We start from the raw sequence: 260,517 nt of genomic DNA, 5'->3' as shown, positions 1-260,517 counted from the left end.
TGCACAAATACAAAGAACCCTTTCAAAAGTTCACACTCTGATGTTCTTTGTCTATTAAACAAGAACAGAATATAATTCACCCTTTGTAAGAATGATGAGACAGTAACTGTTAATTTGGTATCGTGTGAATGGAAGGAACTTTACCTTTTTTCAGGTATAGCATGGCTACTCAAGAGATTTTTATTTTCTCCACTGCATTATTTTTATTTTTGCATGTCACATCCATCTAATTTGTTTTATTTTTTTTCCCCTTTGAATGCATATATTTGCCACTGAAGATAATTTTTCACATACTTTTTGACAGGTTCTGTGTGCAAATGTGCTATAATAAATGTGTTGACTTTTTAAATGTTACAAGATTATTTTCTGGTTGTACTGCTGTATTTCTAATAAATTAATGTTTTCATATCAGTCTGGAATTATCATAATCAGTCTAGGAATGATCAATCAGCTTATTAAGCTACAGAATATAACAGTATTTTATAGAACAGATGTCCCCAACAGAGGGCTGATCTCAGTTCTTCCATGATAATTTTAAATAACTAACAACTATGGATTGGTATTTGAAAACCACTCAATATAAAAAAGTCAAGTTACATACGTTTTTCTTATAGATGCAGCTCCATAATAACTTCAAGGAGAAATTATTCTACCATTTATGTTGTTATTGGAAAGCACCTAATGACCTTTTGGAAATTTCAAAAGATGCGAAATTCTATGGCTTTTCTTTAAAGAGATACAATACAATAATACAATGGATCACAAGAACATTTCACTGCTACTTCAGTCTCCATATACAATACATGTTAGTAGGCCTGGTTTCCGATATTGCAGATGACCAATAAATCAAGCCCTAAAGGGCCCATATTTGAAACAATTTACAATTAATTTTCTACCATGATCTTTAAATCTGTACAAGATGCTTTCTGAAGTACATCATTGTTGTACCAAATTAGTATGTTGAGAATCATTCTTCAATATGGCAATTATTATCTATCCCTGGAAATTGCACTGCTCGAAGCAATTGTGTTTTTACATGCTTTTGGGGAGAGGGGATTGGAGCAAGAACAATTTTAGCATTCCATTTCCTGTTTTTTTTTAATTCATTAAGCCAGTGGAAACTCTTGCAATCCGCAATGAGTATGTGGCTTTTTATTTTTATTGTTATTTTATTCCTATCATTTTCATTGTTGTTAAAAGAGTCCTCAGGACTATTTTTTAAATTTAGAATAAACAAATAACCATTCATTCCTACAATAAATGGAAGGACTCATTCTTCACAATAAATAATTGTAGCACAATGTTACAGAAAGGATATGCAATAAAAAAATCTGAGTCACAGTTTAGTCTCATGTTGCTAAACAGCTAATTTGATAACTTTTGATTTGAAAAACCAGGGAATTATGAAATTGGAATAGGAAAGTCATATAATTGAATCCAAGAAATCCAGAACTAGAGCGTCTTTAATCAATGGTTAGTGGCATTGAACGTGTGGGACAGAACTTTGTTGGTCTAAGTCAAGAGTGTCCAAACTTGGGAACTTTAAGACTTGTGGACTTCAACTCCCAGAATTCCCCAGCCAGCCTGGCTGGGGAATTCTGGGAGTTGAAGTCCACAAGTCTTAAAGTTCCCAAGTTTGGACACCCCTGGTCTAAGTTCTCAAACCATGTAGCACTGAGGTATGAGCCCCTGTCTTGTCTATAGAGAGATAAATTAACAAGAAATAAATAGAATCTAGCTTTGTTTTGTGAGAAGCCCTCTTCCCCAGAATAAAATATTCTACAGAATATTAAAAGAGGCAGAATATAATATTTCCCCTAAAGGAGAAAAGGAGGGAGGGAAATATCTTTAACAAATGCAGAAAGCAGCTCCAGCCTTTCTGCTACAGGAAAACAGCCTCAAGCGGAAGCCTAAAGAGGCTAGGCCAGGGGTGTCCAAACTTGGGAACTTTAAGACTTGTGGACTTCAACTCCCAGAATTCCCCAGCCAGCATGGGCATTATGAATGGACATTTTGGCCATTCCTCTATTAAAAAAGGGTAGCCTGCAACTCCAAATAAGCAGCACAATAGGCAAGGAGCCAAAACTAACAAGATTAGTTCAGACAAACAAAACACCTAGGTCCTAGGATTTGCATTTCCCCTTTTGCCTGTAGAGCCAGTCATGACCCCTACACGATCCCATAGGAATCTGGCAATAGTCATTAAAATATTAAAGAGCATATTCTTGCATAGGAACAGACATCTCAATCACAAAGCCCCCCCACCCAAATTGTATAAAAACCCATATACCATACTCTCAACCCCAATTTGTCAGTCACCCCAGAAACATGCTGCTGTCTCTGTTGTTTCTGACTACCAATTAATAAACAGAGACCTCCTTTCCAAAACTGCACCCTGGCCTCCAATTCATTTTTGCTACGTCTCTCTCCCAACTTGGAATAAAACATGGATCAGATTTTACTTCCAACAGTTTTAAGTAGGAAAAGAGAAAAGGTAAAAATAGTTACATGCAAAATAATGTGATGGAAGAATAGAAATTGAGAGTTGCTGAAATTATCTCCCCCTAGTAAGATCCCTCTGGAACAGGGGTGGATTTCAAAAAATTGTATTACCTATTCTGTGGGCATGGCCTATTTTGTGAGCATGACTTGGCGGTCATGTGACTGGGTGGGCATGGCCAATTTGATGTCACTCACCAGGATATGTCATGGATTGGGTAAAATGTGGTGAAGCTCACTTAACAACGCTCTTACTTAGCAACTAAACTTTTGGCCTCGATTGTAATCATAAGTCAAGGACTATCTATGCCTTTCTCTGCATGGCAGCCTTGTCCTAGTAAACTCCTCCTTTCTGGCAATTTTCCTTTCTGTTAGAGGCACCAAAATAATCCAGACAATGTAAGGTTTCCTGCTGCAGCAGGGGGTTGGACTAAATGACCTCTGAATAGCCTTCTTGCCTAAATTGCTGTGCTGTTTTTCTTTCTTCCTTTCTCCCTTCCCTCTGTGGGAAGCAACCCCCCCCCCCACAAAGAAAATATTACTCCCAGAAAGGCTCATTCCACATTCCTGCTAAATAGAAATAATGAGATAATGAGCCTATAGAAAGTTTAGCTCCATTCACAAGCAGGGAATGATCTAAACCCCTTTAGAAACACAAAGCCCAAATTGCACAAACCCCAAAACTTCAAAAACATAGAACCATACAAGAATTCTACCTTTTATCGTTTGCTGTTCAGTTGACCCAGAAACAAACTGCTGAATGTCACTTTGCAAACTTCCTTTTGAGCAACTTTTCAATTTAAAGCAGGTTTCAATTTAAAGTTTGCAGCATTAAGACTTGTGGACTTCAAGTCCCAGAATTCCACATCCAGGCATGCTCAGTTCTGATTTAAAGCGACACCATTTGTTTTTCTCCTTTGCTGAATCCCTGCTAAAAAGTGAGTTTCCTTCTTTTTTCTTTCTTTCGCCCTTCCCTTCCTTCCTTCCTCCCTCTCTCTCTACCTCTCTCTCTCTCTCTTTTAGTTTTTGAAAACTCTTTTCCCTTGTCTGAACCGGCAGGGAAAAGGGACTTTTAAAAAAAGAGCTTCTGATGAAGGTTCAGGGGGGTGACCAGGCCACCATTACTACTGGTCCAGTCCAGTATGCCAGATTTTCACTACCTCTTCTGGTATTCTGTAGTATACCGGGAGGAACTCACCTCTGCTCTGGAAGTAGGAAAATGTACCATATAACCATTTTGATAAGGTGACCAACTTTTTTACAATGAAAAGGAGGACAAAACACGTACTATTGTCCAAAATGCTAAGGTGACCAACTTTTTTACAATGAAAAGGAGGACAAATAAATTGGAAAAAATATATTGTAAATAAAAGAAATATTTTATTCATTGCAACAATAATACACTAAAATATGATATATGCATAATAAAAACATTTGCAACATTTTATATTGTAATTATGCTTACATGCCTGTTAATTATTATTTAAATGACTACTTTTCCATTGAATTAATATTTTTTGTCAATGTATCATCTTCTAACAATATATTGGAAATATCTGAACAAGAAATATCCTTCATATTGAATTTTACGGCAAGTGCTGCAGCTAGAGTATCAACATTTAATCTCGATTTCTCACTTGTCGAAAAATCATTGGCAATTGAAAAAAACTCTTTCAACTGCTGCATTAGTTACAGGGCAGCACAACGTAAATTGAACAAGTATAAATAAATGTTCACATGGAATATGTTCATTTTTGAAATGGCTGAAAATATCCACCCATCTTTATCAATTTCAACATGTTGATTTTCCCATTGTATTAATTTTTCAGAATTAAAATATACATTCAGTCTTCTAATTTCTTCAAAGAGACAATTGTCGTCTATTTTAATGTCTAGCATTTCTTTAGATAAAAATTCAACACAAGATTCAATATCTGTTCAATATACTTGCGATGAAGTAAAAAAAACACAATTAAAAATTGTTTAATAAAACGCGAATTGTACTTACCTCTGTATAATTGAATATTCACTGAGAAAGAAATAATTACAGTGAGTCATTCAATTGCCGATGTGCCGTGAGTCTACTGCGTGCGTATGTGCCGTGCTGTGTTTCGGTAAGAAGTAAACAAAGCCACTTGCATGCGGCGCTCTCTCTCACGGTCTCCCGTGTGGAGTGCATGCATCTCATAATCACGTCTTATACCGCACTATACTGAGTCTTGACAAATTGTCATGTCAAATACAAATACGTCACATAACATGCAACAGATTAGTCTTCAAATATCGAAAAGGAGGACATGTAGGAGGACACTTTTCGAGGGAGGACAGAACTTACAAAAGAAGGACTGTCCTCCCTAAAGGAGGACGATTGGTCACCTTAATTTTGATACTTAGTTCCATTGTTGAAGGTTTCTGAAAGTTCCTGAAAGTTCCAGGTTTCTGTTCTCAAGAGCAGTGGTCATTAAATCTTAAGTGAGAGCCATACAAGTGTAATGTCTTCCCTTCAACCTTCAACCTTTCTTCTCAAGAATTGGTTATCCTATCCAAGTTCATTTTTGTTGCCTTCCTCTGAATCTATTTATATTTTCTTCTTCCTTCTTAAACTGAAGAGGCCAAAATCAGAGCAAAATTCTCAAGATAACCTTTCCTAAAGAGGAACTATTATTTCTCATGACTTAGATGCTGCTGTTCTATTTATGTGGTAGGCATTCTGTTGGCTTTTTTTTTGTAGGAACATCCTATGACTAGCCCGTATTCAGCAGTGAAAATTAAATACTGGTATATGTAGAATGGAAATACAGAAAGGGAGGGCTCAACAAGCAATTTAATAAATACTTTTGAGAATGAGCTTTTACAGTCTCTACCAATACACAATGAGCTCTATCCTATTGGGAGGAAAGATACCAGAGAGTTGGGGGTGAGGGTGGGAATGGGGAAGCCAATATAACAGTAATATCTGAAGAGGGACAACATTTCATTTTAAAAAGAAATCCTAGATTGATGTAATTATTGAACAATTGTTACAAGTTATTCACAACAATTCTAGCTGATATACCGAAAATAATTTTGGGATAATTTATTTGTGAAGATAAATGTGGGTTTTTATCTTAAAAAAACATTAAAAAACAATGTCAAAACAGTGTTGGATATTTTAGAATATCTGGAGCAACATAAAGAAAAACAGGTCACAATGATTTTCTTAGATACAAATAAATTATTCCAAAATTATTTTCAGTATGGTTTTTGTATTATTTCGTACTCTGCAGAGATTTCTACTCTTGTAATTATTCTCAGGAGGTTCTTTTAAAATGCATTCAGAGTTCCTATATGGGTGAGTCAATGCTCGCATTGTTATTCTAGTGATTTCTACTCTAGTTCTTGTGTTTCTTAAGGTTTCTGGCCTGGTCTTCCTAGTACAACACTGTCTCGGAGAAGTTCCCTTGGGCCGGATTTAGATGAAAAGAGGCCCTAGGCTATTCCACTTATGGGACCCTTTCACCTCCCATTTTTAAGTTTGTAAATTACATGAGAGATAATAAAATACATCATTACTGTGATATATATCAATATATTAAGTGAAACATGTTGTAATTGGTACTAACCTTTATAAAAAATGTGGCACGGATAATAAATAAAAATAAAAGGCCCCTCTTGATCTTAGTTAGTTAGCCTATAGGAAAATCCGGCCCTGGTTATGGTTATGTCTCAATAGTAAGAAATCTATTGCTGCATGATTCTCCAGGGTGGCTTCTCTAACCTGTCTCAGTTCTCTGTTTAGGACATCCAAAGCATGGGAAGTCGAATTTAAACTTTTTGCTGGGGTACATGCCAGGTTATTCAAATTTCTGGAATTCTGCACTGCTAGTCCTGGCACTCCCACTAGTGATACAGTCAATGAAACATATTCAGCTTTTGTGAGCAGGGACACTATGGAGTCACAGTCTGAGTCTAAAGAATGAAAGGCCCTTCTGTGTCGTCTCTGCAGGGAGGGCATTAACATGGTTAATTTGCCCAGAGTGCATGGTCCCCCTATGGAGTTGGTGGGTAAGTATGAGTAGGCTTGCAATCCACACAGTATAAACCAGCCGTGAGGTAGCCGCATATAGCTATAGGAGAAGGGAATGTGCAATGTGTGATTGATCTAAGTTTCGTGTTATTTAGGTTGATGCAATTTCCACCCTCTCGTGCTTGGCATCCTTCAGTTCTAAAGCACCAAAATGAGGTGGTGATGACAGCTATGTGAAGGGGGTACATATCTAGATCTTTTATTCTAGAGATGTTTCCCCAGTCATAAATGGTTGAATATGATGATGTAATGGAGAAGCGTCTAAGCCTAGTATGGTTGTGGATAGCTTGAGGTCCTACTGCTACTCCCATCAAGCATGTCTTGAGGATGTCTTTTACTGATCTTCCTCCTGCTAAACAGAAATCAGTGGTATTGGTACCTCCTTTGCTAGGTACTCCCAGACGTTTCCTTCTCTGGAATGAGATTTGGGTCCAGGAACACTGTTACTTGAGTTACAGTTAACAATATACAACCTAGATTATATAAAACATTTACAATGGGTTTCTTCCCCTCCATAGTGTAGTTATATCCCTTCTTCCCTCCACCCTTTTTATGTGTCTTAACAAGAATGGGACAAGGGAAGAGAGGAAGTGGGGTGGAAATGGTATAAGGAAAAAAGAAGAAAAAGGGAGAAGAGTCAAACAAAAAGTCTCTTTTAGGATTCAAAGTTATTTGGTGTCAAAAAATGCTTCCAGAATCCACTGTTCAGTTTCTGGGTTTCTCTTTAGTTTGATTGGTGGGATCGTAGGGCTGAGGTCTACTACCCCTGGCTTGGCATGTGTCCAGTGGATCCAGCAGTTCTTTTCTGCAATCCTAATGGCTGTTTGTATAGTCAGTAAGATTTGGTAGGGTCTTGTCCACTTGGGTTTGTTGGAAGAAATGTCCTTCTGGGTTCGGCTCCAAGTGGGGAAAAGGACACTGGAGACATGGAGGCTGCTTGGAAAGATGGTTTTAATGGTAGACAGGACCGCATGGCTTGAGTCCTGAACAGAAAAGGTGATCACATGCTTCAATGTTGGTGGAGAAGAAGAGAAGGGAAGAGAAGGGGCTTGCTAGGCTTTTTATAATCTGTTCTGCCCCACCTCTCTGTTTCCTGTTCCTGTGTAAGAAGTGTATTCTGATTGGTTGTCAGACTCCCATGGGCCCGTGCAAGGGCAACCCTCTAGGCTGTTTTGAATCCAGGTTTGATTGAGTTCAGATGCCATGTGGTCAGTTGAGTAAAGGCTTATTATCCTGCCTTAATCCCATCACAGCTGAAGGGGAGAACTCTTTATTATGTAAAGTGGACTAGCTTGGCCTTCTTAATGGCCCATTGACAAAGTGGGGATGGGCAGGAAGCTGCAGGAATTTAGTTTTTTAAAATGTGTTTCTCCCTTTTTCATATCCAGGAAAATATAATATTCTGCTTATCAATATTTCCTAGATATTTCATTTTCCTGGGAGAGGGCTGGGTGATAACTTCCTACAGGTTGTAATGGTGAGTTCCTCGTGAAGAATTTTATCCACAGCCAATCACCCAGCTCAAAGGGATGTAGGTTCTCCTCTTGAGGTAGCGTCTAGGTCAAGGCAGTCTGTGTCCACAATACCTGTAATCTTTTATGCAGGGCTGTAAGATAAGAAGAGAGCTCCATATCCCCCCTATCTAAGATGTGGGTCTGTAGAGTGTCTGGCAGGCATCCAAAAAATATCTTAAAGGGAGAAATCCTTATATCCCGTCATGGCCTTGTACTGATATAGAAAAGGGCAATGGGTAGTACTTTTGGCCATGAAAGGTGTGTCTCTTGACAGAGTTTGCCCAGTAGGGTCTTGACCTCCCTGTTAGCTTGTTTTGTCCCGCCCGACAAAGGAGAATAAGGACAGTGGAGGTTCTGGGTGATGCCAAGGGCTTGAAATATATAATTGAGGACCTGAGCTATGAAATGTTTGCCCCTATCCATGTCCAGAACACTTGGCACACCAAATCTGAGCAAAATATCTTTAATGAGGTGTCTGGCAATTTCAAGGGCTGCGGCGTGGCAGCAAGGGAAGGCCTCCACCCAGTGTATCAATTGGTCTCTACATACAAGTGCATATTGGTATCCACCTGCCTTTGGTAATTGTATATAGTCTATTTGTACCCTTTCAAATGGTCTTTGCATCCATGGTCTGTCCCCTTCATGAATGCTCTTCCTGGATGTGCTGTTATTGGCTTGGCATGTTTGGCAGGTGCTAGCCACTTTAGCTGCCTCACTATATATTCCAGGTGCATACCATACCCTTCTTGTGGCATCTACCATTGCTTGCGTCCCACAGTGGCCTTTTTAAGTGTAGCCTCTGGCAGATTAATCTTATGAGGCGACATGAGGCTATTGGCCCACCATCCGGGACTCTCCAAAAGCCTTCTGTAAAAACTGCACCTAATTTCTTTTCCCACATTTTTGCTTCGACTTCCTCTAGGAAGTCTCCATAAGGCATCTCAGGATCAGCTTTTATTGCTGCGGCTGCAATATCATGTGGGAGGGGTTCTGTAGCTACCTACTTGGCTGTGATGTCAGCATATTTATTTCCTTTTGTGATTAAGGAGTCATCCGTTTGGTGGGCTTTACACTGGATGACTGCTATGGATTTGGATAATTGAATGGCTTCTAGTAGTTTAGAAACAAGGGTTGCATGGGCTATCTGGTGACCAGCCAATGTTAGGAATCCCCGTTGTTTCCATAAGGCTCCTGTAGCATGGCAGACCCCAAACCATATTTAGAATCGGTATATAAGTTGGTAGACCAGTTCCTAGTGGCTTCACAAGCTTTGCTTAAAGCGATGAACTCTGCCGCTTCAGCGCTGAATGAGGGGGATAATGTTTTTGCCCAGACAATCTCATGGAGAGAAACTACTGCAGCTCCTGCAACCCTTTTTCTGTTGTGTCCGGGCAGATGACGTCAGGGAGTTCCCTCCGACTGCCGGCATCTGCGCTAGCAACAGCCAGGTCGCGTCTGATTGGCTAAGACGTGACCTGGCTGAGAGCGGGGAAACTCTGGCTTGGGGATTGGCTGGTTCGTCTGACAGCTTCGTATAAATAGCTGTCAGACGAACTCTGCATTGATTCTCTCCTGTATTTTGTCTGTGAATAGCTTGTTCAATAAAGTTGGTTGAATTCTCCTCACGTCTCCGCTCGCCTTCCGTTCGAACTTAACACTGGCGACGAGGATGGGATCCCGCCGCTAACCCACCGAAACCCACCGAGCGTGTCATTTTGCCACAATCGCACCGGCGACCCGTTCCTGGCCGGCCTAGCTCGTTCCTGAGGAGACCATGTCGGCAATGCCAACCTTCGTGCCTTTTGGCTGCGACGGCGAGACGTGGGAGGCATTCATGGAGCGCTTCGAGTGCTACCTCATAGCCAACGGCCGTCGCGACGTTCCAGACGACGAGAAGTGCAGCTTCTTCTTGAGCTGTTGCGGCACGCCAATGTTTAGCGCCGCTCGCTCGTTAGCCGCCCCACAGCCAGTCCATTCTCTGGACTGGGCGACATTAACCGAGCGTCTTCAGCGCCACTACGCCCCCACTCCATCCTGGGTGGCGAGGCACTACGCTTTCCGGCGTTGTGTACAGAAGCCGGAGGAGTCGGTGAGCCAGTTCCTCCAGGCGCTTCGCACCGCGGCGATGAGGTGCGAGTTTGCCGACCTCGATCGCAACCTGACGGAACAGTTCGTCAGCGGCGTAAAAGACCTGCGCCTTCGCCGGCGGCTCCTGTCACAGGCAGACATCACGCTGACTGGGGCCATCGAGCAGGCAAGGGCGGCTGAACTCTCCGACGAGTCAATGGCGGAGATGTTCAACCTGCCGCCCCCGCCAGGCCGCACCTGCCTGGTGGACGAACTAGTTCCCTTGCCTAATGACTATCCTGAAGAGGGAGCGGTGGCGCGCATTGGCCAGTCCGCCAGAAGACGCGTTCCTCAGCGAGCCCGGGAAGCTGTGCCCGCTTGCCTTGGCTGTGGAGGCAACCACGACCGCTCGGGTTGCCCTTTTAAAACCGCAATTTGCCGCCGCTGCCTGAAGAAGGGACATTTGGCCCAGGTCTGCCGAGCGCAGCTTCCCTTGCCACAGCGAGCAGACGACGTCCCGACCACAGCCGCCGTTAAACAGCGACCGGGAGGCCGTGCTGGACGACAGCAGCAGCAGCAGCAGCAGCAGCAGCAGCAGCCTTCGCGCGGAGGCTGCTACGCCGTGGACGCAGACTTCCACGCCAACCCCGCAGAGTTGGCCTTCCACACGGGTGCAGGTGCGGAGCGCATCAAGGCGTCGCTCCTCATAGAAGGCTCCCCCTGCACCATGGAGGTGGACTCGGGGTCGTCTCGATCCCTTTTGTCGTGGACAGAGTTCTCCCGCCTCTGTCCAGGCATCTCAAAGACCCAGTTGGCCCCTCCAGACGCAACCCTACGGGACTACCAGGGGACTCAAATTCCTACCCTGGGTTGTCACCTGGTGCGGGTGGAATACGGGGACTATTCGGGGTGCCTTCCTCTACTAGTTGTAGAAAAGCCTTTACCGGCCCTCCTGGGCCTTGACTGGTTCCCGGCACTTGGCCTATCAGTGCACGGGATTAGACAAGTGGTGGCCACGCCTCCCGACGTGGCCGACGTCCTTGCCAGATTTTCTGATGTGTTTGATGGGCAGCTGGGGGCGTATAAGGGCACGCCCATCTCCTTGAACCTAGATCCCCAGGTTGCCCCCATTAGGCTGAAGGCCCGTAGGGTGCCTTTCGCTTTGAGGGCAAAGGTTGATGCGGAGCTCGACAAGCTCGTCGCGCAGGGAGTCTTGGAGCCGGTGGATTACTCCAAGTGGGAGACCCCTTTGGTCATCCCAGTTAAGGCGGATGGGTCCATTCGCCTCTGCGCCGACTTCAAATCCACCATCAACCTTGCCCTCCAAGCGAACCCCTATCCAGTTCCGGTAGTGCAGCACTTGCTCCACTCTTTGGGGCAAGGCTGCATCTTTGCGAAGCTGGATATGGCGCAGGCCTACCAGCAGCTCCCGGTGGATGACGAGGCGGCGGCTGCGCAGACCATCGTCACCCACCGTGGAGCTTTCCGTTGCCGCCGCTTGCAATTCGGCGTTTCCGTAGCCCCGGGGATCTTCCAGAGCCTCATGGAGCGGCTGCTCCATGGACTCCCTGGCGTGGTTCCGTATTTCGATGACGTCCTGATCGCCGCTAGTAGCCGATCGGGCCTCATCGAAGTACTGGTGAAGGTCCTCGAGCGTTTCAGGGGCTCGGGCTTAAAATTAAAGCGCAGCAAATGTTCATTTGCTGTGCCCCGGGTTGATTTTCTGGGCTTCACGATTGACGCCCAAGGAATTCACCCCACCCCTTCTAAGGTTGCAGCCATCAGGAACGCCCCCACGCCTGCCTCCAAGACGGAGCTGCAGGCGTTCCTTGGCTTGCTTAACTTCTACGCGCCTTTCTTACCGCATAAGGCGTCACTAGCCGAGCCGCTGCATCGGTTGCTCGACCGATCGGCAGCCTGGCGCTGGGGCAGCCGCGAAGCGCATGCGTTCGCGGCTGTCAAAGACTTGCTGACGTCAGAGGCAGTCCTCGTTCAGTATTCGGACAAGCTGCCTTTGACTCTTGCTTGTGACGCCTCGCCCGTGGGTTTGGGGGCGGTCCTGAGCCATGTGCTGCCCAATGGCTCGGAGGCCCCCATAGCCTTTTATTCCCGGACACTGACTTCTGCGGAACGCAATTACAGCCAGATCGACAAGGAGGCTCTGGCTGCAGTGTCAGGGATTAAAAGGTTCCACGACTACCTCTATGGTCGGCACTTTACTTTGTTCACCGACCATAAGCCACTCCTTGGGCTTTTGGCAGGTAACAAGCCGACCCCTCCCATCCTGTCACCGCGCATGACCAGGTGGACAGAGTTCCTAGCTGCATACAGCTATACTCTGCTCTACCGCCCGGGCAAGCATTTAGGGCACGCTGATGCCCTCAGCCGCTGCCCCTTGCCCGTTGCTGACCCCCCGACAGTGCCTTGCCTGTCGGTCTTGGCCATAGCAGATTTGGATCTGCCACTCTCTTCCGGAGAGGTGGCCTCAAAGTCTAGGGCTGACCCTGACCTGTCCCAGGTCATCCTTTGGGTCCAAAGGGGCTGGCCTGAGGGTCCGGTGCCAGAGCACCTTCGTCCTTTCAGGGCCAGGCAGTTGGAGCTGTCACTTCACAGTGGGTGCCTCCTGTGGGGTGACAGGGTGGTCATTCCACCCAGCCTGCGCCATCAGGTGCTATCTCGCCTTCATGAGGGCCACCCGGGCATAGTGCGCATGAAATGCCTGGCGCGCAGCTATGTCTGGTGGCCTCGCATTGATGACGAGATAGCCGCCTGGGTGGCCGGCTGCTCCTCCTGCCAACATTCCCGACCGGCGCCACCGGCTGCCTGTCCTAGGGAATGGGAATTGCCTCGTGGTCCTTGGTCCCGTCTTCACGTGGATTTCGCGGGCCCCTTCAGAGGCCAGGTCTTCATGGTGGTGGTGGATGCATATTCGCGCTGGGTGGAGCTCATCCTCATGAGGTCCACCACAGCCGAGGCCACGATCAGAGAACTGACTAGGCTTTTCGCCACCCATGGCGTGCCGGACGTCATTGTCTCTGATAACGGGCCTCAATTTGCATCCACCGCGTTCCAGCTGTTCCTGGCCTCTCAGGGCATCCGCCATGCCCCAGTCGCCCCATACCATCCGGCTAGCAATGGCCGGGCGGAAAGGGCGGTCCGCTCGGCCAAGGAGGCGTTGGGCAGGATGGATGGGGCTGACTGGCCTTCAAGGGTGGCTGCTTACCTCTTGGTACAGCATGCCACTCCTTGCCCCCTGACCGGGAAGTCTCCAGCTGAGCTGCTGATGGGCCGGCGCCTGCGGACCACCTTGGATAGGTTGCACCCACTCTATTCAAGCGAACAGCCTGGCAACCTGGGGCCCCCTTCCCGCACTTTCCTCCTGGGCGATGCTGTTTGGGCTCAGGCATTCTCAGGGGCAGTTAGGTGGGTGCCTGCCACCGTCACCGCCATAACCGGCCCCTGTTCTTACAGGGTCCAGCTACATGATGGGACCGAATGGCGGCGGCACCTGGATCAACTGAGGCGCCGCCTGCCCAGCACCAGCGACAACACCCCCGCAAGGTCGACCATCAACGTCGCTGCGCCTGAGCCCTCCAACGTTCTGTTCCCTGGTGCCCTTCCACCAGATATCGTCCGGCCGGTCCAGCTGCCCGGGGCTTCCCCATCCTTGGACGCCGCCTCCCGGCCGTCCACTATTGTGGGGGTGTCGCCCGTTAGGCGTCAGCCTCCCGGGTTCCAAATGGCCTTCCCCGAGTCAGGCCAGGCCTACCAACAAGTGCCCAGCTCAAAGCCCGCCTTCGGCCGCGCCCCCTCGGCCCTGCCTACCTGGGCCTGGTTTTCCTCCGTCAGGGGTGGGCCTCCAAGATGGCGCCCGGAGCTCCACTCCCTTGCGGGAGGAGCTTCCACGGACACCACCTTCCTCTCCGACGCCTCCTGCCGAACTGAGGCGTTCTGGGCGGGTCCGGCGCCGCCCAGAATATTTACGTGACTACGTTTGTGCGTCGCTTGCACATGCGCAGTCACTGGGGGGGAAGGAGTGTTGTGTCCGGGCAGATGACGTCAGGGAGTTCCCTCCGACTGCCGGCATCTGCGCTAGCAACAGCCAGGTCGCGTCTGATTGGCTAAGACGCGACCTGGCTGAGAGCGGGGAAACTCTGGCTTGGGGATTGGCTGGTTCGTCTGACAGCTTCGTATAAATAGCTGTCAGACGAACTCTGCATTGATTCTCTCCTGTATTTTGTCTGTGAATAGCTTGTTCAATAAAGTTGGTTGAATTCTCCTCACGTCTCCGCTCGCCTTCCGTTCGAACTTAACATTTTCCCTCATGGATATATGAGGAGCCATCCGTAAAGAATTCAGAATCTGGGTTTTGTAACGTGATGTCAGTTAAGCCCAGGTGCGGTAGTCCTATATTAAGTGGAGGCAGTCACGGAGGCTATTATCTGATTGTTCCATTGGCATTAAGGTAGCCGGGTTTAAAGTGTTACACCGTTCAAATGTAATGTGATTTGAAGTGACTAATTCAGCCTCGTATTGCGCTAAGCGGTGTTGCGTAAAAGCTTGGATTTGGTATTTTAAAAGAATGGCGAAGACTTCACGGGGCACCTTCAGAGTCAGAGGCTGTCCAAGGACTAGATATTTGGTTCATTTTACTGTTTTTACAGTAGCCGTCACTGCTCTTAAGCAGGGAAGAGTTCCCTGAGCCACTGGGCCTTATTTTACTGAATAGTATGCCACCGGTCGATGTGCAGGACTGAAGCGTTGTGTTAAAACTCCTGATGCAATCCCTCATTTTTCATGGATAAATAGAGTGAATGATTTATTATAATTGGGAAGACCTAATGCAAGAGCTGATGTTAGTGGGTGTTTTTTTTTTTTTTTGAGGTTTCGATCTAAAGAGTTGGACCAGGTTATGGGGTCTGACATATCCTTCGTGATTAATTGTATTAAGGGTTTAGCCATTTTCTCAAATGATGGGAACCAAGGACGACAGACTCCCAAGACACCCATGAAGGCTCTTGTCTTTTTGTAAGAGGGGGGGGGGGTTCATTGCTAAAATGGTTTCCACCCAGCTTGGAGCCAGTTTCCTCACTCCTGGAGCGATAATATAGCCCAGATATGTCACTTCCTGTTTCAGGTATTGCAATTTTGAGGGGAAGGCTTTATGTCCCCTCTCTGCAAGAGATCTCAATAGGTGCAGGGTATCAATTTTGCATGCTTGCTCGCTGTTAGATGCTTAGCAAGAGATCATCCACATACTGAATTAAAATTGATTTTTCAGGCAGTGAGATAGAGGATATATCTGCCTTTAGGATCTGTGAAAATAGGGTGAAGGACTCATATGAACTTCAGTCTCCAACGTCAAAGGTGGTACTCTGACCATACATTATTCAACTATATATAAATACACATACAGAATCACCCCCATGACATTTGGATCTCTATAGATATGACCAGATTTCTTTTCAAATGTGTTTAGGGAGTTCTATAAAAGTAGTAAGTTATTTGTCGTATAGATTTAGAAGTCAAGTAGAAATTCAATGAAAGTCTTAGAAAGGATAAAAAAAAGTTATCCAAGATGTGGAAGGAGCTTTGTTGATCACAAGCTCCTGATATAACAGCTCCATGGCTTAACGATATGAGCTTGGGGTTATGTCAAGATTAACATGATTTTCACCTTTGTTTGCAATAACATGTGTTTCACTCAAAACTACAATAAAAATGTAATTTGTCATTTGCTTCAAGAAAATTTTCATAATAGGTATCGATATCATATTGTCAGTGCTTAGATGAAAAACATTGAAACTCAGGGAAATGACTGCTCGTTTGACAAGAGAACAAGGAAAAACCCTGGAATCTACACATGATGCTAATTTCAGAAAGAAAGTCCAGTTTGGAAACTCCATTAAATAAGATATTAATATTATTACAAGACTCTTTATCTGTTTTCAGGATATTAATCAAATTAAATTCTCTGCAACTCCTGACAAGTAAGCACATTCCTTTTGGTGACTTTGAAAAAGATTTGCAGTGAAATAATGAACAATTAAATTCATCTCCACTAGGTGTCAGGCAACCTTCATTGTGCCCTAAAGCACTCATGGTGACCCTTTTGGGCTGGGGGTGTCAAAAATTCAGAAAATGCCTAACTTGATTCTGCTGGCATGTCATCCCCAAACCACTGAACAAAAAACAATTATTTACGTATTCATTTATTTGAAAACATATAGCCCAATCATGTATGTTGCTTTGTGTTATGTAAAGAAACATCAAATAATTCCAAAAATGAAATATGAGTGAAACAAACTCCGGAGGCTGTGTGAGAGCACACCTCATTCTTGTGTAGCCTCTGAAAATTGCATAAGAACAGAGTGTGTTTTTAAATAGCTGTTGCTGGATGTTGGTGAATATTGATGTGTCACTCAAAACATGATGTATTGTCTTTGATATGCATGTCATAGATTCACCATCACTGCTCTAGGATCTCTTACTAATGGATTTTTATCCTTGATGAACAATTTATGACGTGCGTCTCAAAATATATGGGTAGCAACCCATATGTCAGGGGTGTCCAAACTTGGCAACTTTAAGACTTGTGGACTTCAACTCCCAGAATTCCCCAGCCAGCTCTGGCTGGGGAATTCTGGGAGTTGAAGTCCACAAGTCTTAAAGTTGCCAAGTTTGGACACCCCTGACATATGTTCATTCCTTCCAGGCAAATTTTCTATAGCAGTAAAAGCAATGGAAACAATCATGAGAAAAGAAAGGTTAGGTTAGTAGCAAAGCAACACTGAACTGAAGACTCAATCTAAATGTGTTTCTTAAGGTATGCTCCAAAACCCTTTCATGCTCACAAAATCAAAATGATTTGCCAGCCTGTGTTGGAAAAAAAATAGAAAATTAAAGTTCCATCAAACAATTCTGAGTGAATGCATCAACTTTAAATGCATATCTAATTTCAAGCATTCACTCAGCCATAAACCAATAAAAGAAACCTTTGAATTTGTCTATCTTGTGCCCTGAAAAGAAAATAGCCCAACCCTTAAACATTAAGACTAACATCCCACACCCAACAGATCATGAAACTGAAAGTCTCAATCCTTTCATTGTTTATCTTTAGCAAGCCTTGTTATGTTATGAAGATTAAAATACTGTAATGAAACTTACAGCATCTCTCCATATTTTTTCACTTTCCAAGTTGTATCCATTGCTTTCTTTGTTCTGGTCCTTTGCCAAGTATCCCTAAACCACTAAGTCTTTTATAGTTTTTGTTCAAAATTGTGCACATAGACTAGAATATCTGTATTTTGTCCAGGGAAATTCTTTGCATCACCCACTCTGAAAGCTTCATTTTTCTTTTTACTGTACTATGGTCTCAAGACACCCGTAGAAAAATGTTTTCCTTAAAAACACTAAGTAATCTGACTTTGAAGGGATGGGCATTCCTTTTGCTTTTTTGCCTTGGTACCTGTCGGGGAGTTTCTTCAGCCTATCTATAAAGCATGAATGCTAATTCTGTGGTAATCATTTACCACAGACTGTGAATATGATCAGAAATTTGAACTAATTCCCCAAAATGTTCAAAAATAAGTGCATTGTTGAATAAACCTATTATGCACAGATCACACTTTTATGAAAAGCTCTCATATTCCAGCATCACCTACACAAACAGGTACAAAGAAAGTGCCTGCTAATGTGACTTTCCAAATGCATATGGTCTTTGCATAAAAGCTGGTTAAGTTTGGTTAAAAGAATCATATTATCCCCACATGATTTGATAAACTGTTGCTTGCTTAAAATCAGTGTACATTACTTCAAGATAGCTAGGATGAAGAATCTGACCAGTAGAAGGCAGCTGTCTCCTTTGGTAATATTGTCATTATCATTACCATCATCATTATCACCATCATCAGGCAACAGTAACAATAAATTTATTGTTTTTAAAGAATTTTCAGATTCCAGTACAACTACCGGGATGATTAGGGGACTGAAGACTAAAACATGATGAACAGTTACAGGAATAGAGCACAGCTAGTCTAGGGAAGAGAAGGACCAGGGAGACACGATAGCAGTGTTCCAATATTTGAGGGGCTGCCAGAGAAAGGAAGGAGTCAAGCTATTTTCCAGGCACCTGAAGGCCAGACAAGGAATAATGGATGGAAACTGATCAAGGAGAGATTCAACTTAGAAACAAGGATAATTTTTTTGACAGTGACAACAATCAACCAATGGAACAGCTTGCCTTTGGAAGTTGTGGGAGATGCATCACTGGAGGCTTTCAAGAAAAGATTTGACTGTCATTTGTCAGAAATGGTGTAGGGTCTCCTGATTGGGCAGGGGGTTGGACTAGATGACCTAAAAGGTCCCTTCCAACTCTGTTAATCTGTAAACTACTTGGGAATTAAAAGAACATAGGAAAACAGGGACCTAGTTTGGAAAGAAAAGGAAAGGGTCACCGTAGGTTTTCCAATTATTTTGTTAACTAGATTTCTCATCTGTGAGAGCCAGCATGTCAGCTTACTGTCCCTGCCTAATTTTCTAAAAAACAAAACAAAACAGGGGAAGGGGAATTAAAGCATAAGAACGAGTGCTCAATTACCCCTTCTCCAACTGCCTTTTTCTGGTTGAAACTGCTTTTCTCAAAATGTGCATTTCCCTCCTTATGGTACAGATTAACTCACTCAAAGAAAAACAGCCAGAAAGGAAAGAAGAAATTCTGAGGAGGATCAACAGCCTCCCCCCCTCCATCCCTGCATTCTGTGCTTTATATTTATTTTTCCCTCCCTCTGTTTCGGAGGAACCTGGCAGTAACATATGGCTGCTGCCATCACGTCTAGCTTGGCCCTTCTTTGCTAGCGGCAGCAGCAGCGTGTGCCTTTTCTTAGCTGCTGATTACTTCAAGATGTTAAACTGTTGCTGGGGCCAAAGGAGAGAAGCAGAAACTCAATACACTGCCAGAAGTACAGCATAGAATAGATACTGAATTAGAATATATACTGCACATTTTTCAAAAATTTAAAAAAGAATGTATTGGTTTCTTGTCCTCATTTTTATTTATTTGTTTTGACATGCACTTCACAAGGCCCCATGTTTTTGACGTTCTTCTATTTTAGGAGAGAAAGATATGTATATCAACAACTATAATAAAAGAGTCTTGGAACCCCTAAAATACTAATATATTTATTACTAAATCCAAGATACCTAATCTAATGCTAATCTAGTAAAATTATAGCAAATCTTTCCCGTCAAAAAGTAAATATTCCAGATCCTATGAAAGTTCAGGTCAGATTTAATTTATATGTACCATTAATAAATATGTGATCATGTCTCTCATTTTGTCCAGTCACCCCTACCATCCCATTCCCTATTTTATGGAAAAAATAAACATTGTTGATTAGGTCTTTAATGTGAAAGCTGAGAGAAAGCTTTTAACCATTTACTCCCTGCTGGGTTTTATTTCTCGATTAATAATTTAGATTTGAAAAAACTCAAATCTTTTCAGGGGACTTTTTAGAAAGAGGACAAATAGAGATCAAGAATTAGATTCAGGACAACATTGATTTGTATAACAAGTCTCACTTGAATTACTTTATAGTTCTCTGGTAAACTTTTTTTAAAGATGGTAGCTAAATTATACATAATTTATAGGGCAAGGTTTATAGCTCAGTGGAGAGCCACATTCTTTTCATATGTGTTAGATTAGGAAGTATTATGGAATATCTAAATTTCTTATCTGGAATCTTTCAAATCTTTTTGATTGCAAAGGCTATTGCATGACCTAGTTACTTGCGGGATCGCATCCTCCCACATACATCCCTGCGGCCAATACGCTCACACAGGGAGGGACTTCTCCTGGTGCCGTCCACTAGGCAATGCCAGCGGGTGACACCGAGGAGTAGGGCCTTCTCTGTGATGGGCCCAACCCTCTGGAATGACCTCCCCCCCGACATTAGAACCACTTCTGACCTCTGCTCCTTCCGGCAAAAACTGAAGACCCACCTGTTCCGACTGGCAGGCCTGGCATAATTCAACTGTCCCTCCTGGCAAATGTATTATATCTGGTTATTTTAGGGGTTTTTTAACCTACTGCATTTGTTTTTAGGGGTTTGAATTTATTTTATATCTGCTTTGTACAGTTCTTTTAACTACATTTTAACCTCCTCCATGTCAATTGTCAACTGTACATATTTAATTTAATTTTATTGTATCCTGTTATATTTTGTATGAACTGTACACCGCCCCGAGTCCCTTGCGGGAGAGGGGGCGGTCTAGAAGCATTAAATATTATTATTATTATTATTATTATTATTATTATTATTATTATTATTATTATTATTATTAATTCAGTTCTGCTTCTTTTAAATTTCATATAATCCAATTTCACATTAAAGATCCATAAATTCTAAATAATTCAGAAAGCCATATAGTTTTTAAGAAAGATAATATTTTAGCGGATGTCAGGTGATGGGGGAATCATTCTCCAGTTATCAGAGGAACTGTAGAGGGAATCTAAATAAAACCTATTAAATCCCAACAGTGACTTAAATCCCATCATTTTATCTCCAAAACTAAAAAAAGAATATTTGAGATTCAAGTTCTTTATAACACCATAGATTTTCATCTGACGCTAAAATGCTTGCGCGTAAACCTGCATAGAGGATTTTTTAAAACTTGGGAAATGCAAGCAATATTTCAAGGTTCATTTCTACAACAAAATCAGGGGTTGTTACAGAAATGAAGATCCAAAGATTAAAGATTGACAAAGCAGTATCAGTGGTTTGCATAGCCCCGTCTGCAGCCTTCTGCAATCAGACTCAGAGCCTTCAGAATACTGTACCAGGAGCTTATCATCCTTGCCCATCAGTCCCCATCAGGTGGCTACATCTCTCTCTCTCTCTCTCTCTCTCTCTCTCTCTCTCTCTCTCTCTCTCTTCCAATCCCGCTATCCCTATGCAGAATTCCTCCCCTTCCCCCGTCCGCCCCCCCTACCCCCCTCCTGCTCTATCCGCTCTCAGCCGCAGGGCAGGCCCATTCCATCCCGCGTAACCCACCTCTCGCCACCAGCAGCGAGTTGGAGGCGGGTCTTTCTCCTTGGATCCGCCTCTTCGTGAGTTGGCCGAGAACTTTGTTTTGGGCCAGCAATCTGGCCGGAGGGAAGTTTTGTGGCGGCAGCTCAGCGCCCGAGGCGACCGCGGGTCGAGGGTGGTGAGAAAAGAGAGCCTCAGAGTGCCCGGATCGGATTCCGAAGAAGCCTGCCTGGCCGCCATGGAAGGGTCTCGGGGGCTGCCACTGTTACTGCTGTTGCCGCTGCCGCTGCTGGCCTCCACCGTGGAAGGTAAGGCGTTCCTCCCGTCTGCTTGGCTCCCACGGGCGGGGCGCGAGCAATTCTTTGGTTCCCCCTTATGGAAGTGGCGATGGGGGTCCCTGGGTCCTCCTCTTCGCACAGGTGGCAGAAAGGCACTGTGCCTCACCGGGGGCGATCCCGTATATCAAGGGGCGCCCCCAAGAGACTTCCCAAAATGGGGGGGGGGGGTTAGAGGGCTGATGGGTCGTGATCTGACACCTGCAATTATACGAAGAGAAAAGGCTACTAACCGGTCCTCTCCGCAGAGGCTGGTGGACGGAATATGCAGGGATTTAAAAAAAACACCCATAATGAATATTAATAGAAATTCTCACTCATCCAGGTTATGGTTGTCCCAAAGATGTTCCCCCCCCCCCAAAAAAAGGCAGCTGGACTTTCTTTTTCATGAGAAGTGAAAGGTCTTCAAGAAAAAACAAAGTCCAGATGCCTTTTGGAAAAGCACCTTTAGGGCACCCGTAAGGAATGCTGATTTCCATTCCCCACGTACCAAGTGTTCCTGACTAGTTTCTAACGCGGAGCCAGAACCAGAAACCAAGACGTGGGTTTTGTCTGAACTCAACGAATTCTGAAACGCTTCCCAATGCTGCCGGGAGCCAAGTCCAAATGGAAACCTCAATTGGAGGGGCGCGATAGTCTTCTGGGGATGCGTGGGGCTAAAACAGCTGCCTGCCTGGCGCCTCTTTTCCTTCCTTGTTCTGGATGAGGCTCTAATTATCGGGCTGCACCATTTAGCCAGGCGCTGTATAGAGTCCAGCGGGAAGCGGGGAACTTGAATCCTCGGTGAAGTTATAAAGAGGAAGCTGGCATCTGCAGAGTAAGCCCCTCTGAAGCCTGTCTCGGGGATGTCGAGGCTGAAGCTCTTACTTAATACTTCTTCCACTTCTTGATTCGAGTAAATATTCAAAAGGGCAGCTTAATCAGTAAAGGACAATGGTAAATGGGGCTGTTGAAGAGTGCTTTGTTTGTGCCTATTTTGAGTCAGACAAATTTATGCCTCGGTAAGACAAATTCTGTGTTTAGAGAACCATTTGGTCAGGGTAAGATATGTACAAAGATAATTATCTGTAGTATATTAAATTACTTATCATGACCAGCAGAATGTCCTAATTAAACAGAGCTGATTTAGATTACAGTATTTTTTTTATTAATGTTAGATCGTGCACAAATAAATAAATTCTATAAACTGCGTTTGCATTGATTTTACTGCTAACTTTTCTTATAAAAATAAAGAACTAGGAATAATGGATGTGTCCCACAGTGATGTGTTAAATGATGTACTGTATAGGAACCCTGGTTCTAAATCTCATAAAATTATCTTCTGCTCAGTATTACCAGCTCATAAAATTATTCTCACAAAACTTTATTCTGCATTTCTTGGATACAAATGTGATGAGCTAAAATGGTAAAACATATACCAAACCTGCATTTAATAATGCATGGATGCAAGAAGGCTGTGATCCAGTACCGTTTTTGGCATGGGTATAGGAAATGCATGCCAGCTGGTAATATGACTCATCCCATATCTGAAGAAAAATATGCCCAAGAAAAATATAGCAGTATTAAAAGGCCAATCTACAGTCATCTATTTTGGGGATAGGAGAGAGCTATTCTTAAAAAACAAACCGAATTGATTCCTTTGGGGTGTGCCTTGAAAAAGTCCTCTGAAATAACAGTAATGAAATCTGGAGTTTGGAAGTGAGACTGGAACATGTGCTTCTTCAAATCATAGTAATGATTTTGTCCCCCCCCAAAAAAAAATCATTGTAATGATTTGTTAAGCAAGTCCCCCATGGATTCTTCCCTAAAGGCAAAATCCATACTTCCCATTCAGTGAGGTGTCTGCACAAATGGTAGATATGCCAGAGATGCTTTGTCCATTTATGCTCTCTAAAGGCAAAGTGCCTGCTAGTTCTCCTCTGAAGACATCTTCAAGCAATGCCCATCTCTCCCGGTAAAGTACAGTGACACAAGCTACATCTTCAGTCACCCTTATTAACCATGTTAGTTGACCTGAGTAGAGTGGGGTCCAGGACTGTGTGGAGGTTCATGATTTGCCTGTGTCTGGTAAAATGTGCTTATTTAACTATTGCTTAACTGCTATTGCTTCAGAAAAGGAAATCATCCCCCCCCCTTTAATTAGAATATCCCATCTTCAATATTTTCTGTCTTATTAATTTCTGTCCCATAAGGAAGGTAAACTATTACTATATAGTCATGGACAAATCAAGAGGAGCGATAATGCCACTTTATACTGCAATAATAAGGCCATACTTGGAATACTGCAAACAGTTCTGGTCACCATGATACAAAGTAAGATGCTGAGATTTTAGAACAGGGATCCCTAACCCCCAGTCCATGGACTGGCAGCAGCAGTCCGTGGCATGCCAGTAACCAGGCTGCGCAAAGAAGCAAACCTCATCTGTGGGATGTAGGCAGCCTGCGAAAGCACTGCCTGTCCAGTCCACGGAAAACCTCTCTCCACAGAATCGGTCCTTGGTGCCCAAAAGGTTGGGGGCCTTTGCCTTAGAAAGTGTGCAGAGAAGAACAACAAAGATGATAAAAGGGTCTGGAGGCTAAACCCAGACCCTTTATCATCTTTGTTGTTCTTCTCTGCACACTTTCTAAGGCAAAGGCCCCCAACCTTTTGGGAACCAAGGACCGATTCTGTGGAGAGAGGTTTTGAACAGTTTAGGGAGGGTGGTATATTTACTTATGAAAGAGAAGAATTAGGGAAGACTATAACTGTTTTCCAGTATTTGAGGAGCTGCCCAGAGAAGAGGGACTGACATTGTCCAAAGCATCAGAGGGAAAAACAAGAAGTAATGGCTGGAAGCTTATTAAAGAAAGATCCAACTTAGAAGTAAGGAGAATTTTCTGACATTAAGAACAATTAGCCAGTGGAATAAATAGTCCACCCAGACTTGTAGATGCTTCGTCAGTGAAGTCAAAAAAAGTCAAAAAAAGACTGGACAACTAATTGACTGGGATGGTATAAGGTTACCTGCCTTGAGAAGGGTGTTGGACTAGAAGACCTCCGAAGTCCCTTTCAGCCTTATGATTCTATATTCTATGTTTTAGTTTTGTTAGTTTTCCCTTCTTTTTTGTCTGCAATTGTAGTGGGGCTGTCAGCAATAATATTAAGGGGAAGTTATGCCAGTTTCATTTTTCTTTAAATAAAAAAACAGTAAAATGCAATAGTGTTAGAAAGAAACAGGCTGAACATAATCATATTTTTAAATTTTGAATAAGGTGATGTGATAACACAGATGAGATCACATCATGTGATGTGATCTCATCTGTCCTATAAATTTCACTTCTTTTTTGAAACTCTAAAGTAAACCCTCCATTTCCAAAAATGGGCTGTCCCAAATCCAGAAGATAGCCTTGCTCCAGAGCAAAATAACAATGGGGATAGGTGAGATTAGTTTTTATACCATGTATGCACATATTATTGAATGAGTCACCTGTCATATCTCCAAACAAGATAAGATATTAATTACACACTAGAATTCAGCTGAAAATACAGCCAAGTTTTGACATAAACTTTTAAAATCTGTACCAAGCCTTTAAAAAGAAGATATATCTGGGACAAATTCTGGGAAAGCAAACGTTCAGAAGATCATGGATTCTGAAAAATAAGTAAAGATATGCAATTAATGTGGAAAGAAAGGCAAGTGGGTGCCTCTTTCTGGCACCTATCTGGCTCCTCTGCATTTTGGCAACATTTAAGGGAGAAGTCTGTGACTTCCGTGTACAGCTGAAGACCCACCTCTTTCAATTATCTGGCCTGGCTCAATCGCAATCGTAATTTTCTCATTCCTCCTAACTGTTTTTTAAATTGTTCTTAAATATTAATTCTTAACTGCATATTGGGTTTTTACAATTGGGGTATTTTAAAGCTGATTTTTAACTGTCTAATGATGTAATTTGTTTCCTCCTCCGTGTATGTATGTATGTGTGTTGTGTATGTATGTACGTTTTTGTGCTGTTATTTATCTTTTATGTTTTATGCTCCATTGTACGCCGCCCCGAGTCCTACTCGGAAAGGGAGCGGCTAATAAATCCAAATTTATTATTTATTATTATTAATTTTTCTGAAAAGAAAAGTTAAGATTTTCTTCTGTTAAGATTTTCTGTGAATGAAATTTGCAAATATGCAGGGATTAATCAATCACAGAGTTTGCGTTTAAAACAGTGAGTTAATGGTTTCACACACGCAGTCCTATAGAAGTCCTATTTGGGGAGCAGGAATGATTTCCAATTTCATGCCTGCTTCTCCTTTGACTTTGTGAGAAGCTGGCAGGGAACATTGGAAATCACAATCACATGACCATAGTAGCGTGGCAGTACTGCAGTGGCCCCAACTTTGCCAATAGAACTAGTGTAAGGATCCCAAAAATGTCAATTACACAGGCGTGAATGGTCCTGGATTTTATCAGCATTCTTTAAGTTAGTGATTCATAAAGTATTGTGCTATCCTGCACCATTTGGAATAATTAAAGGTTACAAACAGATAAGCAGAAGCAGGAGAGTTTTAGTACTATATAGATGACCAGCATCTAAAGCATTGAACTGAACCTGCAAGCAAACTGGCAACCAGTGTAGCTCACAGAGCAGACATGTGACATGTACTGATTTTTGTGCTCACATGCTGTGCTGTTACATTTTGGACAAGCTGAAATTTCCAGATGCCCTTCAAGGTCAGTCCCATGTGGAACATGTTGCATATTTGTCCTGTGGAACTTCAGTTTTGCTGAAGATTATATTTGCTGTTTATGCTGTGTTCACAACATTCATACGTTTGTATAAATGCCCTGCAATCTACAGCCCATTTCTTTGTGAGAAAAAATGTTAATAAATGCTTCAGAGGCTCTTGGGTTTCTGTCTGTCCCTATATGTGGGTAATACATTTTCTAAAATGAAATAAAATAAATAAGCAAACCTCTAGCAAAGTACAGCAGTTGGGAGAGGACCTTTTCTTCCAAATCTCAATAGGACGTTAACTATCAGAGACAACCATGGATTAATAAAGGCCTTCACACAAACATCCCCCACAAAAGCACCCTAGGTGTTTAGTAATAATTTTTCACATCAGAAAATAATCAAGGAAAGCAATACAGAAAAAAAAGAATACTTACAAATCTATTGTAAAAGAAACTAGCACACAAATACAGAACCAAAACTATTTGGTTGAAATATGATGACGACAATATTTGAAAATAACATGGAGGGCAATGTTTTTGAAAGTGAACATGAAAAAAATACAGTGATAAAACTATACCTCTTAATTTACAGGTCTAGCTAGTGGAAAAAGAGAAGCAAAGGAATTTGGCTTGACAACAACTACCAAGTCATATTCACATGAGACGGACTCGGTAGGTGTACAACCAGTAGTAGCCCAGTCCTTCCTGGCCTGGTTGAATCATACTTCTCCAGTCAGTGCATTGTCACCTCCTATGGATTCCAGGCTTCTAAAGATCAATACAGTCACCTCATCAGGAGATCATGCAGGTCATCTTCTCCAGTCAATTAAGTTTAATCCTACAGTAGGAACGATACTAAGTGCTGAACATATGACTATCAAATTTAATTGCTCGATCAACGTTCCCAAGTCACTGGTCAACCAAGACTTCCCACCTATTACCTTGTGGAAGAATGGGAAGGAAATTTTTAATGTTGGCAGCCACTATTACCAGTTTGACGATTATGAATTAACCACTATGAAAGCTGCTTTCAGGTAATCAATGTTTATTCCATTTAATTTTAATTGTTAACATTTTCTAGAGTTAAATAAATATGGAATGTTAGAATCCTAAGATTAACCTGTTACTTTCCTTCTTCTGTTATAATTATGTGTCTTCTTTAATGAACCTAAAATCAACTTATATAGTAGCCTCCAGGTATATTGAGACTATCAGACACTTGCTGGCTAAGAATTCTGAAAGTTCCCGTACGATACATTTGGAAGGCACATCAGATTTAAGAAATCTAATTTTAGGACTATTGTAAAAGAGTCAAATGTGAAACAAAATGGGAACAGTGTGTGAATTGATTTCATTCTCTCCTTATCTGGAATCGTGGAACATTTATGTCATGAACATGCTTGAGATATGATTGAAGAGATTCAGAAATTACAATGCAGCAGCAAGTGTTCTCATGCTAAAATATTTCTGTACCTTATGGGATGAATGTCGTCACTGCATTTGCAAAGGAAATATTATCCAGAAATGTATTTAGAGAGCTTTTAGCCAAACACAGTATCCATTACTTTGAGTTTGGATTGTGTGAGCAGATGCCCCCCTTAAAATGGCCTGTGGGAATGACCATGGGAGATAAGAAGAAGAGCTGTAGCCTAAACAATGGTCTGATAAACAAAATGCAGGTCTGAAGGAGGACCTTGTCTCAGAAGAAAACTTCCCTAGTTTTTCGAAGCATAAAAGTGAGGGATGGGAGAGGTACTTTCAGACTTGCAATATTCTGTTAATGTAACCTTACAGTAAGGACAGAACTGGTGGTCTTAGGTGTATGGACTATTTCAGAAGGCTAATCTGGACTATTAGCTATCTGGATTATTTCAGAAGACTAACAATCCTCCTCTATTACCCATACATCTTTCCCCTCCCTATATATACTAAGCAATATGAAATGCCAGCTCATGGGATTCAAAGAGTAACAAGTTCATCCCAACCCATGACCGGTTTACTCTATCTTGTTACTCGGTCCAGCCCAGGAGGCTTTCTGAAGACCACATCTTTAAAACTCTATCTTGCTCTTGCTCCTTTAGCACAGCTAATGCGAGTTGCATAGTCCATTTTGGGACTATGAAGAATGAGGATACACCCCAGTATTTCCAGTTCTTGGAAACATTTTTAAGTGCTGAGAATGCTCTTTTTAAAAAGTCCCAGAGTTATTTCCCTTGTGGATTGCCTTCCTACGATATTTATTTTTAATGAACCTTAAAATACTGCAGCATTCATTTCAGTATGAAGAAGGAATACCAGAATCTTGACTAAGTCACAGAGTGAACATGATGGCCTTATAAGTCTTTTCCCCCCCTTTTCTTCTCTAGTATACCCAATGCTCAGCATTCTGATAAAGGGTCTTACAGCTGCAAATTGACAATTGAGAATGAGGAAATTGAATCAGATCCTATTTTGGTTTTGTTGGAAGGTAAGTGTAGATCGGGAATAAGTACTTGTTGGCTAAAGTGGTGTGATTTTGCAAAACCATCTGACAGTGATACTTCCTAGACAACCAGAGGGACAGAAGAAATAGATTAAAGTAAGACAAGGGAAATTATTTATAGAATAAATAAGGAGGTGGCTGGTTGAGGCACTTCTCATCATGCTAACTCATTGAAGATATTGACTCTCTCTCTCTCATACACACACACACACTCCCTCCCTCCCTGTCCCTTCCCCTCCCTTTCTCCCTCCCTCTCGCTATCAGCTTCTATAAAATAAGTAGGAATTGACTCCCCCTTGCCCCCCTACATAGATGCTACTTATTACAACTTCTAACATCCCTCATTTTGTTTTATTGTCCTGATAATTGTAATTTAGCACCATCTGGGAAAACCCCATATTTCTCACACCACTTCTAGCTGGAGATGTGGGAGAAACTCTGCAGGCAGACAGTATTGTTTTTAAATGCAAAAAAAAAAAAGGATCATTGTCTACATTCTCATATTCTCCTTTGCCAGGGAAGAGATAGTTTAGAAATATAGTGGTATTACCTGAATATAGAGATTACTTTGATTGCCCCTGAGATATTTTTATTCTCTTAGACAACATCATTGGTTACATACTGGTTAAGAGAATGGAGACCATTCTCTTCCCACTTCAGTTAGCAAGTAATTAATGCATCTAACATGTATTTAGAGTACACTTCGGGCTCATTTCTGTTATAAAAGTAGAAATCATTGCCTTGTTAGGTTAAATGGACTTCAAAAGCAACCTTGGGAATTTTAACATTTATGGATTCCAACTCCCAGAATTCTATAGATAGCATGCTGGCTAGAGTATTTGGGGAGTCTACACATCTTAAAATGGCTGAGGTTGAGAAAACTGACTTAAAGTAACTTTTCTCAGGCTGGAGCCCTACAAATGTGTTCATTGACTGAGAATACTGGAAATTATAGCTCCTAATATATCAGTTTGAAGCTGTTGGGGAGCCTTGGGTTGGGACATCATGGTGCTACATTTGATGATTTGCTCCAATATTGGGCAGAAAGATTTATCACCAATCCATGAACTTTCCACTTCAGATTTGCTGTAATAAAAAGCCAACAGCTAGTATTTGATGTTTGATCCATGGAGGCTCTTGACTTGCACCACAAGATAATTGACTGGGCACATCTAGACTGAGTGAAAAAGGCCTTGGGGAATCACTATGACTCCCTTTCTTAATGCACAATTTCCATCTAAGTAGACAGAATTTTTTAAAAAGTATATGGTATGAAAACAGAATAGAATGTGTATGGCAGTATGAGTCAAAGTCTTTGAGTCTTTATAATCACTTATATTGTCTATTAATTAAAATATGGAGGCAAAGAGGAAATGTTCTAAAGTAGGGCCGTCAAACTCCCGGCTAGATGCATCATGCACTGGCCACGCCCATACCCAGTTTAGCGAAGGGGGGGAGTCCTGATAGGTCACGTAATGCCACCGTGATGATGTAAGTTTGACACCCCTGTTCTAAAGGCACACACAGGTTTTAGATTTTATACAGGATAAATCCTATCTCAATTGATATGGGTAAAGAATGGGAGTAGCAAGATTACTACCCCATCCTGCTCAGTTGCTTAATTCTTCCATGCAATGAAGATTAGCGGAAGTTATTTTGACAGTACTATTTTGGGGCTTAAGTTTCAACTGCTCCTATCCATTTTGTCTGGTGCACTTAACTTTGTTGTTAATAAATCAATAAATAAAAATACAACAATTAGTCATTGTGCTGAGTATCAAGAATCTTTCCTTCCCCTGTTTTTTAACTAACTCACCATTTTTAAAATATGTTCATCATTTATATATGGATATATTTTCTTACGTGATTTTAAAAAATTGTGTTTAAAAATACCATAATGGAAGATTACTCTATGAAACATCAAAATAAGCCACAACCTCCTTTGCTCTTGCTTGTTTTAAAATTGCATGGTGGTGGAAGAATTCTGGGAGTTGAAGTCCACATATCTTAAAGTTGCCAAGTTTGAGAAACATTGAACTCTTGTGTTTGTCCTTTGATCATATTAAGGTTGCTCCTCTATGAGACTGGACAGATATTAAATATGGGACTTATTATATCAAGTTCAAGACCTCTGAATGACATTGCAATGAGAAATCATTATACTTAATGCTTAAAGCTTAATCATATAAGCCCAGTCTTTCCAATCTGGGGAAATCCAAATGTCATGGTTTACAACTCCTGTCACCCACAGTCCTACAAGGGAGAAAACATCATGGCTTGGAGAGGCCACTGTAGTTCTACGTGTCTCTTGTTTTCAACTTCTGAGTAGTGCTTTTGACTTCTGCTGCCTGCAGGACTGCCACATTTCATTAAGCAGCCCCAGGGGCTGAATGTTACCCGAAATGAACCGTTCAATCTCACATGTCATGCTGTGGGGCCTCCTGAGCCTGTTGAGATTCGCTGGCATTGGAACAGCAACCAAATCCCAAGGAAAACTGACATTTCTCCATCTGTGCTGAGCGTGCCAGGTGAGTTAAATCCATTTGGCCTGCTGCAAATCTAGCATGAACGGTTTGCTATTCTGTGTTGGAACAGGGGAACGTTAAATATAACTGAAGCTTGTAATTGATCATATAGTTGGGTCCTGAACATTCATTCTTGTTTATAAAATGAGCAGATTAATGATACATTTATTTTAAAAGGAGCAGCCCAAATGGACTAAAACAATTTTTTTTAAAAAAAATTTTTGCCTATTGCTATAGGGAGTGATTTAATAACAGAAAACTAAGAATTTTTTAGAGCAATATATGTGTGTGGGGGCGTGTGCGCATAATGGTATAATATATAGTACATATTGTGTGCAGATGGATAGATAGATATTTTACATTAAGATGATCCTAAATTTAATTAGTGATGTGTCATAGTTAAAAAACTAAAAGGATATTTACTATGTGTCAGATTAAAAAAAGTTGTTTTAAGATGGACAGCTATACAAATATTAGAAATCAATCAATCTTTTAGGTTTTTATACTTGACTCCATTGGTAGATAATGGATTTAACTAATACTTTAACTAGTTATGCTGCTACTATCAGAGTGGGCATTGGTAGATTTATATTTAACTCTACCATTTGCGATACTACCTCAGTATTTGGTAAAATCTATACATTATATCAATTAAAGTTGCATTTAAGAAAGAGACAATAGAGACCAGCAATGGCGAACCTTTTTTGGCTCGTGTGCCATAAGTGGGGGGAGCGCAGGAGGCTCGTGTGCGGGCGTGCCGCACTCATAATGCAATGCGTGATCCACCAGTGCGCATGCACGCACTACAGGCACGATCCCCCATTTTTACATGCTTTTTTCGCCCTCCCCAGGCTCCAGAGGCTTTATAGGAGCCTGGGGAGGGCGAAAACAGCCTCCCCTGCCCCCCCCGAACGCCCTCTGAAGCCTTCCTTGAAGCCTTCAGAGCAGTCAAAATGACCCTCCGAGCGCTCAGAGGGTCGTTTTGAGCGCTCCGAAGGCTTCGGGGACTGTCTGGAGGTCTTCAGGGAACGTCCGGAGGCCTCCCAGACGCCTTCGGACCACTCAAAATGACCCTCCAAGCAAAGTCACTTCAAGTTTGCTTGGAGGGTCATTTTAAGCATCCCGAAGGTTCAGGGAAGCCTCTTGAAGGTCCCTGAAGCCTTTGGAGCGCTCAAAACGACCCTTCGAGCAAACCAGAAGTCTGTTCCCGAACTTCTGCTTTGCCCGTAGAGCCGGTTTTTTACACTCTGGAGACTTCACGGAAGCTCATGAAGCCTCCAGAGGGCCTCCGGGGGGCGGGGGAGGCTCTTTTCGCCATCCCCAGGCTCCTATAAAGCCTCTGGAGCCTGGGGAGGGCAAAAATGGCTTTAAAAAGGGTGAACTCAGCTGGCCAGCGCGTACATGCACACTGGCCAGCTGACAGGGCAGCACCTTGCGTGCCCTGACAAATGGCTTCGTGTGTCACCTGTGGCACGTGTGTCACCTGTGGCACGCGTGCCATAGGTTTGCCATCACTGGTATAGAGTGGTGGCTCAGGTATTAGACTTGGAGATCTATTCAAATGTACCTCAGCTTTGGAACATCAGAGAATGATTTTGGGTTCATCAATCTGGTAGGGTTGTTATGGGATTAAATGAAGGGAGATCGCTATGTAAAATGATGAGAGTCCCTGAAAAAAGACAGAATATAAATCTAGGAAATAAATAATAAACATGTAATGTAGGAAATTATTTTAGAACCCTAAGAAAACAAATCTCATTTTTAGTAACTGGAGAAACTTGGAAATTGTGTAGCTTCACACTTGAGGTTCCTCAGGGTTATTGCTGAAAATGTTTATATGTGGGGCTCGAAGTATTTTTAAATAATTTCAGAAAATCATACAATTTCCTTGATTTGATGGATTGTTTTAAAGGGTATTACCCTTCCAAATGGCTTATTTGTGTTTTTTTTTAACTCAACTTTTGAGAAAGTTATTTCAGTAGTCTAGAATGAACATTGCCAACCTCAGGGTTTTTTTTTTAAAAAAATGTTTAGTTTCTTAATAAATTATAATCTGATGCAAATGTTTGACAGACGCCAAGGATTGCTTTTGTATACATTGGGGCTTCTTCAGAATTCAATATTATAATTGATTTACTACCATGTCTAATATTTATTTAAATGTAATTTCAAATGAAATAAAATTGACATAATATAATTTGATATACAGTATCTATATTTTTAATTACTTTGAGTATAGTGTGCTTGTGGAAAATGCAATCTGAAAATAGTGTACTTTAGTGTTATTAAATTCTATAGGAGGAGGAATGGCAGAACCTGAGGCGGAGTTAAAAGAGGGATAAGTCTAGAATGCCTACATAGCCACAAGAGGACTAAATCTAACCCACCTTGAATTCTGTTGACCTTTATTTAACTCCAGGCAGTGCTAAAATTGAGAAAATTCCAGTGCATAAACAGATTAGTAATAAATGAGTTTCATTGGAACTTGAAGTGTGGCCCTAATCTTTTGTGCCAGACAGAATGATAGTTATGGGTTATGCCAACATTTAAAAGCTTTATTCATTCGGATGTCAAGGAATGAAGGAAAACATGGTCATGCTATCAGCTCTGCTGAGAGGCCAACCATTTTTTAATTTTTCTTCTTGAACCATTAATATTGTTTTAGGAACACAGCAGTCCCATTTTTTTCCATAGTGTGTTTAAAATTGCAGGTCTCAGTCGGAGGCTGGAATATAAATCACTCATATAAGTTCCATTTGGAGGATGAAGAGTAGGCTAAACATCTTAATAGGAATATTACTATTAATCATCTCATTAATAATCAGTTAATTGACCCAAATCATAATGGTTAGACTGACAAGAACTGAAAATCAACAACATTGAGAAAATTACAGATATCACTGCAGTATAAAGTAATGGAGGACAAGATCCTTCAAATGATAGCTAGCCCACAGTTATTGCTCTTTCTTCCAACAGGCTAACAGATACATTTTGAGGATATTGTAGGAGAAGCAGTGGGGTTAATGTTAAGCATGAAAGATTAAGTCCACAGGCAAAGGTACAATGAAGCTGATTAATTAATACCTATGCACAAGAGTTTTCTCAACTAATGGTTAATAATGGCTAACCTTGGAGTTAGATACAGCTCAACAGAATTGTGGTGTGACCTTGAGCCAGTCACTCTCTCAGCCCTAGGAAGAAGGCCAAGGCAAACCCCTTCTGAAATCTTGCCAAGAAAACTGCAACCACCAGGAATCAACATAGATTCAGGGGTGGGGGGGACCCCAAGACCCTGGCATTTTGTTTGGGGGCCTATAGAGAAGCACGCAGCTATGGACTGCTTAGTGCTCTGAAGGGCATCCCACTGCCTTTAGTTAACTTTTAATGTTGAATTTTAACTATCTTTGCCTGTTATCGACATTTTATATACAGTTTTAATGTTTTAATATGTAACTTGTACACCACCAAGAATCCCCCTGTGAGGGAGATGGGCAGTTTCTAAATTTGATAGATAAATAAATAATAGAGGCTGATAGAGGCGGCTTCTAGGATAGTTAATTAGTAAATTTGATTGTGGAGCAGTTAGTATCTTTTTCTCCCAAATGTGGGAATCCGAAGCAAAGTAAGACCTTGTGTGACCATAATCAGCAATTGACAGCAGGTTGTCAAATGGGATCTCTTTCCAGATCTCCTAAGTTTTGAAGCCAAAACTTTTGCATCAATGCTTTGCATTCTTATTGAGCAACATTCTGGGAAAGAGATTTGGTGTGTAAGCCTCCCAGAATTGCCTTATTGAAGAGACGGACAGCATATAAATTTAATAAATAAGTTTTGTTGTTGTTAGGTATAGTTGGAGAGCTATGGTTTTAGACTGCACATAGAGGAAGGAATATATATACACACATATATATACATACACACACACACCCTACAACTGTACTTTAACTCATACCAAAAGTAAAACTAATTTTTAAGAGTGCAATTATAGTCCTTTTCTGAGTAACCTTTTTAACAACTAACAAGCATGCTTTATAGTACCAGCTGAATAGCAAACAACTCCTTGACAAAGTTGCAGTAAAATCACCCAAGAGAGGCAGGGTTGGAATGTCAAAGTTCAAGTTTTGGCAATTAGAAAATGTTTTTATGGCTTTAGTATATTTAGTATATTAATTATTAACTTCAATGCACATACCTCTTTTTTTTTGTACCAAAAACTAGCATGAAAGTTGCAGCTCTGTCTCTTGCTAGATTGCTACTGAAATTCCTGTGGTTTAAAAAAGATTCACAACATTGTGGGCAGACTGTGCAAAAGAAGTTAGCTATGTTGTGTACGCTTCTTTCTGAATTCTTTGCCGCAATTGGTTTGCTGAGCTTTCCATGCTTTGGCATGGCTGTGGCCCAAAGCGGTAGCATAAGGCATTAGGATAGCTCTGTCAAAGAATTCAGTTATATTTTAGGTAAAAGAAAATCCCTTAAAAATTACGAAAAACAAAAAGAAGCCAAGCTTTCTCATAAATGCTACCCTTGTGGTTAGAGAAATGTTGTATTTCCAGAGAGATTTGCACAAAATGTAAAAGAACATTTGAAAGTTTGTTTGTAATCTTTGTTCAGGAAAGAAGCCAAATAAAGTTATAATTTATTTTATTGTGTGTCATGATCATGTTTCCCCACTTAGCCACATTCTCAATTTGTATGTTTGTTTTAATTTGGGTTTACAGGTCTTAATGAAGCTGCTGTTTTCCACTGTGAAGCTCATAACAAGAAAGGATTAGCAACATCATCTGAAGCCCGAATCAATATAAAGGGTCAGTCTTATGTGTGAAAGTATTTTTATCGTTCTAAAATTTTGTTAATGTGCAATCTGGAAAAAACATGTTGCATTTCCTGTTGAGGTCCACTGCTCTTAACTATAATGGTTTCGTAACTTACCCTGTAAAGTACCTTTTAAATTAAATGTAAGTCTTTATTTAAATGTATCTTCCAATGTTTTCGACAAGGAAAGGAGACATATGTATTTTCTATAAGAGGGATTCTATAAAAGTGAGAACAGTGTTGTACTGTACTGAAAAAACCCTGTCTTTTTAACTGCTTTGCATTTAAACTTTGCAATATTGGGTTTCCTAATTAGATTTTACTCTTCTTCAGCGCTGTATACCGTACTTTCTGTATTAGCTATACTAAAATTTAATCTGAATGTTCAGTGATACTATTGGATACATAGACTTGGCTGGTTTTGAAATATTCTGGATATTAAATAAATTGATATAGTGTAGCCTCTTCTAGTAGTATACACTGCAATGTATGAGTTGGATCTCTAACTCCCAAAATTTCTAGCCAGCAGGCCTAGATGTTAGGAATTTTGAAGTCCTAAAATATGATTAGAGGGCGATAGGTTGGAGAAGGCTAAGAAAGAGATTTTTCCAAATATCAAATCTGGATAAAAGTAGATCATCCTACCCCAGTTCCTAGTCGCAGCACTACTTAGGAGAATGTTATTTTTTAAAAATGCATTATTAAAATTCACTCTGATTTGTTTCAGAACTTTTTTCAACAGTGAATTAAACACATTCTTTTCCCTCCATCTTTGATCTTAAGGAAAATTAATAAAGAATATGACCTTATGGTAAATTGTTCTTTTGGGCCATAGTAGTGTATAAAGTCTAATTTTCGATGCAAACGGCAGCAAGCTATACTGTACAAACCATTCATTTATACTGTTATTCCCCAAATAGTCCATCCTAATGTTTTTTCATTTATTTGTTTCTGATTTATTTTGCAAGCTTGTACCACTACTATTATAAATCTGATAAAATTAGAAATAAAATATGGCATATACAGTAAATAAATAATAAAATATAAAATGATCGGAAAGTGTGAATGCAATAATGCTGAGTCCTATGTAGGACTGTGCAAAAGCAAGTTCAATTTAGTTCAATTGAACTTACTAAAGAATAAGTTCCACTGAGTTAGCAGAATTTATATATGAGTAGGAATTATAATTTTGTACACCTGTTAGATTCCTCCTCCTCTTCTCCTTCTCCTTCCTTCTTCCCTTTATTCTTCTTTCTTCCTTTTTCTTCTTCTTCTTCTTTCCTCTTCTTCCTCTTCTTCTTTTTCTTGCCTGATGCAACCCTCCCAACTTCATGTCCTACAAATACATTAGGGCTTTGGCTATACTAGCTGGGAATTATGGGACTATACCTAGCCTTGTCAGGAAAATAAAAGAAATGTAAAAAAAATATAAATAAACCTCTTAGGTTGAAATATATTCATTAATAATATGTGACAGTGTAATGGTTGGGCTGATGGACTCTCAGTATGCTTTATTTAATGTAGTCATATTTATTGATTAATTAAATGTATATATCAACATCTCACTGTCAAGCAACATATAGAAGTGATCTTAAGTTGCAATCCTATTCTGTTAAATCAGAAGGAAAACTGATTGAACTCAAACTATCTTACTTTTCAGTAGATCTCTACAGGACTGCACTGTTCAATATTGGTTTTACATTTTTAGTTGGAGGGTTTCTCGCTATAGGATAAAGTATAAGTTGTCCCGGGTGAGGGTAGAGTTCAAATTTGGTGCTCAAGCAGTCATGTGAACTTCCCATACTTTCCTGGCTTGGCTAGCTGATAGAATTGCTGGAGTAGCTTCCTTAAACTTGTTGTGCATCATCCCCAGATAGCACATGGACTGGGGAATGAAGGTTATAATTCCAAAACAACTGGAAAGTGCTTGTGTGGGGATGGTTCAGTTAGAATACTGGGTTTTTGTCAGATAAGCTTAGGTACAGATCCCCACAAAGTTTACTGAATAAGTTTGGGGATCAGCCCAACTCAAGTTTGTTGTAAAAATTACAATGAATAAGAAAGCTGCATTCATCACCTTGAATTCATTGAAAAAAAGCTGAGGGAAAAATCAATATAGAGTAAAATGATATTGAGTTCAATATGCTTTCCAATATGTGGCAAATATCCATCCCAAAGATTTTCTGGACAAGCTGACAATCACAAAAGAGAGAATTGTTTATGAATATCTTTTTGTTTCTAATGCAGGGCTTCCATCTCCACCTATGAAGGTTCAGGTTCTGAGCGCAGCAGCCCACACAGTGCTGCTGTCCTGGGTCCCAGGGTTTGATGGTTATTCACCTTTGAGTTCCTGCAGTGTTCTGGTAAATAGAAAATCACATTTAACGTTATTGTAGTGCTTTTTGATGTGAAGTTTTATATAATGCTTACTTTTTCTGTTTTTAGCAGCAAGACTGCAGAATAAATAATTGGCGAGATTTTCCTGAGTGTATTGGGATTGCACAAGTGGTGGGATTCAGCCACTTTGCCCCACTTTGGGAGAACCAATTGTTAACTTTCTGAGCAGTTTGGTGAACTGGTTGTTGGAATAAATCATTAGGGCAGAGAACTGGTTGTTAATTTATTTGAATCCCACCACTAGATTGCACTCTTCTTTTTGCTAAACCAGCCTTCCAGTCCCAACAACCCCAGTCAGTGAAACCAAGGGCTATCTTTTCTTGGAATGGTGCAAGTTATGATCTAGGGAGAGAGGAGGTGGGGAAAAGCTGGCTTGGTTAATGTAAGCAACTCCTCATCCTGAAGGATTGAGATGAACATTGATAATAGCAACAGCAGCAACAACAAAATCTTAGCAAAAATAATGAAATTCCCTGACAACCTTTATCCTTTCTGTTAAGAGGGGATGAATTTTTATTCAATTCAATTTCAATTTATTTGTGCTTCTAGACCGCCCCCTCTCCCAGAAGGGACTTGGGGCGGTGTACAGTCCATAGAGAATATCACAAAAATACAATAAAAAATTAAATATGTACAGTTTGGAGGAGGTTAAAATGCAATTAAAAGAACTGTACAAAGTTGAATAAATATAATTTTTTTAAAATCCCTAAAACAGACACAACAGATTAAAAAACCCTAAAATAACCAGATAATAATACATTTGCCAGGAGGGACAGTTGTAATTATGCCAGGCCTGCTAATCGGAACAGGTGAGTCTTCAATTTTTGCCGGAAGGAGCGGAGGTCAGAAGTGGTTCTAATGTCGGGGGGGAGGTCATTCCAGAGGGTTGGGCCCATCACAGAGAAGGCCCTACTCCTTGGTGTCGCCCGTTGGCATTGCCTAGTGGACGGCACCAGGAGAAGTCCCTCCCTGTGTGAGCGAATTGGCCGCAGGGATGTATGTGGGAGGATGCGATCCCGCAAGTAACTAGGTCCCGTGCCATGGAGCGCTTTAAAGATGGTAATCAGCACCTTGAAACGCACCCAAAAAACCACAGGTAGCCAGTGCAGCTCGCGCAGGAGAGGTGTTACGTGGGAGTACCTCGTACTCCCCATCACAGCCCGCGCGGCTGCGTTCTGAACCAACTGCAGTCTCCGGGCGCGTCCCAAGGGCAGCCCCATGTAGAGAGCGTTGCAGTAATCCAGGCGGGACGTCACCAGCGCATGACTGACTGTGCGTAGGGCATCCCGGTCCAGTAGGGGGCGCAATTGGCGCACCAGGCGAACCTGGTGGAACGCCCCCCTCGCCACGGCTGCCACATGGTCATCCATTGACAGCCGGGCATCAAGGAGGATGCCCAAATTGCGCGCCCGTTCCACAGGGGGCAATTGTTCGCCCCCTATGGCCAGCGATGGAATCAGCTGGCTGAACCGAGGTGCCGGTAGCCACAGCCACTCGGTCTTGGAGGGGTTGAGTTTAAGTCTGTTGTCCCCCATCCAGACCCCGACGGCTTCCAAGCACCGGGACATCACTTCAACAGCCTCGTTGGGGTGGTTTGGGGTTGAAATATACAGCTGAGTATCATCAGCGTAGAGGTGATACTCAACCCCAAAACCACGGATGATCTCACCCAGCGGCTTCACATATGTGTTGAACAGGAGAGGCGAGAGGACCGACCCCTGTGGCACTCCACAAGTGAGTGGCCTCGGGGTCGACCTCTGTCCCCCTGTCAACACACATTGCCTCCGGTCGGAGAGGTAGGAGCCGAACCACCGCAAAATGGTACCTCCGACTCCTATCCCCTCCAACCGGCGCAATAGGATACCATGGTCGATGGTATCAAAAGCCGCCGAGAGGTCTAATAGGACCAGGATAGAGGAACAACCTCTATCTCTGGCCCTCCAGAGATCATCGACCAACGCGACCAAGGCTGTCTCTGTGCTGTGCCCGGGTCGGAAGCCGGACTGGCGTGAGTCTAGATACTCGGATTCGTCAAGGTGTTGTGGAAACTGCTGCGCCACCACATTCTCGACAACCTTCGCTAAAAACGGAAGGTTGGAGACTGGACGATAGTTAGCTAGCTCCATTGGGTCGAGTGCAGGCCTCTTAAGTAAGGGTCTCACCACCGCCTCCTTCAAGGCGGCTGGTAAGGATCCCTCACCCAATGAGGCATTCACCAGGCCCAGAAGCCAGCCTCGGGTCACCTCCCAAGATGCCAGTACCAACCAGGAGGGACACGGGTCCATTAAACATGTGGTGGGTCGTAGCCGTCCACGCAACCTATCCAAATCCTCGGGGGCAACAGAATCAAACTCCTCCCAGGATGGTCTCACAAGACTCGCTGTTGGCGGCCCGTCCGGTCCACTGAGGGGGGCCCATCCGCTCCGGATCTGAGCAACTTTATCCTGCAGATGGACATTTCATTAGTAGACTAGATATGCTAGAAGGGAGTGGGATTTGTTCTCTTTTTATGAACAAGTAATTTGCCCTGTCAATGTTGGTGGGAGTGTAGCTCCTTTATTAGTCTGTTGTTTATTGTTTGATTGTTTATCTGAGTTAGTGATTCCTTAATTGGGGTATTGTTAATGCTTGTAAACAATAGCATAAAAGAAGAAGTAAAAAGACCAAAACTCCTCCTTGCCAACAATCAACATCCACATAAATAGAGATTAACACGAGGATTAATACCAGATCAACAATCAAGCAGTCCTTGGCAAGATAAGAACAGATGTAGCTTTTTGCTGCTATTAAAGAGGACAGGCCTGTAGGGATCCCTCCCCCTCCAATGAAATTGGAGGCCTTCAAATGTTGGCCCTTTAGATGTGGATTCTAGTGAATATCATGGTTGAATCCATGAAAATGAAGCCAGGGCAGCTATTGTGATGCTGATCCATCTCTCTTCACATCCCGTCTACTCACAACAAGCATTTGCACAGGATGGAAGGTGTCAACTTTTGTGAAGACTCTGTATTTTTTGGAAACTGTGCCCCATTCAAGAGATCCTATTTTCTTCTTCCCCTTTAAATGCTTTTGCTTCTTGCCAGATTTTTTTTAACCACATTGTCTGTGGGGGCATATTGTTTATGCTGGCTTCCAAATGCCCTGCCTTTTTCCCACTGCTATTGTGTTCATTAGGCTGGTTTTAACTGCATTCCACATTCTGATTACTGGAATATTTGCTGTATAAGCTCTTCGACAAATGAATTATTGAACTTTTTGAACATCTATCCATTCTGCTTTTGTATTCTATCTATTCTACAGGATTCCTGTAATCATCAAAGGGGGGGGGGACATAATCTAATGTTGCATAACCTTAGGCAGTGGCCACTTAACATTTAAATATCTCACAGTGCTGCTGTGTACATTTTTGTACAGAGTCTAGCCATGTCAAGAACTGTGGACTTCTGTGTAAATGAGTGCTACCCAATCATTTTTATTTCTACTGAAAAGTGGGAGACTTTTTTCTTTTGGCCTCTCTGAATCTTCTGGCTTCACAGTGATTGTTTTTATTTGTGACATTCCTGGAAGAGAGGGCTGCTTAACTTAAATCCTTGAATTCCATTGGCTTCTGGTGAACTTAATCTAATTATAGATTGCCCAGGATTACAGCTTTAGGGTTAGGCCAGATTTAATCTCAGTTGTAGCGCTGCAGTCTCATAGAAATCAATTCCATAATTTCACTGGGCCTACAGCCTGGATGACCCAAGTTTGATTATAGTTCATAAATGATAAAGGGAGAAGATATTGTATATTTTGCCTGAAAGGAAGCTGAAAGAAGAACAATTCTGACAATGTAAAAAAACACAGCAGGTATTTGTATTTGTTACTGTTCTAATCTCTCTCTGCCCTTGTAGAGCTGTGCAAAGAAATATCTTACCTTTATAACATTTCTTTTTTTGAGAGAACTACCTCTCCAGGAACATCCAGTACACTAGAGGTATTAATGGAGATTAGAATGGTTATGGTTCATCCAATATTCTAGCTTTTACACTGCAATAGTGGTAATAATTGACAAATCAGATTCCCTAGTGTACTCAGAAATTATGGGCTTTTAGAGAAGAAAGTTTTGTGCACCCTGTGGCAAAGAAAACAATTGTTACATATATAGGATCTAATTAGATCAACAATAGAATCTTACATCCTAATGTTCAAATTACTTCAGGGGTTTGATTAAACATATTTATGAGTAATGTATAACTGAGCTTTTAACTCCAGATACATCCTTTTGGAATCTGAGTTAGGTTTTTGTTCTACGACTTATCACTTTGGGATATTTGCTGTGTTTTTTAAAAAAATATTCTCATATATAATTTTTATTAACACAGAGTAAAAACAATATAATCTTTAAGTTAAAGATAAATGAAGAAAAGTAATAGAAAAGTGAAAAAATCCTTAATGTCTTCAAATATGGCTGAGAAATAGATTTATCTGAAAGCCTGGACTGCTGCGGATTAGTTGGATTAGCAGTCTAGTTCACTATATTGTTCAATGGCTTCCTACTGTATGTCTACTGGTTATTAGCTGAGAAGTATCTCCAATCTCTTGAGGTTAGTTGTACTGTGAGAAAAGTCTAAAACAGGTGTGTCAAACTGGATTTCTTTGAGGGCTGGATCAGCACTGTAGTTCTTTGCGGGCTGGCCAGGGGATGGGACGGGATGAGATGGACGCCTCCTGCAGCACCTTGTCAGCCAAAACATGGCACGAGGGGCCTGTGCATGGCCCCCTCGCTCCATTTTTGACGTGGATGGCCTGCATCGGTTTGCTGGCCAAAATGGGCACGCCCCATTTTCAGCCTGGACAACCTCCTGCAACACTCTGCTGGCCAAAACGGAGTACAGGAGCAACATTGCCCCCCCCCCTGTGTCCCATTTTTGGCCTGGATGGCCTCCTGCAGCACTTTGCTAGTGGCCCCCCACGTCCCATTTGGGCCAGATTTAAGCACCCAGCCTCTTGGGATGAGTTTGACACCCCTGGTCTAAAACATCTGAATACTACATTTGAATAGTTTGGACTAGAGCCATAAGGCCATTGCTCCTTATTTATTTTGTGATTGTTTTTTGACAAATGGAAAACTCCAAAGAGTGACAAAGTAAAAATTGTACAGTCACTTCCGCAGAGCAGGTTTCTAGTCTTCACCCTTTGAGATCATGCTGTAGTTTTAAATAATTGTTTCATGCTGCCAAGGAAGTGCCTTCCCTTGTTGATAGCCAGGCCGCATCAGCATTTCCTGAAACGTGATTCATTCCATTAAGAGGCCAAGCCAAATGTTTTCCCTTTTAGTACCTAAATAAAACTTAAGGAAAAATTTCCTGGCAAATTTATGTGCAGGTGAGCCTGACTTTTCAGTTTCCTGTGATATAGGCACAAAGTCCATTGAAACCACCCTTTTAACTATTCTGAATTACCTTTTAACTATTCTGAATAAACAGCTGTTAGGGACTGTCATAGCTGGTGGAAAATGCCTTTCTTTTCCAGATGTCGTCATGTTGCTGGTATTCATACTGCATTGTTACTAAAGCTCTGGAAATAGATTAAAGAGTTTTAAAAAAATCAGCCTCATTCCAAATATTAATATTTTATATTAACTATTACATGCATAAATGAAAACTATAGAAATACAATTCTGAGTCAGAAAGTATTAAAAATTCCAAAGTTAATTTTTAAAGCAGTGTATATAAAACAATCAAAAACTGGACTATAATTACTTAAATGTTGATGTTTTAAAAGGTATCATGGTTTAGATGTTATGTTTAAATCAAGTAATCTCTTCCACCTCCTTTTTTTACTATTTGGGGGAAATTAAAAGCCAGAGGTATATTTATAACTCTTAGAAATAAACAATCCAAAAATAAGAACAGCTGGTTATAATTACCTCTCCATTTAGTTGCCAAAGCATCTCATAGCACTGTTGAATGCCTTTTATGCTTTTCTTTACAGAGGGTACAATAGTATTTAATGCTATTATTTATTGAATGCTGCAAAGGCTGAAAAGAGACTGAATTGAAACGGTACCTATTTTTGTGCATGCTTAAATGCATGTGTGTATGTGTGTGTTCTCAGGAATGGGATTGGGAATCCTGTGAAATGTATCTTCCCTTATTCATTGAGACATTGAAATGCCTATAAAAGGGAGCAAAGCTGTTTTCCACTGCAAGTGGGAGTACAAGTCAGTGCCATCCTTTGGCTCTCTGATGATCTCTATAGTCAAATCTGATTGACTAAACAATTATATGATCTTGCCTCACTGACTATGTTATTCCTGATGGCCTTGAGGTGTCTCCTGAGAGAATGGCCTCCCTTACATTATAATTATATAAAACAAATTGCCAAATGGAGTACAGCAGCAAGTAAAAGGCAATGCGTTTTGTGGGAGTCATAGAGAACCTGAGTATATGAACATTTTGGGCTACTTAGAACTCTTCCTTCAAAACAACAACAACCTAATCCCACCCTAGTCTTTCTTACTTTAGTTCTAATCAGCTTTTGTAAAAATAAGCAAAGCTTAGATTGTTAACAGCATTACTTTCATTTACTGGCTGAGTTCTACGTCATGGCAGAATTCCAGATAGGTCTAGGTCAGGGTGTCAAACTTGCGGCCCGCGGGCCAGACGCGTCACATGCTGGCCCTGACCCCACCCAGTTTAGCGAAGGGGGAAAAAGTCTCAATACATGACGTGACGCTGCTGTGATACATCAGTTTGACACTCCTGGTCTAGGTCATTCTTTCAATCCATCCAGTGCTCATCATGGAGGAGTACACTTTGCTACTTTTTGTCATCAAAATGATTTCAATGAGCCCTGGAAAAGAAGGACTCCTCAGCCACCTTCTTAAGACTGAAAATTAAGCATGGATAATTGAAGAGATACTTTCAGAGCACTCCTTCCTTAACATATTTGTTTAACATTTTTTAAACTAGGTAAAAGAAGTTGATGCACCAAGTAACACTTCTATGATGATTTTTAACACTTCTGTACCACCGCATCAATATCTTATTCAGAATCTATCAGCCATGAAGGATTACAACATCAGTGTTTCTTATATGAATGAAGTAGGATGGTCAAGTCTCAGCCCTTGGATTATGGCCAGTACAACTGAAGGAGGTAAGATATATCAACAAGGCAGCATGATGGTAGCAGACAGAGGAATGAAGGATCATTTTCCAGGATATTTGTAGTAGGTCAGCTAAAATTTCTGATGCTCTATGGTTTAACAGTAAGCCCCTTTCTTCCTGAAATTTACTGAAATAAAGGTAGGGGCAAACAAAAATAAATGTGGTATGAAATGAGACAGATGCATATTCCAATCTGTACAAACAAATCCCTGGGCTGATTGAATGCTCAGAGGCACTTTGTTCTATAGAGCAGTATCTTCCTTCCTAGCCACAATTTTACATTTGATTACAATTGGTGGCTCGTGCCAGTGAGATCACTGGCAATAAGCAATGAGCCCCTTCTATTCCCATGTCTGTGCCATTTTTGTTAATATATGAATATCTGCACACTATATTATGCAAGTAGCATATAAGACTCTTTAAAAAAAACTTTCTAAAATGAAAAGCACTAACAAAACTATGGAGTCAGCAAGATAATGACCTACAAGTAATTTGTCTTTTACTTCCTTTTCGTTTTGAATGATACATACTCCATTCCCCCGATCATTAGTACAAATTGTTCTTAATGAAAATATATGTTGCGATTCTGCTATTATTCATAGAACTATAATTTAGGGAGGATTGAACATATAGAAAGGGATGTAGGAAAATACCTTATTTGTAAAATGCAGCCTGCTAAAATTTGAATTCCTGTCAATCCCAGCAAGGACGTCATTTCCCTCTCTTGGTCGAGAGAACCAAGACAATAAATATTGTTTTATTTCTGTTTGTTTGTTTGTTTCTGTTTCCACCTAAAAAATTAATTAGGGGTATAATTAATTTGTATCTGTATTCTGTTCTTAAGCTCCATCTGCTCCGCCTTTGAATGTCACAATCTTTATAAACGAATCCAGTTCTTCAGTAATAGTCAAGTGGATTAAGCCTTCTGCTTCACAGATGAATGGCAAACTTCAGAGCTACAGGATCTCTCATGTATGGCAAACATCAGAACGATCTGTAAGTATGAATTAATATTGATTAAATAGTCAACACTGAATATCCCAAAGAAAGGATTTTTAAAAAAAAACTTGGGCAACCATCAGCCTTTTAGGTGGCATAAGAAATATCATGAATACAAGTTGTTTTCTCAAGAATTAGACTATATCCATCTAATTATGCCTTCTGTCATGAGCTACAGCTTTTCAAAATCAAAGACCCAGATATCTTTTCCCCCTGCACTTCATCTTAGCCAAAAATCCAAGAAGCAATCAGGTGTGGATCACTTTACACGATCCTCATCTAAAAGAAAGCTTTACATGCTTTCTTATTTTTTGTGTCTCATGCTGTGTGATATAAAAGGAAATGGTCAATCAGAATTTGTGTCAAGAACATAAACTATCCATTTTCTCTCTTTCTAGTTGCCTCCTTTTTGATTCTCTCTCTGAGATCCTCTTTCCACACAGAGCAAGATACCTTGAAAAGAACAGATAGCTCTTATATGGGGTAATCAGACTTCCTACAATAGAAGGACATGTCATCTTTTTTTGTTCTCTTATCTCTGTCCAGCAGGCATGGCCTTAACATCAAATATTGTGCAGCTTCTTGAGTATCTCTTCCTGAACAGTTTTTCTCCTTGGTGTAATGCTTCCCTAAGAAGTCCTAATTGCAAGCTAAGAAGCTCAGCTCTTTGACCTTATTACAGTTACTCCTTGAGATACAATGACAATTTGGACTAGAATTGCTGTCCTTAAGGGATGTGGTTGTAAAACACAATACTGACTGCATTCTTTAACGACAGCAATCCCAGCAGTTCTGGTTGCCATGATAACCCCGACACCTGGGTCATTAAGCAGGAAGAGATAGGAGTTCCAGATGAAGAGGATGGGGAGGGTATAGAGGAGTCAGGTGCTAGGAAGTGCAGGCAGTCCAGTGGAGTCCACAGGGGGGTCGGGAAGGGCTAGTGGGAGGTGGGGGATGCTGGGAAGCATGAGGAGGCTGACTAGAAGCTTGTAGTAGAGAGTGATTAGAGAAGTGACTTGAAAATTTCCCTCCCATTGACTTTGGTGTGGGAACCTGGCAGGTAAGATTGCAAATGGCAATCAGGTCATGTTACCGTGGGGATACTGCATAGCTGCAATTTTGTGGTTCAGTCATAATTCCCCCTCCTAATACCATCATCATTTTGAATGGTTGCTGAACAAGTAACCTGAGGACTATCTATAATTGTTTAGTACCATCCAGGAGTCTTGCCTGCTGCCACAAATTGGCAAGATCTTAAATTTATTATATGCTGAAGGGTTTTTGCCTCTTAATTGCTGTAGCAGATTTCTACCATTGAAAAATCAGTCTTATTGATGCTGGAAAAAGTAATTTCATATACATGCTGGCCTAAGTACTTTTTAAAAAAAAAGCCCTTTGAATTACATTGGTCATATAAGTTCCCTCTACCTGGTTTGTAGACTATTCCTTGAAGCAAATTCCTCACCCATACAGGTAAACCTTGATTTACAGCCACAAGTGGGACTGGAACTTCCATCACTAAGCGATGTAGTCATTAAGTGAGATATCGCAGTACAATGCCCAATTTCACAATCTTTTTTGCTATGGTCGTTAAGCGAATCACCATAGTTACTAAGTGAATCCAGCTTCCCTCATTGACTATGCTTGTCATAAACTGCCTGGGAAGTTTACAAAAGGGGATATATGATCTGAGAAACTGCAACCATCATAAATATATGCTGGTTGTCCAGTTCCCAAATCGCTATCACAGGATCATAAGGATGCTGTGCCAGTCGTAAGTGTGAGGACTGGTCATAAGTCACTTTTTTCTGTGCTATTTAGCTTTGAATTGTCACTAAATGAATAGTCATAACTCAAAGACTACATGTATCTCTTAGCCATCATAAAGGATATCATGGTGAATGATAGCTTAATTTCTCTCATTTTATTTAGGTTTTACGGGGAATTGTTTTGTATTACAGTAATCACATTCAGATTGGTGCTGGCCTCTCCTTTAACTATATAAACAGAAATGAATCCCTTTTCTATTGTGATCACAGTCGAAAGATGAGATTACTGTCCTATATTGCACCTGAAATTCATCATGGTCCATCTCAGCCCTTTATAAGTATTGTAGGAAAATTCTGCAACAATGAATTTCTTCCTTTAGTAGCCTGGATGGCCTATTCCCATGATGGCAAACCTATGGCACGCATGCTACAGGTGGCACAAGGAGGCATATTTGCAGGCATGCATTCCAGAGGGCTGGGGGAGGCCGTTTTCGCTCTCCCCAGGCTTCAGGAAAGCCTCCGGAGCCTGGGGAGGATGAATACTCTCCCCTCCCCCTGCATTGTGTGTGTGTGTTGCATGTGGGGGTCGCATGTGAATGCGCAGGTGGGTGGGACACTTTGAATTGTAGCTGTGGGCATGCACGCACAATAGCGTGCACACAATTTTGGCATGCCTTTACAAAAAGGTTTGCCATCACAAAAAGGTTTGCCATCATTCTGATCCAGCTGTGGCTTCCAAACTATCCTCAAAGGCAGCCCCTTGTATTATCATAATGCAGTAATCCAGTCACAAGATGATAAGGATGTAAGTCACTGTTCACTTCCAGATGTGTTTTGGCATTGTGCTTTTCAAATAACATTAAGCCAGTTGAACCTGAAGATGTTGCGTAGCTGGGAGTCTTCCTCCAAAACTCTTCATCCCTAGCCACCCTCAGTATTGTGCTAAATGTGTTATACAGCAGAGAAACAACAGCTATGCTGTAGACATGAGGTTTTCTGGGTAAGCAGGGAAAAACAAAAGATAGCACTTTTTAAAATGTTCATTTCTCTACCCCAGATGACTTAATTCAGGGGTGTCCAAACTTGGGAACTTTAAGACTTGTGGACTTCAACTCCCAGAATTCCCCAGCCAGCATGGCTGGCTGGGGAAGTCCACAAGTCTTAAAGTTCCCAAGTTTGGACACCCCTGACTTAATTTATCTTAAAGTTACTTTTCTAATCCAAAAATATAGCACAGAAGATACATTGTACATTCATCCACATGGTATGAATATCTGCACAGAGATTATCACACTGAGCTATTTAAATATGTTACATTTTCCATAAAATATTATTTATGTTTGTTTTGTATTAAACTTTAGCTTTCTGTTCCCTTTTTAAGTAGTTCATTTTTAAGGATTTAGAAATCACAGCACAAAGATACTGAAATCAGCACAGTGGTGTTACGGTCTTCTGACTAGCTCAGAGTAGAGACGCTAACTCAGCAACTTATATTACAGATGGTAAGCTAAAGGTTACTTCCTGATCCTCAGAACAAGACATAAATCTGTGTGACTAGCTTTCCCAGTAAAATATGCAATGCCAATTTTTTTTCATATGGATTTATCTTTTAATACAGTTCATCCCCAAATCCTTTGTTGCCTGATCAAAGGTTAGACATTAACTGGGAATCAAACTGGACTGGCAACTGAAACTGAGTTAGATGCTAGTGACAATTTACTCTTCTCCATGACATTTAAATGCAAGTTTAGAGAATTCTGGGCAACTGTGTGTCCCTTGTTCCCTCTCTGAAGAGGCTGCCCCATTCTCCAGTTAATAGGACTCAGGCAGAAGCATCGATTGTGCAGAATACAATAAATTGGGGGGGGGGGGAAACAAGCATGATGTTATTGTTACACTCATTTTGTCCTTTCCCTGTCCCTTGACCCCTTTTGCTGACACTTCTGTGCTTAGCCTGCTCTCCAATGTAATAAAGTTATCTCTGTTCATTGTTTTTCATCCTTATGTAAGAAGGTGAAGTCAGTGTAGGTTAAATATTTTTAAGTTTGCCTTTCCAAAGGTTTAGTTGGTGTTTAAAAAGAGGAAACATGTTTTAGGCAGAAAAATCTTTTAGATAAGATGGAGATGTATGCATTGTACATTTGTTTATGTACTGCTAACCTCAAAATTGTTAAGAGATTGGACATAACAGAATAACAGAGTTTGGAAGAGACTTTGGAGGTCTTCTAGTCCAACCCCTTGTTCAAGCAGAAAACCCTATGCCATTTCCGATGTCCAATCTTTTCTTTAAAACCTCCATGGTTTAAAGCAGCTCAGCTTTTCTCAGCCTTCAATGTGAAAGTGAAAAAGAAAGCTGCTGCTTTAAGGAGTCAGTACTTAGGATTGTTAAAGTAGTAGCACTTTGTTTCACCCAACTGTTGTGAAAGAACCTATGTGAGTTCTGAAACACTTCCTCCAAATAGTTTTTTAAAGCATACCCAATTCCTTCAGTTTCCCATTGTCTTCTTGATAGATACAGTTTCATAAAAGAGTTCTGAGCTGCAACCACTGTTTCTAAGAAATCAATCCCAAATAATTTACGTAATTTCCAGTGGGTTACAGTGATGTGTGAAGCCGGTCATAAAGGTCTTTACTGTAACCACAACAGGATTTAGGTAAAATGATAAAGTCTTCATGTCCATTCTAAATTTTAAAAATAGAGTTTCTCAGAGTCACCTTAAAGGAGAGATGGGCAGCATACAAATTTAATAAATAAAATAGATTAAAAAGTATAACAAATTATTTGTAAAAAATGATCTATAGTGGTGATAAATACTTACATTTTGCACTCTTACAAAGGGATATATGTACTGAACACAGCTGAACTTAATTTTGAATAAACATTCAACACAAAAGGCTATTTTATCACTGTACCTTATGAAATTATTCTGAAAGCAATTATTTAAGTTGACATAACCTACTTATTCCAATTTTGTTATACTTTTCCTGATAATCCCAGCCTGTCCTTTTTAAAAAAACTTATTTTCCTTTTTTGAAATATCTTTGATAAATTGTGTTATGTCTGGTTACCCTTATGACTATTGCTGACCAGGACTGAATGACAGGCTGTTAAGGATCTGTTCAAAAGATAAGAGATGAGATATGGAGGAAGAGATTGTTTGCTACATTTTATGAGAAGGTTGTTAAAGTTGTTAAAATTATTGAGACTTGTGATAAAGGGGAAGTCACAGCATACCTTCCTCCTTCCTCCTTTCCCCTTCTCAGTGGTGGGTTGCCAATTTTCTGACTACCGGTTTGGATGCGCTCCCACTCTGCACATGCACGCAAAAGCATCTGGGCAGGTGGGCGGAGCCTCCTGCTGCCACTACTACCAGTTCGCCCAATCCGGGCCGAGCCGGCGGCAACCCACCCCTGCCCCTCCTATTTCCCCCACAATTTCCTCAACAAGCTGAAGTGGGCTGAGACTCGTCCAAGGTCACTCAGCCAGCTTTCATTCCTAAGGCAGGACTGGAACTCACAGTTTCCTGCTTTTTAGCCTAGTAGCTTAACCATTAGGCCAAACTGGATTTTTAAGTTTTTTGTACTTTGTATTAGTTTTTAATATGTATAACTGTAATCGTAAATAAAATTGCTTATATAAAAAAAAGAAAAAAATACTTCTGATAAATTCATTTTCTCAGAGTTGCAGCCTTATCATTTTTTCTTACTTCCTATTTACAGAGAATTTTTATACCGGTTTAAACAGTACCTGCTCTATCCATCGACCATGTTATTATACTAAACTAGTCTGTCAGCTGCGTTATGAGTCACAGAAAATGTGGAGGGTGGGGACAATTTACAAGGAGGTGGTACCTACAAGTACTGTTTCGTTTTCTTTCAGTTCTTCAGTTGATTCATAGGCTATATAGAAAATTTAGAGGAACAGAAATTTATTTCAAGTTGGGTGTGCTAATGCTATTAGATCGAACCGACATCTAGTTGGCAGGATAATGCCTAAATTTGCAGTTTTTTTCTGTTTGATGCTATTATGACTGCGTAGATGAAATCTCCAAACACTCATTTCATCACAAAAGGCATTCCATCAGGGTGATATTTAAGTCAGACAAAAAATATAACTTAAATATTTCTTTGATTCCATTGAAATCACAAATTTGGCAGGTAGTACTTATTGAAATAATATTTTCATTGACTATATTTACACAGTATTAACCTTTTTGAGATTTTCAGGTCATTAGTGTTGTGGCCCATCGGCTGCCAGCAGAGCTAGCAGCAGAGTCAGATGAGGAGGAGGTTGAGGGGGAGCTTGGACCAGTTTCCAAGCCTTTGGAAGGCTCTGATGAGGAAGCAGAATTAGAGGCAGAGGTGGGGCCTTCTGTTTGCCCCCAGGTGGGGAGGCAGCTGTATTTGGGACCTGAGCTGAGTGAGGGGAGGAACAGATGCGGCCTATCCCAGATAAGCATATGCGTAGAGGAGAGGAGAGCAATGGAAGGCAATAAGCTGGCTCTCAGGGAAAAGAAGCCATAGACACTATCCAGCCCCTCCCTGGCTGGAAAATAAATGGTAGGGGTTTGGGAGTATCCAGTTGTCACAGACAACCATTTGTTTTCCCAGGTACATCAATCAAGTCAGATTCCTTTGTCAGAACCAGTTTTGTTGGGTCTAATTGCTCTATATTTGAGGTACCAACGGAGTCTCCCTGCTGGGAAATAATAGGTAATGCATTTGCCTCAGCCTGTGTGAACAGGGACTGTTTTTGCTTGGCCTAATAATTGAAGGGCTTTTTATCTTGAGTTCTCATGTGAACAGAGACTATTCGTGTCCTGTTTCAGAAAGGGAAAAGACTTTCATTTGTGACTAATTATTTTTTATTTGGTCTATCCAACATGAATGAAGACTTTTCCTACCCTGTTTTAAAAAGGGGGGGTTGGAGATCACTTCCGGTCCCCAAAGGGGACGAACGTTTGTGTCCGCTGTTCGTCTTCTCGGTGGGCTCCCCTTAAGTTTAGGGGGAGCACGGGGAGCCTTGGAGGGGCACCCTGCTGTAGGGCAGCTTGTTGGGACCCCCTGAATTGGCAGCAGCCGCAGGGGGGTCGCCAGCTTTGCCCCAGGAAATGTTTCAAACTCTCTTAAAGGGACAGGACGAATTGAAAAAACAACTGGCAGACTTAAATGATCAGCTCAGAGAAACGCAACAACAAACAACACAAAATAAACAGAGAATAGGGGTGCTGGAGGGGGGCGTGACTGGGCTGAGGGAAGAGATTAAGGTAATCCAGAAGGGGAATGTAGAATTTGAAAACCATATGATAAAGGTGGAATTTGAGAGAATGTCTTTTTTTCTTGATTCCAAAACTTGCCAGAAACAGAGAATGAAGATCTCAAGGAGATTATGACCACAATTTTAGCAGAATATATTAAAAGAGACAAACAACAGCTATGGTGGGACATTAATTTGATCTATAGGATTAACTCAGTATACGCTAGAACACACAACGTGCCAAGGGAAGTACATGTTAAATTTCTTAGAAAGACCACAAGAGATGAGGTCTTAGGAGCTCAAAGGGTGGGACCACTAAAATATAAAGACAAAGAAATAACCATTCTTAAACAGATTCCAAAGAAAGTAAGAGATAAGAGGAAGAAATGCTCCTCTTTAGTAAAGAAATTATATAACAATGGAATCTGGTTTAAATGGTTGTTGCCAGAAGGAATGCTAATTTTCTGGGAGGGCAGTAGAATTAGAATTAACACAGTTGCGGAGGCGGAGGCCTTTATTACAAAAAATAGTGCCCTCCTAGATCAAACAGGAGACAGTGCACAAGATGTGAATGAGGGAGGGGCCGCGGCTCTGCCAGCAGACAGAGGGGAGGACGCAACACTTAGAAGACTCAGATCACAAAAATGAGTTGAAACATTTTTGCAATTGTTGTTATAATGTAACCCTCGGAAGTGATACAAAAGATGATTGAATATATTGATGATTGAATGTAAAAACAAAAAGCTGCCAATGTTTATTCAAATTTTGATGTCTTTTCTTTTCTTTTTGGTTAAAGTTGTGAGATTTGGGGGAATTTCTACCTCCCGCATGATGTAGCTGTCAAAATTTTTCAACACCTATTTACCTTTTCCCCTAAAACATTTGTAAAAAACCAATAAAATTTTACAATAAAAAAGGGGGGTTGTTTTACTGATGAGTAAGTGGTTTCTCATTGCTTTGCGAAGGCTGGGTCAGAACAATTAATAAGTATTCTTGACAATTTCATCTTGTCCATGTGTAGATAGGAGTAAGTCCTATTTTGCTCACTTGGACTTTTTCTCAAGTAAGTAGACAAAGATTGCACACTTTTCCAGAAGGTTAATTAAATGATTGTGGGCAAATATTGTTATGATATTACCATAAATTGTCTTAGGACTCCCCACAAATTTGCCTGCCCAATTTCTTTTCTTTTTTCTTCTTCTTTCTATTTTGTAGAAGTCTATTACGTTTTGTTCTTTTTAAAACAATGCATCAATGATCAGTTTAAATGACACATCAGTTCTAAACCATCAGGGATTACACAATTAGCATGATGGAAGCAAACAAGAGATTTTCTGTTTTTGTCATAGGCAGGGAAGAAGAATGAGCATGGAAATATTGTTTAAAAAATCAATTGTACAAACTGCTTCCTACAATGTGTTTTTGTGTTAAATTACACTTTCTTATTATTTTGTCTGCCAGTCAGATGACAGATTTGTAATGAGTTAATCTGATCGTCCGCAGCTGTTTATTGTTTACAATGGGGAAAAACTTAGCATGGGTTCCAAACAGTAATGAAATGTATTTAAATAACTTATTGTCAACTTTTTAATTGTTCCTTTCTTGTGCTTGAAGTACTATAGTTACCAAGACAGTTACTGTACATAAATATATACTTATTTAATTTAATTGTACCATGTGCATTTAATTTTGTTGTACTATGTGCAATGACAATAAAGTTAACTAACTAACTAACTAACTAACTAATTGTGCTGGTATTAGCAAGTGTCTGTTAAGCTTATTTGTAAGCAATAAAGACAAAAGTTTATTTGCAAATCTGTCAGGTACCTATGAAACTTGTCCACTAGATACTGGTAGAATAAAAAATATTTTTCTCTTCACAGAAGAATTACTCTTTTTCTAGCAGTAAAGATACAAATTTCATCTATATTCCATTTGTGACCACAAATGTCACCTGCATAGTGCAAGTAGCTGCTGTCACTAATGGTGGAGTTGGGCCTTTCAGCGACCCTGTAGCAATATTCATTCCAAGCAATGGTAAGTCAGATTAATACAGTAATATGAGTTAACATATTGTTGAAATTCTAGTCATGTAGCCACAGTGTAACAATAGAACACTAGCTTTTTATATGAAAAGCTCCAAACTGAGTATGAATTGAAATTCACAGCATCTATACTGCTATAGTCAGTGATCTGTTTTACAGGAAGATTCCAAGAAAACGCATGTTAGAAAAGCCATATAAATTAGGTCCAGGAAATGAGAAACTGCTTTGAAATTGCCTTGAATTTTATGGGGAAAAAGTGTCCTCAGCATACCAGTATATGTGTGTGTGCCTCTGTGTGTGTGTGCGCGCTCTCACGCACTCATGCATACCACACCCATGGATATTTTCAAGTCAGTCTTGATTCCTGACATCTGGACAAGTCGTTGTAGTTTTCTTGGCAAGATTTTAGAAGTGGCTTGCAATTGTCATTTTCCTAGGTCAGAGAGGGAACAACTGGCCCAAGTTTTACTCAGTTGACTTCATGGATAAGGTTGCACTAGAACTCACAGTGTCCTAATTTCTAGTTTGCTGCCACTGTTTCCTTTTGTGGTTTCCTGGATATTTTGGTGATGAAACTTTGGAATTTGGAATCCTCAGGTTAGAACAGAGATGCCAAATATTGAGGTTAGGGCCTGTAGCTGATGTTAAACCACTGGCTGAAGGTCCAGTTTTTCCAATTGGGATTACTGTAATGATGATTGATAATAGCCCCTTAAATTGGAACAGTGACAGAGAATAAAACTTGTGAGTAACTATCAGATTTTCTGTGAATTTTGAGCTATAACTATACCAAATGCACACTTCTCCAAAAATTTTAAAATGTTGAATTTCAAGCAGCAGTGAATACTTTGTCACCTATAGATTTGGGTGACAAAGGTTTTTGGGGAACAATCAAATTCCCAATCTCCTTACTGATATTCTCCAAACTAATGAAAGCTTTTTCCTGGGCAAGGCATAAAATTTTCCCTTCAACATTACTACAGAGAAGGTATTCTAAAATTCCATTTGAGACATATATTTTTTGCATGTGGAACTACAGCAGTCCAATCCATACTATTTTATTCTACTATTAGACAATCAGTGGATTCTTGGGTTGTTGTTTCAGAGATGCATCCTTATTGGATTCTTCAGTGACTTCAACAATGCATTTGAAAAGTTTGGATACACGTTTTATGTTTTATAAATGTTTTATAAAATTTACTAAATTTCTATACCATGGAGCCTTAGGTCCCAGTTTTTGAATGAATCATGTGATTCAAAACATGTTGCACTAAAATGCACTGTTTTGTCCAGTTAAAAGATACAAGAATAACAGTTTTGGATCTAGAGGAATTTTTGTAATATCTGTATTTTACTCTTTTTTACATTAGTATCCTGGGCAATCTGATAATACTCATATATTTAACCTTTTTCAGATTGCAAATCATTTATAATTCATACCATAGCAAAATATTGTGCAGCAGCTATGAAAATCAGACATCAATCCCATGATTCTAACATACTTTTCATATAAACTATCACATTTGTCTTCAGTCCTCTCCTTTTCGTAGTTTTAATTATACCTTTTATTTCTAACTTTTTGTTTATAATAATAAGCTCCCTTCCTTCCATGAATTTGCAAATAATGCCTCCCCCCCAACTATAATAAGATGCCAGTCTCCTTTTCTTTGTAACTTGTCTTATTCTTATAGGTTTTATATCTGTTGCACCTTCTACAACACTAGAATCTAGAAATACAGATTCACTTACAATAGTCCTTGGATTTATATGTGGAGTTGTCATCATTGGACTAATCCTGTACATATCTGTGATTATCAGGAAACATATTAAAGAGATCAAATTTGGGTAAGTACCTATACAAAAAACAAGATTCGTAAACTCAATTCTTGATATATGGTTTCTAAAATGTAATTCAGATATCAATATTAATGTTGATATTAATAGATGATAGGGCACTTGTGGCAAACACTTACCCAGACAGCTGATATTCATGTCCACCTTCCATGGTCAAATGGTTCCACTACATGTAGAGTTGCATTTTCTAACCAAAGAATCATGATAATTAAAATCTAATATATTTTGAGAGTAAGATTAGAAGTAGTGAATTCTCAGTGTTTGCAATTCCCTATGGCAAAAGCTATGGCTTAACTCTGTACTAAACAGGATCTTTGAATAAAGTTCAGTGTAGTTAATTGTTAGCTTAAGTTTGGTTTAAAATTCAGGCTTGGCCCAAGACTAATTATTGAGCTGCAATCCAATGTAAGTTGTGTTTTGAATATAGTGCAACTTTTTCTGTGTAATCACATTCAGTGCTATGAGTAATTACCTAAGGGTGTTATGCTAGCTAGTGTATTGGAAATTACAATGACATAACTAATCAAGATGAATAACTCCAAAGATTGTTCTTTTGAGGCCAAAGTTCTTTGAAAGTTAAGTGTGGTTAAAAAAATCAGATTTATATGGCAGCATTTTGGCAGCAGGTGTGTTCAAATGTGTATTTCAGATTACTACACTAACAACTGCAGGTTGTGAGCACTGTTTTACTTTTCATTTACTAAAATCACTAAGATTGGAATAAGATGAACGCTGCTTTAATGATGCTTGAAAAAGTGGTAAGGGAAAATACAGGATGGGAATTCATATAATCAGCAAGTTTAGATAACAGAGGTCCTGCTATGCAGAATGTTTGTGAAGCATGATTCACTTGTGCATGGGATTAGAAACAGCTTTGGGCACACTAAGCAACTTAATCTCTCTTTGTTACTTTCACTGCAAAGTACTCCATACAAACTCTGTAAACTCTTGATCTTTTTATTTCATTTTTTCAGATTTATGTCCCCTTCTCTAAATTGGTGAGATTTATATCTTTGGTTAGGCATTGTTTGGTCTAATGGTCTAGATCAGTGGTAGTCAACCTGGTTCCTACCGCCCAACTAGTGGGCATTCCAGATTTCATGGTTGGCGGTAGGGGTTTGCTGTAACTCTGCTTTATAAATTTTATAAAGTAAAGTTACTTCCCTACTTTATAAATCACCATCACTGTGGAACCGGTGGGCAGTATACGTAAGTGGGCGGTAAGTATAAAAAGGTTGACTACCCCTGGTCTAGATGATTGGTCTAAAGGTTAAAGCACCAGGCTAGAAAGTGGGAGACCGTGATTTCCTTGAGTACGGGTCCCCCACAGGTCTGTGTCTTGAATCCATCATAGTTCACCTTGATGATCCGTGACTGCTGTGCCAAGTCTGTGATGAATCATATTGTTAAATATGTGGATGACACAGAAATAAAGAAAGAAATTTGGTAAATCAGCCTCAGATACAGATTGAAGCACCTAAACCAGATTTGCATGTTGTGCTAAGGTATCTTTTTCAAATCATGGTGTGTTGAATGAGTTACTAAATTTATACATTATGCTAAACTTTGAAGTAATTTGCCTGCATTTAACTCAGGCAACCAAAGAGGCTTATGCTACCTTAGTAATTCATTTTTGCATTATCTTTATTGGACCTGGCTCTTCTGTTTCAAGTACATTTGTATTGTCGGGGCAAAGGTACACATAGATGTAGGAAATATTAGCACTGAAATCAGGATGCATTGCATCAAATACAGAAGGTGTGCCATATTAAAACTTAGTATATAAAATAATTACAGATAGCACAAACAAAAATCCTTGACAAACATCCTGGTATTGACAAATTGTAATGTGGTGAATCAGCTTAAAAATATGATAGGCTATATCCTGTTTTTAGCACATAAATTTTTGATCTCTAATCTTTTCCCAAATGGGAGGGAACCACTTTCGGTTACATTTTGTGAAGATCGTTTTATATAATCAACAAACATTTATTGTAATCTCCGTTCACAAACCTTGTGATCAGTTCTTGCCCTTTCCTTTTTTAAACTTTTGAAAAAAGTAGTTGTTCTAAATGTACCAAGAATATTTTTTCATAGCATGCTTTTGCAAATGTGGCTCTGCTGAGAACTTACTGCAAAACCATTATTTCTTTTGAGCAACATTTCTCAACCTAAGACACTTTAAGATGTGCAATTCCCAGAGCAAGTTCCCTTTGTTAGAGAATGGTACATTATTATATTTTAAATCCTACTGTAGGTTACTTCATTTAAGTATAAATGTAGCTCTTTTTCAGAGCATGATTCTCTAATAAGAAAGATGGTGCCTAGAATTTCATATCATGTGAACAAACTTTTATTCATGCTGTTCATCTTTCATTTTCATTTTCTCATCCCAGAGTATTTTGCCCCCCAAATAATGCCCTGAAGAAGATTTGAGGGCAATGAAAGTAAATGTAGGCAGAAGAAATGGCTCTTTCTCCCTGTGCCCAGTTGCTGAAGCCGTTCTGTTGACAGAAGGCACTAAGGGAATATAACCTATTAAAACACCATTTATATATTAGATGTATATTTCCTTCCCATTCAGTAGACTGAAATTGTGAAATGTGGGTGTTTTTAAATTCTGTTTGCTGGACTAAGCTTTCTTTTTAGTATGTCACAAAAAGTTCCTTTTGAGTGCACTGGATATGCTGACTCAAAGGAATGGGGACCTCAGTTTATTTGGGTATTTCCTTCCTAGGGCTAGGAGTAGTTGGAGAGGAGGGAATGAGATTAATTGGACAGTGGACAGAAGAGGAAGGAAGGAGAATGTGCTTTTCGTGAGGGGTAATCCTGAAACTATTTCTCCACTGACATTTTTAGAATCTCAAGTGCGTTAACTGTCTTGGCCTCTTTATTTTTTAGAAGCTGGTTTCTTTTTAAAATGTTGCAACTATAAGTCATGAGAGGGAAATTAACTAAAAGTATGACAACGAAAGTTTTAGGTAGTACATTGCTATTAATGAACACCATTTTCAAAATGAGTATTTAAAGTAATTTTTCACTTCACTAAAATAGTTGAATGACTCAGCCTTTTTTATGGGAGATAAATATAATTGTTGAATGTTTATAAAGATAAATGAATGGAAACAAGTATATAACTCAGGGGAAAAAATGAAACATGACTGGAAAAGCTGGAATTTCCTTTCCTTTTTCATTGTTTTGATTCAACCTGAGCCAAACACCTGCCCATAGTAATCCCAAAGGAAGACAATAATTGCTCATAAAGCAGCTGTAATCCCCATACCCACAATTCCTAAAGAATTCACAGGAATAAAATTATGATGGCAGTATCACATTGTATTTCTTTCCCCACCAGGTATGCTTTTAGCGGACAAGAGACAGAACTGGCTGTAAATTACAGAGTCAAGAAATCTTATGGCCGCAGAACTGTGGAACTGACATGTAAGTTTTAGATAGGTGTTACAATCCTTTATGGGAAGGGAGACCATTTATAAAACAGAGCATATAAGAGGAGAGGAGAATTATGCATGAACACATATTCACACGCACACATACACAGAGAGAGGGGGGGGAATAAACTCAGGGATGAACTGTTAAATCCTTGGTGCTTTTTGAGCTTGGCTGTTTGCTCACCCATCAATAGGCATATGAAGATAAACCACATTTACTGACCATTCAAAAGAGGCAATTAAAAGAGCTAAGAAGGAAACCAAAAGACACATCCTCTCCAGCAGCCTACTCCCAGAGAAGCAGGGATTAACACTAGACAAACAATCAAGCAGAAAACAATACCCTAATCAAGAAACTATCAAGGAGAAAACTCCTACCAACATTGGCAGGCCAAGCTAGGGTATATAAACAGGGAGCAAACCCCATACTCACTAGCATTGATAATGTTACCTAGTACTGTATGTGTAACTGCCACTTGTGCAATTCAGCCATTTGCAGTACCCTATATAAATCCTGTCTGGGTTTGTACTTCATACTAAACTATAGTTAGTCATTAAATAAACCACAATTAGATGTATTTATAGGACTATAAATACCTGACTATGAAAGCTTGCGGCTAGCCAAGGTATTCCAGTATTCCAGAATGTTTTACTTGAAACATTTCAACCTATAATTCTAGAACTTGCAGCTTTCAATTCCTATGATCTGATGTGGAAGTCAGTTAAATTTCTTTCCTGAAGCATCCTGAAGATGATTGCACTCTGTACACAGAGACAGCCATCTTTAATCTATTTATCTATAAGATATTTGAAGTTCACATCTGAAAATTTTGAGCACCACTATCTTGGTAGATATATTCCAGGAGTTAAAGTCACATACTTGAAGGGTGACCAAGTTGGAGAAGGCTGCTTTTAAGCTCTCCCTTGATATAGGAGAGGAGAGTTGGTGCCACATAGTAGGACCAAATAATATACAGAAGTCATTGACTGATCTATTTTCTAAATATGGGGAAATTCAGATCATTCATTCTGTCCCTCTTGGATCAGACAATTTCTATGACATTTGTATGGACTCATGTCCCTAACTTATACTATTATGCATGCTATATAATTATAGATATCAAAATTCCTTGTTCCAGGAATGGAATGTTCTAAGAAACACTAGAACATTCAATATTTTTTCTGGATTCACTTTTTTTGGAGATGTTCCAACAGTTTTCTAGAAGTAAATATTCTGGGGGAAAGGCCATTGTTCATGGTGTTCCATTGGTGGTCTTCTCCTGCAAAATCAATCATAGCTAGAGAGACTGTAATTATTCATACTGCAGGAGGAGAAAATCTCTTATTTGAATGCATTGTCCCAGGAAAATTTACTATACATAATGCATTGGAAAGAATCTTCCTTAATAATCAGGCTCTCTGTAAGAAGAAACGTTTCCTATCTCCTAAGGATGAAATATTTAATTCATAGGCAACCCTAAGTAATATAAAGAAAACTTGTCTAATACTGGAGACATTTGTATCCATATGTTGAATAGCTCTAAATCAGGGGTGTCAAACTCAAGGCCTGCGGGCCGCATCCGCCCACAGGGAGCTTACATCTGGCCCACAGGACCACCCTGGAAACAGCGAAGGATTGGCCCACAGTGCCTCTGCCAATGGAAACAGAGCTCCGGCCAGTGACGTGCAGTCAGTGGAGGCAGAGCCTCACCGCTCTCATCATGAAAATAAAAAAAAAAATTACTCAGGGAAGCCGTGAAAGTGGCTGGGAGAGACATGTGGCTTGGTTTAGCCTCCCTGGACATCGCAGCAGCAGCCCCAAGTGCGCCGATCTTGCCGTTTTTTGCATCGGGCGAGCCCGGGATCCTTGTAAGGGGAATGGGACGTGTGCAGGAGGCTCCTCAGCGCCAGCCTCAGATCAGCGCAGCCGCGGTCCCCTTCATGTTGGCTTAGGAAGGAGGGGAATGGGACCACGTGTGCAGGGGAAAGGGACCGCGGCTCAAGCTGATCTGAGGCTGGCGCTGAGGAGCCTCCTGCACATGTGGTCCCATTCCCCTCGCAAGGATCCCGGGCTCGCCCGATGCAAAAAATGCCTAGGTAACATCATCAGTGCTAGAAGGGAGTGGCGGGGGGGGAGGAGAAAGGAGAAGTTTCTCTTCTCAGAAATGTCTTCTCAGTGGAGCTGTGGCAGCCTGTCTGTCCCTTTCTGACATTTCTAAAAAGAGAAACTTCTCTGGTCGGGCTGCACCCGTGCGATCGGAGCAACCACATGGTTTGATGACGTCACCAGCCTCACCAGCCATAAACCTCACCGCACGTCACTGGCTCTAGCCACCACTGGCACACCCAACATGAGTGATGTCGAGCTGGCCATATCTACCTTGGCCATGCCCACCCGACCCCGTAAGGTCAAACACAACTCTGATGCGGCCTTCAATGAAATCGAGCTTTAAATCTAAATAATAAAATAGCAGTTTTCTACTGCAGAATTTAATGATGTCTTCCTATATCAAGTATGCAATCAGGAAACCCATATAGTAAACATGTATCTCATATCTCATTTGTACATTACGTTCCCAGTGGGTAACCTAGGAGTAAGTGAAGAACTTCAGGAAAAACTCCAGGATGTTATGATTGTCCGAAACAACTTGGCCCTAGGAAAAATCTTGGGAGAAGGTGAGTACCATCCATTTATGCAGTTGTCATAACTATCAAGGAAGACATCTTTTCTCAGCCTGCATAAACTGAGTCAAGTTTATGGTAAAAGCATTTCATTTGCAAACCAGCTCCCTTAGAGAATTACCAATCAGATATGTTCCAAAGAGCAGCTTATATTAAACAAAATAGGCAGGAGCCCTGTAAATTAAAAATATTTTTTTATTGTATCACTTAGTTTGTTAATTTATTATAGTCATGGGCCAGAGCAACTTATATATAAAATAATAATAAAACAAATACTTCAAAATTGAAATATTACTAAAAATAGCAAAATGCAGAAAATTTTCTTCAAACAATATTCATACTTTCCTCAAAACAGTTATTTATGTTCCAGTGTAGTCAAGATTCAGAATCTGACTAGACTTTCTGAGATCTTCACTACATGATCAGCTGATGGATATTTTCAGTCCCACTCAAGTATTTCTATAAAAGAAGCAGTACATGACCTACAGTTTGAATTTCCTTATTGCTATATGATAGAGATGCTGTTGTTTGCAAAACCTCCCTGCCAAGTAAGCATTGGCAAGGGAATTAGAGCATGCCAATAAAACATCTCTTCTGGTATCTTTGAAGACTATAGTAAATAAATATTGGCCAAGTGCAGTGCTTTTTTCTGGTCTGAATGGAAGAAAGTAAAATGGGCACAGGTTGAAATTATGTTGGAGGTCAGTATCTCTAGTATGCTGACATGATCTGATCAAAGTCCATTAAGTTTATGCATTAGGTCAAAATCCACAATTCCCTAGGTTGGCATTAAGTGATTTCCACCAAGAAAAAAGAAATGCATCTTTAAGTGATCAAAACAACTCGACTAATTGAGAATTAATTTAAGGTAAGAGCTAATACATTACATACTTTTTGCAGAGTTTCAATTGATACTATTTCAGTCTCAGGGCAAAAGGATGAGTTTGGAACTCATTGAGGAACCCAAAAGATGTCATTTTAAAAAAAAAACTATTTCAAAGGTTTCTAATGCCTACATATAAAATAGCTATAAGGTAGCTGTAGTAATACGCTGGCTTCAAACACTTTTAGCCCACTTCGTTATATAATTATTTCCTTTTGTACAGACAAATTTTAAGATGCCAACTAGACTTTTCACCATCTCTTTTAAGGATTAAATCTGAGCCTTCTATGTGTCTGTAGTATGGAAAACAATTCTGAGAAATGTAAAAATCTGAACATGTTCAGTAACATTCTTTCTGCTGTTGCTATCTTTGCTTATATCAAAGAGGTCTCTTTGAAAGTAATTTCCATTTTGATAGTCAAAACTTAGGTTATTTTCCCTGCTAGAGGGGGCAGCTGATCGAAATCCTATGTGCTATATATAATATTGAGATAATGGCTGCACCATCTTCATAAAAAAGTAAAGCAATTGCTCTTTACTTTATATGAAAGTGATGTCAAATGAGGATTATATAACTTTTAAAATGTTGTAAACATAGTCTGTTAAGATTCCAGTTCAAGATTTCTTTCAAGTATAGTACTTGTTAACTCTACATGACTCTTTGTAACTTATATTGTGCAATGGATTGTACAGTACTAATGTTTCATTTCTAGGTAATAAATATTTAAATGTCATTAACCCAGTCACTCTGATAGTTTGGAGTCTTAACTGAAGACAAATTTCTAACTTCTATCACTCATCCTTCTATCCATACCCCTCTCCAAATTCTTTTTACCTAAGTTCTAGTGATCTGCAATATCTAGTAGTAATGTCAATAATACAAGTGAAGATATTTGTCACACTGGATTGACCCGTTAACAGTTTCCAATGCATGCTCAGATTTGCAGTTTAACTTAAATACTTTTGTCTATTCACTAAATTCTCAAAATGTCATAATTGTAGCCCTTTGCACTGGCTTATTCTGTGAACCTTTTTTTTTCAGGAGAAAGTTATGTTGTTCTGTTCCAACCACTTTTTTAAAATAAAACTTCTGTCCCTGCCACTTTTTAATTTTATCCCTAGTTGGGCTGTGAAGCGAGAAATAAATCCAAAGAGAGTGGGGAGGCAGAGGGAATAGTCTAAGAGTGAGTTTGTAGAAGATCATTAATGGCCATGGTAGAGATTATGATCATTTGCGTCCTTTTTACCAATGTTCCAATGCAGATTTTACTTTTGTTTGTCCTGTGAATGTATGTAATCTCAGCAAACTCTGGATTAAATAGCTTGATAACATGAGATAAGTATGCTTCATGAAGCAGCTGAGCCTATCCCCATTAGTACTTTGTTTATCTGAAGAATCCTCTCAGTCTTGTTAACTAAATTTTGAAATGGGATTTTAGGTATGGAGACAAACATGGTATTATTTCTCCATTTAGGGGAATTTGGATCAGTCATGGAAGGGAGTCTCAGTAATCCTGATGGAACCACTCAGAAAGTTGCTGTGAAAACAATGAAATGTAAGTATTGTCTGGTCTTTACAGACCTAAAGTTATTTATGTTTAAGAAATATTCTGGAGTATTTAAAAACATAGATAATCAAACAATGTTGTAGAACTCCTCCAAAAAGAGAAAATCTTTTGCAATTAAGTATCCAGAAAATTATGAAGAGACAGAAGGTTGTCTATTACTCAGTGATCTATTGATAAAAGGTATATACTACTTTTCATTTTACCAAGTACAGTATATCAGAATAATTTAAAAAATAATCACTTATCTTCTAGCAGTGCTTATTAAAAAGCTAATCTCTGTTTTGAGGATTTTTCTCTCTGATACTACCTAAGGAAAACAATCAGATTATAAAATAATCTCATATTCCATCTTGCATTGAATTCTATAATCTGTTAGTTTCTAAAATAAAAGTTTATGTTTGAGAATATAGGTCTTATCACAATTTAATTGTGAAAGTTGTGGTGTTTGTGCATAATTTCAGTGAAAATTAGAAACTTGCCTTGAAACATTCAAAGAGCCTGCTTCCAGATGTGCGATCGAAGCAAACACTTTCATTATTTATGCTGCATTCCTTTGTCCTGATCTTTGACTAAAATCATGAGGAACAATGCTGGTCTTAATTTTCACCACAATAACCTACTCATACATCTGATCACAAGGGATAATGTTCTGTTAACAGATGCTTAGGATAAGCTAAAGTTTCCTTTGAACATGCAAAAAATTGTGCTGTATTTAAAATATTAATTTCTTACTAAACCTTTTTATTTATTCTATTATATTTCAGTGGACAGCTTTTCCCAGCGAGAGATTGAAGAGTTCCTCAGAGAAGCAGCTTGTATGAAAGACTTTGATCACCCAAATGTCATCAAACTTCTTGGTGAGTCAACTAGGAAACAGTGCTTCTTGGTTAAAAATATTTTATTCACAGCTTAATAGAAAATCATTATAAATGCCTAAATCCATGTTAAGCACTTTTTCTACTTATCGATTACATATAGAAAGAAATGTAAGCACAAGATAACTTTTGCATGCATCAGGAGATAATTGTACATTTCAAAAACTTCCAGAGGATGTTTATATTAGCAATTCATTGCTAAATTTATTATTTGAACTATCACTGACAATATCCTTATCCACATTTGGACAATTGTAGATTAGTAATGCATCTAGTATGAAATTTCAGCAAGTTGTTGTACTACGAAGATTGCTAAATTACTAAAATTATAATCCAGTTTATTTGGAACACACTAAATTGGAAAAGATTAATTTGCTGAATTAGTCACCACAGTGATCTTATGGCCTAGAAAATTAGATACAAACAATTGATCTTCTTTTATTCTAACTGTGATAATTAAACAGAACTACCTCAGTCAAAAACAATATATCGTTAAATATGTTTGCTAAGTAAGTAATATTAGAGGGGGATTGTTTGATATCTAAATCATAAACCCTATCTTCTACAAGAAGTAACCAAATAAATCAGGTGGGTGCTTAATTTGTTTTTGTATGGCTGTTTTGTTTTCCCCCTCCCAACTGGAACATTATTTTGTGCATTTTCTTGTCTTTATTGTGAGATCTTTTTGAACCAATTCTCTGTTTATACTTTCTAATCTGCTTTAATGATTGAAACAAATGAATTTGAAACTGGATTATCTTATAAAAGACAATTTTAAATGGTTGCTCATTTTTATTTTTTGTAAATATTCTTATTCTATTTGATGTTATTATACGTCAGAGACGTATATGGCTTCACTGTGATGATATTTAGTGAGTTGTTGAAAACTTGGCTGTTCTTCCAAGCCTTGGGGCAAAGGTTGAGCCCTTATAGGGTGCTTTTTTGTTATCTAATGTTTGTCTTCTGGATGCTTATAGTTTATTTCTTTTTATTGTTCATTGCTTTTAAAAGTATAACACACCCAGCATCATCTGGAATCAGGTGGCTTCAAAATCGCAATTAAAAAATAGTTGAGAGATGTGCAAGTTTAAAAAGTAAACCTTTTTTAGCTTTACAGGTAAAGATAAAACTAGGTAATAGGCAAAAAAACTGAATTCATTTTCTTAATTCTTTATTCATTTTCTTTATTCTTTTCAGGTGTATGCATAGAACCCAGTTCTCAGCAGATTCCAAAACCCATGGTGATTCTTCCATTTATGAAATATGGAGATTTGCATAGCTTTCTTCTTCGGTTAAGGCTTGGAGTGGGTTCCCAGGTAAGCCACAAGATTGTGAAACTTCCTTAACACATGATTTCTCATAATCGTCTTTTGATCATCAGTTATAAAATGCCTGTTTATAAAACAAACCTCACCAGCTTATTTTACATTCTCTCTAGCCTCCTATAATGTTTTCTATTATGTCAGCTTGCTTTTGATATTTTTGCTGGGCGTTAAAATATACTTTCAAAAAATAATAATGGGTTATATATTCACATCCTTCAATATGAAGCTTAGAGTCATCTTGGAATTAAGGATGTTGCTGAGAGTTTTTTTTTTTTACTTTTTTATAAAAAATTAAAAGAATATTTAAAGTCAAACAAATGGGATAGAAAGCCTGACAGGCACCAAAGGATACTAATGTGTTGCAAAGCACTTTGGCATTTAAGTGTACCAAACTGATGACCCAATATTTATTGTATTTCAACCAATACAGCTAGACTATGTCTGGTTCAAGCATTCCGGCCCCAGAGCCTCCCCAGGACTTCCCTCTGATTAATTCTCAGCTCCTCCCTGTGCCTGTTCATGAGGAGGGGGTCTGGATCCAACACCTATCCTCAATTTTCTATACCCATCTTCCCACCATATTGTAGGGCCCCACTTATCTAACCAGGCCAATCCCAGTATGATGGACTTGGTCATCATTGCCATTACGATGAACCAAATGAATTTCTAATGCTCCCCCATATCTAGCCATACTGGCTCTGTGACGTGGGGTGCCTGGATCACAACAATGAGCCATCAACCTGCTCTAATCGAATGGGCTTGGCCATCTCCCTTACGCAGAGTCCTAACGCAGCAGCTACCACTTGACTAACCAGCACACCCTGAGTCGATCACTGTCCCTTACGTCCCACACCATCCTGAGCAGGGCCCCACAATTGTTACGGGAATGATAAATGGACTTATGGGCTGGCTTACCATAAGCTGGCCACTCGGCCGCACAGTGTTCCAGTTGGTTGTACCGGAAACAGTGTAACAATGGGCGTGCAGGACTAGTTGTGGGGCCTGGTGCTCCAGGGGCTGGAGGGACCATCTGGAAGCCACCAGGGGTCTGTCCGGAGCTCTATGGAGGCCAGGGCGCATATCACCCTTAGGCCAGAACTCCTGTAGTCCTGCATCCAGGTCAATGACCGTCTGGAACCACTCCTGAAGCCTGTGTGGGATGCCCCTGTACACACAGGCGTGGCGTAGATCACAGTCCAAGCCCACCCTACACTGACGGACCAGCAGCTTCTCCATCCAGGCCCATAGCCTACCAGCAACCCAGCAGAACTCCCAAACATATTCCAACACCAAATGGCCCCTCTGCTTTAATGACAGGAGCTCTCCTTCTGCCCGTTGCGCATGGGGCCTGTCCTCAAAGCATACCCATAGTGCCTCCAGAAAGAGGCCTGCATTTGCCAACTCCCGGGCATGCTCGCTCTGCAAATCTGCCACCCATTCAGCCGCCTCCCCTTCCAACACTGCAGTGACTGCCATTACCATCACCCATTGTGATGGGTAGAATCTGGCATATTGGTCCAGGTGGCTAATGGCCTGGCTCAGAAACAAGGCCAACCGGTTGGGATTTCTGTTGAATGATGCCCATAATGGTTGTGGGGCCCACAGCACCTGCTGGGGCCAGAATCCCATGGCCATGTGTGGCCCTGTGGGACCTGGTCTGCCTGGCGTGGTCTTGGAGCCCAGCATCCATGCCCCTCCGAGCCTCCTGGGAGGCTCCTGGATCTGGCCTCTGGAGGGGGAGGGATTGGTAATCTCAGGCCAGGGCCTCCAGTCACAGACGAACTGTGCCACCCCTCCGCTAGGGACCCCAGCTCCTGAACTGCCTCCGGTTGAACCTCTGCCACCTTGGCCACCTGATGGACCTCATGCTCCTACCTTGGCCAGTTGACCAGAGAGGCTGGAAAAGAAAAGCAAGTGCTGACTTTCTTTCAAAGGTCCAAGCTGGACCAAATTGAAGCAAACACGCTCAGGAGCCATCAAGTTTAATCAGTCCAGAGCCTCGGTACGCAATGAGTCTGATGCTTGAGCAAAGTTTGTTGTAAAGTCAGTGCTGGGAGCACACTTTAATGGCATAGGTCCATGCCCTCCATCTGGCCGGACATGCCCAGCCTGGCAGCTATCATCCAGCAAACTTTCCAGGCCCCAGAAATGTAGGGTGGTAGCTGCACAAGGCACCTGAGGCTCAGCATCTGGATCCCTCTTTGGCGTCTCCCCCAATCCTCAGATCAATCATCTGGCAGGTGGGTAGGCAGTGGCCTCCTGGCTGGCTGACAAACAGGCAGCGTAGTGATGCCAGAAGCAGGCTAATGGCTTATCAGCGTGGCTGGAAGTAGCTGCCACCGCCGAACCCTCACCTGCTGCTTGCCGTGCCAATCACGCTGTTCCCACAGCTCGGCCGTCCCACAGCTATCACCACCCCAAGTATGGTGAACCCCAGGCTGAAGTTTGACATCTTCACAAAGAATACCTGGAGGGGAGTAACTTAAGGAGAAGCAGTGGGAAGTTAGTCTTTTCCAGGGACAATTGTTTGCTTTGGCTTACACTTCTCTAGCATTGACTCATGCCTGTTGCTCTTTGCCTTGCCTGGCTGGGAAGAGTGCACTTCACATTTTGTTTTGGACCAGCCCTTCTCTTGTGGCCTACATTTGGCCTTTGCTTCACTGTGTCATTGGAACGGCTTCTTGTCTGGGACTTGTTTCTTGTCCTGAAGACTGCCTTTGTCTTGTGTCTGGACTCTGCCTTGTGGATTGGACTTGGAACTCTAGACCTTACCCTGTGAGCATGGTCCTACTCTGTGGACTTTATTTGTTACACTGGGACTGTCTTTGGGAGACTAAGGGTGGCTGCCTTCAGAGTAGTGCGGGGGTGGAGACTTGCTGGTTGTTGGAGGGCCATTGGCTGGAACATTTGTTAAGAGAAATAAAAAACTCTCTAGAGGTCTGCCTTGCCTTGGCCACCTGGGTCATAACAAACATCATATCAATTAAAAACCAGGATCCATGAACACTGGCTGCCAGTCAAACACCATGATCCCGAATCCTTAATCTCAATCCAGACTGACACCAAACAGCATCAGTTCAATTGGAGCAACACAAAGATAATTGGCCATACTACTACCCGCCATGCTTTTGAGTTCATCGAAGCCTGGCACTCCACAAACAATTCTATCAGCAGACACATTGACCTATAACCAGCCTACGACCCCCTCAGAATCCAAATCAGCCAAGCAGAGACAGCACCAGCCCACAAAAGCCCCTCCCCCAACAAGCACTTCACCTGCCAATGACCCTCACCTGATGTAAGCTCTTATTCACAAGACCCACTACAAGACTCTCAGTTGACATACCCAAACCTGAGCCATCACAAGACCCATCACAAGACCTTGACTTGATGGGACCCTGACCCAACTTGACCTCACCATCACAATACCTACTGACCACACAACGGCCTTATAAACAGAGGAACACTGACACGGACATACCCTAAATGCCGCTGAAGATGTTCCCTAGCCTGGTAAACGTTCGGGAACCAATCCACAAGCTTGGAGAACGAACCTTCATCCTCAAAATTTTAGCTGTTAGATGAAGCTAATATAACTTTGAACCACTAAGTTCCCTATGGCTTCATTTTAATCACAATGTTGGATCAAAATGCATGCTTAGATTGTAAAGTTAATTCTTTATGCCTTGGTAGACAACTTGGTTCTTTCCAGATATTTTCAGAATAATTGTTTTAGAGTTATTGCTAGAGTTGATGGGAGTCTGAAAGATACCATATTATACAGTTCCAATTTAGCAGGAATGGAAATCTACCTAGAACAGAGCATAATTAGTCCATTATGATTGTTTGGTTCTGGTTCAAAATAGTCATACCCTCATGTATCATATATTGCCTTGAGCTTCCAAGCTACAAATCTCCATCATCTTGGCTAGGAAGTGAGTGTTAGCCCCTAGATAGTTATGATTTAAATATTTTTGCCTGGCATTTTGAACACGAGGTTGCCTTGTTTCAAGCAAAAGGCACTGTTGTTTTCCTGACCTTTGTGTTGTGTTTACTGGAATCATGCTGCACATGCCACAGTCCTCTTGCCAGAATGGAACTTGGCATTTCCCCCGTCAAAGCCTGACAGTATCGTCATCCACTTAGGAACTCTATGCCAGTTTTCATTTCCTGTAATTGAAAAGCCTATGGTAATTTCTACTGTCATGCATGGAGTAGATATTGTTCTTACACCAGAGAGAATACACAATTGTTATACTTTATGACAAAAGCAATTGCCTCATTTTAACCCAAACAAAGATATTGTAAAATAGGACCACACATTATAGAGCTTCAGCATGTTAGCCTGCCTAAATAGCAGATTAATGGAAAATAATGTTTTCATACATAATTGGGGTTTCCTCAAAGAGAGGCTTTTTTATGAGCTGCTGGGTAGGAATTAAAACTGGACAACATTCCTCCAACTTTGTAATCCATTACATCTTTCAAAAGAGCAGCATTTATGAACGGATTGAAAAATATATATTTTTTATTCATACAAGAAAAGTTAGAACTGCTCTAAATATATTTTACTTAATCAAAATGCATATACTAATTTTTGCCCTAAAGCAGTGATGGACAGTCTTTTCCTTGGTATATGGCAGTGGCAAAGAAACTTCTTCAGAAAAGTTTAGGCCTGAATTTTCTGCCTTTTAACATTAAAAAAAATAAAATAGGAGCATTATTTCTAAGAGAAGATTTCTTTAAGATAATTTTGACTACTTGTAACTATAAGGCATGTGTAATTTTGGTAAAATAACGTAATTTGCCATTTCCTTCTAAGATTTTTCTTTAATGTTCTGATAGATTCCTGTCCAAAGTACTAAAATAATCTGATCCTGCTTAAAATTTTAAAGATCACACAATGTCAGATACCAGTGACATGCGGTGAGGTTTATGACTGGTGAGGCACTGACACAGTGCTGGGTTTCAAATATTTTTAGACTTGTGGACTTCAACTCCCAGAATTCCACAGCCAGGCATGCTCAGTTCCAATTTAAAGCGACAGCATTTGTTTTTCTCCTTTGCTCCTTCTTTCTTTTTCTTCTCCTTCCCCTCCTTCCTCCCTCTCTCCCTTCCTCCCCCTCTCTCAAACACACACACACACACACACACACACACACACACAGAAGTTGGATTGGACTATCTCTCCTACCCCTTCCCTCTCTCACTCACTCTCAAACAAACCCCCACACACACAAAAGTTGGATTGGATATCTTTTCCAGTGGCTTGAAAGCAGCTCCTCTGCCATCCCCCCCCCATTCCCCTGCTGCCTTTCCCAAACACCTCCACCATTGCAAATGCAGCCTGCTGTCTGGGTGGGAAATGCCTGGAACACAATAAAGCCCACCCACCACCTCCTGCTGGCAGGCTGGGGTGAGAGGAGAGGCAGAGAAGCCGGAGGGGAGCCGAGCCTTCCAAAAGAAAGAGGCTGGGGGGAAGTGTGTGTACTACAGCATGGCTCTTTGCCTGGCTTCCTGCCTCCTCCTGTGGTCTCCTCAGTGCTCGCTTGTGCTCTCCCTCCCCAAGTGTAGTTTGATTGCAGGTGGAGCCTCGTTGCCTTTTCAAACTTGTAATCAGTGAAGCTGGGCTAGATTTTTATATAGTTTTATCCAGCTGTGTGTGTGAGAGAGAGAAATGAATGGGGGCCTGGGGAGGAAGTCACTACACTTGGGGAGGGAGAGCACCAGTGAGGTTAAGCAGAGTCATCCACGGTGAGGCAGCAACTAGCTCAGCTTTTTCCTTTTCCTTTTCTTTTTTCATGATGAGAGTGGTGAGGCTGTGCCTCACTTGCCTCACCTGACTGCACGTCACTGCCAGATACATCCTGCTATCTGCTCTGACAATACATCCAGATTACTGCTTGTTTAAGAAATAAAAAAAATGATATGGCCATAATCCAGTGGATTAATGCTAAAGTTTCACAAAGTAACTTCAGAGGGAAGGCAAGAGTTACAAAATTCGGAATTGAGTCTTTTTCCTAGCATAAATAAGAACCTTCACTTGAAAAAGAAATATTACTTATCTTAAGCATAGTAAGGAAGTTTATCTGGAGATTGCTAGTAATATTTCTTCCAAAGTGGATAACCCTTGTGACAGAAAATGTTTCTGTCTCCTTTCACTAATGAGAAAACACTTAAACTTTGATGAATTATTTTTGTTGTATCAGTTAGACTTGATCATATTTCATTGAGTTTTTCTTTAAATTTTGTTTCTATATGCCAGTGATGGCGAACCTTTTTTGGCTCGCATGCCATAAATGGGGGGAGTGCAGGGGGGTCGTTTGCAGGCGTGCCACACCCATAATGCAATGTGCGACACACACACCCAGTGCGCATGCATGCACTACAGGCGCGACCCTACCATTTTTGCATGCTTTTTCCGCCCTCCCCAGGCTCCAGAGGCTTTATAGGAGCATGGGGAGGGCGAAAACAGCCTCCCCGTCCCCTCGGAAGCCCTCCGGAGGCTTCAGGGACCTTCAGGAGGCTTCCCTGAAGCTGCCGAAGCAGTCAAAACGGCCCTCCGAGCAAACCGGAAGTCATTTCCGGTTTGCTCGGAGGGTCGTTTTAAGCGCTCTGAAGGCTTCAGGGACCTTCAAGAGGTTTCCCTGAAGCCTCGGGAGCTGTCAAAATGACCCTCTGAGCAAACAGGAAGTCCGTTTCTGAACTTCCGATTTGCCCGTAGGGCCTGTTTTTTGCTCTCCAGAGGCTTCAGGGAAGCTCATGAAGCCTCCAAAAGGCCTCCAGGGGGGTGGGGGAGGCTTTTTCACCCTCCCCAGGCTCCTATAAAGCTTCTGGAGCCTGGGGAGGGCGAAAAATGGCTTTAAAAAAGGGTGAACTCAGCTAGCCAGTGGGCCCATGCGTGCTGGCCAGCTGACAGGGCAGCGCCTCGCGTGCCCTGACAAATGGCTCTGCATGCCACCTGTGGCACATGTGCCATTGGTTCGCCATGACTGCTATATGCCATCTTGAGTTAAATAGTATCACCTAGCTCAGCGATGGCGAACCTTTTTTGGCTCGTGTGCCACAAGTGGGGGGAGCGCAGGGGGGTCGTGTGCGGGCGTGCCGCACCCATAATGCAATATGCAACCCCCCAGTGCGCATGCACTCACAACGAGCGACCCCCCCATTTTTACATGCTTTTTTCGCCCTCCCCAGGCTCCAGAGGCTTTATAGGAGCCTGGGGAGGACGAAAAAAGCCCCTCCAGCCTCCCCCGGAGGCCCTCCAGAGGCTTCAGGGACCGTCAAGAGGCTTCCCTGAAGCCCTCGGAGCGCTCAAAAGGATCCTCCGAGCAAACCGGAAGTGACTTCCGGCTTGCTCGGAGGGTCGTTTTAAGCGCTCCGAAGGTGTCAGGGAAGCCTCCGGATGGTCCCTGAAGCCTTCGGAACGCTTAAAACCACCCTCCGAGCAAACCGGAAGTCACTTCCGGTTTGCTCGGAGGGTCGTTTTAAGCGCTCCAAAGGCCTCACGGAAGCCTCCGGACGGTCCCTGGAGCCTTCGGAATGCTTAAAACGACCCTCTGAGCAAACCGGAAGTCACTTCCGGTTTGCTCGGAGGGTGGTTTTAAGCATTCCGAAGGCTTCAGGGAAGCCTCTGGATGGTCCCTGAAGCCTCCGGAGACCCTCTGGGAGGGCGGGGGAGGCTCTTTTCGCCCTCCCCAGGCTCCTCTAAAGCCTCTGGAGCCTGGGGAGGGCAAAAAATGGCTTTTCAAAGGTGAACTCAGCTGGCCAGCGCGCGCATGTGTACTGGTCAGCTGACAGGGCAGTGCCTCACGTGCCCTGACAAATGGCTCCGCGTGCCACCTGACCTAGCTGGACATTTGGATAGATGGAACCTGGTTTTCTCTCCCTCCTTCTCCCTCTCCCTCATATCAATACATCAATTTATGTAGCAACCCAATTAACAACTACAAATCTGGGCTTTGCATATAGGATTAAAAGCAAACAAGAACAATGAAATAATAACTCAAATTTTTTAAAGCATTATTGACAAGCTCATCCAATAACCAAAGGAACATCCAGGTCTTCAGGAATTTACCCGGTGCTTGCAGGACCAGTTAGTGTTTTCACTAGGAAGCTATCATAGCTATCATAGGCCAGACTGGGAAGTGGGGATGGGGTGGTAGGGTGAGAAACTACTTTTGAATTCTTGCCAAGAAAAATGTACAGATATTTCCTTATAGTCACCATGCAATGAGAGCAAAGAAGACTTTAGTTACTTTCCCCACAATCTTGACTATCTTAGTCATAATGCAATCTGTCAATGAATTACTATAACCGCAACATATTTACATATGAAATCATTTTGATATTCCTTTTGGTATTTTAGCCTAATCTTTCTCAATCTATCCGAAAGAGTTATGCATTTATTAATGCCATTTGTTCAGAAGTATGTGTATTCCAAGTTAAAATAACATGAATACACTGCCTCTCGTAGTAATATATTAAATAAGTTATCTTTGTATTCTAGCCAACCCTATTTTATTTGTCTTAAATCATAAGTGTATTAGACTTATTATTTCATTTATTTTTTAGTATGATGATTAATCAGTATCATATATTAAGAAAAATGTGCATCTTGTTCTTTTCCCAGTACGTTCCACTGCAAATTTTATTGAAGTTTATGATCCATATTGCTCTAGGAATGGAATACCTCAGTAGCAAACATTTCCTCCACAGGGACCTGGCTGCCCGAAATTGCATGTGAGTTCTGTAGTGTTTTCTTTTCTGCTTGGAATTCAGATTGATTTTCAGTCAGAAACTGTAAATCTTCAAGTGGAAAACAATATTTGGGGATCAAAATCTAGGAAATATAACTCTAATCACAAATCAAGGGAAAGTATTTTTCAGATTATTCTCTGCATTATGTTTGAAAATTTAATATAGAGTAACTACACAATGTAGTTCTGTTGAGATTCTTATACTTCAAGTCCAATCTCTGATTGTACTTTATTCATGATAGAGGAATTCCTTATAAAACTACAGCATTAGGCAAAAAAAAAAAAAAATACTTTGGAGCCCAGCTTTCTCTATGGCATGTTAGTTGTATACTGGTCTAGATGCACAGTTACAGTTCTAAGCATTTGTTTTCCGTGAAACATATAGAAAGAGTATTCCAGGGATTCTGATGTAATGAAGGGAGTGGTGCTTTAATCTTAGTGTACCATTTTTCCAACCTTTTTTCTCTGAATCTTGGGAAATAAATATTAATGTATATAACCTCTTAGAAAATAACTGGAGAAGAGACTGAAGGGAAAGAATCAAAGATGCACACAAGATGCCACTTGTGCATGGAAAGTACAGTAGTAATATTTGTGGAAAGGATTTCACGTTTGCTATTCAGTCACCTTGACTCCACCCTGATAAAAGGGATTACAGGGTCATAAAAAGAAAAAAAAAGATTTCAAACTGGACATAAGCTAGCAGAGAAGGAGTAGAACTATAGTTTCCATATCATTAGAGACATTAGTTCTGCTTTACATTTAAAAGTATGAGTTATTCTGTGACTCATTCAAGTATTTCACCTTATGAAGGAAATAATTTGGAATAAATTCAGAGAAAGACAGCAAATATGAAGATATAAAAAACAGGGCCTCTGAATTTGGCCTGAAATGAACAGTAGATAAAAGTCTAGAGATTATGATAGTGACCTTCAGATACTTGAGAAAGACACAGAAGAAACCGAAAGGTAGTTTTCTTACCCAGAAAGGCAGGGTTTGATTTAATACATTTTAAGATATTTGAATTAAAGATATTGACAATTATTTAGAATACTGGTGAACTCTCTAGATGAGGCTTTCAAATAGCAGTTAGATAACATTTTCCAGTACAGCAGAATCCTGTACTCCTGTACTCTTCCATACACTGAGCAAGGGAATGGATCAATTGACTACAAGGTTACTACTAGCTCTGGGATTGTATAAAGCAATAGTAGAGAGGGAAGGCCATTTAAGCATCCTTTCTCCCATGCTGCTGCTGTCCTTCCTGCCATAAGTGTAGAGCTCTGGAGACTGAAGCAAAGATCATTAGAAGCCAATGGATTAAACTGTTCTGATTTAGGCCTTCCCATTTTCTCTGTTGTGTATTCCACAGTCTATGCTTTTTCTCATAATAACCCTCCATGGAAAATGGAGGTCAACAGTGACAATTACATATAAGAGTGAGCAAGGACTGAACAGCATGCTACATGCAGTTTTGTAAAAACCCCACATTTTGCTTCTTTAATTTGAGGAATTCTCCATACTTGCAAATAGTAGATGGTAAAGTAAACCGCAATTCTGAAAACTGCTATTTTTATCAGGAGGAGGAGAAAGAGTTAAATTTATCCTACTATATGCCCATTCTTTATGGCATTACCTCCATATTTTACAACATGCATATCAAAATCAGAAACAAGTATAAAAGGGATGGAAAACCACTCTCTGAGATTCCCTGATAATTACAGGTATAAGGGCAACTAGATAATTGTATCTGCTTACCTCAGTCCCTTCTCCTTTTGTTATTATCTTCCAATGATAAACTAGGATGTAGGGGACAGTGGAAGAATTTTTGTTTTTTATTGATCTTAAGCTACTCTAGAAGCTCTTTACCTGAAGAACAAGGGGAAAATGCTTCAAAGTTGTAATACATTCCGTATCATCCTTAGTCTGATTCTTAATGTGTGTCAGAATCAGAATCAGCTTTAATTTAGATTTTTTTTTGGGGGGGGGGCTGGAATCTCGATTGATTGTGTGCCATCAAGTCAATATTGACTCTTAGCAACCACTTAGATAGTTCTCCTCCAGAGAGAGACTATGTAGGAAAGTCATTTTGATTCATATCATCTCTTTCCCAAAGTATACACACGTATGAAGTAATGCTACATCTTTGAGGAGCCTCTTTCCGTGTAATATGAATTCATATTAACTGGCATACATTAATGAACAGGTTGCGGGATGACATGACAGTGTGTGTAGCAGACTTTGGTTTATCCAAGAAAATTTATAGTGGAGATTATTACCGTCAAGGGCGTATTGCAAAGATGCCTGTTAAATGGATTGCTATAGAAAGTCTTGCAGATCGCGTCTACACGACAAAAAGTGATGTGGTAAGTAAATGAGGTGGTGGTGTTCCAATTTAACAGTTAAGTCTGGCTCCAGTAGGAAAAAATTGTCAATTTGGATTGACAGAATTCTTATTATAATATAGGAAAAGGACTATATAATTGTGCCCCTGTTTTTTTTCATAGCGGTATTTATACAGAGTAAACTGGTTTGAGAATAAAAGGCTTATTCTTGTGATATTTATATTGGACCTATTCATTTTAATAACATAAATTATTCTGCAGACAACTAGGCCCTAATAAACATCACTTTCTTCAGATTTTACAAAATATTATTTGTTGCTCTGTATCGTCCTTCAGTTTTCTAACAAAGATTAGTTATTAGTTATCTAACATTATGTTGAAGAAAAAAAGCTCAAACTAGTTTACTTTTGAATAATTAATACTAGCATGCCTTTAAAAAAAGTGTGATGAAGCATAGTGACAAAAGTAATTGTTTGATAATACAGTATCAATGTATCAAGCTGCTAATACAAGACATAATTACAGTACAAAAATTGAGGATCCTATCCCTAAGTTTATTAGTCAACTAAAACTAGGGATGCAGCTCCCTCTAGTGAGTGAGATAATATTTATCAATGTGTCAGACAAGTTCTAGAGCCATTAATTGTCCTTTTCTGTGATGATTTTGTAGGTGCAAGTTACCAGCAAAGTTAGGTTAAAGAACAAGCCTGCCACATACAAAATTATTCCTATTGACTCCTTTAAAATATGGTAAACATAGTCTGGATATCTGTGAGAAGAAATTAAATGCAATTGGAAAAAAAAAAGGTTGACTTTACTTTCTTTTAAAAAAGTACAGCCAGTTCCAACTAGCAGTGGTTCTCGATTTCCAAGCCTCATTAACTGAAAAACTTTCAGTCTCATATGCCAGAAATTAAATTGCCATGTTTCTGCATATTGACATTAATACAATAGTATTAAAGTGCACTTTTCGTCAAAGAATTATTAGTTAAAATTACAATCCTAAAACATTAGAACTGGAAATTAAATATCTTGGTAAATTTCAATATTTACTATTCACTCTTCTTATGTAACAAAAAAATGTAATTTGCAATGAGATGACGTTACTAGGGATTCAATATCACCAATATGATTTTCAATAATGCACCAGAAAAGATAGCATAGTTCCTTTTAATGGACAAAAACAATCTCAATATGTTTAGTGGGACTTATTCCCCCAAAAGTGTCTATAGTCAATTATGAGTATCATTAAATTAAGTACTTTTAAAATGCTATTCAAGTGAGTTATTCCCCTGTTTTCTTTTCCTGTAGTGGGCATTTGGTGTTACAATGTGGGAGATAGCAACTCGAGGGATGACTCCATATCCAGGAGTGCAGAACCACGAAATCTATGATTACCTACTTCATGGGCATAGACTAAAGCAGCCAGAGGGCTGTTTAGATGATTTGTAAGTATTTTGTAATTGTGATAATAATGAAGCATAATTGTAGCGTTTGAATATGTGGCTTCCTTATGGCAGTTGTTGAAAATCTGGAAACCAAGAGGTGGTTTTCCTTTGCTATAATAGGCTATTTTGCCTTTTAGCCTTTTAGACTATAAACAATTGCTCTATGATAAAACAACTAAAAATCTCTAACTGCAGCCACTGTGAGGGGCTGTCCCGGGTTTGAGAAGCTGGTCTCCTTGCAAGATTCCTGACTAGACTCTTTTATTTGCAACTCACTTTAAACAAACCTGGTGTTGCATCTCCACCTAGTTCAGGGCACTAATAATAAAAATCCATAGCAAAAACAAATAGGTGAAGATCTAAAAGCATAAACTAACTGTAACCACACAACACACTGTTTATATAGACATTGAAATTGTTGCTCTTTCTTATATAATCAAAAAATAAATAAATAAAAAACAACAACAAATGAATGTCTGCCTTTCTCTTCCTTTAATAATTATCCAGCTTCCTTCTTTATGGCATTTTCTCATCGTTTCAGGTATGAAATCATGTATTCCTGTTGGAGGGCAGATCCTGTGGACCGACCGACCTTCTCAGAACTTCAGCTTCACCTGGAGAAAATATTGGAAAGCTTACCTGCTCTAAGTGAACCAAGCAGTGTAATTTATATTAACACAAACTTGCAGGAAATGGATGCAGAAGAGCTAATGGAAGATGACGAGTTTCCCCAAATAGACACAGTCCTTGATCCAAATGAAATCATACAAGCTTGTTCCCAGAGACCGGAGCCTACAGTAGTCACTGTGGATATCCATGAAAGCAGTGGAACGGGGGATAGGTACATTTTAAGTGGAGTCAATGAAGAACACCGGGCCAGTCTGATAAGAACAGAGGAGGAAGATATGTCATTGCTTCTGCCCATTTACACACAGAATGGGAGGCAATGGTCTCAAGCCAGCACACTCCCTGTAGGGAGTTCATTGGCTAATGAACTGCGCTTTGCAGATGATTCTTTGGAGGAGTCTGAAATTCTGCTGTGAAGAAAAACTAGCACTCTCTAATGAACTGCAGATCAGAGACCCTTCTGAGCTAGAAGTGCTCTGGATAGCCATTGGAGGTTCTCATCACGGAAAGCCATTCCTGTGCAGCATGCTCTCCAATCTTTGTATAGCAGATAACTTTAGAAGAAACGTTTTTATCTTTATAGAAATTATATTTTAATAAACAAATGTGGTAATGGTCTGTTTTATTTATTTTGAACACAACTTTAATATTTTTGGTCTCATTCCTGTGACAGGTTCTTTCATGGATGGTTTGTCAATAGATTATCTTCTGGCTCCTTCACAACTTCTATGTTACAGGAGATGTTGATAGATATTAACACGTACACAAATACATGCACACAATTTCTGACCACTTGTTTTCATTGAAAAATATGCTGATTCTCTTTTTGTCAGCATCTTACACAATACGTACAACACACGCACGCACACAATTTTCTCTTGAAAACCTCTCCCAGAACTGCCAAGTCTTCCCTCTGTTGCATTCCCATAGCAAAGAAGGCTTAGATGTCATTTGAGAAAAAGGAGACTTCCTGACTGAGGACGGGGTGCAGAGATTGGGAGAACAGTTCGGAGGGAGGATTAAATCTGCTCTATTTGTGCTGCCACATATTTCTGAATCTGTTACACAATGCAAGTTTTTTAAAAAGTGTGGTATCTAGTTTGACCCTCTTCCTGCTACTTGGAAAAAGCAAGGCACATATTTTATTTCTGAGCTCACATCATATTTTGTTTTGGATTTTTTCCCCCTAAATATCTGGTCTACTCTTCTAGTAGAAAATTCAATATTTTGCACCATCCTGGAATGGAACTATTCCTAACACCAAGAATAGAGCAACACTTTTTATCTTCTCAGTTAAAATTAAACTAAACATTGTAAATGTTAAAATAAAGCCATCTGAGATGCTGTATCACCTTTCCGACAGCTTTCCTGTAAAGTTGGTGTTCCTCAAGGCTCAACATTATCACCATTGCTGTTCATTCTCATCATGAATACTATCACAAAAGGACCACAACATGCCATCCCCTGGACCTTGCAATATGTGCAGACATGGAACAACCACCCTACCCAATTTGGCCTGTGCCTCAACATGAAGATGACTCACTAGAGAGCAGCCCGAGCATTTCCACCATACAAGTCAGCAGTGAAGATCTAGTGAAGACCAACACCGTCAATTACTTAGGATTCCATCTACAAAGTGATAGCAGCATCAATGACAAACTGCATGCAAGAGTGAAAAAAGCATGGCTACAATGAAAGGAGATCCCTGGAGTGCTCTGTGATTGAAGCATGCCAATCAAATAATGGTATTCCCAGTAGTTTTATATGGTGTTAGCCAATCACCAAATGCATTGAGTGCTCTGTATACAACATGGAGAGGCACATGCTTTACTGGTCACTTGGTATTTCTCATCTTGACCATGTCAGCAATGTCCACAGTATGGCAGCACATAGGCATTGCACTAATATCTGAGAAAATGTGGAAGAAAGACCTCCATGTCCTCCAAGCAACACCCCACACAGTTGCCTTCATCACCTTCCACTTTAATACAGATGGCAAGTGCCCGTATGGAAGTCCAAAGCAAAGACAGCAAGGCACAATAAGTACAGGCATGAAAATTGGATCCAGGTGCTATATTTGATTGTGCAAGATGGCATTGGTTGAATCCAAAAAGTGGACCCTGCACCTGAGGAAATAACACTAGGAAGATGATAGTGAGATACACCAACCATTTTCAACTAGGCACTTTAAGGTAGCTGAGTAGACATGACGCAAGTGTTAATTGAACACCTCTGGATTACAATTCCTATCACCATGTGGGGAAAATGGTGCAAGAAATTGTTGTGTCACATTGAAATCAGCAAATCTGTAAGTAGGTTTATATAAGGGCTTTTTGAGAACTGCCTGGTTTAGTCACTGCAGTTTTCTTGGCCAGATTTTTCAGAAGTGGTTTGGGCCTGAGAGAGAGATGGACTAGAATTCAGTTACACAGTTTCTTGCCTGATGCTTTAACCACTAAAGCAAACTGGCTTTCTTGATCTAGATTGTGGGGCAGTCAAGAATATTTCTGCAAAGTTTAAAAAGATGGTCTGCCGTTTTAAACATTAAAAGGGAAATACAATTGATAAACCAGGAGAATGACCTGCGGAATGTTTCTTTATTGATCTATAATAAAGTCTTGCAGAAATCTGTGATGAGATAAAGAAGAGAAATTGTATCCTTCAACATATTTGATTGAATTACAATGCAAGATTGTTGGAAGGAATGTAATTTTTTAAAATCAGGGTTAAAGTGAGATATTTTTTGTTTTTGTTTTGAAAAACAAAAAACAGAAAAACAAAAACCTTTTTGAACTTTCAGCTAACACCACAATTTTATGTATTTGTTTATAAGTAATAGATGGAATATGGTACCAAGAGAATTTATAGAGGGGACTGGTAAATTTAAATAACAGAAAACTATTGTTACTAGAAGGGCATGACTTGCAATTAGGCTGGCATGCCTTCCTCTGGTATGGCAGAAATATGGTGCACAAATATTCCCAAAGGCATAATGTGGGGAGCGTGTTGCTTAACATTTGGGAAAAAAATAAACTATAACATTATAGAGAAGTACCAGTTTGGCTCTCTCCAATGGAGGCAATAATATATCCAAATCTTATAAATTGGAGGAAAGTGTATGTTACAAGGATATTTTAGATGAAAGGGGTGATTTTAAATCCAGGCAACAATTGCAGAGTCAAGCGATGGGCTTATCTTGGTGGCCATATTTTCAGATCCAATCAAGGCACAAAAAAGATGTTAAATTATGGGGTGTAAATAAAGAACAAACAGCACTGGATAAATTTTTAATGGGGATGGATGAAAAATCGATTAAAATATATAATTATTTACTGAACTATAAAATGGAGAAAGAGATAGTTAAAGAAACAATGATTGCCTGGGCAAAGAATTTCGGATACAATACAGAACTAGAAAAATGATTAGAAATTTGGGAGAGAAACTACAAGCTGCCTCAATCTATAAAGAAAACCTCTACAAAATGCTTTATAGGTGGCATTTGCCGCCTGCAAGATTGGGCAAAATGTATAAGAGCTCCTCTGCCAAGTGTTGGAAATGTAACCAGATTCCAGGAACATACTACCACATGTGTAAGGAAACAAGGAATTACTGGGAGAAAATTCATAATTGGTTAGAAATGATAACTGAACAACATCTTGAGTTCAAATCAGAAACATGCCTTTTAGGTATACCGTCAAAAAGTTATGACAAAGCAACTATATACTTAGTGTTACATATATTGACAGCAGCAAGAATCATATATGCTAAATATTGAAAAAATGTGAACATCCCACCGGATGATAATATTATTCGGTTATATTATATATTACTAATTATAATTAGGAAAATTTGGGATTGTGCTGAAATGGATAGATTAACCTTAAAAATTAAAGATAAAGACTCTAAATATTATAGGATGTGGAATAAATTTGATGAATGGATAGAGACAAGAAGTAGAAATGAGAGGGAAATTGACAAATGTCAATAACTGTTAGTATGTAAAATAAAGACGCTATAGAATTATGGATATAATATGGAAAAATTGTAAATAGGTTAATGTAAGTAGAAATTTAGTTAAAGCTCATTTTCTTTTTTTCCCCCTTTGGTTGTATTATTATAATTACTGTAAATATATTATTGTTATAGTTATTAGCTTGTTAAGTATGACAAGATTTGCTATTGATTTTTCTTTGGTTTTGCTTTGTTTGTAATTGTTACCCTGATACGTCACTGTCTTTTCAATAAAGTATATTTAAAAAAGAGAATTTATAGAGGTGAAGAATTCTTAAATTTGTTTATATTGAAGTGATGAAGATTGAAAATAATTTCTTAATGTAATTTTCTTTTTCTTGTATTTTTTCCTGCATTTTTTATTCTTTTGTTTCATTCTCTTTTTCTAATTTTAGTTTATATTACCGTAGTTTTTGCTACTGTAATTAAAAATTCTTAATAAATTAAATATATTAAAAAGTGATTAAAATATATACAGTAGTATGGGTTGGGTTTTATTTGTAAAATAAATAGGTTGTGAAATAACCGGCAGAGATACACTTTTCCCATAGTCTGCAAAGGGAAAAATGGAACAGTGACTATATATCTTTAGTTTCTCCTCTTACTGGGAAAAAGTAATTATTGCAGTAGGTGGTGCTAGAGTTAAGGATAAATTACTACTGCTTGTATTGCATAAGAGAGTATTGTACCTAATCTGAAATTTAAAATCCGCTTTTGGGGGAATGCTGTTATTTAACAGAAGCAAATTATCAACACAGCAAAATGTTGCTTTGATTTTGATATTAAATTATCCCTAGGGGTTTTTTGGGGGGGAGGGCAGAATAGAAAATAAATATGTTGTATGATAATCACAGGAAGAACTTTTTGAGGGTTGGAGTGGGATATCTTTCCTAGTCTGCAAAAACATTCCACCTTGTAGAATACAGCAATAAAATGCTCAGAATTGAATATCAATCTGAACAGTTTATTATTTTATCCCTGGGAAATTAGAGTCAGCATGAAGAGTTTTTTTCAAATAGTTTTCAATAGTTAAGGACAACAGTAGGACAAAAGCCTACATTGTACATTGATGCACAATAATAAGAGGTGGAGGTTCAATCACATAGTTGTGGTGGGCATCTCGACTGCTTCTCCCCAACCTCCTATGAACTCTCTTGGAATGTCGGTTGAGGGCATGTGGAGAAGGAAAGTAGTGATTTCTGGAAATAGGTCGGTAGGTGTAATGGGCAATTGGAATAACCTTGAACAACAGGAGGAAGAGCCATAGCCAAGGCAATGGTCAGATGAAAAAAAATCTGGGGCAGAAATGTAATTTAAGTAAGTGTCTCAGTCATGACCACCTTAGTTTTCATGAAGATACAGTAAAGGGAGGGGGACATTCAGACTTATAGGTTACAGTAACATAATCTTGCAATGAAGAAATATTATCATTCATAACTCTGGCATCCTAGTCTGATCTACCTTGAAGAACTGACAAGGGGCATGAATGCCAAACAGAAGTTGTCACTTTTTTCCTTGATACCCTGCACTGCTTTATTGCATTCTGCACAAAGGGTATTTGTATTTATTTATTTTTCTTTAGTTTAATTTAATTTAATTAGCACTTCTAGACCGCCCCCTCTCCCAAAAGGGACTCGGGGCGGTGTACAGTCCATATCAAAAACATCATACATAATAACAATTAAAAATTATTAAATGGATAAATACATAAATAAGAGGAGGATAAAATAGACAGAACTGTAATTGCTAAATAAATAATTTAAAATATACAAAATTTAAAACCCCAGTGTCCTATAAAATTAAGTCCCATAAAAAACCAGTAGGAAATATATATGCCAGGAGGTAGACATTAAGAATTATGCCAGACCAGCCAGTCGGAACAGGTGTGTCTTCAGTTTCTGCCGGAAGGAGCGGAAGTCAGTGGTGGTTCTAATATCGGGGGGGAGGTCATTCCAGAAGTTGTCTTCTACAATAGTACATTCTCAGTTTCTTAGAACCAATTCCTTGCCATATGCAACTTTCCTTTTATAGTTTTACCAATTGCTGGTCCACATCTACAGTACATACAATTCAAAGTGCTGAACAACATTAAAAAAGAACCTAGTTTTCAGAGGTCCCCTGCCATTCCAGTCTCCCAAACCATTGCAGGCCTGTATGTCTGTCTCTCTCATGTGTTCTTATTTTATCCTCCATGTCTTTTATGAAATAGATAGGGCAGAGAGAGAGGGAGAAGGAGGGAGAGAGGGAGAGAAAGAGAGAGAAAGAAAGGAGAGGGGGGGAGGTTAATGGGCAAGTCAACATATAAATAAATCTCAAACACTTTTGTAGCATCTTCTAGAGCAAATAGGTTCTTCAAGGAGGTAGATTTGGGATTGGAAAGGGTTCTATGCCTCTTAAATAAAAATCACCAACCACATAAGCATGCTTGCATTGAGTTGTTTCCAGTTTTGCTTTGCTTCTCTTTTGAGCGGTTCTGTTGAAGTAACAAAAGTCCCACAATTGCACAGTAGTGAACTATTTTGTGATTACGGAGTTAATTAACTAGAATCAGGGAGAAATTAAATGAATATTATGATAATAACCTGGGTAAAGGGACCAATTTAATGACTGTTTGAGATCCCAGTAAAGCGGTCAGGAAGGGCTATTTTATGCAATCGTCTAGAGAAGAAGAAACAAATCCCAGGAGAAGATGCAAAAGCTCTTGGATGAAATCAGAAAGAAAGAAGTGGAAACGCAAAAGACACCCAGGCTCTTGGTCCATCCCTCTCCTGGTTCGACCCACTAGATTATTACAGGGACTCCTTGGGCAGGAGAGGACATGCCAAAAACTCTTAACTAATACTATAGTCCCAAGCTGCTGAGCAGCAGGTTGCGCGGGAGATGCGCCCTCTCGCCCTGCCCTGCCCTGGAGGCGCTGTGGAAGAGAAGAGCAGTACTTCCAGCAAACTAACAGCGATCGCAGGTATGAACTTAAAGGCGGGGGAGCGCTGGAGCGACTCCCCCTCCTCCAGGGACCCATTCTGCAGCCAAGGCCGGCGGCGTCTCCGAGGAGAAGCGGAAACCGAGGAGCGGGGCACTTCTCGCTGGCTGGGGAAAGCTGCCGCGCGCCTTAGCTGCCGCTCCCGCTGCTCTCATCTCCAGGCTGGACAGGAGAGCTCAGTTCGTGCGGAGAAGCCCTTGCTCACACTTACTCCACTTTGCTGCCCCGGCCATCGCAACGGTAGAAGCGCACAGCCATGATTTCTGCACGGCGATACAGTCTCTGCAGCCTCGTCCTCGTCTTGTGCCTAGCGGCCGGTCAAGAGTTGCAGGTTTCCCAGGTAAGGGGGCTCTACTACGCGTCCCTCCTTTCCTACTAAAGGTGTATAAGGTAATGCCATACCTTGGCATTTTCTGCAGTGAATGCATGGAACTGCGAGAGGGCCTTTTTCTTTTAAAGAATTTGACCTGTCTCCTCTTTTACCCGTTCTTTGTCTTTTTGTTTGTTTGTTCGCTTTCTTTTTTTGGCCAAGGCAAAAAGTGACTGGCTAGGTTACCTTTTAGTACAGCCTCACTTCAGATCAAGTGGGAAGGGAGCCAGGATGCTTCCAGACAAGAGGAGCCTTGCTCTAGCCCAGGGTTTCTTAACCTTGGTAGCTTAAAGATGCATGGATATCAACTTCCAGAAGGTCGCAGCCAGCCAATAGCAGAATAACAAAGTTGGAAGGGACCTTGGAGGTCCTCTAGTCCAACCCCCTGCTCAAGCAGGGAGACTTGCTCCAGATAAATGGTTGTTCAATCTCTTCATAAAACTCTCCAGCGTTGGAGCATCCACAACTTCTGGAGGCAAGCTGTTCCACTGATTAATTATTCTAACTGTCAGGAAGTTTCTCCTTAGTTCTATATTGGTTCTCTCTTTGATTGGTTTCCACCCATTGCTTCTTGTTCTACCCTCAGATGCTTTGGAGAATAGCTTGACTCCCTCTTCTTTATGGCATCCCCTCAGAGAACTGCTATCATGTCTCTCCTAGTCCTTCTTTTCATTAAACTAGATATACCCAATTCCTGCAACTGTTCTTCCTATGTTTGAGCCTCCAGTCCCCTAATAATCTTTGCTGCTCTTCTTTGCACTCTTTCTAGAGTCCCCACTTCTTGACGACCAAAACTGGATCCAGTGTTACAAGTGTGGTCTTACCAAGGCATTATAAAGTGGTATTAACACTTCATGTGATCTTGATTCTCTGTTCCCTCTGTTAATGCAGCTTGGGACTACATTGGCTTTTTTGGCAGCTGCATCACACTTGTAGCTCATATTTAAGTGATTATCTACTAGCACTCCAAGATTCCTCTCACAGTTACTACTATTGAGCCAGGTACCGCTTATTCTATACCTGTTCATTTAAGTTATCTTGCTTAAATGTAGTTACTTTTCTCACCATTGAATTCCATTTTGTTAGATAGGGCCAAGTGTTCAAGTCTGTCAAGATCCTTTTGTATATTGAGCCTATCTTCTGGAGTGTCGGCTATTCATGTCAACTTGGTGTTATCTGAAAATTTGATGAGTTCACCTTCCCCTTGTCAAAATCATTGCTGAATATATTTTCATCATGATGAAGATATTTTTAAGTTCAGAGTGAGGTCCTTTAAGAAGGGCACAAATTGAAGTGATAGAAGATGCGATGATAGACTGACATCTAAAACAGCAAGTCAGAAATTTGATCAATAATGGGAGGAGGAGCCAACGTTGCGACGATATGGATGTGCGGTCTCGATGCTCGGAGACCGCAGCTGATACTTTTGCTGCTGGGTGGTCCAATCGGACCTAAACCGTCCCGCAGAGATGGTGAACAGGAAGAATACGTCTTGCTGATTTCAGGGACATCGCAAAGTCCCTGATCGATCCAAGAGAAGTTCTTCAAGCCGGCGACAAAAAATCCAGCCATTAGGCTGATGAAGTCGGGGCAGCTCCAAAATGGAAGGATACAGAAAGAGAAAGTGTTTCCAGCTGGTGAGGAATTTTTACAGTTTTAAAAGAGACTGCCTATAAAAAACGTAAAATTAATTTAAATCGGACAACAGAAGAAATAAGTGGCATAATTAAGTTTGGAATGGTTTTGGAAAGTGTGTTATCTTACTTTTTAAATGCTATGTTCATGGATGGAATGTCTTTTAAAAGGAATGGATTAAGTTTTCTTCTTCCATTTTTTTTCTTTTATTATTCTTTGTAATTTATGGATTAAAATTCTCCTCTTTCATTACTGTGGGTGTTCTTCTAACTCATTCAAGAATCGAACTTTTTTTAACTTGCAATACAAAAAAGATACAAAAAGAAACAAAGAAAATTGCAACAATAACACTGCTACTTGGAGGCTGGAGGTTTGTATATTGAAAATGAAACACTCTTACTTTTCTCACTGATTATCCTGGCTTGGCACTCCAAAGTCTTCTTTATAGAGAGTGATAAGAAGAAAAGCATACAGATGTCCCTTTGAAGTATATCTTCAACCAGAGAAAAGTGAAAATAAAACTTTATTGTGAATCTATGCTTAATCTTGTTAAAACCTTCCAAGCTAGAGCAGCAGTGTTTGTTAGCTGGAGATAATGGCACAATTTCAACAGCAGAAAGAAACTTTAAGTCTGCAAAAGATATTCTTAGAAATAGAGAAATTATCAAACACATTTGAGAGGATAGAGAAGTTGGAAGAGAGCATTTACCAGTAAAATATGATGAAGAAGTTGGAGATGTTTATCAAGTGGAAAAAGTGGTGGTTAGAATCCTAAAAATCAAAGAGGAAAATGACTATAAAGAAATATTTGCTGATATTTATGGTGATTGGTTTGTCTCTGAAAAAGGAAAGAGTGGAATACTAAAAGAGGAATTAAATGAAGGGGAACTCTACCCCAGATGGCAAGACACAGCAGAAGAAAAACGAAAAAAAAAAAGAATTTATGGATTTAAAGAGAGAAATTTTATTAGCAACATCATTGATAACACTACCGACAATCAAAGATAAGCTGATTAAGGAAACAGAAGAAGGGCATCGAAATTACATGAGAGATTTTATAAGCAAGGAGTTGCTAAGAGGAGTCCATACAAATTTGATTAAGGAGATGATTAGAGGACTGACACCACAAATGGCAGAAGATATGAGACTGTTTTGCTACTGGAAAGATACAGGTTGATAGATGGAAGAGTATAATTTAAAACTAGTTAAACTTAGTGAAATTTAGTGACAACAGATATAGTTAAATAAATAATTGATAATGATAATAATGTATACAATGTGTAGTGTTATGATAAGTAATGATTGGATATGAATATTGAATGGTACCCATGAAAGGAAGATTAGAAATCCTTTTGGATTATATATAAAGGTTAATTTAAAAAAGAACTAAGTTAGATGCAGTTTAGTCTTGATTATTAGGGGGAAAATGTTATGATACCGGATATAGTCAAATAAAGGAGGGATAATGATAACAATACATACATATATATATGTATGGGTACATCATAAGGAAACTGGATGTAAATTCTAAATAGTGATTTGGAAAGGAGGATTAGAAAATTTTGTTATTAAATATTATGGATGTTTAGCTAGAATAGGACATAAGGATTCAGTGTTATTGGAGGATTTTAGAAATAGTAAATGAAATGCCAATATGTGGTTATGTATTAAATCTTAGTATATTTTATGATGAAGGACGTTTAAACAATTATGGTCAAATGAAAATGGAGGTATGATGATGGTAACATGTATAAATATCTGAGTTAAAATACTTGAGTTAATATGAATTATGCTTGATGACTGTGGAAGAGATGCACGAAAGCCTTTTGTAACCAACTGATACACTATCTACAGTATGTAAAGAAGGAAGATTTTATGTGTTGTGTTTGTTTTGAAAAAAAAAATCAAAAAAATTGATCAATAACGTTGATACAATCATTTTTATTTTATTAGGGAAAATATGGAAAGTAGCCTTGCCATCACAGATATCTTAGTTCCATGAAGGAACTAAGTTCATGGAACTTAGTTCCTAGAGGAAGAAATGTGTGCAGCTCCAGACATGCTGGATTTATTATTACTTTCACAGTTAAATTGGTATTATCAGGCAGCTATCAGTAGTTGCAAGAGAAATTGCAGTTTTTGTATATATTTGTTCATTATGTATCTACAATCCCTTGTTAGACTAGAAAATAAAATCAAATATTGCTCCACAAATAACTAAACAAATCACTCATTACTACATATTTAGTTATTTCAAATCACTGCTGGTATACTAAAAACAAGTTATTTGGTGTAACAAGGTTTACTGTATTTAAGTGTATCACAACAGTTTAAGTTAAACATAATCCTTTCACAAAAAGATTTTATAACAATATACAGTTCGACTTTTGCCTTTCTTGGAATATGCTGCATACCACACACAATAAGCATCTTGGACAGGAAAAAGCCTTGCTAACTATTTGCTAAGTCTGGCATAAATGTAATTCTGCAATTTTTAAAAAGAAAAGTCACATATAATGACTCCAGTTCCCAATATTAGCATTGACTTTGAGTAATGGTAAAACTAATTCACAACAAATTCCTTTTTATAGCATCTTTATCTGTCTCTTGCTGCTAAATCACTTTACACAAGTTCATGAATGCCTGGATGCAGTTGTGTGCACATGTGAATACATTTGTTGAGTGATAAAACAAGCAAAAATAAATCTATACACTGTTATTGTAGAAGGAAGGGTAAAACTACAGTTAAGATGCAATTAGGAGTATCGGTATAGAAATAACATTTCAATGCCCTCATTATCATTGCTTTGAGAACAATGCAGCCTCTTAACATGAAAGGGTTTCTTGGCTGCTTTCTCTGCACATATCTCAAGGCCAAAGTACACAGGAATGAACATCTTGGTCCAGGACAGCAATGCAAAGTTGTGCAGTGATAGTAGCTGTTCAGTGGAACTCAGACTTATGTCCTTGCATTTAATTGGCTGGCCAGTCATTGATGACACGTTTTCTCAAATGTCACTCAAAAAGGCCTCTGAATTTTCCTGCTGATCATTATGACATCCAAAGTAGAAGGCTGCTCACTCATACCCATTACTGTTTCTTCATGAGGCTCTCAGGATTCAGTAGATCCTGATTTTGACCTGAACTATGCAGAAAGTTCAATCAAAGGTTCGGTTTCTGGTTGTTCTCCATTTTTTAGGCGTCAGTACCCTGGCAGCTTCTCCAGCCTGATCTCCGCTGTAGACTGCAACTCCTAAAATTCTCATTTTGCATTTTACTGGCTCTGTGGCAGAAAATTCTGGGATTCATCTCAACACAGCTGGAGAGTGTTGACCAGATTGAATCAGGATGCCTTAAGGACAAGACACATGAGGACAAGATAGTTCCAAGGATCTATTATTGTCTGTCTGGGATATTAATGAGTCAAGGGCTAAACTAATAAAATTTTATTTGCTATATATAGAAATTACAGTTGTACCTTGTCTATCCTATTGTTTCTTGGCAGTTTCAGCTAGAACAAATTATAATTTGTTATATAACACTAGAGAAATGGTGTAGAACAGCGACCCCCAACCATTTGGACACCAGGAACCAGGGAAACATGGTTTTGCAGGCTATTTAGATCCCGCACATGTGCAGATGAAGTTTCATTCGCTTGCATGGCCCAGTTCCTAACAGGTCAAAGACTGGGACCAGTCCACTGCCCAGGGGTTGGGGAGCCCTGGTATAGAATGTACAAATGCACTTCAAATGTGTGTTGGACGTGTGAACAAGAAGGGACATTTTATCATGCATCGTGGACATGTAAACAAGCTAGGAAATTTTGGATTTAAATATATATACCGTTCTGTAGGGAGAACGAGGCAGACAGGGACTGAGGCAAGGCAGGTTGAAGCTAACATAATCTTTATTAACAGTGACAAACAGCTCATATGTACGGCAAACCTCGAACCGGCAAACAGCGAAGCAAAGGACAGCTGACAGCTCTTTTATACTAGAGCTGTCAGACGCTTAGCCAATCAGGTAGCTGGATCTCCCGCTAGCATGCTGCTCGCATCTCAGCCAATCAGGAACTAGTAATGTAAGTCAATGGCAGGGAGCTTCAGTACTCAACACCCCTCTCCTCCCAGTTGGCACATGCGTAGTCCGCCAAGTACGCCGGCTGGCGACAGCTCCGCCCTGATCGTCTCAGTTCTGGGACGGCGGTCAGAGGAGAAGTCTCTGCTGGTTGGGCCTGTGGAACTGCCAGAGACTGGGCTGCTAAGACGGCAGGAAGAGCGACCTCCGCTGGACCAACTGGACTACCAGGTAGGTTTGGCGATGAGAACGCGTTGGAGAAGGGCGTGGGAGCGGCTTCTAGTGGCGCTAGTTCACCCGGGCAGGATTGGGCCTGTCCTGGCTGTTGATCTGCTGCACTGGGATGTCTCCGACGAAGCTGATTGATCTGCTGGCTCCACTCTCGCCCATCGTCGAGCTGGACCCTATAAGAATAGAGTCCAGTTAGCTGTGTTATTAGTCCGGGGAGCCACCTTGGTTTATCCCCATCGTTTTGGACGTAGACCAGGTCTCCCACGTCAAATGTTCGAGTTGAGTCGCCTGTGTTGGAACCTTTTTCTGCGGCATAGCCAGGGTGCAGCCGGTCCAGCGCTGTCCAGAGCCGGCGACCCATAAGTCGTTCTGTGGGACTTTGGTTGGTAACCGGGCATAGAGTTGTATGCTGCGCCAGAAGGTATTGGAACAATTTGTCATGCCAATTTCCGGGCCCCAGGCAGCCCAATGCCTCCTTAGCCGACCAGACAGTTCATTCTGCCAAGATGTTTCCGGCCGGGTGAAACGGAGACGTGGGTGCATGTCGTATGCCATGCTGGCCTAAAACATTTGGAAGGGTGCTGTCGTGAACTGGGGCCCGTTGTCCATCACCACCACGTCAGGCAGCCCATGAGTTGCGAAAAGTCTTCCCAGCACGTTAATGACAGCCTCCGAAGTGGTGGAGGGCATGAGTGCCAGTTCCACCCACTTCGAGTAGGCATCAACGATAATTAAAAAATTCTGCCCTAAGAACGGGCCAGCGAAATCCATATGGATTTGCGCCCATGGAGCTCGGGGCATGTCCCATTTTCTAACGGGCACTGATGGGGGAGCCGGTCTGGACTGCTGGCACTGTTGACAGGCGGCTACCCAGTGCTCTATCTCCTGGTCACTTTTTGCCCACCACACGTAGCTCCGGCCCAGTGCCTTCATGCGCACAATACCTGGGTGAGCAGTGTGCAGGCAACCCAAAATTGGCGCCCTAAGCTTGGGGGGAGGTACTACCCAGTTTCCCCACAGCAGGCATCCATTGAGAACGGATAGCTCATGCTGCCGTATGGAAAAGAGCTGGAACTCCTGACGTACTGGCCCATGTGGCCACCCCCTGCGCACCCAGTCCAGCACTTTGGAGAGGACAGGGTCAGATGCAGAAAGCCTGGCAATATCCCAGGCATGGCTAATTCTTCTACGAGGAGGATCGAGGCAGCGGGAGCAGGGTCCTCCACTGGCGCTGGCAAAGGGCAGCGACTGGGGGCATCCTCATGCCCCAAATTCTTTCCTAACCTATAGATAAGTTGGTAATTGTATGCCACCAGGAAAACGGTCCATCTGGACATTCTTGGCGATAAAATCTGCGGGGTCTGGTGGTCTCCCGCCAAGAGACCCAAGAGGGGCTTGTGGTCTGTAACCAAATGAAAGAAATGACCATAGACGTAGTCGTGGAAACGCTTGACCCCTGCTACAGCAGCTAGAGCTTCTTTGTCTAGCTGGCTGTAGTTTCTTTCCACAGCTGAGAGAGTGCGAAAATAGTAGGCAATTGGGGCTTCTGAGCCATTAGGGAGGACATGGCTCAGAACAGCCCCAATGCCATAGGGCAATGCATCACACGCCAAAACCAAAGGGAGGCGGTCACTATATTGGGCAAGCAGTGACTGGGATGTGAGAACATCCTTAACCGCCCAAAAAGCATGGGCTTTCTTGGGACCCAAATGCCAGGCCATCTTAGAGTCCAGGAGCCTGTGCAGAGGCTCTGCCAATGAAGCCTTATGGGGCAAAAATATGGCATAAAAATTGAGAAGGCCAAGAAAGGCTTGAAGCTCCACTTTAGATGTGGGCGTGGGGGCTTTTTTGGTTGCCTCTATTTTGGACTGGGTAGGGTGGATGCCTTTGGCATCCACGAGGTAACCTAAAAATTCTACGCTGGGGACACCTATCTTGCATTTCTCTTGCTTAAGTTTTAGCCCAGCCTGGCGAAAACGGCTCAGGACGGCCCTTAGCTTCACGATGAGTTCGGCTTGATTCCTGGCAGATACAAGCACATCATCAAAATAGGGCACTACCCCTGGAAGCCCCTGGAGCAACCACTCCATCAGGCTCTGAAAAATGCCTGGGGCTACACTAACCCCAAACTGCAGTCTCTTACACTTGAAAGCTCCCTGGTGGATTACGATGGTCTGGGCCATGGCAGTGGCCTCGTCCACCAGAAGCTGTTGGTAGGCTTGTGCCAAGTCAAGCTTGGCAAACACATTTCCCCGCCCCAGGGAGTGGAGCAGGTGCTGCACCACTGGTACAGGGTAAGGGTTCACTTGCAACCCTCTATTGATGGTGCATTTAAAGTCTCCACAGATCCTACTGCTGCCATCCTGTTTGATAGGTATCACAATGGGCGTCTCCCAGGGAGAGTGATCCACTACCTCTAATATCCCTTGTGCGATTAGCTTGTCTAATTCAAGGTCTACTTTGGGTCATAGGGCAAATGGCACTCTCCTAGGCTTAAGGCGGATTGGTGCCACCTGGGGGTCCAAATTAAATGAAATGGGTGTCCCCGTATATTTACCAAGCCGGTCATCGAAGACATCTGCGAACTCGCTGGCCAGCATGGCGAAACAGTCAGGAACCACGGAGTGGATGCCGGAAACGTTGAGCCCCAACGCGGAGAACCAGTTCAGCCCTAGGAGGCTGGGCACCTGGCCGTCGTTGATGACGAGGGGAAGAGACCCCTGGAAATTGTGGCTGGCGACCTGGAATATGCCACAGCCCACAATAGGGATCTGCTCCCCCTGATAGTCTTTGAGGCGAATCAGGCACTGCTGCAGGGTAGCCTTAGTAAGGCTGGGCACTATCCACTTGATAGTGGCCCATGAGAGGAGGGATTTGGAAGAGCCAGTGTCCACTTCCATTTTACAGGGCTCTCCCTCAATTTGGACAGTCAAATAGATTTTGTGGGCCGGCTTTGAAAGAGATGCGTGGCTCACGGCCCATTCGGAGTGCTGCTGGTCACCCGCAATGGCGAAACAGTCCTTGCGGTGCCGAGGAGCCTGTCTTATGGACTTCCTTGGCAAGACGCGTTCAGGAGGCCGAGCAGCAACTGACATGGCCACCCTGCACACCTTGGCCAAATGTCCCTTTCTATCACACCGCTGGCAGATGGCGGCTTTGAACCTGCAAACTGACCTTGCATGGTTCCCGCCACAACTGAGGCAACCCGGCTGAGGCAAAAAGTCTGAGTTCATTTTTTTCGGGTTGTCAGGTTGAGGTGGCTGATGTCTTCTTCTATGTCAGAAAAAAAACCTCTGCATTGACTGCATGGCCCCTGCTGGCATGGGTGGCCGGTGGCAGAAATTTTTGAATCTCTGCAGCAGATTTATCAGACATTTCGTACGCCGTGGCTTCATCCACGGCTGCCTGAAGTGTCAGCTCTTTTCTTGCCAGCAAACGGCGCTGAAGTCTGAGGTCTCTAATACCACAGACCAGCTGTTCGTCCAGCACAGGGAAATTGCAATGTAGAGCCACTGTCCTGAGGGAAGCCATGTAGTACGACATGGATTCCCCTTCTCTCTGGATCCTCTGTCGGAACGCATAGTGCCTCACCATATATGAGGGAGTTGGAGAATAATGGTTTTTTAACTTCCCCAAGAGCGTTTCCCAGGGCATTGAGTGCATTGACTGAGGGGCTGCTAAAGCCCTTGCTATGCCAAACATCTCGTGGCCACAGGCGCTGAGGAAATAGCCTCTTTTACAGCCACTTGACAAACCAGTGAACTTGTTCGCCTCCAGGAAGCACTCAAACCGTTCAAGGTAAGCGTCCCATGTTTCAGTGGCTGGGCTGAATGCCAAGAATGCCAGTTGGGTAGCCATCCTGAGAAGGACGGGCATGAAGAATCAGAAAGAATCAGCTATGAGCGACATCTCATCGCTTAGTGACTTGAGGCAGCTCTAACAGTGACTTTGCTTTTGTCCTTTACCTCAGACCTGATCCCATCTTCGTCACCAGTGTTCTGTAGGGAGAACGAGACAGACAGGGACTGAGGCAAGGCAGGTTGAAGCTAACACAACCTTTATTAACAGTGACAAACAGCTCATATGTACGGCAAACCTTGAACCGGCAAATAGTGAAGCAAAGGACAGCTGACAGCTCTTTTATACTAGAGCTGTCAGACGCTTAGCCAATCAGGTAGCTAGAATCTCCCGCCAGCAGGCTGCTTGCGTCTCAGCCAATCAGGAACTAGTAATGTAAGTCAATCGCAGGGAACTTCAGTACTCAACATATACTAATTTAGAGGGTTTTAAAAATTGCTCTACAACCGAGTCCAGAAGTCTTCCTCTTCAGGCAAATAGTTGGGAAAAAAGTAATGAAATTTTATTTTTCTATATGATAACCTTAACCAGATGGTTGGATGCACAAAGATAGAAAGGCCTAATATGGAGGAATGGCTGGTGCAGATGATGGAACTTGCTGAGAGGGCCAAACTATTTTCTTTGATTAGAGACAATATCTACGTTTATTGATGGCTGGAAACTCCTTATGACCTATGCATAAAAGAGAAAAAAATTCTTATAGTTTGTGGTTTTGAAAATTAGACAGGATAGAATATGGAAAGGAAAGAGTCAGAAACTTTAGAGAAAGAGATAAAGTTATAATTCTATTCATAACAGCTGTGAAGAAGATTGGAAGTTACTTCTTTGTATCCCTTTTCTTTATTTTCCTATTACTTTTTCTTTCATTCTTGCACTTGCAAGTTTTCTATTTGTTTGTTTTTTTCTTGCTTGTTTTATATTAGTGGTTTTTATCTTTGTTTTTACATTTTTTAAATAAAATTATGTTTATAAAATTACAATCTAATATCTGGTAGTGCCAAACTGTTATATAGCAGTGATAAACAATATTATAAAACATTCGTGACTACAGCAGCATTATGCATATTCTTTTGACACAATGAATATCTTACAGATTGGTGAGTACATTGTTTTGTGTGTGTTCATTAGGAAATGCCCAACATGACTTTTTCAGGTAATATTATGATTTTCCTAGAATGGCATTGGACAACTTGTTTTACCTGCAAGAAATTAAAAGGCTATTTTTTGTCTCTTTAAGGAAATGCAGATTATAAATAAACTAGAAAAAACATTAGAATACATCATTTTCAATATACATTGAACGTTATGGTTTGTACATGTGACATGTTTACATGTATCAATCTATTATTTTTCTTTCTTTTCCATAGAACTGCCTGACAAAACAGCAACTCCTGGCTACCATCCGCCAAATGCAGCAATTTCTCAAAGGCCAGGAAACACGGTTTGTTGAGGGACTACGCATAATGAAACACCGACTCACAACTCTGCAGAACACTGTGACTAAAGCTATCCCAGACCCTCAAACTGGTAAAAATAATAGAGCTTCTTCAGAAGATGGGGCAGGAACCTTGTTCAGGTTGAGCTCATTAACCAAAGTGAAATTATAGGATAAGGATGGACCCTCTTGGCATCCTACATCCATGACTCATGCTTTCCTAAAAGCAGCTACCTCACACTTTGGCTGACCACACAAAACACAAAAATATAGTTAGCTAATGTGTAGGTTGGTGTGGAAAATCATATAATGGAATCTTTAAAGCAGCCGAAATACTCCAAGATCTGAGAAAACCTCTGTCTCTATCCTGCACACAATAGTTAAACTCCTGGTTAATTGAACCAAGATTTTTTCCAGATTTCTTCAAAGTCCAATGAGGATGACCTATATAGATCTATAATGTGCGATATCAACTTCCAATATTTCCTGGGCAGCACAGTCATTTAGGAAGGTAACACATTTGAAGGGCACTCAGGGTGGAGATGGTATATTCATTTAATTAACCCAATATTATAAGTTATGCAAAACACTGAAACACAAATCACTTGACACAAGTTCATATAACATACTGGGCTAAAATGTGATTATTTCAGAGCTGGATATATCATGTAAACACATGAATTATATAGAGATTGTGAAGCATCTAAACAAATACACTGAAACAGCCATAGTGAAATTGTAAAAAAACAAAATGTTCTTTCTTCCCCCCCAAAAAAATTATCAAGATTTTTATCACACAAATGCAAGCTTTCCCAAAAGAGTCAGTTCAAATATGTTATGTTTATTATCTATAATTTACAAAATAATTGGATTATTTCCAGATAATTATGGTGTTTGTAAATCATGAGCTGCATGTTTTTGGGGGATGCATAGTTTAATCTGTTCATAATCAAATTATGCAAAGTTTTAATGATATGGACAATTTGAGCATCCCTAAATTAATCAATTTACAATGTATGAATTTGAGATTAGAAAGGTTTGTGAGAAAGGTGATGTTTGAGTTGCATTTTAAGATTACTAAGTCTCATGTAGACACAGATCTCATGTGGTTAGAGGAGGTCTCTGAATGCTTGTCTTATTCCTACTAACCATCTCTATCTTCTGCCAAACTCTGCTTGCAGTGTTCTGTCCTAGATTGGAAGCTCCAGTGAATGGCAAAAAATTTGGCACAAAGAATTTGGTGGATCATGAAGTCCATTTTAACTGTGATCCTGGATTTCAGCTTGTTGGTTCCCATTCTCGAGTGTGTCAGCCAAATGGCAGCTGGACTGGACAAGTTCCACACTGCAAAGGTACTGTCTTACTATTTCTTGGCTGGGGCATAGAAACCTCCCATCTATTTGTCAGAGCAAATTTCTACAATGTGTAGCTAGAAGAATGCCATCATAGCAATCATGCCTATGTTGACCTAGACTAGAGGAATATGCTAAATGGAGATCAACCAAGGTAATATTCAAATTGCATAGACACAACCAATGCAAGTTGTTCTTTTGTTAATAGTAGCCTGGCAGGGAGTGGGGGGAACCTGATCATTCTGCAACTTTAGTAGGATATTCGAGAACAGGAGGGGGAAATTAAACTTATTTTAATTTCAGAATAAGGAAAAGTTTAGTGGCATCATTGGAAGCATCCTGAGAAAGATAATCCAACAACATAATTGCAAGGAACTATCCCATATATTTCCCTGTGTAGTTCTATTAGTTTATTCTTTCATTCTGGCAACACTGTTCACCTTTAACCATTGTTTTTTGCCAGATCCTATAGCTGATCAGCTAAGGAGAACCTCCATATACTATTTCACCCTAACTTGTATAAATTACACTCTCTCATGTCTGAATTACACAAGTATTAGTCTTGAACACAATCTGCTTCATCCCAAAACATGGCTTGAAATGGCAAGTGATTATGAGTGAAAAATACACTTGCTAAATAAGGCTATTATAACTGCTAATAGGTGCTTTTGCCAATCTAACCTAATACCAGACATAAGTGCATTGCTAATTACATCTTGGGATACCACTTATTTAAATAAATTAGCATTACATAAGCTCTAGAGCCACAATTACGAAACTCCCAACCAGCAATTTCTCATTAATTTAATGTATGTTTAGACTACAGCCTACAATTCTGCTCTTGGTCTTTCCCTTACGTAGTTAAGGGGAATAAAATGCAATAAGCTTTGATTTCTAGATGCTTTCTTCTTTCTTTCTTTCCTTGCTCCTTAGCTTTTGACAAACAGCTATGACCCAGATGAAGTTTTTCCCCTCTCTCTTTTGTCTCCAAGCCAGAAAAAAATCATAACTTCTTAAATTACTGTCTTTCAGACTGCCATTAAAATGCAGATGTTAAGAAAGAAAAACTGAATTTTCAGAATGGTATTAAAATGTTATTTGAAACCCCTGGAATCGGGTGAAGAATTTTTTTAAAAATCAAATCTTTCAAGATGTGCACAAAAATCAAATAAAGCTTCACAACAAAAATGAAGGATTCTAGCTAAGTCAAGTGAAACCATTTAAAAAAAAGGAAAGAACATCAAAGGCATTTTTTGCAGGTACCTAATAGGAAGGAAGACGGAGCAAGTCTTAGAATGTAATTGTCAGAAATCTTCTGCTGCTCACCTTTCTTCCGATTTTGTGTTGAAGCTACAGAACCCCTAGCCCCATGATGGGGAGCCTATGGCACGCGCCCCAGAGATGGCACACAGAGCCCTCTCTGCTGGCATGTGCGCCATCGTCCCAGGTCAGATCTCTGTGGCGTTTCTTTCATGAGCTTCTGTTTCCCTGCAAATGCCGAAACAGAAGCTCACGAAAGAAAAAGATCTTACCTCTTGCTATGCTGCCGGTGTTGGGATGCCCTGCCTCCCGCCGGCCAGCTGGTCTTCAGACCTCTGATGGGCATGTGTGCATGTCCACACATGCAGGCATGCATGTTTGCGCATGTGCATTGTTCATGCATGCACAACTTTCAGTTTGGGCATGGGCACGCATGCATTTTGGGCACTCGGTGTCTAAAAGGTTTGCCATCACTGCTCTATCCCCTTTGCATAATTTTCTTCCAATGTTCCATTGGGTAGTTAGACTAGTACAGATTGAAATACTTTGTTGTTATTGGAATTTTTCCCTCCCTGTCAGCTTAGGAAAGTTTTGTCTCCTCTATCTTAAAATGGCATCCCCTCTGAACAAAAGGGAGGAATTTGAAAAAAATCCAGAAAGGAAGGTACAGGTTTGTTTAGTTGACTGCTTTATTTCTCTGAAACAACTTTAATCTTTTTTTTTCAGATTAAAAGACTTTTTAAAGTGCAAATTTGCATATGATCAGAAAAATAGGCTGTGTCTATTTCATCTCAAATAATAAACCTAAAAAAGAGGGGAAGAAATGGGGAAAAAAACCATTGCAGGCATCTAGTTTTTAAAATTATTATTTTTTTAAATAATGACCATGGGAACTGAAATTGTTTCCAGACAAGAAAGAAGGAAGAGCCAGATGCTGTCAGCTTTTTTTGTTTAGATGACAGAATGATCCTGCTTAGGTCCCCATCCAAAGTTAATTCGCATATCTGTCTCAGTACTTCCAGTTGTCACAGTATGCTATTGGACATCTCCCCCCCACACACACCAATGCTGGAAAAGAATGACTGGAATCACAAATAGGAATTGAGACAGAAAGACATTCCCCAATGCAGAGTTTTGAGTGAAGTCCCTCTTCTGTCCTTTGAAATGCAGTCTTTCTTTCCTTCCTTTCGTCTCAAGCACTGTGCTAGTGTAAAGGGCGTGTCAAGTTAAGGATGGATGAGATGAACGTGCATATACATCCTTACATATGCCCAATGTGATGGAAGAGGAGGAGGAATTAGCTTGCCTTTTCTTGTTGTTTTGCTCTATTTTGTTTAAATTTTCACACGCTCCTTCTTAGGGAGATTAAATTTTTCAGGCCCCTGCACACCGTCTGCGTAGCCAGGGCTGTTTGTTTAAAGGAATTCTTTCTCATTGTGCAAAATGCTAATGCACCATTGAACCTGTGCCTAAGCTACTGTGAGAAGGCTGCTTGCACAGCCCTCCATTGTGGCTGAAGATATGGAAATGTTGCCTTTAGACAGATGTGACCCACAGTGTTAGCCCCTTATTTCTATTCAGAAGCGAGGAATGAAGACAGTGCTCTGTATAATCTACATAGAATTTTTTTTCCACAGTGACTCTTGGGTTATGCAAAAAGGACTTAGTGGCTGATTTGTGGGCAAAAAATATTGCTTTTGAAACCACCTTAAATGGTTTTTATACCATAGCCCTCAGTACCTGTTTCCCCAGGGGGCCAGATGAGAATTTCAGCTCATTGGAAGTTTCAACTGTATGTGGGTGAAACAAGAGGGTGTTAGTTAAACCCCGTAGAGTGACTATTCAATAACTTCATGGTTTGAGGACCTCCAATTATTTAAAATATCTAATAATAATAGTTGGGCTTTTGGCAGATGCAAAGCTACAGCCATCCTACAAGGCCTATTTCTTCAAGAAATTCCACACCACACTCATTATTTCAATGGATAACAACTCAGGGAAGGCGAAAGGCAGATCAATAGGAATGGTAGAGCCGTCCAGCTTGCTTCTTCAGAGAGAATTATGTGGGGCTTTGCTCCTTCTTGTAAGATAGTGCCTTCAAAAACTAAATGCGGGCATTTCAGTTCCCATCTCTTTCCTGCACAATTACAGAAGAAAATGAAGGATCACATCTGCAGTTGTGTTATGGTTCTGAAGATCTTTCAGCCTTTTAGAAAAAGGGCTACTATTGTGGAGATGCTCCTTTTGATCCCACTACCACTATCAAGAGGCAGGTTGACGTTTCCACTTTGACTGATGCCAGCAGGACATGGTTTTTGGCTGAGAGTGAGGGCCTATCTTAGCAGAATGAGCCAGAGAATCCCTCTCTTCCATTTAACAGAATTAGCCTCAATAATTTTGAGGTAAAGTCATAAATATTGCCATTTAAAGCACAGAAACCTCTGTGAGTCTTTGAAGTTCAAGATCCAGAATGATTCCCTCAGGGAAGAGAAAGGATATAACTTCCCACCCTTGCTAGAGTTGGTGGAACACTCACTCTGCTGAAGACGGTAAGAAGTACGAGTACCTAAAACTACAGCTCAATCCTTCACACCTTTTATGAATTTGTTCAAATGCACGTGTGCAAAAGCCAATACAGGGACTACATTATCCCTTCATATCAATTGATTTTGCTTGTCATCCAAGGACAAGTGATTGTTTTCTGTAGGCAACATTTTATATGCTTACACAATGCAGCTTGTCAGCTGAAAGAAGCAAACTTTCTAAGTATGTAATTTTCTTCTTTAATCAGATATTAGTCTGTGCGCAAATCAGTGCCGGAATGGAGGAACATGCACAGAGACAGGTGACCAGGTTCAATGCATTTGTTCACAGGGATGGACCGGCCCCAATTGCCAGTATGAAACCCAGACAGGTTTGTATTTTGCTGGGGGGGGGGGTTGAGAGTTAAGGATGGTGGAATTGAAATGTTCCGCTCTGTTAAGTTGGCACAGACGATAGCGGAGACCGTGAGGCGATTCAATAGTGTTTATTGAAACGAACAGCAAAACAGCAATTACAGGAGAGAAGCGCACGCTCCTCTTTTCTTTCATGCGCCAAGGGAAGATGCATAGTATGTGGCAAACAATGGTTAGCTCAAGTCATAATTCTCTGTTTAAATTAGGATTTGCTGCAAAGGGTATACTTGCAATTTCCTTCATTTTTGCAAAAGGCAGAAGAAAACCTGAATGTATTGTAGAAGGGAGGAAAAAACTGCTCTTTGCATAAATATGGAAACAATCATAAGGAAAAGGAAAGAAATAGTATGAAGAAAGATTAGGTCAAGAGGAGGAACAATTTTTATTTGTTACATTTATATCCCGTATTTCCTCAAGAGCAGGATATAGCATTTTCTTCTTCAGTTTAACTCTACAAGATAGAGCAGCGATGGCGAACCTTTTTTGGCTCGCGTGCCATAAGTGGGGGGAGCGCAGGGGGGGTCGTGTGCGGGCGTGCCGCACCCATAATGCAATGCGCGACCCCCAGTGCGCATGCGCGCACTACAGGTGCTCCCCCTCCAATTTTTGCATGCTTTTTTCGCCCTCCCCAGACTCCAGAGGCTTTATAGGAGCCTGGGGAGGGCGAAAACAGCCTCCCCCGCCCCCCTGGACGCCTTCCGTGGGGGGCGGGGAAGGCTGTTTTCGCCCTCCCCAGGCTCCTATAAAGCCTCTGGAGTCTGGGGAGGGCGAAAAATGGCTTTAAAAAAGGGTGAACTCAGCTGGCCAGCATGCGCGCTGGCCAGCTGATAGGGCAGCGCCTCACGTGCCCTGACAAATAGCTCCGCGTGCCACCTGTGGCACACGTGCCCTAGGTTCGCCATCACTGAGATAGAGAATGACTGGACCAATTTTCCCCAGCAAGTTTTCACTCTGATCTCCCCAGTATTAGTCAACACACCTTAACTATTACACCACACTGGACCTGATTCTTAGGTTTTCCTTTCATTAAATTAATTTTTATCGAAGAATTTTACACAGTAAGAAAAACAGCACAGTTTTAAGAAAGAAAGAAAATAGTGAATAAAGAGAAAATAAAAAATGTTTTCAGCAAAAAGTATATGAAATTAGAGCAAACCCCTCTTGCTAATAACACTAATGATGTCACTTAGTTTGGTAATAAAACGTCTCCATGAAAACCACCAAGTTCAGAGAACATCAGGGACCCAACAGGTCAACCCTGAGCTACAAATATTTCTTCTATCGGTAATTTCTTCCTACTTCTTTTTTTCAGTACCTCCAGCATGGAGCATAACAAATGACCCAGCTTTCCGTCGCAAGCCGCGCTGTGCCCAATTAGATCGAATGCAACATTGCCGCTGTGAAGCGGGCTTCCATATGAGTGGCACTACAGAAGACAGTATTTGCCAGGGTAAGAGATCATTTGAACGATACACCTGAACAGAAAAGGGGATGAGCTGTTCCTGCTTCCAGATCAGTTTAACGGTTAACCCCAGTTTCAACATCAGAATCTACTATTGGTAGCACTAGTATTTATTTCATCTCTGTATTTCACACCTTTGGGTGGTCCTGACCAGGAAACCAGCATCATTACAGATACAAAATGTCATTTGAATTTTTAACATCAGGAGCCGGTTGCTTTCACAATTTTCTTCTACTCAGTTTTGCTGCAATTTTTAAAAGCAATAGCTAATGGCTAAATCATGGTTACACTTATCTCTCCTCCCCCTAACAATATGAATTGCATTATCTTTGATATCAGTAGCAGTTGTATTCCAGGAACACTTCTCACTCTTCTTGCTAGCTCAGCTACATAGTGATGCATTTTGTTCCTGCAACAATGTCATGTCAGTTTCTTTCTTGGCAGATGTGAATGAATGTGAAATTTACAAGCTGGAGGGAGCCCCTCGTCTGTGTATGCATGCTTGCATCAACACTCCTGGCTCGTACCACTGCTCCTGCCCGCCTGGATACAAGCTCTTCAATGATGAGAAAAACTGTGAAGGTAACATAAGAGCTTTTCTTTTTACTAAATAATGGAACAGATGGCATTTAATAGAAGCTACATAATTTTCCTCCCCAAACGTAGGCTTCGTGCAGCATGTCATGCTGCAAATATGAAACGTGTGCTAGAATTTGCACACATAGCTCATCGTTGTCACTTTCTTTTGCTTTATAAAACCTGTTATATGACTTTTACTACTTGCAAATCATCCTTTATAGTTTAATGTTTTATAGGACCCGAGCTAGTACAGGTAGTCTTTGACTTGTGACCCCAGTTGAACCCAAAATTTCCCATTGCTAAGCAAAACAGTTGTGACCTGAGTTCAGTGAATCTAGCTTTCCTCCATTGACTTTGCTTGTTGGAAGCCAGTTGGGAAGGTTACAAGTCCTAAGTGAATTTCCCATTTAGCAGTCTCTCTATCCCTATGGGTTCACCCTTGTTTTGTCAGCTTTCTCTTTCCTAGGATATCTCACTTCTATCAAATATCAATATGGCTAGGAAGAATCCTAGGTTCCTTCCCTTCTTGCTTCTGCTCCATTATCATCTTTGCCTTGGACTGGGCCCTTGTAGTCACTCCCAATATTTTAGCCTTCTCTTCCTTTTCTCTGAGTCCACCCTTAAGTGGAAAATCAGTTCCAATCACTAGATTGCATGGCAAATTATGGAGAACTCCTACCATCATTACATGGTCTTTTTCCTGTGGCCTTGGACTTTAACCAATGTGATTATCCCAGTTTGCCCAGACTGAATTGTAAGAGGCTCTTTCCCCATAGATGCTGCCTTCTTGACTCAATTATTTAGCAATGTTCATCTACTCCACAGTATCTACCATACTAAGCCTCTCACAGTAAATCCATTAACTTTTGCTGGGATCATATTTTTCTTCCCAGTGATACTTGCACTGCTGCAGCCATTCCTTTCCCCCCTGGCTTTTATAGTCTCTGGACAAATAGCCACTTTCCCCACAGTTGAAATAATTATGAGTTTCTCTGACCTCCCAAGGCCTTCCTGTAAGTTGGGTAGAAGCTAAAGTCTTCTTTACTCCTTCTACCTTTCTCTCTACCAGCTCCTTAAAGTTCTAAAATTCTAGAACAGGCTTTCTTATTCTCCTCTCTCCTTCTGTATCTTCTCTTCCAATAGCCTCTGACTTCCGTGCTGCCTGTAGTCCTAAGCTAGTTCAATTGCCTTTTGATTTGACTCTGGGCTGTGTTGTTGCACCCAAGACATTAATTTGATATAAAGTACTTGTAGAAAGTGTTCTAAGTCCTCTACCACTTTTTTCTTGCTTACTTTGTCTGGCCTCAGTCACTTCCTTCCTAGGTCTTCCAATCAAGCCCACAACTCATGAACTCCTTCATGTTTTGTCTTAAGGTGTAATTTCTAAGCTCAACCTATAGGGAGTGACATCATACCTGTATAGAATTATTCCTTTGACATGAGAGTAATCCACTACTTCTCTTGCGGGAATACTACTATAAGGTTGTCAAAGTCTTCCCTGTTAAACATGGGGCTGGTCACCCATTCACTTTCAGACACTTACAAGAGATAGCCACTCTTTTGAACATGGTTAAATAGGGTATGTCTTCTTCCTCTGCCAACTTGGGGGTTTTAATGTCTTTGGGACCACCTCCACTCTCTATAGACTTTACACACTGTAGGGCTGAGTATGCCTCTTCTAGTGATTGTATCCCTTTAAGCAGGTCTATCAACCTCCTAATCTCTTTTCTTGCCTCTTTTTCACTCCTTCCCCATTCCAGTCTATCTTTCCTTTCTTTCTCCCTCTAAAGCATCTCCTTCTTTAAATGAATTCCAATCTTCCCTCTGCTGCTGCCTTATCAGTTCTATGATATTGGCCCTAGTATCTCTGCCTAGTCCCATTTCAGGCTGCTCTGCCATTTGCTTTGGCTTTACAACAGGTCTAGGGTGGACGCCTGTCTCTGCCACAGTAGCAGCCTCTTCTAAGGGAGAATCTGTCCCTTCTGCCTTTTCCATGCCTTTTTATTTGGTGTAGGCTCAGATAAGAGGCTTGGTTTCTGCAGTCAAGATGCTGGTTAATTCTTGCAAAGTTTGAACAGAGCAAGGGCCAATACTTTTACCTTTGCAACACCCTTTTTTAGCCAAAGTTTATTTTTTCATGGAAATGTTTAAAACCCTTCCAGTCTAAGCCACCCCCACTTGTGGGATTACCACCTTCTGTTAATGTCCCACTTTTTATGAATTATCCTACCTTTTGGCTATCCCACCTTCTTTGGATATCCCATTGCTACAACCACTTTATCACAGGTTCTTTTACCTAATCCCCAGTTAGTGGGCTCCAAAATCCAAGAGTCAATACGACCACACAGGTAACACATACACACAAGTTTTCAAAGTCTAGTTGTCAATGCTCACATATTCCACCCCTTCCCCTTCTACTACACCTCCTTCTACCATTTCAGTTACTACTCCAAGTCCCATTGCTGGAGAGAATTGGCTTTTTCTATCTGTGTTAAGTTGTTTCACAAACACACTCCTCCTTCTCCCTCTCTCTCTTTCAAACACCGGGAACTGCCACCCTGCTCAGCTTTTATAACCAACAGTTGCTGAGCTGGCTAGGAAGAGGTCTTAACTTAAAGAGACAGGGCTGCAGTAAAACAGCTTCTGGCCATTTTGTAGGCAGCTTGTTGTCTCACAACGTTGATGCCCAAGTGGGATATAAACCATATCAAGAATGAAAGGAGGGCTGCAGCCCCCATAAAAAAATTTGCCATCTTGACTTTCCATTACCATTGTTTGCAGACTTCCATGCATTCTTGCATTTTGGTGTAGATTTGATGCCTAGTTAAAATACAACAGTCCGGGCATCAGATTTCCCACAGAGAAGACATTTGTGATGCACCATAATGTGAAATGCTAGCTGTGAATGCTGACAGAAGAATTCTCCCAAATAAAATATTTGTTGTACTGCAGTTAAGGTATGCGGGAAGATATGGTGGTGAGGTGCCAAGAGCTGTCTCAGCCCAAAAAGGGACATTGTACCATGAAGTATGGGCTCTGTTCCTGGGCTTCTGTAGAAAATTGACTTCGAATGATGACAGAAATGAGTTAATCTTAGTGTTGATTCAGTTTCTTCATTTAAATGAGTCTTAAATGAGAAAGGCCTGAATTTAACCAGCTTTAAAGTTCTTAGCAATCACTTGAGAAAACCATTTTAAACTCTACACCTTTCCTTAGTAAAGCATTTTTACAGTATAAACAATATGTGTTAAGAGGAAACACAAATGGACACAGATGGCTAAAAACTGAATTGTGATATGACAGGGGTGTCCAAACTTGGGAACTTTAAGACTTGTGGACTTCAACTCCCAGAACTCTGGGAGTTGAAGTCCACAAGTCTTAAAGTTCCCAAGTTTGGACACCCCTGTGATATGATATGAGTTCCAGCAGAGAAGTACCTTCATCTTACACTAAAACAGAGTTAGCTTGAGAGATCAGTAAAATGACCCTGGGTAGAATAAGTGAAGAAGGAAAATTTCTTCCTCTTTTATCAAAATACTGTACAAGAGCTGAATTATCTCCTAGAATTATGTCATAAAAGTTTTGGGATGGATAAAAGAAATAAGATATGTTACATACAAAATAGTTAAATAAAGACATTCTCTGCCATCAATTGGTGGCTTAATATTTGAGTAACTATATATACATCTGTTCCTCTGCTTATGTTCTTGAAGAGACATCAGGCTCAGTGGTGGGATTCAAATTTTTTTACTACCGGTTCTGTGGGCATGGCTTGGTGGGTGTGGCTTGGTGGGGCATGGCAGAGGAAGGATACTGTAAAATTTCCCTTCCCTCCCCACTCCAGAGGAAGGTTATTGCAAAATCCCCATTCCCTCCCGATCAGCTGGGACTCGGGAGGCAGAGAATAGATGGGGCGGGGCCAGTCAGAGGTGGTATTTACCAGTTCTCTGAACTACTCAACATTTCCACTACCGGTTCTCCAAAACTAGTCAGAACTTGCTGAATACCTCTGATCAGGCTGCTTACTGGCTGAACAAAACACCAGCCAGATTTTTCTTATATTCATTCTCTCATGGATAGAAAATCATCCCACGGTGTCATTGTTAGATACCAGAAACATTGATAATGGTTTACACTAAGGTCCTCTGTTCCAATGGGAACAGAGATTCAATCTGATTGGTTGAAGGGTCTGACAGCTCCCTATAAAAGAGCTGCTGTCAGCTAAACCTTCGCTGGATTGTACATAGTTGACTTGTGCTAATGAAGAGCTGTTGTTACTCTGAAGCCTGAGTGTGCCTTCATTCACCTGATCTAACACTGGCGACGAAGGTGGGATTGGAAGGCAACTAGGCAGCCAAAAAGAGCACGACAATCCAACAAGTCAATCCAGCCTGGAGCTTGGCGCAGCATCAAGTAGCCATCTTTGAGTGGCAAATTCAAACACACTCAGGAACACAAGATGACAATGCATGCCCCACCGACTCCGTACAACCCAGCCACCAAGCACTGGGAATCCTATATGATGAGGTTCGATGCTTTCTCGAAGCCAACGACCTCATGGGCCTTTCTGAAGGCCGGCAAAAGAAAATGTTCCTGAGCTACTGCGGACCAGAGATGTTCGAGACGGCAAAGGACTTGTCCAAGCCAACGCTACTCCAATCGGTTGCTTGGTCGATTCTACAACAGACGCTGAGGACACACTATGCTCCCAGACCATCTATATACATCCGGAGGCATGAATTCAACATCCATAACCAAAAAGAAGGGGAATCCATCAACAAATATGTTGTGGCGCTCAGAAAGGCCGCAGCATACTGCGAGTTTAGAGATCTACTACTTGACCGCATCATATGCGGTGTTTGGGACATTGGCCTGCAGAGGAGGTTATTAGCAAAAACTAATCTTACTCTCCAAATCACCCGCCTCCAATTCGGAGTTAGTATCGCCCCTGGACTGTTTCAAAGTGTCATGGAACAGCTTTTGCAGGGGATTCCAGGAGTCGTCCCCTATTTTGACGATATATTGCTATCAGCTGCAAATAAGGCACAATTATTTAAAAGATTGGGAACTCTTCTGGCCAGAATCAGAGACAAAGGCCTCAGCCTCAAAAAAGAAAAATGCCAAATTAATGTGCCAAGGGTTAACTCAAAATGGCTAGAAGTAGTCCTTGTGACCTCTATCACGGCAGAAGCAGTCATCAAGGCACTATGGAGACTTTTCTCCACTCACGGCCTGCCCAATGTCTTGGTCTCTGACAACGGGCCCCAATTTACGGCCATGCAATTCGAGACCTGTTTAGCAGCACAGGGAATCAGACATGCCCTGGTCTCTCCATTCCATCCGGCTTCCAATGGCCAGGTGGAGAGAATGATGAGATCTGCAAAAGAAGCCCTATCCAGGATGGGTCTGGGAGATTGGCAAACACAGGTGGATCAATTCTTCCTCATACAGCACATCACACCAAGTGCTACCACTGGTAGAAGCCCTTCCAAGCTTCTGATAGGTCACTGGCTAAGGTCCCACTTAGACCGGCTACACCCAAACTACTCTGCTGCGTCGCGCCCAGATTCAACCGGCAAAATAAGAAACTTTAGCATAGGGGATCAAGTTTACACCCACAACTACGCTGGGGGAACTCTTTGGATTCCTGCCACAGTAATAGGCATCACTGGGATTCACTCTTACCTATTAGATCTCGAGGATGGTTGAAATTGGAGACGGCACATTGACCAACTCCGTGGCCGCATCTCCAACTTCAATCTTAGGCAACCAGAGGTAACTCCTGCATGAGTTAGCCAAAGCCCTACCCAAAAGGAGCACGAATTCACTCCTTCCACAGATAACTCAATCCCGAAGGTACCGGGGCACTTATCTGTAAGGGTTGCAGGCCCGCAGCGAGTTCTGAGCGAACCGGCTCCAGAAACTCCAGCCGCCACCTGTGAGAAGTTCCAGGGGGGGTGGGGGAGACAACAAGTCCATCTGACCTGACTGAAAAACACCCACCAACTGAACTGCACAGGTCTGAGCGAGCCACCAGAAAGCCCGCCTATCTGCCTGACTACATCACAAGTCGGTTGAGCCCATCTAAGAAGGGAGGGGTGTTAGATACCAGAAACATTGATAATGGTTTACACCAAGGTCCTCTGTTCCGGCGGGAGCAGAGATTCAATCTGATTGGTTGAAGGGTCTGACAGCTCCCTATAAAAGGGCTGCTGTCAGACTGAACCTTCGCTGGATTGTACATAGTTGATTGACTTGTGCTAATAAAGAGGTGTTGTTACTCTGAAGCCTGAGTGTGCCTTCATTCACCCGATCTACCAGTCATCACTTTGCATACATAAGATTCAACTGTCTCAATCTGCTTTTTCCTATGTACATGTATGCCTACATCATGTATAAGATAGTACATGTTTTGAAAATTGATTGAAAAGTGCTTTGGATTTCATACTACAGGAGACCGTGGGAGGTTAAAAATGTCAAGATGCAATCTGTTACCATACAAAGTTCCACTCTTTTTTTTTTTACATACTTCATGTATATGGCATATGCAAAAAGGGGCTGGACTACCATCCTGATTTTCTTTTTACTGCTCCTGCTCCATGTAAGTCTGAATGTGGCATCTTTCTTTTTATTAAGAAAGCATCTTTATTCCTAAGAATACCTTGAGTTCCCAGCCATTCTCAAAAAATAAAATGGTGGATGGTCACAGCATGTTGAGATGGAACAATATTCATCTTCTTAAAAAAATGTGTTAAAGAACAATGGTTACGGGATCCATGTTTCTTCTGCATATCTAAGTGCTTTGTGGTTGCCCACATCCACCCTGGCAGCCACTTCTGAACATGCAAGCCTTCTGAGAGAATCCACCGAGGGGAGATGGGAGAATAAAAATTATTAATTTGGCAGCTGTGACTGTGCAATCGAATTTCCGCCTACTTTTTGTATGTGTGCAACACATTAAAAAAGTAGCAATTTAATCACATCACTGTTGTCATCTTGATGCTTTTCACCTCTCTGATGTCCCTAAGCCACTACCTATGCACCATAGCCTGCACAACTTCAAAAGATTCTCAACAATAAGCTCTTAAAAGACCAAATATTTTTGCATGCCTTAAAATTTGGGACTCTCTGGTATAAATAGATTACTAAGGAAGCAATCTTATGTAAACTTACCCTGCTGCCTCCTGCTGCATTTTTTCCATTAGTTATTACTATTCTTAGAAAACTATGTATTTCTTATGTAATGCTTAAATGTTTTCGCTTTGATATAAAACTAAAGTGCACATCTTAATACAACTTATGGCTCATAAAATCTTAGATGAAGTCCCACAGACATCCAAAGGTTGTCTAAATCAGAGAGGGAAAAAATTAAATGAATAATTGGTGAGGAATCCTATTAGTTATCCTGAATTTAGTTTTAATTTTGCTCACACAGACTCTTCTATGGATTGCAGCCCCTAGCACTTCACCCAGAGGCCAATTACAGCCTTGATGTGGAAAAAGTGAAGCTACAAAAAGAATAGATTTCAAGGGGATTTCAGCAATGCTCAGTTAAAATCCGTAGATGTCAAATAAAATGAGGCAACAAGTACAGTTAAAAGCAATAGTATCTAAAGTATGCGGTTCAAAACAAAAATAGGAAAATGCCATGAGATCTATCCAAGGTGCTTTTCCAGATAGTAGAAGTTTGGTGATTCTGAATTCTCCGAACGGCGTTTAATGGTGATGATGTGATAAACAATTAAGTCACTTAACTGTAATAAAACTTTACTTGAGCATTAGTCTTATTCTTCAAAAGGGGATGTATGAAAATGGAATGAACTGCCTCAGGAAGTAGTGAGATCATCTTCATTGGATGGTGTGGGGATATCTAATACGCTGTACTAAAGGAGGAGAAGAGGTTATTGTGCTTTCCCGAAAATAAACAGGGTCTTATTTTCTTTTGATTTCCCCCCCCCCCCAAATAAGCGCTTGGCCTTATTTTCGGTGAAGTCTTATTATTTTTGAGATGCAGGAGACAGCGAGCATGGTCACATCATGGCTGCTGCTGCGTTGTAATATTTTAGGGGAGGGCTTATGTCAGGGGGAGGGCTTATTTTAGATCATGCGCTCAAAAGCCCGATTGGACTTATTATCCGGTATATTTGGGGATACTTGTCTGTTCACACAGAATATGCTCTTGTTTAGGTCTGGCAATGGAATTTTTGGCAGCAAATTCTCAGCCATGGTCCAGTAGCAGATCATATGTTTGATTTCTATGGATTTACATCAAAAAGGTCTCAGGCTTAGTCTTTGGCAGCTCCATATAGAACCGTGCAGGAATTCTGCTTGGAATCCACCCCATCAATATGGACTCTACAAAAATTGATGGACCATTAATCTGACTCCACATAAGGCAGCTTCTGTGTTTCTGTTTGAATTGACTGTCTGCCAACCTCAAAAGAGTTGAATCTATTTCTCTATCACTCACTCTTCTGTTTACCTTGCAGATATAGATGAATGTGCACTCTCATTGCACAGCTGCATCAGGGGAACAACATGCATTAACATCGGAGGAAGCTTTCAGTGTGTCAAGCCAGAGTGTCCCCAGACTGGTGGAAATGTCAGCTATGTGAAAACATCACCCTTGTAAGTAACATCACCCTCCCACCAAAAAGCCCTGGTGGCGCAATGGTTAGAATGCAGTATTGCAGGCAAACTCTGCCCACAACCAGCAGTTCGATCCTGATCAGCTCAAAGTTGACTCAGTCTTCCATCCTTTTGAGGTCAGTAAAATGAGGACCCAGATTGCTGGGGGAGATATGCTGATTCTGTAAAATGCTTAGAGAATGCTGTAAAGCACTATGGAATGATACATAAGTGCTATTGCTATAATAAGAAATCAGTTTTCCCCCAACATGGTGCCTTTCCGATGAGTTAGATTACAACTCCAGTTGTTTTCAACCACTGAGAAACAAAAATGTGAGAAAAGTGTTTCCACAGCAGAAATCTGCATTAAGCCATTTTTAAAAAGTGTATATTTTCTGTAACAACTGGCTAGCATTATAAAAATACAACTATCACATGCCCTCCTCCTGTTAATTAATTCAAAACACCATTATTTAGTAGTGGCTTTTAAATGGTGACTAACGACTTAAAGCTTCTCCATTGATTCACTTCTGACTGAAGTTTTAGCATGAAACTGGCATCATTTATAATTTCCAGTGTGATTTCACTACCTTATAGGGATGTAATTTTGAGGTCTGTGGATACATTTGGCATTTTTAAAGTGTCACAATGTAATTCTCATGCATCAGCAGATAATAAGAAAAGGCTGCTATTTATCCCACTTTTTAAAGATATTATTTGATTTCACTTTCAGCAACTCTTCTGAGATTTGTCAGGGCTGCAGTTCCTTGAATCAGAACAGAGGTCCCCAAACTTGGCAACTTTAAGACTTGTGGACTTCAATTCCCAGAATTCTCCAGCCAGCATAGCTACTGCATGCTGGCTGGAGAGTTCTGCGAGTTGAAGTCCACAAGTAGCTATGCTGGCTAGAGAATTCTGGGAGTTGAAGTCCACAAGTCTTAAAGTTGCCAAATTTGGGGAACCCTGAATTAGAAGCTTCCTCCTAATTCATTTCTTTTGAAGAAGCTCATTAGAGGTGCTTTCTTTGCTCATTATTCATGCTCCTAGGGAAAAATCAATTCGTGATGATAAATTAAAAATAAAATAATGAAATGAAGTAAAATGATGTATAGGTTTTGGGTTGGGGTATTAAATAAGAGAGAAATAATTAAAGCAGACGCTTTCCCAGTAATCATCCAAACATATATAACACAATCAGCATTAACCGATTAATCAAAAGTCGGGAATATGGCAGTGACAATTACCATAATAATTACTCCATCACTTTAAAAGAAAGAAGAAAGGATGTGTGGCTGAATCTCCATGCACTGCCTCACCACATGGACATGCGTTACCTGCTCTACCATGATAACCTCTGATTGTCAGTTGGGTTCTTCATTAACAGAAAAAATACAGTAAAGAGGAAATTGTTACTGGTCAGGAAATCCACAGTGATTATGGGTTGTGAAATGCCTTGTAAAGCGAAGATTAAAATCAATAACTTGATGGTGAAGCTATTTTTGCTTGTTTGATCATAGACCAGAAAAATTTACAACTTGTATCTTGGTTTATTCAGTATAAATATTTTCCCTCCGGTCAGTGAGATTATTTGTTATGTCTTCTTTGATATGTGGCCAAAATATATCATGCCTTAATGAGTCATTCTAGCCAATTGAGAAAATACAGCTTTGTTTAAGTTTTGACAGCATCTTTGCTACAACCCAGCTGATGTGAGATACCTTTAAACTTCATTGATTTGGATGAGAAAGCTAATCTTATGATTCAACTGGGTTTAAAATAACTTCATTTTCTTCTTTTACTATAAATCATTGCTATCTTAGAAAACCTGTGTTATTAGGCCAGAAATAAAATTGTTCATGTAACAAGAATTCAAATTTAATGTAATGTGGAGGTTGTATTCAATTATTTTAGACCATTTTATTCTGATATACTGAAAGAAATCTATATTTTAGATGGAGCCAGAGAAGAAAACAAATGTTGTGGAGATGTGTAGCACCCCAGCAACCATATTTCCTGAAAGATCCTCCAAATTTAGAATTACTGCACAAAAGAGGTTATTAGAGAGAATTTTTCTGCCCCCACTATTGTATTCTTAGTGAAATTGGACAGTTTCCTAATTCTAAATAGAAAATATTTGGAGTGGGGAGGACGTTGTTTTCCTTTCAGATAAATGCAAATGTTTATCCATTCACTGGTACCCATGGATCCTTAAAGGAAGGGCACAATCATATGTTCAATTTTATCCAAATATATCTTTTTTATTCCTATCTCAATATTTTAATCTACTATTGCTGCCATTCCACAGATGGAAATAGTTATGCACACATAAATTCCTTTGCTAGATCGGAAATCTTGTAAACAAAGCCTGCTTTTATGTCTGTTAATCCAAAAATATAACATCTGGCATAAGTATATCCCCTATTTACAAAGATCCACATAAAGAGGGCTGAGGAGAAACATTATCCCCATTTATTTCTAATGACTAGCTAAATGCTATGCCCGGTTATAATAAGACCTTCGACACATCCATCTATTGTAAAACTTTCTGTTCCCAAGTCTAAAGAAACATGAAAGCTCTCAAGTACTACATAACTCACCATCAAAGTTATATGAAAAGGAAGGGATAAGGAAGCAGAAAAAGTTAAAATTGTAATTCTGGAACTTTCCTGCCTCTTTTTTATTTCTCAGTGTTATGTCCATTTAGGTAGCCCTAATAAAGGCATAAGAGAACCAGTTTGATAGTAGTTAAGGTATTGCATTAGAAACCAGAAGACCATGAGTTCTAGTCCTGCCTTTGATATAAAGCCAGTTGGGTGACCTTGGGCCAGTTACTCTCTCTCCATCCTAGGAAGAAAGGAGTGGCAAACTACTTCTGAAAGTTTGCTAAAATAACTGCAGAGACTAGTCCAGGCAGAACCAGGAGTAAACAGTGATTCAAAGGTATCCTCCACTAAAAAAAAAAATCAAGTTAGTTTGGTGAAACTATGAGTTCCAATCCTGATTTAAGCATGAAAACAATTGGGTGACCTTGGGCTGGTCATTCTCTCTTAGCCCTAAAAAAGAGGTAATGGCAAATCACTTCCCAAATGTCTATGGATACCTGGAAAGTGAAAAAGCTTCTTGGATGACTTTAGAATTTAAACAGACAGGCACCTGCCATATAAAACCCCAGATCTAACAATTGTCAACAGAAAATACAAAATAGTCTGGATGGTGGACATGGCAGTAACTAGAGACAGCAGAATAGAAAAAAAAAAGAACTGGAGAAGATGTCAAAATACAAAGACGCACAAGTAAAAATAGAATGACTGTGGCAAAAGTAAGCAAAGGTGGTACCAATAATGATAGGCACCTTAGGTGCAATCCCAAAACAACTGGAGCACCACTTGAATACCATCGGAATTGGCAAATTCACCATCAGTCGATGATAAAAGGTAGCTTTACTTGGAATGGCTGACATCCTGTGGCGGTATCTGTACCATCATCAAACATCCACATCTGCCTATCCCAGGCCCTTCAAAAGGACAGGTAGACAAAAGTGCCAAATCCAGTCTGAACATCTGGCAGACTGTGCGACACACCATGATAATGATAATGGTAATGATTGATAATGATAATAGCTATTATCAAATTATACATTTGAATACTTCTTCTTAACCAAATCCTATTGTTGTTTACTTTATTTGTCTTCATAGTCAATGTGAACGGAATCCATGTCCCATGGACAGCAGATCATGCCATCAAGCCCCCAAGACAATCTCCTTCCATTATCTCCCTCTGCCATCCAATCTCGCCACTCCCATGCCTCTCTTCCGCATGGCAACTGCTTCGGCACCTGGACGACCAGGTCCTGACAGTTTGCGGTTTGGGATTATAGGAGGAAACAGCCGAGGACATTTCGTGATGCAACGCTCGGACAGACAGACTGGAGAACTCATGCTGGTACAAAGGCTACAAGGGCCTCAGACCATAACAGTGGAGGTTGAGATGTCCGAGTATCTTGATCGCACCTTCCAAGCTAAACATGTTTCCAAAATTACCATTTTTGTATCAGTTTATGAATTTTAAAGGAAGTTGGTTCAGCATGGGAGGAAAAACAATTTTTCACCAGGAACTTTCGTTTGGTTTCACCATTGGCTCCCATGTCAAAGACTCTAGAATTAAGAATGGCTTCAAGCATGGCTTGGCTTTCTCACCTGAATTAACATCGTCCACTTCTTTTCAGCATTGCTGGCATGTAGCCTTTCTGCTTCTATCCTAACACACCTTTAGATGACCCGAAGCCCTTCAAAGAAGGGGAGAATAGCAGTGTAACCTATCTATCAATTATTGTTGCTCCAGCCACACTTTACACTCCATCTAGCTTCAACCTGCTCTTTGTGACCCAATGCAGCATATTGTACATATAGATAGCCTGTCTTTAACAAGACTACCTGCATTCCAAAAACCTCTAAGAAAGGAGAATATAAGATCCTTCTGTAGACAATGTGCTTAAGCAACTATATTATCACAGTAAGAGAGGTCATTCCTATTTTGTAACATTGCTATATAACATTAAATGTTGATTTGCTTGGAAAACAGATGCCTATCAATGGATAAACCATGGAGGTAAATCTGATTTTTATCAGACTTCTTTTCTAATAAATGCATGTTGGACTAGAGCAGCATTTCTCAAACTTGGCAACTCTAGGATGTCTGGATTTCAATGTCCAAAAATTGTCCGGCCAGCATCTTAAAGTTGTCTAGATTGTGAAATAGTGGACTAGGTGCACATTTCCCTAACAGAAGTGTTGTACTTCAGGATCATAAAGCTTGGAAGAAATTAATTGTTGCTGTTAGTTGTGGAGTTGTGTCCAACCCATCGCGACCCCATGGACAATGTTCTTCCAGGCCTTCCTGTCCTCTACCATCCTCTGGAGTCCATTTAAGCTCACGCCTACTGCTTCGGTGACTCCATCCAGTCACCTCATTCTCTGTCGTCCCCTTCTTCTTTTGCCCTCAGTTTTTCCCAGCATTAGCCTCTTCTCCAGTGAGTCCTTCCTTCTCATTAGGTGGCCAAAGTATTTGAGTTTCATCTTCAGGATCTGGCCTTTTAAAGAGCAGTCAGGGTTGATCTCCTCTAGGACTGACTGGTTTGATCGCCTTGCAGTCCAAGGGACTTGCAGGATTCTTCTCCAGCACCATAGTTCAAAGGCCTCAATTCTTTGACACTCAGCCTTTCTTATGGTCCAACTTTCACAGCCATTATATCTGTCACAAATTCAATGCTGTACTCCAGAGCTCAAATTGATAGTTTCTGTTTCTACCGTTTCCCTGAAAATAAGACCTCCCTGGATAATAAGACAAATAGGGCTTTTGAGTGCATGCGTTAAAATAAGCCCTCTCCCAAAAATAATTCCTTCCCAAAAATATTGCAACACAGCAGCAGCCATGAAGTGACCACGCTCCCACAGCTCAAAAATAATAAGACCTCCCCGAAAATAAGCCCAAGTGCTTATTTGGGGGGGGGGGTCAAAAGAAAATAAGACTGTCTTATTTTCAGGGAAACGTAGTATCTCTGAAATAACAACTTTCAGCAAAGTTGGGGGGAAATATTTTTTCTGCCTGAATGATGTACTTAATTTAATGCCATTTAATATTACAGCATTACAAAAAGTAGTATTTTACACTATTTTTTGTAAGCTAGTAACATTGATTTAGCATGAGTTTTACTTTTGTTTGTTAGCCAAGAAATTTAGCAGTATAAAAACGTGTTTGTGACTCCACCAGAAATATGATTCTGCTCTACTATAATAAAAATATTATTTCCTTTCAAATATTTTCTTTGGGCAAAGAAATGTAGGGCAAAAGGCACTTATTAAACACAATTTTTATATTTTTCAGTGAATGTTTTAGATTTTATTTTTATCTTTAGATATATGTCTTGGAACTGGATTACAGAAACCTATGTATTTAGTAAAATTTGTTTTGTGTATTTACCGCATTTTTCAGATTATAAAACAAACCTAAATTTAGAAGAGGAAAACAAAAAAAAGGGTTTTGGCCTCTGCGTGCCTCATTTTTAGCCCTTTTTGTGGGCCTTTTTTCGGCTCTTTTCCAACCTTTTTTCTACCCATTTTCAAGGCTTTTTTGACCCATTTTGGGGTCTTTTCTGGTCAACTTTGGGGGGGTTGGGCCATTTTTGAGGCTTTTTTCTGCCTGTTTTGAGGCTTTTCTTGACCCATTTCAAGGAACTTTTTTGGCCTGTTTTTGAGGATTTTTTCAGCCCATTTTTGAGGCTTTTTAGCCCATTTTTTCTGGAAAAATGGGCCAAAAAAGGCCAAAAGAACGGGCCAAGAAAAGCCTAAAAATGGGCCACAAATCCTCAAAAATGGGCGCAAAAAAGCCTGAAAAACGGCCTGAAAAAAGCCTGAAAAACGGCCTGAAAAAAGCTCAAAAATGGGCCAAGAAAAGCCCTGAAAACGGGTGGAAAAAAGCCTTTAAAATGGACTGAAAAAAGGCCTGAAAAAGGTCAGTTTATAAGATGCACAGACATTTTCACTCCCTTTTGGGAGACAAAAAAGTGCGTCTTATAGTCCAAAAAATACGGTAGTCTCCAGACTGGCTTTTTGGGGCATGAATAAAAAAGATTCTCCATAACTATCCATAACAAATAACTTCAGTAAACTTTAGAAGTCTGTAAATATATAAAGACATATAAATATATAATCAGCTTTCAAGTTACAGTTGAAATAGCAGGCTGATGAAAATAAAATCACAACAGAGCTACTAGTGAGAATTACATAGGAAAGCAAATCTGGGCCAACAATAAAAAAATGTTTTTTAAAAAGTGATTAATGTTAGTTCTAGCTGTTTTATTTCCCTTCACTTCCTTTATGGAAAGCTATTGCAAGACCTTTACATCACTAAAGCCTGAACTGGAAGCCCGCAAAACAAGGGAAATTGAATGCACAGGCACAGTCTGCCACAAATACTGCCTTTTCTTCAGGAATCAGAGAAAACTTTAGCGATGTTTCAAGTTATTGTTACATTATTACAAGAAAGATAGAGAAATATAACTTCATGAACATAGCCTGAGATTTGATGGAGAACCGCAATTAAACACACAATTCTGTAATTGATTCAGAATGGCAAAGCATCACAGTAAACAGATATATTTTTTTAAAAAAAAATGGAAATTCCTGGGTACTTGTGTTTTTTTAAAAATATTTCTACAAAATAGAAATCCCCTGAAGCAAGTGTTCCTGTGCTTTGGTTATCTCTAGTTTCTTAAAACTTCTAATGCATTAATCAGTGGTTCTGGGGAGATAGAAAAGCCTGCTCTTTACCAGCATTTCCCTTCTGGGGTTCTGCTGAATTTGATTTTATTTTAAAACAGCCATCTCTTTTCTATGCCTAATAGAGGAAGGGATTAGAGTAGTCCAAATCTGTACACGATAAAGGACCATATCTCATTTGTGGAAATGTGCATTGTTAGTCTACCATATAAACTACATTCACAACACAGGTTTTAAATTAAGGATTTTTAAGGGCTTTTAAGAAGCCCTACAAAGCTTTCTCTAAAGCCTTTCTCGGCTTCTCTCTTTCTCTCTGCCTCCTGTTTCTCATAGGGAAAGAAGTAATCGCTTTTCTGGGTTACTAGTGTCCCCGAATGCATACTCACTTCAATGATTCCAATTTTCATTTAGTTGCATATTCATGTCTGCATGGTAGCAATTATACTCTAAGGATATTAGTCATGTTAAAATCAAATCCATTCTACCCTAGTTATGTTGCTCTTGGTCTTCATATGTTTTGTTGGTTTGGATCAAGCATGTTGTGTAAATCCAACTAATTGAAGTTTATGCAATATACCTTGCTAAAGCAAAACATGATATTTAAAAGAACTCAAGCGCATTTTGCAGATGCCAAAGGCACAAAATACTAGTAAAATTCAGTGAGAGTTTATAATTTTCAATCACATGGTTTTGCAAGTATCATTTTGAAATAAGCCGTAAATAAGTGTTCTAATCCCTTTGGTGGTTTATACTGCACATAAATATCTCCAACATGTTTTTTAAAGCAGAAAATTGCCATGTTATAATGCTACAACTCTTGGAAAGTAAAAGTACTTTAAAAATGCTGTTTCCTATGGCAGAAAGTAGACTCTGTTTTGATTAAACCTAGTAACTATGTTGTGAATAGATTTGTTCACTCAAATGCATTTTAATTCCTCAATCATTGTGAAGCAATTGCACAACTATTTTGTGAAATAAAAATGAAGAATTGGGAACTGCTATGCTTATTATACATTCGTTCTCAGAAATAAAGTGTGAAAGAACATGGTATCCTTGGAATTTTGAATCCTGAAAGTTTGAAGTTCTTTAAATTAGTAAGTTTGTGCCAGTATATTTGATTTTTTTTTAAAAAAATGTAGCTCATATCATATAATCAAATATTTAATCTCCTCTCCAGTTCTGTGATGAGCTACCATGTGGAAGCAACCAGTGTAAAGATAGCAGTGGTGGGTTCCTACCAGTTCAGACCAGTTTGGCCGAATTGGTAGTGGTTTGGCAGCCTGGGTTGCTGAAACCAGCAGCAACCCAGGCCTGCCACGCCCCCGAACTGGTTCTCCAGGCAGCGCCATAGGCACTGCCATCTTGTTTTTCGGTTCTGCACATGTGCAGAACAATTTTCCTTGTACTGCGCATGTGTGTGCAGTGTGCATATGAGTGAACCTGCAGTAGTGCCTGCCGGAACCCACCCCTGAAAGATAGCCTTTGAACAGTGCTCCTGTTATGGTGCTTTGAACCAGCACCATAGCTTATGGAATTTCCTTGAAAACGTATGGTTTCATGTGTTTTCAAGGAAATTCCATAAGCTATGGCACTTGTTGCCAGTTTGACTGGCTTCAAAAAAGAGTTGGAACAATTCATGGGAAGTCAAGAGAATCAATAGCTGTTTGATGGCAGTGTGACTACTTCTGAAAAACATCTGCCAGGAGACTAGCGGATCCCATGTGCAGTTGGTTGGCCACTGTTGTCAACTTGCAAAGCATCCCTGGCCTGCTCTCGAGTTGCCATAGGCAAGAGGGGGAAAACTGATGGAGCAGCACGGCAGCCAAAAGCAGAAGCACATTACAAACATACCTTTCTCAACGCTGTATCCCAGAGTACCTGCAACAGCTGGAGGGCTGTGATCTCTACAGCCCGTGAAAATGCTCCATTAGAGAATGTGATTTATGACCCACCCTGGGGGAGGGGGGAAACAGGGTCATAATTGGGCCATAAATTACGTGAGGTCAGAGCTGGCTTTATTTGGGTACGTGCAGACATGTTGCTCCTAATAAATAACTGGATTTCTTTTGAAGCTTGGCTCGAGACTCATAATTTAATTAGGGCATCCGTTGGAACCCTGGCAACTGTGAAAACTATTGGACTAGATGGGCCAGGACTTTTTTTCCAGCAAGGGACTGCTTATTTCCTTATTATATAATTGCACAATAATTCACTTTTCTAGAGATCGTGGATCAAAAATCATATCTCATGAGGAGAATAGGCAGGAAAAAAATATCCCCTTATGTTCATCTATGACCATAATAAAGATTTGATTGTATATGTTCTCCAACCATAAGCATCAATTTTCCTTAGTTCTTCTTCGTTATTTACTATCTTAAGCCTTTCCAAGATTATCTTTCTAAGAAGAAAAGTGGAAACTACATAATGATGCTCAGGGTTGGGAAGTCGGGTCTTATGAAGAGCAATTGAACAATATGTATCTGTTTACTCTGAAGAAGAAAATATTAAATTGTCTTCAAATATCTAAATACGTTTCACTCAGAAAAGGGAGCAAATTTGTTTTCTACCATTCCAGAGAATAGAAAATGAGCCAATAATCCTTATTTATACAGAACAAACAATAAAACTGTCAGGCAAAACTCCATTCCATTTGGAAGGACAAAATATTTACATTTATTATTTGGTTATTTTATTTTGCTATCTGTTAGATTTTATTTGTGTGTCCCTTTGAGAGGAATGTAAAAGAATAATGATTTAATTATGTTTAGGCTTTATGTCTTTAAAAAGTCTAAATAAATCATTTATTCATTCTTCTGGAATGCTTGCTCAATATTTAGTTGTGGAATGTAATTTCAAAATTCACCAGCTTATAGCAAAAGGCTACCACAGCAATCTATTTGTCATGATCCAACAGGGCCAGGTTATGCATGGAAAAAAAATTCCTTGCCAAATGATTTCATTGCAGAAATGAACACCAGCCATGCATATCCATTACTAAACTATCATCCTTGAGCGAGTTAAGAATTCAGAAAAATTGAATCTAGATAGTCGTATTTGGTTTTTTCCCCATCTACTCTGTGCATAGGTTGTAAGTATTAGGGCTATGTACCACTGTGGATGCAGTTGCAAAGAGGTGCTTTTAATGCACAAAAACATAAATGTAGCATCTATCTGCAGTCTTAAGTGACCTTGCCTTTTCCTGAAATTATATGATGTCCCTTTTGCTACTTATATGGTTGAAAATATGTATTGAATTATCTGAATTCAACAAATTTTTCTGGATGTCTGAAATACTATTAAACGCCTACATCTTATTCAGTATTATATATATGGATTAAGAATAAGTTTCTCACATCCAGCACCTAGACCATAATTTTCTCTGTACAGAAGGATCAAGGATTTCCTTTATGGAGAAATAAAATTTAAGGTTACAGGCCTATTGTTTTCTCTCTTCTGACTTCAGTGTAGTGGATCTCTTAAAGGAAGACTCTATATTGTTTTTTTAGTTTCTACAACATGAGTTGCCTTTTTGCTATCCTTGGTCCTGAAAAATTGCATAATGTATATCACTTACAGTTGCTGACTCAGGCAACGCCCTTATAAGATCAGCCAGATATCTATCTATATAGACCCATACCTGATTTTGACATTCAATTGACTTTTTCTTTCAAAGCATTTTTTTCTCCCAGATTGCCTTTGCCTTTAGTGAGAAAGTGATTAGATTTTAGAAAACTTGCTCTCTGCCTTCCTTACACTAAAATTATGTGCTCCATTTTCCAGCACTTCTTGTTTCAATTATAAGTTGCTGAATTTGGCTAACTTAGGATGCTATCATATATTGCATTATACTTTTGTCACAGTACAGATAGTCCTCGACTTATTTACCACAATTCAGCCCAAAATTTCTGACAGTTGTTTTGCCCCATTTTATGACCTTTCCTGTCACAGCTGTTAAGTTAGTAACATGGTTGTAAAGTGAACCTGGCTCCCCTATTGACTTTGCTTGTCAGAAAGTCACAAAAACATCACATTGCCCAAGGATACTGCAACCATCATAAATACATGTCAATAGAAACATCAGTTGGGCTATGATTTGGGTAGTTTTGCTTATCAAAGTACAAATATTTATCTGGGGGTAATGGGAATTGTTTTAATGTCATGGTGATATACAGACATAGTGATGACAGTTTTGCTTCATAAACTTGCTAAGAAATAAAGCCCATTTGACCTTTCTGATGGCTGAAATAATAGAATCTTGCAATGATAAGAAATTTTTTTGTGTAAGGTCCAGCCATTAGGTCCATGAGACAGACCCAAAAGTATGTTAACTAAAAAAGCTAGAGACTAGCCTGCAGTGACTTCAACAAAATATATTTCTATCTCAAATGCAAAATGCTATCTAGCATTCCTTGAGTGTTCTGTTTCTTCATTCCTGATTATTAATGTGACACAACATAATATAACAATAATCTGTGAGGTTGATGTGTCACCAGATTTTACAGTTTGCTAATTCTGAATTACTGTATCTCACCATAGCAATTTGCAGGAAAGATTGTTCAATGAATGTTTATGTTTTGAATGAGCTCATATGGAAACATGTCTGCTGAATGAATTTTAAATTATTAGGTTCATAAAAACGTACTAACCCCCAAATAGTCATTTACAAATCACAATGGAGGTTCATACAAAACCAGACAAATCACATTATGTATTACACTACACATTATGTATCGTGTGAATCAGATTCATGCAACAATCAGGGAAAGAATAACCTCTGTTATAGTTTTCTGTTTGTGAAATGTCTGAACAATAGAAGATTTTTCAACATTTCTTAGTACTCTGAATAGAAATGATCTGGCTTAATACAATACAATACAATGCAATACAATACAATACAATACAATAGTAGAGTTGGAAGGGACCTTGGAGGTCTTCTAGTCCAACCCCTTGCCTAGGCAGGAAACCCTGTACCGTTTCAGACAGATGGCTATCCAACATCTTCTTAAAGACTTCCAGTGTTGGGGCATTCACAACTTCTGGAGGCAAGCTGTTCCACTGATTAATTGTTCTAACTGTCAGGAAATTTCTCCTCAGTTCTAAGTTGCTTCTCTCCTTGATTAGTTTCCACACATTGCTTCTTGTTCTACCCTCAGGTGCCTTGGAGAATAGTTTGACTCCCTCTTCTTTGTGGCAACCCCTGAGATATTGGAACAATGCTATCATGTCTCCCCTAGTCCTTCTTTCTCTTAAGCTAAACATACCCAGTTCCCGCAACCGTTCTTCATATGTTTTAGTCTCCAGTCCCCTAATCATCTTTGTTGCTCTTCTCTGCACTCTTTCTAGAGTCTCCACATCTTTTTTACATCGTGGCGACCAGAACTGAATGCAGTATTCCAAGTGTGGCCTTACCAAGGCATTATAAAGTGGTATTAACACTTCACGTGATCTTGATTCTATCCCTCTGTTGATGCAGCCTAGAACTGTGTTGGCTTTTTTGGCAGCTGCTGCACACTGCTGGCTCATGTTTAAATGGTTGTCCACTAGGACTCCAAGATCCCTTTCACGGTTACTACTACTGAGCAAGGTATCATCTATACTGTACCTGTGCATTCCGTTTTTGTTGCCTAAATGTAGAACCTTACTCTTTTCACCATTGAATTTCATTTTATTAGATAGTGCCCAATGTTCAAGTTTGTCAAGATTCTTCTGTATCTTAAGCCTATCTTCTGGAGTGTTGGCTATTCCTGCCAGCTTGGTGTCATCTGCAAATTTGATGAGTTCCCCATTTATTCCCTCATCCAAATCATTGATGAAGATGTTGAAGAGTACGGGGCCTAAAACAGAGCCTTGGGGTACTCCACTGCATACTTCCCTCCATGTAGATGCAGTTCCATTGAGGACTACACGTTGAGTGCGGTTGGTCAGCTAGTTACGAATCCATCTGGTGGTGATGCTGTCTAACCCACATTCTTCTACTTTATCTAGTAGTAGGTTATGGTCTACCTTATCAAAAGCCTTACTGAAGTCCAAGTAAACTATATCGACGGCATTCTTGTGGTCCACTAATTTTGTCACATTATCAAAGAATGCAATAAGATTAGTCTGGCATGATCTGTTTTTGACAAATCCATGTTGGCTTTTGGCTATTACTTTGTTTGCTTCTAGGTGTTCGCAAATTCATTGCTTGATTATTTTTTCCAGAATCTTTCCTGGTATTGAGGTCAGGCTGATAGGTCTATAGTTTCCTGGATCTATTTTTTTCCCTTTTTTGAAGATGGGAACCACATCAGCTCTTTTCCAGTCCTCTGGTAGTTCCCCGGTGTTCCAGGATCTCTGAAAGATATAGTTCAGTGGTTCTGAGATCTCGTCTGCCAGTTCCTTCAGAATCCTGGGGTGTAATCCATCCGGTCCTGGTGATTTGAACTCGTCTAGGGTAGACAGGTGCTCACTGAACATTTTCTTCCCTATCTTCTTACATTCTACCCCAAGATAAGCAGTATATCTCCAAAAAGGAGGCTACAGAAAGTAAGAATAATGTTTAAATACACTAATTTTGTAGAGATGGATGCACATTTAGAAACAGTGGTCCTGAGTTAAATAAAAATTCACTGCATCTCACTGTAATAGTGAAGATTATAAAACCAATCTGAACACTCAGGTTTGCTGCTCAGATGCAAAATGTTCATATTCTGCCTTAATTCCTCTCTGTGTAATTTCTTCTGCTTTTTCCTTTTCCATTAATGGGCAGCATATAAAGTTCTTTGCACCTCCTCACATTGTATTGTCCTTTGTTTTGTCTCTTTATTTTCCTCTGGACCCTCCTGTGTCTGTAGAGGAAAATGGCCTTCATTTGTTTGACTGTTTTCTCTGCTGCTGGCTGCAGAACTTCCAACATGCACATGATTTCTCTGTTTTTCTCTCCCATTTGTTTTAAAGACTGTGACTTTATCACAAATTCTAGGGGAAGGCTCAGATAAGAGTTGAAGAAGACAGCACAGGTACCTGCAATTTTTCTAAGCACCCTGCTCTTCCACAATAAATCAAATTCATTTGTACTGTTAGAAACCTGGAACAAACAGAATGCAGAGAAATATACAGAATTGCAGCCAAACCAAACTTATTTTTATAAAGTCCATGAGTATGAGTCAACCACACAATTCTCTGGAAATGTAATTAACAGGAACAATAAATTACAGCATGCAGTTGAAGACTTGATTTTGGCAGCATAGTAGCTCCCCTTGAATACTGCAGGTTGGAAATACATTCCGGTGTTTATGTGCCTTTTAAATGCTAATAACAACAATATTTTGCTTTCTTTAATGCAGTAAAAGCAGGGTTAACTTCACTGGCGAGGTTAAGCCACCATCTTAAAGAGCAACAAAAACATAAGCATCCCCTAAAGGGCAGCAAAGAAATACAGAAAGTTTAACACTTTAATCTCACTGAGTACAGTAGTTGTCTTTTGTTGCACAAGTCTGGTAATTCTCAGGTATTTACTCCTGCTGATTTGGGCCCATAACAATAATACCTGGTCAAATAAGAATCACTTAATTATACAGCAGTGGGCAAATGATGCTTTCTAATTCTAAAGCTTCCTTCTCATTTGACGAGTTATCAAGAAGAATCTTCCTCCTCCCTCCCTGTTATTGTTCACCAGCATTCCCAATGCACATTTTTTATGGATTGTTCTTTTTCATCCTTCTTCCTATTAACACTGCTCATCATTAACACTGTTCATTATTAAACACTGCTTAACAATCATGGAAATGTTATCCTTAGATGTGAGAAAAATTTGCCGGTCCTATGCCTTCGATCCAGGAGAGTATGTTGCTGTCTCCCTTGGGAAGTTAGAGTTGAGGGTTTGAAGACACACTTTCTTAAGGGCTACTCCAATCCTATTGAAATAGCCTCCCTTCTGAGATGAAAAATCAGTGCCAAAGCCAAAACTTAAAAAAAAATCTTTATTAAAAGAAAATACAAACTAAACTCAGAAAGAGGGGAAAGTAAACAGAGAATAAAATACAGAAAAAATACAGAGTACAGAAAAACAATAGGGAAGAAAGGGAAATAGAAATAAAGAATTAGCTTCTAATGTTCATCACAAATGTAATAATTCACCACACCCGGCCTATAGTGTTACATACATACATACATACATACATACATACATACATACATACATACATACCAGTACATCTTCCTGTAACCAAATATTTATTCATATGTAAATCCATAAACCATTGACATTTCAATGTTAGCAAAAAGCCCATGAAATAATTGCAGATTTATACAAACGTGTCTCATTCTAACAAACAAGCTTTATATTCTTCCTTCTTTAGTCTTAATCTTTAGTTCATTCTGTAAAAGCCTCCAAACTTTACTTTCCAGCCATTACAGAATATTTTATTTTTGCCAGTCATTCAAGAGACATTGGTTGAGAATGAAATTATACAACTCTTGAGGTTGAGTTAGGTTCTAACACTTTTCAGTATGTATAGAATTTACTGTTGTGAGTTGAATGAAATTAGACCATTGGCAGAGCCAATCTACATTTGATCATTAGATTATTCAACTGATGAATTTTATGCTATTCAGTAATAAAGAATAAATTTAATGCTCAGTAGAATAGAATAGAATTCTTTATTGTCCAAGTGTGATTGGACACACAAAGATTTTGTCTTTGGTGTCTTTGGTGCATATGCTCTCAGTGTACATAAAAAGACAAGATACATTCATCAAGAATTATAAGGTACAACACTTAATGATAGTCATAGGGTACAAATAAGGAATCTGGAAGCAATCAATATCAGTATAAATTGTAAGGATATAAGCAACAAAGTTACAGTCATTCAGTCATAAGTGGGAGGAGATGGGTGATAGGAACAATAAGAAGACTAATAGTAATAGTAATAGTAATGCAGCCTTAGTGAATGTTTTGACAGTGGTGAGGGAATTAAAAAACAAGACAGTCCAGTTGCCTTTTGAAAAAGCACCTTTGGGACAATAACTTCAAAGTATACTGTTATATTTATAAACTAAGAGAATACAGCAGTGGTGGGTTCCGGATCCTGTTGCAACTCGTACGATTGCGATGGGGGCCGATGTCCACCATATGAACGTGCGCAGTGCTTGCACACCGTACACATGCGTCTTTACCTCTTGCGACGCCTCCGCAAGCCTCTGCGATGCTCCAGATGCTCGGAGGAGCATTGCACAGGCACCATGTGCACCGTGCGCGTAAGCGCCGAAGAACTCAAATACAGTTAAATAGAAATAGAAATTTAATTTGTTAGCCGCACCCTCTCCGCAAGGGACTCAGGGCGGCATACAATAAAATATACATACATACATATAAACATAGAAATACACACATATACATACATATACATACATGCATGGAGGAGGTAATAATTAAAAATACATTACATTAATAATAATAAAAATTAAATTAGTCATTAAAATACCCCGAAATAATAATACAATTTAAAAAAGGACTGTCAGGAGGAAAAGGATAAACTACGGTTGAGCCAGGCCAGACAGTTGAAAGAGGTGGGTCTTGAGCTTTACACGGAAGGAGCGGAGATCGGAAGTAATCCTGATATCAAGGGGGAGGTTAAGGAGCTCGGGCGGGTGGATGGGCCCTCTGGAGCACCGTACCAGAATGGTACCCGGTGCTCCGGGCAAGCACCGGTACGCCCGTATCGGGGTGTACCACCTGCAACCCACCATTAGAAAACAGAATCATTAATGTGCATATAGTAAGCGAGCACTATACTTAAAATATAGTTCCTCTTTTTTCTCAAATGGTAAATATTACATAATCTATTTAATTTTACTAATGCAGAGAAGAATATTGAAAATATTCTTCAAATATTGAAAATTTGAATCCTCAAAACAATTAGCATGGAAATTTAATTGTGGAAAAAATAATTATTTCTGTAACTCAATAGGAAGTTTTCCTGCACAATTCTCCTGCACTGAAGTAAATGGAAATAACTTGCACTTTGATGAATATTTGTATAAGACAAACATTCCTCTGGGTTATATCACATCTTTATAAATTCTTTAATGTAGCTTCCCACATTCTGGTGCCTTCCAAGGTAAGACTATGGTGTTAGTCTAATTCTTAGAGATATTCCATCAGAAAAGCATCTGATTTTTTTAAAATAAATCATTATGGACTAACTTTACACAACCAACCACAAAGCCATGTCTGACCCATTGCAACCTTATGGACAATGTTCCCCCAGGCCTTCCTGTCATCTACCATCCTCCAGAGCCCATTTAAGTTCACACCTACTGCTTTGGTGACTCCATCCAGCCACCTCATTCTCTGTCGTCCCTTTCTTCTTTTGTCCTCAATTGTTCCCAGTATTAGGCTCTTCTCCAGTGAGTTCTTCCTTCTCGTTAGGTGGCCAAAATATTGGAGTTTCTTGTTCAGGATCTGGCCTTCTAAAGAGAAGTCAGGGTTGATCTCTTCTAGGCTTGCCTGTTTGATCGCCTTGCAGGACTCTTCTCCAGCACCATAGTTCAAAGGCCTTAATTCTTTGGCGCTCAGCCTTTCTTATGGTCCAACTTTCACAGCCATACATTGCAACTGGGAAAATCATAGCCTTGACTATACACACTTTTGTTGGCAGAATGATGTCTCTGATTTTTAGTATGCTGTCTAGATTTGCCATAGCTTTCCTCCCCATTTATTTATTTATTGGCTGTAGTCCTCATTCTGCGGTAATCTTGGAGCCCAGGAAAATAAAATCTGTCACTACCTCCATTTCTTCCCCAGAAATTGAAAGTACCGTATACCATGATCTTAGTTTTCTAAATGTTGAGCTTCAAGCCAACTTTTGCACTCTCCTTCTTCACCCACATCAAGAGTAAAACTATAATTTGGTTTAATGTAATATATGGATCTATCCATAGATGGCACAGATTTCTTGTCCCCTTTGCTTTATAAAACTTAAATAAAACTATTGAGAGTTACTAAACTAGATGGTCTAAAAGGTGATTCCAAATGCTATTATTTATATGGCAGGGTAGGGGGAGAGGTGGTGTGCCACTATATTTAAAAACTATATAAACTTTCAAAAACTTTGCCACAAGACTCTTTGCTGAATTTCTTCTTCACTGTAAAATAATAGTTTCTCTGTACGGAGAGTATTGTCAGTATTTTGTTCGGAGAACAATAATTTTTTTCTATCTGAATGGTTGTAGTTTGTTTTAAAAAACCATAAAAAGCTCAAACATGCCTCCTGGTGGACAAGAATAAATAATAAACTTATCAAGATAGACTTAGCAATAAGGATGTTTTCCCCAACTTTTCCTTTTAGGTCTGATGGGGATGCAATTAGGAATGACAGTTTAACATATTTAGAAAGCACAAGACTGAAAAAAGGAGCAATAAAGAATGAATATATATATACATAGACCCCATGATACAACCACACAACCAATCATTCCACTTGCTGAAACAAAGCCAGCACTCCACACACACACACCAAGATTGGGTTTAAAGCATGGTCGGAGCTGCCGTCTTTCTATAAATCTTGGTGTGTGTGTGTGGAGTGCTGGCTTCGTTTCAGTAAGTGGAATGATTGGTTGTGTGGTTGTATCATGATTGGTAGAATGGTGCTGATTGGTGCTGGCTGTGTGTCTGTTGTTGTTTCGTGTTGTAATGGCCTGGGTGGTGGGTGGGGCTCGTTTGTTGACTAGGTCTGGTTTCCAGATGTCTGGTAGGCAGGAGGTATCGTCACGTTTATTCATGTTGTGGGGGTGTTTCTCTATTTCGATAGCTTCCATAATTATTCTCCTGTTGAAGTGTTCAGTTTTGGAGATTAACCTGGTTCCTCCAAAATTAATTTCATGTCCTGTAGCTTTAAGGTGCTGGAAAAGGGAGGAAGTTTTTTCTTTTTTTTTTCTTACTGTGTTATTTTGTTCTGCAATGCGTGCATTTATTCTCCTGTTCGTTTGTCCTATGTATATTACAGGGCAGATTTTGCATGGTATTTCATAGACTCCTTGGTTTTCTAGCTGGATTTTGTCTTTGGGGGTTTCTTAAGATGTTGGCTATTTTTGGTCAGTGTTGAAGGCTGTCTTGATATTGTGTTTGTGGAGAATTTTGCTGATTTTATCTGTGGTGCCTTTGATGTAAGGGAGGAGGGTGATGCCGTTGTCCTGCTCTGTGTCTCGGATTTGGGGGGAGCCTCCCTTTGGATTAGGTTGGTAATTGTTTTTCTTTGGAATCCGTTGGAGATTAATACGTTTGTGAAAGTGTGTAATTCAGTTTTCAGGTGGTCTTTGTCGGCTAGGTGTTTGGTTCTGGAGATGAGGGTCTTCGCTAGAGAGTTAATCTGTGCAGGGTGGTGATGGGATTGTGCGTAGCGGTTGGTGTGTGTTTTTTTCTGATAGATGGTGTGTCCTAAGGAGTCATTGGGTTAAACACCAGTCTGAAGATGGTGAGACCTCACCAAAACATTGCCAAGACAATCTCAATCTTACACAGGAATATATATATATATATATATGTTTGTTTTCGTAGATTTTCACGGGTACAGGTATGCAGGTTTTGGCATATTTGGGTCTTTTCCCGTGTAAGATTGAGAGTATCTTGGCGATGTTTGGACGAGGTCCCACTCGTCATCTTCAGGCTGGTGCAAGCACCAGCCTGAAGATGACGAGTGGGATCTCGTCAAAATGTCGCCAAAATACTCTCAATCTTACATGGGAAAAGACCCGAATACGCCAAAACCTGCCTATATATATATGCAGAGAGATATGGCATGGCCAGCTCAACATCACTCATGTCGGGGACACCCGTAAGGCCCGGGTAGGGTTGGGGGAATCCATTGCAGGAGGCTGTTGCGGTCGAATACAATACCTGGAGGGTGGGTATAACAACCTCCTGAAGGCCAGCCCTTCCAAGCTGTTTTTGCTGGCAGAGGCACCTCAGGCCTGTCCTTCGCTGTTTCCAGGGCAGCCGTAAGGGCCAGATCTAAGCACCCTGCAGGCTAGGGTTTGACACCCCTGCTCTAACAGGTCTGTTGGCATTGCATTTTGAACCATTTAAATTTCTGAATCCATATGGCCATGAATTTCCATCACTAAGCCTTCCAGCTCCAAATAGGGCCACATCTAGAGCACCAGCTTGACTCTATGGTTATGCAGTAACCATGAGTCCTTCCCAAAAGAAGAACTGAATGCCATCAGAGAATTCAAAGGTTTCTGGACAATCAATAATTCAGCTTGCAGGATGAGGCGCAACCATTTCATCCCATCCAGATTTTGATAGCCTTTAGTCATCTGGACAAACAATCACTTTATTTCTGGCCAAATCTGAATAACAATGAACAACTGGGTGTCACCTGTATTGATAACACCTCATCCCAAACCAATGATTTCCCCCTATAATGCCATATATATATATAGCAACAGCAAGTAGACTTATATACCCGCTTCATAGTGCTTTACAGCCTCTCTAAGCGGTTTACATAGTCAGCATATTGCCCCCAACAATCTGAGTCCTTTTACCGACCTCGGAAGGATGGAAGGCTGAGTCAACCTTGAACCTGGTGAGAATCAATCTTCCAAACTGCTGGCAGCCGGTGATCAGCAGAAGTAGCCTGCAATACTGCACTCTACCACTGGGCCACCATGGTTCAGTACATATGTTGAGTAACATGGGGGGTGGGGGGTGCTCTGCAGTACTTTGTCCAGAAAGGAGCAGGGAGTTGAATAGATTGCACAGGGGTACAAGATCCAGAGAAACTCTGAACAAATGGGGCTATCCAGGGGCTTGTTCTTGGATTATAGTGACATGCAGATAACAGATATGTATACCTGCCCTTTGTGTCCTGATCAGTGTACACTTGAGGACTTCATGGCAGTGCAATAGAACACAATGTTGCTAGTTTCTGGGCAACATCTATTTATTTTGTACATATTTTAATCTTGTAATTTTAAATTTTATATAGTATGCCTTATTTTAATTGTGATGCTTCTAACACAAATATATAAATAACAAGACACTAGTATCTCTTCAGATATTATCAATTTAAGCTGTGCAGCACTTGATTTGAATCCAAAAAAAGAGCTTTTGACTATGCAGTAGCATATATAGCACCATTCTTTTAACTTCTTAAAGCAGCTTGAGATTACATGGCATTTGCTGAGGATCAAGAGGCCTGAATAATAACATGAAATGATTGCATTGAAAGGCTCTTATTTATTTATGTAGAACTTCATTCTTTATTATCTCTGACAACTTGTAATATTACAGATAAGGCAAATGTATTATGGAGTGAAATGTCCTTAATTATATTTCTTTGGAATATAACATAGCCTGAATAACAATTAGAAGAAAAAATAATAAGATTGCATAGCAAACAGATACAACAGCTAAAAGAATATGCCAAATAAATGTATATTCCATGCAAAGTATAACTTTTCTCATTGAAAAAGCTTTCATCAATCTCTGAAAGACTGTTAAATATTCTAAGGTAGCTTCCTAGGCAACTTCCATAATTCGGATGTAGCCATTGCCTGCATCAAATGGACCTCTACCATTGATGAGCCAGCTTTTCCATGAGAAACCAAGATGCTTGGATGGTAGAATTTGGATGACTAACCACAATAAACCATGGAGGACCCTTCAGACTGTCACTCATCATGTCCTGGTCAGTTCAGTGCTTGACTATTGAAATGTACTCTACATGTAAGTACCCTTGAAGATCACCCACAAGCTTCAACTGGTTCAAAATGCAGAAGCATAAGCAGTGGTGGGCATGCCTTGGTATTCCCATGTAACACCTTTGTGCTAGTAATACTAGTTGCCAGTTTGCTTCTGGGTGTGATTCAAGTTGCTGATTGTACAGTCAATCCAATCTGGCAGGGAGCATACTCCCAAGTTCCTTTGATTAAACAATGCATCTATCCTAAAACTTAGAAGTACAACTTCCCTGTAGCAATGTCTTCCTTGAGATTCAAACAGACCCCATCCTACTGGTGTTTCAAGGGGCCCTGAACCTCTTAAGATTATGGGGCTTGTTTTTTCTTTGTTCTCATCCAATATTGTCATCTTTTTTGGGTTGTTCCCTTATTTTTAGACGTTTTTAACAATTGGTAAACTACTCACGAGTTGCTAGGAATTGGGCGGGATATAAATTTAATAAATAAATAAAATAAAATTGATCAGAACTATAGGCTAGACTGGAAAGTTAGAAAAATATCCCAGAAAAAGACAATGGCAAACCACTTCCATACTGTTGCAAAAAAAAAATGTATGAAAGTGTTCAGGAACACACCAAGGATTGAGCTTGCCTCAGACATACAACCTTGCTTAGGTAAGCATGTAGCACAAAACATTTTACGTTATTTAAATATGGTTAAATTTAAGTAATCAGCACAATTGTTCTCCAATCGCTTACTAATCTGTCGTCTCAAAAAGTTAATATTTGGTAAAACTTTTAGAGGACTGGGTGCTGCATAGAATCAGAAGTCAGGCTATGTACCTGCAATATAAAAACAGATGAAGTACTAAAAGGTAAAGTATACTAAACTCAAGTTCAGCTCCTGGTGACAGGATGGACACAAAGATATTGCTTATTTGACAGTAATAGAGAGATCAAGAGAGAATGCTATAAAAAGCAAGAGAGCTTGCCCTTCGCTTCTTCGGGGTATTTTTATTTATTTATTTTTCAGCCCACGCTATAGCTGAGGTTTCCTAGTGGTCTTTCATCTAAAAAGTAACCAGGCTTGACGCTGATAGTTTCGCCTTCGCCTTTTCCGAACACCTGAGCGAATCCATTTCCCCTTTTGTTTTCAGTGCGGTCCTACCATTACTGAGCGTGAGTATGTAAAATAATGAGTTTCCCTGCTTTTCTTGTACAAGTATCTCCCCTTCTCGTCTTTCTCTCAAGCCAAGGCGCCGCCAAGGGTAGCCCAAGAGCCGAACCTCTCCATGCGGGTGTACAGCGATCAATCCCCTCAGAGAGCGATTGCGCCGTCGCCATGTAGGCGCGCGCGCGCTTTTCGCTTTCCCTTTTTTTTCCCCCTAGCGCGCCCAACGGGCATCTTGCTCTCGGCGGCGTGAACCAATGGCAGGCGGGGAAGCCTTTCCGATATCCGATGACGACAGCGAGGCACAGAAGAGCGCGCAACCAAACGCCGCATCGGTCACGGCGACCCGAAAGCTGCCAGGGAGAAGCTGGCTGTTGTTTTTTTCCCTTCCCAGCCTTGCTCGGCGCTTTGTGAGCGACGCCAACCGCCGCCATTTTGTGAGCGTGTCCAGCCTCCGCCCCCACCCCCGTCCATTCCGCGCGCGCCATTGGTCCTTTTTTCCCGTCTTTCTCTCTCTCTCTCTCGTTAGCGAGCGGGCGGGCGCCATGTTTGTAAGGAAGACATAATCAGAGCAGCTCATCTCTCCGGCCAACGTGTCCCGTCTTCCTCCCTTCCGCTCTGCCTGTTTCTTCCTGCTGCCTCCTTCCTCCGTATGGTCTGTGTGTACCGAACTCCTCCTCATAAGCTGCATTTATCTCCCATCTCTTTTTTTCCCGTGAGGTGCAGGACAGCCTCCCCTCGGACGGCCGTTTTAAAAAAAAAAGTGTAGCTTATGTTTGTGTTCCCCCCAATTCAGTAAATCAGTGAGGGAAGTCTTGTTCGCCGTTGCACGGAGGGGAACACCTCGCGTCGTCCACCCTTGTAGACGCAGCGCCGCCGCTCCCTCGTGTGTGTGTGTGTTTGTGTGTGCGCACGAGTGCGCGCCGCCTCCACCTCCTCTCCCTGCGCCCTACGACTGGCAGCAGCGTCCTGCCTTCCTCCCCCCTTCCTCCTCCTCCTCCCTGCACACAGGCACAGCCAGCACAATGGCCTTTGAAAGCCTATTCTCCAAGCCCCCAAACCCAGTTCTTGACCAAAACATGCCCGACTCTGACAGGCAACATGCAGGGGACGAAAGGTCGAGTAACGTTCTTCTCTTTCTCTTTCTTTCTCTCCGCTTCTCAATGGTGATAATTAACAGTGATAATAACTAAGAATGATGGTATGCTATGTGATGATGATGATGATGATGATGATAATGGTGGTAATAACGATGTCTTAAATGTGCCTAGGTGAATTTAAGGAAAGAAAATGTCTATAGCATTGTATGGGGGAAAGTCACCTTCAGCCTGAGGTAGGGGTGGGTTTTTTTTTCTTTTTAGTCTAGATACAAGGATGTTTTTAAGGGTGGGTGATAACTTCAAGGTGCATTTTGCATGCATTTTTTTTACATTTCCTTTTTTTTTACATTTTTTTTCATAAAATGCACTTTACATTGGCTGTGTGTAATGTCACTGTTGTTCTTAATCCCCTGTCTCATTGCCATTTGAACTCAAAGGCAGACTGTATCCCCTCATATATGTAACATATATGAAGCTGTATAACAATGTATACACCTTACACATTAACTAGAACTCCTTTTGTATGTGTGTATATATGAGGTTTTGTCAGATTTTTCTCTTTGCCAGTTTACAATTCTAATTCCATAATCTGACAAACCAGAGGCATTTTCTGGTTTGAGGTCCTGCTCCTTTTCTCTCTCTCTCTCTGTCTGTCTCTGTGCAAATGTTTGTTTTCATACAGATATGGCTTTCTTCACTAATTTGTTTTTAAACATGTGGAAACCTGAAATTATTTCTCCCACATTTTCCAACATGTATGCAAAAATTTTCTTTACATCAAGATTTGTAATGGAGGTCCCATTAATAGACAAGTCTCCTATAATCCCAGTGTCCCTCCACAAGTATGTGCAATGCTATTTTATGAAAGTGATACAAAACATTACATAATCCCTTATTCATGCAGCAACACAGTAAGTAGGATATAGCCTTTCCCCCTCTTCTACAAACAGTACCAAGGAGAATAGCAATTCAAATGACTTGCCCATAGCTACAGTGAATCAGGTCTGGGCCTCATATGCCTTCAAATCAGCACTTCTTCACTAATGTAGTTACAGTGTGTTAGATTGTTGATTAAACAGTGAATATTTCAAAATGGTTACTGCAGTACAGCATTGTTACTTTTAATACAGGTGGTCCTGGACTTACAACAGTTCATTTAGTGACTGTTCAAAGTTACAAAGGCATTGAAAAAACTGACTTATGACCATTTTTCACCCTTATGACTTTGTAGTATCCCCATGATCATGTGATCAAAATTCAGATGCTTGGCAACTGGTTCATACTTACGGCCGTTGCTGTGTCTCAAGGTCATGAGATCACCCTTCTGACGAGCAAAGTCAATGGGGAAACCAGATACACGTAAAAACTATGTTACTAACTTAACAATTGCAGTCATTCACTTAACAACTGTGGCAGGAAATCTTGTAAAATGGGCCAAAACTCATCTAACAAATGTTTGACTTAACAACACAGATTTTGGGCTCAGTTGTGGTCATAAATCAAGGACTACCTGTATTAGTCAACCTGAACTGAACTGTCCAGCAGGATAAAGTTTGCATGTTAATTAGTAGAAACAGAACAAAATACCGTGACCGCCAGATAAGCGACAAACTGCAATAATGAATCCAAGATGTATGCAAAACAAAACAAGCTTTTTTCTATACGATTGGGCAAAATTTTTACAAAATTATTCATGAAGTATATTGACGTTGACCAGCCGATCTAAATCTATAAGTGGATCTGTTTAGATGAGTGGAATTATACTAAGGCTAAGAAGGACACCTAAGGCTTAGAAATTGTATGACTGTGCAAAATAGCCCCTAATTAAATTATTCCTGTTAACCATGACAAATGCAATAATAATTTCTTATATTCGTTCCTTTTAACCTTCAAGATGTCTCTAATCAATGAAACATATTTTAAGTGGATAACTTTAAAGTTGAGGTTACCTTAATTATTTTTGTCAGAATAGTAGACAAGAATTGTACTTCCTTATTTTGAAGTAGGAACCTTTCCATGCAATCTATCTCCCCCTCCCCTTCTCTCTTATTAGAAAAGTCAGGAATCTCAAAATAAGTAGTGAAAGTCCACATTCAACTGTGGTATTTCAAATACAATGGAGTTATCTTGTTCACTGACTTCCATGTAACATTTTGAAGGAAACAAAGGGATGTGTTCTTTTCATTTCAAGAGAGCTCTCATTTTGTTTCAATAAAATGATCTAGAGACAGATCTCAATTATTTAACCTGTGGTGATGACCCACCATAGTTCTTAGATACAGCTGCCCATTCTCCTGTTCCATTTTTGCACTGACATAATTAAATATATCTGGAATAGATAAAATAAATGCTTAAACCATTCACTAGTAACTGCCTGAAACTGGATTTCTTGACTATTTTTCTACATGAGAATTCATAAATAAATTGAATTAGTGTACAAAACTTAAAATTTAAACATAGCTTATTCATTTGTAATTATTTTAACATTTACATATTTAAATATTAATTCAAATGATTTTAATTATCCATTGGCTAATACATTTTCCAAAATATGCATACATTAATCTTTGTCTTCATAATATAAAACAATTTGGAATTTAAGATACAAATGAAATTCTATTAGCATCTCTTCGAAAGTATAGAAGTAACAGTGACAACCCCGTATTATATTCCATAGAAGTTCATAATACTAAAGTCTTAGAAGGTATCATAAAAATTTACAGCTATATGGGAATATTTGGTGCTTCTATGGTTGCCAGAGTTAAATTAATTTCCTTTTAGAAAATTAATACATCACTAATTACAATAAGTATGCCACCACTGCACTTACAGTAAGTGTTTAATGGGATCAGGTTTCACTGATATGTTTAATATTTTTATATAATTTAAATGTTTTTAAATGAGTAATTAAAAGTTTGGTTAAAGTTTGCTATTAAAAATTTGGAAAGAGCCTTTCTCAGCTATGCATTTTCACATTTTAGTTTATTAGTTTAAAAAATCGATGTAGTTTCAAATGTAAAACTATTTATAAAGTGTAGTTTAATAGAGATCAATTGAAATAATGGAAAGCAAATATATTTTTGCATCTTCATTGTTTACTTTCTATCACGTTTATTATTTTTAAAATATTAATAGGATCAAGTTAAAAATTGGATTTGGAAATTTGTCTTCAAAACAGTATTTTTCCCTCAAAGTAACAGTATAAGATATATTCTTGTTACACTGTTACTCTGCTTTTGTAATATGATATATAGATACACACACACACACACACCACACACACACACGCCACACACACACACACACATCAATGTGGCAAAAGTATAATTTAAATGCTATATATAAAGTTCTTGTATGTCTAAACTGTAGATTAAAATTACATCAGTTAAGTTCCTATGGCCAGCATATTGTTAAGTAACTATTATTACATTAAAGGCATAATTACAGTATCTTACGTTTTGAAAAGGTCATCTTGTTTCACTTCACTTTGGAAGCTGGATATATTGAACACATCTGAATATTTATAAATTAAGAATCTTATATAACTGTAACCCGAAAATGATTTCGTTTATACCTTAGGGAGCTTATTGCATGCCTGAGCTAAAACACTTTTCTGAACACATCCTGTTTCTTTGCCAGCTGTGCCAATGTTTCCATTATTTTTTCCCCTTTGTTCTAGGTTTCCCTAGCTCTGTGCATTTTAAATTGGCCTTCTTCAACTTGATACTGTCCAAAAATATTTGATTACAACTCCCAGAAGTTGATATAGAATTCTGGGAATTATAGTTCAACATATCTAGGCAATGCCAATTTGGAGAAGGCCAATTTAAGTGAGCATGAAAAGTAAGGGAATTAAACTTCAGTGTATTATTATGACTTAGAACTGTTCTTCAAATGTAGCTTTAACTCTACCCCTTACTAATTGTGAAAATAAAGAGTATTGTAAGAACAGGAGATCTTTGTCTGAATATCATACTAGCTTTTGCTACAGGTCTAGGCATCATTTACTAATGTGTGAGATACAGCAATAGCACTTAAACTTATATACTGCTTCACAGTGCTTTACAGCCCTTTCTAAGTGGTTTACAGAGTCAGCATATTGCCCCCAATAATCTGGGTTCCCATTCTTTTGACCCTCGAAATAGGTGCTTGGCCTTATTTTCGGGGAGGTCTTATTATTTTTGAGGTGCAGGAGGCGACGAGCATGGTCACCTCATGGCTGCTGCTGTCTTGCAATATTTTCGGGAGGGTTTATTTTAGAGCATGCGCTCAAAAGCCCAATTGGGCTTATTATCTGGTCTTATTTTCAGGGAAACAGGGTAAATAGACTTGGTTTTGAAGTAGATTATTTCAAACTGCAAGGCATAATTATATTCTGAATTATCAGTTTGGTGTCTATGATAACAGTATACCTGCTAACCCATTTATAATGATTGCCAAATTCCCTAAACCAATGAATTTTCTAAAATAATTTGTAATGTATAAAAATGGTGGCAAACATGATAAAATACCACCTGCAAACTTATCTTGTATTACTGGAACTTTCCCAGGACCCAACATAGACCCCAAAGGGCATTCTCAAAAAATAAAACAGTAGTGGCTGCTGTTGCTGTTTTAGCTATCTTAGAATGTATTCTGAATTGTTTTATGTATTTTTAATTAAGAACTTTTTAATAATAGAAAAACAATTCAAATAATAGAAAAATCAAAGAAACAAAGACTAGTGAAAAAGAAAATAGAGGAAATAGAAAAGAAAAAGAAACTATTATAAATAAGTAACTTCCAATCTTTTTGGTAGCAGTTATAAATGCATTTGTATTTTACTCTCTTTTTCCAAATTTACATCATGTAAATTTCTGCAAGCTTTCTTTTCTAATAGCCAGACTCATAAATCACAAGGTCATTTTTCTTTTCTTTTTCTTTTTTCAGCAAAAAGGCCATGAGGGTTTCCAGACACTGATAAATATAGTTGTTGATCAAACAAGTTAATTTTGCTATTTTTGCTAGTTCTATCATCTTTCCCAACCTTTCCTCCGTTGTGGGTATTTCAGAGTCTTTCCATTTTTGTGCATATAAGAAAGTATTACAGCAAGAATCATACATAAAAATGATCTTCTATGGTTCTTTTTTTATTAACTGTCCATTAACCTCAGCAAGCAAATTTCTGATTTCAGTTGAATATTGATTATTAAAATTATTTGTATCCTTATATGTACTTGAACCCAAAAATGTCTGATTTTTTTACAAGTCCTTAGGCATGATAAAATTACTCCTCATTTTGTCCACATTTCCAACACAAATTTGAAATACTTTTATATATTCTAGACAATTTTTCTAAAGTCTATCAGTGATACATCATTTTATTTAAAAAATATCTTTTAAGGTATAATAATGTAAATTTTAATCCTATAAACCACATTTTCCCACTGTTCCATCAGTATATTGTGTCCAAAGTTCTTACACCAATTTATTTTACAATCTTTCATTTGTTGTTCTGCTTCAAATTTCAATGAATATTTATGTATTTATTCAGTTACATGTTTATAATTTGTACATAGTTGAATTTTTGTTCTGCTATGTGCCAAACGTCCTATTATCTGCTTTAAAACTTTTTAAACTATATATATAAAAAAATGAAAACTAAATTCTTCATCAGCCAATTGCTCTCTTGATTTTATCTTATGTATTCTGTGTTTGTATTCTATCAACTCTCAGTATTTAACCAGTTTTCTTTATGTATTGTTTCTTTCCTGTATGTTTTCTATGCTGAGGTAAAGGCATTTTCAGAGACGGTCACGGTTTATATCTGTTCCATATTTTCAGCATAGCACTTCTGATAAAAATCTGCATTAACCTGTACTTTAGGTTGTATCATAGAAAACTATGCCAAAAATGTTCCCCTAATATAATTTTAAAAGCATAAATTATAAACAGCCATGAATAAATTTTCAAGTTAATATCAACAATTTAATTTTGTTTGAGTCAGTTAGGTATACAGCTAAGGTGCTTGGTAGAAACCAGAAGATAGTCTTTTGGTCTTCCCTTAAGCATGAAAGCCAATTGGTTGATTTGGATCAGTCAAGCTCTTAGTCCATCTCACAAGATTATTTTGTGGAAAATCTGAAGTGGAGCATTAGTATATATGCTGTCTTGAGTTCAGGAAAAGTAAAATAAATAAAATAATACATAACTTTAATGTATGTAAAGTAACCTTCAAACAAAGAAAACAAACATAGCAACATTAAAAATACTATTAGGCTTATTTAACTGGGTAAACTAATCTGTTTATAATATAATATTTCATAATTTTATGTATTTCTACATATATTGTAATTATATATTATAAAATAAAGGGATAATTCATTTAGTCCATTATTTTTTAGCAATAATATTTTTATCTGGTATACAATTGTAACTTCAGTACAAAGTGTATTTTTGCCCCACAACAGCAATTTTTGATGTAGGGCTAAGAGTAGGAATAGAAACCAGTCTCCACACATATAGTATCGCAGCTTATTTCATTGCACTTTACTGTCTCAAAAAATATTTCAAATTTGGAATCAGAATGTCTTAATCTTCTAGAAGATATTGTAGTGATTGTGCCACTGAGAAAAATCTAAATAATTTGTAATGTTGGATTTTAGTCTATAAGTTTTGCTACTTTCTGCTTCTATAAGTAGTCCTCAACTTATGACCAGTTGCTTACAAACAAAAAATTACGATTCGCCCAGACCAATGCTTAACAGCCTATAAAGCACTTCTGGCCATCACAAAATGTCATCCCACGTGCAAACATATATCCTTGTTGTCACATGACTGCATGTCAGGCGTTTAACAACCAGCTTGCCTTTAACATCAGTTGGGGCATCCCATGGTAACATAACTGTAATTTTTGTCATTTTTTGCCAGTTTCCTAAAAAAACTACCCATTTGGAAGAATGGGTTTGCGTTTATGACTATGGTATTCATTAAATGACCATAGTGATTTGCTTAATAGCTGCCATTAAAACAAATCAGGTCTGGTCACATGGCTGTCTTGACTTATGACTGTAAAAACATATAACCAGAAGTCTGGTCCCTATTGTGATTGTAAGTTGAGAACTACCTGTATTAATATATTTGTATATTGGTAATTAGGAATTATATAGTTCTGAAATATTTTGAGAATTAGTTATATTTATTAAGATATACTAAGAAAATTGAAATTGCATGGTCTGATATAAGAAATACAATAAACATGAAATATTTAGAAATATGAAATATAAATAAATATATTGCTAATTTAGGGTGAGCATATTTAAATGCATGTCACTATTTTGACTCGTAGACACATGGAAGTAAAACAATTTTGCATTGTTCCCTGCAATCTTCCAAATTCTTATTTTATCTAATTTTATCTTCCTTAAGCAGAGAGGATGGTGAACTTGAAGATGGTGAAATAGATGATGCTGGACTTGAGGAAGATAAGGAAGAAAAAGGCACAAAAGTTGAAGATAAACCTAAGAATGAAAAATCTCATAGGAAATCACGAAAGAAACGCAAAAAGGAAAAAGAGAAGAAAAAATCAAAAAGGAGAAGACGTGATAAACACAAGGTATAAAGTGCTCTTTAGCATGCTATGCAGTTTATTTCTAACTAATATTTCCCACTTAAACAAAATGTAAAACTATACTGGAATATCTTTGCTTTAATTAGGTTACTGAATATTAACTCCTTAAAACAGTTCACTGAGCCATCATCGCATGCTGCTTCTAACATTCTTACACCCATGTGAACTGAAATGTGTACTGGCAAGGCTCATTAAGTGTTCCAATACTTCATAAGATTATATGCAAAACCTACCTTAATTGGTGATAAACTGATCCTTGTGCCAATTTGTCTTGTATAACCCTAGCTTGCACTCATTTTTGTTCAGATATACTTGTAGTAATTTCAATCATAGAGATAGATGTGTGTGAAATCTCTCTCTCTCACACACACATACACATACACAGATTATACTACAGCAGTCATTGTATAAATGATAATGTTATTCCTTTTCAGCATACTTCACCTTCTAGTGATGATAGTTCTGACTATAGCATTGACTCTGATGCTGAACGTACAGAAAGATCTCATAAGAAAGGAGCTGGTTTCTATAGAGATTATGAGTCTTCATTCCTTCAGGTACAGTTTTAAAAAAACTTCACTTTGTTTGTTTTTCCATGCTGTTTTAATAGTTGCTTGATCATTTTTCTCAAAAGATGTGAACTATTTTTTTAAATTAATTATATTGGATTAGTTTAGACATGTAAGTGCACTGTATTGTTTTCAAAATATGTAATTATAGTTTATTTAGTCCCTAAACAAATAATTCTTATTCCTTGTTTGTTTACTCTTCACAATGTGGAGGTAAGGGATAAGTACTGTAAATATAACACTGGTAGTTTTTGACTTACAACCACAATTGGGACCGGAATTTCTATCAATAGTCATTGCCATCATAAATTAAGTCAGATACAAATTTATGATAATTTTACAGCAGCCTTTAAATAAATCACTGCAGTTGTTAAGCAAATCATAAGGTCATTAACCAAATCCAACTTCCCCAGTGGGATGTGTTTTCCATTTGGGGGGGGGGTCAGAAATTAGTAAAACGGGTCACAAATTGCAATCACATGATCACAGGACACTACAACTGGAAATAAATGTAAACCAGTTGCCAAGCTATCAAATTGCAATCATGTGACCGGAGGAATGCAACTTTCATAAGTGTAAGTACGAGTCATGTCACTTTTTCCAAGGCTGTCACAACCTTAAACTATTGTTGAATGAATGGTTGTAAGTCAAGGGCTACTGTATAAGTACTACGAGGCGCATCCAGAAAAACAAATGGTACTGGTTTTCCTTGATGCACAAAAAGCATTTGACAACGTAATCTGGAAATTTATAATAACATTATTGGATGAGATGAAATTTGGAGAAAATTTTATAAAAATGATAGAAGGATTTTATAACAATCAGACAGCCAAAGTTCTGATGAATGGAGAATTAACAGAGAAGATTGAAATAAAAAAAGGAGTCAGACAGGGATGCCCCCTCTCTCCTTTGCTGTTTATATTGACTTTGGAAATTTTATTAAATGAAATTCGGAAGGACCAGCGAATAAAAGGTTTAAGACTCAAAAATGAAGAATATAAGGCCCAAGCCTATGCCGATGACTTAGTATTTATACTAGAGGACCCATTAGAATCCAGTCAGAAATTAATTCAAAAATTAGAAGAATATGGCGAAGTGGCAGGATTAAAGATCAATAAAAACAAAACAAAAATGATAACCAATTATTTCATTTTAGAATCTTTCAACACTACTATATACTCATAATTAAATGAGCAGACATCTTACCTCAGTAACTGTCAATTTGTCTGGGGGTAATCACTAGAAACAGTTTCCTCCCATTTTTGAAAATCTGTAAGAACAATATGCTGATAGTATATTTTTTTAAAAATTAGAGTAAAGAAAACTTTAGAAGAGTAAATGCTACAATATATATATATTGGTAAATCAGGTAGAATCTTGATTTCTTGTTACATTAATATACTAGAGATTTATTCTTAATTAGTATTCTCATATGCTTCTAATTATCTTTATGTTTTATCCAGCAAGGGCATATTTCAGGAAAATATAATCCTTCACAGAAGACACAGCATAATAAAAAATCAAAAAGCAAAGATTATGATAATTACAGTGATGATTTTGGCTACAATGAAGATGAAAAAGATGATTTTGCTGACCAGTTGAAGCAATATAGACAAGCTAAAGAAACTAATGAATTAGAAGTTCCAATTTCAAAAGAACCAGTGAAAAAGCAAGGGATGAAAGGGATTCACAAAGGTAAGGCAGTAATCAAAGAACAATTAAATCTGAGTTTGTACCTATCTATGCAGAATGGAATACGGAGTCACATTTATTATTACAGAACTTCACTATTAATCCGTTAGTGGCAATAAAAATGGTCAATAATCATCTAACCATTAATCATACCACCATTATATTTCCAGTGAGTTTAATTATATTTTTATAGGTTCATTAGCCTTATGGCTTTTGTCTTCCAGTCTAAACTGCTTTCCTATATCCAAAAAGGTTCATTCAGATATAAATCATCAGAAACTTTAACATAAGAGAACATAGACAACATAGTTATATTATTCCAGCAGGACAATTACATAATAATAATAAAGGAATTATATGTATAATGTTTTTACCTGAATGTAATTTTTGTAAGTAAGCATGTTACTTGAGAATGGCTAGCATTATTCTTGACAATGATACATATCCTTTTATGCCTTTCAATGAGAGATGTATGCTTTTTCTAAGAACTCTGCTTAATTGAAGATCAGATGAAAAGCAGAGAATTCCTTTATCTTTATTAAAGGAAAGGAAAACATAGTAGGAACAGGTATTTTAATGCTGAAAAGTCCCTTTCCCATACAGTTCTTGAACTCTGTCATGTGTTTAGACATTCTACAGAAATGTATTTGCCCTGTAAATTAAACATGGATCGTGGATCTGAAAAGCCTAAAACCTTGGGGAGTAAATGAATTGATTTTGTAACTTCAATCGTATGTGTAATGGTTAAATAGTCTTGTGCAAAAAGATTCCAAACCGCTCCTCAGCTAATACTCTGAAGAAGCACATTAAAAGCACAATTAAGTTTTTCCTGCTTCAAATACAGTTTGAATACTTACTTTATTGTTTAACCAAATTTAAGTTGCCAGAACATTAAAATTGGGAATGGACAATTTTCAGAAAGCACTTTTTTTCCTAGATGGTAGTTGATTGCATTTAATTATATAGCTGGTAATCAAAACAGCTTTAAGGCTTAGTAATAACATTAATTTGTTTATTTAGAGCATATTTATCCTGTAGGGTCCCATGTAGCTTGCAATAAAAATACATAAAAAATCACAAACCAGAATTACCAAAATAGCAATAAAATATTTAAATATTAAATAAAGCAAGATTATACATGAGCGAGATTGTATGTCCATTTGTTTATATCTTATATTTTGATAAGTTAAATAAAATTATTTAAAAATGAAGCCTAGATAAATTTATCAAAAAGATGTTCTTATTCCAGCCATACAGATTGTGGAGTTTTGAGATGTACAAAGAATACTCTGAAAATTATTTCAACATGTAGGATTCATACAGAAGCAATCCATTAATATTCTGCCCATAAATCTTTCAAATATTTAAAGGTCAGTAATGCCAGCACTTTTGATTAAATTCAGAAACAAATTATAAGCCCATGTACCTATTTTAACAAGAGAGTTTTACACTCTATTTATGCAGTATTTGATAGTAAATGAACAGCAGCCTCCTAGCCCATTTCAAAATATTGTCAAAGGCAGCTTTATATGAAGCACATTGTAATAGGCCAGAAGTAATATAATCAAAGTATGCATTATTTTGGAAATAAGCTTAACATGGCCACATAGCAGGAGTTCTATCTATATAATTGATACAGCCATCCACTTAATGGATAGGTCTCTGGATGGCATACAGTTGAAACAAAACAATTGCCGTATTTTTCGGAGTATGAGGCGCACCTTTTTTCCTCAAAAAAGGCTGAAAATCTGGGTGCATCTTATACATCGAATACACCATTTTTTTGGCTCTCAAAGCCCCGCCCCTTCACAAAAATGGCCATGCATACACTTACGAAGGCTTTCAGAGAGCTCCTGGGGGCTGGGGAAGGCAGAAATGAGTAAAAATGGGCTGTTTCCCCCAGCCTCAGCAGCACTCTATAAGCCTCCATAAGGCTATGCATGCAATTTTGTTGACAAAAAACGGGCCCATTTTTATGAAAAATGCAGTTTTTTGCTCATCCCCCCCCTCTCCTCAGAAGCTCTCTGCATGCCTTTTATTTGGAAAAAACAGGCCGTTTTTGGGAGGTTTGCAGAGTGCAAAAAGTTTTTTTTTTCCTTTCGGAAAGCTCTTTAGTTAGAGTGATTGATGAGAATTAGATTGATCAAGTGCTGTGCCACCAGAAACAAGTTTTAGGTGCTGCAGATTGATTTCCTTCTCCAGCACATGGATAAATACACCTGGAAACATCTCCCTACCTACGTACCTACTCTCTCCCTACCTACCTACTGTATTTCTCTCTCTCTCTCTCTCTCCCTCTAGCTACCTATCTACCTACCTACTCTCTCTCTCTCCCTACCTACCTACTGTATTTCTCTCTCTCTCCTTCTCTATCCCTCTATCTACCTACCTACTTTTTTTAAAAAATTGCCTCTTCAAAACCTTGGTGCATCTTATACTCCGGTGCGTCTTATACTCCGAAAAATGCGGTAAAAACACAGCCTTATAAACTTTTAAAATTAAAAATATGAATATATTCACTGAAGAGTGAATGGGAGAGTGCATTCAAGGTCCATATAGTTATAATATACTTCTATTTACATTGGATCCCCAAACCTGCTGACAAAACCATGTTTTAAGAGATTTCCGGAAAGTCAGTAGGGTCTAGACCAGAGATGTCAAACTTGTGGCCTGCGGGCCCGATGCATCACGTGCTGGCCCCATCCCGTTTAGCTAAGGGGGGGAAAGTCTCAGTACGTCATGTGACGCTGCCATGACAATACAAGTTTGACACCGCTGGTCTAGGCAATCTCATCGAAGAGCAGCTGCTATAGCAGAGAAGGCTCACTTTTTGGGTCCATGTCAGATGGAATTCCTTAGCAGATGTGATCTTGCTCTTCCTGCCAGACTTGACTGGATAGGTAGATGTAACCAGGAGAGGTTGTCCCACAAATAATCCAGCCCCATAACACATAGGACTTCAAAGGTTAAAAAATAGCATTTTGAGTTGAACTTAGAAGCAATCTAGCAATCACGGAATAGAGATGTAAGATACGCAAGTTCTAGCAGTACACATTTGATCTCACTACTATATTTTGCACAAGTTGAAGCTTGCAGATACTTCCCAACAGTAACCCGACTTAGAGCTCATTTCAGTAATTCAGGAGGAGACCAGGGTATGAGTAATTGAGAGTAGAACCTCCCAATTCAGGAAAAGGCACAATTGCTGCACAACACAGAGTTGTGCAAAGGCTTTCCTAGCTACAGCTGCTACCAAGTAGGAATCATGAGTTCAGAAGAACCCCCAAATTGTACACAAGGTCTGTTTGGCGCCATGTAATCCCATCCAACACCAAAGATGGTACTTTCTCAGATTCAGGAGACTTTGAAACCTCAAGCCACTCAGCCTTGCCAGGGTTCAGCTGAAGCCTATTGTTCTCCATCCGTTTCCCCTATAGCCTCCAGGCAATGACACAGGAATCAATTGCAGGACTCAATTCACATGGGATGAAGATGTATAACTGGGTATCATCAGTATATTGCATTGATGATACCTCATCCCATGGCAATGGATATTCTTACCCAGTAGTTTCATCTAGAACTAAACTGGAGTGGAGAGATTACTGAATATATGGAATGCTATATAGAGGGAGTCAAGGGTGGGATCTCTCACTCCCAAATAACAGCTGGGGAGGATGAAAGAGATCCAGCACAATACAGTGCCATCCACTCCCACCCTATGGAGCTGATCCAGAAGGATACCATAGTCAGTGGTATCAGAGGCCACCAAGACGTCAAGTAGAGCTATATGTGGGCTGCCCCCATCCTACTCCTACTAAAGGTCATCCAAAAGCATGACCAATGCTGTTTCAGTCCCTATACCTGAATCCTCACTGAAAGGAGTCTATATACTAGATAGTATATATGATGCATCCAGATCTGGGGACATAATATTTGTATGGAATAACTTTAAAAAATACTTTTCCTATATACAAGTTATATGCAATATTTTGCAAATAGGTTCTAAACTTGCCAAAATTAATTACATTGTTTTATAAACTAAATTTTGACAATTTTGTTAGTGACTGCCTGGTCCACACATATGGCTTTGCAAAACAATACTTTGTACAGCTACCTTGACTCCAGTCACTCAAATGAAATGATGCTTCAGTATGGAAAAGTGAGGTGCTCAGTCTTGATACCTCCAATTGAAATTTTGAGGCTGACCAATTTGTCTCATCAGAAATATTTAGAAGGCCAGTAAAATAGCTGCCTCAAATAACCTGGCCAGTTCCATTGGGATATTTTTTGCAAGGCCCTGAAAACCTGGATTTGCCAATGAGCAAATCAGAATGGGATGGAGCCCATCAAGTGGTTTATTTGATGGGTTGATTGTTGTTACCAGGAGGGAGGAGTATTTTTTATTGTTTTTATATTGGATTTGTATCTTTTTAAGCCGCACAAAGTTATTGAGACTGAATTGGGGAGCCATATATATTTTCTTAAATAAATAAACAACAAGAAGCAGGGTGATGTTTCACTTTGGAAAGCTATGTTGAAGGAGTGTTGCACTGAAGCCTGTATCAAAATAAAAACTCAGCATAATGCAAAATTTGTGTGTTACACAATTTGTTTTAAAGTATATCAAAATCAGAAACAACAAATAACAATTTGTTACTTGATAATCTTAGAAAATTTTTAAAAATCCTTCACAGAATAACTTAAAACTGGTGCATGTGGTGGTTGTTTCCAGGCCTAATATGTGGGGTTCCCTTTTGTCTACTCTGGACATTTTACAGGTAGTTCTCAACTTACAACAGTTCATTTAGTGACCGTTCAAAGTTACAATAGCACTGAAAAAAGTGACGTGACAATTTTTCACACTTATGACACTTATGACAGTTGCAGCAGCCCCATGGTCATATGATTTACATTTGGATGCTGGACAAGTGACTCACATTTATGATAGTTGCCGTGTCCCAGGGTCATGTGATCCCCTTTTACAACCTGACAGGCAAAGTCAACCAGGAAACCAGATTCACTTAACCATGTCACTAATTCAACAACTGCAGTGATTCACTTAACAAATGTGGCGAGAAAAGTCATAAAATGGGGCAAAACTCACTTAACAAATATCTCACTTAGCAACATAAAATTGGGGCTTAATTGTGGTTGTAAATTGAGGATTATCTGTATTTGGTACAGAAATTAGAAGTCAGGTTGGTCTCAAGAACAACATAAAACGATTGCGTTTTGGTTGCTAATTTGTTCCAGGCCAAAAAAGAAGAGCCTACTTGGATTGGGCCAAGGCTACTTGAGAAAAAAAACTTTTTCTAGAGGAAGCTCCACAGCTAATTAGTCCATCTGAAAATACTTGCCTACTGTTGCTGCAATCTATATGCTGGCATTTAGGGTCAAGCCTTTTATGTTGCTGCTTTAGTTCTTTGAAATGCAGTCTCTTACATGATTGAAGGATACAACTTCCTTATTAATTTTCAAGAAGTCCTTAAGTCATCTTCTTGAATAGACTTAACAATTAAGTTAATGGTCAACTTTATCAATGGACATTATTTGTGTTAAATTTGCTTTACTGTAAACTGCCAAGAAATTTTAAAAGTTGGCACTATATTAAGTTTAATGAATAATCACTAAATAGAAAAATATAAGTGGTATGTATTATAGTTTTTCTTCTGCACCAAGTAATAAATCATTATATTCATCCAGAAATTTGTAATCTTTTAGGTGCTATACAAACAGGCAATAGTTATGGTATTGGCCGAGGGCGCAGCATGCAAAAGAAACTGAAACGCAAAGATCGTGGAAGAGGAAGAGGGGTAAATAAAGGATCTGAGGAAGTAAGTGGAAATGATTTAGTGCATTAAAAATAGTGGTTTTATCAGCTTAATTCAAAACTGCATTGTAAAATGCTTTATTTTTCTTTTAATGGTCTTAGAAATAAGATAACTGTATTATGAAAGTAAAAGTAACATAACTAAGATGAATGTTAATAGTGATAGCTGCATTTGCAAAATCAGACTAATACAAATATAATCCTGGTGAGCTCAATAGCAGGAAAATTTGATTGGACGGCAGCCAGTGGTTCAATTGTCACTTTTATATCCCTGCTACTTAAGACAAAACAATTTAAAAAATCAGTTTTATTGGATCTTGATTTTTATTATTTGCTTGTTTATAAAGATGGAATCCTTCTCTACAGCTGTACCCAACATTGGTATCTTTTATGATAAGATATATGCTCATATATCTGTATGTATGCATGGAAATTGGAACATCTTACCCCTCTGAGATGAGATCAGCTACCAACTTTCTGACCTTTCCATAACCTTTCCATAAGGGTCTGAAGACATGGCTTCACCAGATGACTGTAGGGCTCCAATAGGGGAGCGTCACACGAGGTGGTTGATGAATCAAGAAGCAATCCTATCTCCCCTCTGCACATCCTGCTTCCTCCCTCCCCATCTTTTATTCTATTCGTTCTATTTTTCATTGTAATTTTCATTTTTATTGTTTTAGAAATATTTATCTTTTATGACTTCAATGCTTTTAATTCTATAAACTGCCCTGAGTTGTCTGAAATGAGATGGGTTGCAAATAAATTTAATAAATAATAAATGATTAGTTTAACCATGAAATAGATATTTTATCTTGTCTTTAACTATTTTGTGTTTGACCTTTGAGGAATAATCACATTAAAATGGAGCTTTTGTTTAACAGGAAATGAAGCCAGTAAAGAAATGGCCAACTATGAGTCAGGCATTCATAAACCAGCATACTGTGGAACACAAGGGAAAACAAATTTGTAAATATTTCTTAGAAGCCCGCTGTATTAAGGTGAATATATAATTGTACTTTTTTTCTTTCAAAAAAGTAAGCAGTTTATAGATTTTATTTTAGTTTGTTTAAAGTTTAATTATTTATTACATCATTTTACCCTGCCAAATCCATTCATTCTTATGGTAATCAATTTTCATAAAAATTATATCCAGCATTTATTAGATTTGAGGGAACTTTTCATGTTTTCATCTTTTCAGCATAAATGATGCTAGAGAAAATTATTGCTTAGAATAATACAAAGATTGATGCATATGTTTTGTTTGGCCATACTTTCTAAAATCTTACGTGAATTTTCATATTTAGTATTGAATATATATGTTCTACTACTTAGCAGTTCCATCAATGTGTGAATACGGAGACTGTTGATAGAATGTAATCTGTTTTCTAGTTTTATAACCTTCATCTATTTGCAATTCATTTTATCTTTTTAATGTAACATTAACTTTTAATTTTCTTTGAATGGTGGAGTAAAATAAAACAGTATGAAATGTAAAAAGTCATTGTTGAAACTTATAATCTTTTTATGTTACAGGGAGACCAATGTAAATTTGATCATGATGCAGAAATAGAAAAGAAAAAAGAAATCTGTAAATTTTACATTCAGGGTTATTGTTCCAAAGGAGAAAACTGCATTTACATGCATAATATCCTTTGACAAAAACATTTCAGTCGTATTATAATCAAAGCTGAAGTTATAGCACTTTAAATGCTCCAATTGTAATAGAATAGTTCCTAAGGACTAGAGGCTTTAAATGTTAGTAAGTAACGGTTTTAGAAATGTATTCTTTTTTTCTCTCTTTTGAAAGAATAATTTTTAACAATTTTTAGAAAGATACACCAGATTAAAGATACAACCAAGTAGAGAAATGATTAATAATGAAACATAAATAAAAGCATTATGGAAAAACTTAGCAATGCTTTCCTTCTTTCTCTTTTATTTATTTCTTTAACCACTGCTTAAATTTGCATAAACTTTGTTACGAACAGAATAGACTTCAACTTACAGTTTATTGTAACATACTGTTAACAATAAATTCCTGAAGAATCATGAGACTTGTGGCTGCTTCCAAAGAGATCTGTCATTAAGCAAAGCGCCCATGTGATTCTTTAATTGAACCACAAACTCTACTTTTCTTATTGTGGTTAAGTGCGGTATCGGATGCTTTGGCAGGGAAGGAAGCCCTGGAAAGGCCTAGGCCTACTCTGCAACACCTCCCCAACTCACCCGTAGCCTGCCCCAGGTCTCCAAGAGTGTCCCCCATTCAGTGTATGTACTCTATGCTCTGGTTCCTGTCACTGGATTCAACACAGTTGGGCCTCGTCTCCTCACCTTCTTCATACCAGTTCACGTATCTTTTCCATAAATTACCTAGCAGAAGTGGCTGAGCTACCATATGACCCTCCTATACAGAGGCTGCATAGTAGTGTTCTGGAAGCAGTTGCCTTTTTGGAAGCGGCCACAATTCTCATGATTCCTCAGGAATTTATTTCAAGCATACGTTACAATAAACCTTTTTTAAGCAGGTAATGCAAAATTATGGGGATTTCACTACTATCTTAATTAGTTTCCTTAATATTTGATCACATGAATTTCCTTGCAAGTTCTATCATACAGGAGCAAAATGCTACCACGGTGACAAATGTAAGTTTTCTCATGATCCTCTAACTAAAGAGACAAAAGAACTGCTTGATAAGGTAAGTAATGCTATCTAAACCAAACTTTGTATTTCAAAATCAAACTTTGATCTAAAGCAAACTTTGTAATAGAAATGCTTCTAGTTTTTCAAAAAAGCTAGATAAGTTGATTGAGAATCAGTTGCATGTGAAATGCACCTGAACAACTAAAAAACAGAAGTTTTTTTGTTCTTCCTGTAAACTGTATGCTACAAAGCAACAAATCAATTTATATATTTTAGTGGAAGATTTTTGGCCTAATCTTTTATTAATATATTTAAGGGGACTACAACTACTCGGGAAATCTAATCTGTTTCCAAGTGTTCTCTCTATTTTTCTATTACACATCAGATACCCAATGAAGGAGAATAGATTATGACTTTCTTAAAAAATATAATATCCTTTAATAACCATTTTTTGTATTTTGTAACATGTACACATAAGCACATTAAAGCAATCTACAGTGTTGTATGTGAGTTTATGTATGTATATGAAATAAAGGATTTGTGCCAAACAGATGTGAAATTGGAAGGGAACCAGGATAATTCGCTATGCGAGAGGTAATCCTCTAACATAAACCAGAAAATGCTTCTGGTTCTTTACTTGTCCCTACTGACTGAAGAACAAAACATATTCACATTCAGTTGAATTTGGCGTAAGGAGGGGTAGTGGGTAATTCGGCAGGTTATTCCTTTTCTTTACCTCCAGATTTTTTTGGGGGGGGGGGGGTATTTTGAATTTGTGATGTATGAATTCACTCTTTCCATGTAAAGAAGGATACGTGTAATTGTTGAATTCTAATCAAACTTGAGAAATTGTTTTCTTATGAAATACCCTATTCCTCCACAGTTAGAACAGAACAGAATAACAGGGTTGGAAGAGACCCTGGGTGACATCTAGTACAACCCCCTGCACAAGCAGGAGACCCTATGCCATTTCAGACAAGTGGTTGCTCAATCTCTTTAAAAGTCTCCAGTGTTGGAGCATTCACAACTTCTGGAGGCAACTCCTTCCACTGATTAATTGTTCTAACTATCAGGAAATTTTTCCTTACTTCTAATTTGGTTCTCTTGATTAGTCTCTATCCATTGCTTCTTGTCCTGCCTTCAGGTGCTTCGGAGAATAGATTGACCCCTTGTGGCAGCCTTCAAATATTGGAACACTGCTATCATGTCACCCCAGTCCTTCTTTTCATTAAACTAGACATGCCCAATTCCTGCAACAGTTCTTCATATGTTTGAGCCTCCAGCCCCCTAATCATCTTTGTTACTTTTCTCTGCACTCTTTGTAGATTCCCATCATCTTTTCTATATCATGGTGACCAAAACTGGATACAATATTCCAAGTGCGGTCTTACCAAGCCATTATAAAGTGGTATTATATAAAGTTTTGGAACATTCTCTTAATGCTAAGAATTTGAATGGTGGTCTGTAAAATCAAGTTTGAGAAAGGAATGGAAAGTTTTCATAAAGCCATGTATTCATTTCTTTGCCCCTTGCCCAATAATTTTGACATGAAAAGGTACAGGTCAGACTGTAGCTAAAAAAATAACTTTATTGAAAATATTCCACATATAAATTATCTTTAAATGCCACTACTCAGCTTCTACTATGTCATAGAGCAGGAAAAACTGGGCAGCATGGAAATGACCTTTAAAATGACTCTAAGTATTGTCTGTTTAGTGCCAGTTTTGTCCTGTAGCTTCTGTTTTGGGACATGTTGGTGGGGAAAGCTGATTAGCTGTTGTTTCAAGGTGCTCCCTCTGTAAGATCTAGCTTCAAAGCAGCTGGATGATAGACAGAGGTGGAATTGTACTTTGTCCCTTGCCATATATACTTTAATTCATGGGCCCAGTACTATTCTGTACTCCAGTTTAGACTAAATTATGCCTGATTTTTATTAAAAGTTCATAGACACAAATTTTGAAGAATGACTCCAAATTAATAAGTACTGATGTTTTAATGTTGTCATAGTTTTGAAGTATTCTAATTTAATCTGAGCTATATAGAGCAGGTATCAGAGATCTCAATAAGTGCTTTTGCCATTAACTTCTAGAATAGGTGCCAATAGTCCATATATTCTTATTATATTCTAATGTGGTTTTAGGTACTGAATACTGAAGATGAGCCTCAGAATGATGATGAAAAAGAAGTGGAAGAACTTAGGAAACGTGGCATAGTTCCTCTTCCTAAACCACCTCCGGGGGTTGGACTTTTGCCCACCCCACCAGAGCCATATTCATTTATGGAGGAAGATGCAGAAAACTTTCAGGATCCCTCTGGTGAATTCAAGAAAATTCCATCTCTCTTTGAAATAGTTGTGAAACCTACTGTGGATTTAGCACATAAAATTGGGAAAACGTAAGTCTAGGAATTAAAGCTATGCATGAAATTTTAACAAGGAACCCAGTTTTCTGAATCTATTTGTATACAAATATACCTGACCTGGCTTTTTGTTTTACAGTCCGCCAGCATTCTATAATAGTACATCACCCCCTGGACCAGAGTTTGAAGGGAATGATCCACACATGTATAACACAGAATCAAGCCCAGGACATAATGGACCAACAGGACACCCAGGTTCTCCTGGTCATCCCTGTATTGGTCCAGTGGTGCCACATAGTCCACCTTTGCAGCCAGTTCCTGCAGGATACTTAGGAGCACAAGGTCAAGCCGGTGGACCTATGCATGGAAATCAGGGTGGCCCACCTTTAACACCACCTGGTGTGTCATACAACTGTGCAGTTGCTCAAGAACATATGGCAAACATGCCCAGAGACAATCACTGCCCACCTGGTCCACCATATCAGCACATTCCTAGTGAACGGCAGCCAAACCCTGCATATGAGACTCTTCAGAATCCACCTAATTTCTATGACAACTACTATTCACATCAGGCTGTGCATAATTTCCAAACAACCAATAATACTAATGGTAAGTTTTAATTTATAAAATTGTTTCATTTTAGTTCATCACTCTGAACTGAACAATCTTATCTGTTGATAGTCAACCAAGTTTTCTGCAAGCATTCAGTATCCAAAGTTGAGAGTTAAGTGTGATGTGGCTAAGAGGATAAGCATTAAAGCCTCATCTCTAGAATTCTTGGGAACTGCAGGCATTTCTCAAGACCTTTACACACTGAGTTCTGGGGTTTTAAGTTTTGGGGGTTTGGTGATAGTAGGGAAAGAGTATCCACATATTTGTCTACCTACAAGTTTTTCTGCAATCAGGAATCCCATTTTGCTAAGCTTTAGATGTAGGGAAATATGTAAATAAATGTATCTTAAACACACTTCCTAAATCTCTTGAAATTATAGGAAGCAATCTATGAGTAAAGAAGTTTAAAAGTTTGCAGTTTGGGGTGAATGCTTGCAGACAGCTTGTCTTAATCCTTAATTAAAGATATATATGTAAGTGTTTTCAAAATGCATGTATTATGTAATAGGAAAATTATGAAAGGAAAAGTGTTGTAATCTATATATTCTGCATTGGAACAATTTTACTTCTTTCTAGTATTTTCGTAAGTGGGATCTGGAACACCTTGGATAAGTGTATTGGATGTATTAAACACTCACTTATAACAGAGGGAGATGTGAGTGTGTATTTAAGTCATTCTTGACTCCTGGCAACTGCTTGGAAAAAACCATGCAGTTTTCTTGGTAAGATTTTAGGAAGTGGCTTGCCATTGTCTTTTTCCAAGGGCTAAGAAAATTATTTGACCTAAAGCTGCTTAATGCATAAGGCATTGTCTCCCTGTTTTTAGCCTGTTGCCATAAATCACAGGTGTTCAAACTCGATCGTGTCACATGACATATCAAGACTTTTTTGCCTTTGTGGAGCCGAGATGGGCATGGCCTGCGCGTGATGCATCCGGCTCGCGAGCCACCAGTTTGACACCCCTGCCCTAACTATTACATCAAGATAGATCTCATCTCATATTATGTATACATTTATATTTTCCTAAAGGAGTATATTGCAATGATTCATTTCTGTTCAGGAACCTATCATTTCTGCCTCAACAAGTAAAATGTTAGTCATTAGCTTTCCTCATGCAGAATACTTGCCTGTTTGCACAGTCCTTTGGAAGGGGATGTGTGCCTCCTTGGGTGCTACTACTTTGAACTGAAAAGCTGGTAAAAAGTGAAATAATGATGGCTTAGGACTCCTTAAAGACATCCTTGAGAACACTGGGCCTTTTCTGTGTAAGAGCCAATTTTTTAAAAGTTTAGTTTGGTTTAGAGAATTCTAGACATTTTTCCTGCACAGTTATCAAGGAGCCCCAAACTATTTTGGAGGAACTATCACACAACTATACTTGATTTTATAGTTGGTTTATTAAATGATACTAAATAAGTTCTAAAGTTTCATAATAAACACTAATTATTTGTAATACTTAATGCAGATGCTACATGGCAAGGAGACTTTACAGAACACCAGTCTTACATTAATTCTTCAGATTCCCATAACAGTGGAAATGAATATGAATCAGATTGTGCCACTACAGCAGGACACAATTCGGCTATGAATGTACCTGATTTTCTTCCTGCAATGCAGAAAGCCCTTTTTGTAAGGCTCAGTCAAAAACATCAAGATGATGGAGAACAGATGAGCAATCAGTGTCAAAGGTCACTAAGTAGAGAAGAAGGTATTTTCAGATTGTGCATTTGTCAAATACAATACTATGTTGTTTCTTTTTCAGATATCGGAATACTTTACTGTATTCTTCCTTCTTATGTTTACTATATTCATTATATTCATTGTAATTTTTATTAAGCTCACCATTTATTTCATAATCAAGTCCCAATTGGTCCAAGAAAAGAGGATTCTATGGCTGAATCTCATGAAACGCATGCACGTGTCTGCTATAGAACAGTCATACAGATAGGCTGAGTCCCCCTTACATGTTAGCATAACATTGAGCTGTATTTCTCTTTTTCCATTAATTTTATTTTCATTATAAGATAAAAAATACAGGAAAAAAACAAGTTAAATTTTAAAAAGCGCAGAGAGGAAAAAATGGTAACTTCCAACTTTTTTCATTGCAGTAAAATATACATACACAGACACACATGCACACACACATATACAAACACATACACAACTTTACCCTTTTGCTTTACATTTCATAATATTTCAAACTATTTCTATAATAACAAAATCATTCTAATGATTTAAAATTTCATTTATTTCAGTTTCAAGCAAAAAGTTCAGAAGCAGTTTCCAAATAGAAACAAAAATAGATAAATTCTCTTTTTAATTAAAACAGTCAGTTTCCCCATCTCTGATAACTCTCATCACCTTTACTGTGTACTCTTCTATTGTGGATACTAGCGTATCTTTCTGAGCCCTTTTGCTAATGGCTAATAAAAATGGATACATTCAGAATACAGTGGGGCAAAAAAGTATTTAGTCAGCCACCAATTGTGCAAGTTCTCCCACTTAAAAAGATGAGAGAGGCCTGTAATTGGCATCATAGGTAGACCTCAACTATGAGAGACAAAATGTAAAAAAAAAAAACCAAACAATGACATTGGCTGATTTGGAAAGAATTTATTTGCAAATTATGGTGGAAAATAAGTATTTGGTCAATATCAAAAGTTCATCTCAATACTTTGTTATATATCCTTTGTTGGCAATGACAGAGGTCAAACGTTTCCTGTAAGTCTTCACAAGGTTGGCACACACTGTTGCTGGTATGTTGGCCCATTCCTCCATGCAGATCTCCTCTAGAGCAGTGATGTTTTGGGGCTGTCGCTGGGCAACATGGACTTTCAACTCCCTCCAAAGGTTTTCTATGGGGTTGAGATCTGAAGACTGGCTAGGCCACTCCAGGACCTTGAAATGCTTCTTACAAAGCCACTCCTTCGTTGCCCGGGCAGTATGTTTGGGATCATTGTCATGTTGAAAGACCCAGCCACGTTTCATCTTCAATGCTCTTGCTGATGGAAGGAGGTTTGCACTCAAAATCTCATGATACATGGCCCCATTCATTCTGTCCTGTACAGGGATCAGTCGTCTTGGTCCCTTTGCAGAGAAACAGCCCCAAAGTATGATGTTGCCACCCCCGTGCTTCACAGTAGGCATGGTGTTCTTTGGATGCAACTCAGCATTCTCTCTCCTCCAAACACGACAAGTTGTGTTTCTACTAAACAGTTCTATTTTGGTTTCATCTGACCATATGACATTCTCCCAATCATCTTCTGGATCATCCAAATGCTCTCTAGCAAACTTCAGACAGGCCTGGACATGTACTGGCTTAAGCAAGGGGACACGTCTGGCACTGCAGGATCTGAGTCCCTGGCGGTGTAGTGTGTTACTGATGCTAGCCTTTGTTACGTTGGTCCCAGCTCTCTGCAGGTCATTCACTAGGTCCCCCCGTGTGGTCCTGGGATTTTTGCTCACCGTTCTTGTGATCATTTTGACCCCATGAGGTGAGATCTTCCATGGAGCTTCAGATCGAGGGAGATTATCAGTGGTCTTGTATGTCTTCCATTTTCTAATTATTGCTCCCACAGTTGATTTGTTCACACCAAGCTGCTTGCCTATTGCAGATTCAGTCTTCCCAGCCTGGTGCAGGTCTACAATTTTGTTTCTGGTGTCCTTCGACAGCTCTTTAGTCTTCACCATAGTGGAGTTTGGAGTGTGACTGTTTGAGGTTGTGGACAGGTGTCTTTTATACTGATAACAAGTTCAAACAGGTGCCATTGATACAGTTAATGAGTGCAGGACAGAGGAGCCTCTTAAAGAAGAACGTATGGGTCTGTGAGAGCCAGAAATCTTGCTTTTTTGTAGGTGACCAAATACTTATTTTCCACCATAATTTGCAAATAAATTCTTTCCAAATCAGCCAATGTGATTGATTGGGGTTTTTTTTTACATTTTGTCTCTCACAGTTGAGGTCTACCTATGATGCCAATTACAGGCCTCTCTCATCTTTGTAAGTGGGAGAACTTGCACAATTGGTGGCTGACTAAATACTTTTTTGCCCCACTGTACAACTATGCAACACCACCCAGAAATAAATTGTTTGAAATTTTACAGGATTTTGGTCATCTTAAGTTCCTAGTAATACTCTTTTTATACTGCCTTTATTATCTTTTTGAATAATTTCATACATAACAGTGCTTCCTTCTTCTATTTCCCTCACAAAAATAACCCTGTGAGATGGGTTGAGCTGAGAAAGAGAGATTGACCGAAGGTCACCTAGCTGACTAATCTATAATAATGTTTTAAAAATTACATTTTTGTTCCTAAATAAAATAAAATTTTAAAATATTTTTTTTTAAATTTGGAGTTACGCAGGGGGTGTTCTGGATTTCTTATATACTTTTAGCACTTCAAAAGTGCTTAAAATCCAGAGTGAGATATTATCTAAATAGTTATATAGTCTCAATGTTTTTTAAAATGTTTAACTTTTGAAGGTTTTAGAGTTGAATTTTGATGATTACAAGGTGAAAGATTACACAGGTATACAGCTAAACCATTTATCTTCTTGTTTTTATACTGTATTTGTCATTTTAATAGAAGTTTAAAATTTCATAATAGTGCTTTACAACTTTTATTTATACGAAATGATAGAATCTTATTTTAGACAATATATAGCATGTTCCTCAGATTTAATGATCTCTTTTTTCCTTTTAGATGATAATGTAAATTGGTACTCTAGTAGTGAAGAAGAAGAAGGAAGCAGTGTTAAATCCATACTGAAGACCTTAAAAAAACAAAGTGAAACGTTTCGAAATCAGCAGTCAACAGATCAGCAACTGCGTGTTATGCCTGTTGACCCGAGACTTGCTAAGGAACGTGGTTCAGGAAACCAGGCTGTTGATCCAAGACTGAGATCAGCTTCAAGATCAAATGCTCGGAAACCATCAGAATCAGGAGTCTTGGACCCAAGGCTTGCACGAGATCCAAGAACCTTAAAGGGTAATGAAAGTAGTCATGGAAGCTCCTCTACTAGTGGAGCAAAACTGGATGTGCATTACCCACAGCCTGTTGTCAAGATCATGCAAAAAGGATTGGATGAAGATGATGAAGATACTGAAAGAGAGTTAAGAGACAGAGCTTTTCTCATACCGTTGGAACCTCTTCCTGGAGTAACATTACGAGATCCAAGATCTCAGCTTAGACAGTTCAGCCATATTAAAATGGACATTGTTCTAAGCAAACCCAATTTTGCTAAGAATATTGTATGGGCTCCTGAAGATTTACTCCCAGTACCTTTGCCAAAACCAGATCCAGTATCTTCAATCAATTTACCCCTTCCTCCACTTATAGCTGACCAGCGATTTAATCAATTAAGGAATAGCAAAAATGATTCTATCCTAAGTACGATTCCCTCTGATCCACGACTAGCAGCAAAAGCAAAAAATAATATACATTTAGCAAACAGGAGTGCATCTTTGGAGCACTCTACAGATTCGCATCCTGGTAATACAAATAAACTAGGAGATCCTCGCTTACAAAAATCCGCTGATCCCAGGCTGCATAGACTGTCCAGTACAGACTCCCATCATGGAACGGTGAAGGAAGTTTTGCCTTCAAAAACTGATCCTAGGTTGGCCAGATCCAGCGCTAGTACATCACAGTCTTCGGAAGCTGCAATCTTCCAGTCTGACTCAGATACATTGCCTCCATATGCACCTAAGTTGTCATCTGCAAGTTCCAAACTAGGCACTTCTAGTTCAATAATAAGTGGTATTAGTTTGTATGATCCAAGAAATCATACTTCATTGGATTCTTCTCTAGTTAATTCTGGAGAGAACGGAGAAAACCAGAAAAAGGGTATTTTGAAAAACACTGGTCAGAATGAAGTAGCCACCTCAGAAGAACAGTTGCCTCAAAAAGCATCCCTGCATGTAGAAAAACATGTGGAAGCATTTGGGGAAACCAATTCAGAGAAAGTAGCTAATCTGAATAAATCTCAGGCTAAACACTCCAGTTCTGCTCCAGCAGTGCACAACCTTCCTATCCAAGCTTTATCAGGGTTAATCAGACCACAATACAGTGATCAGAGGCAAGTAAGGCAGTCTGGGCAGATCACTCCAGCACTAGAAAATGATCCAAATGGGGAATCGGATGACAAATCGCTGAAAGATGTTTTCAAGACTTTTGACCCAACTGCTTCACCATTTTGTTAGCTAATAGTTAAGATTTTTTACCATTGTGAATAATGCCAGTTTCCGCAGTTTTGTAACTGGGTTTACCTCTATGCTTTATTTATTTTTAAATTATAACCAGAAATACTTTGGGGCTGCTATTTTCAGAACCACATGCAGTAATACTATAGTGTTTGCCAATTTGGTATTTTCTATATAAGTTTCCCATTTCAGGGATATGAATCATTGATCCGTTTAAATAAAAGTGTATATCATGTTAGGTCCGAGAGAAGCACTTTCATTGTAAATCATCATTAAGGGATTCAATTTAAAGACTTGTATATGTGTAATGTGTCTTTTCAGAATCAGCATTTTATGTTTGCCACTTTTGTATGATTGTACAGTTTCAAGCAATATAATGTACATTACTATGAGAAACATTATTTAAGATGATAATTATCTAATCTTCTTGAGCCCAACTTGTTAAGCATTTGACACAGGGCAACATTTTTTACTCATGAAACTGATATTCTTAGCCTAAAAATACTGTATTACATACTGAGGAGCGGAATAAACTTTTTAAAGTATTTTATTCTATGCTGTATATATGCAAAGGACATAACTAAAACATTATTGTTAAAATAGAAAACACCTAGGTCTATAAAATGTATTTACTTTTTCATGTATACCCTATTCTCTATTGTGTTATGTCACATTGTGGTGTTCATGTATTCAATGTATTTTTGTATTCAGCTACTTAATTTGTATTGCTTTTTTGTATTGATGTAATGACAGTAACATGTATTCATGTGTCTGGCATTTTTAACAAATTAAAAGAGTGAAATCTCTGACTTTCCTCTTGTGTTTGCTTAGATCTTTGATTTCATGAACAGAAAATTTCATTAATTTCTGCTGTAATTCTGATTTCTGACGTTGCCAACTAGGCATGCGGTATCTCAGTGGCTAAGATGCTGAGCTTGTCGTTCAGAAGGTCGGCAGTTCAAATCCCTAGCATCATGTAATGGAGTAAGCATGCATGTGTAGGGGAACCTTTACCTTTATGTTGTCAGCCACCTCTAGTGAAGACCATTTCAAATAACTTCCTGGCCAAAATATTACAGCTGGTAATTTTTATCTTGCAAAAATCAAAAGCTTCAATTTTGCAAGTCATCGGTAAGCAGCATAAAGTAATTGGGGCAAATGATTCAGGAAGAAAAAAACCACTAAGCAAACTGAATAAATTTTGTAAGGAGATGTGTGTGTGTGGGGGGGGGGGGGTGATATTCAAGTGCTAAGCATTCAGATGCAAGCATTAAAACGTATGAGGAAATGAGAATTCTGTGGAAGTCTCTTATGTTTGTATCAGGTTTAACACCCTTTTCCCCCAACATCAAAATTGTGGCTATGATCAAGAAACAGAAGCCCCATTCGTTTTAAAATATGCAATTGACACCCCTGCCCCGTCCGATATCTGCACCTAGCCAATAAAAAGGATTAGTTTTTTTTATAACTAATATCTTTTTAAAAAAATCTAAGGTGCATTGTGTCAGCCAATGTAGTTAACAGTGACTTTCAGAACTGTTGAAAGTATTCTCCAGGACAGCTGTCTTGGAGTCTTAGGCATACAATATTATATTTACTGGGTCTCTAAAGTAAAGAATATATTTTAGTAAAACAACTCTATTAAAGGTTAAAATAAGCTGATGTTTATATTAGTTTAGCATTCATGTTATATCAGCATCAAGGCTTATAAAAACATTTGTCAGATTCATCTGAGACGTAAGAAGAAACTAGTTGTCCATTCTAAACAGATGAATGGCCTTTCCATAAATTCTATTACATTTTTCTGAGTCAATTATTTTATAATTCTGTTCTCAGGTATGACATACACCACATAGAAAGTAGCCCGACATACTAATTTCATTCCCAAATCAAAATGTTAGAAACTAAGCAAACCAAGATTGATTAGTACAGGGAAATAGGCTAGACTGCTAATTCAACAGACATCTTGGAAAGAATGTAAATAGGAAACTAACAAATTCCCAAACATGAAGAAATAGAAGAAAACAAAATGGATATCGGGGGGGGGGGGGGGGATTGCTGAGAAGAGAAAAAATATTTTAACTCATCCTCACTCCCTATTTTAATGCTAATTTTTCTAATTGTGCTTAAACTTTATACCTTCAGTAGTTTCATCATACTGGTAGACCTCACTTGTGACCAAAATCAGGATCAGCAGCTCCATTGTAAAGAATGGGAAATCATGTGACTGCTTTCCTTTTTCTACTCCACCACTCTCTGGACTGCTCATCCCACTAATGTGCTAATTAGCAAGAAGGGAATATTCTAGTTACATTGATTGGAAAGGATTACAAGAGAGTAAGAAGGTATACAATGGGTATACACGTTGAAGGGAATGTGGCTGAAGCCATGAGTATGCTTGGCAAGCCACCAGGTGTATTCCTGATGGTGTGCCAGTTTATTCTCTTGTATTCTGCTGTCGCTGGGGCGGGAAGTGGGGAGTGATTTTATTATATTAATTTATTTGATTTTTAAATTAATTTTATTGTTTTTAGATGTGGTTTTTATATGCTGTAAGCTGCCTTAAGTCGCCATGGGCGAATAGGCGACTATATAAATTTAATAATAAATTTAAAAATAAAATAAATATTTCCTATTGCTCCACTCTACCAGGGGGGGAAAAAAGAAAAACAACAGGTCAGGACACAGACAACGTGTTGTGGCTGTAATGGCAATCATGTGACTGAGGGACGCTGCAAAGGTTATAAATGTGGGCATTGGTTGTAAAGTCATTTTTTCAGCATCGTTATAATTTTGAACGATTGCTGAATGAAGGAGTTGCTAAGTGAGGACTACTTGTATTTAGAGGGACTGGATTTTTACTATTATAATAAAGTTCCAAGGTCACAGAGGTGGAAGAGGACTGAGCCAGAGTCCTGTTTTGCAGAGACCCAACTCCTCTTTGTCTGAATTCAAACTTTCCTTGGCCCCATACGAATGAAGACTCTTCCTCCATTAGGTGCAAAATGCAGCTGTATTTGATTCTTCTGTATCAGGAGATGGGTTTTGCAAACCCTGAAGGAGTGGAAATCAGAAACATATTACAGTTTTAACATTAAAACAGTTCATGGCAAAATGTTTTAGTGTTATAAGGTAAAGGTGCCCCTTGCACATATGTGCTAGTCGTTCCTGACTCTAGAGAGCGGTGCTCATCTCCGTTTCAAAGCCGAAGAGCCAGAGCTGTCCGAAGATGTCTTCGTGGTCATGTGGCCAGCATGACTAAACATCAAAGGCTCACGGAACACCTTCCCACCAAAGGTGGTCCCTATTTTTCTACTTGCATTTTTATATGCTTTCGAACTGCTAGGTTGGCAGAAGCTGGGACAAGTAACGGGAGCTCACTCCGTTATGCGGCTCTAGGCATTCGAACCACCGAACTGCTTACCTTTCTGATTGACAAGCTCAGCGTCTTAGCTGCTGAGCCATCTTAGTGTTATACACCCTCGGTGTTATACAATCCCTTAAAAAAACTTACCATCTAAATATTTTGGGACACAAAAAGGAACATTGAGAACATAGATCAAAATTCAAGAATACCTACAAGGAAGATTTTATTGCTGCAGCAATATTGTGGGAAGAGAAGTTAATTCATTGTCTTCTACCTCTAAGGTCCTCCTCCAGTTCCAAACCTATTTGTAATTCCTTCTGAAGAATTCTTATTATCTGCTTATTGAATTTATAGCCTATATATCCTACAAAGATAGAAGATGGCACACATTCTTCTTCCTCCTTTGATCCATTACCAAAGCATGTGAGCAAGAGCGAGTTAGGCTGAGAGACTATGGCAGTGTTCACTTGACAAGTTTACCCCATGGTTACTAGAGCTGAGGTAGCACAGTGGTTAGAGTGCAGTACTGCAGGCTACTTCAGCTGAATGCTAGCTGCAGTTCGGCAGTTCAAATCTCACTGGCTCAAGGTTGACTCGGCTTTCTATCCTTCCAAGGTGGGTAAAATGAGGACCCAGATTGTTGGGGGCAATATGTTGACTCTGTAAACCGCTTAGAGAGAGCTGTAAAGCACTGTGAAGTAGTATATAAGTCTAAAGTGATATTGCTAATACAGGTAGTTCTAACTTAGCACAAACCATCTACTGGAGTGCAATGGATCCACAATTATAGGAGATAGCATATGTAATATGATTTATATTAAAAAGGGAGTCCAAACATACACTGGAACATTTATGACACTATTGGTATATTGTGCTAAATCTAACTGAATAGAAATGGAGCAGACATAGATAAAAGCCTGTCAGGTTGGAGGTTAGATATTTATATTAGCTTTATCCAATCTGGCACTTCCAGATGTATTTCCCACTAGCTGAGAAATTCTGGTAATTGAAATTATCAGAATGAGAGGGTGCTGCCAAGTATGGAAGATTTATTTGGACTTTCAAGTTCACATTAAGACTTGCTACAAAATATGTTCTGAAGGATACCGCATCTTACTCACTTTGACACAAGCTGCTTCTGCTGCCATAAGCATTTGAAGAACCCCCTGGAATAGATTTTGAGCATTGCTTACAAGGTGTTCCACAGACGACCTACTGCTACCTGTTGATGCAATTACCCTTGGAAGTAATGAGAGAAAACATTATGTAACACCTAAAGGAGAAAAAGGTGTAACAAGAAAAATGGATTCAGTTATAGGAATCTTAACAGTTAATACTTTCACTTCTAGACATATCTTTGAGTTTGTTAGGGCATACTTTTTTTATTCTTTTAGTAATAAACCTTTGTTGAACAGAAGAAGCAGATAACTGCTTCCAAATAATAGAAAACTGTGCAGATGTTCTGAAGTTCCCATGTTTTCCAAACCTCCTTTTCTCAGGTACTAAGAAGATCACAACAATTAAAACATTCTAATGAGGATTGAGCATGCTCAGCTATGCTCATCTGATTGGGGCTGGGGCACAGAAAAAAGAAAACGGAATTTGCTACCGTGTTTCCCGCAAAATAAGACAGGGTCTTATTTTCTTTTGCCCCACGCAATATGGCCTTGGGCTTATTATAGGGGAGGGCTTATTATTTTCTGGCAGGTGAGAAGCGAGGTGCGCCTTTTACCTTTCCAGCTCCATCGCGTTCCTCGCCATTGTGCTCAGGGAAGGAGCTGGTAAAAAAAAACCTCTTCTCGTGAGTTCCATCAAACTTTTTGAAGTCGCGAGAATGGGGTTTTTTTTACCAGGGGCTTCCCTGAACACAATGGCAAGGAACGCGACGGAGCTGGAAAGGTAAGAGGCACACCTCGCGGCCCAACACCACCCACCTCGCCCCAATGGTAAAGGCAGCCTGCCTGGTTCCCGTCCCCGCCGTCCCTTTAGCGAGGGGTGGCAGGTGTGGGGGGGGAGAAGCAAGGTGAGCCTCTTACCTTTCCAGGTCCATTGCATTCCTCGCCCTTTCGCCCATTGAATCCCCTTGTAAAAAAAAACCTCATGCGTTCAACTCGCGAGGTTTTTTTTACAAGGTGATTCAATGGGCGAAAGGGCGAGAAATGCAGCAGAGCTATCAGTCTCTGATAGTGCTAGGACACACATCTCGTTTCTCCCCCCCCCCCACCTGCCACCCCTCACTAAAGGGATGGTGGGGAAGGGAACCAGGCAGGCTGCCTTTACCATTGGGGCGAGGTGGGCGGTATTGGGCCGCGAGGCATGCCTCTTACCTTTCCAGGTCCGTTGCGTTCCTCGCCCTTTCACCCATTGAATCCCCTTGTAAAAAAAAACCTTGCGAGTTGAACTCATTAGGTTTTTTTTTACAAGGGAATTAAATGGATGAAAGGGCGAGGAACGCAACGGACCTGGAAAGAGGCGCACCTTCTTCTTCCCCCCCACCTGCCACCCCTCGCTAAAGGGAAAGCAGGAAAGGGAACCAGGCAGGCTGCCTTTACCATTGGGGTGGGCGGTGTTTTTTTGTACGAGAAGGAACAGGCATTGCTGGCCTGCCGCTGTTTTTGCGGCAGGCTCTTTTTGCGTGGGAGGGAAGGGCAGGGGGGTGGAAGCACTTTGCTTCACCTGCCGCTGTTTTTGCAGCGAGCCCTCTTTTTGCTCCGCAAGTTGTACCGGTAGGTGGTACAATGGTAATGGCGGGGACCGGTTGTGCATGCACTTAAATAGTTGGGGGCAGGTTTATTTTCAGGGGAGGGCTTATTATGGTGCATGCTCTGAAAAGCCCGATTGGGCTCATTAGCAAGGCATGTCTTATTTTCAGGGAACAACGGTAGAAATAGGCTGACTGGTTAGAAACTTTTTCTGCAGGTTTCACAATGGATTATTTTGTTGAAGAGTTCACTTTTTATGAGATGACTTTAAATGTGATCATGAATTGGAAACTGAAATCAATGGGATCTATGTAAAATTATGTCTAATTTAAGTCTCATTCATTTCATTTTAGCTATTCTACGTCATTTATAAATATAATTATGATATCAATTTGAACCCAAATTTAGTAGAACTAAAAGGCTACATACAGGCAGTCCTTGACTTACAACCACAGTTGGGACTGAAATTTCTGTCAATAATCAATGTGCTCATAAAACACAGTATTACGTGTCTGCATCACTTAGCAACCACAATTCCAGCACACCACATTGTTCACCATACCCATGCCAAGCTATTTCAAGCTTGGTTTCCCCTTGCCTTGCCTTCACCAAGCCTTGGGGAAGTCTGGGTCTCGGGACCACACCTAATTCAACTCTTCTTTATCTGTCTCCCTACCCAGATCTGCCCTTTTGGTCACCTTGCATCTTGCCTTGTGGTGTGGCAAGTAGCTCCAGAACCACACAGCTGGGACTTCTTAATGCACTGCAGTTCAAAGGCTTCAAGAAACTCCTGAGCTGGAGTGCAGCATGAAGCACCAATCACTCTAGGAAGCTACAGCATAACAATGTGAAACTGCAGCCCAGCAGCATAATGTCACAGACCAGAAGTGCAACCTTCTCAAGAAGCCCCAGCAGCACTGCACAAAGCTGCAGCCCAGCAATTCAGCAGAAAACTCCAGCCACTTCAGCTCAGCCACCTTCGCTGCCCTGCACTGTCACTCCAGCTGAACTCTGCCACACCTCTGTAGATGTAGGGGAAAAAGCCTCGTGGCTAGCACAGGGGTCGCAACCTTAAATACTCAAAGAGCCACGAAGGTCCTAACGGGAAGCTCCCTGTTCAATTCTGGAGCCGACTGGAAGTCCAGTTTCCCCACCATAGAGTCTCCTCCTAGCCCAGCATCCCTTTTTCCTCTACCTGTCCTAACTGAAAATCCTATCAATTGTGGAGCCGACCGGTGACAGGGAGCCACGGCAGAGGATGAAAAAGCCACATGTGGCTCCAGAGCCGCAGGTTGCTGACCCCTGGGCTAGCAGATATGTTCCTCAGAAAGGGCCAGGCTTAGTCAGCAGCAGATTAAGAAGACTGTGAAGATTAGCTAGAGATGGAGGATCTGCTAAGTACAGAGGGCCAAAAGGGCATAGATGGGAGAGACAGGCAGGTGAGGAGGAGTCCCTGCAGTTGTTAAGTGTGAGAAAGCTGCCAAGCACCTGAATTTTGATCACAATTGCTGGGTTGCTGCAATGGCTGTAATTTCAGGGACCAATCGTAACTCCCTTCATTTAGCACCACTGTAAATTCATGTGGTCCCCTGAACAAATGGTTGTGAGTTGAGAACTATCTGTAAATTAATAAGACAAATCAGATATTTCACTTGAATTACTTTAAGTTCAGTGAAAATTAAGTACAACTAACAGTCTGGATCCAAAGTAATTCAAATATGTTTTCTGACTACCTTTAAAAAGGTCAGCACTTATGTAATTTCATTGACACAAATTTAAAAAAAAACAGAGATTGGTGGCACAGGTCTCCAGTACCACTTCTCTCTGCACATTCTTGGATTACAACTCACATTCTCTCACTATTAGCCTATGTTGCTCTGAGTTGCTGAGGACCACTTTGAATTAAGTCATATTACGGAAAGGACCATACCCTTGGCACTAGAAGAAAAAAATATTGATATGATTTGTTTCATATTGCAAGGAAAAATTATTTCAAAAATCTAGTTACCGGGTAATGATGCTAAGCTGATAGTTAATTGTTTTTGTTTTCTCCAAGGCATACAGCAGTTCAGCTGCACATCTTTCATCTAAGCAAGACTTTGTAATTCTGACAGCAAATTTCACCAGTGCTTCCCCTCCAGCAATAACCTGAATAGCAGTGGCAATGACTTCCTCTTTCGTCTAAACAAAAAGCAGTTATAAAAAAACAGGAGTGAATGAATATTATCTAACTCTCCATTAATACATTTCTATTCTTCATCTGAAGAACTTGGGTCTATGGCCTGAAGCTAGTTTATGCAGCTGGTATACTCCAACAGTACCTCTCTGATCATGTGGCCAAGATAATTGCATTTCTCTGACATTAAAAAAAACCCAGTAACTTCCTGCATCTAGAAAGATAGGAGACTGGCAAGAACAGGTTGAACTGCTCTTGATATTACAGGCAACAGATGAAATCACATAGCTAGGATACAAAAACTCAGCCTGAAAAGTCCACTATATAGGGGTCTTGTGGGGAAAATAGGAAATAGGAAAAGGGAACATATGTAAGCTGTCTCGTGTTGTGCAAAAAAAAGTAAGATATAGGCAAATGAGTGGCCTGCCATTGTAAAGGCAATATCAGAATGAGCTGAGATGGTAATGAATGCTAACAAGGAAAGGTTTCTTCAGATATATTCAAAATAAAAGTCTTAGTATGTCAATTACTCAATGAAGACATCAACATGTTAACAGAAAAAATAGAAACAATGGAATTATTTAGTTCCTATTCAGGCTCAGTGTTCCACTATGAAGTTTGAAAAACAGAATTACAAGGTAGAACTGAAGTTTGAGATTGACAGAAAACATGATGACCATAAAGCTGAAGCAACCTGACTAGTGGGCTAACCTCTCCCGCACCAACTGGGAAATAAATCAATCAAATTCAAAATAAATGATAAACCCTAACCAATTAAAAATAATAACAGCTACAGGCTAGATCAGTGTTTCTTATAGTGGTCCACAGTGTTTCTTAGAATATCTCAGAGGTCCACAAAATCAAAATTATTTGCCAGATTGTGAAGATACTTACAAATATTTAAAATATTTTCAAAATAAACTAGAAATAAAAATAGGAGCCATTATGAGCTTTATTAAAAATATATGCTTTTTCATGAAAAATATGTTGTTTATGTCAATATCTAATGAGTTTAATATGAACATGAGTTTAATATTGAATCATGTTTACATGATTCAATAAGTAGGTTTTCTACAAATGCATCCATTCTAATTTTAATATAGTAAATATCAATAAATATAACTCATAAAAACAAACACTTTTGGGATTCTTCGTAATATTTAAAAGTGGGAAGGAGCTCAGAGATCCAAAAAATGTAAGAAACTCTGGGATAAATAAAGCTGGAAAAGCAATACGCACAAAGCTTTTGAAAGACCACAGGATGGTGCTGGTACATCATATTTAGTGATCCTGGGAAAGAAACAGCCCACAAGAAATTAATGAACTGTAAGTAAAATATTGAACACAATCTGACATTCCAGAGAGTACCTTATTTGAACAGAAAAACTGGAAGAAGAGGAAATGAAGTTGTTAACACATATTTTGAAAAAACAAATAAAACGTTTAACCTAGAATCAGAGCCATCCAATATGTTCCATGGCTGAGAGTAGACAGAGATCTGAAAGTCTGAAAGTCTACCCATAATTCAATGCTTCAATCTTATGGCTTTAGAGTTCAGTGTTCCAGCAGGCTAGCATCTATCCTCTCCCAAACATTTTGCTTCATTTACATAAAAGTAAAGAGGTCTTCAGTTCAGCTTGACTCCTGCTGATTACATGGACACCTCCATGCTGTTTTTGTAATACAGTAACATGGAGGTGATCTGCCATGGCTTTTTTCCAGGAATATTTTGTTTTAATTTCTGCTTTAGCCTACTGCTTTGGAATTCCCTGCTGATCTCCATTTATATATGAACAAGGAATGTTCAGTTTGCAAGAGGAGCTACTCTAGCAGGATTTAAAAAAATATTTTTGTCCTGAAACAAAAATAAAATCATTATCCCCAACACATTCTCTTTCATGCAAAACTGTTGAAGAGGAAATACCATGATTGGCCCTTTCCTTTTTAGAAACTGGGCCATGTATGACACTTGAATTCTCATTTCCTCGATTATTTGTGAAATAAGACAGCCATGGTTCTCCGAGTCTCCCAGTGAGGAAGTTGAATTGGATCCCAAACTGTATTCAGGGTGACTGGGCTGGAAATCATTTGGAAGATCTTCCCAATACTGTAGAGATAACAAAACAATTTACTTATCTCTCAAGCTCCAGGATGTTCATATTCTTACAAAAATGTTTATGCTATGATGTAACTTACCACCACAACCAACCTCCAGAAATTATGGTGGCAAGTCTGTGATTTGGCCATGCTGCCTGATAACCACTAATGTTATCAGAATTGTGAGGTCCCAAGCAAAGACCTGAAGACATAATGTGTCCACTCAATGCTTCTCCTCCCTAGTTTCATTGCTGAACTCCAGCAAAATAAATGCAATGTTGGCTGTGCAACTGCTTGAGGACCTTGGATTATTATCCGGATCCTTCTCAGTCAGAATCCAGACCTGGATATGGAATGGAAAGGGCATTGGTAGCACTTTGGGATGATCTCTGGCATGGTCAAGATAGTGGCTGTATGGCCCTCCTTGCCTTATTTGATCTGTCAGCAGCTTTCAATATTATCAACCCTTGTACCCTTCTGGATCAATTCAGGGGATTGGTGTTGGGTTGTCTCTTTCTCCAGAGTCAATCCCAGTCAGTGGCAATTGGGGAAGAGAGATTCTACCCCGGATGAAACTGTGTGGGGTGCTGCAGGGATCAAGCTCTCCCCTCCCCTATTTAACATCTATAGGAAACCATTGGGTGAAATCATATGTTGCCATGAGCTGAGGCATTATCTTTATGCTGATGATACACACTTACACATCTCTTCCCCAGGCAAATTAAGCAATGCAGTGGACCTCTTATCCCAGCATCAAAAGACTATAAGGCTCTGGATGGGGAATAACAGGCTTCAAGTGAACCCTGGCAAGGGTAGCTTTAGTTTTTGAAAGCCTCTGGGTCTAGGACTATACATCTTTGGTACTGGTTGGAGTTGCACTGCATCAAACAGACCCTGTGCCCAATCTGGAGACTCCTGCTCGGTTAGCAGGTGGTAGTCATAGAGAGGAAGCTTTGCACAACTTCAGATTGTGTGCCAGCTGCGCTTGATCCTGGTTCAAAGGGCACTACTCATGGTTAGTCTTGCCCTGGTCAACTTCTGCTTGGGCTACTTCAAAATGTTCTACCTTGGGCTGCCTTTGAAAAGTATCAGGAAACTTCAGCTTCTGCAAAATTCAGCAGTGTGAGGAGTTATGTATTCCTTGCAGAACACACATTACACCTCTGGCTTTGTGAATTGCATTGGTTATCAATTTGTTTCCAAGCCCAATTCAATGTGCTGATGTTGATCTTTAAAGCCCTTCATAACATGGGTTTGAGGAATTATCTCTCTCCGACTTAATCTGCCCGTTCCATCAAATCCAGCAAAGAGGACATCTTATGGGTTCTGTCATCTAGGGAGCTAAAATGTAGTCCCCTAGATGACAGAGTGACTGGCCTTCTCTGTAGTGACACCTGCACTGTGGAATCCTCTCCCTCTGAAGAGAGCTTGGTCTTCTCTTTTCTGAGTTTCTGAAGATCAGCAGGCTGGAGAGCCCCAAGGGACTGGTGAGCTAAAGTGGTGAACATGATTTTAAAAGGGCTGAAAATTCTGCTCCAGGCCACTGTAACGATATCAGTGCCATTGCTATGCCCGTGTCTCTCAACATTCCACAAGTATTATTAAAAACATCAGCGTCCACTATTAAACGTAATGATTCAAAATAGTGAAAAGCGCACTGTTACCTGACCATATAAAACCTGCTGTCCTATAACTGTGTCCTCGTACTGGACACAAAGTCACTTTCTCTATGGCTCTAATTTAAAACATATGTAAGTCTTTTGTGCTTTAGGAGGAGGTCAGTATTACCATGATCATTTTGTCACTGGCAGAAGAAAATCCTTCTCCAGCCTTGATGGCTTTGTGTCCTGGGGACGGGGTGTTCTGATGCTGCGCGCAATCTTCTTTCTTCAATGAGGAAGGCTGGATGGAATAAATATGTTCCTCATCATTTTGTAAGCACTTTCTAACGACTTGCAGAACTGTTTCACTGATGCCCTTCGTGGACTGAAGCTGTCTCACAAGGTACCCAGCTTTGGCAGACCACTCATACAGAAGACTATCCACCAGATGATGACGCTGGTCTAGTTGGCTGTGGAATTGTCCAACTAGTCCCACAATTTCATCAGTAAGGAGGAGAAGGTTCCCTGTAGTTGCGAGTAAATTCTCTTTCGGCTTTAGAAATTTGGATGGCTCCTCCAGTGCATCCCGGATGACTTTGTCCACCATGTGGATATTTGCTTTGAGGAAGGCTGCCTTTCTTCCAAAGGTCTCCTTTGGGATGAGGTCACTGTTGCTTCCAGTGCCATGTGATATAAATTGGCTTAATCTGACAACACTCTGGATGCTGCTCAAGTATTCTCCATTGAGTCCATTCAGTTGAAGCAAGACGGCTTTGGCTGTTAGGGCAAGTTTTCTTTGGAGAACTTCAAACTGAACCAATAAACTGGGAGCAGCTATTGGAGAGACTGCCAGAGCATTTGCAACTTGAAGCAGAGATTCTGTCAATATTTTGATCTGTTCTGTTTGAGATGGGATCTCACGCTCAATACCTTGCCTAGCACATAACAGAATTGACAACTTAGCAGCTTCCTGTATTCTAACAGAATTTTCAGACACTGTTGTCAGCGTGCTCTGCAAGCAAAGCCGGTATTTCATTTTAGTTCGTAACTCTTTTAAGGCCAATACATCTCTTCCTATAAACTGATCTATAATATTTAACAATGCTTGGATGGTAACAGACCACAGAATGCAACTTGCATCCAATCTGTCCTGTTTAGCGAAATCAGGGTGAGATTTACTAATATCCTGTGCTTTTTCAAGCAGGTATTTTGTTCTAGTTTGTACACAAGTGAACTTAGTTTGAACTCGCAGGAAAATTTCCCGAAGGCTGGAACACTCGGGGAGCAATTTTCTGTCATCTGAATGGACCGCTTTGCTAATTAACTGAACCAGCGTCTCTAAAATCTCCATGATCTCATCGAAACTTTGGATTTCGTCATGAGAACTACATGGAGGCATAAAGCCAATTAACTGCCTTGCCAGCCTGTACCAAGAACTTACAACAAAAGTCAGACTGTGCTTTGTCTCGTCAATCTTCTCAGAAAGCAAAATAGCTGTTTGCAGCAGTTGCTCTGAATTGAGAACAGGGTTTGCCTCTACTTCTCTAGCTAAGCCAATAAAATGAGGGATTAACCCCACTATTTCTTTATAATGCAATAGTTTATCAGACATAGGTGACTCAACAATCCGTAAGGCTTCTTTGGCTGCATCAATACAACAGTTAGCAAGCTCCAGCAAATCAGCACAAATATCATTCAGGCGTATGGCATCATGTATACTTGTTGCTGTTGTCAGCTCTCTAATCAGTGGGTGTAAATCAACTCTTCTGACTGCATCTTTCTGGTATATAATATTTCTTCTGGGAAATTTTGGAGAACGACAATAGGATGGTTTAAATTTGTCCAAAGAGCCAACCAGAAATTCTGCATTATTTGAGCTATTTTGTTTTATGAAACTTTGTGTACTAAATTCCATAGGATCCTGTGAAGCAAGGGCATTTGGAAAATCTATGGAAATGTTGAAATCACGGACACCATCCCGAAGTGGACTAAGAATATCTGGCTGATTACATTCATCTAGCCCCTTTCGGACATTACAAGCAAACTCTATCAATTCCTTTGTCCTCTTTGAATATTCTTCTTTGGCTTGCAGACTGGTCATTCTTGCCATACACCAATTTATGCTAACTTCTGCCTGTGTTATGGCATTTTTCAGTTGTTTAATTAAAACCAAGAGCCCATTCCGGAAAATGGGATCTCTGGCTTGGGCCCCAAACCTACTAGTAAACTCAACTATCTGTGTGGCTTGTCTGCATAATCTAGACGTGTGCCTCAAAAAATGTTCGAAGTTCTGCATATCTAAAGCTTTTTCACTTGCCTCTTTGTGTCTCACCATCTCTTGAACAGATGCATCAAGGAATTCATGCAAATCAAGTATTTTGTCCAAACACATCATCAAACTTTCTGTTGTGCTTGACCATATTTGAGACAAGAAGTTTAATTTTTTAGACACATCATCATTTACTGGAAAAAAGTTCAGTTCACTCAGGAGACCAGGCACTGTGGCAAGAAGTCTATTTAATTGGTCTATACACTCTTCAATATCTTCAACAGTTTTCCTTTCAGTGCATGTAACAAGAATCAAATTGGCTGCTTTAAGCATCTGCGTGGAATGGCTGAAGAATGTGGTAATCAAAGGTTTCAATTTTCTTAGGCGGCCTTCCTTTCCAACATGAGAACATGGCTCCACAGCAGCTTCTACCAGTCTCCTCATGGGCCCTTTAATATCAACCAAACTATCCAAAATCTGATAGATAACAGCAGAACCTATTACTTGATTAAGATGTTCCAGTTCGGTTTTCATGGCAAAACATTCCTCTTTTATATATTCTTTTGGAAAGCCATTAAATGTGCTTTCATCCACGACAATCACTTTTCTGAATTTCAGTAAATGACGGCAAAGTTGAATTAGCTCTTGCTTTAGAATTGCTCTTGATGAATCAGCAAACAGCATGCAATAGAAAATTAGAACTTCTACAGGTAAGTTTAATTTATCTTCACGCAGATGAATTGGCTGTGGGTTAGACAGAAGGGCTAGAAATTGATGCAAATGCTGGGGGAAAAGGCCATACCTTTCATGCAATTTTTTTGTTCTTCCTATGCTGCTCTTCAACAGGGATATCAATTTTTTTACGCTATTTTTTGCTAAGTCAAAAGTATAATTTTTTGAGAGGTTTATTTGCTGCTCCTGGGGATACTGAAGCTGGCTGACTTTTGCTGTGAATAACATAGGGATGCTGTTTTTAAGGGTCTGCAGGTGTTGAGCTAAATGTTTCCGCTGCAAAGATTCTTTAAGATCCCAAAGGAGTTTTTCCATCAGATTGGTGAGTAACAGAAGAGCCTCTGAAAAGGGGTGAGAAGCACTTAGCACCGCTGATATATCTTTAGCAGAGTCCAGCATCAGCAGGCAATCAAATAGCCAACGAGCAGCTTGGATTATCCGTCTGATGGTAGAATCCTCTTGTGCCCAGAGAACCTTGTAAATCAAAATTTAAAATATAATAGTAATGTCAGCAATTGTTAAGAGAAGTCTCATTTTACAGCAGTCAAGATCATTTCAATAATTTATTTGGAAAAAGTTATTTGGCAATGTTAACAACAGGGTCATTGGGGCCTTTCTTCCCAGTTAAGTTAAAATGCCATCAACCTATCTTTGATTTGCTGCCCCCATTGTCAATTCCTATCCTGCATCTAATTCTAAAGATGCAATATATGTTAGGCACATCACCACCAAGTGGAAAACACATCCGCCTTCTATAGTCCATAGTCCAGTGGGAATGAGGCAAATCTAGCTGTAGGACTGTACAGCTTCGTTAGGCATCTTTCTGGCTCCTCTTCTTTGTCCATCCTATTCTGCTACAATTCTAGCTGAACAAAGATTAGAAAAATCACATGAGTCATGAAGGAAGCCTAGTCACTGTTATTTATGATTTCTCTCTCCTTCCTTTTCATCCATTAATTAATTACAAAACACTTACTTCCCAATACTTTCTTGCTCTGTTTAGGAAGCATTTGGGGGTGGGGGGAGGAAATGCCCTATTATTATGCTATTTCACCTTGTGAAAAGGCAATAGAATTAAAACACTTAGGAGTATAAGTAGCCTAGTGCTATTGCACAATTCTGATAAACCACAATTTAACTTTACATGCTGCCAATTGCTTCCATCTTTCTGTAGACAATGTAAAATGCTGACATGCCTATAACATATTTGTAGTATAATAAACTGGAGGCTTCTCTGAAGGACAAATTTTCAGAAAAGACCAATCAGCCCTTTCCGTAGTGTATTTAAAACAGATAATAAGCTGCCTTGTTAATATGATTAAAAAGAATCTGAAAACTTACTATTATGCAATAAAGAATTAGCAATGTACAAGTAGAACTACTTTCTCTGTACATATTATATAGTCCACTAGGACTATCAATCCCACTAAACAAACCAGACTAAGAAATCAACTCCATAAGTGTAAGTTTAATCTTTATTGTCATTGTACTTAAATACAACGAAATTGGTTGTATAAGAAGTCTAAAACTACTTTTAATGAAATCAGCCATAAAGACCTCTTATTCCTTTTTATGCTTCAGTGAATTAGAGAGGTGTCTGAGCCATTTCCAAACAAAATCTCCATTGTGGACTTAAAATATGTTTCATGCCCTCATTGCCCTGGCAACTGATCTTGCATATCTCTATCAAGGTCATCTTCCTTACTGTCTATAATTGATATTACTAGTAATAAAAAATGGCTGCACTGCCACATCAGTAAGATCTTTGTTGCATGGAGATAATTATTGCTATAATTGGGAAGTATTTAGAATGACCTCCTAGATTCTCCTTCTACTCCATAATTCTTTTCTCACCCTTCAAGTTGAGATAACAAAATGAGGCCCCTAAAATAATCCTCTTTTTATCTGACAAACATCAATTGATAGCCAAGCATTTTCTACTCACGTATTTTAGTAGTAGCTAGTCATAAGTAAGAGGTACAGATCAATTATTTGTTTTCTTGTTGGGGTGGAATGTACTGGCAGAACACAGCTGTATCATCATTTTAAAATGGCTACAGATATAGCCATCCTTAAAGTCATATAGATAGTTGAACCTTGGGCAGCCTATATGTATCTGAGTTTTTGCCGTTTGCAGAAACTTAAATGCCCATTGTGGGACATAGGAGTATAAAGAGTATAGAAAAAATGAGCAATGCTCTATTTTTCATTTCTATCAAAAACCTCAGAAGCAACCAGATAAAAGGCAAGGAAGATCTTACTTCAGCAACAAGCTTTCATAAATGTTCTGCACATATCTGACTAGCTGCTATGCCAAACATGCAAAACTATGCTTCAATAGATAGGAATAAATTTAGTGTACTTTTATGGTTCCCACAACTATCCTTTTTGCAGAAACAGCCAATTCTTCTACAGAACTGCAAGCACTGGGTTGAATGATAAGCTTCTGAACAGCAAGAAGCATGTTTTTCCCTGATATCAGGACAGTTTGAGTTGCTGGCACCATCTCCTTCTCAAGGACCTCGTCACCAGATTCTTCAGCCAGCCTGGAATGGGACAAAAGATGCGGCACTTAGTTCAGTTAATGGGAGCAGGTGCTATAAACAAAATCAATCTTTGAGGTCACGCGCATATCCTACAAGTAGCATTGTTCTACACAGCTTCTTTTTGAGTTGCAAACCTACATTTCCTTCCTATAATGTATAAATTACTTGATGGTTAGCTTGAGTCCAAAATTCACAATTAAATAGCTTATATTTTAAAATAAATATTACCTTCTAGCAATACAGCCAAGTTCTTCTGTAGCTTTTACTAATTCTTCTGCAGTTGTCTCTAAATTGGCAAAAGCTTCATGGGTAATTTCTCTCTGCTCAATTGCTATTATTAAATTGTAAAGTTCAGCAATCATGGGCAAAATAATTCTATGCGTGGATTTGGTATAAACAATAGCACTGATGTCATACAGGGAAAAGCATTCTACTGCTTCTGTTTTGGAAATAAAAGACACAATTATCTGAGTTATATTTATTAGATAAATATATTTAAATATTATGATACATGAATTATAAAGTTCTGAAGTATATTTCTGAGGCGAGCTCTTATAAAAAACCATAAGCAAGTCTACATTTTTGTATCAGATCTCCACAGATATCTCAATTTTAGTCAACTCTTATTTTTAAACATCCTAATTGTTTGTTTGATGCTCCTGGCATTTCTGCCAACAGTGGTAGATGTTGAGGGTGGAAAATTTGAAGAGAATTTTTCACAAGGACTGTTAAAACCAAGTTGTCCAAAAAATTACCATATTTTTGGGCTATAAGAGGCACCGGAGTATAAGACACACCAAGATTCTGAAGAGGTAAATTAAAAAAAAAGTTTTTGCCTTCCCCAACCCCCAGGAGCACTCTACAAGCCTCCCAAACCCTCTGCACGCCCATTTTTGTGAAAAACGGCATGTGCAGGGCAGGGTTTCGGGAGCCCAAAAATGCTGTATTCAGTGTATAAGACACACCCAGATTTTCATTTTCTTTGGGGGGGGGAAGGTGTGTCTTATACTCCGAAAAATACTGAAAAGCCATTCAAAACAAATCAAATTGACAGTAACAGGCATGTTAAAAAGTTCATATCCTTGTTTATCCAATAATCTCAAAATACTTTCTAAAAATAATGAATTGTTTTTGCACTACAGATAAGGTGAGCAGATAGCACCTTTTGGCTACATAAGCAATATCACTCACATAAAAACATAATGAAGCAAAAGAGTTAATAAAACATCAGGGGTGGGTTCCTGCCAGTTCTAATCTCTTCTATACAAGAGGTTCCACAAATCTACAGTGCCGTTTAGAACCGGTTCCAGCTCCCTCCCCCCGCCCATCCACATATCATCAAAATGAAGAGTGAGAGGAGGAATTCTGGGAGTTGAAGTCCACAAGTCTTAAAGCTGTCAAGTTTGAACACCCCTGGGTTTTTTTTTTTAAAGGGTTAGGGATGCAAAGGTCTTGTAACTTGACAGCTTTAAGACTTGCACACTTCAATGCCAGAGTTCATGAGCCAATACAACTGGAGGAGGAATCCTTGGAGTTGAAGTCCACAAGTCTTAAAGCTGTCAAGTTTGAACACCCCTGGGTTTTTTTTTCTAAAGGGTTAGGGGTGCAAGGGTCTTGTAACTTGACAGCTTTAAGACTTGCGTACTTCAAATGCCAGAGTTTCTGAGCCAACATTTTGGTTGCTAAGTGCCAAGCCACTCCCACCCGGTCACATGGCTGGCAAGCCACTCCCACCCGGTCACATGGCCGGCAAGCCACTTCCACAAAGCAAGCCACACCTACAGAAGAGGTTCTAAAAATTTTTGAAACCCACCACTATAAAACATGTAGTGTTATTTACTATATTCTAGCTAATAAACACTATCAATAAAAGTGTAAACATTTTTTAAATTAAAGAGCTGAAATTATATACTTTTATTGTTTTCTTCAAGTGTGTGTATACACACACACATATGGTTTTAACGTTGCTTATCACACAACTCTTAGCAATTATTTCTTAGGATCATCTTCAATATTCTCCATTTCCGAAACATTTTAAAATCTAATTATACATATCTAATTATACATGTCCTAGGGGAAAAGCTTCATGTGTAATTAGTTATTTATGCACGTTATCTACCACCTCAGTTCAAATGGAGGGCAGGCATTTTCCAGAAATTAAAACAAACTTTCCATCAGTCAAACTCTAACATTTCCAGGCCTAACTGCTTCTCCCTCCTAGTATCAGGCTTTCTCCAAAGTTCCTTTTCAGATGATACATCCAGAAATTTCTCCATTTTTGTAAACCCACCATGTCCCCTTCTAATACTACTTTTTCATCTTGGAAGTAGGTCTGCTTACTAGGAGATGACCAACTCAGACCAATGCAGCAGCAATCCTGTATGGCAATCAATCTTATTGAATCCAGTAGAGCTGATTTCTGAATAGATATGGACATTTGAGTAAGCTTATGTTTCACTGCCAGTAAAAAAAAGCCCTTTTAAAAATCATCTCCAGCTACATACATGTTCTACCAGTTCTCTACTTCACCTGTCTTTGCCATGTTCTCCCCATATGTCATTCCTTGCAGCTTAAAAAACATCCAGTCTCATAGTCCACTTATTAAAAAGTCCAGCCTGCAACAACAATGAAATAAAACACTTGAAACAAGGGAGAAAAAAAAGGATGAAAAGAAATTGCAGTATAAGAAAAAAAAGACAAACAGAAATTCTCAAAGAAGCTTTCTTCTTCACCCGAAAAGCAATAAATTCAGATTATGAACTGTCAGGGTGGAAGTCAGGACATAGCCCAAAGCTCAGTGATTGCAAATAGAAAGTCCAAGTTCAACCCCTGATATTTCTAGATCAGTTTTCTAAAGATCAGCAACAAGTGATATGAAGAATTCTCTACCTGACATCCTGAAGAGGTCTTGCCAGTCACAGTTGACAAAACTGAACTAGATACATGCGATAATACCAGTAATGGTATCCTTTTTTCTTCACTACCGGTTCGGTAGCGGGAGTGTGCGTGCAGAAGGTCCATGATGATATCTGGGTAGGTGGGTGGGGCCTCACACCGCCACCATTACCAGTTTGCCCAAACCAGTGCGAACCGGCAGAATACCATCTCTGGATAATACCAGGCAGCTTCCTCTGAATGGATAAATTACATTTTCTTGATCTATGAGGACAATTAAAATATCAAATTAGTCTGAAAATCAAAAGACTCACAGGCTGCTGAACCATGAATTCACTTTGCATTTCTCTTTTGAGCATGAAAAATAAAAATGACATCCCAGACAGTTTTCCTTTTCAAGGAACTATTCAGATAAGATACCAGCTTAAGGGAGCTGCCTGCAACAGAGCAAGAGCAAGCAAAAAGAACAAGATAATAATTTCCTTTGTTACTTAAGGTGGGTCCTGATAGCTCTGAGGATGCATTCTTCACTGATACATGCAACATGAGAACTCAGCTTTTATAAATAATTAAACAAGCTTATTTACTAGTAATAGGAACCTCTTAGAAAATGAGATGTGGTAACTTTCCAAAGCCCAAATCATCACTCAGTCACAAGTATGGCACAAATAATCCTGTCTTTAGTATTAAAATCCCCCTCCACAAAGGAATATAGAAGCAAAGCAATAAGCTTTGAATCACACACAGGAATGGCCTGGTGTGCTCCATATTGTCTGAAATTCAGTAGGACAAGTTCTACATCCGTGCTTGAACAATGGGCAAACTCTAAGTTTTTGAATTCTGTACCAATAATTTTGAAACTAACAGGGGACAACAGAAATCAAATGTATACACTTTCATGTACGCAGACATCTGTAAGGGTGGAAAATTCATTTGTTCTTTTGTATACCGTGGTCTGAACAGCTGATCTTTTTCTGTCTGAAGAACTTTTTTATGAGTACAAGTCCCTTATTAGGAGATTTGAATTCCATACATTCATTTGTACGTTTCATTTTCATTATTAAATAATTTGCTCATGTAATCATATAACATAACATGAATATGTAACATTAATTTTACTTACCGCAGAAGAGATGCGTGCTTTGTCTGGGCTTTCTTCTTCTTCTTCTTCTTTGGTATATAACAGACATCTTTAATTTTTAAAACCTGAGAAAAAAGCTCTTAAATCAGATTAAATACTGCACTTTTTAATTCAGGCACATACCCCTACAGTAACCATCAAGAAATCCCAGAAGCAGGACAGGAAAAGCAATAGCCCCCACCACCACCACCACCACGACCTTGAAATTGTTACTTTCAGATACACTGCCTTTGATCCTGGAGGACCACCATAGAACCAATGTTTTGCAGCGGATAGCTTCTCTTTGTCCCAGAATGTTTATGTGGTTGTTCAAAGTCAATATCCATTTGACATACATACAAGCAATCGAAATCAATTTCTCTCTGGTCAACTGACAAAGACCCCAAAAGGCAGAGAGAATGTTACAATGTCATTGTAGAAGTTGGGATAGAATTTTTAAAATAAGGCCTTATTCCCTTTTCTATTGTTTTTTAAATTAAATGAGCTGGATTAAAGACTATCTGTCAGATCCCTAACATACTGCCATTCTTCTGGGGCAATGGATGGATTAGTCAGTTATTGCTTTCTTCCTTTCCTTTTAACCTTTCACTTATCCTAGCACCTAGATGCCCTGGGATTTTCTCACCTTTGGGGGAAATGTGTGGGGAGGGAGGGCCATGTGTTTCGTATCATTCTGAAGCCTGCAGAAGATGACCTAGAGAACAAGTGCTTATCACAATTCTCAGGAAAGCCGTTACAATAACATCTCCACACCTGCGGATTGGCCAATCCACATCGGATGGAAGGAAGGGGTTTCTAATTCCTTTATCCTAACTGGAGAAACCTCCGAATCTGCTTTCCTTTGTCCTGCTGTCACTTCTGTTCAATAAAAGGTTCCTTCTGAAATGCTAAAGTTTCAAGAGTCTTCACTTTCTTGAGCAAGGAGGAGAGGCCGGACCTTACATATAAGTGGCTCAGCACATCCATTTTTTGTTCCTGAAAAAAAGTTTTAAATCACCTGGTTATTTTTTTTCAGCTTGAAACAAATTGAAATGGTACATTTTCTGGGACAAAAAGACACATGGCACAGCTCCCTCCCCCAATACCCATGGCCAGCAATGCTTTGGGACCAAGCTAGCCTTCTAGTGGCCTAATGCTCTTTAAAATCGTCCTAGCAGCTGACACTCATCTGCATTAACAATAAACAAGCATGAAGGCACACTCCCATGAAGACCTTCGGGTCGCCTCACATCCTTTCCCTCCTTGAGGAAAGACCTGAAAGGGGGGGGGGGCTTCCAGTTACATCAATCATAAAAGGGAGGGAAGCGGGAACCCAGCAGTGCACTGTTTCTCAATCACAGCAAACTTTAATAAGCGTGGACTTCACTTCCCAGAATTCCTCGCCGGCTGGGGAATTCTGGGAGTTGAAGTCCATAGTCGTAAAGTTACCGAGGTTGAGAAACGCCGCTTTAGCGGGATGAAAAGAGGCGCAGGAGGGCCCTCCTCGTGCTTTTGCTCTGCGCTCCACGCTCAATCACCCGAAAGAACCTATAATCGGGGCCAGATTGCGGCAAGATTCCTTCCGGCTGCGTGTGATGGGCCGGGCAGCAAAAAAACGGAAGCCCCTTTTGCACTTTATTGGATGAAGAATAGACCAAGTATTATTATTTTTTCCAAACCAGCCTAATGCAGGTTCCTTCCACCCTGAAACTGGATAGGTTCCGCACGGGATGCCTGTGGGGGGAACCGAGAGGGCGGCGCGACTCAATTACTCTTTTTACGTCGTGAGGCAACCGCCGAGGCTCGGCCCCTCGCTGGATCCGCCTCTTTCGGCGCTGGCCCCGCTGGGGAGGAGTCCTCATGGCAATGGGCGAGCCTCCGCGTCTAGAGGCACAAGGCAGCCCGGCAGATGGGCGGCTACCCGCCTGCAGCCAAGGGGGGCGGCGGTTCGGGCTTGTCAGCGTCCTCCGGCTGAGGCGCCAGCTGGAGGGATTCCACAGGAGCAGCAGCGGCTTTGCTCGGGCCGCCGCTTTGGGATGCTGAGCCGCCGCGTCGTCAGCATGTAGGCAGCGCTGCAGGAAGTGCTTGAGAGTTCAGGCGAGGGAGCGGCTGGCCGAGAGAGTTCAAGCGGCTTTCCTTCGGGCGCGGCTCACGAGGGAAATCGGGCCGAGCGACCCCCTTCTTCCCCCCCCCCCTTCAGTCCGGGACTCAGCTGGCGCCTCAGCCGGAGCAGACGGCAGCCCGCGGCGCGGCGCCCACCCCAGCTTGCAAAAAGAGCGCCTCCTTCTGCGATGCCGGCTTTAATTTCTCTTGAAGGCAGCCGAGAGGCGTCGGCTTGCGTGAATGGGCGGGATTGATGCCCCTTTAATTAGGGTTTTCCAGCTCGGTCTTCCAAGTGACCGGTGGCTTCCCCCTCACCCCTTCCCATCCCCCCACCCCAACCCCTAGAAGGCTAAGACCTACTACGGTTCAAAGATGTACACGTTTGTGGTGCGAGATGAAAACAGCAGCATCTATACTGAAGTCTCTAAAATTCTCCTCTCCACTGGACAATGGAAGAGGCTCAAAAGAGATAATCCCAGATTCAACCTCATGTTGGGCGAGAGAAACAGGCTGCCTTTTGGGAGGCTGGGTAAGCAAGCCGCACGCGCGAACCTGGGCACACCCGGCCGGTGGGGTGGGGGGCGCGAAGCATGAGGCAACCTTTCTGCGGAGCTCGCCGGGAAGAAGGGGGTTCTTGGCTTTTCCCAAGATCCGGCACCTCAACGGCCTCCAAAGACCCCACTGATCTGCATGCCACGACCGAAGTTTGGAAGTGCTGGCGAGAGGGGTGCGGTAGGGAACGCCTGCCAAACCGGGGTCTGCAGATGTTAGCAATGGGGTGTTGTCTGCTGCAACATTAGGAGTGACTTTATCCTTAGCAAGCCAATGAGTAGCTGGATGCCAGGTTGTGAAAAAGGGTGGATGGGTGTATCTGTTGGGGTTAGAAAATATTGCAGGGAAACACAGGTACTGAGATGGGGTTTTTTTAAAATATATTTTCTTGTTTAAACCGGGGCAGAATCATCCGTTAAATTAGCATTGCTATTGATATCTTTATTTTGCAACAATATATTCCCTCCCCTGGAAAAGAGATATCTAAAATCAAAATAAAATCACAGTAATGTAGTTTTTCCAGCTTTTGTAATAATTGATTCTGCATTCAAATTGGCATGTCAGTGATTTTTTCCCCAATGCGAATACAACTTTGCTGACTTCTTTTGCCATTTTTAAAAAATCCCCTTTTTAAAATTTTGCAATAATATTTTATGTTGCTCACCAGTAGCGAACTATAGAACATGATTGTGTCAGATATCAGGCATCGAGTTCTCTGCCTTCTTCAAGTTGGTTTGAACTGGGTGTAGGGTATATTTAAATAGCCTACAGACTGGATTTTCTATGAAGAGTGAATTTTAAAGACTGGATATATTTCTTGAAATGATTCATAATAAAGGCAGAGGGAAAAATCTCTAAGCATTACTAATTTCCGTAACCCGTTGAGAATATTACAGTATGCATAGACCCGGTGTTTTTATTATGTTTACTCAGAATGCAGTCTCCATTCACTTGGGAGCAAGTGCCAGGAACCTCAAATGGGATTTAGCTTTGAGTAGATGCATGTAGTAATGTGCTACATGACTCTGTTAGATTGTGACTCAGGCCAGGATTATGAATGTAATGGATTTTTACAATGATTTTTATTCACGTTAATTGTGGAAATGCTTTTCCACCCTGGGGTAATCTTTGAAAAATACTAACATTCAATCAAAAAAGCCATTAATGACTATAAATAAGCAACAGGCTTCTTTAACTTGGCATCTTTCAGTCTGACTCCCTGAATTCTCACTCTGTTGAACAAACTGAATTGTTCAAAGTTATTGGTTCAATTACGTGGATACTGATCCACTTTTCAGTGGAAGAAATTTGTAAAATCATTTTCTTCCACTGAAAAGTGGATGAGCAGTTCAGATCAAAGTTTTATGCCATACTGATTGAGAATTTAGGGAGTTGGACTGAAAGATGCCTCTTGCTATAATTTAAAAGAAGAAGCTTATTTTCAAGTGGGCTGTTTTAAAATTCAGTTCATGGACTCTGCATTAGTCTTTAAAAAGCAAAGAAGAAGAATGGCTTCCTTTTATATAGCAGCTTCTTATATTATTGTGATGTTAGAGAGTCCCAACAATCATTCCATTTATTGTTGGACGCATGCAGGTTTCACTGGCATCAGAAGGAAACAGTCATCCAGGCCTCTGCACGGCCTTGGTTGGACTCACAAACTGAGTAGTATTGAACTTAATTAGAACTTAGGTGGGCACTTCTAGAGAATTCTAGGGCTATAGAGTAGACTGAAGTCATCAAGCCCATCCTCCATCCCCCAAGACAGTGGCAAATTACCATTATACTCCTGCCAAGAAGATGACTTGGTTATTCCACATAGACACAAGGAATTGAGCTCAACCTGAAAGGCTTTGCTTTTACATTTATAGGTATGGTTAATCTGGAGGTCCCGTTGGATTTAATCCAAGAATAAGGGCAATTGCTAAGAGAGGGCTGGGCTCTCCACTGATTTTTTTAAAGAGGTTGGAGCGTTATCTGTTAGGAGATGCTTTAATTTGGATTCTTGCATGGAGTAGGAGATTGGACCTGAGGTCCTAATTGGCTTCTTTTAATTCTACAATGGTGTGACTTGCTGAATGTGGGAAATGACCTGGAATGACTGGAGCAGGAGGACCAAATCCTATAATTATATTTAGCTAAGGATATTTATTAACACTGAAGGTAATAGCATAGCCATCTCCAATTAAACACTAGAACAAATTTGTCCCTTTTTGATTCTCCAAACTTCTCCAAGTTTGTATCCTCCTAATGTGTGAATTGACTACAACTCCATTCCTGCTCACTGATAATGATGTAGCTTCAAAACATTTCAAGAGCACAAGTTTGAGAAAGCATGCTCCAGAGGGTGAGCTCTGAACCAATAGACTAATGTTTTAAAAAGGCTTTTTAACAAAATATTTAATTAAAAGAAAAAAGTGTAAAAGTGCTTTGTACACTGAAAGTGTAACTAAAACCAACCTATTTTAGCCTGTAATAATAAGTGGTGAGGGAGCTCATGTTTTTGAGGCTATGAAAAAAATAGAGGAGAAAGAAAAATACTGCAAGAACCAGTATAAAAGTAATGAATCACACCCAAACTCCTGCCTTAAAGCAACAGAGAGAATTGTGGTACTTCAAGGACTAACAGATCTCTAGAACTGCTTTTCACTCTTAGTTCCTGAAAAATGGTTCATTACATTTGAGTTAGAAAGATATAACTCATTTACATGCAACTTACAATTTCTATTCAATATAGACATACCTTTTGTTTTCCAAACACTATTTTTGTGGAGGATATTTGGAGTGATTTAACACTAATATTTCTCTGGTCTTTTTGTGTTGTCTGACAAAAAATAGGTCTCCTTTGAATTTTCTAGTAAAACAGAACATTCAGAACAAATGTGTGGCCATAACATTGCAGCTGTGATTTTTATGCTGAACTGGATCCTGCTTAAACAAACAAGCTTATGGCCCATTTATTAAAAGAAGGAGCAGAATCATTGAAATTGCCTTGGGGTATTGTGCTCATATGAGATTTCTGCTCCCTGGACTGTACCTCCTTCCACAAAAGTATCTACTTTGTGATTTACATCTGCTGCAAATCTTAGGCATGATTTCAAAAAGAATTGACAATAATTTTGCTCCTATTTTTGAAGTTGGAATGAAATAAACAGGTAATTGGACTCTGCTACCCTAAAAGTCAGCCTCCCTGTCTCCCCTGGCCAGTATATTGCCTGGAAGTACAAGAATTAGAGTCCAATACATCTGGAGGACATCCGTTTGGAATCAGCCACTAAGTGATGCTGGCAGTTGCTTAATTTAAAATAGGATGAGTGCTCCAGCAAATGCCAGGGTGTATAATGTCATAAACATTCTGACTCTATAACAGATTATGTGCTTTATTGTGCTGAGGGCCATTATTCAGTGTATGAGTAAGCAAAGTAAAAAGTTTAATGTAAAGAAAAATATGCTTATTTAAGAGAAGTATTCATTATGCATGAGTAAATTTAGTTGCCGTTACCAAGTCGTAAATCACCTTTTCAGCAGAAGGCAAAATCCTGTGGAACATTTATGCTACAAATCATTCAGGATAGTGTAAATGTTGGTGTAGTTCAGAGGTGGGTTGTTGCCGGCATTACTGCTGGTTTGTAACCCGCACACAACGTGCGCGTATGCACTGTTCAATGTGTATTGTTCTGCACACATGCAGTCACTAAATTCCAAAATGGTGGCATCAAGGGGACCAGTTCAGGGGCATGGCAGGCCTGGATTGCTGCCAGTTCTGCAGCCCAGGCCTGAATTCCACTACTGGTTCAGCTTGAACCGGCAGCAATCCATTTCTGGTGTGGTTCCTTTGTCAGACACCTGATGTCTTTCAGTCCTGTGGTTGAAACTGGAACAACTACGATTTCTGTGCCAAGAAGGGTATCTGTGTTACTGTGTCAATAAATTTTCTTTTCTTTTCTCCTCTGATAGGTATCAATATGTTGTTAATAATACCAAGGTTAGGAATGGATGGATTTGAGGAAATTGTTTGATTTCTCTTTTGAATGCAACAGTCCTGTCAGCAAGGAATTAGTTAGGCTGAACTATCCAGTGTCTGATTACATTTTGTTTCTTCCCCAAATTCTGCCTCTATGTTAAAAGCAAAACTTGGGAATCATTGGCTCAGAATCCCTCACTAGCAAAGGAATTCACAGACTCCCTGATATTAAAGCAACTATTATAGTGGCAGTGACTTCTAGTGCAGGTTGTCTTTGCTACTTTTGACCTAGGTTTCTCTTGTTCTCGAGAGTAAAGTGATTTGATTAATCTTGCTTAAGGGATAACAAGGGACTGGCGTCTATTAAAATCATAATAATGATTTTAATATTTTTTACAGAATATGTGTAATGTTCTGGGTTTGTAGCTGAAATATGTGAATATGGTACCGTTCGGTAACTCCTTAAACCAAACATGACTTTTTCTGGGATCACATCACAGCTGGGGGGGGGGGGGGCGGGCTGAAAACAGACAACTCTCATCCTGGCAAATGGAGGCTTTGAGGAGTTACCAACTCCTGTGAAAGCAGCTTTGTGAACTACCCAGGTGTAATATTGATACTTTATAACCACCTAACCCAGTGTTTCTCAATCTTGGCAACTTGAAGATGTCTGGACTTCAACTCCCAGAATTCCCCAGCCAGCGAATGCAAATGGAGCAGCGGCGAGATTCTGGGCGGCGAGCGATGATTCCGGGGGCCATCAGTGGGGGGGGCAGGGTCCCCCCTCGCGTTCCTCATCTTCCCGGATGGCCCCTGGAATCATCGCTCGCCGCGCAGAATCTCGCCGCTGCTCCACGCCGTGGAAAACAGGCGCGTGCGCACAGCTCGGCAAATTAAAGCCTGGGAGACTTGTTGTCACTCGCCTTTGCAGAAGCTTCCCTCCGAAGCGTTCCGAGGGAGGGCTGTAAACTTCCCTCCGAAGTCTTGGGATGTTCTGAGGAGCCCCCCAAGGCAAAACGCCGCTGCCAGGTAGTTAAAAGTACGTCTCTGATTCGTCTCTTGTCAGTCTCTCTCTGATTCCCTCTCTCTCTCCCTCTCTCTGTTCCTCTGTCTGTCTGTCTCACTCACACACACACACACTGTGGTCACCTTGTTGAGTGTTCCAATCACATTTGAAACACTCAACAACTGGCCTGCAATGCAGGCCAGTTGTTGAGTGTTTCAAATGTGATTGGAACACTCAACAAGGTGACCACAGTGTGTGTGTGTGTGTGTGTGAATGAGACAGACAGACAGAGAGAGGAACAGAGAGAGGGAGTGAGGGAGGGAATCAGAGAGAAACTGACACACACACACACAATTAAAGCAATTTTATTGTTATCTACCTGTATTTTTATTTTTGAAATTTACTGTGAGCTGCTGCATTTCCCAGCCTCGGCTTATACTCGAGTCAATAACTTTTTTCCAGTTTTTTGGGGTAAAATTAGGGGTCTCGGCTTATACTCGAGTCGGCTTATACTCAAGTATATACGGTAAGTCTTACAAGCTTTTGAAAGGCTAAGCTGGCTCCAAATGTTTCAAACTATCTTGGAAAAGCTTGCCCATGTTGGTTTTGACAAATCAAGGGATTTCTATCCCATACGAAGCTTGAACATTTTTTTTAATAAACCGAAGAAGGCATGGAAAAGTAATGACATTATTAAAAGCAAAAACTGAGCAGCTTGCCAGAAGAATTGAGATCAAAGCAATTAGAACTGAGGATTGAGTAACATGAGTCAGCAGTGAGAGAGGTCTGTTTAAAAAGCTAATGGATTGCATTAGCAGAAGCTTTTTGTCCATCGGAGGGGAGAAAGTGACAAAATTATATTATGAGATCATGATACAAACCTTGCCATTGATATACTTGTCTCCAGTGTTGAGACACATATAAAAGGATAGAAACTGTGTCCTGATGTTGCATGGCTGTCATCTTTTTTTAATAGTGGTTGTTTGTCTCTGTTCATGTCCACCTGTCAAGAATGGTACTGGACTTACTAGTCTTTGAATAAGGGCTCAGATGATGATGCAACTTGTCTCTGTTCATGTCCACCTGTCAAGAATGGTACTGGACTTACTAGTCTTTGAATAAGGGCTCAGATGATGATGCAATTTGTCCAGGTTTGGAAACTTTGGGGCATTCCACACAGTTTCAAACAAGGAGTATAAGTGCTGCATGGTATCCTTAGGTAATGGAGATGAGGGATATTTATGGTAGGGAAGGGAAGTTTGGGTTGCAGAGTAGATAAGACTGTCTTTTAAAAAGAAAGCAAGGAGCTATAATATTGCAAAAATGAATTATAGCCTCCAAAAGTGAGAACCTGGAAGACAATAAATAACAATCTGAAGAAAAATAACAATATTTGGGGATTTTTGGAGTGACACGCAAAATATTTAGACTGCAATGGTTTATTTCATATGGTGTCATCTATATTAATGGTTATTTATATTTGTTTAAAAACATTTCCAGAATGCAAACAACATGGATATTAACATTCCCTTTTCATAGGTCATGAACCTGGACTTACACAGTTGGTGAACTACTACAGAGGGGCTGATAAACTTTGTCGAAAAGCTTCTTTAGTGAGGTAAGATAATGTTGCTTGCTTGTTTACATGTAATAGTGGGGCCCATGCTGCCTTTTGTCAATCTCCTGAAGTTGGGCCTGCATCGAAGGTGGGATGCTCAGCTTGTTACTGGTTAATCACTGCAACTGTTTTAGATGTGAAAAAGAGCAATTTGCATTCCAAATGCTTATTGAAAAAGAAAAGAAAAAAGAAAAAAATGTGAATACAAATGAGCAGTCAAAGCCAATATGTTATTTATCTGTAAAAATAAAGAGGTTGTGGATCTTAATGCAAGGCCATTCAAGCGTAAGTGTAGATAAAATTAATTCAGTATTATGCTCTCCATCTTAGTAAAAGTAAAATGGTTGTGGACATTGGATTTCAGGAGGGCAACTCATTTGTGCTTGCTGTGCGGCTGCTTTGTTACTCTGTATGTAGTTAGGTTTATTTAAATGTCTGGTTGCCTTTTAGGGAACAAATCCCTTGGAATTCTCCTCTTGGTTACCTTCTCAGTGCTGCCATTGGCGGTCAATTAATTTCAAATACAGGAAATTTGCTGCTGCCTTGTGACTTCAAACTGGCATTGCCTCATTTTCAGATATGGATGCTCAATAATTACTTTCAGGTCACAGATCTCGGGAACTGGAATGATTTTTGAATGTAATTGATAACCTTCTGTTCATTTTCCTTAATAGCAACAAAGCAAATACTTTTCTTGAAGGTTAGAGCTTTCTTTCAATTTTTAAGGCTATGAAAAGCCAAGTATATATATTTTAAAAAATCAATAAATAACATGACTAGAGGTATTACTTTATAATTCTTGTAGAATTGTGCTGCTTGGCTAAAAATTGCATGACAGGCCACTCTCTTTCAGTGAAAAAGAGTGCTAGAGGGCATGTTTTAATGGATAATACACATTTGGATTATATGTGACCTTTATGCTCTGTTGATTTACATATAGTAATAAGCCTTAAGGATATGAAATCCATTAAGTTCTGGTTGGCATTTCTAATCTCTGACCTTTCTTGAAACATAAAATAAAATGTTTGTGGGCTTTGCCAAATGTTTTATTGTGTTTTAGGATTCATTTAAAATCTTGCAAAATGTATAACCGGTTTTTAGACATTTTAACTGGCACAACAAGAATATCTTCTTCCTTAAACCGTTGGTAAATTTGATTCCAAATCTGTCTTTTCCAACCAATTATTTGTAGAATATTTGTTGCTCTCCAAGTAAATCTGTCTGGTCCATTAATCCATTAAAAACATTCTTAAATTCCTATTCAGCTTTATGGTGGTTTTTATATTAAGTTACTAGTTAGCTTTTCTTCTATTCTGAGTTGAAGTTTTACTCACTACCTATTCACCAGGTAGTTTTTCAAATTGTTGTTTGGAAGACCGCTTAACCATAAAATAATTGTAAATCCTAGGGTGATTAGAAAACAAGGTCCAGTGTCCTTATGCAGTGTCCTTAAAAGCTCTGTTGTTGTTAAGAGCTTGGTAGTTTTCTGTCTCCTGGTGCTAAGACCTGCAGAATGACTACTAACCTGCAGTCTCCTCATGAGGAACAGCCATCTGAGAAGAATCTGTCATCCTCTCCTTTATTCAGAAGGACTCTGTTAAACTGAGCTTGCTGCCAGGCAATTGGTCATTACAGCTACTTCACCATTTACTTCATCCAAAACTTGACAATGCCTGGGAGATTTAAAGTTACAAGTTCAACATATTTGGAGAGTGCAAGTTGAGTTGGGAAGTCTATCCCAGAATTATTAAGACATTTGATTGAAGATAGCACCTGATTGTGAGCAAAATCATTTGGGGGGGGGACTTTAAAAATGAGCTTGTCACGATTTGGAAGATAAAATTTATGCTGTTTGTAGTGAAACTTTCATTTTCTTATGGGAAAAGTGTATAGAACATGATGCTTTTTCTCTTTTTCTTATAACATCAAATCTGAACAATTCTAACCGGGGTTGAATGGTGAGAGGTTTGGGGGTAGATAAAAGGATGTACTCATTTAGGACACAGTTAAATCGTAAAGATCATTACATATAGGGCGTCATTAAATACATTGGATGCCACCTTAAAATAGCTTTATAATTTTACACACACACACACACACACACACACATGCTGGTCTTGTTGTATTCGGGTCTTTTCCCGTGTAAGATTGAGATTGTCTTGGCAACGTTTCAGCGAGGTCTCGCTCGCCATCTTCAGGCTGGGTTTTGGGCTTAAAGTGTGATCGGAGCTGCCGTCTTTCTATAAATCTTGGTGGGGGGGGAGTGCTGGCTTTATTTCAGTAAGTGGAATGATTGGTTGTGTGGTTGTATCATGATTGGTAGATTGGTGCTGATTGGTACTGGCTGTGTGTCTATTGTTTCGTGTTGTAACGGCCTGGGTGGTGGGTGGGGCTGAAACGTTGGCAAGACAATCTCAATCTTACACGGGAAAAAACCCGAATACAACAAGACCAGCATACCTACACCTGTGAAATATATATGATTGGGATCATCATGTTCACGAATACAATAATTACTTGAAATAACAACAATTGTTCCCATGTCCTCTCTATGAGGTTCCTAGAAGTTGAGTAGCTGGCTGCTGTGGCATCAGAAAGCCAGAGATCTTTGGCTGATCCACTGGAATTGTCTTTTTAATGACAGGGAAATAAAAGGGGCTTCAAAAGGTATCAAAATGTGCTCATAAGCAGCTGGTGCACAGGGCCTATCATGAGTATTTATATATGTAGACAGGAAGGGCTATAAAGTCCTTAATTATCTAATTAATATAGAATAATAGCATGTATTTGAAAACTGGCATGAAGTATTGTTCTGGAGGAGGCCTCATTCTTAGGGATCATAATACTGATTGTTTCAATTTCAGTCACTGAGCCTTATGTTATGGGTTTGAAGAAGACATCCGTTTTTGGAACATGTCTTTCATGACAGATATTTTAGAACAGCACCCACCCCAGTATTAACTATCTTGAGTAGCAATAGTTATCAGGAGTTTTTGAGAAGCATTTTCCCTTGTCTAGATATCAAAGAAACTGAAGCGGCTACATGCAAAGTTACTGGTCTACTAATAAGCTGCATTTGTCCTTTAAGACATACGTAGATGACTAAGGAATAGAGAATGTATTATTTCATCATAGGAATATTTTCCAAAAAAAAAGTTTTCCTATAGTTTTGGAAATACATGCATTGAGAAATAGAGTCACTGGGTTGCTGTATTCATTTCCGTACTGTGTTCTGAAAAACAGAAATGATTTGATTGATCCAAATGGGCTGGAGGCAATTGGCAGTAGTTATATGAAAGATGTAATATATTTATTAAGTAATATGTTTAAATCAACAAGACCAGCTAAGATATCTATCTATCTATCTATCTATCTATCTATCTATCTATCTATCTATCTATCTATCTATCTATCTATCCGCCCCCCCCTCTCTCTCCAGGTTAATCAAGACAAGTCCTGAATTGGTGGAGGCTTGCACGTGGTTTCCAGAATCCTATGTGATTTATCCAACTAATTTGAAGACACCAGTAGCTCCAGCTGAGAATGGGCTTCATCATCTGATAAACAACACAAGAACAGATGAAAGGGAAGTCTTTCTGTCATCCTATCAGAAGAGGAAAGATAGTGGAGAAGGAAATGTGTGGATAGCCAAATCTTCAGCAGGAGCCAAAGGTTAATTTCTGACAAAGACTCTGGAATGCATTACTTTCATTTGTATAGTTTTTTATTTATTCAAGAGATGTTAGGGAGCCATGGAGTATAAAAACCATGGCTTATTAATAAAAAGAATTACTACTTTGTGCTAAGCCACCATGTGATGTGTTTGTTTTATACCTAGTATGTCTCATGGAACAAAAACTTGCATTTTTCAATCAAATGTTTGGGTTTATTGGGATACTTTAGCAATTGTGGCCTATTTAACAAACCATGGGTAAAATAAATAATGGTATAGCTTGATACGCATTCAACCAGAATAATTTGGCATAATTTGATTAAAACTGATAGAGAGAATGTTGATACTAAAGCCAGTTTAAAATTATTCCCTTCCCTAAGGTCAAATAGTGTGTGGTAGCTTTGCTGCAGGTCTTCTGAGACCACAACTCCACTGATAAAGATAGTTGAGTAAGAAAAGTAACCAAGTCTGCTTTTTGAGGTCCAGCAACAGCAGTCAAAGCTTTATTACTATACTAGCGGCCTAGAAAACTGAACTTTCTTGCAGACCTTTCATTACCTGGCTACATCTTCAGTGCTAGAAGAGAGTGGGACTTGCTCTCTGTTTATTTACAGAGCTTGCCGTGTTTGTGGGGTATATTTTTCTCCTTGGTAGTTCCTTGATTTCAGGTATGCTCCAGCCAGGTAATGAAATACCTACAAGAAAACAGTCAAGCTCAGCGATGATCGAGATCTCCATAATTCAACCCTGAGTTACTCTCCTATCTCTTCTATTGATACTCAAGAGTTATAGGTTAAACTCCCCAAAAAGTTTTGAGTTACAATTCTAGGAATGCTAGGATTGAATTGTTGATGTTTTATTTAGTACGTCTCTATCCAACTCCTTATTTTTTTCAATTAGGTGAAGGAATTCTTATTTCTTCAGAGGCTACTGAACTTCTAGATTTTATAGATAATCAAGGACAAGTGCATGTGATTCAAAAATACCTGGAGAAGCCTATGCTCTTAGAACCAGGTCATCGCAAATTTGATATTAGGTAATGATTTCTTTTTTAAAAATACTTTGTGCCTGAGGTGCTTTTCATTAATTTTCTGTCAATTTAGATTTCTTCAAATGGAGTGGATATATGCACTTGTATTGCTTTTTTAGTTTTATGTAAATATTTTTTAAATCACTTTAATTACCACGTACAATCAGATATTTGTTATTAAATCTGATTCTTCTGATTTGGAATCGTGATACCTAATTTTTTTAAAAAAAATTATACACTGTAATAAGTTGTTTTTATAACTTTCAGAAGTTGGGTCCTGGTGGATCACCAGTATAGCATCTACCTCTACAGAGAAGGTGTTCTACGGACCTCTTCAGAACCTTACAATAGTGCTAATTTCCTGGACAAAACATGTCATTTGACCAATCACTGCATACAGAAAGAATATTCTAAAAACTATGGGAGATATGAAGAAGGGAATGAAATGTTTTTTGAAGAGTTTAATCAGTACTTGGTGAATACTTTGAACGTTACTTTAGAAAATACAATCTTACTGCAAGTCAAAAATATAATAAGGTATGTATTTGTCTTGTATTTTCATCCTAGCCTATCCGCAAGAAGCTTTTTTGCACAATTATTATTCATATATTATCTGCATTCTAACAACCGGAGACTAGAGGCTAAGAGGCCAAAGACATCAAATGTGGTCCCTGGAGGCTGTGGGAAGTTTCCCCTGGAATTTGAATTGTGAATGTGTCAGAGAATGGAGAAAAGGGACAGGAATTTTTCAGTCTCTCCCCCTCCCTCTCTCACACACATACACACAGTCTTTCTCTATTAGCAGTGGCATTTAATATATATTTGCAGTGATATTTAATATTTAGCTCCCTTTTTTTTGCTGTATGAAAACAATTTTAGGAATACCCAACAATTTCCTCCTCCATTACAGGTAGTCCTTGACTTATGACCACAATTGAGCCCAACATTTCTGTTACTAAGCGAGACAGCCTTAAGTGAGTTTCAACGCATTTTATGTCCTTTCGTGCCAGAGTTGTTATTAGTAACGTGATTGTTAAGTAAATCTGGCTTCCCCACTGACTTTGCTTGTCAGAAGGTAACAAATGGTGATACATGATCCCAGGACACAACAACTGTCGTAAATACATGCCAGTTGCCAATTGTTCGAATTTTGATCATGTAACCAAAGGGACGCTGCAGTGGTTGTAAGTGTGGAAAAGGTCAGAAATAACTTTTTCATTGCTGTTAACTTCAAATGGTCACTAAACAAATGGTTGTAAGTCGAGGACCACCTGTAATTAATGTTTCTACCATTTTGTATGTTTATACTATAAGGCAAGTTTAATCAGGCACAGAGTTTCTAGGTGCCTTACTTTATAGCAAGCCCGCTTTCCATAAAAAAACCCTTAATGATTATCATCAGGATGACTTGCATCATGTAAAGTCCATTACCTGCCACGGAATGCTGCTTGCAAACGTTTATGCTAAGACGAAACATTTAAACATGTAATACAGTTCCTAAAATAAAACTTAGGTGGTTAAAGACACCAGGCTTGTCAACTGGAAAGCTGACAGCCCAGCCTCAAGACCTGAGTGCTGTGCAATGGCATGAGCTTCCATTACTTGGCCCAGCTCCTACCCATCTAGTAGTTTAAAAGCATGTAAATGTGAGTAGATAAATAAGTATCACTTTGGTGGAAAAGTAACAGCCTTCCGTGCTCTTGGCATATAGCCATGCTGGCCACAGGACCACCAAGAGAGTCTTTGGACAATGCTGGCTCCATTGGCTAAGAAACAGATATGAGCACCGCCCCTAGAGTTGGACACAACTGGACAGGGAAACCTTTACTTTTACTTTAGACAGTTATAAGGGAATTTGGCTTACCTTAACCGTCTTTCTAAAGAAAACCCTCCATTGACTGTTTCATTGTATGTTTTGCTAATTTTGGACAGTGTAGATTTTAGGTATTGCATACAAAAGCATTTACTTATTGGAGTCCAGATATCCTGGAAAACAACTTCTACAATTTCCCACCACCTTGACTAGTACAGTTATATGGAGTGAAAATCCCAAAACAACTGGGAAACGGGTCCTGGAAATCTACCATAAATACGTAACTTGTTCACACAAGTTATTCAGTCAAAACTATAAAAGTACATTATGGATTTAATGCAATTTGTGAACCCATACAGTGAGTGAATTCTACTGCCTACCCCATTCAGTGACTTTACTGTTATTTTAAGCAAAGATATTCAGCATTGGCATTTCTTTTTAGTACCCTGATTTAAATATTGTAGGTGTTGGACAAAGCATAATTTAAAATAATTCAATGATGGAATATTTCATTCTATTCACAGAAGCTGCCTTATGTGTATAGAACCTGCTATCAGTACCAAACATCTTCATTATCAGAGTTTCCAGCTCTTTGGTTTTGATTTCATGGTGGATGAGGACTTGAAAGTTTGGCTAATTGAAGTCAACGGTGCTCCTGCATGTGCCCAGTAAGCATTCTTCTAAATGTCCCCTTGAAAATGTGAATGGTGCATAATGACTTCCTTAGAGTTTATTGTAAACTTGTTTTGAACTGATAAGACTGTCCTTAGCCAGCATTTGGGTAGGTGGACTATAGATTCTAGTTCCCCCCCCCCCTTTCCCTCATTGCTGGGTTTTATTTGATTCAATCTGATTTAAATAGTTGCTCATTTCATCTTTGTTACTCTGGTGGCTTACAAAATTAAGCAATAGTAAACCCTCCCCTCAAAAAAATATAACAGCCGTAGAAGCAAAAAGTTAAAAACAATTTAAAAATCACATGGGTAGTGTCAATGGGAGACCACAATCTATTCAGGAACAGTACAACCATTTTACTATTGTACTGCTTTGTACCACTGTCTGTTCCTAGGCCAGAGGGCAAAGCCATGAGGCCTTCTGGAAGGCCATCATTCAAAGCTGCATTTTTTATACAACTGCCAAGGTCAAAGCATGACAGTCTAGCCTACTCCTGCCTATCTTGGATATTCTTCCTTCCCTTAAAATATTTTTTTCTTGCCTGATGCTCCAAGCAGCCCTGATTGATTGGCTCTAAATGTCTTGGACTGTCCCAAATATTTTTGTGTGTTGGGAATGCCTAGCTGGCGGCAAGATCCATCAGCCTGGCTGTTGCTTCTGTTCATTCTAGCTAAGGTAATCAAAAAAGGAGATGGCCAACTGGGAAACCCTCTGCCTGGATAATCCTATCCCAATCTCTTCTCACTTCTAGGGAACAGCTAAATTGAGGAAATCAGATCAAATAGAATTATGTGGTAAGACAGTAATACTGTAATTTAGGGGATCTACATCCGTTGTGCTTTCTTATGTTTGCTTTATGCTGGAGAACTATGAAAAATATGCAACAGAAGAGTTTTTGCTAAGGAATACATGGGAAAGACCTAATGTACGAAGGGGCCTTTTTTCTATTGGTTCATCTTTCCATAGAACTGATCTGCAGCTATTTCTCAGGGTATTGTGGCAGGGAGATATTTTCCTACCTTGCACTATGAGATTGATGAATATAGAACATATACAAAATGATATTCTACTATTGTTCTTGGAATCATTTAAAAGTAGAGCATAATAAATGCAAGTCTGTTTGAGGTACTTACAGAAATCTGGATAAAGACATATTGGAAAGCAAATGATCTCCATTTGTGGCAACTGCATGAATGGATATTTTTCTTTTGCTTCCAAGGAACTGCTTGGAGTATTTGCAGGCAGAAGCTCAAAGGAGACTGCAACTGTTGCATATTTATGAAAGAAAATCCAGTGAAATTCCTTGAAATGCAAAAGGATCAGTTCAAAAAGGCGCCTCCAGTGATGTTAAAGTGGAGAAAGAAGTTACCACTAACTCTCTTTTGTGACAAAGAGCTCAATTAGTATCGAAGTATACTAGCATTTCATTTCTGTTTGTAGTGGCTCAAGATAAATAGCTCAAGGTGCTATTTTCAGCTAGTATTAGGAAAAACAATGGCGCAGTGATAAAGAGCAAGTGTTTTGATGCATTCCTAGATCCATGGCTAGCACCTGCTGTCTGTGCATGTGTTTAATACTCTTACTGAGATGGTTGTTGACATTCATTTTGAAACCTTGCAAATGTTTGATTGATTGGGAACCTGAAAATTATTCTCTTCCCAACACAATAAAGTCAAAACCTTCATCTTTCAATTGAAATTTATAGACTTTATTCTGAGCCTAGTTGAGATCAACTAACAGATTATAAATGATAATCATAATGAAATTTAAAGTAAACTGGGCTCTCAGCCATGATGTCAACTAAATGCAACTAAATAAGTTTACTGCAATTAAGTAAGCTTATTAATAACACAGTGTAACATATAAACATTTTTTTAAAAAAAATCAGGGTATAGATAAACAGTGGAAGGGATTTTATTACTCTCTTAGAGTAATATGATATTCCAAATTTTAATTGCTGCAATATCCCAATGTCCATGGATTTTGCTCTCCAAAGGTAAAGAAAGGACTCTAACGTTGAAAGAAGAAATCCAACATCAGAGTCGTCTTACTTCACCTTTGTCAGTCTCCAAACCCAGTTATTCCCAACATGAAAAGTTTGGTTTCAGGAAGGCTCCAAAACACTCACTGTGGAGATTTTACAGTGAGCTGGAAATCTGCTGGATTCTACACCATCTTAGTGCTCATTGATTACATGTCATCAAGATGGCAGCAGTGTTCTACAGCTGCCCCCAAAAGCCAACACAGTCCTAGGCTACATAAACAGAGGGATAGAATCCAGATCAGGTTAGTACCACTCTATAATGCCTTCATAACACCACAGTTGGAATATTGCATCCAGTTTTGATCACCATATGAAAAAGATGTTGAGACTAGAAAGAGTGCAGAGAACAGCAACAAAGATGTTTGTGGGACTGAAGCAGTGGTGGGTTTCCAATTTTTTTACTACCGGTTCGCTCACGCTCTCTCTCTCTTGCACACATGCGACGCTTCTGCGCATGCACAGAAGCGTCCAGGTAGGTGGGAGGAACCTCCCGCCGCCGCTACTATCGGTTCGCCTTATTCTGGCCGAACTGGAAACAACCCTCCTCTGGACTGAAGGCTAAAACATATGAAGAATGTTACAGGAAATGGGTATGTTTAATTAAATGAAAAGAAGGACTAGGGGTGACATGATACTGGTGTTTCAATATCTCAGAGGCTGCCACAAAGAAGAGGGAGTCAAGCTATTCTCCAAAGCACCTGAGGGTAGGACAAGAAACAGTGGATGGAAATTAATCAAGGACAGAACCAATCTAGAACAGGGAAAAATTTCTTGACAATTAATCAGTAGAACAACTTGCCTTCAGAAGTTGTGATTAATCAGTGGAACAACCTGCCTCAAGAAATTGTGGATGCTCCTACACTGGAGGTTTTTAATTAGATATTGGACAACCATTTGCCTGAAATGGTATAGGCTTTCCTGCTTGCTCAGGGTGTTGGACTTAAGAGACCTTCAAGGTCATTTGCAATCCCACTATTCTTTATTAAGATGGTGTCAATATTTAGTGATCATAAAGATGGATCTTCCACAGGTTGGTATCCTGCTTGGCCCTTTAGGTCATCCAGTATTGCGTCCATCATTACTATAATCAAGTCCAACTGCCTTGCATCTTGAATCTTCTCCTCTAAGGAAATGGTTTTGAAAAAAATCCAGTACAGAGTGGCTTCCTTTGTAGCCTCTGGCATCAGAGGCCCCCAGGGACAGGTGTTGGATATCCCCGCCTATCGTTCTAACAGCAGTTTATGAAGTGGGAAAAAATAAAGTAACGTGCTCAAGTCAGCACAGGAGCAATGATCTAACAGTTGGGATCTATTCTTGTCTTCTGGGAGAGGTTAATTCCTGTCTCCTGTGGAGGAAAAGAAGCCCACACTTAAAATCTTATGTACACCTGCTGTAACTTTCAGCAAGAAATACGGACGCTTCTGAGCATAATCAAAACCAGTAAGTCAATAGTCTTGTGAAATCAGCTTGTTGATAGGGCCAAGATTGCAGTTTTTGTAGATCCATGTTTGAGATGTTAATCAGTATTTTACAAGTGTCATTTTAATTACTGTTTTCCACCTTTTGGTTTTTAGGAAACTTTATGCAGAGCTTTGTCAAGGTATCGTAGATGTAGCCATCTCTTGCATCTTTCCCCTGAATGATACCATTCAAAAACAGAACCAACCGTCTGTATTTATAAAGTTGTCATAATTAAGGATAAAATGAACACATTGGAAAGCGTCCACCTGTTTGGATCCAGGGAAGACCAAGAAGCACTGAACATTGCATCTGCACATCATGCCAAAAAGAAGAAGGGAAAAAGTGGCATAATTTTTTTTATTTCAGAAGAGGAACATTTCAGAGGAAAGCCCCAGATGAACCAAAAAGCTCTCATCGACTCTAAATGTTTTAAAGCATTGTTTCAATAACAAATCCTGTAACCGAAGCCTATCTTTATGTTTGAGGACAACAACATAATCATTTTTTTAAAATGTCAGGGGTATGATCAAGTCTTGTCTTTATCTATCTTTTTCCTTCTAATTTAATAAATTGTTTTAGCAAATGCAACTATCAGTATCCTTAAGAGACTGAATATTTTTCCACAAAGAGTTGTGGATCCTTTCTTTCTTTACTTGCTGCAGTTCTAGTGCCTTAGCTTTGTTCCTAACAACTCTCCTCATTTGTTTTGTTTGTACCATGTTGCTTTTAAACTAAAACAAAAAAGATGCCCTGTTTTGCGTGGTATGAAGTTTCATCAATATCTTTGCCTTTATATATATTTATTTGTGTGTTCATTTTTTTAAAAAGTATGTTCTTTGCAAAAAATCAACTGTGGGAGACTGCAAAACTCTATCCTTTTTTCTTCTGACAAGCTGGCACAATTGCAAAATCCTATTATATTCTTGTGGGTTTTTTTTTTAAAAAAACGCCTCATCTCTTTGCTTGTCTTTCTATCTTATGAAAATGTTTCTTAGGTAGTGAAATGGAAGCTTTTAAAGGGCCTTGATCCTTTCCTTGTTGCACAAATATTGATTGGATTCATGTATTGCGATGACCATGATGTGTGAATTCACCCAGTAAGGCATCCTAATACATGGAACCCAGGCCATTATTCAATAAACCATGCTTAAAATCGGGGTTAAGTAAACATAGTCATTTTATCTCAGTTTACTTGGCATAGCAAAACAATAGTTTGGTTGTTGAAGTCCACATTATTCCTTCTCTGTCTGTCATTTTTGAATTCATATCCCTTTTCTAATTTGTCCAATCTGAGTAAACCAATGCTAATCACATCCATGGTAACTGAGTCCAAATCATGACTGAAAATCCAGTTAAAACCTTGTGCAGAAAGCAAAGTGGTACTAGAATAGATCATTGTTTGAGGAAAGGTCATTCCTATCTCCCAAATAAGTGGCAAGCCAATTGTTTTATCCCAGTTCTGCATTTCTTGCCAGTATTAAGTAATCCCAAAATAATGCAGTTAGGTTCAGGTATTGTACTATGCTACAATTTGTTACTACATCACAATTGGTTGGTTTGCATAAACTGAGCCAAATTAAACAAGCTACATAATTGCTTAGCATGTTTTGTCTTATTGGAAAAGTGGTATATAACAATGAATAAATTGTACCATGCATGAACCCAGCCAAATATACATTAACAGTTAAGAAGTGAAGACTCTTCACTCAGAACCAGCATTCTCTCTATTGCTTTTCTAGAGAAAGAGTACACAGGAGAATGGTTGGATCTAGGGAACTTGCTGTCAGTCCATAGGAAGAGAATGGAGTCTGACCAGATATCACTTATTTCTTCATTTCATTGGGCCTCTTCTAAAATTAGGGCTGACATGGATATGCAAACTTATAGTCAGCAAGAATGCATTCAATGAAGCAGCATAACTGATTTTTTATAGCCTATCGCTGTAAAATATCCTTTCTCAATATTAAAATAGAACTTTCCCAGAGCTATTTCATGCCTGACCTCCATAAATCAGGCATTCTCTTATCATTATGAGAAGAGAACTTCTCCTTATTACTCTGACAGTTTGTATATTTACAAAAGGCACTGAATCCACAGACCCTCTGATCCTAAAATTAACAAGTTTATTTTAGTGTGTGATTTATTACATTAAAAAAAATAACTGTCTCCTTGCAAGACTGCTAGTTTCTGTCTTAAGCAAAACATGTTACTCAGGCCAAGTGCAATGGGAAAAAAATACCTGAAAACGTTTAAGGCAAGAATTCTCTTAATATTCAAAGAGATAGGCAAAACAGTTCAGATTACATAACTACACTATCATGATTCCTTGGGAAACATGCGGGTGTCACAAATATAGCAAATAGTGTACTGTAAACAGTCTACTGTATGATGTTAGTGCCTTCAGAATGTTAGCAGAAAAGGAGACACTACCTACAAATGTATATCCTGAACTAATATGTACTTACTTATAAATAGGTTCAATTATTTGAAACTACCTACAGGTACTTGGATCATAGCCTTATGTTAAAAATTCAGACAGCCACAACACACTTTGCTAATATTTCTTGTTAACATCGTTAGACATATTATATACATACATTGTCATTCTAGATACCACTGCATGTTGCATGCTATAATATTTTAGGCCAAAGCTGCAGGACAGCTTTATAATGTAGGAAGATGAAATAAAATTAGCCATTTGACAGTGGACCAATGAGCATGATCTGGCAGATGTAAACCACCAGTTAAGAGCCTTGCTTCTATTGAAGTAAAAAAAAAAAAAGGAAAATTGATTGAATAACTATTGGGACTTGTTGGAAGACAATTATAGTATTACTCCTAATTATTACATTCATAAGGTATCAATCTTATTGTATTCAGACTGACTCAGATTGGATGGGAATTACAATATTATTACTACTATTGTGTACATTCATAGAGTATAAACTGTATTGTTCTTGTATTGACTAACATAGGCTTATGCTTAAAATTTGCAGTCACATTCTCAAGCAGGCAGAAGAAATTTAACTAAACCCATTAGGATTTAAAACCAAGGAGAGATGTTGAATCAGAATGGTTATCTGGTTAATTATAATACTGTAGAGTGGAGAAAAGGTTTACACACAAGAGAATATGGTCCTGGATAGAATTCATGAAGGGGACAGATAGAGGTAAGGAATTGGCAGTGTGGACTTCAACTCCCAGAATTCCTCTTGAATAACAGGTTTTTGATTGACTGGCTTGCAAGTATGTACTCTGAATATAATGAAATAATGTTGGCCTAATAAAAATTAAGTGAAGTGCTTGCAAATATATAGTATTCCGTAAGGGATGGGAATATTCATGATTTTTCCTTGTCACAGGTTTTTTTCAGCTGAGGATGTTTGCTTTGCCATCTTTATTTGACATTAAAATAATTAAGAGAAAGGAGTATAAGGTATCTTTGCCACCTCGAATTATTTACTAAATTAATAAAAGTGGAATTAAAAAACCAAACTAGCTATTTTAATACTCTAAGTTTTTATGCAATGTCCTAAGTTTACTAGGTAAGCTTAGTTTGAGAACTGATGTCCTGAGGAATATCCTTTCAGCTGTTCAGTTCTTATTTGTAATTACTAAGTATTGGCATCCAGGTGTCCTTAGGATATGCCTCGTTTTACATAGATGTTAGTGTTCATGCTTCTTTTAAAAAAATAACATAGTTTTACGTTTATTGTAACCACACTGTCATATCTGTTTGTCCATTAATTATAATTTTCCCCTTATTTTTATAGTGTTATTTCAATGGTGAAAGGGCAGGATGTAACTGTCAGTAAAACTACTATGTTTTTTTTTCCAAATTATGTATTATTTGCATTCAGTCTTTGCATAGGAAAAACAAAATTCAGTACAATGTTATTTTCCTTTATATACATGTTGTATAAATTAAGGCAGCAGGCAAAAATTGAAGCTATACAGGATAACTTTATGAAATAATTCATAGATGCAGAATTTACTTTTAACTTTTGGACTCAATGTTTAATACTGTAAGTATTTGGGAAAGCCTTATATAGGAATATTAAAATAGCACACCTGATTATTTAAAACAAAATCTCTTAAAAGGGCTGTATTCCACCTTAAGCAATTGTCTGTATGGCCTTTTCTAATATTGGGTATATATTTTACACTGTATCTGATTTGTGTGTCTTTCATAATGTGATGGAATCATGCATGCTAGTATTATTAGGCAGTGAAAATCCTTTGGTCAGTAGATTTATTCCAACAGAATTAGGGAACTGGGGATCTACAATTTTTCAAAGCAGTTAAGTAGTAAAGCACTAAACTATAAATACTCATATACTCAGAACATTTGTTCCATAAAGTGATTGAAGTTTTGTATAATAGATATTGGCAAAAATATTATCTTAAATAGGAAAGTTTGTTCAAGAATGAATAAATGAATGAACCTGATTTGTTTCTATAGCAAACATTAAAAAATGAGGTTGTGTGTTATGTCCAAATGTTCATGTACAATATCCAGCTATTTTGGTAATGCTTTGACAATGATGGGGATAGGAATTCTGGATAGAGCAGTTGAGGAAGACTGCTAAAAGAACATGTACAACTGCCAATTAAATAAATAAAAACATAAATACATAAGCCCAATCATTTCATGACTAAAGCACTAGTGGTAAGCTGATGTATCTCTGCCTTTCAAGTTAATACCAGTTATTTCTGTCTTTTAAATACAGCTGCACTGCAAAATTTGTTAATGTCGTTTTATTTAATTATACAGAGCTCTCCTCCCTGAAGATATGATACTAAGTTACCATGGAGCACCAGTGTTTTGCAAAGAATTTAATAACATATTAAAAGAATAAAACAGGTCATTTCAGTTCTTTTGGAGATGTTTCAAGGTCAAAACTCTCACCAAATACTTGAAACAAATATTTTAGATTTATTTATTTTTTAAAAAAGCTTTGCACACTGAAATGATTCAGTTCTTTGAACATGCACAATTCTTTTAAGCAATTAATTACATACCAATGTATTTTGCTAATGGAGGAAGGGGCACAATGTGACACAAACATCATTTATACAGTAAATTTCTCTCTTTCCGTCCACTCCACTCTGGTGGGGCTATCCGAATCTGCTCTTCAGATTCCTTCAGTCCTATAGAAGAAATTGGAAGGAGTGGGCAAGAGGCATTTGGGAATTTCCATGGAAGGGAGGACCAGTAGATAAAAGCAAAAGAAAACATCCCCCCAAATAGGATAGTGACACTGGAAAATAATAATCTTTAAAATTACAATGATTTTTGAAATAGTAAATACATATGGCACCAAACTACAATTCTATGAATGTCTATGTAGAATAGTCCCTTTCTTCAAAAATAAGCATCCATAAGATTGAACTGTTATTCAAAGGTTGGCATCAGATTTGTTTCCACTAATTACTAACTTTGAACTTGGTTTTGCTTTGCTTAACCATTTATGTGGGGTCCTCCAACTGATGCCTGTAGATGGAATAGACTTGGAAAGAAAATGGCCATGGATTAATAGCAATAGCGCTTATATACCGCTTCACAGTACTTTTACAGACCTCTCTAAGCCGTTTATAGAGTCAGCATATTGCTCTCAACAATCTGGGTCCTCATAATAATAGACTATTATAAAATTAAAGATAGTTTTAATTAATTTTAGTAACTAGGTAAGTTTGTCAGCATTCCTTCTTAATTGTGATTAAGCCTTCAGCAAATATAGTAGGCAGAAATTCTATTGGTGTAGTTTTCCAGGCTAGAAGATAATTCTAATCTTGCCCTAGGCACTAAACCACCTGCCTGACCTTGGGCTGGTCACGCTCTCTCAGTCCCAAGAAGCAAGCAATAGCAATCACTCCCCAAATCTTGGCAAAAAACCCTGCAGAGATACCGTAAGTCCAGGCAGCTGCCAGGAGTCAAGGCACACACACATGTAAACACAATGTACACCAAAGTTTTCCCTTATTGTAGATTGCCTACTGGATTTCTAGGTTTTTTTGTAGTACGTGCATATCCTGCCTTTCATCTAGAAACTTAAGGTTGCATGCGCATCATCCTTTTCTCCCTGTTAGAACCAGGAGTGCATCGCTGGCCCAAAATCCCTCAGCATTTGTGGTTCAGGGCAGATTTGAATCAAGGTCTATCTGAACCTAATGCAAAAAATTAACCACTGCACCACAGCGTTGCTGAGATGAAGGTATAGCTCCTTTGTGATCAATCAAATGGCAAATATATAAAATATTTTCTCCTAGAATGTGACAGAAACCAACAAATCCTTTCCTCCTTTGGATTTTCTCATGTGTGTGTGTGTGTGTGTTGAATTATTTTAACTAACTGGAGGCCAATGGTGGGTTCCTATCGTTTTGGACTGGTTTGGCCAAACCGGTAGTGGTTTGGTAGGCTGGGTCACTCGAACTGACAGCAATCTAGGCCTGCCACGCTCCTGAACCGGTTCTCCAGGCGGCACGATAGGCGCTGCCATCTTGTTTTTCATTCAAAGCTCACACACAAGCAAACCAGCAGTAGTGCCTGCCAGAACCCACCCCTGCTGGAGAACATATTAGGCTCTGTTCTACTTGTCATGCAATACGCTGTTAAGTTAAAAATATTAAATGAATATAAATATGAATGTAGTCCTTCAAAGGTTAGGTTTTCTATTGGTGATAGAGACATAATGAAACTTTACTATAACCATAAGATACTGTTTTACAGTACTTGTAGGAAAGGTTTTTTAGTTTACAACAGTTGTGCTAGTTTACAACAGCTGGGTCAACAAGAGTAAAATATATTGTGACTACAATTTTAGAGGATGGCATACAGATAATTACTAACACGTTCATGCTGTTTCTGCCTCCAAGCCAAATTAACTCTGGAATCAGGCCTCCATATTATACTGTTTGAAAAAGTTCAGAACTGAATACACACTCTCTAAAATTACATCATATTAATTTTTTTGTATGTCTTCAGAAAGTTATAGTGTGGTTTTATATATTTGTGTCTGATGGAATACTGTATGACTGTAAGCAATGCATGTATTGCTGATATTTGTACTCAAACCTCTCTTAAATGAATTAAAAATATAAAATCTGACTTTATTTGTGGACCATATATATGTTTGCCTCAATTAATAAAGATGCATTAAAATATATGAAAGCATGGGTACATACATGTAAATGACATAATTGCCTTTTACAGCATTCTCTAACCCTCCTAAAATTAGCTTTATTTTATTATTGTATTACCTTTTTAAATAGATGTAGCAATACCACAAACTGCATAGTAAAAATGTGATTGTATTTACCTTCCTCTGATCCTGCAGAATCTGTATTAGGTTGACAACTGATAATTATCAATCTAAATACTTGCTTAATAACGAATATGATTTAAATTGACTCCTTCTATCTTTCCTCTTGACTATACTTCATCCATGTATTACTGTACTTACCCTGTTCTTAATTGAAATGCAATACATTTTTCTGCCTTTTCATTACATATGAAACTATGAAACACAATTTTATTGAATGATTTTATTTTGCTCTAGTTTTATAATTCATAGGGATTTTTTGTTTATTTAGCTGGCAACTTAAAAAAATTATTCTAGCATTCAACAAAATAGCCATTAGATAATACTAGGGCCTTTATTTATTTATGAATAACAAATAATCACACAGTTCGGCAGCTTTATAAATATTTATATGAGATTTATAAGGCCACCCAACTCCATGGCAACCCTGGGTGGTTTACAACAATAAAAACATACAAAACCCATATAACAAAGGAGAAAATTGCCTGTCTATAAAAGAAAACCAGCCATCTCAACATGCATAATCCAGTAGGAGACTTATTACCCGTTCTATCCCCAAGATATGGGAAAGGGGGAGCTCAGCCATATTTTAAATACCTTTTAAATGATTCTATTATTAAAGGCTATAACAACAAAATCTGAAAAGCCCAATATTCTCACTCACTCTTATATCAAAAAGAATCAATTTGCACAATCTTGCATTTCTGTCTCATTTCTTTCTCCATTTCAGAACTACGCTAGTGTTTAGATAAAGGCTTTTTCCTGGCTACCTCTATACCGCTTTACACCTACTCTGAAGTGACAGATTACAGACGTAGGGCTTTATCTACATGTGAAATGAGGGGCAAGAGCAGAAGCCCTCACATCAAGGAGTTAAATCTCCCCCCCCCCTAGTGCCACCATTGACTGGAACAGCTCAGAAAAAGAAGAAACACTGCAGGAGAGTGCCCCCACCCTCAAGTCTACTTCTTGGTGATCAAGAAAGATAGTATGCCATTGAGAGCTCAAGAAAAACCAGGATGATTGTACTACTCTCATCCTGGGTCCATCAGAAGTCATTAACAAGCACAAACAATGCTCCATAATACGCCTCAATTTGAGACCTAAGAATTACTAGGAATCAGACATCATTTACCGTATATTTAATGAAGTATTATTATTAATTGAAAGGAGTCTAGAGAATCCTAGAATTGGAAAACTGATGAAAATTCGACAACTGTTGAATTTTCAATGATTTCTTGAGGAAGAGGTGTACTATATAGCCTCCTTCAAGACATCCCCTCCCTAACGGGGTTGATACAATGCATGAATTCAGCTACACATCATTTCCCAAGCACCCACTAAGAGGGCCATGAACCCAGTAAACAGATGGCTGGATTCAGAGTGGCAGGTTCTTGCACTCTGTTTTATAGCTTTTAACATGTAAATCACAGTAGATAAATTACAGCTTTGTGTCTGGACTGTTTGGTGTTCTCTGTTATTTTGTGAGTTTCGTGTTTGTATTTTTTATTTCCTACATTTATACCCATCGTACTGTTCCCTTTCAGGATAAGAAACATTATGTAGAGCATAGAAAAGGAGTAAGAAATAGAAAGAGCAAAAAAAAAAATGAACATGAGGCAAAAAAAGAAAATATAATTAAAACTATCACTATCCAATGCCTTTCCATCCTACCAGCCCTGCTAGTTTCCTTTGCAACCATATCCCATTTAATTATTGTATTCTATATCTGACAACAAGGTGTTCTCTGACTTTTGGAATATTTTTCCCCTGTATTTGTTTTTCTTAGTAAAATATTGAACCAGTTTTTATTTTGCCCTGAAGACAAACCAGGTCTCCCTGTAGTGGTAAAAGGCCCCTTTTTGTGCTACCTAGAAACTCTCCAGCTATGCTATTAAAACAAAAGCACCATTTTCTGCTACTCAAACCAGGAAACACAGAGTAGCAGTCAGGTTAGCCTAAAATATGCATCTCACAGTTAAAAAAAACAGAAGAAAACCTCTTCCCCGTTCCTTCATGATATCGTGCCATCACAAAATGTATTAACCTCTGGCTGTCAGAAAAGTGTCTTTATAGTACTAATTCACGTGGTAATTTAACATACTACTGTATACGTGAGTCCCCTCCAACTCTACTATTCGAAAAGTTGTGCCTATACAAATCAAATATGAAGATTTCACTGCTGGTTTTCGCACCACCGTGCTAAATTGTATCTTCTGCACCATAGAAGCTGGTTTTCTAAAACTTGTAGCATTTTTCCACTTTGCATTACTAAAAGTAAAGAATTCGGCCCCAAACCCAATTCTTTGGCAGCAAACATGGAACTCTTACGAATTATTCCCACATCTTACGGAGACAGACAGAGCGAGAGCATTGCATCCTGGGAGCAAAAGGCTCTTCTCGCTTGCTTCGGAGCTTACCAACTACAAGTCCCAGCAAGCTTTGGGAGAAAAGAGGGAAGGAAGGTAAAGAGGCCTGTGTCCGTCTGTCTTCCGGTAAGAGGAACGCTCACATGGTTGTTCGCACATGAGAAAGTATGGATGCTGCCGGCAAATGGAGGAATTTGCCCAGCGGTCCCAGCCTCAAGCATCTTACAGCGTCGGACTACGGCTTGCCCAGAGAGCAACAGAGGCCTGCCCTTCAGGATATTGCACGGGCTCATATTGAGTCGTTCAACTACGCTGTAAGCGAAGGACTGAACTGTGCCGCGCAGGTGAGAAAGTTGGGAGAGGGAAGATTTTTTAAAAAAATGCTATGTTTTGGGAGCGGATTAAGGGTGGGGGGAATCGAAAAGGAACCGGGATGGGAAATAATATAAAAGTGAAGCTTTTGCTATTAGAGAAGAGAGCACCCCACGCCCTGTGGAGATTCCTCCTCAGCAAATCAAATAGTGCTTAGAGGGGGAAAAGGTACTGTATGCGATGCAGTATTTTCGTTGCATTTATCGTATCTCTTTAACAGGCTTGGTTGTAAATAAAAAAATTGAGGGAAAGGAATTTTTGATGTAACTTATATAGTTTCTAGAAAAGTGTCATGCTGGAGTTTAACAACCCCCAGCATGCTATGATGTTTTACTGCATTTGGTTACTATGGTTGGAAGAAGAGGTACAGTATGAAAAAAATGAGGAAAGGTGTTTTTTTTTTTTTTTGTAAATTCACTTTTTATGTTTTTGTAAATTCACATTTCTCTAGTCATGTTTCTCATCTATGTTCTTTCCTATGCTTTTTGGCTGTTAATTATATTGGTTGAACAGCTTGCCTCCAGAAGTTGTGAATGCCCCAACACTGGAAGACTTTAAGAAGATGTTGGATAGCCATTTGCCTGAAATGGTATAGGGTTTCCTGCCTAGGCAGGGGGTTGGACTAGAAGACCTCCAAGGTCCCTTCCAACTCTACTATTGTATTGTATTGTATTGGTTAGCTCCAGCATAGGGAAGCTTTTCCTCTGTGAACATATTTATCATAGTCATTTATCAGGTTTATACTAATGTATGGAAGATGTCATAAATGAAATCTTGACCATTTCTTTTGTTTTCTAATCCCACTCTTCATCTGAAAAAGGCTGTCATTTTGGCTTCCAAACTCTCATAATTTAAAAGTCTTGACAAAGAAAAGGATAATGATGGAACAAGGAAAGAAAAGAAAGCTGGCCTGTTAGATACAAGGTTACAAATCAGGAAAGACCAAAGATGGGTAGTTTCTCTGTTTGGTTGCCTGACAGAATGGCTGCTGTTAGTTGACAATTGAGAAAGCAAAAAGTACCATGTTTCCCCCAAAATACGACAGGGTCTTATTTCTTTTTTACTTACAAAATATGGCCTTGGGCTTATTAGAGGGGAGGGCTTATTGTTTTGGGGTTGCCAGGCGGCTACTCCCTTGCGAACTGGCTCTCAAAGAGCCGGGCACAGCCTCAGGGGCGAAGCAGCCATGAGGTGACCAAACTCACGAGCAACCGCGCAGCAAACCCCCTCTCCAGACGGGCAGAACGCCATTCACTGACCTAGGGGGTATCCCTAAGGCGCCAAGTCACGTGGCGCTCTGCCCACTCCCCAGCTCCCGCGGCTTGGCACATTAGGGATACCCCCTAGGTCAATGTATGGAGCTCTGCCCGGCTGGAGAAGGGGGTTGCGCGAGTGCCTGTTCTGTCCCCAGCAGGCATGCCTCCTAGCCTCAACATGTCCGGGCCCAGCTCTCCCTGCAGCTGCCGCGCTCTGAGCATAACGTCTTTTACGGTTCCAAACTCCACCCCTGAGGCTGTGCCCGGCTCTTCGGGAGCCAGATCGCAAGGAAGCAGCCGCCCAGCAACTCCCCCCTCCGGCCAGGCAAAATGCCACTCCCCAACCTAGCAGTATCCCGAAGGCGCCAAGCAATGTGAGCGCTTTTCTCCCCCACCGGCTCCTGCGGCTTGGTGCCTTCAGGATACCGCTATGTCGGTGAGTGGTGCTCTGCCTGGCCGTAGTGGGAGGGTTGTCCAGGGGGTTTATTTTTGGGGGTGGGCTTATAATTTTGCCCATGCAAAAAATGTGGCAAGGCTTTAGTTTCAGGACAGGTCGTATTTTCGGGGAAACAAGGTACCTGTGCATTGAAACAATGTTGTCTGATATCACAGCCAGAAAAATCTCTCTTCTGTTCAGGATAGATTTTTTTAGATCCTTTTTAGTTCTACTTGGCATAAGATAAACTCTTATTTTTCTTTTAAAGGATATTCCTCCTTTGGAGTTTGCTTTTAAGAATGATCGGATTACTTTGGCCTTTTCAGGGGCCACCATCAGCCCTCCTATGGTACCAAAAGGGAGTATATGTAAAGAGTTGAAAGTTTATCCAGCAGAATGCCGAGCACGTAGAAGCACCTACCGTGGGAAACTGACGGTAAGTAGAGGAATAAAATAGCAATAGCACTTAACACTTAGACTTATATACTGCTTCATAGTGCTTTACAGTCCTCTGTAAGCAATTTACAGAATCAGCATATTGCCCCCATTAATCTGGGTCCTCATTTTACAAACCTTAGAAAGAAGCCTTGAGCTACTCATGGTTGAACTCCTGGTAGTTGGCAAAATTCGCCTGCAATACTGCATTCTAACCTATGAGCCACTGTGGCTCTTATACTTCCAAGTGTTTTAGAACTTTGTTTAAAGCAGAGTTCCCTGATGTTTCCAGCTTTGTGGACCGGCTTGGGAGGGATGGTTGACACCAGTGGCTGGCAAGTACGCATTCCATTTCTGCAAGCAGGCCTGCTGCTCACAGATGGAAGATGCACACCCACACATGCCCACACTCACCAGCTGTTTCCATGGCCCAGTTGCAAACCTCTCACGGCCCACAGGTTGGGGGACCCTTGGTTTAAAACATTGAAAAATACAGAACGTTCACATGCTGACATTTCCCCCTTTTTGGCAATACTGGAATCTAAGGTCATTCAATGAAGTAAGGTAGTGACAGGTTCAGGAGCTACTTATTATTGCAAGATATAATTATGAGTTCCAATTTAATTGGGTGACACTAGTTTCTAGTAGAAAAAGAAGAATCATTCTACATCTTGTATATTTAATATATAAGGCTGTTTATTATGAAGGATTTATGTCCAATAACAAATTGTAAGCATTTTGATTCTAAGTGCTGGAGCATATAATTTGGATATACCTTCTCTCTGATAGATAATGTTTTAAGTTTTATACTATGTGCCCTAATCATTTGGGATCTACATTAACAGATGCTCCATCTGCACTGCAATTAACTTTTCTAATTTTTAGCCAGATTTCTGAATAATGTTATAATAATCAGTGTGTTAATAGTAAGCATAAGTTACCCTGTGGTAAGATGAGCGGACAATTACCGGTAATTTTATAAATAAATAATCAAGGTGTGCGCATTTGTGCAAGTAACATTTTAAAGTTTGATATATAGTATAGGTAAATGTTCTTTAGACTGTTACAAGAGTTTAGAGTGGGTTTTTTTCTTTTAATAGAAATCCTAGTACTCCTTCAAAGTTTTTTTTTCATTTTTTCCCTAAAATCACTGTTTTTTCCTCCTGTATAGGCTGATGTCAGCTGGTCAGTTAATGGAATTCCTAAAGGAATTATTAAACAGACCCTTGGGAATATTCCAATTATGGTGAAATCTAAATTCTGTCATCTCCATAGCCTTTCTCCCAAAGCACTTATCCAACACCATGAAGAAGAAGAGGTATTATTTAATTTGGCTGGTTTGTGTGTAAAGCAAAAGCTATTTTGTAATTCCAGTGGATTTTAAATATCCGTTTTAGAAGTACTCCTCTGAAATTTTCTCTCTTTTTTCTTTGAAGAAATGAGCTCCATTTATTATTTTTAAATATATGTAATTATTATTGGATGTAGAGTTATATCAGTTTTTAAGATGGAAAATCTAATGGTAATAATTCAACACTCTAAAAATACCAAAAAAAAAAATCCAAAGAAATTTAAGAAAATATTGCAACAGTCATAATTTAGATCGCCTATTTTTCTGTACTTAAAGTGTTGAATATATGTAAAAAAAGATAGGGCTTGTGAAAAATAAAAGTTTCAAAAATGTTGTTTTCCCCACAACTTTGTAATTCACTCTAGGTTGATCAGCTGAAATATTTCATCCTTTTTTTTTTGCCTGATAGCTTGGTTTATGATTAATGATCATTTCTTTTGGCAGGAAATGGGTGGTTATTTCATAATTAATGGAATAGAAAAGGTGATAAGAATGATGATTATGCCTCGGCGCAACTTTCCTCTTGCAATGATAAAACCAAAATGGAAATCTAGAGGCCCCGGCTACACCCAATATGGTAACCTTTGACTTACAAATTGTCTTTGTTCACATCCTTTTACTATTTCTCTTGTAGAAGCTAGATATTTGGGATACATTGTATTCTACAATTTTGTTTCTGATGTAATTTGGTCTGTAATATTTTATGACATTTCTAAATCTGAACGGTGAAGAAGTCTGTGCTGTTGTCTTCCCTTCCCTAATTATGTTTACGAAATCCATCATTCACAGGTTTTGGTTCAGTTGTGAGAAAACACTAAAAATTACAACAATGAGGGGGACCTTATGACCAGCTCTCAAAGCACCTTGGAATTACATGATCTCCATTTGCAACTTTCACAACCAACTTCCCGCAAGGAAAATCAATGGGAAAGCTGGCTGGAAGTCACAAGTTGCTTCTGCTGGTTTATTCTCCCAGTGAGCCCCTGGGCAGCTTGGGGAATCTTATACTCTGCAGTGGTAGCCTGCAGCACCTGCCCACTCTCTGTAATGCCTGCTTGTAACTGGCCTGCTTGTCTGGGATGCAGTTTCATCATCTTCCCACATGGTGTTCACATGCAGCCTTCACTTTAAGAACCCACAGTCCTCACTTAACAATGGCAGGCAACAGGGACTCCCAGAATTGTTGTCACGAAGTGATGTGATAATGTCATGGTATTCTTTATTCCCACATCGCTTAGTGAAGGGATTTCTGCTCCTGGTTACATTGTAAGCTGAAGACTACCTGTATTTCTAGGCAGTAACTTGTTGCATTCAGCAAAAGAAAGGCCTTGCATGCCTGCTATATAAAGGCACAAGGCTGGCTAGGAATTCTGGGAAGAATAACTCCAGTACATCTGTAGGTCATAAGTTACCTGGGGAAGGCAATTTTGATAGTAATATGAAACTGTAATATTAAGACTTGTATCTTTTGGTGGCGTTTAGGGGTCTCAATGCACTGTGTTAAAGATGAGCATACATCTGTTAACATGACCTTACACTACCTTGATAGTGGTTCAGTGATGGTGAATTTCATCTATCAGAAGGAGCTGTTCTTTATCCCACTGGGATTTCTCCTTAAGGTATTGTCATTACATTTTGTTCTCAGAGAGCTATGATTTCCAGAAGTATAAAATGTGGGGCAATAACCTTGCTTGCAAAACTGTAATAAAAATTACTTCCATCCAGTTCAGCAGCAACTTGAAGCAATAAAAAAACAGGTAGACTATTTTTCTTAGAAGGCTGTTTAGGGTTCTATTGTAGTCAACATAGCTGATGTAAATGGTTATTCACAACACAGTGACTCTGGCCTGATTCAGTTACAGAAATCAAATCCTGAATTGGTTGACCAGGCTAATACAACATGTGTATCTCAAACACAGTTCAGTGGTAGAGAAACTATTTTTAGATATTACTGTCTGCAGAGATGGGGTTCTATTTCTGGAAGTTATTCAACTTCTCCAAATCATCATGAGGCCGCTATTATCAAATTATGTAATTTAGAATACTATAAAATGTGTCCAGAGTGACATTAAGAATATGAATATAATAACTCCAGTAAATGATTTTATGAATTCTTTATTAATAAGCTCCAAAACATCTAAAAATTCCAACTTTTTTATTTTTCTGCTCCAGGCATTGGTTGGTTTCTCAGACTTTCAGATTTTCCAAGAACTGATTAAAGGGAAAGAAGATGATACATTTTATAAGAACTGTGTCTCTCAAATGCTGAGGCTGGTCACAGAGGATGGCTGTGTGACCCAGAAGCAAGTGCTGATCTTCTTAGGGCAGCACTTCAGAGTAAAATTGAACCTTCCTGATTGGTATTCTAATGAGCGTGTTGGAGACTTCCTTTTCAAGTACGTACAGCTATTTAGGATCAGACTGTACCAGAGCCTACCGTGTTTCCCCAAAAATACAACCTGTCCTGAAACTAAAGCCTTGCCACATTTTTTTGTGTGGGCAAAAGTATAAACCCATTCCCGAAAATAAACCCCCTGGACAACCCCCCACTCCAGCCAAGCAGAGCACCGCTCACCGACATAGCGGTATCCTGAAGGCGCCAAGCCGCAGGAGCCGGGGGGAGGGAGGAAGATGCTCACATTGCTTGGCGCCTTCGGGATACCGCTAGGTTGGGGAGTGGCGTTCTGCCTGGCTGGAGGGGGGAGTTGCCGGGCAGCTGCTCCCTTGCGAACTGGCTCCCGAAGAGCCAGGCACAGCTTTGGGCAAAGCGGCCATGAGGTGACCACGCTCACGAGCAACCGCCCGGCAAACCCCCTCTCCAACCGGGCAGAGCACCATTCACTGACCTAGGGGGTATCCCTAAGGCACCAAGCCACGTGGTGCTCTGCCTGCTCCCCAGCTCCCACGGCTTGGCACATTAGGGATACCCCCTAGGTAAGTGCATGGAGCTCTGCCCGGCTGGAGAATGGGGTTGCGCGAGCACCTGTTCTGCCCCCAGCAGGCATGCCTCCTAGCCTCAACATGTCCGGGCCCAGCTCTCCCTGCAGCCGCTGCGCTCCAAGCATAACATCTTCTCTGAGTTTTGGAGTTTGGAACCGGAGAAGACGTTATGCTCGGAGTGCGGCGGTACAAGTTGCATTGCCTGCTGAGGGGACTCCTTCTTTTCTTGGGCTGGCTGAAAGAGCTGCCTCTCAAAAGTGCAGAAATAGAACTGAAATCCTGAAGATTTCAGCTCCATTCTTACACCCCACCAAAGGAGTTTCCTTTTGTGCATGGGTCCCCAAGGGTGAATGAATCTCTGCACAGGTTGTGCAAGAGTATCTCTCCACTCAAGGGCTTGGATTTCAGCAGGGAGGATTTTCAGCTCCTGAGCAGAGCTTCCCAGAGGTTTTTTAAAAAAACCTGAGGCACCCCACATTCCTTACCTGGGAGTCTTATCATATAAACCACCTGTGTGATTGCTGAACAACCAGAACCAGGAATGCCAGGATCGCAGTTGTTGAACAAAGTTACATTGGCACTCAGGTGATATCTCGCATAATAATCGCTTTGCTCAACAACTGAAATTCTGGTCTAATTGTGGTCATAAGTCAAGGACTACCTGTTCTTGACAGAATTATGGAACAAAATTGTTTGGAAATTCTCTCATTGATCCTTATATTTTAAATAGTCCTAAAACATAGGCAAAGCAGTATATCAAGCAAATTTATATTTATGGTTCCAGGATAATATAATAAGTCACATGGCCTTATCTAATGATAAAGAATTCATAGCTCTTGGTAAAATGATAGATTCCATAAATGTATAATATCACTGAGAAAGACATTGCTCTTCTTGGTTTTCTGACTATTCTGGACAGATTGCAATTTTCAACAGAAGGCACTGCCTTGTCTTGTTGATGGAGTTAGATGAATGAAATTCCAGGGAACAATGAGGCTGAAGGTTAAACAGGAAAATTAAAAAAATTCCAGAAGAAGGCAGCAAATTATGTTTTATTGCCAAAAAATATATTTCTCCCTGAAGTCTCCAGCAGTTGAGTTACTTTTGAAGGAAACTTTGCTGTTACATTTGAAATTCCGCCTTCTAATAGATAATACCAGTTCTCTTTAGTAATTTTATTCCACATTAAATCTTAATGCATTTGAGATAGAAACAGTTGCCCCCTTCAAATCTCATGAACCCTAGTCTGTGTGACCTGAAGGAAAGTATTGTGATATTTATAGTCAAAATCTTCTGAATAACGTTGGCTATTTTTTCCACATTAATACACTGAATTTATTCCAATAAAAAAGAAAATTGATTTTAGGGTATGAATTAGTTTTTTCTTAAACCATATTGTATAACAGACAGTGAATGCTGATAGATTGGGAAGATGATTAAGGAAATTCAGAGGGTCATTTGTTCTTATTAATTGTTCCTATAGCCAGTGCATCTGCATACATTTGAAAACGAAAGCTGAGAAATTCTACTTGCTTTGTCTTATGACACGAAAGCTTTTTACTTTATCCAAAGAGGGTTGCATGGAGGACAATCCTGACAGCTTAATGAATCAAGAAGTGCTCACATCAGGACAACTTTACCTCATGTTTTTAAAGGTAATGCTTTTAAATTTGTCCCCTCTCCCCTTTTTTCCCCTACCAACATGATTATGCACACATGTATTCACACTGTGTACAGACAGACTTCCACTGCTGGGTTCCTATAACATATTAAGCCCTAATGTGATTCATTTGATTTTGGGATTACCATGTCTGAACTACAATTTTCATTTGTAAACCATAGTTTACAGTAGGTCAGGTATTAGCCTTTTGGTCTCTTGAAGAATTGCACACCATCTGGGGTAAGGGGACGGTCTCTGAGGCCCAGCTAAAACTTCTGAGCCTCTTGATTATCATTGAGTAGTGTAAAGTTTGGAATGGGAGTGGGAGGCCTGCGGGGAATAAATCACTCCCATTCCTGTCCTTGAAATCTGAAAATCAAGCTACTAAATGTCTTGTCATTTTGATAGTATAATCTTGGTCTACAAATGGAATGCTGGGAAGCTGCAGGTTGGCACTCCTGGTTTATGGTTTCATCTGATGTATGATTCCAACCATTGTCTTCCATGTAATAATCACCCAATATCTGTTGTGGTAAGAGACACGGAAATACCCCTTTTCTGACTCCAGTGTTGTATCTTCAGTCTTTACCTAGGCTTAATAAAATATTTGTTAAGTTTCCTTGGATAAAATGATTACAGATTGGATCAGTTTTCAGTAAGAAATGTGGCCTCTTATGCCAGGAAATTTGATAACAGCGCAAAGAAGAAGCCTGGTCCTTCGATTATTTTCAGATTCTTCATCTGTCAGGCTATGTTTGTGCTAATTTTGGATGGCTCTCTGCGTAGTCTCCATTTTTACTGATGAAAGTCCATATTACTGGATTGCCACAATCTGAATTCACAAAAAGACTAAACATCGAAACCAGAAACACTGATTGATTGCAGTGCTGCAGGAATGACATTTATATTGGATAATTCAAGGATTTTTTCACTAGTATAGATACTCCTGATTTATAAAACAGCAGGAGAGTTCCTAATATTCCAGTGATTTTGTTTCAAATGGGCACCATGTTTCTTTAAAACTCTGGGAAACTATATGAGTTGACATATATCACTGTCTACATTTCCCTTAACATTGCTTGGATCAAATCTAGAAGCTATCAACATATACTTTCTGGGCTTGAAGCTGAAACTCTTTATATAAGGAGTCCTAATCAAGAGGTGTGATGAATGTGTGGCTTTGTACTACAGTGGTGCAACTCCATTCTTGCCTTGTTGCAAACCCCACTGGTGTTTTGTCTATAGCACTGAGTCATGGAATAATTTGCTACAAACTGTTGACAAAAGGGGCATCACTTGAAGTTGAGCATTAGAGAAAATTGTGTTTCAGAATCTTACAAATGCCTATTTGGGTTCAGTCAAAGTATTTATTGACCCTTCATTTAAAATATAGTGACTAAATTACTATTAATAGACTAGTTAACATTTTCTTAATTTACCTTACCTTACAGTCTAGTCTTAAATGTCTATAAATAAAACTTAATGAAATTTCCATTTACTTATATATACTTCATATAATAACATAGAAGATGTTTGTTTTAAAGCCCCTCTATCTTATTTTCATCTTGTCTTTCAGGAGAAGATGGAAACTTGGCTACACTCAGTTAAACTAGCATTAGATAAGAAAGCCCAGAGGTCAAATTTAACGATTACTTCAGAAAACATGATAAAGATTCTTGGCTTGGGAGTAGATCTCACCCGGATGCTTGAATATCTCCTGGCAACGGGTAACCTGCGCTCAAAGTCAGGTAGGATTGTCTGCAATCTAATTATGCATCTGCCTTTTTTCTAATGAAATTGGTACAACATTATGCTCCTAAAGGGCCTTGAAATACTTAATTGAATTATTGAATAAAATTAGATGTCATCTCTGCTCCAGAGTTGTATGAAAAAGCATTTTCAAACAATAATGCCTTCTCTTTTTTGTACTGTGATGGGTTTCCTCTGTTCCAGCTTAATAGCAAATATTACAATCATAGTTCATAAAAGAGTTATATTGAATTCTTAACTTCATTTGTCCATTTGGACCAGTGCCGCAAATTGCAAAATTGCCAAAACATTTCCATCTCAGCAGACATATTGCTGACATAGGGGGGTAAGGGATGTATTGCACATATTCCACACCTACTTAAAAGTGTCTTCTTAAAAGAGCATATTTTCCTGGTTTTATATTGATCAGTCAGCCTGTTCATGTGTGCCACTGAAATTTATTGGCACAGAGATAGTGTATTCCTTGTTGTGCCTGGCTCTTCCCATGAGTACCTGCATCCAGCATGGTATGAAGCCAAATTCACAATTTGTTTAACATGATTTTGTTCTTTGCCTCGTTCCAAAGCACTGCAGATGGGCAGATGTTTGTGGTGAAATTTCCATGTTCCCTAGCTTTTCTCACCCTATAAACATTTAGAAAAACTTAAAATTCGAGAAAAAAAATTAAAATTCAGATAATTCAAAATAAGAAAAAGAAAAATTCAGATCTGCTGTATGTGCATGATGTTTATCGCAATTCTTCAACTTTGTTTATTTTTATACAGATTTGTATGTGGATTCTTGAGTATTTTACTTTTAAGCCACCAAGAATTATTTAGAAAGTGAAATGGGCGGTGTAAAAATTTGATTAAAAAATAAATAACATTTTGTTCTCAAATTTTGATGATTTGAACATTGAATCTTAAATTTTCTTAGGTTGGAGTGTACAGATGAAAACCTATATAATAAACTTACATATTTGAGTTTTGTTTGTTGTATTCAAAAGTGCTTTTTTTCTGTGTGTGACCATTTTTGCTTTGGGGTCAGCTCTTCTCAGATAATCCTCTTCCAAAATTACATTTCTGCAACCCTCAGAATAAAAAAAAAAACTTCATTCCAAAAAGGAGGGAATCCATGCAATGCCCGAGAGACTTCTTGCTCTTTTCTGATCTCTTGACTCCTAAGAGTACTGATATTCCTCATCTAAAATCTGAAGTTCTAACACTTGCTACATATCTCCCTGAGAAATACAAATGTAGCTAGAGCTGAGTGTTTGGCAAACTCTGTTCATAATAAAAGCATTAAACTGCTGCTGTTCACAAACAATTGGTCTAAGTACAGAACTGGAGTAGATCAGATTTCTATTATTTTCCTCTTACCCACCCCTTATGACTTTCTAAGGTTTGGGCATGCTGCAAGCATCAGGTCTATGTGTGATAGCAGACAAGCTGAACTTCTTCCGCTACCTCTCCCATTTCCGCTGCGTGCACAGAGGAGCTGCTTTCATGAAGATGAGAACCACAACAGTGCGCAAGCTGTTGCCAGAGTCCTGGGGCTTCCTCTGTCCTGTCCACACGCCGGACGGCGAGCCTTGTGGCTTGATGAACCACATGACAGCCCCCTGTGAAATTGTAACCCAGACTTTCCACACTGTATCTCTGCTACCGTTGCTTTGCTCTTTAGGTGAGTGTTAATCATTTGGAATGGTCAGAAAATGCTTTTATGGAAAACCAATCTCATATTAGGATGATCACTTTTTCAGAAGTATAATTTCTGCATGTGTACAATCATTTATAAAGCAGTGCTCTTTTCCCTGGATCTGAAGGATCTTAATATTCCCTGGAAAATGTATCCGAATCCTCAGATCAATAGCAATACTCCAGTGATCCATCTTTCTTCATAAAGTACAGCTGCATCTTAATAGTATTACACAACCATCCTGTGGGTCATGAATAGGCAAGCCAGGAGCAACCAAAGTAGCCGTGTGCAACTGGCACAACTCTAGTAACAATTCGAAGAAAAGAATCTCATGCATTTGCACACATTATGCAGCAATTATTATGAAGGATGTGCAGAAGCCTACTCGTAGGCCTCAATTTACAATCCCATTTGAAACCAGAATTTCTGCTGTTAAGTAAGGCAGATGTAAAGTGAATCACACCTGATTTTGTGATCTTTTTTGCCATGGTTTTAAGCAAATCTGGCTTCCCCCATTGGCTTTGCTTGTCAGAAACTGGCTGTGAAGGTTGCAGTCACCTGACCCTGGGATGCTCCAACCAATGTAACTACATGCCAGTTGCCAGGCACCTGAATTTTGATCATGTGACCATGCTGCAATGTTTGTAAGTGTGAGGATCAGCCATAAGTCACTATTTTCAATACTATTGTAACATCAAATGGTGCTAAATGAATGATTAAAAGACGAGGATTGTATTTAGAAGCAGATCATCTCTGCCTGGAAATAAAAGTGGGAGAGAAATCATTCTCATACATGTTTTTATGCGAACTTACATAATTTATATTCCTGAAAATGGAATGGAATTGCACCAAACTGGACACTTTTCAACAATGTAATAACGCAGCATGTGCTTTAAGTTAAATGGCAAAGGCTACACAAAAATGTGCACAATTTGCACTTCACATGCTTTGTGTTGAAAAAATATATATTCACAAACAATATACATTTAGAGAGTGTAGACAAAAGGTATAGTTGAAAAAACACCCAATTATTGTGCAAATTTTAAAACTAAAAGCATGTGGAAGCAAGACAAAATGAAACTGGAATAAGAAAGAACTTACCGAGAATGAAGACACATCCATCCATCCATCCCTATTTTTAAAATAATCTTCCTGCCCAATAAAGGCAGCCATACAGAACTAGGTAGACTAAGGGATTTTTGATACATTCACCTAAACTTCAAACTGACCACTGATGATATTTATGCCTTGTTTTAATTTCAAATACTTGACTATTAGTTATCAGAACAGAACCTTAAACTTGTAGCAATCCAGTGATTCATTTCCTTTTAATCAATTTTTTCTCCATTCTCTCCTAGCAAAAACAGTAATATCTACGTTATTATTAATAAAATTAATTTATGTATTTTATAACTTTTAAGAACCAAGCTTCTTTGAGGCCTCATTTTCCCTTTTATAATGTTTATTATGCCTTTTAGATAGTAAACCTGGGGACAGATCTTACTATTTATATTTATAAGCCTTTCTGGAAGCTTTTTGGCTGAATACTGAGGAAAATGTGCTTTTAAGAAATTAGCATTAGATGTACAGTAACATAATGGAAAAGACCCCTCAAGGAGTTAACTATCTATTATTAAGTTAAAATAGTGCTGTAATAATGTTTTTCACTTGCGAGAAGAATATAAAAAAAGAAGATTTTTTTTAAAAAAGATTTGATCTCAAGATGTTCCACATATTGTAATCTGGCTATCAGATGAATCTCAGATAGCCTCCAAATTGTATCAGTGGACCATAACAGCCAGTCTCTAAAGATGGATGAACTGGCATGGGAAAGGACAATAGCTTAAGTAGCGTGACTTAGGATAGTTCATTTTTATGAACCTCATTTATGAAATAAACCATTAATTCTCCAGAAGCAGAGATGAGGCAGATAAAATGAGATTTTTTTTCACCAACTTGTTTAGTTTGTGGTTAAATTGGGGCTTTAAATATATTAGGTTCAAATGCAACATTTTTGTGGCTTTAATTGGTTTTCAGATTTTCCCATTTTTTTATATTAAAAAGAAATTCTACCATTGTCTTCCATATACTTCCACACATCATAAGGGTTCCTTGATCAAAGCAAATCCAATCTGTGCATTTACCAAATGACCATGCTGGGGAATTTTAGGAATTGCAGTTCCAGAATACCAGTGAGAATTAAATTGAACTCCACTAACTTTCTGGGAAGTTTCTGGGTAGTTGTTCATAACATGATAAGCATTGCCACAAAATGTTTCCATAGGTGTCACCCCAGTTGATGGTGTACCAAATCAACCTTATGCTGAATGTTATCCAGTTACATTAGATGGAGCTCTGGTGGGCTGGATAGAGAAGGATCAGGCTCCTGATCTTGTAGAGACTTTCAGGCGCTTCAAGGTGAGTCTTCTTTGCTTAACTGCAAGGTATATCTCAGTTCCACTCTCTTGGAAAATTGTATCATTTCATTGATTGGGTGATGGCCCCCATGATTGTCATTCAGGATTGGATGATTTTCCAGGTGCGTTTCTGCCTCCTTTAGAAGTCCTACAGGTAGCCTTTGGCAAAGTCACTTCATATCTCTCCTCCCTCCCTTTTAATTCTCTTTAAATCTTACAAGGCTTATTATCACTACCTGTGAATTACTTTAAATGCTAACTATTCCTCCTTTCTGCTAAAGGATATGAAAAACAAATCATTTCGAGTTTTGATATCTGTTAACAGGCAATGAAAGAAAAGAAGATTCCAGGTTGGACAGAAGTGGTGCTCATTCCGATGACAGGGAAACCCAGTCTCTACCCAGGATTTTTTATTTTCACTACCCCTTGTAGAATGATGCGTCCTGTACAAAACTTGGCTTTGGGGAAAGAAGAATGGATTGGCACGATGGAACAGGTAACACTTCTAATATTTATAAGAAAGCATCAGCTAATCCAAAACTAATTTATTGTATTTCAGCAATTGGGGGTGGGGGTGGTGAGAAAGAGATGCAGAATGCAGATGTGCCAAAATTATACTAGGTATGAGTTGTGTTGGAGAATGTCTTGAATACATTTTCAGAATTCTCCTACATTATCAGAAAAATTTTTCAGAATCCAGGTGATTCTTGTTTCCTGACCTTGCCAGTTTCTCAGGACTTGATAGAGGGCACCGAAATGAAATGAAAAGTGGGCAAAATTGTGCAAGGCTTCCAAATCTTACAAGAGCTTGACAGTTTCAAATCTTGCATCTCCCCGCCCCCCCACCAATGTTGCAAGCATATTTTGCCCCTGAAAGCATGAAAATTTTGTTTAACATTTTGGTGATATTGTGAACTTTTTTTAAAAAAATACTTATTTGAGGGTGGGGAGGGGGGTAGACTACTATTTGGGAGTGTTGAGAGATCCTGGAAACATGTGATCAGTAATAGCTTAGTTGTGTAGCTGAACCCGTTTTCTTAAGATTAGCAAGTGTCCATTTTAAATAATAAGTAACAGACTGTTGTGCTCACTTAATCTCAGATTTCTATGTTTTCAAATATCACTAGTTCAAGAATAAAGCATGTGTTGCTTCTCCCCCCCCCCCCTCGCCCTCCATTATCCATTCAGGCTGAAAAAGTACAGTTGCTTGAACCCCTGGGGAGATGGGTCAGTATGTATAATACTGAGCAGTTCCCAGTGTTTCTCTTACAATTTAGAACAAATTGCTATAGAATTGCAGTCAATAACAATATCATTAATAAGAACTTTGAATTTTGTCCAATTGGCTCCATATCTAAGGCTATTCATTCCGGTTGCTGCCTTTTATAATTTTGTGGGTCTAAATATCATTTATTTTAACTTGGGTAGATACATTTTTAGAAAGAAAAACATGAGATATGATTCCATTATCATAAACGCTAATATCAAGTGTATTGAAAACAATGGCCTTCTGGATATTGCGTATTAAGATTGAATTTTTCTGCAGTGGGCTGCTAAAATTTTACTGGATTAGTTTTGTAGAATGATTATTCTTGTTATAATAAGAACTGGAAGCAGTTCAGTGGATTTGATAGCTTTTGAAAGTGATGGAAACGGTTCCCCCTTAGGTATTCATGAACATTGCAGTATCCAAGGATGAAATTCAACCTGGGTTGACCACTCACCAGGAGCTTTTCCCCTATAGCATGCTAAGTGTGGTGGCATGTTTCATTCCTTTCTCTGATCACAACCAAAGTCCAAGAAACATGTACCAGTGTCAGATGGGTAAGTATTTACTGTTTTCTAACTATACTAATAATTAAATTATTTCCCTTGTATGCATCTTTGTAATCAAGCAGGCAGAAGCAACTAGACCCACACATGAAAGGTTCAAGCTCACCACTTCATTATATTCTGCCTATTACAGACTATCAGTAATAAAGCCTGGGAACAGATAAAGTTCTATGGAGTTTAAAGGGAGGGTGTGTGTGTGTGTCCCAGCTAGACCTATTGTGGTTGCACAAGGACTCAAGACTAAATCCACACTTGATGCCTCCCCCTTGTCTGGCTAGGTATTTCCTGACAAGAAATGACTACATCTGTGCATAGGAGTTATCAACAAGGTTTTTAAGGACTTCTATGTTTTGCACAACTATAGTCTTTTAAGAAGGAATAGAATACAAATTAGGAATATTCCAAGAAAAACATGGAATGTGCTGAGCAGTAGAAAATGAGGGGAAGAGAGATAAGACTATTGGCAGCATGAACAGAATAGAGAATCTTAGAAAAAAGCGACGTTGATTACTATAAATAGGAGTATTTTATGCTGTATTGTCTTGTTACATGTCGCATTTTTGTAAAAGTTACTGTTGTACTTTGATTCGTTGCTCTTTCCAATTTCTTTTATATATTATATTTCTATACTATATTTACCAAAAGGAAGATTAATTATTTTCCATTAAAATTGTCTTGACATGTATTTGACATGTGACATGTGAAAGGGACATGTGAAAGGGATCTTGGAGTCCTAGTGGACAACCATTTAAATATGAGCCAGCAGTGTGCAGCAGCTGCCAAAAAAGCCAACACAGTTCTAGGCTGCATCAACAGAGGGATAGAATCAAGAGCACGTGAAGTGTTAATACCACTTTATAATGCCTTGGTAAGGCCACACTTGGAATACTGCATTCAGTTTTGATTACCACGATGTAGAAAAGATGTGGAAACTCTGGAGAGAGTGCAGAGAAGAGCAACAAAGATGATTAGGGGACTGGAGACTAAAACATATGAAGAACGGTTGCAGGAACTGGGTATGTTTAGTTTAAGAGAAAGAAGGACTAGGGGAGACATGATAGCAGTGTTCCAATATCTCAGGGGTTGCCACAAAGAAGAGGGAGTCAAACTATTCTCCAAGGCACATGAGGGTAGAACAAGAAGCAATGGGTGGAAACTAATCAAGGAGAGAAGCAACTTAGAACTGAGGAGAAATTTCCTGACATTTAGAACAATTAAGCAGTGGAATAGCTTGCCTCCAGAAGTTGTGAATGCCCCAACACTGGAAGTCTTTAAGAAGATGTTGGATAGCCATTTGTCTGAAACGGTATAGGGTTTCCTGCCTAGGCAGGGGGTTGGACTAGAAGACCTCCAAGGTCCCTTCCAACTCTACTATTGTATTGTATTGTATTTATTGCTTATTTAACTAATATTTATACTGCCTCAGCTCCAGAGACTCTTAGTGGCTAACATGCAAATAACTATTGATAAAATGCAATAATCATAACATAAATATAATAAAAATAGTATAAAACAAGTCACGACAAAAAAATGTACACAAAAGGAACCCAGGCATTCCTGTCCTTTTGATGCCACAAAATGCCCGCTGTTTTGCCACAGACACTTCTGTCCCTAGAAATTTCTTATAAATGTTAAATAACATGGGAGTGAGCTTCACGGCATGTAATCTGTTTCCTCCAGGACCCTGTATAACTGCAACTCAACTGATTTCTCCAAAATCTGTCTTAGAAAGAGGAGATTGGAAGCTGGGTGGCACTCATCTAACACAAACAGAATTTACAAACAAGACAAAACCCAACCACATTTTTGAAGTTGGCAGCCATTATCCCCTTTCGCAAAGAGGCAGTGCTCATCTCTGAAATCCCTACAATTCACTCCTCCTGCTTGGGATTCTCAAAGGGCTAGATGGGGCAAGGATCCAACATGCTGGTGACTGAGCAGATTTCACAGAGGACCCTGTTCCTATTAGTGACATACTTTAACCAACCATCACTGGAGGCTGAGGGATGATTAATTAGAGTTAAATACAGTGGATGGATGGATGGATGGACTCCTCTGATGCAATAAGAACAGAGCTGCCTTGAGACACTGCTGTCCTTGTGTCCTCAGAGGTGCCACATTCATTCTGCCACTATTGCAGAGGCTCCCTACATTATCCCCTTGAGCTCCTTGATAAACCACGGAGCACCTCAGGATTTGCAGACTGGGAGGATTCTTAAGCTAAGGGTCAGATTATAACTGGAGCCTTGAGACACACTTCTTTAAGAGAAACAGAAAAGCCAATTCTCTCGCTGAGGGGAAGAACAAAAGGGTTGAGATGAAAGAACCTCTTTTATCCTTTGATTCCATACCTATTTTTCTGGAGAAATCTTTTTTCTCTATGATCAGCAAGGGACTCTTCTCTTATGCCTGGTTGCAGATACTGGTACTTGTTCTTCTGTTGTTGTAGCAGTTGTTCTGCCTCTGCCATTCTGGAAATAAGGTTTTGGACTAGTATGGATGTATGCATCTCCAGGATGTGCATAGCTTTTTAAATTTAATCTCCTTAAAATTAGAAACAGTTTCACTAGACACTGGGATCCAGGCATTATGATAGGCCAGCCTGGCAGAGTTGTAGACATGTTTGTAGAGTTTTTCAGGGTTAGTTTGAAGCAGACAAGATTAATCCATGGCAATTCTATTTTTACATATTGGACATGTATCACTGAAGTTACATTGAGTATATTCTTAGAAAGGAGAAGGAGGGATTAAATATTCAGTGGCAGAGAAGAAAGAAACTTGAGCTGGGAAATTTGGATGGCTTACTGAACAAAATAGTTCTTACTTGTGAGGAGGGAGGAAAGGAAGGAGTGAGCTTACAACCAGTTCAGGATATTTGTACCCTTACTCCTGTTCGGTCTCTTCTGATTAGCAAAAACTCTGTTTTTTTTCCCTCCATAGCCAATTGTCTGTTGATGGTAAATTATCAAATTAGGCGTGAAAACATGTGATTTGGAATCAATTTATGGCCATTCCCTTAATGAAAGTTGCAATATATTCTTGAATACCTTTTCCAACTGTAGATAATCCTTCTGTGTGTTTTTTTTCTCTTCCCCTCTTCTACCCCCACTTGTGACTCCTAGGTAAGCAGACAATGGGTTTTCCCCTTTTGACTTTCCCATATCGATCCGATGACAAATTATACCGGCTTCAGACTCCTCAAAGCCCGTTAGTTCGGCCATCCATATATGATTATTACAGTATGGACTCTTATCCCATTGGAACAAATGCCGTTGTTGCTGTAATCTCCTATAGTGGTTACGATATGGAAGATGCAATGGTAAGGCCAAAGTAAAACGGATATGGATAAAAGGAAATTTTCAGGGTATTTTTCTTTTTGTACTTGTGAAAATCACATGAAAAACTTGATTTTTCCTAATACAGGTAGTCCTCAAGTTACAACAGCATCCCCATGGTCACGTGATCAAAATTCAGACGACTGGCAACTGACTCATATTTATGACAGTTGCAGTGTCCTGGAGTTATGTGATCACTGTTTGTAACCTTCTGACAGGCAAAGACAACGAGGAAGCCAGATTCATTTAACAACTGGCAAAATGTTGTAAAATGGGACAAAACTGACTTAACAAATATCCCACTTAGCGACAGAAATTTTACACTCAGGTGTGGTCATAAGCCGAGGACTACCTGTAATGGTCTTAATCTCTGTGGTAAAAATATTTCTACCTCATCAAGTGGGAACGAAAAGTCATTCTTTATAGAAAGCACCTGACAAGAATTTTCTTGAAAGGAGTTGCATACATGAGCATCATTGCTTAAAAAAAGGATCACCTATTAGTCTACATTTGTTATAACATATCAGAGATTAAAAGATGGTTTTAAAAGCCAAAAACAACAATTTTCATGTAACTTGGAAATGTGAATCTTGGTTTAAGCTTAATCTAAAACAATGAAGTTCTGCCTGTCGCCATTCAAGTCAGGCCCATGGCTTGAGATACCTTTTGAGGGTGGGATATCAATTTCAGGCACTTTGAAATCCAAGCAGCCCTTCCTCAAACACTAATAGCTTCAAACTGGCACCCTTTTGGTTTGTGGTGCCACTGGCTGTACCCTTCCCGTGCTGTACGTAGTACCCAACACATCTGGAAGTGGGTTAGGTTTTGTAGAAAGGGTGGAAATCTCAAAGTAACTATTATTGCGTTTCCTATAATGTGGAAAGCAAAATCATTTACATTTATAAAGGCATTGTCTCCTTTATTCAGTGTGAACTTGTATCTCCTTAGATCCTGAGCAAGTCTTCTTGGGAGAGAGGATTTGCACATGGCAGCATCTACAAGACGGAACGTATTGATCTTACAGAAAAAGTAAGGCAAGGAGAAGACAATCTAGTGTTTGGGATTGGGCATGATAAACCGGTGCAGAGTTTGGACCCCGATGGCCTGCCCCACATTGGAGCTAGACTTCAGTATGGAGATCCTTACTATAGCTATGTGAATCTCAACACAGGGGAAAGCTTTGTGACCTACCACAAGTAAGTGCTGGTTGTTGGTGTTTCAGTGTTGTTTCCAATAGAAAGCTAGAAAATGCTTTTTATAAATCACATGGATGTCTCTCAATTGTTTGGATACCATAGCATAAGAACTTTACTGTGGCCCTGTTGGATCAGGTCCTTGGCCCAGTCCAGCAGTCTTATAGTGGTCAATCAACTGTACAAGATAGTTTGCTTGTCTCCAAGCAGATGATGTTCAGAGGCAGTCACATTACTATCAAGGTTAATACCCGTTGATCCCTAACCGGTAGCTTGTCTATCTAAACAACTCAAAAATATTGTCTATAGAATAAAAAGTGTGAGTTATGAAACTGTGTTTCCCCCAGAATGTGCATGTTGTCACCGATTTTTCCAATGATGTTGATTGAGTAAGCAACCTTAGGAAAGTCAGGTTCTCATTTCCCACACTTTTTCTACAAGTATTTTCTCTCTCTCCCTCTCTTCACTAACTTCTCATAGTTGCAAGACCTTTGTTGACTTGCTTCCTTTGAGATCATGCAGATATTTTTTTTACTATTGAAGCAAAAGAAAATTAATGGAAGAAGCTTAATAGGAAAAAAACCCTTCTCTTTCTCCCCACCAGGCTATTTTAGTGGTATATTGCCTCTGGATATGGTATTATTGTGTAGCTGTGAATGCCAGTAGCAAATAATAAAATTAGTGAATTAATTTAATCCCTGTTTGTGGCTTTCTAAATTGCCATTCTCCAGTAAGCATCAAGGGAACCTATAAATTAGCTGTGTAGTCTATGTGCAGAGGAAAAATAATATTTTGTTCAATTCCCTAGAATCCACTTGTCAATTTAATTTGGTGATCCCAACTTTTATACTTATAAGGGGAGAAAGGAAAACAATATTTTCCTTCTTTCTGGGTGTCACAAATAATTATACACAGTAAAGCTCATGCCCACCCCATGAAAAACAGCTGTTTCTGCCTTGGAGGGAGTTTTTTCTGTTTTCACAACACTTCGTAAATCTGTATTGAATATACTACCTCAACCAACTTTAAAATTCCTCAGCAGCTTGTTAAAAGTACTTTCAGTGTTTTAATTTTATGCGTGTAAAAACAAAGTGTTTGTGGGCAAAACATGACTAGGTCTGATTGAGAATTGCGTGACTCTGAGGTAAGAAACAGGAAGCTGTTGTGTAGTTGGCAGCATATTTGACCATTAATTTCTTGGATAGCATCATGCCACTGTAAATGTAATGGAAAGGAAGAAAAATTAGGTGAGCATTTTTAAATTCATGGCATATTTCCTGGTTCCTGGACATCAAAGTCCAGATAATTTTTGGGAAGTTGTCTTTTCAACCGTTATCCACAATGTTAGATTATGTGCCCAGCTATTTCAGTCTGATTTGAGTTAGCAGACGACAGAAGCTGCAAAGTCATAGGTGAAGGCACTTTCAAGAGATATGTGTCTTTTGAACTGAAAGTCGAACAGTTGGACCCATAACTTTTTGATTTCCAAAAATCATGCTCTAATATTAAACTATAGACTTTATGGACTTAAATAATGTTCCTTTTCTACAAATACTTTCTTCTGTATACAGAACAGCCTGAAAACAATTACCGTTAAGATTCAGAATGCTATTACATTGAGAGAATCTGCATTTTTTTGTATGTAGAGCATTAGCATGGTTATCATCTTCTGTTTAGTCTCTATTTAATGCAAGTACTTATTTCCTCCCAAAATATGTTGGAAATTTCCTGTAGAAGCTCTTCTGTTAGTAATTAAACTCTTTCCTTTCCAGGAATAAAGAAACTTGTATTGTAGATAACATCAAGGTGTGCAGTAATGACACTGGAACTGGAAGATTCAAGTGTGTATGCATCACTTTCAGAGTCCCACGGAATCCAACAATTGGGGACAAATTTGCCAGCCGTCATGGACAGAAAGGCATCTTGAGCCGATTGTGGCCAGCTGAAGACATGCCCTTTACCGAAAGTGGAATGGTGCCGGACATCCTCTTCAACCCCCACGGTTTTCCATCCAGAATGACCATTGGCATGCTAATTGAGAGCATGGCGGGAAAATCGGCCTCGCTTCATGGACTCTGTCATGATGCAACCCCATTTACGTTTTCTGAAGAGAATTCTGCTGTGGAATACTTTGGCAAGCTGCTGAAGGCTGCCGGCTATAATTATTATGGGACAGAGAGGATGTACAGTGGGGTATCTGGAGTAGAGCTCGAAGCAGACATTTTCATTGGTCTTGTGTACTATCAGCGCCTGAGGCACATGGTCTCTGACAAATTTCAGGTGAGAACTACAGGAGCCCGAGATAAAGTCACCAACCAGCCCATTGGAGGAAGAAACGTTCAGGGTGGCATCCGCTTTGGGGAGATGGAACGAGATGCTCTGTTGGCTCACGGCACGTCCTTTTTGCTGCACGATCGTCTCTTCAATTGCTCAGACCGTTCAGTGGCCCACGTTTGTGTTGACTGTGGTAGTCTTCTGTCACCTCTCTTGAAAGCTCCATCAGCCTGGTCCACCATTCGCGCCCGACAATACGTTTGCGCCTCTTGTGACCAAAGTAACACCATTGAAACAATTGCTGTCCCTTATGTCTTCCGCTGCTTTGTGGCAGAATTGGCTGCCATTAATGTCAAAGTGAAACTTGATGTACAGTAATTATGGCAACTGAGCTGTCTTTTTCTAATTCTGTAGAAGTTATATATACAATAAAAGGACTTATTTGAGTAGTGTTGTAAGATCTGGCTGATACATATTTATAAGGAAAGGGGCACTCTGCATATTGTCTACAAGAAAAAAACACCCTAGAGAAGTTTGGAATTATTTAATAAGCTAAATAGCACATGGGTCTTTCTAAAAGGATTGAATACTAATTTAATTTAATGCAATACTCCTTGTTCCCAGGAAGCCCAATAATTTTTCTTTCACTCTTTGGGATTTACAGCTAAGAAAGGCTAGAAACATAGGAAATGACATTTAGAAGCCTTTCCCATAGAAAATAGGTAGATGTCCCCTAAGCTTTTTCAGTATTTAATAACTATCTACATTTAAGCAGAACATTATTTTGATTGCAGCCTAATTGATAGCACTGAGAAGTGATGTCAAAGTGCTTTTATAGCACCTTCCTTGATGTGGATATTATAAAGAAAGGAGAAAGAGCAACATGATGGCTTGTTCTTTTTATTTTACAACTACCTTGAATTAAAGATTAAAGTTCTGTTTTGTATTTAATAAATACCCAGAAAGATTCTGTAGTATTTTCGCTTTCCATTTTGAAAGGAGATGGTTGCACTGTCTGCTTCAGTTGTTATTTTTATCTGTTTGACATTCAACCATGACTTATCAGTCATGACCTGTTTATGTGTCTTTCATAATCTGTATCCTGCATCGGGCAAGATGTCATGATTCGAAAGTGACTTAGGAATGAAGTAGTTCTTGTTTTGCTCTTCCCATTTACCTAACATTGTTCAGAACAGAAAGAAAATTGCAATTTTTATTCAAATGATTTTTCCCTATTAAAGTACTTTTTTATAACACTGCTGAAATGTTGCCTATTTTGATCATAAATCTTCAGAAAAAAGTCCATGTGAGATAAAGACTAAGCTTTTTAAAATAAAACTTTAAGTCAAATGGGTACTGATTTTAGTGGATTTCATTCTAGGTTAATTTTAAAGTACCATTTAGGCTTTTGCCTGGATAAAAAATAAATGTATAACCTCAAGTATATTTATTGAAGATCATCACAGTTCGTTGCATTTCATTTAGGGTGTTTGAGCCTGGCATATGCAGAAAGCTAGAAAGTAGAAACCAAAGATTTAAAAAAGATATATGACTGGCAAACAATTTGTGTTCCTCAGTGAGGTTGTGATTAAAATGGAATTATTAGTCAGATTTCTAGAAAGTCATAGATTGAATATTTTATTGCTTCAGTAGTATCTGTTTTTGACATCTAAACCAATGTAAAATTGACTGGATCAGTGAGCAGAAAAAAGGAAAAATAAAAACAGAAATCCAGGGTCTAGCCTCTCTATTTCAGCACATACATTTGGACATTAGTCCTCTTATCCATAGTCAAGGCAAGAGTTTCAATTATGGGACTCCAGTCTCAACTTCATAGCTTCTTATCCTAAATTGTATCACGAATCACAAGTGTTTAGTAATGTTAAAATGGCTACAGCTTTCAGCCTTATGAAAAGTATGATGTGAATACACTTTTATCCATGGTAATCTTTTTTTAATGACTTTTTGCACAGTGCACATAAATGCACAGATTATCAAAAGGCTGAAGGTTGATGCAATCTTATACCTAAAGATTTTCCTCTTCAATGTACAGATAGCACACTTCAAAATACAGTAAAACATGGAGATAACAGAGTGGATGCATTTTTTTGAGGGCACTTTACCTCTGAATAAAAGACAAAAACTATTATGGGTAAAGCAGCTTGGACAATGATTGGGCCTAGATTGGCTTTGGTAAAGGAATGTAGAGATCATCTTGGAAGAAAGGAACCCTAAAAAGGAGTGAAACTCAATTCAGTTCGGGCATGTGAAAAGCATGTGACAGAAAAACAGCCCTGCCTTGATTCTGTCCTGTATAAGGTGGAGCAGACAAGCATTCAACATTCTGTTGTTGTATCTTATCACAATAAAGTAACGTTCCTGGAATTATTGTGGTATCTCACTTAAGCTTTTTCAAAATCAATGAAAGTTGACTAATCCTACCTTCTTCTGGGATTATTTATCCAAATAGCATTTTGTCATTATTAGTGACATTGTGCAGTCACTAATGTCACTAATAGGCTCAAATTTAACTCAAGGCTGACAGCTCCAAAGAACCTTTTACTTATTCATGACACCCAAATTCACATATTCCATTTTGCTAATTCATTTTTGGTCTCAACTAGGAGAAAGGCAGTAAAATGATGAGATCTTGTCCTACATTACTGCCCATCTTCTGCCTCTGGAACCAAGTAGAGGAAGAACAGTATAGAGAGAAATAACAATTGGTACGTGTATCAAAAATTCATTGAATGTAGCCTTGTGCCAATTCAGTTTAAGCCAAGGAAGCTTTCTTCTCTCTCATCTAACCACAGGAACATTTCCACATCTCAAAACTAGTTAAGCATCTAAATCACATTTGAACAAGAATATCAGAAACCATTGCCTTGCTTTTTTCTTTATAAACAGCCAGGTTAATGAACAATCTCTAACCACTGTAGCCTTTTTAATATTAAAGCCTCTTTAATATGTAATAATAAATATTTAATAAAGTAAGCCTCTTTCATTACTGTGACATTTCAACACACATCATATTGCTTCAAACAGGAAACTTGAGAGCATCTTTCCCAGAAATTACATCAACACCACCTGTGTTCAAATTTGCATACCTTTTTTAAAAAACCAGTATTTTTCTGTAAACAGTATATGGAGAACAGAAACTGCATGTCACTAATAATGACAAAATGCTATTTGCATAAATAATCCCAACAGAAGGTAGGATTAGCCAACCTTGACTGATTTTGAAAAAGCTTCAGTGGCTTTGGACTTCACAGGGATCAACAGGAAACTGCACAGCTGTTAGTTTAGATTGGGATTTTTTAAAAAAAGTCTAAAGGCTGAACACCGTAGCAACCACTTCCATTGCAAGAAAATTTTATGGGCATGTCCATGCAGTCATTAAGGAACAGGACTCAATGTTTCTCAATCTTAGCAACTTGAAGATGTGTAGACTTCAATTCCCAGAATTGCCCAACTAGCATTCTGAGAGTTGATGTCCATGCATCTGAAAGTTGCCACGGTTGAGAAATAGTGTCCTAACATATAAGTACAGGAAGATAAAATGTTTAATGGATGGCAAATGAGTGGGGCATGTGGCCATTACAATGTCCTAACCTTCCACCAGTCTTGCAATTCGAGTTGTTATTTCATCCAATATTATTCAAACTTTTGTTTAGGAACTGTCTTTGTTTTCCAAAATATCTTATGCAACATGGGCTTAGTAGTATGAATTATTGAAGAAGCTGCTGTTCCAATAGGTAATGTGTTTTTCTCCCCTAATCATAAAATGTGCCTTTTGGTTTTCCTATAAAAGAGGAATAAAGTAGACATGGCAAAATTTAGGATGGGTTCACGAAGCCCACTAATTCAAAGCCAAATAGCTTAATGCATCATCCTTATAAACATCGTGTTGATAAACTATGATTTGTTGCCAAGCATTTTCTGCAAATCTGTCCAGTTACAGGTTACTCACTATACCATAATCAGACAACCATGATTTAGTACAACTAACTATGCTTTATAAAGAGGATCAACTTTGCATCTCATCATTCGTAACCTCTCCAAACGATAATAGGCATCAACAGAGAAAAACAGATTTAGGGAAATAAAAAGCTGCCTTGCCAACAATCATGTAGCCACTTAGTAATACAGCATCAACAGCAGGTGCACTTCCACAAGTTGACACACACTTTTGGTTAAACTGCAGAGCAAAACTATTCAGGTGCACGTTTCCTTACAACAAGCAGAGGCTGATTTTGTGGCTTAAAAGATGTTAGCAGCTAGACATTGTTTTAGGGTTTTTTAAATTCTTCACTCCTTGCTAATTTTCAATTTAAGATCACACTTCTTTTAAAAAAGCTTTGTAGACAAGTATTTGAAAAAAAAATCAGTTGTAAGTAAAATGGTACTTTGGTACACATTGTTAATTGCTTCCAGGTGCAATGAGTACCAAAAACAATGAGTAGCACACAATTTTTTCCCACAAGGAATAATGTAGTGAGTCACAAGGCAGCCAACACTGACGTGTGTTGAGTATCAAACAAATAATGAGTACTGGGACAAAATGTTCATGTCAAAATGCATTGAGTACCAAACTTCATGAGTTTCAAAGCAGTACAGCACCAAGGAATCGGTGTAAATATTAGCCATCCTCCAAATTGGTGCTATCTAGTGAATTGGGGAGCTATAATCCACTACATTGGGAAGATACTCCATTGGGGAAGGTTAATTGTCTATAAAGAGGCTTGATGTTGCCACATACTTATATCTTCATTTTCTCCCTTAAAGATATTGTCCCAATACTCCTTTAATAAATCATGGATTAATATACCACAATGAAAAATGTCTATGGAGATTCTTAGTCATGCAGGTCATGGTTGTCCCAAGGGCGCTTTTTCAAGAGGCAACTGGATTTTCGGTTTTTCTTTTTCTTCTTCTCAGAGCTGAAGAAGCCTTTTTGGATGAGAAGTGAAACAACTTTAAAAAAACAACAGTCCGATTGCCTCTTGAAAAAGCACCTTTGGGACACAATGAAAAATCTTTTTCATTTCACTGTGTCACTTGAAACCAGGCAAGCAACAACTCGTAACTGATTGGCAACTTGAAGAAACTAAGCAAGATTGTTATTATGTGTAACTGCTGCAAGATTATTATATGCACAACAATGAACTTTGAAATACCCACAACAGAGGGTTGCTGAAGATGACAAAATTAGCTGAGATGGCAAACTTGACTGGAAGGACAATGTCTACATTTATTAGTACTGGAAACCTGCTATGGACTTTTTGCTGGAAAAAAAGAAAAAAATGAACTTTTTGATTTATAGGTTTAGAAAGAATAAACTATCAAGAGAATTTGTTACCACCATAGAGTAAAATATAAACATACTTATAATTATTGTTAAGACCAGAAGTTGCTTCTATATAACTTTTTTCTACTTATTTCTTTGCACTTTTTCACTTTTTCTTTCAAAATGTTTATTACATTATATTTTTAAAATTAAACACACACACACATACACATCCTGCAATCTCACAATCCAGAGTCTTTATAACATTTGCCTTCCCTGTGAACCTTTATTTAAAGTGAAGGAAATCTACTGGCTGCTGTATTCTAATTTCTTCTTTTGGCCCCCGTCAAATATGCTCAAAATGGTGAGAATATTGGTTGGGCTCCATCTGGCAGGTCACACATTCTCTATTGTTGCGAACAATGTCTTGTATTTTGAGATCAAACTAAACCCCAATATTTGCAGTTATGTTTAAAGATATGTATTTCAATTGTTTTGATAAGCCATGGTCTGTGAAATAAGTGATTCATTTCACTTCACACATCACACTAAGCCATAACTAAAGAAACTACATTACGATTAAGCGAGAAATTTGAGCCGAGTTAAGACTGGAGACTTTTAGGTTCCTTGTCTTACCTATATCTAGCAAAAGAATGTGAAAGAAACACATGAAAATATGAATATATCACAACACAGAAATCATCTTTGGATATTAGCTTTCATGGAAACAAACTTATATTTTTAACAGTACACTCAATCATTTTGGAAACCTGAAAGGCCAAGAGTTTATATTGCATATTTATTTCTTATCCAACAGAGAGCTAAATCTCCCATTCAAGTTTCCAACTCCACAACTTTGTCATGCTTTTCTCTCCCAAGGCTTTGGTTTCTGAGTCATCTGAGATGGTGTTGGACTCCCATTTGTGGCAGAGATATTTAGCTTCTGGAGCCCAGGGATGTCCTGTCCACTCTGGATCAGGTGAAGGATTTCTGAAAACGACACAGAGGTATCTGGAGCAGGAGATGGGTCGGCAGGGCTATTCTGTTTCTCTTCCTTGCTATCACTTCCTGCCCGGGGAAATCCACTTGCGGTCTCCGCTACAGCAGATTCCATTCTTCTGAAAGCTAATAAGCAACGCTGATCACCCGGTCATTAGTGGAAAGGAGGAAACCTCAGGCACGTCCCTAAACACGGGGAGAGAGATGGGAAAATCACCTTTGCCCGCACCTGTCCCCCCCCCCTCCAATCCTCAACCCTGAGAATGAACAGCCAGCCGCCTGTGAAAAGGCTTATTCCCAAGTAGCCCCGGGCTCTGGAGTGGATCACTCCTTCATTTGGAGGGTTTCATACATTTAGCAATCCTGGGCGGATTTCCCCGTAATTCGTGAGAAACGGAGCGGGGGACTCGGCCCGCCACCCTCATCGTGATCGCTTTTGTTTGGTGCTTCCAAAGAGCGACAGCTCCCTGGACTTTCAGGCTGAACATGCTGGGTACCATTTCCTTCAGGGACCGCTTCTCCCCTCACACACACAAACCCCCGTGTCGTGAACAGTGTGTTTACTGCAAAGCGGAGCCCCGCAGCGCTTCTTAAAAACCCGGCAACTTCAAAGAGCCAGAGAAGCCGCTCTGTTGCCCTAAAGATCCACGCGTCGGCCAGATCGTTCCCGTCCAGTCTGTCCAGAAGCAACGCCCTCCTCCCCCTCCCCGCCTTACCCATTTCAGAAAGAGGCTCCGTGAAAAAGGACCTTCAACGGCAACCCATTTTTTCCCCAAAGCGAAATCCCGCCCGCTGTATGGAATCCTTCTGGTTTCCCGGAAGTTACAATTGAGGCGCCCAGGAGGGGGGGAACGAGGACAGGCCGTACCAAGATCGATTTATTAGCGGGGAAATACCACAACTTGCAACTGGGCCTCTTTCGTTAACGAGAACTAAGGCTTTATTTCCTGTGAAGGCCTAAGCAAAAATCGAAGCGTATTAGGCCAACCTTTGAAAGATATACTAAATGACTGGGGGAGGGCCACCCCGATTTTTGGCAGCCCAGGTCTGATATTCATAAATTGAAAGGATCCCTGAAGGATTAGAGCATACACAGAGTGTGACCTAATTCAGTTTTTGTTCACTGTTGAGCTGAGCAATTTGGGTTGCCATTGTAACCTAATGTGCCAACTGCACAGATAAAAACCTTACAAAGTTTAACTCAAGTGTTTTTCAAACTTGGCAATTCTAAGAAGTATGGACTTCAATTCCCCGAATTCCCCAGCCAGCGTTGGGGGTTGAAGTCCACACATTTTAAAAGTTGTCAAGTTTGAAAAACGCTCGAGTTTAACTCTAATTTACACTTCATATGAATTTCCAGAGAGGTAGTCTGGTGTAAAAAGACAAGTGGGATAAGTCCTGGTTAGAACAGGATGAGAAAGCAAGAAATACTATCAAAGTTGCAGGTTTTAAAAAATTGGGGGGTGGGGGGATCCCAGAACGCAGCAGTGGAAAACTACTTTCATGTTTGCCAATATGATTCTGATTATTTTTTTTACAGTTCACATCGGTTATCTCTAAACTATAATACATTTTGGATTATTTGTATGTTTGCTTTATAATTTTTTGTACTCTTTTAAATTTTAATTTGAAGTATCCCAGAGTCACAAATGTGGAGTGGACAGCTATATAAAATGAATAAACAACTCATGAAGTCACAAGTAGCAGAGCTGACTTGGCTTTACTTTTAGCTGAATTACTTGTTTGGAAAAGCCACCAAGAATATTGTAGCATTTCAAAGATTAATACTAATTATTATTAATAATACTAATTGTTAATATTAATGGACCATAGACAACATTATTAAATGTCTTGACAGCCAGTAAATAGACAGCCATTGTTGAAAATGGATTGATCAAGGACAGAATTACCTAAGAAATTACCATTAACAAATCTGGTCACTTTTTAGAATTCCCTGTATTTATGATTCTCTCCAATAATTGCCTATTTCAAGACAATGTTCCTTGAAACTAAAGACATTGAGTCTGATTCAAGAACGTTTGTTAGTTTTAAAGAGTTACAAAACCTGTTCCAGTTGTCTTCCTTATTCCTCCAAATAGATGTTAACATATTCTAAAAGCTGAGAGAGATGCTAATTACACTTTGTCTTTAAAAAATATATATTGAAAAGTATTAATGCTTTTGAATTTTGGTGTTGGAGAAGATTCCTGAGAACACGTGGACAACCAAGAAAACAAATCAATAGATCACTGAATAAATCAACCCCAAGCCTGGTCACTTGAGGTACAAGTGACCAGGCTCAAATTATCCTATTTTGGATATATTATGCAGATATCCAACTCACTAGAAAAGATTCTAATGCTAGGAAAGGGGGAAAGAAAGGACAACTAGCAGCCAGCTGGATGGATGGAATTACAGTGATGTCAAATGCATTCTGAGAGGAAGACCAGATTAGGGGCAAATTGTCATGGAGAAAGTCCATCTGTGTAGTCACTAAGAATAAAAAATGACTTGATGGTACATTAACAGTCAATATATATGCTGTCCAGGAACAGTTTGAGATGGTTAGAACCAATAAATAAATGTGATGTGTAGATCTACAGGTGTTCATGCTTCAGATACAATTACTTTTTAATACAAATGTAAAATCTGTTTGTGGCAATGGCAATACAAAGAGACAAGCCATTTTGAAAATATTAAAAAGGAGAGTGACATAAGCAAAAACCTCGAGGTTTTTGCCAAGCAGCTGTGCAGCTGTTACCAATGGGAAAGGAAAACGGTGGTCAGAAAGAACTTCAGTTGAGTTTTGTCAGTTACAAACACACATTTTCAGAAGCATCCTTGTTCCTTGAAATGATGCTATGGGCTTTTCAAGTGAACGTGGCTTGGAGGCCATTTGGGCATCTTTTGATCATTGCAGTTCTCCAGCTTCTGATATGTGAGTAAAATTTTCAGAACTTCTTTGGAAAAAAAGGGGGGAAACCATTGGAAAAACATAGGTGAATTTCATAAATAAGGCAATGGTCTTGGAAGACCTGTAAAAATTAAGGGAATGAAGAAAAATGACAATACGAGAGGGAAAGGAACTATATTTTTATGGAAAAAAAGATAAATCCCAATGAACCTCCAAAACAACAACAATCTTAATAATGCACTATTATTTCCCTAGGAGAAAATAGTCTTCTAAACTAATTTTGTGCATGCATCTTTATAATATCATTTCTTTGGATAACAGGTCACCACTCCTTAGGTCTATTTTCAACTCTGACACCACCACTCTATCTGGAAATAAATGGTGAAAGAAAGACCCTGTTTGTATGTTTGGTGAATGATTTATCAGATAACTCATTGGGAGTCATTTGGTTTTCCAATGGAAATGGGAGCATGTTGGACTCTTATACTTATGGCATTTTCAAGGAAGAGGATGGCTCTTTCAGCACAATCGCACAAATTTCCATACCCAGCAAAGAATTTGAATCATGGAATATTGTCATTTGCTCGGTTGCACAAAATCAAAACTCAAGAATATGGAACACTACCTATCTACAAAACTCTGGTATTTATCAAAGGGGGGGGAATATTTAAGTGTAAAAAATACATTAAATTATAATATGGCAATTATTCATAAATTGGATTAATTCTGACTTAATGATTGTTTATTAAATAAAGCAGAGTTGGCTACTTTAGCATGCCATGCTGAACCATATAATTATTGTTTACAAGTGCACCTGAATTCACAAAACAAGCAAAAAACAAACACACTGGGGCTTTTCTTCTCAAAATAAAGTAATAAATTAATTTGTGCATGCTAACCCATATAAATAAATGACAATTTTATTAGTGTTGGCCAGGCAAAAAATAGATATGTCAGTTATCTCTAATAACTAAAGTGGGTGCTTAAAAGCTTGTGAGCGTTTCTGAATTTTCAATATTTCTGCATAAATATTATGTAAAACACGATCTATTCTCCACACAAGTCCTAAAACCTAGATGAAGAAAACTCAATTAAAAATCAATCTGTTCATTAACTTGACTAAAGACATGAATTACTTGAAAGCTTTAAGGAGTTAAGAAAATAATGTTTCATACTTACTATTATTTTTTCCCCCAGAGGAGCAACATATGGATGATCTGTGTCTGTCTGAAAGTCAAGGAGGTAAACACAGAATATTTCCTTATTTTCCAAGTATTTAGAGAGTCAGTTTACAGAGGGGACTTGCTTTTCTCCATTTGATCATTTCTTTTATTGACCATTCATTTGATCATTGTTATTGTGCTCTATCTTTTCTCAGTCTTTATTTTTTATTTATTTTATTTATTTATTGAATTTGTTAGCTGCTCCCTCTCCCCGAAGGGACTCGGGGCGGCGTACAATAAATAAAAACACATATTATAAAATTGCACATTGTACGGAACAGTCAACAGAAAGGCTGCCCTTGTAGAGCATGCAGAAACTTCAACTGGTGGGAATGTGGCTGCAAGAGTAATAAATGGTGCCAACTACATGGCACGTGCAGCACCATTACTCCATGAGCTGCACTACCTGACGGTGTTTCTGGGTGTAATTCTAGGTGCTTATCACCTTTAAAGCCCAGCGTAGCTTGATACTTGGTTACCCTACTGCAGTGCAGTGACCTTTTCCAGACCAAATGCCTAAAGCGCTTGCGCGAATACGCACGTGCACCCAACCCACCAAAATGCAATCCCCACATGGCCTCGCATCTGCACCTCACCTCCCACATGCACACTGCCTCCCTGTGCATGAATGTGCAGCCCCCCCCCCCGCACACGCACTGCCCCCATGCATGCACAGCAGAGACCCGAAGACTAAATGGCTGGTGGGAGGTCAGCACGCATGCATGGCAAAGCTGAACTGGAGCGATGGCTTGCATGCCCCCAGAGAGGGCGCTGCGTTCCACTTCTGGCATGCATGCCATAGGTTCGCCATCACAGCCCTAGTACCTGTCCTTTTCCACAAGTTTCTATCCATCCATCCAATCCAATCCAACAGATTGGACATGTTGTAGATCCCATCAGCCAAAGAGTGTCAGCTGCTAGGAACTAGAAGACAGCCTTTTTAAATGCAATCCTGCCTTATGGAATATTCTCTCCTCAAAGGTTAAAATGGCCCCAATCCTGTTGGCTTTTTGCAAAGCTGTAAAAACTTGACTGTGTACCCTGGCCTGGGGCTTGGAAAGTGTTAAAGGCCCCATTACTTAGCTTTACTATTAGTTGATTAATCACAACCGCTATTTGTGCTTATTGATTTTGTGGTTGTTAAAATCATTTAAAAAATTTTAAATTGTTTTATCATTTTAAAATTGTAAGCTGCCCAGAATCACTTGGTTGATTTGGGCGGCTATGGAAATTGAATAGATAAATAAATAAATCATTCCAAATAAAACCTATCGAGGAGGTTTAACTGATTCCCAGAATGTCATCAAAATGTTGCATGTCTGAATAGTATTTTTTTGTTTACATGATTTCTATATGACTAAAATAGCTGAAGAAGCAAATTAAAATAATATTTATGGTTTTTCAACCAACAGAGCAAATGACTTGTAAAACTGTACTGACACATTCACAATTTACTGTACAGTAATACATCCTGGATTTGAATTTGTAGTTTAAAGTAAGTTCAAAGAGCTAGCTAATAAAAGCATCAAATGTTTCATTTGAGAACATCAAGACAAAAAATATGTATCTGCTACAAATATTTCTCTACAATACAGTTCTTGTTTGCTTTTTTTTATCGTAGTAGAGGAACAGATGTTGTCTACTGATATTCTGCATAATCGCACACAAGAATTACATCTTCTGGCCATCAGAACTTTGCTGTTCAAGATCCTAATGTTTAATGTACTGATGACCTGCTGCATCCTTTACAAAAGATAAGCAAAACTGTAGTGCATTGTTACTATAAGATCAATTTTTTAAAAATGAAAAGAACTGCCAATGCTATTTTTAAAATGCATGAAATGCTTCAAGGAATCTGGATCAGACTGCCTCAAACAGCGATGAACTGAAATTGGACATCTGTTTATCAGATATGCTATGAATGTAGCACAAGGTAGATTACAGTGCTCTTAAAATCACTTCCAATCCTATCATTTTGTGATGTCCATTCAGAATCCCATGATCATAACAAAGCATCCAGATATTAACTCCCATGTTCCAGCAACTGGATGATGAAGGCAAACTTTGACAAAACTTTTAATCAGTGGGAACTCTGCATCTGATGGCCTCAAGACACATCAGACTGATTCCATGTTGCTGTTTAATCATTAATACAATGTAAGAATTTAAAATGTGCCTGCCTTATTCATTTATTAAACCATTTATGATTCATTAAAGCATCATCATCATTTTTGTCAAGCTTGTGTGGAAGTTTGAAAGAAGATAACCATGCATTAAAGCAGTGTTTCTCAATCTCAGCAACTCTAAGATGTATGGATTTCAACTCCCAGAATTTCCCAGCTAGCACCCCCCTTTCTCCATTCAGTGGGTTCCCTTAGTCCTCTGGGGTGGAGATGACTGCTTTGTTCAGTGATGCTTTTTTTCTCTCAAAAAAGGCTTTGATATCCTTGCTTGAGGTGTTTTTCTTTTCATGAGCCATTTTGCAGGGAGCACCTAAGAACAGGGGAAATGGAGAAGGGAATGGAATCCTTTTTTAGTTCTTCCACTGGCATCTTATCTTCTGCCTTTTATCTACCTGTAGGGGAAGGAAGGAAAACAGGCTGCTAGGAAGTATCCTTAGATTAGTGTACTGTAAACATGATGGGGATTATTGAAAGGAAACAGGTGAAAGGAAAAATGACAAAACAGGTTGAGGCAACTGGAATGTGAGGAGTAAATTTTTGTGTGGATCAGGACTTGTCTCTCCTGCCACCTAGGAAAGGGCTAAGATATTAAGACCCTTTTCTAACATTAGCTTAGTGCAATAGTGCAGTAGTTTATGAAATGTCAGGCATTTCCTGGAGAAAGTAGATGACAGTTCCATATTTCCAACTGCTGATTTGTGACCCAATTAATATGACTGCATGCTGCCAGATATACTGGCAAAGATAAATAGGTCAGCAATTATTTGTTATCATTTGTATTATAATATGACAAATGAAGAGGTACAAAAATGAACCGAGGGCAGGCATCTCCAGATTAGGAAACCTAAAGTTTACACTTATAGTAACTGTAGAATAGTGACCTATTTAATTGTAGCATAGGGAGATTCCAGCTTTAGTGCCACAAGCTTATGGAACAATTCCTCTGACTTATAGTTTCCCTCAACATCCAAAATACGAATGCATTCACACAACACAATGGACCCAAAAACAGCTAATCACATTTTAATTTAGCAGACTATGCAAATCCAGTCAATATTATTAGATTCAGTGTTTTACACGAAGTCAGTAAATTTAATTAATTAAATTGATGGCTAGATTAATTATGAGTAAGCATCTTGCGCAAATGTAGCTACATGCCTGTAACGGGAAAGCCTCCTACATTCTTCCAAATGACCTCAGCTTTAACTTCCACTAACTCCAGCCAGCACTGTCAGTGATGAGTGAAACAGCACCTGTAATTCAGGAGCATATGAAGGGCCACAGGTTACATATTATCAGGTTTGTACAAGGACTTTATAAAGTTCTTGAAGTTAAAAACATACAAATGTTTGGTTACCTTTTGAATTATCATCAAGTCTTTCATCACTTGATGATAACTCAAAAGGTAGCCAAACATTTTGATGAAAGAATAACAACTCAATCCAATGTATATTTATATTAAAAACGTACAGATGTTTACAGATTAACAGAATTGGAAGGGACCTTGTAGGTCAACTAGTTCAACCCCCTGCCCAAGCAGGAGACCCTACACTGTTTCTGACCGATGGCAGTCCAGTCTCTTCTTGAAAGCTTCCAGTGACGAAGCTGTCACAACTTCTGAAGGCAAGCTGTTCAATTGGTTGATTGTTCTCACTATCAGAAAAATTCTCCTTATTTCCAGGTTAAATCTCTCCTTGTTCAGTTTCCATCCATTATTCCTTGTCTGGCCTTCAGGTGCTTTGGAAAATAGCTTGACCCCTTCCTCTCTGTCAGCCCCCCAATGAGCTCAGTTATTTGTTCTTAAATGCATTGGATAATTATTCTGTCAGTACATGGAGCAAGATCAGAGCAAGCATGCAAGTCATGTAATTCAGCTAGCAAAAAAACAGCTTGATGTTTATTTTATTACAAAACTGCTAGCAAAATGAGACAAAGCAGGCAAAAACAGAGAGAGAGGGAGGGAGGGAAAGGGGGAGAGATGGTGGGGGGACCACAGGTAAAAATCTACTTTATTTATACGTCCACATCTAAATATTGAAAGGCAAGAATCTCCCAGAATCACAGGAAAAGCGTATCGTGGGAAATAAGTACTGTATGGACAGTTCCAATGTAAGTAGCCTTTAGTTATTCCAGTTTTAAATATTCTATGTATGTTGTGGTAATAGAAGAGAGATGGAAAGTAGGACAGCAGATGATCCCTACTGTATTCTGTAGCACAAAGAAAACAATTTCATAGATGAGGATCAAGGTATCAAGAATTGAATTATGCCATACCATCTGATCCCTAGAAATCTTTGTCTCTCCAGACACAAAGGGCTGCAATTTTGAGATATGTGGTTTTAAGCAGAGTGAGGACTTCAAGGTAAGGGGAGATTTTATTAAATCTTTTCCCACTTGTAGCCATACTGATACAACAGAACACCCATGTTTCTATTAAGGAAGGAAAAAGGACAACCAGCAGCAAGATGGATAGTCAATGGCAACATAAAACACTATTGGAAGAACTAAAGGACCATAATCTATCATAATCATGGTGTTCACTTCCATGTGGTCACTAAGAGTTGATAACAATTTGATACCACAAAATCGAGATTGTAATCATTTACAAATTTGTCAAAGAAAAAGTGCCATGGCTCAATGGAATGTACTACTGACCCGCTGCATTTTGTAAATGAGCTTTCCCACACTGGATGTCTTACAGGTGCACTTCAACTTCCATATTCCCTATTCCTCTATCCAGCAGAGAGAAGAAATTGTGGAAATTGGTCCTATATATTTGGAGAGTGCCCACTTGCAGAAAGGAGACTCGTAAGCAGGATAAAGGAGTTGAACGCCAGCAAGAGACAGTAAACTGTAACCTCGTTCTGCTCTTGCATTTGTACTGCCAGGAAATAACATTTCAAAATCACCCATCTCCTCCCTTTTATGACTGCATGACTGCAACTTGTTGCTTGTATCCTTATGATTTATATAGATATTGTTTCCTTATTGCTTATTTGTTCCCTATGACATTAAGTGCTGTACCCTATGATTTTTGACTAATGTATCCTGTCTTTTTATGTACACTGAGAACATATGCACTAAAGACAAATTCCTTGTGTGTCCAATCACACTTGGCCAATAAAGAATTATATTCTATTCTATTCTAAAATATTTTTGGTCAATCCTGAATTGTATTTGTTGTCATTTAGAGTAAGAGGAGCCAATTTATGCTCAGCCTCGGCAGCAAAATGTCTGGAGCCTATTTCCAAATAGAGTGCCTACCAGATATGTTCAACTACAACTCCCAGAATTCTCATTTAGTTCTATTCCCCCCCCCCCCCCGGCTACATCTATTTATAAGCAGGAAGCAAGGAAAGGCCCATCTATTTTCTATCTTCTCTGTTACTATTCTGAATAAAAGGAAAACCTGAATAATATAAAGTAAGCACACCGAATTTCACTACTGTGCAGCACTCTATCTCATTCAGCATGACCTCGGTCCAATCAGAAAGGAGCACTTCGCCCCTCCCCCACCCATTCGGGATGAATGTAACGAATGGGGTGAGCGTAACAAACAGGGACGGAGTCAGACCGGCCAATCAGAGAGTAACGAGGGCAGCACTTCAAGGGTAGAAGGAGGAGGACAAAGCACGCTTATTGGGGAAATGAGAGCGCTATGTGAGTCTTCGATTGGCTGGCAAGAGAAGCATTCCGAGCCGTCCGTTGGAATCTGCCACGACTGTGGCCGCAATTGGTTGGTACAGCTGGTTGTTATAGTTACATTAGAAGAGGAGGATCCCGGAAGCGGAGGGCGGACTGTGAGTATTAGTTCGTACGGCTGTTGTGCCTGTGGCGGCGTGGCAACCTTAAGGGAGGTCCTCGATGGCTTCGCGGGTTCCGGGCGTCGGTGCTTTATTGGTCTTGCTGCTGGTTCCGGCTGGGCTGGGGGGAGCCGTCGCTGATGACAGCGACTGGGTTAAATTACCCAATAAATGCGAAGGTGAGCTTGGATTCAGGAGTACGGAGTGAGGGGCGCTGATGGGATCTAGAAGGAGTGGATGAAAAGTCTCAAATCTGTAGCGGCAGTTATTTAAACAGGAGCTTAGACAGGGCAAACTCCTGCCTAGTAAGGTCCAGCTAGGAGGATAATAAAATATCTATATATATAAAAGGCAAATATCACGCTCTCATCATGAAATATCCAGAACCGCCTACAAACTTGAAATTTGGCACGTATGTTTCCCTGGGCTTCTAGGTGCTCACTAGGAAAGGATTTTTCGAAATGACCATCAGACCATCAGACCATCAGATCATCATTTCTTATACAGTATTTAACAGGCTCTGATGCTAAGTTCTACTCCCCCTCCCCACCTGAAAAGAACTGTTCCAACTGCCAGTTGCCTCATATTCCTGTTACTTCAATTCAAACTGGCAGACGTTCCCCTCTTTCACTAGGAGCAGTCTGGGGCTCCTTACAGTACTATAAAATTTGGACTCAAGGCGGCGGAGCAATATGCCCTTATTGTTTCAATCACCTACCACCACTGAGCCAATTTCTCCTGCGTAGCCGATCACATGGTTTAATTATGAAGCACAGGTATCCAGCTAGTGCATCATAAAATAGTTATATATTTTTTTCAAAGATAGTCCCTGAGTGAACAGAGCACCGATCTTGTCTTATTTTTGTCGAAAATTTCAGTGTTTATTATGTTATAGTCTTTAAAATGCTACAACGTGAAACAATGTTTGGATATTAAGTAATATATTTATCTCTGGCAGCACTAGAGAAGGCAGCACCTTCTCCTAATTGCTAGGTATTTTTAAGTTGTAATCATGAGAGTAACATATAGTGAGATAGTAAAATAGATTTACGGGATGGGGCAGGCAACAAAACAGGGAGTAGGGAGTAATTGTGTTTAGAAACTCCTAATATGAGGAAATGTTGATAGACTTCAAATGTATTATCATTACATTTATTTGCTGCCCATCTCTCCACAAAGCAACTAATGTAATAATTAATGTAATGACATTAGTGCTACAAAGTTATTTTGGAGGTGTAAAACAAATGATTTTAATCTTGGAATGATGGGACAATATCCTCATCATTATGTTTTTTATATTGCAGCCTATTTAGCTGCTTGTTTAAGAGATTGTTTAAGAGTAGACCTGATATTAATATTAGTAAATAAAATAAATTCTGTGACAGGACTTTCTTACTGTAGTGAATGATAGCCATTAAATGGCTGTTTTTCAAAAGAGGCTGGGGTTTTATTTTAAAAATGTATGGTATTAATAGAATGGAAAAAGGATCTGAAAAAATCTTAAAATGGGGCCAGATGAGTAAAAAAGAAAAGAGGAACAGAAAAAATAAGGGAGCCCATAGTTGTGCGTTTTTAAGGTTTCTGAAGTAGGTAGCATAGAGGTATAAAGAAAGCAAACTGAATTTAGACTGAGAAAATGAGTTCAACAAATCTAATTGTGTGGGCTTAAGAACAGAGAATGTATGTTTTGTTTTATTATATAAAGAATTTCTGTGGTTGTCCAGTTGCAAACGTGTGGCACTTGGTGGCATAGAGCAATGTATGGTATAAAGAGTTTAGTACTATGTGAATTTTCGTTACATCCATGCATAGCGAGTCATTAAGTTTTGCAAATAGAGTAGTGAGACTACTGGACTGCTTTACAATATGTTCATTGCTATAAGATGGAAAACTGAGCAACATTTGTAATATAGGGGATCAGCAGTCACAATTGCCATTACTAATTGTTTTGAGTTTTGACTGTATTTAGTTTGCAAGTATGTTGCTTTGGAATTG

The 260,517-nt window shown here is 39.3% G+C and overlaps 8 protein-coding genes and 3 long non-coding RNA genes across 18 annotated transcripts in view; 7 read left to right on the top strand and 4 right to left on the bottom strand.

Moving 5' to 3' along the window:
• Positions 1-21,259: 21,259 nt before the first annotated feature.
• Positions 21,260-82,107, top strand: MERTK (MER proto-oncogene, tyrosine kinase). 2 transcript variants are annotated; one of them, XM_081945898.1, is made up of 19 exons: positions 21,260-21,481; positions 26,807-27,248; positions 28,581-28,681; positions 31,051-31,224; positions 35,940-36,026; positions 38,281-38,396; positions 45,387-45,570; positions 46,426-46,577; positions 55,490-55,643; positions 57,376-57,496; positions 60,861-60,946; positions 63,535-63,630; positions 65,995-66,075; positions 66,852-66,944; positions 68,160-68,278; positions 76,920-77,029; positions 79,253-79,412; positions 80,703-80,839; positions 81,381-82,107. In XM_081945898.1, exons 1-19 carry the CDS (start codon positions 21,412-21,414, stop codon positions 81,880-81,882), a joined length of 2,985 nt encoding a protein of 994 aa, XP_081802024.1. In that variant the 5' UTR covers positions 21,260-21,411; the 3' UTR covers positions 81,883-82,107. The 2 variants fall into 2 exon arrangements, with proteins under 2 accessions (XP_081802024.1, XP_081802023.1); XM_081945897.1 differs by having other exon boundaries at positions 57,343-57,496.
• On the bottom strand, positions 38,280-43,992 carry LOC309388509. The gene is made up of 3 exons (XR_014174792.1): positions 43,875-43,992; positions 42,347-42,459; positions 38,280-38,393 (listed from the first exon to the last, which is right to left on the bottom strand). It is a non-coding gene; the product is annotated as an uncharacterized lncRNA (long non-coding RNA).
• Positions 82,108-88,497: 6,390 nt separating the features above from the next.
• FBLN7 (fibulin 7) lies at positions 88,498-124,621 on the top strand. Its single transcript, XM_081944281.1, has 8 exons — positions 88,498-88,797; positions 99,996-100,155; positions 101,245-101,415; positions 105,467-105,589; positions 106,945-107,082; positions 107,539-107,676; positions 116,163-116,301; positions 119,997-124,621. The coding sequence occupies exons 1-8, from the start codon at positions 88,714-88,716 to the stop codon at positions 120,367-120,369; spliced, it is 1,326 nt and encodes a 441-aa protein (XP_081800407.1). The 5' UTR covers positions 88,498-88,713; the 3' UTR covers positions 120,370-124,621.
• A 15,011-nt stretch (positions 124,622-139,632) lies between these two features.
• Positions 139,633-168,835, top strand: ZC3H6 (zinc finger CCCH-type containing 6). Of its 2 annotated transcripts, none has more exons than XM_081943047.1 (12): positions 139,633-140,529; positions 147,920-148,106; positions 148,556-148,678; positions 150,154-150,385; positions 156,104-156,216; positions 157,097-157,213; positions 157,749-157,862; positions 158,804-158,911; positions 160,997-161,250; positions 161,354-161,823; positions 163,292-163,534; positions 166,531-168,835. In XM_081943047.1, exons 1-12 carry the CDS (start codon positions 140,438-140,440, stop codon positions 168,027-168,029), a joined length of 3,552 nt encoding a protein of 1,183 aa, XP_081799173.1. In that variant the 5' UTR covers positions 139,633-140,437; the 3' UTR covers positions 168,030-168,835. The 2 variants fall into 2 exon arrangements, with proteins under 2 accessions (XP_081799173.1, XP_081799174.1); XM_081943048.1 differs by having other exon boundaries at positions 139,634-140,529; positions 147,923-148,106.
• Positions 168,836-169,613: 778 nt separating this feature from the next.
• On the bottom strand, positions 169,614-190,981 carry LOC309388517 (uncharacterized protein). Of its 5 annotated transcripts, XM_081945917.1 has the most exons (11): positions 190,181-190,981; positions 189,538-189,620; positions 188,409-188,678; positions 188,049-188,134; positions 185,748-185,958; positions 185,336-185,519; positions 180,160-183,447; positions 178,199-178,381; positions 176,107-176,279; positions 172,518-172,635; positions 169,614-171,083 (listed from the first exon to the last, which is right to left on the bottom strand). In XM_081945917.1, the coding sequence occupies exons 4-11, from the start codon at positions 188,098-188,100 to the stop codon at positions 171,024-171,026; spliced, it is 4,269 nt and encodes a 1,422-aa protein (XP_081802043.1). In that variant the 5' UTR covers positions 188,101-188,134; positions 188,409-188,678; positions 189,538-189,620; positions 190,181-190,981; the 3' UTR covers positions 169,614-171,023. The 5 variants fall into 5 exon arrangements, 4 of the variants coding, with proteins under 4 accessions (XP_081802043.1, XP_081802045.1, XP_081802044.1 ...); XM_081945919.1 differs by lacking the exon at positions 178,199-178,381 and having other exon boundaries at positions 189,538-190,981; XM_081945918.1 differs by lacking the exon at positions 188,049-188,134 and having other exon boundaries at positions 189,538-190,981.
• Positions 190,982-191,359: 378 nt separating this feature from the next.
• TTL (tubulin tyrosine ligase) lies at positions 191,360-210,409 on the top strand. The gene is made up of 7 exons (XM_081943704.1): positions 191,360-192,166; positions 198,699-198,777; positions 202,217-202,449; positions 203,351-203,486; positions 203,748-204,017; positions 205,818-205,961; positions 209,587-210,409. The coding sequence occupies exons 1-7, from the start codon at positions 192,010-192,012 to the stop codon at positions 209,702-209,704; spliced, it is 1,137 nt and encodes a 378-aa protein (XP_081799830.1). The 5' UTR covers positions 191,360-192,009; the 3' UTR covers positions 209,705-210,409.
• Positions 210,410-219,252: 8,843 nt separating this feature from the next.
• POLR1B (RNA polymerase I subunit B) lies at positions 219,253-243,371 on the top strand. Its single transcript, XM_081940700.1, has 15 exons — positions 219,253-219,508; positions 221,497-221,664; positions 222,835-222,981; positions 223,459-223,591; positions 224,497-224,633; positions 225,187-225,410; positions 227,438-227,609; positions 229,191-229,362; positions 230,765-231,046; positions 233,346-233,479; positions 233,804-233,974; positions 235,146-235,302; positions 238,434-238,630; positions 239,595-239,842; positions 241,612-243,371. Exons 1-15 carry the CDS (start codon positions 219,332-219,334, stop codon positions 242,489-242,491), a joined length of 3,399 nt encoding a protein of 1,132 aa, XP_081796826.1. The 5' UTR covers positions 219,253-219,331; the 3' UTR covers positions 242,492-243,371.
• Positions 243,372-248,185: 4,814 nt separating this feature from the next.
• On the bottom strand, positions 248,186-249,359 carry LOC309385895. The gene is made up of 2 exons (XR_014174303.1): positions 249,116-249,359; positions 248,186-248,585 (listed from the first exon to the last, which is right to left on the bottom strand). It is a non-coding gene; the product is annotated as an uncharacterized lncRNA (long non-coding RNA).
• Positions 249,360-251,162: 1,803 nt separating this feature from the next.
• On the top strand, positions 251,163-254,706 carry PTCRA (pre T cell antigen receptor alpha; the record flags this gene model as incomplete). Its single annotated transcript, XM_081943932.1, has 4 exons — positions 251,163-251,337; positions 251,635-251,955; positions 252,511-252,555; positions 254,158-254,706. 4 exons carry the CDS (start codon positions 251,163-251,165, stop codon positions 254,292-254,294), a joined length of 678 nt encoding a protein of 225 aa, XP_081800058.1. The 3' UTR covers positions 254,295-254,706.
• Positions 254,707-254,915: 209 nt separating this feature from the next.
• Positions 254,916-258,217, bottom strand: LOC309388016. 2 transcript variants are annotated; one of them, XR_014174708.1, is made up of 3 exons: positions 258,153-258,217; positions 255,874-255,972; positions 254,916-255,107 (listed from the first exon to the last, which is right to left on the bottom strand). It is a non-coding gene; the product is annotated as an uncharacterized lncRNA (long non-coding RNA). The 2 variants fall into 2 exon arrangements; XR_014174709.1 differs by lacking the exon at positions 258,153-258,217 and adding an exon at positions 257,375-257,483.
• Positions 258,218-258,525: 308 nt separating this feature from the next.
• Positions 258,526-260,517, top strand: part of CNPY3 (canopy FGF signaling regulator 3) — an 11,068-nt gene continuing 9,076 nt past the window's right edge. The window contains exons 1-2 of the mRNA XM_081944280.1: positions 258,526-258,701; positions 260,492-260,517. The exon at positions 260,492-260,517 is cut by the window's right edge and continues 98 nt beyond it. Coding sequence (XP_081800406.1) covers positions 258,584-258,701; positions 260,492-260,517 — 144 coding nt within the window. The 5' untranslated portion in view covers positions 258,526-258,583. The remainder of the gene's footprint in view (positions 258,702-260,491) is intronic.

Source organism: Natrix helvetica (assembly GCF_964273705.1).
Source record: "Natrix helvetica genome assembly, chromosome: 2".
Lineage (NCBI taxonomy): Eukaryota > Metazoa > Chordata > Lepidosauria > Squamata > Natricidae > Natrix > Natrix helvetica.
This window is presented reverse-complemented; position numbering and strand designations above follow the sequence as displayed.

What these genes read in the sequence shown, in the direction of transcription:
- ZC3H6 (XM_081943047.1), top strand. Translation starts at nt 140,438, where the DNA reads ATGGCCTTTGAAAGCCTATTCTCCAAGCCCCCAAACCCAGTTCTTGAC. An exon ending in CAACATGCAGGGGACGAAAG is followed by an intron (nt 140,530 to 147,919) that starts GTCGAGTAACGT and finishes ATCTTCCTTAAG; the next exon opens with CAGAGAGGATGGTGAACTTG. An exon ending in GATGAAAGGGATTCACAAAG is followed by an intron (nt 150,386 to 156,103) that starts GTAAGGCAGTAA and finishes GTAATCTTTTAG; the next exon opens with GTGCTATACAAACAGGCAAT.
- MERTK (XM_081945897.1), top strand. Translation starts at nt 21,412, where the DNA reads ATGGAAGGGTCTCGGGGGCTGCCACTGTTACTGCTGTTGCCGCTGCCG. An exon ending in ATCTGTGCTGAGCGTGCCAG is followed by an intron (nt 31,225 to 35,939) that starts GTGAGTTAAATC and finishes TTGGGTTTACAG; the next exon opens with GTCTTAATGAAGCTGCTGTT. An exon ending in GGCCAGTACAACTGAAGGAG is followed by an intron (nt 45,571 to 46,425) that starts GTAAGATATATC and finishes TCTGTTCTTAAG; the next exon opens with CTCCATCTGCTCCGCCTTTG.
- FBLN7 (XM_081944281.1), top strand. Translation starts at nt 88,714, where the DNA reads ATGATTTCTGCACGGCGATACAGTCTCTGCAGCCTCGTCCTCGTCTTG. An exon ending in TATCCCAGACCCTCAAACTG is followed by an intron (nt 100,156 to 101,244) that starts GTAAAAATAATA and finishes CTCTGCTTGCAG; the next exon opens with TGTTCTGTCCTAGATTGGAA. An exon ending in TGATGAGAAAAACTGTGAAG is followed by an intron (nt 107,677 to 116,162) that starts GTAACATAAGAG and finishes TTTACCTTGCAG; the next exon opens with ATATAGATGAATGTGCACTC.
- LOC309388517 (XM_081945917.1), bottom strand. Translation starts at nt 188,100, where the DNA reads ATGTTTTTTAAGCTGCAAGGAATGACATATGGGGAGAACATGGCAAAG. An exon ending in GGAGAACATGGCAAAGACAG is followed by an intron (nt 185,959 to 188,048) that starts GTGAAGTAGAGA and finishes TTTCCAAAACAG; the next exon opens with AAGCAGTAGAATGCTTTTCC. An exon ending in CAGCTTAGCATCATTACCCG is followed by an intron (nt 172,636 to 176,106) that starts GTAACTAGATTT and finishes ATTACTTCCAAG; the next exon opens with GGTAATTGCATCAACAGGTA.
- POLR1B (XM_081940700.1), top strand. Translation starts at nt 219,332, where the DNA reads ATGGATGCTGCCGGCAAATGGAGGAATTTGCCCAGCGGTCCCAGCCTC. An exon ending in AACACCATGAAGAAGAAGAG is followed by an intron (nt 222,982 to 223,458) that starts GTATTATTTAAT and finishes TTCTTTTGGCAG; the next exon opens with GAAATGGGTGGTTATTTCAT. An exon ending in CACTGGGATTTCTCCTTAAG is followed by an intron (nt 224,634 to 225,186) that starts GTATTGTCATTA and finishes TTTCTGCTCCAG; the next exon opens with GCATTGGTTGGTTTCTCAGA.
- TTL (XM_081943704.1), top strand. Translation starts at nt 192,010, where the DNA reads ATGTACACGTTTGTGGTGCGAGATGAAAACAGCAGCATCTATACTGAA. An exon ending in GCTGCCTTTTGGGAGGCTGG is followed by an intron (nt 192,167 to 198,698) that starts GTAAGCAAGCCG and finishes CCCTTTTCATAG; the next exon opens with GTCATGAACCTGGACTTACA. An exon ending in CGAAAAGCTTCTTTAGTGAG is followed by an intron (nt 198,778 to 202,216) that starts GTAAGATAATGT and finishes CTCTCTCTCCAG; the next exon opens with GTTAATCAAGACAAGTCCTG.